At 43.5% G+C, this 288358-nt stretch overlaps 5 protein-coding genes, 1 non-coding gene and 1 pseudogene across 26 annotated transcripts in view; 1 reads left to right on the top strand and 6 right to left on the bottom strand.

Annotated features, from left to right (window-relative positions):
• Positions 1 to 101330, bottom strand: part of ARMC9 (armadillo repeat containing 9) — a 137838-nt gene extending 36508 nt beyond the window's left edge. For 8 of the 13 annotated variants that reach the window (XR_007478512.1, XR_007478509.1, XR_007478510.1 and 5 more), the window contains exons 1-19: positions 101181 to 101329; positions 93243 to 93330; positions 91554 to 91679; positions 88090 to 88260; positions 86307 to 86462; positions 83999 to 84091; positions 79906 to 79930; positions 72100 to 72257; positions 68848 to 68946; positions 58271 to 58305; positions 55213 to 55324; positions 52101 to 52193; positions 46646 to 46736; positions 44650 to 44773; positions 42374 to 42528; positions 40833 to 40909; positions 38244 to 38318; positions 32040 to 32130; positions 28504 to 28559 (exon numbers count right to left, since the gene is read on the bottom strand). Coding sequence is in view for 8 of the 13 variants with exons in the window: in XM_033425506.2 (XP_033281397.1) it covers positions 28504 to 28559; positions 32040 to 32130; positions 38244 to 38318; positions 40833 to 40909; positions 42374 to 42528; positions 44650 to 44773; positions 46646 to 46736; positions 52101 to 52193; positions 55213 to 55324; positions 58271 to 58305; positions 68848 to 68946; positions 72100 to 72257; positions 79906 to 79930; positions 83999 to 84091; positions 86307 to 86462; positions 88090 to 88260; positions 91554 to 91679; positions 93243 to 93293 (1788 nt within the window). In the remaining 5 variants the exon portion in view is untranslated. Of the gene's footprint in view, positions 1 to 28503; positions 28560 to 32039; positions 32131 to 38243; positions 38319 to 40832; positions 40910 to 42373; positions 42529 to 44649; positions 44774 to 46645; positions 46737 to 52100; positions 52194 to 55212; positions 55325 to 58270; positions 58306 to 68847; positions 68947 to 72099; positions 72258 to 79905; positions 79931 to 83998; positions 84092 to 86306; positions 86463 to 88089; positions 88261 to 91553; positions 91680 to 93242; positions 93331 to 101180 lie in introns of all 13 variants that reach the window. The other 5 variants (XR_007478508.1, XM_033425491.2, XM_033425502.2 and 2 more) reach the window with 4 other exon arrangements.
• On the bottom strand, positions 86927 to 87033 carry LOC117201886 (U6 spliceosomal RNA). The gene has a single exon (XR_004484019.1). It is a non-coding gene; the product is annotated as a U6 spliceosomal RNA (small nuclear RNA).
• Positions 101331 to 115917: 14587 nt separating the features above from the next.
• On the bottom strand, positions 115918 to 221002 carry PSMD1 (proteasome 26S subunit, non-ATPase 1). 3 transcript variants are annotated; one of them, XM_004262601.4, is made up of 25 exons: positions 220818 to 221002; positions 216742 to 216785; positions 215977 to 216050; positions 215622 to 215791; positions 212097 to 212302; positions 209073 to 209216; positions 206713 to 206939; positions 204198 to 204258; positions 203008 to 203136; positions 201563 to 201651; positions 201011 to 201089; positions 200343 to 200516; positions 198170 to 198281; positions 197380 to 197576; positions 196312 to 196407; positions 194229 to 194293; positions 156117 to 156231; positions 146678 to 146794; positions 139421 to 139523; positions 133728 to 133897; positions 131906 to 131998; positions 130387 to 130473; positions 129668 to 129814; positions 118112 to 118267; positions 115918 to 116134 (listed from the first exon to the last, which is right to left on the bottom strand). In XM_004262601.4, the coding sequence occupies exons 1-24, from the start codon at positions 220831 to 220833 to the stop codon at positions 118121 to 118123; spliced, it is 2862 nt and encodes a 953-aa protein (XP_004262649.1). In that variant the 5' UTR covers positions 220834 to 221002; the 3' UTR covers positions 115918 to 116134; positions 118112 to 118120. The 3 variants fall into 3 exon arrangements, with proteins under 3 accessions (XP_004262649.1, XP_049568478.1, XP_033281424.1); XM_033425533.2 differs by lacking the exons at positions 115918 to 116134; positions 118112 to 118267 and adding an exon at positions 121289 to 129100 and having other exon boundaries at positions 220818 to 220990; XM_049712521.1 differs by lacking the exons at positions 215622 to 215791; positions 220818 to 221002.
• Positions 169435 to 185969, top strand: HTR2B (5-hydroxytryptamine receptor 2B). Its single transcript, XM_033425537.2, has 3 exons — positions 169435 to 171568; positions 180342 to 180542; positions 184923 to 185969. Exons 1-3 carry the CDS (start codon positions 171220 to 171222, stop codon positions 185810 to 185812), a joined length of 1440 nt encoding a protein of 479 aa, XP_033281428.1. The 5' UTR covers positions 169435 to 171219; the 3' UTR covers positions 185813 to 185969.
• Positions 221003 to 228817: 7815 nt separating the features above from the next.
• On the bottom strand, positions 228818 to 229404 carry LOC101286318 (ATP synthase F(0) complex subunit C3, mitochondrial-like; annotated as a pseudogene).
• A 1561-nt stretch (positions 229405 to 230965) lies between these two features.
• C7H2orf72 (chromosome 7 C2orf72 homolog) lies at positions 230966 to 238770 on the bottom strand. 3 transcript variants are annotated; one of them, XM_033425551.2, is made up of 4 exons: positions 237907 to 238770; positions 234029 to 234142; positions 231260 to 231295; positions 230990 to 231111 (listed from the first exon to the last, which is right to left on the bottom strand). In XM_033425551.2, exons 1-3 carry the CDS (start codon positions 238508 to 238510, stop codon positions 231291 to 231293), a joined length of 723 nt encoding a protein of 240 aa, XP_033281442.1. In that variant the 5' UTR covers positions 238511 to 238770; the 3' UTR covers positions 230990 to 231111; positions 231260 to 231290. The 3 variants fall into 3 exon arrangements, with proteins under 3 accessions (XP_033281436.1, XP_004262965.1, XP_033281442.1); XM_033425545.2 differs by lacking the exon at positions 231260 to 231295 and having other exon boundaries at positions 230966 to 231111; positions 234029 to 234139; positions 237907 to 238759; XM_004262917.3 differs by lacking the exon at positions 231260 to 231295 and having other exon boundaries at positions 230966 to 231111; positions 237907 to 238753.
• A 1984-nt stretch (positions 238771 to 240754) lies between these two features.
• Positions 240755 to 269358, bottom strand: SPATA3 (spermatogenesis associated 3). 5 transcript variants are annotated; one of them, XM_049712530.1, is made up of 4 exons: positions 268553 to 269358; positions 266880 to 267057; positions 264723 to 264866; positions 240755 to 240923 (listed from the first exon to the last, which is right to left on the bottom strand). In XM_049712530.1, exons 1-3 carry the CDS (start codon positions 268851 to 268853, stop codon positions 264761 to 264763), a joined length of 585 nt encoding a protein of 194 aa, XP_049568487.1. In that variant the 5' UTR covers positions 268854 to 269358; the 3' UTR covers positions 240755 to 240923; positions 264723 to 264760. The 5 variants fall into 5 exon arrangements, with proteins under 5 accessions (XP_049568487.1, XP_049568492.1, XP_049568489.1 ...); XM_049712532.1 differs by having other exon boundaries at positions 240762 to 240923; positions 266880 to 267054; positions 268553 to 269354; XM_049712531.1 differs by lacking the exon at positions 240755 to 240923 and adding an exon at positions 257244 to 257300 and having other exon boundaries at positions 268553 to 269356.
• Between the last annotated feature and the right edge of the window lie 19000 nt (positions 269359 to 288358).

Here is a 288358-nt window from a genome sequence, read left to right as displayed (position 1 = left end):
TCCGTGTGGGTTCCTTTGATTACACCTACTTTGTCTGATGTGGAATCTGAGCTGGAGAGAAGGGACAGGTCCACAGTGAGAGCCTGGCCTGGAGGCAGGAGTCTGGACTTTAACCTTGGGCCAGTCCCCTTCTGCCCAGATCTTTCTGACTCAGCCACCTGGGGCCCCTCAGGGAAGCCGGTCTCTGAGGAGGCACAGGCTGGACTGACCGGGCCCTCTGAGGCCCGAGGGTCCTCAGTGCCCGGTGGAGATTGAGCTCAACGGGGCAGAGAGAGGGGAGAGGAGGGCCGCGGCACCGTTCCGGATGCCCCTGTCTTGTCCTTTCTCTTCCTGTCCCATCTAATCACCGACGGAGAATCCGCTCTTGTCCTACCTGGAACACCAGGTTCATGGTCGTGCAGCCTCTAGTCCTGACTCATTCTCCATGCAAGGGCTGCTGCCTTCTCCTGCTGCTTCACCTGGGTTGGCAGCTCTGTCGAGCGCGTGTGAACACGCCATCCTGAAATTTCACTCGGGGTTCCTTAAAGGTAATGCTATATGAGGCCCTACCTGAGGTCAGGTCTGGGACAGCCAGGTAAGATTTACGCTGCTGCCTTGGCTTAGAGTTTAGCTTACTACAATACCAGCATCTTAGTGATCAAATAGTGTGTACATTATATGATTATTTTAGGAAAATGACTGCTCTTTGTGGACGAAAGCATTGGGCTGTGTGGTCAGCGTGAGTGGCCAAGCGCTCTGGGCAGTGGGGTAGTATTTCACCTCTTTCCTAGGGAACCAAGCTTTGGAGGCTCCAGCTGGAAATGGGCACATGGATCACAGTTTCACAGAGGTATTGGTCATACACCACTTCCCTGCCAGGATGAGATATGAAACCTTAAGAAACAAAACAAATGCCCACATTCCATTTCAATGAAAAATAAAAGGTCAATGGCTAACCTTAGTCAACGCTCACAAAAGTACTTCTTTACTCTCGACAGCGAGTACATATGTAAGGCATTCACTTGCAAATACACAAACCAGCGAACGAACGTATTCTCCATCATAAGTTAAAGCTTGATTTATTAACTCGTTCAAAGATAAGTTAGTAAGAGATTCACTGAAATATTATTCAAATTTTTAAAAATTTAAAGCAAGTTGAAGCTGTTTTTTATTAAAAATACTTCATAGCTAAATTCATTGGTAATTGATAACCTTCACAAAACACAGGCCAGTTTCTACATTTGGTCCCTAATATATACGACCCTGTAATAAAAGTCAACTTAAGTCACAGTGTCATATGCAAGTGTAGGGCCAGAGGAAGAACCAGGGCATCTCAGCCGATCTGCTTGCCACCTGGAGAATTTGCTTCCTCTGCTTCCACAGCTTCTCTACTGCCAACACGCAGGCAAATACTCTTGGTGCTTTCAAGAATATTACGTTGATGTAAGATGCATACATGTAAGCAAATGGATGTGAAAATCATTATTAAATTGATAGTTCCTGGTTAAGAAAGTTTGTAATGAGGCTCTGATTAGACGTGATTCTTGTCAATGCCTGAGTTTCTCCATCCGGCGAATGAGATCATTTAAAATCCTGTCCCTTTTAAAATCATGCCTTACTGATTAAGGAAATTTCTTAAGTTCTCTGATTTTGAAAAGCCATATACTGTATAGACACAAACAAGTCACTGTCATAGTTTTTCTAAGAAACACTGATATCAGCAAAAAGGAAACGGAGGCATCGTTAGGACCCCTGAAATGTAAAGAGCAGAAGGAAAATGGGCTGCACTCGATGAGCTGGAAAGTGCAACTTAGCAAAGAGAAGCAAGAGCTTAATTCAATACTATTCAATCTGTTTCCATCAACACTTGGGAAACTAGACGCAGAGGGAGCTTCGGGAAGGCAGAGGAAACCACTAGGTGTGGTGGGAAACGAAAGGAGAGAGGCTATAAAACTGATGCCTGCTGATAGCAGGGCACTGGGTCCACTTCTTCAGTTGGGGCCAAGTGGGTGCAAACGACTGAGGATGTGTCAGAACTTTCTGAAATGGGCAAACCTAGGAGACATTCAGTGATAAGTTTACAGCTTCAGCCTTCTCTCTGGGAGAGAGGAGACTACTTCCACTAGTTTCCCCCAATTTAAGTGGGAAGAATTTCCCTTGCCTCACTTAAGTGTGTGTGAGCAGCTGAATGCGGCAGCACCCGGGTGCAGAACACACCGTGTAAAAACAGCAGCAGCCGCATTGCCAGCTTTTCCGAGCTGCCTGGGAATTCCAAACGAAACATACTTTGCAATCTACTCTGTGAAGTAAGCAGGTGATGGATAAGGAAATGCTTCAAGAATAAATGTCTCATTAGGGTGGGTTTTAAATACCATTGCTGGGAGGAATTTTACTAAAATTACTGGTCTTTATGTACTTCGGCAGAATGCATCAGATTACTGAAGGGAGAGCCCAGGGATAACTGATTACTTCAAGAAATTAAGAATGCCTCATAAAAAAGGCACTTGAGCTGAGATGAATTTAGATGTTCTAATACGAAGCTTCCCCATAGCGGCTCGGTGATCTTATGACACTACAAGATTCTTAACTGGAGGCTTTCGATACATAATACTCCAGACAAACCAGATTCTAAGCAATTGGCCTGAAAACAAAACTAAGGTTGACCACTAAATGCATTTGAAAACTCAGATTCTTACAGATATAATGCAGAGAGCAGAATGTATTCAAGTGGTTTTACATATGACAAGTGAAAGTATCGAGTGTGTTTTCCACTTGAAATAATTATAAGACTTCTACCAGCAGTTTAAATTTGAGACACCTTCTCAGAACACTGAATTGGAAATCTCACTCTTTGTAAAAATAAGGAAAAAACCCTCCACATGGGAGAGAAAGGGTGGACCAAGGTGACCAGGCAGGCAGTGTAATCAACATATTTCCCCTAGCGGAATGGACCTTTTCCATTTTTGCAGATTTCTTTGAGTGTGTGCCAGGACTGCGGATGGAAACAGGTTCTGAATCCTGGAGGACTTGTCGCGATGCTGCGTTGCTCTAGACAGCAACTTCCCTACCCACAAAATGACATTCCTGGGGGTAATGACAGCTGGCTTAACAACCAGCTCAGTTCATTAACTAACCCCCGAATAGAAACTAGACAAAGCCCAACACCCTTCACTTCCCTGATTCCTCTAAGCCATTGCTTTCGCTGCTCAGTGTGCTCGCTTCAACTTCACCTGAAGTCTAAGTGAAAATAGCAAGACACATGGAGACGACGGCAGTGTTGCTCTGAGAGAAGCCGAGCGTATTAAAATATGGAACACACAGAATCAGAGGAGACTTGGAGGCTGAACAGGACTGGAAGTGAAAGACAGTAGAAAGCTTTGGTGGGACAGAGGGAGGAAGACGACATCATAGCAGTGTCCAGACACTGTGCGGGATGCAGACAGGACGACTCGGGTAACCCGCGCTGTGGTTCCTTCTGAATAAGAGTCACTGAGCGTGCTCAAGAGATGAGAGGGGCGGGCAGCGCGGCACTGCCGGGAAACAAAAGACCCCAAGGCTGGGTGGGTCCCCCCCCAGCCCGGAGTGAGGGGGGCGGCTAGCTGACAAGCCAGAAACCACCACCCCAGACCTGGAAATGCCCCTGACACAATGAGGGTATATGCTTACACATCAGCAAGAATGTCATAAGGAAAAATTATTATTCAATAAATCACGTAAGTTCTGAAAAAATGTTTAGATGAACTTCAAAGTCCTCAAAGGATCTAGATGAAGGAGATTTGAAAAGTAAGGATTTGTCAGTGTTTCTCAAGCTCCCTGCGGTGGGGAAAATGCGTTTGCGGGGATTGACTAGGAATCTGAATTTGTTTTTTTAGGAAACACCTCACAAGCACGCTGTTACCAGAAGTTTGTGCTGGGAACAACCTCCCTCCCCTCCTTTTACCCACTGAGGGCGTCCAGTGGCCCCCTTCCCCCGCTCTCCACCCCCAGCTCCATCCTGGCCACCCACCAGCCTTGGCTCCAGCTCTGGCCGGGTACCACACGAGGAACCTCCACTCTAGCAGACCTTCATCTGCATCAGTCTAGTCTGCCTGGAGATCATGATGATACAGTAATGTCAAAACTGGCTAACATGCACTGCGTCTGTGCTAGCACTTTATGGGGATGATTTCATTCGATCCTCACAACCACCTGAAGAAATGGGTATTTATAGTTGCACTTTACAGATGAGAACACTGAGGCCTGGAGTGGTTAGCCAACTTGCCCCAGGCCACATGGCTGGTAAGAGATGGGGCAGGACTCAGACCCAGGCAGTCTGATTACAGAACCACTTTCTCTGTATTTAGATTCAAACACTCGCTGTTTTAACGTTCAGCATGTATTTGCCATTTTCAGGGTCTGTTCGGGGGTACAGAGAGGCTTCTGTGCTTGGCCCCTGTCACCTCGGACTTGGAATGAGGACACGGACAGTACACATGATCAAATGCGCCCATGAGAGGAGACAAGAATGTGACCCAAGACCCCAGTGAGCTGCAACAATAAGATATCAGGAGATCAAGAGAGCGTCCTAGTCTGGGCTTTAACATGTCCCCCTGCTCACCCCCCAACGTTTCTGGATTAGACTCTTTCCACATAGCTCCAGAAGGAGCAAGTGTGTACTATATAGATACAAAGGAAGGAACAGAAACTATCATTTTTTTGTGTGTCCATTATGTGCCACAGATTAACTCACTGATCTCACAACAATTTGGTAGTAATTATCTTTATCTTTATAGATGAAGAAACAAAGCAAGTAATGTGAAAGAAAATATAAAAGCAGACTGGGGTCTCAACAGAGTGGGCCTTTGAATACCACCATTAGCAACTTAATTTTATTAGGTGATAGGGGGCATGGGAATGTTTTTAAGACGGAATCAAGTGAAAGTGTAAATGGATTCGGCCACCTTGAAGAGCAATTTGGCAGTATCTAATAAAGATGAGACTTTTGTACCGCAGTTAAGAGGATGAACTAGGGCAGCACGTGTTGGTGTCAATAAATCTCTAACACGTAATGTTGAATGGAAAAAGCTGGTAAATGATTCATAGAGTATTATGCCATTCATGTAAATTTAAAAACCATAAAACAATACTGTATATTGTTAATGGAAACATAAAGATACTATAGAAGCACAGATGCTCATGGAATTTTATACACCAGCTTCAGGATGGTGGTTAATTCCGGGGAAGGTGGGAGAGGAGAGGAATGAAGGGATAGATCCACTGCTGTCATGTTATTTTCTGGACTTTCTAGAAAGTTTAAAATGTCCCCCAGTTTAAAAATGAAGAGATCATGTCCCTGCATGATTGATCCAAGCCCTGCTTTAGAAAGATGGTCTGGTGGCCACATGCAGGACAGGCTGGGAAGGGAAGAGACGGAGGCTTAAGCCAGGATGTGGAACAGAAAAGGAAATGAAGGGGTAGATGAAAATGACTTTCAGAACCATGAACCACTGTGTCTGGAGGATGATGACAAAGTACAAGGGGGAAGGAACAGCCCCAGGTCACTGCGCTGTTGAAGGAGTAGTGGGGCCTGGACAAGCAGGCAGTTTAGGAACCTCAGTTTCTGTTAACGTCCACATTTGAGTTAGAGCCAATTACTGACTATATATCACATGTGTTAGACACTCGATAGTTGGCTCATTTAGAGAAACGGAGTCTTGTACATGGCAGAGTCAGGACCCCAACAAGGGTCCCTGATTCTAAGATGAATGATGTTCGGCTAAGCCCAGATGCCTCTTCAGCCTAGAAACTCACGAGGTCCACAGGCTCCCTGGTCCCAGCGCCTCAAGGCTCGGTTCAAGGACAGGGATGCCACGCCCTGTCAATGACTTCCTGAATTCACTTGGCAGCTGTAGCTCTCCTTGTGAGGCGGTCAGTGGGCATTCTGAGTGAGCCCTTGAGGCAAGACGAGTGATAACGTCACTTTTCACTTAATACCTTCCAGCAGCTTCCCTCCTCTCTCAGAACAAGAGCTAATGTCTTTCTCAAGGCTCCAGGTGATCTGACCTTAGCTACCTTCTGTGACCCCGTATCCTATTCCCTCCCCATTTCTTGTGGCTCCCCAAATAGGCTTCTACCTCAGGGCCTTGACATTTGCTATTCCCAGTGTCCACCACGGGGCTTCTCCCTCAAGCCCTTCCTACTTTTATTGTTCTGTAAGGCACCTACCCCCGTTTGACATATCACATTTCTATTTTCTTATTTGTTTAAGGTCTGCTTTTCTCCGGACAGAGTATCTGTTTCGCTTACTGCCACGCCCTGGTAGCTTCTGGTAATGGAATATGAGGTCAGGCAATTCCCCTTTACACAGATCAAGCACAAAATGTGACAAATGTATTAAAAACAATCATTTCAGGACACTGGAAAATGACCAGTTGCAGGCCACAACTGCTCGCTGGGGAAGTGCTACTGCACTTGGGGCAAGAATGGTGCAATGGCTGGGGGAGTTCCTGTCTATTTCAGGCAGTGAAAACCCACAGCTTTATCAGCTGAAGGTGTGGCCTTGGTAGAGGGCAAGTAGCAGAGCAGCTAGTTGAAGGGGGATACCCGGAAGCAAGGGAGCCATAGAAGGACTGGGGTAATAAAATCTCCAAGTATCCCCGACCGACTGCTAAACTACAGACACACACAGAAAACCCCAGGGAGCTCAGAGAAATTTAAAAGCTTGGGGAAACTTGCAAATTTTCTGTGCTTTTAAATGCATTCCTCAACCTACACATAATTCAAGTGGCAGAAGATGGTCACTTGAGGTGTGTCAACATAACCTTTGCCCAAATCTCTGACTGACCGTAAAAATATGCAGGGGAAGTAATAAGCAGAGACACCACTGGGGGAGAAAGTTCACAGTTAGAGACCAGGCAAGTTAACAGCTTACTAAACAATACTCAGGAGAACAAAACGTAATCCAGAATCATTGCAACATATTATCTGCAACGCCTAGTTTTCAAACAAAGGCATTACTAGACGTGGCCCAAGAAACAGAAAAATGTGAGCTGCGCTCAGGAAATATCAAGAAGCCGAGAACTCGCTTTGAGTGGGCCCAGATGTTGCGTTTAGTGGACACACACTTCAAAACAGCTATTATGAAAATGTTTAAAGAACTGAAGGAAAACGTGCTCAAGAGTTAAAGAAAAATATACTAAAAATGAGTGAAAAACAGGAAATCTTGACAGGGAAATGGACACTATAAAAAGGAACCAGATGGGAATTCTAGAGCTGAAAAGGATTAATAACTGAAATGAAAAATTCAGTGGATGGGCTCAATAGCAGATATATATGAACTGGCAGAAGTATCAGTCAATTGGAAGATGGATCAACGCAAAGTATCTGGCTTAAAGAACAGAGAGAAAAAACACTGAAGAAAATGAAGAAAGCCTCAGAGATCTGTCAGAGAAGATCAAGTGTTCTAACGTATGTGTAAGTGGATTTCTAGGAGGAGAGGAGAGAAGAAAGGGGCAGAATATATACTTGAATAAATAATGGCTGAACACTTCCCAAATTTGGTGGAAAACTGTAACTTATAGACCCAAGAAGCTCAGTGAATCCTAAAAAGGATGCATACAAAGAAAACTACACTCAAACACATCATAATCAAATTGCCGAGAACCAAAATTGAACATAAAAATCTTAAGTAGCATCAAGGGCAAAACAACTCACCACATCCAGGGAAAGGATGATAAAAGATAAAATTAATAGCAGGCTTCTCATCAGAAACAATGGAAGCCAGGAGACAGTGACATATTCAAAGTGAGAGAGAAAAACCTGTTGATCAAGAGGTCTATACCCAGTGTAACTGTCCTTCAAAAATGAAGGTGAAATAAGGACAATTCCAGGGACTCTCCCGGTGGTCCAGTGGTTAAGACTCCGCACTCCCAATTCAGGGGGCCCGGGTTCCATCTCTGGTCAGGGGACTAGATCCTGCATGCCGCAACTAAGAATCTGCACGCTGAAACGAAGATCCTGCGTGCTGCAACTAAGACCTGGTGCAGCTAAATAAATACATAAATAAATAAATATTTAAAGACAATTCCAGATTTAAAAAACGGAGAGAATTTGTTGTTAACAGACCTGAATTACTAGAAATGCTAAAGGCAGTGCTTCAAACGAGAGGGCAATGGTGTCCGATGGTAACCTCACAGGAAGGCATGAAGGGCACTGAAAATGATTAATACGTGGGTGGATACATAGATATACACTTTCCCCGGATTTCTTGAAAAGATTTATGACGATTTAAAGCAAAGATTTACAATACTGGGTTGATAATAAATATAGAAAATCTGCTTTTTTTTGCCCACATCATGGCATGTGGGACCTTAGTTCCCCAACCAGGAATTGAACCCATGTCCCCTGCATTGGAAGTGTGGAGTCTTAATCACTGGACCTCCAGGGAAGTTCCAGAAGATCTTTGCAATATTGGTTTAGGCCAATGGTTTTCAAGTGGAGGTGCTTTTGCTTCCTAGAGGACATTTAGCAATGTCAGCAAACATTTTCGGTTGTCACAGCTTTGGAGTGGGGTGAATAATCCTGGCACCCATGAGTAGAGGTCGGAAATGCTGTTAAACATCCCACAACATGTGGAACAGTCCCCACAACAAAGAATGATCTGGCCCCAAATGTCAACAGCGCCCAAGGCTGATAAACGGTGGGTTGGGCAAAGAGTTCTTAGGTACAACAACAGAAGCACAAACCATGAAAGAAAAAAAAAATTTTTTTGTACTTCAAAAGACGCCATTAAGAAAATGAAAAGACAAGCCACACACCAGGAGAATATATTTGCAAGTCATATATCAGAGAAAGGACTTGTATCCAGAATACATAAAGAACTCTCACAACTCAATAATAAAAAGACAAACAACCCAATTTTTAAAATGGGAAAACTATCTGAATAGATATTTCACCAAAGAAGACATGCAAATGGTTAGGGTTGAACTGTGTATCCCCAAAAGATATGTTGAAATCCTACCCCCAATGCCTCAGAATGTGACCTTAATTGGAAATAGGGTTGTTGCAGATGTAATTAGTTAAGATGAGGTCATACTGGAGTAGGGTGGGCCCTTAGTCCAATGTGACTGGTGTCCTTACAAGAAGATGATGCGAAGACACACAGGTGAGAAGTGCACCTGCAAGCCAAGGAACGCAAAGGACCTCCAGCAACACCAGGAGCTAAGAAGAAGGTGTGGAACAGATTCTCCCCCAGAACCTGGAGAGAGTGTGGCCCTGCTGACACCCAGCTTCCAGAACTGTGACACAATACATTTCTGTTGTTTTAAGCCAGCCAGTTTGTAGTACTTTGTTACAGCAGCCCTAGGAAACTAATGCATCTAGCAAGCACATAAAAAGATGCTCAACATCATTAGTAATTAGGGGAATACAAATTAAAAGCACAGCGTAATATCACTTCACACCCACTAGGATGGCTATAATTAAAACAACACACAAATAACAAACATTGGTGAGGATGTGGAGAAACTGGAGCCCTTATACCTTGGCTGATGGGAATGTAAAAATGGGTACAGCTGCTTTGGAAAACATTTCGTCCATTCCTTTAAAAGTTAAACATAAATTTGTCATACAACCCAGGAATTCCACTCCTGGGTAACTACCCAAGAGAAATGAGAACATATGACCACACAAAGACTTATACACAAATGTTCACAGCAGCCTTATCTATAATAGCCAGAAAAATGAGAACAATGCAAATGTCTATCAGCCAGCGAATGGATAAACAAGTGGTCTATCCATACGACGGAATACTATTCAGAAACAAAAAGAAATGAACTATTGCTATATCCTATATGGTTAAACCTCAAAAATATCATACTAAATGAAACCCATCATATGCAAAAGACTACATACTATGTGAAATGTCCCGAAAAGGCAAATCTACAGAAACAGAAAGCAGATTACTAGTTGCTTGGGGCTTGTGGGGGAGGGGGACAGTGGACAGGGATTGACTACAAAAGGGCCTAAGGGATCTTTTTGGGGTGATGGAAATGTTCTAAAATTGAATTGTGGGGACAGTAGTGCAACTCTGTAAATTTGCTAAAAATCATTAAATTGTACGCTTAAAACAGATGAAGTTCATGGTATGTAAATTACACCTCGATGAAACTGTTTAAAAATATGAATGCCCTAGGGCTTCCCTGGTGGCGCAGTGGTTGAGAGTCTGCCTGCCAATGCAGGGGACACGGGTTCGTGCCCCGGTCCAGGAGGATCCCACATGCCTCGGAGCGGCTGGGCCCGTGAGCCATGGCCGCTGAGCCTGCGCGTCCAGAGCCTGTGCTCCACAGCAGGAGAGCCCACAGCAGTGAGAGGCCCATGTACCACAAAAAAAAAAAAAAAAAAAAAAAAAAGAATGCCCTAAATAAACACTCCAATCAAAGGCAGAGATTGTCAGACTGGATAAAAAAGCAGAACCTAGCCATATCCTGCCTACAAGAGAAGCACTTTAAATTCCAAGACACAGATAGGTTGAAAGTAAAGGAATGGAAAAAGATATACCATGTGAACAGTAAGCACAAGAGAGCTGGAATGGCTGTATTAATATCAGACAGACAGAAGACTTCCCTCGTGGTCCAGTGGGAAGGACTACGTGCTCCCAATGCAGGGGGCCCGGGTTCGATCTCCGGTTGGGGAACTAGATCCTGCATGCATGCCGCAACTAAGAAGTCCACATCCCGCAACTAAAACCCGGCGCAGCCAAAATAAAATAAATAAATATTTCAAAAACCAGGGCTTGCCTGGTGGCGCAGTGGTTGAGAGTCCGCCTGCCAATGCAGGGGACACGGGTTCGTGCCCTGGTCCGGGAAGATCCCACATGTCACGTAGCGGCTGGGCCCGTGAGCCATGGCTGCTGAGCCTGCGCATCCGGAGCCTGTGCTCCACAATGGGAGAGGCCACAACAGTGAGAGGCCCGCGTACCGCAAAAAAAAAAAAAAAAAAAAAAAAACAGACAGACAAAACATACTGGGCATGTTACTAGAGACAAAGAGGATGTTTCATAATGATTAAAGGGGTCAACACTGGGATGATATATTACAACAATTACAAATATATATGATTCAAACAAAAGAACTCCAAAATAGATGAAGCAAAACTGACAGAACTGAAATGAAAAATAGGCAAGTCTACAATTAAAATCGGAGATTTCTATATTCCTCTCTCAGTAACTGGTAGAACAACAAGTAGACAGAAAAATCAGTAAGGACATAGACTTGTCCCTGGCATAAAACATGTGCTTGATAAATACCTGTTAACCAGATGAATTCTCACTAAGTCAGTTTTTTTTTTTTTGCGGTACGCGGGCCCCTCACTGTTGTGGCCTCTCCCGTTGCGGAGCACAGGCTCCGGACGCGCAGGCTCAGCGGTCATGGCTCACGGGCCCAGCCGCTCCGCGGCATGTGGGATCTTCCCGGTCCGGGGCACGAACCCGTGTCCCCTGCATCGGCAGGCGGACTCTCAACCACTGCGCCACCAGGGAAGCCCCTTAAAATGTTTTATTTATTTATTTATTTATTTATTTTTGGCTGCATTGGGTCTTCGTTGCTGCGCGCGGGGCGCTACTGTTCGTTGCGGTGCGTGGGCTTCTTACTGCGGTGGCTTCTCTTGTTGTGGAGCACGGGCTCTAGACCCGCGGGCTTCAGTAGTTGTGGCTCGCGGGCTCTAGAGCGCAGGCTCAGTAGCTGTGGCGCACGGGCTTAGTTGCTCCGCGCGGCATGTGGGATCTTCCCGGACCAGGGCTCGAACATTGCAGGGCTCGTGTCTCCTGCATTGGCAGGCAGATTCTTAACCATTGCGCCACCAGGGAAGTCCTAAAATGGTTTATTCTGAGATGAATCTCACTATGGTGGACTGTTGCACAGACAGCAACTCCTCCCATGCCAGCAAGCACACTCCTTCACAAGAGGCCTAGTGGCTTTGGCCTTTGCCTTCTGAGAGCCTGGCAACGACCATGTTGTGAAGAGGCCCAGCAAATTCACTGGAGGGGGAGGGCAGGCCCTGCCCAGTCAACCCACAGAATCGGGAGGAAAAGACTGTTGCTTTTTTTAAGCCACTAAGATTTGGGGTGGTTTTATCAGTTAGCAAAGGCTAACTAGTACTGTCACAAATAAAACATTGAGCAAACGAGCCAAACTCAGAGAGTGCATCATGCTGTAGGATTCCATTTACATAAATGTCAACAACAGAGTGAGAACTCAAGGTGGGGCTTCTGAGATGCAGACGCTAATGATTCGGATGGTGGTTACACAGGTGTGTGCATTTGGATCAGGTGAATCTGCCTGCCTCCACTTTTCTGGGGGAATTCTCTGCAGAGAGAAACCATCAGAGCTCCTGTGAGCATCTACCCAACCAGTATACCTACCCAACAACCAGTGTGTGCCACGTGCCGTGCTAGGTGCTGGGGGTGCTCTGGAGAACGAAGCTGACGCTGTCCCCACCCTAGTGGCACTTACAGTTCACTAGTGGAGGATAAAAGGCAGTGCAAATAAATAGCATCTAAAAAAAGATGAATCCATCGTGAAGGGTAATATCAAAATAAATGCCCAAGAGTAGCACACAATTTGCAGCAACATGAGTTGCATGACTATGAGTTGCATTCCCTGTAGTGTTTCTCCCGCATACCACATAGCAACGTTAACTTTCACTTCGCTTCTGGTCTTCTCTCTTTCAAGTGAGCTTGCTCTGCTTTTCCCTTTAAAGATCTGACTTACATCTGTCTACTCTTAGCAGCAGATCTTGGTTTAAGTTGAATACACCACGCCTCACAACAGCTTAATGAGTATCTGTCCATTTCGTTGTTCTTGTCATTCTGCAAAATTGAATACGGTGCATTGCTCATTTTGCTCACTACTAACAGAAAATTGCTTCTATTTCTATATTTTATATAACAGACATATTCAATATTTTATATAACACACGTGGCGCACAGAATTTAGACACAAACTGGCTCAATTTGAGTCAAACAGACCCTGAGCCCTCACAGCCAAATGACAGTGATACAAGCAAGGGCCTTAGTTACTACCTGGAGCGCCAATGTCTTGAATTTTTAAGTTGGAAGGGATGGCAGGTCATGCACTATTTTTTCTCCACTCACATTCCCAGGCCTAAGACACTAAGTGTTTCATCTCTGAATGCCAAGTGATAGTGATTTGATTAGGTAAGTAGAAACAAGTTTATTTAATAAAAATTTTAAAATAATGCAGAATGCACTTAAGTATAAGGATTTATCAAATAGGTCAAAATTAGAAATATACATGTCTCACTACATAAAAAGTACTATTATTCCAAAAATCTATGATAACAGGAAAAAGCAATGCACTGCTGTGGTATTTGTAAAAAATTAGATAAGAGAAAAAAAAGTTTATTGTAGAGTACTGGTTGACCTTTTCTGCATCTGTTTCCATGGAAACAGATGTTGGACAAATAGGGTTTGTAAATGCCTCAGAATCTGGAGGTGTCTCCGAGCCCTCACCTTGTTTTGAGCCATCTGCTGTCTATTTCCATAGAAACCAGAGTGGAAACGAGGGCAGTAGCCATGAGTCAGCCTGTTGGGTGGTTTGTCCCCGCCAAGGTATGAGAGCATAGGAGCTGTGTTATAGAAATAAGCGAGTTTAGAACCAGAAAAAAGCAAAAATCGTAATTGGGAAACACTGGGTTTCTTCATTGACTTGATTAAATAATGGAAAGGCCCTGCAAGTAACACAGACATAAACAGATGTTTCTTTGCTAATTAGGTGACAGGGAATTAAACTCATATCCGCACGGTGCCAAGGAAGCAGACCACAGGAGGTGACCCATCAGAGGTGATTCGCAGAGAGCAGCTGGTTCTTTGGACGTGTACTCTGAAGCAGCTTCAGGTGGATCACCCATCTCACAGGTTGTGTATAAAGGTGGCCAAAGAGAAAGGAGGTCATGGCCCAAGCACTCAACACCTCTCTGTCTGTGGAACGCAAGGTCGCTTGAAGGAAGCCCAGTCGGGCAGGAAACTGACTGGATCTAGGCCCCACCCACTTTCTGTTCTAGCCAGATAATGGTATGTGACTCCCACATAAAATCAAGTTCCCCCTAATACACGATAGGCTTCCCCCACCCCCAAGCCTGTGTTGCCCATTTTTGTTAAAGGCATCACCACCCTCCCTGCTATCTGGGGTCAAGGTTCCCGGCCTTCAGTTCCTAATGACATGCCCTGTTAGTGACCAGCTCCTGCCACTTCCACCTCCAGGAGCACCCCCTGCAGAATATCTCCCAGCTGGCGGCCAAGTTCAGCATCATCCCCACTGAAGCATGCAGCAGAGGGAGGGCGGGCACAGAGACTCTCACACCAGCCTGGGTTTAAATTTCAGTTCCACCAATTACTGCCCATGTAACCTTGAGCAAGTTTCTGAACCTCTCTAAACTCTGGCTTTCTCATCCAAGAAACAGGGCTAATAACAGTACCCATTTGACAGAGGGGGTGCAAGGAATAAATAGAAGAAAGGTCGTTAAGCTCTTGGCCTGCACACAGTAAGCATTCAGAAGATGCTGGCTCCTCAGTAATTCTAAGCTTTCTTGATCTCTTGTTACTTTGAACACTGACACCAGATCAACCATCCTATAGCACAGCTCTGTTCACATCCCTCCCAGGCTCACACATAAATATTCAGGGCTTCACAGATATTCCATTTTCTGTAGCCTGGCTCCAAACCGCCTTTCCAGCTTTGTCTCCCTCCCTTCCCCTTCGCATACTCCAAGCTGAGGCCAAAGTGAACCATCCTTGACTGGTGTCCGGCCTATGCTCTCGACTCATGCCATTCCTCAGCCTGGATGCCCACCTTCTCTGAAGCTGATTTGAATCTAACAGCTGTAACACCTCTTTTACTCGCTTTCTTCCTCTAGTTTTCGTTTTTTTTTTTAAGCGTAATTAATTAATTTATTTAATTTTTGGCTGCATTGGGTCTTCGTTGCTACACATGGGCTTTCTCTAGTTGCGGCGAGCAGGGTCTACTCTTTGTTGCGGTGCGCGGGCTTCTCACTGCAGTGGCTTCTCTTGTTGTGGAGCACGGGCTCTAGGTGTGCAGGCTTCAGTAGTTGTGGCACACGGGCTCAGTAGTTGTGGCTCGCGGGCTCTAGAGCACAAGCTCAGTAGTTGTGGCGCACAGGCTTAGTTGCTCCACGGCATGTGGGACCTTCCAGGACCAGGGCTCGAACCCATGTCTCCTGCATTGGCAGGCGGATTCTTAACCACTGCACCACCAGGGAAGTCCCTCTTCCTCTAGTTTTTAAATAAATAAAAGTTCCATTTGAAAGACTTTGGTCTTTGGAGTGAATACTTAAGGGATCAATGTGACTCTTATGACCAGATTACCAGATATGATGACGGCGGTAATTGTCCCAGCCCCGGAACCCAGGCAGCAGCAACAGTGGGATAAAGCAGGGAAGGTTTGAGACCATGCAGGGTCCCTAGAGCTCCTGCTTACTTCAAGAGTCAGTGTCAGGGAGAGGAGGGAGATAAGGCTAGAAAGTCCGGTGGGGCCAGGCTGTGGAAGCCTCGTGTATTAACCATGCCTTTTATTTTCTCTTTTCTGATGGTTTGACATCTGGGGTCTTGCTGACCATGGAAGGACTGCCTCTCCTAGAAGTAGCCAGTTCCTGGAGATATTAAACAACTCACTTGGGAGCACACCTTTCAAATGCAAACCAACCAATCCAGAGCCCACGCCCCAATCACCTCCTGTATTGGGTCCTCATACTCTGGGCCATTATCCACCCGTCCTAATCACCTGTCTGGCCAGGTACCAGACAACTCAGGACAGCCCCTAGACCACAAAGCCCCGTGAAATTATTCAAACCAGCGAATCTTACCTTGCCCCGACCATTCTTTCCTCAGAAACCACAACAAAGGCTCTTGGCCACATTTCCTTTCTCTCCCTCAGCCTCCTGACCTCGGTGCCTCCTCTCCCCTGACATGTACCCCGCTGAGTGTGATGTGCCCCAACCTCTTGCGAACTGGGTGCAACTATTTTTTCTGATCTGTTAGCCTAACTGAAGCTCACATCTTCTATTAATACACTATATTTTAAAACACCTGAGGCCATATCCTTATCTAAGGCTCCTCTATGGCACCCATGCTTCCACCAGAGCCAGAGTACAATGGGACACCAGGTGCAGAAACACCAGTACGTAATATGTTCTCCACAGCCAGGTGTGGTGGGCCTGAAGTTGACGACAGTGGTGATACTGAGGATCATAACCATGACCATCATCACCATGGGAACCGACATTCACCAGGGGCTTACGGTGTCCCAGGAACTGTGCCAAGTGCTTTTTTTTTTTTGGCGGTACGTGGGCCCCTCACTGTTATGGCCTCTCCCGTTGCGGAGCACAGGCTCCGGACGCGCAGGCTCAGCGGCCATGGCTCACGGGCCCAGCCGCTCCGCGGCATGTGGGATCCTCCCGGACCGGGGCACGAACCTGTGTCCCCTGCATCGGCAGGCGGACCCTCAACCACTGCGCCACCAGGGAAGCCCTGCCAAGTGCTTTTGATGTGATTCCTTAGTGACGTCAGAACATACTGGGATTTTATAAAAGCCACTGATTCAGCTCTACTGCCTGAGCCCGGCCTTTCTTTGGATACCGATGTTTCTACCCAGGGCCTTGTATTTGGTAAAATGCATCTAAAGAGAGTATCACTTGAAAAATTAGTGACATAAAAATTTTTTTTTAAGGAATAAGACCTAGTTTTCTGCTTTCTACTTCGATGCTTTAAGAAATATGATTAAAAAAGAAAATGAAAAGAAAAAGCCTAGGGCTTCCCACGTCATATCAACCACACGAGATGGTCACTGGGTCTGAGTTTACAACAGCAGCCTGGGGGGCGGTTAACCTCGGAGCCCCGCCCCCTACTTCCTGTACCAGACTGACCGGTTTCACTTCCTCAGGAGAATATGTGCGTACACCATGAGCCAGGTGGGATTGGGGCGGGGGGGGGCAAAAGAAATGGTAAGACAAAATAAAAAAAAACAAAAACAAAACTAATTCCAGCCCCCAGGACAAGATAAAAATCATCCTGATCTATTTTATGAAGCCAGAGTAAATTTTAATAACCAAACTCATAAAGATGTACAAAACTAAACTGTAAACCAGTGGTTCTCAAAGTGTGTTCTGGGGAAGCTTCAGAGGCCAAGATCCTTTCAGGAGGTTTATAAAGTCTATACTATGTTCATAATATAATACTATTATATATCACATAAAATATACTTATATATTTATTATCATTTATAAAATGTAAAACAATACAAATTATTTTAATAGTAATAATATTTGTCTTTTTCACTCTCATTCTCCTATGATACAGTGAAGTTTTCTGGAGGCTACATGACACATGATGATATCACTCTGATAGTTAATAAATGTATGTTTTATTTATTCTTGTGTTTTCTAGAAATTTCTAAGGTTTGGGGTATAGATATGTACATTTTCATAACTAAGTTTGTTCTCAGTACTTCTACTGTGCTTTTACTAGCAATCTTTGGTTACATCTACTATAACTTATATAACTTCATTATCAACCAATAATCTTTATTTTGAAATCATGAGGTTTTCCTTGCTCCTACGCAGTAACAGACTAGCAGTACACTTATTGTTTTATGTTGCAACAGTTATTTTTATAATGAAAAATTATAGAAAAGCTTTTCTAATTTAAAAATTTCTCTCTAAAACTGTTAAAATTTAAGAATCATTTATTTTAAGATAAAAGAAAATTTGTTTATAAAGTCTTTTTCTTATACTTTTAAGGATGGATCATTGGCTTAAAAAAAGAATGATCATTTGTTATAAAGCAGAAACTAACACACCACTGTAAAGCAATTACGCTCCAATAAAGATGTTAAAAAAAACAAAACACACACACACACACACACACAGAATGATCAGAGGACTCAATTTCTCAACCCACAGCTGCACCATTTATATGAAAAAATGCTGAAAAAAATGAAACCGACTTATCAGAAAGGTCTCTGACTCGTGGAAGGGAGGAATCTGTTCCAGAAAAGCTGGGCAAAACCGCAAATAAAAACCAAAATTATGATGGAAGTTATCTTTCCCTCAGTTTTATAGATGTCAATAATTTACCTTATGTAAACATTTGTTTGTTTGTTTTTGCGGTACGCAGGCCTCTCACTGTTGTGGCCTCTCCCGCTGCGGAGCACATAAAGCCAGTTAAGGTATAATTTTGAGACCAATCATTCAGAGTGCAAAGAAAAAGAAATTAAATATTTTAAACATAGATGTGACTGAGTTCTTTAAAAGTCAAAAACTGAAAATTTGTTTGTTATATCTTTTCAGACTAGAAGTTAAAAAGCCACTGAAGCTGCGTTATGGGCATACAGAAACTGTGTATTCTTTTTCTTTTTCGGTAAATCTAAAATTATCCCCACGACCAAGCCCAATTATTTAAAAAACAAAGACACTGAAGACCTTAAAGTGTACGTTATTATATTGCATTGGTCCAAGAAAAATACGCAACAGCCTTGTAGAGCCAATACTACTGAATGCCGGCTAGATGGAAAGTTAGCAAAAGAAATCACAGCATGCTACTTCTCAATGAAACAGTAGCTTGTTGAATTAAAGATTAAGCTGCAAACATGAACGCTGAGTTAGTATCTCACCTGCAGAGCTATGCCTGGACCTGCTGTTTGGCTTGTATTCATCCAGTATCAATAGTAACGAGTCATTAAAGACCTTTTATGTAAATACTTGGCAGCAAAACACAAGTGACACTAACTGAAATACCTCATTGAATACCTTTATTGACTTTCATGGTTTAACCTGATATCTGAACTTATGGTGCAAAAGCAAAGGAGGGTAAAACTACTAGTTCCATGGCATCAGTCAGGGCATTGCTAACAAGCTCTAGTAGTCACTGTATTCTCCATTACCACCACAGATAGCTAGCTGGCTAGATAGACAGACTTATAGATGAATAATAGAAAAATGATAGGTAGATAGATAGATAGATAGATAGATGAAAGATGATAGAGTTTCATTTAAGAAGTCCTCAGTGAAGCAGCAGGAATTAATTTTATTAAATCTTGATTCTCGTGGTCTGTCTTTTTAGCATTCTGTGTAAAGAGGATGTACATGATAGTCATCTTGAAGAAAGCATTTGTACGGTTATTTGATTTGCAAGCTGAATTAGGCACTTTTTTTCGAGGAGCATCTCTTTTACTCAAAAGAATGACATAAGAACTATGTTATGCAGACTTGGGTATCTGGCAGACATTTTCTCAAAAACTGATGAGGTGAGCCTGTCACTTCAAGGAAAACAACTGATAGTATTTGTTATCAATAATAAAATTTGAACTCTCAAGAGAAAACAAGAATTTTAAAAAACTTGTACCTACTACTGTGAGCTTGATAGCTTCCCAACACCTAAAGACTTTTCTGATGAGATCAGTGGTGATATTAACAAACGCAATTTGGAAGGGTGTTTTATAATAAAATACGGCAACAACTGGAAGAACTGCAAAAGTGCAGAACCATTATTTCCCCAACTATCAATGCATGAAAATACAAAATCACATGTGGGTGAAAGAGCAATTGAAAGTGCAAAACAGGCAGGATGCCAGCAGGAATTGTGAAGTAAGCACTTTTGAAAATCCATTCTCCGTAAAAGCAAGAACACTGGCAAAAATTGTCAAAATCAATTTCTTCAGGACTTTGAAAATTAACCAAAGGCTGCAACAATCTGAGGAGTGTTTATTCAAGAAGAAAACTGGCTCTCAGTAAGAACAGCAAATGTTGTGGCATTTAAACTTGCCCTGTTCCTCTCCCTCTCTCCCCAGGTCCCTGAAAACCACCAGCTCTGCAATCCAAGTGAAAACCAGCATCCAAGCAGTCACTGGAGTCAGCAGACAGGTTTGAAGCACCCCAAAGGCCTCACTCTCAGAAAACTGTCATGTTTTGACCTGTCTGGCAATTTCCTGGAAAACCCCCTCATAGATACAATTTGTCTTTATTTAACCCACTAGTTCATTTGGGGTCAACTCATAGGCTTTGTTGAAAACACACTCTTAAATAAGAGTGTGAGTGTGAGATGAATGAAAATGAAGACACAACCTTCCAAAACTTATGAGGTGTAGTAAAAGCAGTACTCAGAGGGAAATTTATAGCTGTATATATTTAATGTATTTAATGCCTACATTAAAAAAGAAGAAAGATCTCAAATCAAGAAGCTAACTTTATACCTTAAGAAACCAGAAAAAGAAGAGCAGGAGGAAGGAAATAATGAAATTAGAGATAAATGAAATAGAGAAACAATAGAGAAAAATCAACAAAAACAAAAGTTGGTTCTTGTAGAGATCAACAAAACTGACAAAACTTTAGCTAGACTGACTGTATTAGTCAGCTTGGGCCGCCATCATAAAATACCACAGACTGAGTGGCTTAACCAAGAGAAATTTATTTCTCATAGTTCTGGAGGCTGAGAAGCCCAAGATCAAGGCGCAGGCTGATTCACTTCCTGATGAGGGCTCTCCTCTTGGCTTGCAGACAGCCGCTTTCTCTGTGTCCTCACATGGTGGTGCGAGAGATAGAGTGCTCTGTAGTGTCCCTTCTTCTAAGTATACTAATTCTATCAGATCAGGGTCCCACACTTATGATTTCATTTAACCTTAATTACCTCCTTGTAGGCCCTATCTCCAAATACAGCCACACCGAGGGTTAGGGCTTCAACATATGAATTTGAGAGAACACAGTTCAGTCCATAGCACTGACTAAGAAAAAGAGATAAGACTCAGATTAGTAAAATCAGGAATGAAAGGTGGAATACTACTGCCCTTACAGAAATGAAACCATAAGAAAATACTATGAATAACTGTACACCAACAAATCAATGTCTTAGATGAAATGGACAAATTCCTAGAAGGACACAAATTACAAAAACTGGCTCAAGAAGAAATAAAAAATATGAATAGACAGACATATAATAAGTAAAAAGATCAAATTAGTAAAAACAAAAACAAAACTTCCCACAAAGAAAAGCCCAGGTGCAGAAGGCAGCACTGGTAAAGTTCTACCAAATGTTTAAAGAAGAATTAACAACCCTTCACAAACTCTTCCAAAGATGGAAGAGGTGGGAACACTTCCCAACGCATATTATGAGGCCAGTATTACCCTGATATCAAAACTAGACAAGGATATCACAAGAGAAGTCAAACGACAGACTGCTATCTATTATGAATATAGATACATAAATCCTCAAAGAGATACTAGCAAACCAAATCCAGCAACATATGAAAGGGATTACAAATCATGGAGAAGCAGGATTTATCTCAGAAGTTCAAGGGTGGTTTACCATATGAAAACCAGTCAGTGTAATACACCATATTAATAGAATGAAAGACACCCCCCCACACACACACACACACATGATCATCTTAATTGATGTAGAAAAGGCATTTGACAAAATTCAACACTTAACAAAGCTGGAAAAGAAGGGAACTTTCTCAAACTGATAATGAGCATCTATGAAGAACCCACAGCTAACATCATACTGGACAGTGAAAGACAAACATTCCCCCTAAGATCAGGAAAAGACAAAGGGTCCACTCTCACCAATTCTATTCAACACTGTACTGGAACTTTTAGCCAGGGCAATTAAACAAGAAAAAGATATAAAAGACATCTAGATTGGAAAGGAAGAAGTGAAAATATCTCTATTCGCAGATGACATGGTGGTGTATACAGAAAATCCGAAGGAATCCATCACAAAACAAAACAAAGAAACAAAAACTTTTAGAGCTAATAAATGAGTTCAGTAAGGTTATAGGATACAACAAGATCAAAATACTAAAGTCAATTGTATTTCTATACACTAGCACTGAGCAATCAGAAAATAAGATAAACAAAATGAAAAATAGATGAATAGATTTTAATTAACAGAATAAAAAAGGTTTATTGATATAGTTTCTGATTCCACATTGCAGCTAACCTTTAATAAACTATCACTTGTCCAGTTTTGAAGTAGTATCAAAGAAAAATATTTCTATCCCAAAAGGCTATTAAAATACTCCAACAATTTCAACTACATAAATGTATGAGGTTAGATTTTCTTTATATCCTTCAATCAAAACAACATATTGCAACAGGTAGAACCCACAGGCGGATTTGAGAACCCAACTCTTTTCTAATCCAGATATTAAAGAGATTCCTAAAAATAAAATACAATGCTACTCTTCTTAATAGTTTTTTTTGTTTTGGAAAATAATTCTTTAAAAAAATATTTTATTTACATTGACATGTAATGGGTTTATTATTGTCATTTTATTTTATTTTTATTTTTCTGGCTGCACCTTGAGGCTTGTGGGATCTTAGTTCCCTGACCACGGATTGAACCCGGGCTCTGGCACTGAAAGTGCCAAGTCCTAACCACTGGACCACCAGGGAATCCCCTATTATTGTCATTTTAAAATTAATAAGTACATTTTATCAGTTTTATATTCTAATTTAGCAAACACTGACAGACAAAATACACATAAACAAAAGCTCTTTGCAATATTCAATAATTTTAAGAGTATAAAAGTGTTCCACAACCAAAAATTTGAGGACAGTTACTTCAAACCTACATAAACATTATATATTTCTTTTACATGTATAAAATATTTAATAATCAAATTTTAAATGAAAAAATGAAATCTTAGAAGAAAATCTAGGTGAGACTACATGTAAAATTTAGGGTTAAGGGAAACCTTAATCAGGATAGAAAACCCAAAGGGTATAAAAGAAAAGCAAAGATATTTGTCTTTAAAAATTTTTTTAAAGATTTATGACAAAAGAAGTTATAAAAATATGTCAGTAAATAAAAGATACATCTTTAAAATAGCTGCAATTAAGGTGAAAAAGGATCAATATCTATAATATATAGAGAATTCACATGAACCGACACGGAAAGACAAACACAATTTTAAAAATAGAGAAAGGATAGGAATGTGAAATTACAGCATAGCAAATCCAAATATCCAATCAAATAAACATAAAGACACTCAAACTCACTACTCAATGGAGATGCAAAATTAAAATGACAATGAGATCCACTTTACCACCATTAGACTGGCAAAAATAAAAAGAGTAATGACACCTATCGCTGGTGGAGATGGAGGGAAAGGCTCCTCTCCTGCTCTGCTAGTGAAATCTGAACTGTTACAGCCTTTCTAAAAAGCAATCTAGAAAAATGCATTACCATTAAAACACACATACACTTCAACCCAGCAACAGAAGCCCATGTAAATAAAAGCACCACTAAATAAGGATATATTTGCAAAGATGTTTACTGCAGCACTGTCTGAAGTAGCAAAGATCGGGAAAACCGCACATGCACAGCATTAAAAGGAATCCCAGCTGCCTTGCTGGTTGACTCAGAGGGATTTCCAGAAGATATTAAGAGGGGAAAAAGGCAACACTGAGGATGTGTGTGTTTGCATCTGTGTGTTATCTCATTTTTTAAAACAAATACTGACAAAAACATCCAGGACTATGGTACATATGTTTGTGTACTTTCTTTGTGTACCTTGTAAGAAAAGTATGAAAGCACATATACATACTAGGTTGTTAATATGGGTTTTGTGGGGGCACCACTGTGGGTCGGGGAGAAGCAAAGGACAAAGCTCAGGCTGCCTCCTCTAGAAGATGCCTTTCCTGCCTTCCTGACCACATCCTTCTCTTCAGCAATCCATTCCACTCACCTTTCACCCTCGGTGAGGCAAAGTGCTGTCAAAGCAGCCACTTTCCAGTCTTCTCTGAGGACTCGGAATTTCTGCAGCACTTCTTGTTTCTATCACATTCACGGACCTCTGAGCGCGTATTGATTTTCTATTATTTGCTAACTTTATATATGTCTCGCAAGAGACAAAATCATGTAGTGGTTAACAATGTGGACAAGTCAGACCACCTGGGTTTGATTCCTGGCTGCGTCACTTAATTATCAGCTGTGTGAACTTGGCAAGTGACGTATTTTCTCTGTTTCCCTGTCTGTGAAATGGAACGATAACGGCACCTATCACCAGGTTCTTGTGAGGAATAAATGGGTAAATAGTAAGTGTAAGGTGCCTAGAACAGTGCCTGGCACGTGGTGATGCTACACAAGCTATTATCAGGGTCTTTATTACCTCACCTATCTAGATTTTAAACTCTTAGAGTCATTTTAAACCATAGATACTCTTAAATTTCTTTTGGATCCCTTCCCCATTACTTCCTAGAATAATGTTATTTTAAGGTCCTCAAATATTTGTTGAATAAGCAAGTGAATGGCTCTTAGATTTCAGAAGTCTATAGAGAAAGGAACTGCTGAGCACATGACTGTCACTTTCATGGCAACCAGTAAGTAAATGTCCATGGCTGATCTAACCCAGCCTTTAAACCTATTTTGTTAAGAGGGGAGAATATTTGTCTTAAAATCAATCTTCTGGAATAGCACAGAAAGGCCTTTCATCTCCACTTACAAAGCCACTTATGAGCTAGACACAAGGAACTCGCCTCAAACTGTAAGAAAATGTGAGCTGTTTGTGGTGAGAATACTGGAATCAGGACTCCTTGTGATTCACCATCGACCCTTTGGGAACATATTATCTACGTTTAATATAAAAATAAACTGTATTAGATAATAACACATTTCTTCAAAGCACTAGGTGAGATGCGTTGGAACCCTTAAATTGTTGTTGTCATTTGTCCATTCTCTCCTAGGTACTGTCCAAGCTTATCTAGTGATAGTTTTTTTTCCTCTGGAGCTTTAAATGGTCCGAGAAGAGTATAAGAAGCAATTTAGAAGATAATGAAAACACCTGTCCTTCTGATGCCATCCTCTCTCTCTCCTCCTGCTTTGAATGTTCAACCTTTCCCTCTCAACTGGATCCTTCCCAAACAGCATTTTAACATGCTTAGGTATCTCCCAAATGAAAACAAAACAAAAATGCCCCGTTTAGCCACCATCCAACTCTCTTCCCCTGCTCATAGCCAAATCTGTGGGAAGAGCTGTATGTACTTATTAGCTCCATTCTCTTACTTCCCACCTGCTCCTCAACTGCTCAGTTTGGCTTTTGCCTCATTAGTCTTCAAAAATGCTCAGCAGCCAACCTCCGTCCACTAAATCCAGCGTGCCCTTCCTACTTCTCGCCTCACGTGGTGAGTCTGCAGCCCTGGGCCCTGCTGATCCGGGCCTTTCTTCACCTCTCAGCCACACTTCCTTATCCCCCAGACCTCACCCAGGGAATTTCCAGTGTCAACTAAGAGGGTGTAACTTTCCACACCTTTCCGCTATGTATATATGAGCAGGTATATAATTCATCAGGATGTGTGTTTATAAGTTTGTTTTTTGAAATTGACTCATACTGCTCATGTTACTTTGCAATTTCCTTTTTCCATTTGACGTTATATCCTAGACAGTCTACAAGTCAGAAAAAAACTAACTCTAGTTAACTTTTTATGTTGGTATGTGTATGTATATATATTCAGGCATAACTAAATAAGTGTTAATACATTAGGACAAGTCGTTACATTTTTAGAAATTAGAGGGAAAAATCAGATTTTGCATCTGGGGATCCTTGAGAGTCTCCAGCGGAGCAGGACCAGTGGCCGAAGCTGCAAGGGCACAGGTTTCAGCTCAGTGTCAGGCAAGGCAGCCATGATTTACCCCGGCCTCCGGCCCCTCCTCGAGCCAGTTTACCTTTAGAGGCACCAAGCAGCTAACTGCAAACAGTGGCTTCGTTATCTGCGTTTTGGGTTTAAATAATTTTGCTGTCTCCTTCAGAGTTGTCACCTTGGGATGTGACAGCCACATTCCAACAACAGTGTGACTTGCACGACTGATTTTTGGAGAGTTTCCTGTAGTTTAAGCATCTTTCACTTTCTCCCCACACCCATACCTCCCCCACCCCTGCCCCCAGTTTAAAAAGTAACACCTGGCCTTGGGGAAAGCTGAGTAAAGCAGAGACCTGCTGGCTCCTTCCCAGGTCGTCCTGGCTAGTCTTCCACAGTACGCGTCGTGACCATGACAGAGGGAGAGCCCAGAACCTGCCGACCTGAGCTCATCACAGAGAGTCAAGTTTTGGCCCCAAATGACAGGTCCTTTCCTTATAATTTTCCAGCTAAACCCTTTCAAGAATCTTCTGAAAATTCTAGTTATCACAACAAATATTTTCAAACACTAGCTTCTTAAAATAAAAATATGCATAGAGTAGCAAAAAGTCCAGAAAATTAAAAGATGTCTATATTCCACAGACTATAACTGTAGTTACAGTCGACTATAACTTCCACTGGGAAATTTCCAAAAGTTGAATTCCCATCATTAACAGCTGAACCAAATGAAATTTCCCTTGCAGTACAAAAACAAAGGGGTTAATAGCAATAAAATAAAACCACCCCACAGTGATAACAGATAGGGGGGAAAAACAGATCTTGAGGGGAGCTTTTTTTGGACAAAAAGTTATTGGAATTAAATAATTAAAATATTAACTCGGGGCTTCCCTGGTGGCGCAGTGGTTAGGAGTCTGCCTGCTGGTGCAGGGGACACGGGTTTGTGCCCCGGTTCGGGGGGATCCCGCATGCCACGGAGCGGCTGGGCTTGTGGGCCATGGCCACTGGGCCTGTGCATCCGGAGCCTGTGCTCCGCGGCGGGAGAAGCCACAGCAGCGAGAGGTCCGCGTACAGCAAAAAAAAAAAAAAAAAGATATTAACTCAAAGTATAATATAAAACAGTGCTGAAGGGCGAGACACACAGGTGGCGTCTTTTCACGGTCCTGAGAAGGCCAGTGAGTCAGGGAGCTGGGTTCTCTCCAGGGTCGGCAAACAATGGCCTGTGGTCGTTAGGCCAGTAAACTAAGAAGGATTTTCACATTTTTAAATGTTTGAAAAAAATTTTTAATGACACATAAAAATCATATGAAATTCAAACTTCAGGACACATTAAAAAAAAAGGTTTATGGGAACACAGCCACGTTCAACCATTCATGTATTGTCCATGGCTACCTTGTGTTACAATGGGTGGATCTGGGTGGATGAAACTGACAGTGCGGCCTGCAAAGCCTAAAATATTTACTAGCTTCCTCTTTATAGAAAAAGTCTGCTGACCCCTGTTGTAAACCAGATTTTACTGCCGTCAGCTGTGTGTGACCTTAGGCTGGCCTCCTCCCTTCTCTGGATCCACCTTTGTAAAGGAAGGGGCCTGGACAAGGTGCTGGCCAGTTCTGGAAGTCCAGAACTGCAGGGAGCAGGGGTGCCCGCTGCTGCCGCCTACAGCCCATTAGGAAAATGGCAGGCAGGAGGCTGGCTGCAGAGGGACCATCGCTCTGTCAGATCTGTCCTCATTGGTGGAGCCGTCCTCGTTGGTGGAGGGCTCTTAAATGAACTGTCTCCCCTAACTGATGCCATCAATGAACAAAAACCTGGCTTCTACACACCTTTTACATGGACAGACCACAACTCCAAAGAACAACTCATCTTCCAGCGTTCACTTCGGGAATAAATGCTCCCCACAAAATAGACGGAATGCAAATCACTTATTACCACAGAGAACAAGAGAGGACAGCCATGTATGGGTTTTTTAGGTCTGAAGGAAAAATAATGAAATAGCTTGTCATGTGAAAATCCACCTACAGCCCATGAGTCACCATTCTCTACACCACCTCACAGGACTCACTCAGACGCCCTTGTTCTGAACCTTCACGCTCTAAAGAACCAGGTAAGCCGATTTTTCACAGCTGAGGTAACCCACACCACAGGAATGCAAATGACAGGGTAAAGTGGTAGGTTCTGCCAGCTCTGAACCAAGCCCCGGACTCCCACCCTGGAGATTCTCCCGGGGAGCCTCCAGGCCCAACGCTCACACCCACGAGGAAGACAGGGGAGGTTCACGCCCCCTTCAGGGCAAAAGACTCAGTGCAAGACCTGTCATCTTTCAGCCTCCCATCAACCCAAGTGCCACAGAGTGTGGCCTCTCCATGCTGGCTGCAACGAGCCCACCAAGGTGCGGCCACAGTCTCCAGACACGCCACCCGCAAGTCCTCCCACCCTGCAGCCGCGTGTGGGTGGAGGCTAACTGCCACCCCCACCCCCACCCCCCACTGGTCTGGTCTTGGCACATGCCCCGAGCAGAACGCAGCGTAAGTGATGTTCTGAGGCTGCTGAGCCCACACAGAACTGGAAGCTTTCCCTTCTTTCCCCTTGGAGACCGGCCCCCAACCAATAAGGCAGTCCTGGGATGGACCGCTAAGTGATTACAGGCCACGTGGAGAGGGGCTGTGGCAGCCGCGATGCCAGCTCAGACGTGGAGAAGAGCCACTGTCACCCCAAGAAAGACCAGCAGAAAACCACCCAGCTGAGCTCTAGCCGACCCACACAATTGTGAGAAGTAACGTAGCAGGGACTGAAAGCTCCGTTTCTGGACTAACTTTCCAAGGCGAGGAAGAGACTCAGAATAGTTGGCCGGAGTTTTCTATGTGGTGTCAAGAGCCTCTAACTTACTTCATCATCTTCATCTTCGTCATCATCAGATTCAAGAACACCATCCAGTAGCTCTTCTACAAAGAAAAAGATCAATGAATAACTGCAACCACAGTTGGGAGCCTTGGTCAACAAACTCCTTCAGCTGCTGCAGAGACAGGTAAACGCAGCCTGTGAGCCCCTGGGGCCAGAGCACCTGACCTGCTCAGCACCTTCCTTATTATCACTCATTGCTTGAACAGACGACATGAAAGTAAAGAAAGCCGGAGAGAAGAGGAAAGGAAATCAAACAGGAAATAGAGGACAGAAGGAAACAAAGGCGCCGAAGACACTGTCCAGCACACTTAGGAAGGCGGCAGATGCACCTAGACTTAACCAAACCCCAAAACCATTTCCTAGAAGGGAATCCGTAGAAACGCCAGGACTCCCGTTGTCCTCGACGCAGCCCTCATTCTGAAGGGAAGGACTCCACTGACGCGGCTGGACTGAAGCCAGCAGGTCACTCACAGGGCTCGCGTGCCTACCGTGGGCTGTGCCGTTGTCGTGGAAGCTACTTTGCATACTGGAGTATGTTGTGTCACCTGCATCTGGGCTGAAGCTTAATTACCCAACTTCTATGCCCTCCCAGCCCCTGAACAGCACTGCTCCTTCCCACCTTCGGTAAGTGGCTTTCACAGTGAGGAGGCTGCTATATTTACCAATTGTAAATTAAACCTTTCTTCTTCAAATATGGAAAGGCCTTTTTTTTTTTTTTTTTTTGAATCTCAGCTATTTCATAAGGCCACAGGCTAGTCCAGCCACCTGCCCCCTCCCCCGAGCCTGTGGGCTCAGACTCAACCTACTTTCGGAACAATGTGCAGTCCTGTGAACTCAAGTCCCTTACGAGCCTCAGCTCCTCCTCTCCGGGAGGACGGGGACACGAGCCCTGCTTCCCACACTGCTCCCTGGGCTGTGGGCCCAACAACAGGGCGCTTGAGTTACCAGCATCCCTTCTTTCCTGAGGGCCCTCCGGGAAAGCCGGCTTCGCCTTGCTCTGCCCAGTGACCAGTCAGGTCGCCCTGTCCTCTCTTTGGCGACCAGCTGGTATCTGCCGGTCCCCCTTGCTGAGCGCTGGAGTCACGGACAAAACTCCCTGCTGCTGCTGGCCATTCACTTCCACTTGTCACATCACCAGGCCGGGAGTTCCCTTTAGGCTTTGCCAGAGCAGTCCTTCCCCTCCTGCGGGGTTAAAGTTCTAAAATACATGGGAATTTTTGTCCTTGAGGACCTTAAAACTCCACTAGAAAAAGAGTGCTAGAGGATTGAGATGGACTTGAATTAAGATAACCCATGTACATGTTTTCATGTTCACTAAAATAAAACAAGAAAGTCGATACTTTAAAAAAAAGATTGTTAAATCTAAAACTAGATTTACTAGTTTAAGATTCACCTACCTTAAACCAGTAAATGTCTCATAACTCCCACTCGGCTATCAACTCCCCCTTGAGGAGGAAGACTGGACTGGATGGAAACTCTCCAGCTCTCCCTCCTCCAGGTTTAAGCATGATGCTTGTAGATTCATTTTGCCTTGATAGCTGTTGACAGGTGTCCTAAGGTATTTGTGTGTATGTATCTGGTCCTCCACCCAAATATTCAATGACTTTCTAATTTTGCTTCAAAGTAGCAGACTCCTGGGTAATCGTCTCTGGAGTCCTGCCACTGTCCTATGGATACAGAACAGCTTCTGTGCTTGAAATGAAAAAGAACCACTGTAGGCACTCCATTGAAACTGGACCTTCCGGAGCTGAGCAGGTAGACCCCACGTCTGTCCTGAACACACAAGGTTGTAAGGCCTTGGCTCTGCGCAGGACAACTTCTTGCTAAAGCACATCCCTTACGGAAACGTAGACTGACCCCTCGTCCTCACGTTCGTTAGCGTGCCGGTCCAAGGGCCAGCTTTATGTAAGAGGAAGAGATGTTTTCTTGGCCAGAGAGACAAGACACACTGCTTTCTGGCTGCCTGGGAGGAGGGAAGACTGACAAGGAAATAGAGGTGAGTGTGTCTTGATAGACTGACTGAAACAGAGTCAGCCTTGAAGGTTTCCAACCCAAACCTGACCCTGACGCTGCAGAGGACCCCTGGCCTGGGAGGGAGGTCTCGGCATAGCTAGCGACCTCAGAGCAGATAGGCAACAACTTTTCCCAGCATTCCCCTGCCTTCCCAAACTGTGGCCTACATAGAGAAGGTTAGGGAGTAACCTCGGCCAGGACTAAGGTAAGGTTTTATTTCCTTTTATTATTTTTTTCAATATGCCCGCCTCGCAGAATGGAAGTGCAAAGTCAGAAATGCAGTAGCTGCAGAAAATACACATCTGTTCCTTCCCCACCTGAATCCGGGATGAATTATACTTGCTCCATAAAAACCAAAGGGGAGGACATTCAAGTGGAAATGGGCCCCCAGCCTGAAGGCAGCCAAGGTTTAACCTCACCGGCTGCTCTCCTGGCCGCCTCCTGTTGATGGGGAGCCCTCTAACCCCCTCCTTCTGCCTCTCCATTTCTGTGTCCCTCCGAGGCAGGGCTGCACACTGGAATCACCTGGGAGTTTTAAACACTATTCGTACCTGGGGCTCCTCCAGAGATTCTGATTTAATTGGCATGGGGTGCTACCTTGGGGGTTTTCAAATCTCCCCAGGTGACTGCCCTGTGCAGCCCTAGCTGTGAGCCAGGAGCTGGGAGAGCCACGTGGGCTTCCTCCAGTGAAGGGCTTCAGGCATTTCCCTTTTGCTCGGCATTGGTCAGGCTGCTGCCTTGGGATTAGAGATCAGGAGATTCATTTTTTACCTGCGTTCGCGTGAGGAACAGAATCTGTGCACTTGGACTTTCAGTGATGTGGACAAGGGCGTGCAGAAAGACGTAAGTGACAAGCTTGACCCTGGATGCTGGCAGTGCCAGGCGCCTCTGGCTTGTGCACAAGTCAGGATCAAGGCATCAGGGGGCCACAGAAAGAGCTAAGAGCGTCCGCACCACCCGGTCCCATCCAAGGCTTCCTTTACCTTCCTTTCCTGCTTATTATGGGAGGTGGGTGGTCCCAGTAATGGAAGGAAGGGGATCACATCCTCCCACGTTGCTGGTTGGCAACACGAATTCTTCTGGAGCGAATGAACGTGGGGGGACGAGGGCCTTTTCCACGGTGGTGCCGGAAAGATTGGCATCTGTTTTCATTATCTGACCCTCGGACCCTGGGACGGCCGCCCTAGTGGTCTGGGGGAAACAATTAGGAGGGGGAGGCCCACATAAAGAGAACTTCCAGTTAAGGAAGGGTTTCTGCAACAGCTTTTGAGCTCTTCTTGTTGACTGTAAGCCAAAAGTGTGATGAGAGACTATCGATCATGGGACAAAGTGGCCTTGGCTACCTGGCTGAACTTCCATTTGTGGGTTCACTTGGGTCTCCCCACCTCCCTTGAGGCCTCTTGAATGAATTCTAAGACATGACAAGCCCCTCTAAGAAAGCCCACATGTCCTTCTAGCATATGCGAAAGATTCAAAGGACACATAATAGATTCTTGCCTCAAACAGACCTGAACGAAGCTGCTTGATGATAAATTCAATCTGGCGGATCATTTCAGCATTGCCTTCTTTGATGAAGCAGCAAAGGATGTCTTCCATTCCCTAGACGCATCGGAGAGAGTAAGAGTCAACATTTCAGTTTTGGGGGGAAACTACTTTTCAATGGAGTAGTTTCACCTAATCAAAAAAAAACCACCAGGGCTTCCCAGGTGGCGCAGTGGTTAAGAATCCGCCTGCAAATGCAGGGGACACGGGTTCGAGCCCTGGTCCGGGAAGACCCTACATGCCGGGGAGCAACTAAGCCCGTGTGCTACAACCACTGAGCCTGTGCTCTAGAGCCTGAGAGCCACAACTACTAAAGCCCTCGAGCCTAGAGCCCGTGCTCCACAACAAGAGAAGCCACTGCAATGAGAAGCCCGCACAACCCAATGAAGACCCAATGCAGCCAAAAGTAAATAAATTAATTAATTTAAACAAACCAAAAAAAACCAAAAACCAAAAAACTTTTTTTTTCAGGAGGAAGGGATATACGCACAATAAAAATCCTCTGCTCAGTTCTAAACATTCTTTTTGTTGTTTTTACAATTCACAAGGAAATTACTTTATTCTTGGTTGACTATCTGACCTAATCATAACACATTTATTTTTAAAAAAGCTATCGTAAAATTTTACTGTGTAAGTCCTCCTTTGAGCTTTGGCAGTATGTTGTTTGGGGAGGTGGTTTCGTTCCCATGTTTTCCCTGTAGTTATACACTGCCTACTGGGTTTTGGGCCAAAAATGGTCTTTGAAAAGTAAAACCACATGTTCAGAGAAGTCAAATAGAACCTCTTTTTAAACAGCCATCGTTCTTTTTCTATCAAAATAATTATAAAGTCATTACAGTGTGTATTATTTACTACAAAACACTGACATCAGCGTTTTCAGTTCTGACTAACAGAATTCCAGGGACATGTAGAGGTAAGAGGCTGACTTGACCATAAATGTCTATTTTTCCTCCTTCCTCTTTTCTGTGGGACTTGAATGTATGGTTGGAGCTGATGAGGCCTTCTTACCCCCACGAGGGGAAAGTGTATCTGATATTGAACCCAAAGCAGAGGGAGCAGAGTACAGAGGTGCTGGTAGAGAAACAGATCAAGTGACATGTGAATCCTGATCGAGCTGTGCCTGAGGCTTGCGCCAGAAGCTTCTGCCTGGACTTTTCAGTTACCGGAGCCAGTAAGCTCCTGTTTAGGTAGCCAGCTTGGAATCAACAGCTCTAACTGAATCAAAGCAGAAGCGCCCAGTGCACGTTTGAACATGGTGAGTTCCCATCACCTAAAGCAGAGCATTACCTTCTAGAAAGGTAAAATCTGGATTGTAGTTCTCGTTTCCCCATAAACTAGCTATGTGACCTTGGTCAAATTATTGAACTCTTCCCAGCCTTTTCCCTCAACTATAAAATAAGGATGGCAACTCAAGTGGACACGAGATCTTTAAAGGATATAATGGGTGTTGGTTATGTAAATATGTATATTTGTCAAAATGCGTTGAACTGTATATGTAAGGCTTGTGCATTTCACTGTTCATAATTATACCTAAAAAAAAAAGAAAGAAAAAGCATCTAGTCTGACGACTGGCACATAGGAGATGCTTAATAAATGGTTGAGACTGTGCTTGCTGTGTCTGGTAGGGGTTTCTGGCTCAGAAGAGAGAGCTGGCAGCTGAAGCAAGGGAGCCAACAAGGTTCCCGGTGGCCCCAGAGTGAGAAGAGAAGAGGGTTAGGACAGAACCTTGGAGAACCTTTCGGTGTCTCCTGTTTTCCGCTATGATCAGTAATGCTGTGATGACTATTTTGATACATGAATCTTTGTTCATATTTTTGTATGGAGCTTCAGAAGTGGAATTACTGGGCAAAGAATTAATATTTTTGAGGACTGTTATACATATTGTCAAATTGCTTTCTAAAAATGCCACATCAATTTATCCTCTCAGTAAGATTTCCACACTAATTTTTTTTTCCAATAAATTTATTTATTTATTTATTTCTGGCTGCATTGGGTCTTTGTTACTGCGTGCAGTCTTTCTTTAGTTGCGCTGAGCGGGGGGCTACTCTTCATTGCGGTGCACGGGCTTCTCACTGTGGAGGCTTCTCTTGTTACAGAGCACAGGCTCTAGAGCGCAGGCTCAGTAGTTGTGGCACACGGCCCTAGTTGCTCCGCGGCACGTGGGATCTTCCTGGACCAGGGCTCGAACCCACGTCCCCCTGAATTGGCAGGTGGATTCTTAACCACTGCGCCACCAGGGAAGCCCTCCACATTAATTTTGAAAGGCCCGCACATGATGGGATGCCATGGAATTACAGCAAACAGGCTTACCAACTGTAATGGACAACCGTTACACTTGTAGCTGATGAACACTTTTAAAAGAGCTTCTCTACAATGTGTTCACTTCCCAAGGCCGCAGCCAGCATGTTAGCATTCCCAGGTTCCCTTCAGCCAGGGTGCAGGCAGATGACCTAGGCCCTGCCAATCGAATGCACCCACGTGAGACTGATTCAGAAGTGGGCAATGTGAAGAATCAGGCACACGGGGAACACACATCTTTGTGACGGTTGGGCAGGCGGCATCCCGCCCTTCAGGGACAGCAGAGCAGAGTTTCTGGCATTGCAGTGTGAGCCTGGGCCCAGGGCATTGGTGCAAGGCACAGTGGGGATATCACTGGAGCAGCCCCGTGGAGCGTGTGGGCATTTCTCCTGGCTCTGTGGCTTCTGAGCCCGGTTCCCTGGTTCTCCCAGAAGCTCTGAGAGCCTTGACAGAGCATCTCGTCTGCTCCAGCCCAGGGCGCAATGTTTGGCTGGGGTTTCGATCCCAGGGAAGAGCTCCTGGCCGACAATTACTCCAGCCCTGGGTGCAGGAGGCCTTGGGGTAGCATGAGGGTGGCCCTCTTGATCGCATCTGCTCTCCGGCCCCAGACCTTGGTGGTCTCTTAAAGTTCAAATGGGCCTCAGGGCACGCATGTATCTTTTTCTCCTTTTGTTTTTTTAATTGTTGGTATTACTTTAAGACCACCATAGTGGCATTTGGTACTAATCTAATTTTTATGTATTCTCTTTCATTTTCCACAAGCACACAAATGTTTTACACAGTTGCAAACACAGAGTTATTATAATGGCATATTCTGCTTTTATCCCTCATTACACAATGAAGTTCCCATACTGTCTCATACTGCTTTTCTTAATTATCATCTTCAATAGCTACTAGTACTGTGAGCAAAAGAACCACAATTTCATTAGCAATTCCTCTATTACCAGACATCTATGTTCTGGTTTTTCACTATTATAAAGATATTGAAATGAGCGCTGTCATGCCCAGAGCTCTCCTCTGCATCCGTGACCAGAGGAAAATGGATGAATCCAAAATATGTAGGTTTCCATAATTTATCACATACACTGCTGAACTTCCTTCCAAAAGGACTGTGCTGACACACACCCGGCACGGTCTGAACGTCAGTTCTGTCACCTCCTCCCTGGCTTTGCGTGTGAGCAGATGTTAGGGCGGTGAGATTATGGATAATGTTCTCCTCACTGTCTGGTTTCCTTTATTACTGTTATATAACAAAGGAAAAGGATGTAATACCCTCCATCAATCTAAACACCTCTTCAAGGATAAGAGTGAAATGAGAGGAAATCTCAGGGTTTTAGAAAAACTCTGTTGAAGCCATATCCTCCTTTAGAGGCGTCTCTTACAGATAAGTAGGTAACTACTTAGGTGAAGTGTCCAGAAGCTTCCTCCATTTGCTTACGACTTTGATCCCTGTTAAAATGCCAGAGGGAAGCGTATGCCACTTACACCTCTATCTAAGTGGTCTACGTTTTCTTTTCAAAGTCGGTAATTCAGAGGCTGTCTAGAAACTTATGTCAGAAACTATAAAGGAAGATATTAATGGATTTAACTATAATTAAAGCTGTCATATAACCAAAGCCCCATAAGTAAAACACCAATGAAAAATTGGGGAAACATTTGTGATATATGTCAAAAGATTAATAGCCCTAATTTCCCTTGCGACTTCTTTGATCCAGAGGCAACTTAGAAGCGAGTGGCAGCCAGGCTCCATGGACGAACCCCCCTCCTGGACCGCATGCTCCCGGGCTGTCCCTCCCACACCGCACCCGAGCCGGTCCCGTGACCACTTCTCAGATTGGGTCATAGAGGAGACTGTGGCTGCTGTCTTGCTCACTCTCTGACTCTCTAGGATCCCTCAGGGAGAAGCCAGCTGCCATGTGGAGAGAAGCCCTATGCAGCAGTCCCCTGGCAAGGAAACGAGGTCCCCAGACAACAGCCAGCACGAGAGCGAGCTTGGAAGCGGATCCTTGTGCCCTCGGCTCCCCGGCTGAAGTCTTCACTAAAATCACAGGAGAGACTCTTGGCCAGCACCACGCAGCTAATCTGCTCCCCAACATCTGTCCTATAGAAACTGTGAGGCAGTCATTTTTTTTTTTTGAGGCAGTTTTTTTTTATAAGCCATTAAACTTTGGGGTAATTTTTTATGCAGCAATAGAAAACGAATTCAACTGTGCTGCTTAATTTCCAAACCTTTGGGGATTTCCTAGATGCCTCATTATTATGTTTATGTTTTCCATCATTATTGATTCAACCTTTTTCTGCCCATTCCCTCTCTCCCCTCTCCTTCTGGGGCTCCAATGACAGGCGTGTGAGACCTCAGGATATTGCTGCACAGGGCTCTGAGGCTGTCCCATTCTTCCATCTCTTTTCTCTCTGGCCTGGATGATCTCTAAGGGCCGCCCCCCTCGTGTCCGACAACAGTGAGTCTCTTTTCGCCACTTGGTGCCTGTCCCCTTCCTGCCCTTAAGTCCGCCTTCTCCACCCCTGTGCCCTGGATGTCTGCCATTCATGCTTCTGGACTCCACATCACCTCTGTTCTTTCTTTTTCTTCAACCTACATGTTTTCTGCCTTGTTCTCTGCCTTGGTTGACAATTCCTCTCTTTGACCTGGATGATCATAATGCAGAATTTAATCAAGGTTATCTTCCCCTATTCTGTATTGAAAAAGCAGATTTCTTTTTCTCTTTAAAAGCAGTAGGCAGGGCTTCCCTGGTGGCGCAGTGGTTGAGAGTCCGCCTGCCAATGCAGGGGACACGGGTTCGTGCCCTGGTCCGGGAAGATCCCACATCCCACATGCCGCGGAGTGGCTGGGCCCATGAGCCATGGCCGCTGAGCCTGTGCATCCGGAGCCTGTGCTCCGCAACGGGAGAGGCCACAGCTGAGAGGCCCGCGTATGGCAAAAAAAAAAAAAAAAAAAAAAAAAAGCAGTAGGCAATTAAGTTTCATTGTTTACCGTGACCACACAGAATGGATCTTAAATAAGTTTTTGTCTCTGGCATAACTGCTGATGTAACTGTAGATGACCCATTAGAAGATTTAGTAATTCTTCTGAGTAAGCAAAGCCAAGTGGAAGAACATGCTTCATTGGTCTCAAACTGAATTTAGCCTGTGTTTTGATGATGGAAATATATTTAATCCCTTCATTCTAAGCATTTAATACGCACACACGGTTTCACATGTCGTAAGGAAAAAGGACAAAACTCCAATGGTTTTGATTAGATCTAGAAACGTTTGTCATCTCAAAAGATGCTAATCACCTGAGGTTTGTTTTATGCTTCCAATATAAACACTAAAGTAAACACATTAAATATTCAGTTAACTCTTTTCCAACCAGACAGTTTTATCAGTTTTATCTGTTCCAGCTGGTTGCTATCAGAATGCCTGCAGATTAGAGGAGTGCTTTGATTGCCCCAGGTCTCACGGCTACAATTCCTCCAGGAAGCCTGGAGGTGAATTTGGGTGATGATTTTCTCCGTTTCATCATTTTCTTGCTAAGTTTCTCCTACTATGAAATCCACAAGCATTCCCAAAGCCCCCAGTTAAAATGAGTCACTTAAATTTTTAAAAATGTCTACAACTTTCCAAAAAATAAACCTTCTAGGAACTTCCGACGCTGTGGTTCTTAATCCTGTCGGCTGGGATCCCTTGAGAATCTGATAAAAACCACAAACTCTCTCCCCAGAAAACTGCAAATATGTATTTGGGATACAATTTCAGGGAGTTCAGAAGCTATCTGAAGCCCTTCCCTGGGGCCCCATCAGGAACCCCTTAATCTAATAGCCTCTGAACGTGGCCCTGACAGAAGCTGACCAATCCACAGCACGTTTTCTTACCATTGCTCTTGCTTCTTCACGAATGGATGGAATAGAAAGGATGCTGTACAGAGCTCCATTCACATACGGCTGTATCTTTAAGGGGAGAAAAAACAGTCATTTTCAGGTTCTCAAATACCGTACAACTCAGACATCACACACTACCCTTGAGAACAGCCTGGCTGGCGAGCACTGCCACCTTCACAGCTCCCTGAGCTCCAAGATGCAGGTCTCCAAATGACAGACATCTCCACTGGCACAGCCCAGGGCAACAGCTAAAACTAAGAGTTCAAAACCAAGGGCATCATTCTCTCCCAAAGTTTACTCCTGTTACATGTCATTGCTGAATTAATGTCATCCTGATGACTCAGGCTAGAACCTTTGGAGGCATCACTGATTCCTCTCTCTTCTTACCCTCCAATGTTGGGTCTCCAAGCCATCTTTAGTGGGAACCCATCTTTTCCATAGGTGCCGCTACAGTCCTTGTTCAGACATCATCGGCCATGACGTAGGCTACATGAGACCTCCAAAAGGGTCTCTCTGCCTTCTATGTTCACCCTTTAACCCATATCATTGCCAAGATTCTACAGCATGGGCCAAATCATCCCTCCCCCAACCTCGGGAACCTTCTGTAGAAACTACCTGGAAAGTCCTAACTCCTTATTGTAGGACACAGGGCCCTTCAAGGTTTGGCCTCTATATCATCTTCCTCTGCTCCTTCCTTCCGGCCACTTGGAATTCACACTACACAGATTCCACTTAAGGGACTGCCCCCTGCCCCCCCGACGGCACGCTGTGACATGCCCTGGCCTGGTTCTAGCAGCTCATCTTGCTGGGAATGCTCTTCCCATATATGTCTATCTGGAAACCTATGGTTCATCCTTTAAAACTCAGCTCACGGGCTTCCCTGGCAGTCCAGCGGTTAAGACTCCACGTTTCCAATGCAAGGGGTGCGGGTTCAATCCCTGGTCAGGGAACTAAGATCCCACAGGCCGCACAGTGTGGCCAAAAATAAATAAATACATAAATAAATACATAAATAATTAAAAAATAAAACTCAGCTCAGACATACCTCAGAGGAAGCCTTTCCTAAGCCCCCCAGACAGGCTGCTCTGCTCCCTGTACATACCTCCCTCCGCTTCTGCGCTGGATTCAGTATTTATTTATTTATCTGCTGCACTGCGCGGCTTGCAGGATCTCAGTTCCCTGACCAGGGATTAAACCTGGGCCACGGCAGTGAAAGCCCAGAATCCTAACCCCTAGGCCACCAGCTAACTCCCAGGATTTGGTATATTTTTAAACTTATACTTATGTCTCTCCATGAGCTCTTCAGGGCCAGGACCCATGTTTTACTCACATAAGTAACCCTAACATCAAGCCAGACAGGACATGGTACATGGCAGCCGCCTGATAAACGGGTTTTCCCTTTCGGGTGGACTGCATGCTACACACACTCTCCGCAGCAATGGGGGAGGTCTCATTTCCCACCACCCTTTTCCAGAACTGGATTTATTACCACTTTTCATTTCTGCTAATCTAATGGGTAAGAGAAGACATCCTATAGTTGTGTTTATTTTCATTTCCCTGACTACTAGCAAAATTGAAGATCTTTTCATATTTACAGACCATCAAGATTTACTGTTCTGTAAACTGTCCATTTATACGCTTTGTCCTTTTTCTCCTGTTGGCTTTTCTCTGTTTGACTCTTAACGTATATCAAGAGCCGGCTAAAGAGGGCAGATCTTTGTGGAGGTTTTGGCTTCAGGTGCAAAGTGATGTCATGGTTTCCACAAAGGCATTTGTAGAAAGCGGGGGAGAGAATAATCATAGCGTGTGTTAGCTGATCCAGACCTCTATTTTATTTAAAAAGGGCTTGCCTCCCATTGGCTAGAACACCACACGGATGAGAGCAGAAGCCAGGACGGCCATCCTGCGGACAGTTCTGCAGGACTCTGACCCAAGACTGACATATGGGGGGGGCCAGCAGTGACGAGTGTCTATGCCCCAGGGAAGCTCCGGCTTGGGCCCTTGAGGGGGAAGTGCAGCCACGTCCACCGAGGATGGCTGTGGCACAGAGAGGTGAAGGCAAGCAAACAGGGCACCCCTGGGGGACTGGATAAGTGAAACGGCAGGGCTGCCAACAAGGGGCTGCTGCACAGCAGTGAGAGTTAAGGACCCAGGCGTACAGAAGGCAACAGAGCAAGGTCCTAAAGACACAGTGAAAATGGAAGAAAAGGATGCGATTTAGAGGGCTATGTTATTTATACAAATTGAGCGCACCCATAACATTAAATATATTTTCATGTTACATACGTGTCCATGGACATATATTAAACCCAACAGAGGAGTGTTAACATGGGGGGAGGAGTGAAGCAGGGGGAGATGACCAGGAGGCAAAAATAACCCCCGGGAGGGAGCAGTACAGGCCAGCGAACGGCAGTTGTGCTCACAAACGGGAAGCCAGGGAACAGCCTCCTGCTCTGGGTTCCAGAATTTAAAAATGATAAAAGCCCTGACGTAGCTTATACAAATACTTGGAAGAGGGCAAGTGCAGTAAGTACCCCCGGCCACCCTCCCCCAAGCCCGGGGTTTACGGCGCTGACTGGGTACCTCGCGGTTTTCATGGCCGAGCAGATCCGAAAGAACTTTCAGCACGAGGCCCGCCACCTTGGCACACATGTTCTTCCCTTTAGGAGAAAAAGAGAGAAACAAAACAGGACATGTCTAAACTCAGAGGCACAGTTTCAGGTCAGGCAGACTTGCATATGAACCTTGGCTCCTCTGCCTGTGAGCTGTGTGACCTTGGGTGAGTCACTTCACCGACTTGGGGCCCAATTTCTTCCTCTGGGGTCCCTTGGGGATTATAATGTCCACCTCAAAGGGCAATGTAGAATTAAGTAGCTCAGTGTATCTCAGGATGTGAATGCTAAAGTTTCCCAAAGCAATAGAGAAAAGGAGACAGGACCATGAGACAGAAAGACAGCATCAGTTTTTTGTGTTTTTTTGGCCGAGCGCCACGGCACGTGGGACCTTAGTTCCCCGACCAGGGATCAAACCTGCGCCCCCTGCATTGGAAGCGCGGAGTCTTAAACACTGGACCGCCAGGGAAGTCCCGGCAGCTCAGTATAGGGCGGCACACTCCCAGTGCTCAGTAAGTGGCGGCGGTTCTTATTATTCAGGAGGTCAGAGCTGTTCACTACACTGAAAGCACGGATGAGTCAAAGGGCCATGCTCTCCCAAGTGCACAGGCCATCACTTAAAAATGCTCCAGCTATTTCAGGAATTCCAAACATCATCATGACAATTATTGCAAATAAACTGATGATAATAAAGAAAAGCCGATTATAATCTGATAAATGTTTTAAAGCTAGGAAATTTGCATATGCTATTTTTTTAAAAGAGAAGATTAGTCATTTAGTCAGTCAACAACACACAGTTAGGTGGTTCAGATTCCAAGGCGTCTGAGGGTGAAGGAGCTTCTAACAAATACCCTGAGCTATTTATCCAGGTAACCTCCCAACACCTTCTCAACACCTTCTCAGACAGAGGTCAGCCGTGGGCCGGACGTGGCACCTCTCCAAGGAAGCTTCTTCCATCCCAGGGAACAGATCATTTAAGTGGGATGGAACCTGCAGGAAAGCTAAAATCACTCCCTTTGTTGATCAAGACATAAATGACCTAAGATGTCACATGGGAATCGCTGTCTGTACGAGGTGGAGTGGGGAAGGCGACTGTGATTAAGAGCAGGAAGCCTGGTTTAATGTCACTGCTCTGTCATCAACTTAATCCTGTGGAATCTTGGGAACATACTTCTCTGTCTTCAGGTAAAACAGATCATAATTCTTCACTTCCTACCTTTGAATAATGCAATGAAAATGAAGAAAAACGTAATGTAATTCAATCTCCTCTTGATGTGGGTACTGCATATATATGCAGTATATATATACATACACATACATATATGTATAAATTATTCTTTCCAAGGCCAGAGTGGTATTTTGGCTTTAGGGATTCAATAGCTTTATACCTAGCTGGACATGCTTCACACTCTTTTTCTGTTTTGAGTTTTCTGGGAGGGAAACGGAAGGCAGATCACATCAGGCTCGTGGGTACTCCAGAGCCTGGGGGCAGGGGGACGGCAACAGTGAGACCTGTGCTCCGGAGGCAGAGGTTCATGAGCAGGGCCACCGAGTACTCGAGCGTGTAGTCTGACAGGCAGTCAGGCTCCTCCAAGACGTCAATCAGCCAGAAGATGAGGCCATCTTGAATCATCGCTGTCTGCAGTGGGCGCCTAGGATGAAACAGCCTGCAGGGAGTCAGCAGGAAACCTTTCATGTGACAGTACATAGTAGTGTGAATGCCTATCAGAAAAGAAACTTCACGGAAGTCACGGACCCTGGCGAATATCTTACTGTTAGACCTGTACAACGGAAACTACAACAATAAATTCTTTACCTTTCAGGGATGTTATTAAAGGTTTAAAGAAAAATAAGGCAGTAAGGAGACTTCCTACTCTGAAAGTTTCCTTTTCAATATTTAGAATTAGCAGCGTAGTACTTCAGATACTTAATAAATATTTATTGATAGCTTTTGGTCTACTTAACCCAGGAAACAGAGTCATAGAAATGGTTCACTGACAAACAGATTTTTACCTGAAGTCTAGTCTATATAATGTAGTTTAGGCACTCTGAGCTATGTAAAAGTAAAGAAACACAAAAAAGAAGACCAGCTCATATAAAACCAGCTCAATACCATTTTGATTCAGATCTCTATAGAGTAAGGCTAGTTTAGTAACCTGGGTAATACAATTTATATGGAATTATTTTCTACCCACGGTCCAGGTGTAAAATCTTACAAAATTCAATGCCTCATCATCATGTGTTACAGTGGATGTTATCATGTCAACCTTAAGAATTGACGGGACTAAGCACTATCATAACTAAAGTTATTAAATTTCTAAAAGTTTTTCAAATACAGTCAACATCAAGCTAAATCATCTTTATAAACAAACAGAAACATGTTCCTATGATCTGAGGAAGTAATAACTCTGGAGATCATTTATAGTTCTTTCAATTCATATAGGTAGAACGAGCAATTTTCATCAGCAGGGACATGGCAAATAGTAGGAACTACATACCTACAGCTTTCCTCCCACAAAACATATACACACTTAGAATATGTCCCTTTTCAGGTTTTAGTTTATTAGTGAGAGTCAGTCACATCTGGTGGGGAGAAAAAGTTAGTTAGGGACTCAAGGTACTAAAACTCTTAGTAGTCAACGAAAAAGTCAGGTGGTCATCAGGGAATATGGATTCTGGAAGAATTAGCATATGACCCAGCAATTCCACTCCTAGATACCTACCCAGGAGAAAAGAAAACATGGGTCTACACAAAGACGTGTATGCAAACACTCATAGCAGCATTATGCATAATAGCCAAAAGGTGGAAACAACCAAGCTATCATCAACTGATGAATGAATGCACAAAATGTGGTCTGTCCACGTAATGGAATGTTATTCGGCAACACAAAGGAACAAAGTTCTGGTACCTGCTACTTGTATGAACCTCAAAAACAAGGGAAAGAAGCCAGTCACAAAAGACCACACCAGTACAGGGAAATCTACAGAAACCAGAGTGGAGGTTACCTGGGGCGAAGGGATAAGCATGAAAAGTGGCTACAGGTAGGCATGAAGTTTCTTTCTGTGGTGATGGAAGTGTTCTAAAATTAGACTGTGGTCATGGTTGTACAACTTTTGGTGAATTTACCAAAAATCATTGAATTGTACACTTAAAACGGGTAAATTCTGTGGTATGTAAAATACACCTTAATAATGCTGCCAATTTAGAAAAAAAAAAGGCTCTGGGAGGACGTCAGATCTGCTTCAAGAAGAGGTGTCTGAGTTTTAAATCTCGAATGTGGAGCACTCCCAAGTCACGACCAGGTCCAGGCTGAGACGACAGCGCAGGCGGCTGAGATGGGTGACCAGGAACCGGGAGGCTCCACCCCTGACTTCCACAGAGCGACCTTCCCCCCCGACTGTGACCGCGCATCTACACGTGCCTCCCCCACAGTGAACTGTGGGCTCTTGCAGGTGGAGGCTCTCTCGGGGTGCATTCATGTGCTTATCTCCAAACCTTGCACGTGGCCTGAGACACAATCTAGCATCTAGCACCTGGTCAGCATGAGATAATGGTCATTAGGAGAACAGACCAGTGCTTTAAAGTGTAGGAGCAGGATGGTTTAGGGGATCCGAGGTACGCTTTCCAGCTTTTCTTCAGAAAGTCACCCAACCTCTTCTAAGCATTCACTGAAAAATATCACCTGCATCTTGGATTGTCACTGGGACCAAATAAGCACAAAACAGTGGCTAAGAAACCCCCAAGCTGATTTCACAGGCGCCACCATGACCTACTGCACGGTCAGCACCTGAGGCTGAACTTCTGCAAGGCCCCGAGAACGTTCTCCCGAGTAATGACGTCCTTGTCTTCCTCCTTCAGCCTCTCTTCCAGCATCCGCAGCACCTTTGTGTTCTGGGCAAGGTAGCGGCGACCTAATAATATAACCAGAGATGAACAAGGGAGAGAATTTATCTTGTGTTAAGTTCATGCTCCAAAACCACTTTCTGTGAAAACTTTGCATATAACGCACGTAGAGTTTGGGTAATTTTATGTTCTAGAAAACTTATTAAAGCATATTTCAACTGCAAGTTGGTTTTACTCAATCAACTATCTAATGAATGGAAACCACTTTTCCTGTCACCTAAACATGATTCATCACTGTGTTCTTGTGCGGAGCACTGTCTTTTATTTACCCAAAATCTTTTTTTTTTTTTTTTTTAAGATTTTTTTTGATGTGGACCATTTTTTGTTTTTAAAGTCTTTATTGAATTTGTTACTATACTGCTTCTGTTCTATGTTTTAGTTTTTTGGTCGTGAGGCATGTGGGATCTTAGCTCCCCGACCAGGGATTGAACCCACACCCCCTGCACTGGAAGGCAAAGTTCCAACCACTGGACCGCCAGGGAAGTCCCTACCCAAAATCTTGAACCCAAAAGTCATATCACAAGGAAAAGGGGGTGATGAATCTGTGTGTTATGAACCCCTTAGTCTTAACAACAGAGGCAGCCCATTGTGCTTTCTGGACACACCCATGGCCTGGAGAAGAAGTTAGGAACCATACCTGGGACCCTATCACTAGCCTGTTGTGAACTTGTATCTTGATACAGATGACATTAATTTCAGACATAAAGTTCAACCATATTATATGAATGGTCCTTGGCACATACCCTGGCTTATCATAAAATGTTTGTTAAATGGCTGGAACAACAAACAAATGAATGAAAAAACTTTTGGAGTGTCATACAGTCACAATTTAAAACTCCCATTATTCGTGTTAAAAAGAGCTCAAACAAATTAGAATTTATGGGAGGTAATGGCATTTTGTAAAATCATTTTGAATTAAATTATGGTGGCATGTTATTTGGGGAATTTTCAAATCCTCTTGATTTAAAAGGATTAGTGTTTTGAAAGACATGGTATAGTGCTTATTGGGATCACTTTATTTCACCAACCTTATTTGGTCTTAAGTAGAAAATGATAAAAAATGCATTACCTGCTATCTTGAGAGCAATCTAAAAAGTACTACGTTACAATACCAGAAAGTTTACAAAATAAAACCAAAGGCTAAAAAAATAAACTCCCAAACCATCAAAATTTGCTCTGACATAAGTGACAGTAATATGACAACAACTAAGTTTTTCAAAAGACCTTAGATGCATTAAACAGTAATAAACTGAGGAATCACATGCCATTGCTAAGAAACTTGGGGAAGAATGTGTTTTCACAGGGAAAGACACATCCACAAGACCTAGCTCTTCTCTTTGAAGGTATCAATGAAAAAAAAAAAATGTTGCCTGCCGTATCAGTAAGCAAAGGATGTTGCAGACATCAAGCCACTTGCAGCCACTCTGGACGGTGAGCCCTGAGGGAACTCAGGATGGAGACCAACAGGCTGCCCACTGCCAAGCCCTCAGCCCCTGCAGCCACCCCCAGCGGTGCATCCTGAAGAGGTTCAGGATGGGAAAGCACAGGCTATGGCCCTAGATCGCTGAGGTGCCTGTCAAAGGAATGATTTCAGTGAGCCCAGACTCTTGCATCTTCCCGTACACAGAAAAGTGCTGAATTCCTTAACTTGAGATGTCTGGTTTTCTTTAACAGTAAGCTTTTGATGCTCTGTCTACCTCATCTTTGCTGCAAAAACTCTTTTATACCCTGGCTCCCCCCTTGCCTCTTCGGAGCAGTCCCTCTGAGCTATGTAAGATGCTGCATCCGGGCTTAAGTCTTCAGTTTTGTCCACCAAATAAAACATAATTCTCAGCTTTTCATTTTTTTCCCTCAGTCGGCAAGGAGAGCTGCCGTCTCACCTTCTGCCAGGGATGCAAAAGCGTTGACGAGCCTGGCCATGTACTGCCGTACCACCTCGCTCTTCGAGTGCAGCAGCTGCAGCACACTCCTCTGTGGGAGAAAAAAATAAAAAAATAATTAAAAAAAATATATATATCAATCAAAAGAGGAAAAGCAATGAAGTGAAAGAAAAGTGAGAGAGAAGCATATGTCTCCTCTGCAGGTCTGCTGTTCTCTTCCTCTGAGTGAACTTATTAGAGGTGATTCAGTCTTGATTTCCAACTGATTTTTTTCTGAGAGTTGGCAAAAAAATATGTTTTTCAGACTTCCAAATTTAGAAGAATTAATTATTCGAAGCACTTAGAATGGTGACTGACACCGAGTAAGCAACACTACTTGCTATTACTGTTGCTGATGTCCTTCCAGGTAGAACAATTGATCCAACACTCGTCTAACTTCGCTCCCTCCAAAACCACCATAAAACTAAATGGAGTTTTTAAGGAGACAAATCCTCAAGGACAGAGAGGACAGCACCATAAACCACCATAAAACTAAATGGAGTTTTTAAGGAGACAAATCCTCAAGGACAGAGAGGACAGCACAAGAAACTATAACAACACAATCTTGGAATCAGGAATGCAGGATGGTAACAAGCTTAGCAGACCCGAGAACGCCAAGCGGGCAATGAGGAATCACCAGCTTACGTCACGTAACCCTCAGAAGTCTCAAGAACTGGGGGGAAGTCAAGAAGAAGGAATGAAAGCTGTGGAGGCAGCAGCTAGATCCCCCCCACGCTGCTCCTGCACAGCCGTCCTCCCGTTCACCTCCCATCACACATCTGGGAGTGCTCTCTTTTGAGGGCAACACAAAAGGTCTCTGGACGGAGGACAGCAGGCACAGGTGAGCAGGGCTGCCACACCAAAATGGAGCAGGGGTGGTGCCTAAAAGCAGGATAAATGCTTGACAGAGAGCCACCTCCGTCCTCTTCCCCTACCTGGCTCTCGGAACACTGCCAACCAGACTGTTACCTTCTAGGCAGATTAGAAGACACTTCCTGGAGGAGAATGACCAGCCCTGGAAACAGGGAAAGAACTAAAGTTTCTGAAATCAGAGGTTCCCAATAGATGGCCCACCAGGGTCACCCTCAGTGGAGCTCTATGCCTACAGGCCTGACCCTCACCTTCAGAACCACCAGTCAGCTTTTCAGTCCCTCCACTCTAAACATCAGGAGATAACCAAGGTCTACCAGGAACTCAAGGAAATTTTCTAATGTGGAAAATAAGGCCAAAACAAATAGGGCAGGGGAGAGAAGCAACTTGGAGGAAATGAGACTGTGCAGGGAGAAGAAAACTAAAAATAGACAAAAATTTGTCATTAATATCCTCAGAGATATAACTGTATCCATGAAACAACAGAATGCTACAAAAAAAAACACAAAAAAGGGAAATGAAAAACTCTACAGGAGGGTTGGAAAATAAAGATGAGGAAATCTCCCAGAAAGTGGAACAAAATGAAAAACATGGAAAATATGAGAAAAAAGATAGAGAACCAGTTCAAGAGGCCCAACATTCAGAAAGAATGAATAGAGAAAACAAGAGAGGAAATCATCAACAAAACAACTCAAGAAAAGTTCCCAGAACTAAAGTTGTCAGATTGAAAGGGGTCACAAAGTGCCCAAAACAGTGAATCAAATACACATCATGAAAGGCATCAATGGGAAATTCATTAACACTGGTGAAAAAGAAAAGATTCAACACGTTTCTAGAGAGAAAAAAACAGGTCACATACAAAGGGTCAGGAATTAGAATGGCTTGGGACTTTTCAACAGCAACACTGGAACCTAAAAGACAATGAAGCAATATCTTCAAAATTCTGAAGGATAATTATTTACAACCCAGAGTTCTATACAAAGAATAACGATATTTTCAGACATACACAGTCTTGAAAAATATACTCCCCATCCATCCTTTTTCTAGAAGCTATTAACTGAAGGCCTCACCAAGAAGACAATACGGAATATTGGAAACAGAGATCTAATTCAGGAAAGGGCTGCAAGGAATCAACATACGTTTGGTGAAAAGAGATTTCTGGAAGGCAGCTGTGCCCCAGATGTGGAGGGCCACCTGAATGACTGACTCAAGAGAGTAACATACCAAAGGCTGTCATCCCCAAGATGCCTATTGCCACTGTACCATATTCATTTAGGTAAAATTTTTATTGAAATATAACATCCATACAGAATATTGCCCAGACCATGAGTGTGCAGCTTGATGACACGTGGGTAACCGGTAGTCAAATCAAGAAACAGAACACTGGGCTTCCCTGGTGGCGGAGTGGTTGAGAGTCTGCCTGCCGATGCAGGGGACACGGGTTCGTGCCCCAGTCCGGGAGGATGGGCCCGTGAGCCATGGCCGCTGAGCCTGCGCGTCCAGAGCCTGTGCTCCGCAATGGGAGAGGCCACAGCAGTGAGAGGCCCGCGTACCGCAAAAAAAAAAAAAAAGAAGAAAGAAAGAAACAGAACATTAGCAAAGCCCCAGACGCCCTTCCTGGGTCCCTTTCCAAATCAAGGGCAATATCTCTCCTGGCTTCTTATATCGTAGGTTAGTTCTGTCCATTTTTAAATGTTTTAATAAGTAAAGTCATGCAGTATGTATTCTTTTATGTCTGACTCTTTCATTCAGTATTATGTCTGTGAGAGTCATCCGTGTTGTATGCTGTGTGCTCCTTCCCATTACTCTATACAACTCATTTTACAAATATATCCCAGTTGATTTATCCATTCTACTCCTGATGGGACATTTGGGTTATAGCCAGTGTTTTGATTCTTATAAATAGTGCTGCTATGAGCATTCTTACACATCTTTTAGTTGAACGTATGGACACATTTCTGTTGGGGTTATACTTAGGAGTGGTTTTGCTAGGACACAGACTATGCGGTTTTAGCAAATACGGCCAGAGGTCCAAAGTAGTGCACCATGTAATATATTTTCAAATAGAGTGCAAACTACCTGGGTAAGGTGAGCCCAGACTCATCCACACTTGGATACCCCTGCCCTTGCTCTGATGAAGCTCCAGCTCCCCCATTCACACCCTGCTGTGTGGATCAGCTGTGGAAAGTCTTTTCATCCCCACAGAAGTGTTTGCATGTGATCAGCTCCTGAGAACTAGAAGTAGATGAGGCAAGCTTAAAAACCCAAATTACAGAGCGGCTCACCATTCCCCTTGGCCATACACATTGCTGCTGGATAACCAGCACCTGGCCTACCTTTCAGCCCTGCCAGAGGCCCTGTGCTTCCTGGGACTCTGTCCTGACTTTGATTACCAATGTCCCCAGAGGGGACCATTAAGAGCCCAGGGAAGCTACGCCTGATTATAATCCGGCGATTTTATTCATGTCATCTTCCCCTAGGTGCCTTCATCTAACATGGGAACAGTACCCTTTCCTTGCAGAGCAAGGTCTGTGCTTGCCACTCAGCAAACCCCAAATCAAACACTATATTATTCAGGGTACACATGCAAATGAGGACACTACAAAGAAAAGCAAGGAACTGACTGAGACAAAGTGAGGGTGTGCACACTCATGTTCAATGCAGCATTATTTACAACAGCCAAACGGTAGAGGTAACTCAAGTGTCTGTTGATCAATGGATAAACAAAACGTGGGATATATATATATATCTATATATATCTATCTATCTATATATCTATCTCTATATATATATCTATATATATATCTCCCAATTTATTTTGGTGTCATGGTGACACGGCACCCATGTTTCCCAAGGAGTTCTCCTGCTCTGCAGATTCTCTGACATCTTAAGGTAACTCCAGCTCATTCCTTATTAAAAAAAATAAATAAGCGATAGCAATTAAAAATAATGACCTGAGGAAGATATGACATCTTCAGTGGCTATAAAGATTTCGGCATTTTGACAAATATCATATATCACAAAACCTAAGACACCTTTCATGGGAGGACATATTATTTTTTTTATATATAACCAAGAAAGAAAAAAGCACTGCAAGGTAAACTGTAACAGGCCATCGGCTATTAGATACACCCCAGTTTCGGAAATGCTAAAATGGGGGGAGAAATTACATCTTAGATTCAATGAAATATCACAGTTCAGAAAGAATCAGTATTGAATTCACTCTTTGAATTTGAGTTCGTTAAGTCATGACAGTATATTCTTCAGCTGCTTCGTGTCTTATAGGCTGGTTTCCGTGCCATTACAAATACCAACAGAAAAAAAAAGGAAAAGAAAATAAGAATTTGAGGGACTATTTTTCATACTTAACTGTTTCATGGAAACAATACGATTATGTACAAAGAAGAAACTCAAAACCCTTAAATGTTGTCGCCTGTGCACACAACAGATTACGCGCAACAAGCTTTCTCCGGGGCTGTTTCATCAGCGATCCTAAGAGGTATTGATACTGCACTCAGGGCACACACTGTGAAGCCTAACAGTAGGGAGATGAAGTTTTTAGAGCATTTTGGATGAAACTGAAATAATGAGATGCAGTATCTTCTCTGCATAGGGCATGTTCAAGCTGTTGATCCTCCTTCGGTAGGAGGCCAGGTGCTGAGAACCCTGGGGAAGAGGGATGCGGAGGCGGGAGGAGGACTCCTCCGAGCTGGGCCCTGGGTTAAGTTCTCCCCACGCGTGACCACATGCAGCCATCCCAACAACCTCACGAGGCAGGTGATGGCCCCTTCTTGGTGGTGGAAATCTCCCTGAGACTGAGAAATTTGCTTAAGGGTGTCTGGCCAATAGTCGGTGGGGCAGAGATTTGAAACCAGTTTATCTCCCTCTAAACCCCATACTCTTCCCACTGCACCATTAGACCTATCTGGTCCAAAGCTATATACAAAGAGTGTTGAAGACACTTTTTTTTTTTTCAGTACGCAGGCCTCTCATTGCTGTGGCCTCTCCCGTTGCAGAGCACAGGCTCCGGATGCGCAGGCTCAGCGGCCATGGCTCACGGGCCCAGCCGCTCCGCGGCACGTGGGATCCTCCCGGACCGGGGCACAAACCCATGTCCCCTGGATCGGCAGGCAGACTCTCAACCACTGCGCCACTAGGGAAGCCCAAGACACTTTTTAAGTCAGGCCCAGATGAAAACAATTTGAATCTGCTTACCTGCCTTGCCCCTTGTAAGTCATGCTGAGTTTTCAGGACTCATGATAAGCAGTGGGGTGAGAGAAACAGCGGGGAATTTGAGAAAAGGAAAAATGGCAGAAAAGGGCTGCAGAGTTGAATCCAGCAGTACTAACTTGTTTAGGACTCTGCATTGGAAGTGAAAAGTGGGCCAGTGTCCAGGGTGGACAGCAGATTTCGGAAGCTAACAGAAGCCCCAGGCTGACATACAGTCACTACGATGAAGATATGCATAGAAATGAAAGCCTCCTCCTTCTAAGATCCTTCCCAGAAATGCAGGCCCTGGCTGGGCGCTGGCCCCTCTCTCACCCACCTGGCTATGGCTGTGACAGTCCAAGAGGTCGTTGCTGATGTAGGCCTGCAGAACGGTCTCCCTCTGCTCTCCAGGGTGCGATGTGGTCAAGCGCTAGAATGAAGAAAAACAAGGGCAACAGGACCCAAGTGTCGATGTGGAGGAAACTGTTCCCGCAGCTGGCAGCAGCAGTAACTATGCATTTCACCAAACAAGATGAGTAATACCCAGCCGGGTGGCCAACAAGTCAGTTAACAAAAAATTACAACGTACTTCTGAATGGGCGATGCAGGAGTCAACTTACACATGTAACCTCCAGAGCAGTGAAGGATTGTATTGGACTGGACTGTAAGGGAGCAGATAAGAGACAGCACACCGATGCCTGGAGAGGGCTTTTTTTTTTTTTGCCGTAAGTGGCTCAAGAGTTGGTACCCGAAGGACGAGCAGACTATTGGGCAGCACGGGGAGATGTGAGCGCAGTGGGGGCTGGGGACGTGTGGTCCAGCTGAGGGGGGTGTGAAAACACAGGGTGCCTTTGCGTGGTGCCCGACACGGGGGCCGTGAATGAGCGCCAGGTGCACAGAGCAGACCCGTCCCACAGGGGCCGGCACAGCAGCACTGCGGATACTGTGTGTGCGTGTGCGTGCGCGTGTGTGGCACCCCTGGCACCGCCCTCCTTGCATACGGTCCTCTCTTCCCCCAGGGCCTCCCTCCTTGGCCGCAGTGGGTCCCACCTCTCCGGGACACCGGCCTCTCAGGACCTCCACCTTTGGGTTCTGGACAGTCTGCTGCTCTTCCCACCTTCTCACCCATGGGCTTTACACGGTCACAGGGGCTGCCGCCCTTCTGGTGAGTTCGGAGGCTACTGCTGGGCTGGGGTGGAGGGGTGAGGGGCTGGAGGGGTCTCAGACAGAATTACAAGGATCTCTTTATTTTTCCTGCTTGTTCTATGACATTCATTCAGCAAAGGAACATCCTGTCTCGCCAAGAGGCTTAATAGCATGGACCGATAGCAAGTGCCCGGCGGATAATCGAAGAACCAAAGGGAGGCTGGTAACTGGAGCAGCGGCAAACCTCCGGGCAGGGACAGCCGCTAGCGGTTACTCACGCCACCCCACCCACTCTAGTCAACAGAACCAGAGCAGACACACTGGCCCCAGGACTCTCCCTGCTGATCCTGGAGCGTCCTCAGAGCGCTCCTCCAGACCACATGCCCGGAAGCACTGCCAACCGTCAGAGTGCAAGTGCTTCCCAGAGAGATGGGGAAATCACTCAGAGGCATCTGGACGTCAAGATAACCTGAAATTTGGGGATCCATGAAGGGGTTTGACGCTATTTCGAAGTGAATTAGAATAGATTGTTCAGTTAAAGAGTGAACCAGGGACTTTCCTGGTGGCCCAGGGGTTAAGAATCCGCCTGCTGATGCAGGGGACACGGGTTCGAGCCCTGGTCCAGGAAGATCCCACATGTCGCAGAGCAACTAAGCCCGTGCGCCACAACTACTGAGCCTGTGTGCCACAACTATTGAGCCTGCGCTCTAGAGCTGCATGCCACAACTACTGAAGCCTGCGCGCCTAGAGCCCGTGCTCTGCAGCAAGAGAAGCTACCGCAATGGGAAGCCCACGCACCGCAGCGAAGGGTAGCCCCCGCTCGCCACAACTAGAGAGAGCCCAATAAATGAATAAACTGTACTCCAATAAAAATTAAAAAAAAAAGAGTGAACCAGTGTTGACTTAGGCCAGCAGTTCTCAAAATGTAGTCTGGGGAACCCTGGGGATCTAGAAGGGTTCCCCATACTACACTTGGAGAGTCCCTTCAGGGTAGTCTAGAAGGTCACAATTATTTTCATAATAATACTAAGGCATGTTTTGCCTTTTTAATGATCAACCTCTCAGAGGTCATATGAAGCATGATAGATACTGTGACAAACTGAATGTAGAAGCAGAGATGAGACTCCAGCTGCCCTCCATTAAGCCAGACACTAAAGAAATTTATAAAAGTGGAAAACAATGTCAGTCTTCTCACTAATTTTTTTTGTTTGGAAAATAGTTATTTTTCATAAAAAATGTTATGTTATGTCCTCAGTTTATTACTGTTCATCTTAAATGAATTAATAAATATATATTTTACGTTTTCTCAGCTTTATCTTCTAATACTGTGAAATTTTGGTAGATAAAATTCACATAAACAAAGCTCTTTGGGTTCCTCAGTAATTTTTGACAGTGTCAAGAGGTCTGGGACCAGAAAGCTCGAGAACCACTGCCTTAACTGTGATCAATCTGAAAACTGGCGAGAAAAGCAACCATTTATTTATTTAAACGAAGGCTTTTTTTCTTTTTTTTTGGCTGTGCCGCGTGGCTTGCGGGATCTTAGTTCCCTGACCAGGGATCGAACCTGTGCCCCCTGCAGGGGAAGCGTGGAGTCCTAACCACTGGACCACCAGGGAATTCTCAGAAAAGTAACTATTTAGATTACACTCTATTTTCCTTAAAGACTTGGTAATAAGTTTTCACCCTTGATACCTGCTCGTGTGGCTGCGCGGGAACACCTAAATCCAGAGGTGTCTGCGGGGGTCAGTGTGAGCGGGACTCGTGCTCTAAAACACCGACGCCACCAACTGTGAGTCTGGCTCAGGACCAGGGAAGGGCCAGATGCCAGGACGTCTCCGGGGCCTTGAAACTACATGTACCAAATCATCATGTATCAAATCATCGAGTGAAGGCAATGGCAGCTGTGACATCAACATAGGGGTTTTTTAAAAGAGACCACAGTGATATTCAGAAGCTGCTTTTCATTTGCACTCTTGGTGTCAGCAGGAAGCATGAAGAAAGATTTTGAGAAGATGGGTTAAAAGATACAGGCAAGGCAGCCAGCCAAGAAAACCAGCATGGTCTTTTTTTTTTTTTCTCGGTACCTGGGTCTCTCACTGTTGTGGCCTCTCCTGTTGCAGAGCACAGGCTCCGGACGCACAGGCTCAGCGGCCATGGCTCACGGGCCCAGCCGCTCCGTGGCATGTGGGATCTTCCCGGACCGGGGCACGAACCCGTGTCCCCTGCATCGGCAGGCGGACTCTCAACCACTGCACCATCAGGGAAGCCCCTTTTTTTTTTAACTTCAAGACAAAGGTACTTACCCAGCGCAGAGCCTGCAACAAAAAGGCTTTCAAGCGGTCACTCCCCAAAATCAAATCCTTCTTCAGTTTCTCATAATCCAAGGAGGGCAGTAATGGGACATCCTTCAATTTCCTACTCAGCAACACAAGTTCAAAGAGAAAGAACAGAGCAAAAGGGCGTGTTCATCACACGTCCTGAGTATCATGACAGTCTCATCTAGAGCTGCTCTGACACGCTGGACGGGCAGTGGCCCACTTGCTCTCTGTGCCCCTCGCATTAACTCCAGGCCTCCACCAAGAGGGCTGGGTTCCAGGCCCCCCACCCCAGCTTCAACGGGCTCAGCTCTGTCTCTTCTGTTGCATGTACCGGGGTCTATATAACACTTTTCCTAAAACAAGGAGTCTCGGCCTAATGGGATTAGATACCACCACATTCACAATTGGCCAGGGCTCCGCACCATGGGGATGAAGTCACCTTGGAGGCATCATAGAATCCTGAGTTCTATTTAGAATCCTGAGCAAAGTCCAAAGCCTATTAGTTTCAGGAGGCTACCCTAGGGTCCTCCCTAAAAACCTGAAGCCACTGTCCCTCTCAAGCCTGACGGACTGGCTTGGGGGGATGTGAAGGACAGAACAGGGGTCAGAAAACAACTGTGAAGAGGACGTGCACAGCTGACCATCCAGGAGGTAGGAGGGTGTGGCCAGGAAGCAGCAGTGGGGACGTGCCAGTGAGACAGGTAGTAAGTGGGGCAATTTGCAAACCCCCCTCAGGAGGACTCCGAGTCAGACCTCAGGCGAAGGCAGGTTTCAACTAAGAGAGACCGCTGTTCAGAGATCCACACGGTGCAGATGACCCAACATCTGCACCTGGCTGGCCAGAAACAAAAGGGACCACCTCAGATGCCTTGTCACTAAAACAAGTATCTTCACATTCTGTTTTGTTGAATAGGAGAAGATTGGAGTGTATAGAAAAATGGAAAACTGAATGAGGTCTGCACTGTCTCCACGTTAATTTCCTTGTTTTGCTGTTGTACTACAGTCAGATAAGATGTCATCACCTTATCTGAGACACTGAGGGACTCAGCTTCCTATGAAGCTATAATCATTTCAAAATAAAAAAACTAAAAACAAAATATGATTCTTCTAATACTGTGCAGAGAATATTAATATTAAATGAGAATTCATGAAGAATTGAGTGCAAAGACTGAAGCTGTAGGGTTTCATTTGCTTTTAAGGGTGGAGTAAAAACTGAGCTAATACCTCTGGGGGGTAGGATTTGGGGCTCTCTAAATTTTCTTCTTCATGTTTCTATAGACTCAAATTTTCTATAATGAGCATGTATTACTTACATTATAGGAAAAAATTACATGCTAGTTTTTTTTTTGGCCACGCCACGCAGCTTGCAGGATCTTAGTTCCCCGAGACCATGGATCGAACCCGTGCCCTCAGCAGTGAAAGCACACAGTCCTAACCACTGGACCGCCAGGGTGTTCCCTTAAGGTTAGTTTTTAAAAGAAAAAATGAGATCCTCTTATAGGGCCTGGAAGAAAAAGCCAGAAAAGAGGGCATCGAATGGGGTCTCAGTTAACACTCCTGGGGAGGAGCGTCAGAGTCTTCTATTTAATATAGCAAATGGTAAACCTCTGTACATGGCACATTGATTATTTTGATTTTTTTTCCAGAGGCAGATACTATTGTGAGTTAAAAAATGAATACAAATACTTTAAAAAATTCCAATTATAAATAACTGGTCAGTATTCTTCAAAAGTGTCAAGGCCTCGAAAGACAAAGACTGAAGAATGATTTCAAATGAAAGGAAACTAAGACATGACAAGACTAACGTGTGATCCTGGACTGAACCTCAGACCAGAGAAAGGACATAATAGAACAACGGATAGAATGTGAATAAGCCCTGCAGACTACAGGACAGTACTTTTCAGCATTAATTTTCTGATTTTGATAACTGCACTGGGCTTGTGTAAAATATTAACACTGGGGAATCTGGGTGAAGGGTATATGGGAATTCTTTGTTCTATTTTTGCAACTCTGAAATTATTTCAAAATGAAAAAAAGTTTTCATTTAAAATGCAAACAGGCTCTTTCTCTAGACAAAAAAAGTTCCATTTGTAAAGCCAAGTTTGATAATGTTCTATAGCTGGGCAGCTTCTACTCAAAGGAGGAAAAACGGTCATATATGTTTGGGCCATATTTACTTGCCAATAATGGCAATATTACTAGGTTGCTCGGCTATCCCCCATTTCTGCGGTCCAGCCACTCTCCCACAGTCCATGAGGAAACTGAGGTACAGACAGGTTATAAAAGTGGTCCAAGGTCACAGAGCCGGTGGCAGAGGGGGGTTTGAACCCTGGCAGTCCGTGCTCATAAGCACCGCATTCCACAGCCACCATCTGAAGTGAACAGAGTGCAGGGTTAATGTCAGACTCGGGCAAGACCGAGGGAGGGAGGAATGTTGTATCGACCGCAGGTGTCTTGGTAATATCATAGCACCCTCCAATCCCCACCAGCATCCAAGGCTGGCTCAGAGGGTCACCAGAACCCACCCTAGTCCTCGTGTCCATGCCAAAGGTTCTCAACTTCCCTGCTAGTGCAACACATATGCCTGGTGAAGCCCCCGTGCATCAGACACCCCCACGGGGGACAGCCTAACTGACTTGGATAGGAACGCCCCAGCACACACAGAGCTATCCTGTGGCCCTGGTCACAATGTGACTCAGGAGAGAACATAAAATCTAGACATTGCCACGTTCTGTGGACTGCCGTACGACAGTAGATTAAACTGATTTCTATAGAATATTATAGGAACAATTCAACAATTTCTTCCATTCGATGCTACCTCACCAACGTAAATAGAATTGACTTTAAAAGATACTTTTGTAAGTATTTTATAAGTATTACTTATGATTACTGGTATTTCCTTTAATACCCACATGTAGCTCCAGCTTAATCAAAGGAATTCGTCTAAGCGAGGCGGTTAAGAGCTTTTATTAAAACTGTTTTGAATTTCAGTTTTACCCATAGCTATTCTCCTTAATAACAATTCCTAAGAGTAGTTACTTACACGGGTGCCAAGGAGGCTCTTAACATGGTTGAAGCCTGAGGGGGGAGGGGGAGAGAAGGAAAGAGATCGTGTTAGACATTGACAGCAATGCATTAATCCCAAATCACTGTAACGGCACAGAACCAACGGATTTGCAAAGTGTTTCATCCACCAGGATTCTCCAACCATAATCGTATATGATTTAAAAATTAGCCCAAGTCCAAGTTTAGTAATACCCTACTGATGCATTTCCCAAGCCACCCACCTCTGGCTTGTTGCTACTCCACTCCAAGCAGCAGTCTATAAGAAAACGGGTGGGTTCGCCCTGACCAAGCTCCCAGAGGAACTTAAAGCTGCCTAGTCAAAGACATCATAAGGAACAAAAGCAATGAAAATCAGTTTATTATCCTGGTTTTCTTCTTTATTAAGATTTTATCTTTGAGTATACAAATAACACATGCACTTAGCACCAAGTCGCTCTAGAGGTGTTTATGGAAAAAATTCACGATCCCCCTCCCACCCTACTCCCTTTTAATCCTGCCTATAGGCCAAATCACTGCCTACTTTATGGGCACGTCCCATTTATTGTTTTGTTTTTGCTACTACAGCAACGTGGTATTAAGCATGTACTAAAATAGAGGAACCACCAAATGCTGTGAATGACACTTGTTTGGATGGACTCAAACCAACCGTAAAAGACATTTTGAGAAAACACGGGAAATGTGAAAATGGACTGCACTGGTATTACATGATACCAAGGAATTAGTATTAATTATGTTCGGCACTGTGGTTACGTTTTTCGTTTTTTGAAGCCCTTATCTGTTAGAGATGTATATTGAATTATTTATAGGTAAAATGATGGAATGTTTGCAATTTGTCTAAAAGAACTCTAGGGGACAAAAGTAAGTAGAGGCGAAGAGAGGAAGTCTCAGCCGTCTGTGGAGCCCTTCCCGAAGGGGCAGGCAGTAGCGCTCAGTTCCCTCTACGTCACCACAACCCTCGAACGGAACATTATCCACGCTGATCATATTGAACTGTGATCATTTTGCAGCCATTTCTGTCTCTTTCTCCTTTAGCAGACACGGAGTTTCACAAGGGCTGGAGATATAGCACCTGCACGTCCCCAGCACCTGGCACAGTACCTGGACCACAGAGGCACTCAATCAACATTTATTTGTTGAATGCATGAATGAAGACTGACTTCCAAAAGTGGGCACTCCAGAATACTGGACTGATTTACTAAATGTAATAAATCGGCCACGTTCTCAACTGCTTCCCTTCGCAGTATTTACAGATCCCCGTATTCTCACCTTGAAGACCGAAAACCCTGCTTTTAAATGGTTCATGACCAGGTATGATCTTGTAACTTTTAACCTTTGACTTTTCCTTTTCTTTTTTGGCCACACTGTGCAGCTTGTGGGATCTTAGTTCCCCGACGAGGGACTGAACCCACGCCCTCGGCAGTCAGAGCTCGGCGTCCTAACCACTGGACTGCCAGGGAATTCCCTTTCCTTTCTTTTTTTTTTTTTTAAAAACCCTTGACTTTTTAAAAATTAATTACTTGTTATGCCTGTTATTGGCTTAAACAGCAAGGAGCTCAGAACATTGTTTGAAATGTCATCTAAATGACTTGTCTAACACATTAAGGGGATCAAGGAGCCAGTAATGTGGTCAATGAAGGACACAGCCATAGTAAAACACTCGCATAATATATACACAAGAGAAAAATATTTTACAGTTAGTGATATTGGCTACTTCATATTTCCACAAATAAAATTCATTTACATACAACCCCCTTTTTTCATAATTAAGAAAATGTTCTCGGGCTTCCCTGGTGGCGCAGTGGTTGAGAGTCCGCCTGCCGATGCAGGGGACACGGGTTCGTGCCCCGGTCTGGGAAGATCCCACGTGCTGCGGAATGGCTGGGCCCGTGAGCCGTGGCCGCTGAGCCTGCGCGTACGGAGCCAGTGCTCCGCAGCGGGAGAGGCCACAACAGTGAGAGGTCTGCGTACCGCAAAAAAAAAAAAAAAAGAAAAAAAGAAAAGAAAGTGTTCTCTATCTTTTAAAACACTGATTTTTTTCTCTTTTGCTAAATTCTATATCATTCTATTTGCCCTGTGAAGAAAGTAATTGAAAAGCAGTAATAACTGACCCTTTCATGAGAAGAGCCAGTATGTTAAACAGTATTGAGACTTTACTATTCAATCAAGTAAATAAAATTTTTCTTTTAAAGCGGGCAATGAGCCGAGGGGAGAATGGCCCAGCCTGCTCCTAACGGGGAGGAAGGTGTGGTATTTCATTCAGTAAGTACTGGCTGCCCACAATCTAACAGGCCTCTGCTAGGCACCGCTGAAATCGGTGGGCAAGGCAAAAGCCCTCTTCTCAGAGACCTTGCAATCCAGTGGGCAGAATCAATGATCAAATAAATCTCCGTGCCTCGCCTGCAAGATGGTGGCAATGCTATACCAGTGGGTGCAGATGCCAGCGAGAGCGCACGGAAGTCAGCGTAGCTTCCCCTCTTTTCTGCCTGTCCACGCTGAGCTCCCAGTGCTGACGGGGATGCTAGAGCTGAGAGGTACTGGGCGTAAGTTATGAAGAAGTTGACCTTAACATTGACACCCAAGTATAAATTTGCCCATGGAATGGAGAACTCACAGTGGGTGACGGCTACCACTTCCTTCTTAGGTGGAGGCGTTAATAAGAATACTCGAACACTGAGGGGGCTGCTCTGATCTGTTGACTAACCTTTACCTTGGATTGGATTTCTAAAGGTCACTGCCACCAGCTGCGGGCGCTGCTCTGCGCGTAGGCGGGGTGGACACAGCTACGACAGTCTGGCTAAGGAAGAAAAGCCCCAGGAAGAGAAAGCTGGGAGAGGCCCCAGAATCATCATCAGCTGGAATAATTTCCCTCTCAAGGTAACTCTGGATTTTGAGTATGGACGACAAGCCCAGGGAGCACCCCCTCGCTAAGGAGGCCCTGACCGCAGCCCCAGTGGGCGCTGTGTGAGTTCCGGGATTCTACGCTGGCACTCAGAGTAAGGCCCCCAAGGCCTGGGGCACCAGGAGGAGGCCGGCGCCCCGGCCACGGCGGACGTGGGCGCAGAGGGGTGGCGCTTTCCACTGGGCAAGCACAGTGTGAACGTGTGGCAGCCCTTTCCGGGCACAGGTAGAGGCCAGTGGAACGAGGAACGTATGCACCTGTCAGTTAGTCACTGAGCGCCTGTGCCGTGCCGGGCTCAGGGCAGGGCTCTCTGCAACGCTTGGACGTGGGAGAACTGAACTGCTACCTCAGCCGAGAGTGAACACGCAGAACTACGGCCCCACCCATTCCCAGCTGCAGGCAAGGAAGCAGAGCCCGGCCCTCGGGGGTCATGGTGTGGGCGAGGGCGTTACTGGGGCCACACGAGCCTGGGACCACTCTTGGTGACAACAGCAGGATGAGGGGCTTTGCTAATGACGCATGACGTCAGGAAGCGTGCTTAGAGAAACCGGGAGGAGGTGTGATGTGGCGAGAGTGTCCCTGGGTCACGAGCGACTGGAGGTGGACTGGGTTGGCAGGGGCCTGTCACTGTGGGACTTCTCCAGGGAGTTTGGTGTACGGCTAAGGGTCGTGAATCTCAGTACCCAGCGTGTCTCAAACTTGTGACATCAACAGTTTGCTTGGGGACGGGGACATCCCATGGGACTGGCTTCAATGCACACACTTCGGGAACTGCTGCTCCACAGGAGCAGCGGGTGTGCGCAGCCCAGGGAGGGTCAGAAAGAAGGAGCCTCGCCGACACCAGCAGTGGCTGCGAGCCCCAGGGCGACAGGAAGGCCCCGCCTGGAGCCAGAAACCTCCTCGGACCAGGCTGGTCCACTGCCAGCCCTTCTTCCCCGGCCCCGCTCACGTGGGACTAACGCTGAACCCAGGTGCCGCCTGTGCGGTGCAGGACAAAGGCAGGACCCTTGTCAGGCGACCTCACGGGGAATGGTCACCAGGAGAGGTTAAGTCACCACTACGGGAAACCTGAGGAAATGTGTGTCGGCCACGCGACAGAGAGGCAACAGGAGTCGGGGACCCAGAGGGACATCCCCGCCACATGGACAAGGGAGGCTGCTGTGGCCAGCTCTGTAACAGGAAGGGGTACGGACACAACTCGAAAACGCAGGGTTGTGACCGCAGAAGGGGAGCGCTGGAATGGAAAACTGTGCAAATGCGATCTGGAAGCGGCGCTATGTGTGCGCGTGGTGTGGGAGTGCCCAGTGTCTGAACCCTTGGCCTTGCCTCACCACCCACAGCCTGAAGGCGGCTGAGAGCCTGGGGCCGGGCAAGGTGCACAGCAATGCGCACACCTGGGGAGGTGCCAGGGGCTGGGGCGCTGGGGCTTCTTGGGGTTTCTGAGACCCGAGTCAGGCCTAGAGAGACAGATGCGCATGAGATCATGGAGGGCTGGGGACTCCATGCTGAGCACGTCGGATGGGAAGCAATGACAGGTATTAAGCAAGGGAGTAACCAGATGGGATTCCTGTATGTACCTGAATCCTTCCTGAAGCCTGTGGGCATAAGTAAATAAATAAGACACAACCAGAAAGGTCACTCCAGCTCCCGTGTGAATGAGCCATCAGAAATCTAAGAGTTTTGAGACTGAGACCAGGCAGGAAATGTTGCTTTAAGCCAGGACAGAAAGAGGGAGAGCCTGAACAGACACAAAGCAACAGAGGCAGGGCATGAGGGAGGAAGCCCGCCCAGATCCCCACGGCCACCTAAGCACAGGGCAGAGGAAAGGGAAGAGCCTCGGGTGACCCCCGGGGTTCCCTGGAGTGCCATTTGCTGAGACAGAAACACAGGAGGGAAATCACCCGTGTGGAGGAAAAGATGAGCCTGGGTTGGGACACGGAAAGTGTGACGTGCCTGTCAGACATTCACGGGGAGAAGGCCGGTAAGTCTGGGTTTGGAGGTCAGGGAAAAGGTCCGAGCTAATGGCACAGTTACCTCTGCCGATCACGGTCCTACCGACTGATGAGACCAAAGGTATTCAATCCTCACATCAGCAGGGTCAGTTCAGGTACGTGACAGGCACTGGTGTATGAGGTGTGGTAGGGAGAGGGGAACCAGGTGTGCAACTCCCCGTCCTCGATACACAGAGCACTGGGCCCAGAAAGGCTGCCTGGAAATGCAGTGGCAACATGGGGAAAGGGCAGGCGTCCTGCCAAGACTTAAGCAAGCCGCCTGAGGGAGAACGCCAAGGCTGAAGAGGCTGGACTTCATTTGCAGAGCCACAGTCCACACAGCAGGAAGCTTCGGGAAGTACCCTCCTTAGCAGAGCAGTGCCACGGCAAGGCTTCCTGAACATCGGCACGCGGCCACCTCCCCGAAGGGTCACCGCCACCCCCGCCACCCCCGCCACCCCCGCCCCTGCAGGTTTTCACTGCTAACAAAGATGGTTGATTCTGGAAGTAGATGCCTCCTAGGATTCACATGTCCTGCGTCTTTAATATATTTCATGCTATCACACTGGGAAGTACTGTAACTTGTATTTCCAGTGCGGCCTACCTGGAGTCGTGGAAGAAAGGGAGGGTTAATTCCCCAAAGATCCATTTTCCCAATAAGGATGGGTTTAAATGGAAACTTTCCCATCCGATGAATCACAAACCTAGAGGCGCCACAGGGCGGGACTTGGGACTCAACCGGGGGCTGTGCTCAGTTTTCCACCTCGAGAGTGTCTCTGCATTCATGCTTGCCCACTGCAAACAGGGGGCTAAGGAGAGAAAGACATACCAAAGCACTTTTACATGCTATTTGCAGCACACAAAGATGGACGCTGCATCATTAGAAAGAGCAAAAAACCGACAATGTCTGCCAGAGGAAGGGCTAAATGCACCATATTGTTCTCCAACTAAAATTCTGAAAGATAAGGGAAATACAAGTATGCTAAAGGGACAAGAAAGACTTTCAAAAATGTAGTTAAGTGAAAGGAGACAGCTGCAGAATGATATGTGCAATAAAATCTCAATTATATACAATTTTTAAAGGTCTGGAGGATGTATGTGAAACACAGTCAACACTTATCTGTGGAGGAAGGCGGGATGGGGTGCGTGTGAGGGAGGGAAGGGGTTTCTGCTTTGCTCCATTTACTGCTAAATTGTTGTGTATTTTCCAGCTAACATATTCTTGTATCCCTTGTATAACCTTAGAGCACACAAAAAACCTCCCTCTTGTGCTCTGAGGAAGAAGTTTCTCCTTTTACTACTTATCACTAGATTCCTGATAATACAAAATCAGATTCATCTCAAATCCCAGCAAATAATGGGCCCCAGGGTTTGGAGCCTGACTTGGTAAGGACCGCGGCATGACAAACCTGGGGTTAGGGTGGTGACAAGCAGTCAAGCTGGAAGAGGCCACCCAGGAGAGCTCTCTTCTCAAGATTTAATCCATCATTATCAACCCTGGGAGCACGTGCATTTGACGCCCAGCTCTGATAATGCATCAGACTTCCGGACACAGTTACCTGGGTGGGAAGGAGGTAGGGTGGAAACACACTTCTTGTCTCCTCAGTGGGGTCCTCGGCCTCCACACATACACAGTCTTCACATATACCCCCCAGAGGGGGTGACTTACTGGATTTGCACCGCCCCGCACCCGCCTCCTCTGGGCAGTGAGGCTGCGCAGAGAGCACAGCCCCAGTGGTAGGGGTGGAGCGGGTGGAGAGCAGGGGCTGGGCCACAGCTGTCCATGACGGGGGGTGGGGTGGGTGGGGTGGGGGGGATTGTTTCTTTAATTCCAGGGCTCAACAGTAGGTTACCCACCTGCCTACCAAAAAAAAAAAATCCACATTCTCCAACATAAGCTTTGTCAGAATCAGTGGCAACATCTCCAGCTCCTTCTCCCTTCATTCTATTGTTGTATTTTTCGATTGGTTCGGAACTCAGGGGGAAGAAGGGTCTTATTTACTGAGCCCTTCTGAACTTTCAACAGTGAACGAGGTTGCAGAGGGCCAGATTCTTAACAGCCAGATTTTAAAACCAGTATCAAAGGCACTAAACTTCGTAGCACCAGCCGTTTTCTGATGGGCTTCAGCCAGGCTCCTGTCAGTACAGTGAATTGAAACGCTCAAGCCCGAGGAGAAGCTGATCGAGGACCAGGCTAGAAGGAAGGCTGGTCCGTGCCTACCTATTTATCTTGAAACTGATGGCATCCTGTTTGGACTTCGGGTAGACTATATTCCCTTAAACAAATAAAAAAGCAATCTTCTTCCAAGTCCTAGATCCGATTGGCTCAGTCACCAGACATCCGATCTAAATTGTACCCTAATTTCCTCTTCATGCGTTATAAATCTGATATCATACATTGACGTTAGGCATGCCTAGTCAACTACAATATTCTTTTACACTTCCATAATGACCCCTCACCCACTTTTTATCACCTTATAAGAAAAATATAGTAGGAACAATAAAAAATTGTTTGCAGTTTTTATGGCCTGTTATTAAGTCAATGACTCAAGTGGGGAAAAAAAAATGGTTGCGAGTTAAGGCAAACAGAGCACATCCTCTCTCCCGCGGTTTCTGAGGCTCACACTCTGTACCTTAGAGCCACCATAACAGGGAAGGATGGTAGGACCAGCCTCTTGACAAATGAAGGTAACTTCTAACGGGATGAAACAGCAGATACGTTGTTCCCCCATCCCCTTTTATATCGCTCCTTTTAAACATGACATCAGTTTTGTTCACGTGGCCCGTGGGATCTTAGTTCCCTGACCGGGGACTGAACCCGTGCCCCCTGCAGTGGAAGCGCGGAGTCTTAACCACTGGACTGCCAGGGAAGTCCCAACATCAGTTTTAAATATGCTGGATGCAGCACTCCGCCAACAGACAGGATTCTTGTATATGCAAGACAGGGTGGGGTTTTATAAACAAACCTGAAGAACACTAAGTATTTACTGAATTAATACATAAATGGAAGGGGTGGGGGGAATAAGTGGCCTTATTAGACACAGATCCTGCTATGCTAATTACTGCTAGAAAGCCATCATTTTTGGTGAACACACTCTATCCTTAATGTTACCTTAGGTTGATGACTTACAGTTAAGCATACACTGGACACAGAGGGTCAACTCAGCCAGGCCACAGGGATGTGGCTTGAAGCCCCTCATCCTAGAGGGCCCACGAGGGAGTTACTTTTTCGAAACTCAGATGTCTGTGTGTGCTTTACTGACATTTTAAAATAGTCGATTCGCTAAGATTCCTGTATGCTGACATCACTCCACCCACATCCTAAAGCATGGACTCCGCAGCTCCTGTCCACGTGTGGCACAGCCGACGCAGCGAAAGCCTGGCGGTGCACTTCCACGTGCACCCCGAGGACATAGTCAAGGACGCTGGCTCTTCACCACGTTACCATGTCCTTTCTACCAAGATCCACGAGAGGAACTCTCCGCAGGTCTTAGCACCAGAAAAATCCTGTGCAGCAGTTTTTTGACCTTCCAGTCCTCAAAAAAAAAGGTACTTAGACTTGTTTTTAAATTGTAAGAGTAATATACCTACTTGGAAAAAGTTCACGGTCTAAAGGGCACATAGGGGACGTTGGTGGCATTGAAATGGTCTATTGTGGGCACATGTGATGGGCTCGTAGGCGTTCGTTTTACTGCTGTGCTTCACAGGCTACATGCGTAGCACAAATGCCGTTTTAGATGCAGTGAATATCACCCTCTCTTCCTTTAGAAATAAGTCATGTAACTGTTTTTTGCACAGGCTACTGGGAAGCCCACAGCCAAATCTGAGCCTCGCTCCCAGGGGTACAGTAACTTAGGACATGCATTTTTTTATCCTAGCCTGAGCCCGGGCTTACTTTTATTCTTCCTACCCTCATCTTCCTTTAAGCACAATTTCTTTTTTTCCCCCAGCATTACTGAGATATAACTGACATACAACATTGTGTGAGTTTCAGGCATACAATGTGATAATCTAATAAATGTATATATTGTGAAATGATTACCACGATAAGGTCAGTTAACACAGCTGTCACCTCTCATAGTTACCTTTTGCTGTTGTGAGAACATTTAAGATCTACTCTCTTAGAAACCTTCAAGTTGACAATACAGTATTGTTAACTGTAGTCCTCATGCTGCACATTACATCCCCAGACCTATTCATTTTAAAGCCAGATGTCTGTACCCTTTGACCAACATCCCCTCATCTCCCCCACTCCCTGGCGACCACCAATCTACTTTCAGTTTCTATGAATTCTAACCAAAATTTCTTTATTTTTATTTTCTATCTTTTCATTTCTCATATTTGTGTTTTCTCATAATAAGCTGCTTCAAATCTACTTGAGAATCAGGTAGGTTATTTTAATGCTGAAAAAGGCCTTGTTTACGAAGACCCTAGTATTAACGTGCAAACAATTAAAAGCTGGGGCTCTGACCCTCGGGGTTGCCTCAGGATCACCCGGTGCTTCCTTCCTAATTGCCCGGCTCCACACACACAGCCTCTGGACCAGGGGGCAGGTTGGTGTGCGCTCCCGGGACATGGGTTCAGGAACTCTGAAAACTTCCTCTGGAGACACAGCTGTACTCGTGCCCCTGGTTAAGAACCCGACTCAGCTCCACGTGCCTCCAGATGTGAGCTCTCCTAGGAAGGACACATCACCTACGTGATGTCTTGGCCTGTAACGCCAACCTGAATCTGACCACAAGGAAACATCAACCACAGAAGGAGAAATGTCCTACTTTTAAAGAAGGGGAAGGACTGTCTTCTTTTAAAATGTCGATGTCATGAAAGTCAAAGAAAGAAAGACGGGGTGGGGGGTGGGGGGTGGGGGAGTGTTGAAGCTGAAAGGAGGCTAGAGAGACACGACAAATCAACGTAACACCTGAGCCCACACTCCGGGCACGGGGAAGGGGCTGCTGCAGAGGACCTTAATGGCTCCGCTGGCAAAACTAGGACATGCACAGTAGGTTAGTCAGGTGAAAATACGGCCTCGATATTAAATTTGCTGAAGTTGACAATCACACGGTTATATAAGAGAACACTGCTGTTAAGAAATGCACACTGCACTCCAGTATTTAGGAGCAAAGGGCCATAAACATACGTAATTTATCCTCAGATGGTTCAGAAAACATATTGTGTGTGTGGGCGTGTGTGGAGAGAAAGTAAACAAATGAGCAAAACGCTAGCAGGTGGTGAATATGGGTAAAGGGTATACAAGTGCCCTTCGGGCAGTTTTTGCAGCTTTTCTGTACGTTTGCAATGATTCTAAGTATAAAGTTTAAAAAGATAAAAGGAAAGTCCGTCTGCCACCACACAACCCCAACACGGCAGTGATTTTTCAAACAGGACGAGGTTTCCTTCGTTTCCTACTGCCTTGCTGCCATTAGCGGCCCTGGGACCCAACAAGCAGCTCCGCCTGGAAGAGACAAACGCGCCTCCCCAGCCCCCGCCCCCGCCCCCAGGAGGCCGCCTCCCAGCGGCCCAAACCCACTCTTCCTTCTGGGAACGCACAGACCTCCAAAGCCCGCTGAGATGCAGACTCCGAATGTGTTATTTCCTCCTGTTCTCCCATTTTTCAAAGTTACGGGATTTTGACACCTGGGGTTAGACCCGGGCGCAGAGCCTCACCGTGCCGGGCCTCGTGAAGTCCACGCTGCGCGCCAGGCTCTGCCGCATCTGGTTGCTGAAGAGGCGGACGCAGACGCTCTGCAGGTACTCGGGGGTGATCTGTCGGAGGACAGAGGATGGACGGCGGGTGAAAGGGGTGAGACATCCCCGGAGCCGTGAGAGGCACCCTAGCCAGTGTCGGAGCTGACTCTCAACAGCCTCTCCGAGGGCACAAAGGTGAGCTTTTGCTTTAACATCGCAGCCCCAGGGAGTTGAAGCGCTGCGCCTGACGCAAAAACTAACACACTACTGGTGTGGTCACGGGATAGCACACTTTAAGTCACAGAACCCCACTTAACGTACTCCTGCTATCATGTAGAATAAACTGATTTCTCTTTTTTCTTTTGGCTGCACAGGGTGGCTTGTGGGATCTCAGTTCCCTGACCAGGGATTGAACCTGTGCACTCAGCAGTGAAACTGCAGAGTCCTAACCACTGGACCGCCAGGGATTTCCCATCAAATAAACCGATTTTAAACAATTTTTTGTTAATGCAAGCAACAAAGTCACTGGGTGGCCATAATGTGATGGAAAGAAAGCCGGACTGAAGATCTGAAGATCTGGGGTCAAGCAGTGGATTCGAGAAAATCAGCAGCTCTGCCTCCTGCTTTCCTGACCTGTCGGATGAAATGAATGAGGCCACGGCTCTGCGTCACGGGGAGGGGGGTAAATGAGATCAAGGGAGAGCCTAGCACATGACAGATGGCTCAGTAAACGCTTACTGAATGAGTGATGGAGACACTTTATACACTATCCAGCACTAGACAACAGGAGGCTGGGTTACTGCTGCATCAATGCCACTGCATCATGGCCTCTTCCTTCAGCACCTCTCATACCTCTCTCATTAGGTACCGTGATTCAGGATGGACATCCAGCATCTAAGGTGGTAATCTCTGAAACGTTTTCATCTTATGTCTTTTCTTTTTATAGGGGTAACATGTGCTCATTTAAAAGGTAACACAACCTCTCCCCAGCCCCACCCCACAAGCCAATCCCTGGAGGTAACTACTCTTAACAATTTTACCCCCTTCCAGACTTTTTCCTGTGCCTGATTGTGAGAGGGAAGCTCCTTTTCCCCAGCCTCACGATTCCATGTGCTGAACTTCCATATGGTAATGTAACTGGCTCCCTTCCTACCCCTCACTCATTCGTCCCCACAAGAGGAAGACAACTCAACTGGCTGGTGAGTTGGAAAGAGCCAGAACACTGGGCTAGACCCTTTTGTCTCCCTGTGGTCCTCCTGTCTGTCCCCTTGAAACATCTGGTCTGATTCGGCCACCAGAAAGACTGCCCCTCTGTGCCAGATGTCTCTGGTCATCCCTCGACACTCAGCTATAAGTGATTCAGACAAATAAGGGCCCCATCTCAAGGCTGTACCTCCTACATTATCCTGAGCCCATTTCCTCTGAATTCCCACAGTATCAAAATTTAATCATTCATTTTTCATCCTGTACATTTAACCTTTCCTTGTAAACCTGTTCCTTCCCTACAACCTAGAAACATGTCCAAATACATTTAATATTTTAAAAATACCTTCCCTTTTCTCCTCCCTAGGCCCTCATCTATCAACCACCCTCTCAGTGTTCTTCCTTCACAGCCAAGGTCCTTGAAAGAATAGCCAACGTTTGCCGCCTCCCCTTCACTTTACCTTTCAACACACCACAGTCGAGCCCCCATCTGAATCACCCCAAGGAAACTCGTGGCAAAGGCCTTCTAAGTGTCAGAAACACTGGACACTTTTCTGTCCTGGACTTCTACAGTTTTCTGTGATTTTTGAGACTTTGGATCAACCCCTTGCTCCTGAAACTGTTTCCTCTTTTGGCTGATACCGGAACTGATACCAGACCCAGCCCTTTAACAAGGAAATCTGATTCTGTCACTCTCTTGCTTAAAAAAAGTGAGTGAGAAAAGGACATGAATAAACAGTTGACTAAAAGACAAATATATAAATGGCCAAAAAACATATGAAAATATATTCAGCCTCATACATGACTAAAGAAATGTAAATTGAAACATTCAGAATACCAAGTTTTACTTAGCAAACTGGCAAAAATTTCAACGTATAATCATGTCCAGTGTTGGCAAGTGTGTGGAGAAATAGATGCTCTGATACGCTACTGGGGGTGGGGGGTGGGTAGACATTGTTGAAATCTTTGGAGAAATAATTTGGCAAAACATCTCTCAAAGTTTTAATGCCCATAACCTTTGACCTAGCAATTCCATTCTTAGGCTCTTATCTTACCTATATTCAAAGGTCTACAGTATATACAAGGATGCTCATCATAACAGTTTTTGTAATAGCAAACAAAAAAATCTAAATGTTCCTCATCAGAGATCTGATGAATTATGGTTCACCCTTGCAGTGGAATAATAATGTACAAGCATCAAAAAGAATGAAGTAGGTGTGTGGTCATGTGGAAAGATCTCCAAGATATATTGAAAGTGAAATAGCAAGCTTGGGAAGAGTAATGGGTCACAGGATCCCAAGTAAGTATGTGCATACCGTACGCACACGCACACACGTGCACACACATGCACATGCGCAGAAGTGTTCTGAAATAATACACAAGGAAGTGTTAATCTTGAATGTCAGTAAGAAAACGAGACTTAGGAATTGTGTGTGGAAGGGGCCTTTTGCTCCTAACTATATACTCCTCTGAGTTGTTTCAGTCTTTCACCAAGAGCACGTATTTCTTTTACATGAAGAACAAGCTAGTTAAGATTCCAGTGTTCCCCCAACCCCATCTCTTCCTGTTTTGATAGTGGAGGCCCTTCCAACCCCTGCCTGGTGGTCTGCAGGCCTCTGCTTGCACACTCCAGTTGTAAGAGCTCATGTGCCCATCTGTGGCCACACCTGGCGCCGCGCCGACCTGGCTGTAGGAAGCACACCAGGATGATGGCAGTTACGTTGTAAGAGGAGAGAAGGCAAAAGGAAAATACACATTTTCTTTTTATTTATTTCTGTACTGTTTGAATTTTCTTTCTTTTTTCTATCTTTTGGCCTCGCTGTGCGGCATGCGGGATCTTAGTTCCCTGACCAGGGATTGAACCCGTGCCCCTACAGTGGAAGAGCGGTGTCTTAATCACCGGACAGCCAGGGAAGTCCCTGAATTTTCTATGTACATGCCTTCTTTTTCTTCTTTTTTGTCAACAGATGTGTCATGACACATCTTTATCTCAAAAAAGACACATGAACAATGGGGGACCTTCCTTACCATCTTGCCACTGACCGTGGCCTCCAGAGAATCCACCAGCTCTGCTGTGACCCCGATGAGATTGTGGTAGTCCGCCTGGATCTTATTGTACCGTTTCAAGTACGTCATTGACCTACGCTCAGCTTCTACCAGCTGCTGGTGGAGTTGCTGCAACACTTCTAGGAAGACAATATATATTTATATTAAAACAAAACAAAAAAGCAACAATTTAAAAGACCCCTACAAAATAAAAAATAATTATATTCTTGTCAAGGGAGTACCATGCCTACTGTCAGAATATCTTACCATAACAATGAACTTGACGCTCCGTATTTGTGTTTCACACTTCTTCTGTCTCATGCCACTTTTAATTACAAAGTGCTTTGTAATCACTGATGTTTTCATTTCTTATCCCCAGTAGTTCAACTGAGTCCTCACTGGCTTTCCTAACAAAATCTATTTCCTTGGCCGAACCCCATGCAACTTCTTTTAGTTCCTCTCTCTATGTACAAGAAACAAACTCAATGTTTCTTTCTAGAATCAGCTCACAAAATGGTTGAACCAAAACTGAGTTTTTCTCTGTTTGTGCCCCGTGAGGTTGTCTGGGGGATAACTCATAACCGCAAGAGAGTTCTTCATTTTAAGGGAAGGTTAGGGCTGCTTGACAGGTGCTGAGAAAACTCAAATCCAGGATTAGGTAAGATTCCAGGTGTTCATTCTGCCAGTTCGATGAAGCATAAGTCTTAGAGCGGCAGCCTTGGAAGGTTCTAGGGTTGTCTCCTTGGAATCCCCCCCACCCTGGCCCCGTACCCCATGGCAGCGCTTGACGGCCACGCCACCCTGGGCACAGTTGGACTATACAAATCTTCTTCGGTGTCAGTACTCCTTAGCCCTATCCTACTTTTTCCCTTTCCTGGAAGGCTATGTTTCGGATGGGAGGACGTGTTGCTGCCCCGAAACCCACGTTAACTCAATATTGTCCCGATCCAGGCACTGCATAATACTTAAAGCCTTCATTTTAGAACACATTTCATGTATACAGAGAGAGCCTTTACAATTATAAAGACCAAATATAGCCATTATTTTATAATAACTTTAATGGAGTATAATCTATAAAAATATTGAATCACTTATGTTGTATACCTGAAACTAATATAATATTGTAAATCAACTCTAATTCAGTTAAAGACCTGGGTTCAAATCTCTACCCTACCAATTTCTTGCTGGGCAAGACACTTAATGTCTCTGCTTCTCATTTCTTAACCTATAAAATGGGGAAGATGATAATGATCTTGAAGGGTTATTGTGAGGATTAAAGAACACATGTACTCAAAGTGCCCAGCACACGGCTGGCCCACAGCAGCTGCCATACACGCCAGCTATTATTATTATTGCCTTTCATGGAAAGGGGTCAAAGATTTTTGAAATATATTTCTATGCAAGTAGATAACTTGAAAAAGCGGCAGAAAGGTTACGTCCTAAAGCAGTGGTAATGCAAATTTTGAAATATATCAGAATCACCCGAAAATAAAGATGATCAAGCTTTACCTTCAGAGACTCTGATTTTGTGGATATTGGGTAGGGGCTAAGTATCTATGCTGTCAACAAACTCCCGGCTCTGACACAGGCCACAAGTTTGAGAAACACTGTCCTAAATTATGTTTTCCTCCTAATTTGTGTCCTAAACAGCTATGAGGATCACCCACGTTCAAACTGTATTTCAAAAACTTTTATGTGTCACAACTGTTGATGTGCAGAAGTAAAATATTTTAACTACTAAAACCCAAAATATCACATAATGAATTATTAGTATTTAACGCCCATCAAATCTCAGTATTGAAAGATAACTTTAAAAAGTCATCTGACACAAATTTACATCCAGTACTGGAACCTCTGGAGAACATTCCTAGAAATCATTTATCAATCTTCTCCTAATATAATATTGGGAAGGAGTCACTACCTTCCTCCTACACTAAGTATCATTTAAGCTTTTTCATACATCCAAAACTCAAAATTACATAAACAAGAACTTCCAAGGATGAAAATTTTAGATTATTCATAGTCTCATTTTATGGGAATAAATATTAAAGAGTATCTGTGACATTTTTCTCAACGTGTACCAAGTGGCAGACGAATGAAATACCAAAACCCACTAGCTGGGTCAAATGACTTCCCAAATTATCAGTGTTAATGTCATCAAAGTAGTCCCTCTCCAAAGGGGACTGTAGCAAAAAACTCTTCCCCGCATAAACTCATTTTACAATTAACTAAATGTTAGGGACTATTTGTGGAACTTTTGCCTTGGGAACCCAGAATTGGAATTTATGACAGTTTCAAAGTATGGTAACCCGAGGCAAAAGAGCCTTCACTGCCAGCAGCCTATAGGAAAGAGAGAAGTAGGCAACTGGGCTGAAACGTTCATAACCCTTTCAAATACACCATTTAGCAAAAAGAGCCTGCTATCCAGAGATATCACCTTGCAGACACCTTAACTGGCTACACACAGGACCTGACCATTACTGTAAGCTATTTGGGTTACAGCTCAAAATATCAACTTTATTTTTGAGCATTAAACAGAACTTTGACTCTTTTTTTCCCTGTCAAATTGTGACGGGGAAGAGCTAAATCAGACTCCATGTTCCGATCTGTTTCTTAGACTTTAACCTTTGCTTTTCGTTGCTTTTGTTATTATAAACATACCTAATGGCCTGCCTCAGGGAACCCTGCCCACCTGTGGATGGCTGCAAGAAAGAAGAAACTAACACATCCCCTCACCAAGTCTGGTCATTCCAGAAGATGCTTTCCAAGACTGACGGCCCTTTTACTTTACTTCCTCACCACCTCTCCCTCTCTGATTCTGTAAAAGAAACTGGCATCCAGACCCAGATAAGATGGTTTTCCACAGACACCGGTCTGCCGGCTTTCCGAATAAAGTCGTATTCCTTGCCTCAAGACCTTGTCTCCGATGCATTGGCCCGTCATGCGGCGAGCAAAGCGAGCTTGGACTCAGTAACGAAAAGTTTTATGAGACAAGGACAACTAAGCTAAGATGCCTTGCCATGCAAGATCTCAACTTTCAATGGAGATGTCTCGGTCCATGTTATCTGAATGAAACTGTCGTGATCATGCCAGCAAACTTTATTGAGACCCTTTATATTTCAAAGCCACTGACATAATTTGTGCAAAAGTCCAAAGAACTGCATCCCAAGCTTTAAACAAAAGAGATATACAACCAAAAGAATGCCAGTTAAGGTCACAAAGAGTGACCTTATATTTCCTATAATTTCCTATATTTCCTATAATTCGAGCATGAAATGAATCAATAACAAAAGTGATCCTACAGTAAAGCAGTCAAGCTTTCCCTTGTTGACATTTCTACTTCATTTAGATGCATTGTTGTGTTTTTTTTTTTAAGAGTAGATGCGGGGCTTCCGTGGTGGAGCAGTGGTTAAGAATCCACCTGCCAATGCAGGAGACACGGGTTCGAGCCCTGGTCCGGGAAGATCCCACATGCCGCGGAGCAGCTAAGCCCGTGCGCCCCAACTACTGAGCCTACACTCTAGAGCCTGCGAGCTACAACTGCTGAAGCCCGTGCGCCTAGAGCCCGTGCTCCACAACAAGAGAAGCCACCGCAGTGAGAAGCCTGCGCACCGCAATGAAGAGTAGCCCCCGCTCGCCGCAACTAGAGAAAGCCTGCGCACAGCAACAAAGACCCAACGCAGCCAAAAATAAATAAATAAATAAATTAAAAAAAAAAAGAGTAGATGAGATTTGATTTTAGAGACATCTTGGCTGCTCAAGATGATACATTTTAAAATATGGATTTTTTTCTAACCTAATATAAAAAACAAATCAATCACTCTATTTTTATAATATCAAACAAATTTTTTTTGGTATTTAGATATAAATCGGCTCTTTGCTATTCTGCTAATCCACAAATACCGGAGGAAGAATGTTAAGGCTTATAACTGGGAATATAGGTCATCATTTTCAAAAATAATATTTACAGCTCTGAACCCTAGGAAAATGATCAGTTGCCCATTGTCTGAAGGGGCCAAATGCATAATGCCAGAAATGCTAAAAGATACTATTTCTGTATCCTTTTTAGATGGCTAGGTGAAAATAATAATCCAATATGGTATCTTGCCAACCTAAGTTTTTATTCTTAATGCCATTTTTAATATAATTCCTTTTGAGAGACTTTTCCACTCCAAGCACTTTTCTCACCTTCTTCAAAAGCTTCTGGAAATCTCACTCTGCCCATGAAACCTTCCTATCAAGACACATAATGATATATATATAATTTTGCTTTATCAAAATTTTTTTAATCTTTATTGGAGTATAATTGCTTTACAATGGTGTGTTAGTTTCTGCTTTATAACAAAGTGAATCAGTTATACAAATACATATGTTCCCATATCTCTTCCCTCTTGCGTCTCCCTCCCTCCCACCCTCCCTATCCCACCCCTCTAGGTGGTCACAAAGCACTGAGCTGATCTCCCTGTGCTATGCAGCTGCTTCCCACTAGCTATCTATTTTACGTTTGGTAGTGTATATATGTCCATGCCACTCTCTCGCTTTGTCACAGCTTACCCTTCCCCCTCTCCATATCCTCAAGTCCATTCTCTAGTAGGTCTGAAGACACATAATGATATTATCCAACCATTCCATTTAAAAAACAACACCTGGGCTTCCCTGGTGGAGCAGTGGTTAAGAATCCGCCTGCCAGTGCAGGGGACACGGGTTCGAGCCCTGGTCGGAAGATCCCACGTGCCAGGGAGCAACTAAGCCCATGCGCTACAACTGCTGAGCCTGCGCTCTAGAGCCCGTGAGCCACAACTATTGAAGCCTGCGTGCCTACAGCCCGTGCTCCACAACACGAGAAGCCACCGTAATGAGAAGCCCACGCACCGCAACGAAGAGGAGCCCCTGCTCGCCGCAACTAGAGAAAGCCCGCACGCAGCAACAAAGACCCAACGCAGCCAAAAATAGATAAATAAATTTTTTAAAAAAGAAATAAAAATAAAAAACAACACCTGGGGCTAGAATTGAATTGGGGGCTTGTCTGTGCCTTGTGGTCGCTGCAGCCTTAGCAATGACCACAAGGCACAGAAGACACAGTGGTGACAATTAGCTATGGTGACACTGGGCCTGGGCTGGAGCCCCTGGTACAAGTGCCCTGCGGTGCTAATCTCTCATCTCCGTGGCAATATTGCATTTGGGGTTTTTCTGCCACAGACATACACTGTGCCTGCCAGACTCAATTCCACAGACATCCTGCTTAGCTATCGTCAGAAAACGCAAATAAAATCAAACTTAAAGAAGGCTCGAAAAACCTGGTCTCCTTGCTGAAATACCAAATGAAAGGTCTGTAGAAAAATACAGCCTCTTCTACTTGCACTCCCCCGCCCATGTTTATTTCGTCTGCAAAACTGGGCCACTTATCAGAGACATAACTGGTTGCCGGCAAGAAGCTATCCCCCCAAACTGCAGGGCATGCTGGGTGACAGGAGGTGGCAGAAACTCGGAAATCCAGGAGAAGTTTCTCACCACCTTCCTGTCCCCAATGCCTAGGAGTCCAAAGACCGACTCTGAACAAGGACTAAACGGACTCAGCCAAGAACTGGGCTTCCCTGGTGGCGCAGTGGTTAAGAATCTGCCTGCCAATGCAGGGGACAGGGGTTCGAGCTCTGGTCCGGGAAGATCCCACATGCCACGGAGCAACGAAGCCCTCATGCCACAACTACTGAAGCCCGCGAGACTAGAGCCCGTGCTCCGCAACAAGAGAATCCATCGCAATGAGAAGCCCGTGCACCACAATGAAGAGTAGCCCCCGCTCGCCACAACTAGAGAAAGCCCGCGCACAGCAACGAAGACCTAACACAGCCAAAAATAAATAAATTAAATAAATTAATTTTAAAAAGAGAAAAAAAAGAATTAATGCAGTTCTCTGGGACCCAAAGGACGCAGGTTGGGTGGTGGTTTTAAAATATGACCGCAGGGTCTTTGACAGTTCCTTCCCATCAAGAGGTGGAATGTAAGTCTCCTTCCTTTGAATGTGGGCTGGCTTTAGGAATTTGCTTCTAATGAATAGAACACACCAGAAACAACACTGAGTTACTTCAGAGACTGGGTTAGAAAAGGTGACACAGCTTCGATCCAGCCCCCTCTGGGGACATTCACCCTGGGTGGGAACCCGGCCAACAGCCCTGAGGAAGCGTCCACGTGGGCATTCTAGTCCAGGGCCTCTGCTGAGAGCCCAGCCGAGAGCCAGCATCAGCCACCAGACCTGTGCACGTGGAAGCCTTGGAGACGGCTCTACCCGGCTCCGTCTACACCGGGAGACACCCCGAGGGAGAACTGACCGAGCCCACAACTCCCAGACCACGCAAGATGATAGCAATAAGAATAAATGGACACGGTTGTTTTATGCCACTGAGTCTGAGGCAGCTTGCTGGGCAGCAAGAGGAAGAGAAGTAGTGAGGCAAAGGAGCATTTCTGGGGGTTGCAGGTCGAGCCCCGAGCGCCTGTCCCAACTGAGGAGCTCCAGCTGTGCTGAACGGGAGACAACCGGCCTGGACCCGCCCTGGCCAAGGCCCGGAGCCGCACTAACCCAGTAGGGAGCAGGCCTGGGCAGCCGCAGAGAGAGACCCCAGGTACGCGTCCTCCGCATAACCATGCTGGGGGCAACACCACCTCCGGGAGCTCGAGGCTGCAGCCTGTGACCCTCGGAGCGGTCCCCACTGCTCCTCTGTGTTCAGGCCCGGACCGAGGGCATGAGTCCTGCCGCTCCTCCACGCAGGTCCCTCTGAGTTCCGGGAGGGGAGGCCCAGCTGCAGAACCAGCAGCGCAATTAGAACCGCTGAGCTGGAGGCCCGCGAGGCCACCGAGGGCGAGAAGAAACACCCAAGCGCTTCCCATCTGAAGCTACTGAAGCACGCGTGGGAATCAAATCTGCAGCCCTGCTCATCATTCAGTTGCCTGGCACACCAAGAGCTAAATAATTTACTAATGCTTCTTTTCTTTAGAAACCTTTAACTCTCTAAAAGGAAACAGAAAAACAATGGCAGGAAGCTTTGCAATCCTCTCTAACATGACTGCTGTGAAAAGGGCAGATCTGTTATTTCACCTAGTAAAACTCTACCTGCTGGGAATTGAGGATTATGCCCTCAGTACTTACCAAAGGCACGAAGCACATCATATAACCCTTTGCAACAGAATAATTTAAGCCGTTTTCATCATGTTGCATCAAAGACAAAACTCCGGCAAAGAATCCCAACTGTGGCCACAAATTTCATGTTAACTAAAATTTTTCTCACCTTTCTGGAAAATGAACAGGTCTGGTAAAAATTACTAATCTTGGAAAACCATCATTTTATGCTAAAAGTGTAAGACTGGAATTCCTACTTTGAATGCAAAAAATGGAAATGCTTTGTAAGAACGAGAACTCCATATTGCTGCGGAGATAAGACCCTGTTAAAGTAGTTTAAGGTAAAAGTGAAGGATACTGAAGTAACTCTTTCCCTACCCATGCTGCACTGCATCTTCTAACTGTGCTGCTGCACTTGGGTCCCTCTGGCACTTGCTTGGATTCTCGTTGTTTCTCCGTGTCTTAGTTATCTGACATGCAAGACAAAGCTAACAATACCAGCCACCCTGAAAAGTGGGTCTCAAGGAACGCAGATTAAAAAGGACTACAAAGCATTTCATAAATATTTAGAATTTTAAAGCCCTCGTTTGCCAAGTCCGGGGAATTCTCTCCATTTCATTACTTAAAACTCGAGTTGGCAAAGTTGTGATTTAAAATTTTTCATCTAGATGATTTACCTTTGTTGCTTTGTCCATTCTCCTTCTGGGATGAAAGAAGTTCAGGAAAACAGGCATTCAGGAGGCAGAACTCAGGGTATCTCACATTGTGTTGGCCAGTCTGAGAAAGGGCCCCAGCGTGGTAAAAAAGAAATCTCAGGACAGGGAAGGGCGCCTCTTAATGCTGCTATAAATAACTAAGACAGTTACCGACTTCTCGATTTTTGGGTGACTCGTGACTCACAGATAAATCCTCCTCTATGCACCTCAAGAACCACTCTGTGGGTCCAACAGCCCCAACTGGCCTCCTTCCCCCTTCAAAAACCTTCCCCACAGCTACCAAAATGTTTGACTAAAAGTGCAAATCTGAATTCATACCCTTTAACGCTGTAACTTCAGTGCTAAAACGTTAGCCTAAGGAAATTGAGAATGGGATGAAGAGAGCATGGCGCGGTAACTACAACCACAGACTCTGGCACCAGACTGCCTCCTGGGTTTAAATCTCAGCTTCCACACATCTGGCTGCATGTCTGATGGCAAGGTATTTACCTGTTTTATTTGGGTTTTCTTAATTAAAAAAAATATATTTATTTATTTATTTTTGGCTGCGCTGGGTCTTCGTTGCTGCGTGCGGGCTTTCTGTAGTTGCGGCGAGCGGGGGCTACTCTTGGTTGCGGTGCGTGGGCTTCTCATCGCAGTGGCTTCTCTTGTTGCGGAGCTCGGGCTCTAGGTGTGCGGGCTTCAGTAGCTGCGGCACGTGGGCTTCAATAGTTGTGGCTCGCGGGCTCTAGAGCGCAGGCTCAGTAGTTGTGGCACACGGGATTGCTCCGCGGCATGTGGGATCTTCCCGGACCAGGGCTCGAACCTGTGTCACCTGCATTGGCAGACAGATTCTTAACCACTGCGCCATGAGGGAAGTCCCTGGGTTTTCTTAATTTTTCTGGTAACAGCTTTATTGAGATGTAATTCACATATTATATACTTCACCCATTCAAAGTGTACATTTCAATGGTTTTCAGTACATTCACTGAGTTGTGCAACCATCACTACAATCGGCTGTGGAACATTTTCATCCTCCAAAAAGGAAACCCTGTGCCCGTCAGCAGTCACCACCCTCCCCAGCCCTAGGCAACCACTGTCTACTCTCTGTAGATTTGCCCCCTCTGGCCCCTTCATACAAATGGAATCATACAATATGCAGCCTTCTGGGTCTGGCTTCTTTCATTTGGCATCATGCTTTCAAGATTCATCCATGTTGTAGCACAGATCAGTAATTCACTCACTTTTACTGCCACGTAATATTCCGTTATATGGACAGACCACGTTTGGTTTATCCGTTCATCAGTCGATGGACATCTGGGTTGTTGGCACTTCTCAGCTATTTCAAACAATGCTGCTGTGAACGTTCACGTACAAGTTGCTGTGTAGACATATGTTTTCATTTCTCTCGAGTATACAGCTAGGGGTGGAACTGCTGGGACGTAGGTAATTTCTATGTTTAAACTTTGAGAAGACAACCTATTTTTGAAGAATATTTAATGATATGAGGAAATTCTCTCTTCATTTGATAAAAAATATTTAAAACTACACATACATATAGCTGTCTATCCTCATTTATTGTAAACATTACATACTTTGGCGTGCATGTATGTACACAAATGCATTTCTGTGCTTTCCAAATGTTCTATAAGGAATATGATCAATTTTATAATCAGGAATAAAAAAAGAGTGTTGTTTTGTTTGTTTCTTTAGAAATGTAAACATAACCATGCTATTCTTCTTCTTAAAATGGTTCAAAGGCTCCTCATTACTTACGGGACCTCATAGGAACCTTCGTGCCCTGGGCCTGCCTAATCTCTCACTCTCTCTCTCAACTCTTCTGCTCCAGCAATACTGAATGCTTCATAGTTTCCCAAACATACAGGCTCAGTGCTTTTGCACGAGCTGTTCCCTCTACTTGGAACTCCTGTCCCTCATTCTGTCTGCCTCACAGACTCCCATTTTACTGTTCAAAACTCCAACTTGCCTATATCTTGGCCTTTTCTTTGTGTCCCTAATTCCTAGCACAATATTCAACCTAATATATGCGTTGAACTGAACTCCAAATATTTCCACATAACAAGGAAAAGAAAGGAATAATGTCTATAGTTACCTGCTAGACTTCAGTGTATTCGCTTCAAAGCATGTTGAACAGGATAAAAGGTAACAACTATTTGCAAACTATAATACTAACAGCTAACAGTCAGTAACACAAGCGCTTCCATGTGTTGGGCTGTTTTAAGCAAAGTTTTTCATGTATTAACTCAATCATGTTATTCCAATGAAATGGGTGCTATTATTAATATAACTAATATGATTTACTATGTAAAACATTTCTTTTAGAATCTTTACATAATTCCCATTACCTTCTTAAGGAGAAACGCTTTTTAAAAGTGTATTAAAGTAATCATAAACCAAGTTGGAAAAGTCCTAATTTCACTGAAAACTGTCCTTTTATATGGAACTCTAAGAGGGAAAAGAATTGGGTATGCAAACATAATGGTATGTGGGCAGAGGGTAGTATTGGAACAAAACCTTAAAGGATATGAAAGCAGAGAGGAGAGCTGTACTCAGCCCGATGGTGGGCGGTCTCAAGGCGAGGCTGAGGACTTGAGTACAGGCCACAGGGAGCCACTGGAGGCTCAGGAAGCTGAAGCAGGAGAAACATGCCATGAAATCCCACGGATTTCAATTCAAAGAGTTCAATTAGGAAAAGAGAGTCCAGTGCTTTGGAGTTAGAACGGAAGCAGAAGGTATTATGCAGCACAGCAGCCTAAATGTTTTATTAAATTAAACAAAACAAACACCAACCTTACAATTCAAAATGCTATATTCTTGTTATGAAATAACTTTTGATACGTTCTTGTTCAGAATAAAAGGAGATGAACGTCCTTAGAGACCCACGAGCTTTGGGAAATCAGCCTCCCACGGGCCGGGCGATCCGTGACATTCTTCCCCGGACAAGCTCCATTTACACCTGCTGCCTGGTCCTCTGTCCGGTCAGTGTTCCCTTTTTACTCTCAAAAGTGTCCCTATTTAAATTGGATTGTGGTGATGGCTGCACAACTCTATCCATTTGCTAAAAATCATTAAATAATGCACTTACCATGGGTAAATTTCATAGTGTGTAAATTATACCTCAGTAAAGTTGTTTTTTATATATTTATTTTTAACATATTTATTTATTTATTTGGCTGTGCCGGGTCTTAGTTGTGGCACTTGGGATTTTTAGTTGCGGCATGTGGGATCTAGTTCCCTGACCAGGGATCGAACCCGGGCCCCCTATATTGGGAGCACAGAGTCTTAACCACTGGACCACCAAGGAAGTCCCAACAAAGTTGTTTTTTAGAAGTCCTAATTTGAGGCTTCCCTGGTGGCGCAGTGGTTGAAAGTCCGCCTGCCGATGCAGGGGACATGGGTTCGTGCCCCGGTCCGGGAAGATCCCACGTGCCGCGCAGCGGCTGGGCCCGTGAGCCATGGCCGCTGAGCCTGCGCGTCCAGATCCTGTGCTCCACGACGGGAAAAAGTCCTAATTTGAGTGACAAGTTATATATGACTTGTCCATACGCCACGGCCTCAAGGCCTTAAAAGTGACTAGCTGATCTTCTGCGAAGGACAATTCTTCCAAAGAGTTATTTTTCAAGAAGACAGACATTTTTTTTCCCCTACTCAGACAGCTTCTCAGCACATGACATGAAAATAGGACCCTCGCCGCGTCTCAGAGACCCAACGCCGTAGAAGTCAATCCTTTGCAGCAGTGGTCCCTAACCGTTTTGGCAGCAGGGACGGTTTCGTGGAAGACAATTTTTCCACGGACGGTGAGGGCGATGGTGTGGGTGGTGATGCGAGCGATGGGGAGCGGCGATGAAGCTTCCCTCACTCGCCCGCCGCTCACCTCCTGCTGTGCAGCCCGGTTCCTAACAGGCCGCGGACTGGTTGGCACGCGCCCCCATTAACGCTTAATTCGCTCTTAAGTATGAAAGCAGCACGACCACAACTATCCCTATTTGAGGACATCTAGGCCAGTGAGCTGCTCTAACACCATAGGTGGCCTCCATATGCTTCAAAAGGATACATATAATGTTAAAAGCTTCGGCGTGTTACTGGCTTTAAAAATTAAACCCAGAAACCTTTCCAACTTCAACTTTAATTCTGGAGTCCAAGGATCCTGAAGGAAAGGAAAAAAAAAAAAACAAGGAAAAAAAAGAAAAGCACTAGATCATTAAATGCCAACAAACATTGTCAAGTTGTGGCCTTTAGGGTTAAATAACTCCACCACAGTTACTGAAATCAGAAGCAAGATGTCTTGCCAGTGGTGTGATGCTGTAAAAACCAGGTTTTAGGACATTTCACCAATTCACTTATAGAAGATTCGAGAGCCCACAGCAGGAGGAAAGAAGAGAGTACTTTCATATACAGAGAAAAAATAACCCTGTACATGATTTGAATTTTTCATGTGATTTAAACACAAGCCTGATAAGTAACCTTATTACGTTGAATACCAAAAATAATGCAGTATGGTTTAGGCATACGTGGCACTGGCAGGAATACACAATTATCGCTAAGCTACCGAGAGTCTCCAGAAGAAGGAGACTCATTTCCATAAACCTCATCCAGACAAGAAAAGCAGAAAGAAGCTGTTATCTGCCTCAAATACTCCATCATGTCCAGCATCATGACGTACATCTAGTTTGATTTGCTCCTTAAAAATAAATTATTTATCTCAAATAATGCTCATTGAGAAGGAAAAAATAATGACTCACGAAGTAAAAGAACAAGTGTCACAAGCAACGATCTTTCTCAGGACAATTTTTCTGAGTCTTCAGACAAAAATATCGACCACCTAAACCAAGAAGTTCCACTAGAAAGAAGCTCTGTCACTAAAAACTCAGGTCCACTTACTTCTGAGATCCTGCCCCATCTCCCCCAGATCTGCCCATCCTTCCCCATGTCTCCCCCCAGCTCTAATCCTCATCCACGTCTCCCACCCCACCCCATCAGTCCATCCAGTGCGTTGTCTGACCCTCTGAAAAAACACTGCCAGAAAAGCAGAAAAGTCTGATATTTTAAAAAGATTTTGTAATTCCCCGACACAGCATGATGACTTCATTTCTCATGTGTCTGTTGTGGGTTGAATTGTGCCCCCTAAAAGGACATGTTGAAGCCCTAATCTCCTCATAATGTGAGGCCAGGGGAACGGGGACATTGCAGATGGAATTAGCTATTAGTGTAAGCTCTTAATCCAATATGACTGCTCTCCTTATAAGAAGAAGGGAATTTAGACACAGACACAGAGAGAAGATGGCCACGTAAAGACAGAGCAGAGATCTGGAATTATTCAACCACAAGCCAATAGACACCTGAGGCTACTGGAAGCTGGAAAAGGCAAAGAAGCATCTTCCCCTAGAAGCTTCGGAGAGAGCACGCCCCTGCCGATACCCTGATTTCAGACTTCTGGCCTCCTAAACTGTGGGACAATAAATTTCTGTCCTAAACCACCCGGTCTGCGGTCCTTTGTTATAGCAGCTGCAGGAAACTAATAGTGTGCTCCAGCTCAAGGCTCTCTGTCTCAACCATATAGAAAAGAATCTCAGCAAAGGACTGCTAGACTGGCCAACATAAACGAAGACATCTTAAAAAACAAAACAAAATAAAATATTTGGGTATCCCTAGACACACTGCAGTGAAATTATACAATCTTAAAGGCCAGAGAAGAAAGACAGACCACGTACAAAGGAACAGCAATTAGACTGACGGCCAACTTCAAAATTGCAACCGTGGGAGCCAGGAGATGAAATAAAAATACCTTCAATGTCCCAAAAGAAAGTAACTGTCGGTTCCAATAAAGATGTTAAAAAGAAAAAAAAAAAAGAAAACAACTGTCAGGACTTCCTGGCAGTCCAGTGGTTAAGACTCCGCACTCCCACTGCAAGGGGCAAATAGTCTGATGGTAATATAGTACACAATCAGGTAACCAAATATATACCAAGTAAGTGAGAATTTTAACACAAATCAAAATATTCATAGCCAGTGATTGCGTAAAGCAGCCTAGTTTTTTTTCAGGCTACTAATTTTCATCGTAATTGAATAAGTTATTGTTTCAATACCGCAGAAGTATACACAGAATGATTTAAGAGGTTAGTATGTTTTAAAATATTTTGTCAGTTCTGGGCTAACAAGTCTTGGTGCAACAACAAAAAAGCACACTTTATAGCACAAGAAAAGTTGGTTAAAGCAAATTACCTGTACATTCTTTTCAAATACAACAAAACATAAGCAAATTTTAGCCTTTTTACAGCATCATTCAGAAAGCACCAATGTATACAAGGTGAGACTGCCATGCTGCCCAGGATCTGGGACAAGGTTCGGAGGTGGTCACTTACCTGGAAAAGCTCTTTAAATGAGGGGTGGACCATGGGATTGGGAACAAAAGGCAGGGCATAGAAAGGGAGAAACTCCGTGGTCTGGCTCAGCGCTGCCCCTTTGGTCTCCAGGTAGGTTTTGAAATAAGAAATCCTTTCATCCAGTTCCTCTTTGTCCTGCGAGGAAGGGAGGATGCTCATTTGAGATCTCCTGCTTGACGCCAGCTCACGTGTTCACCTGTCCTCTCTCCGAGGCTCCTTCAGTTCCAGCCACGTCGCTGGCATCCTCCCCGTCTGGCCCAGCCTGCGTGCCGTCACCAGTCATCCTAACATCACCCCTATTTCGCCCCTTCGTGAAACTGTCAGGAATATCAGAGAACTAGATATATGATACACACAGTTCAAATGCTGCCTTTTCAATCTATCGTTACCATTTTCTCATATCCTTAAAATTCTTCATAAACATCATTCTTAATGGCAGGACAAAACCTCATCTCGTGGGTCTATCATAAGTTATTTAGCCAATTCCCCCATTATTAGATATGCACATTGTTTTCATAGCTCAGATATCAGAAATAACTATTTGTCTGCATTGCTGTGATTTCCTTACAAGAGGTTTTTAAGGGTGAACGGTTACTGTTTTTAACATGGAACGCTTCACGAATTTGCATGTCATCCTTGCGCAGGGCCATGCTAATCTTCTCTGTGTCGTTCCAATTTTTTTTTTTTTAGTATATGTGCTGCCGAAGAGAGCACTTAAAGGTGAATAGTTTTTTGAAACGGAAGTTTTCCGTATCATCATTCCTTTCCTTTATTAGGCTAACTAAGAAGTGATCCTGCCTGCTTCACTGCTTCCAGGTGTAATCCCAGGCAAGTCGGGTCCCCCGCCAGGGTTTCCATTTTCTCCTGGGCCTCAACGAGAAGGTCCACCCTGGCCTCGCCTGTTACGTCCCTCACAGCCTCATACACAGGCCAATTCTTCTCATCAGTGCATCTCACTTCACCTACACTGTGAAGCCCACCGGACTTAAAAAATTTATTGATCTTTTTATCTTACAGAAAAATGGAAAAATTAGAAAATAAAAATAAATACAAAGAAAATGAGAAGTCTCCCACAACGGCACCCACAGGAGTCCTATCTTAAGGAACAGCCTTCCAAGAATGGCTACCACAATGTGCTGTAAAGCTGCTCCTCTACCACTGAGCCTTCCTGCGGTCCCCTGACATTTAATAAGTTAACACAGGTCCTGGGGGCAGTAGCCAAGGTGTGGAGAAGCCACGAAACAAATGTGCGTGGTCCGATGTCAGCCTGGCCTGCTCCCCTTCTGTCATTCTCTCCGTGCCCCAAGGTTCACCTGCAGAGAAGTTTGCAGCTGCTCCCCTCTCCCCTTCACAGCTCCAGTCCCACACCTGCAGGAAAAGACTGCAGAAGCTAAATTCAACTTATCACTCAAATAAACTTTCACAGACGGGCATACCATTTTCCCACTGTTTAAGCTTAAATTTATCTTCTAATATATGGTCGAAAATGTGGTCTAAACACGTATTTTCTTAGACATACATGTCGAGGTATTCAGGAAAATGAGGTAGCTTTCATTACAGAAGTGATTAACTTTCCATGCAAATTAGAAAATAAACTGCTGGGAATGAGATAGAAAATCATTCATCAGGATGTAAGACACCTACTCCTTAGAAGCAATATGATAAAATGGCCACAAAACTAAATTAATCCTCATTTGCAAAACATAACACATTCTCCTTTAACACACCATTTGGACCAACCCACGCCATAAGGTGAACCTACAGGTCTCCCTGTGGAGTGTTTCAGAAGATAGATGGCAAAATGGATGTGTAGGTAGAATTCCAACTTCTGGGCGAGGGAGTCGCCAGCCCGGATGGAACTGGGAATGTGCCCCTCCCACAAATCGAAGAACACCTTCTGGTCTCCACTGTCAAACGCAGCAAGGAGGTCCTTCTGTGGAGAAGACATCAGAGTGAAGCCTGGTCATAGGGGTGCCCCTTCTCTCAACACCCCGAATCCTCACACCCTCCCACTACCTTGGATACCGGTATACTCCATCGTTTCAGTGTGAGCAAAATTAAGTCTCCTTTTCAGAGGTAAGGGATAGGAAAATAGAGACCCAGAGGGCTTCAAACTGCCTAGGCTACAGACCGACCCTGGATTTCCACTGCTCTGCAACATCAAATCTGAGCATTCGAAAGAACAGACACAACGTTTAAGGTCTCTGAGATGGAAGGAATCAGGCACAGGCCAAAGATTGAGCCCAGAGACTCACAGGCAAGTGAATACATTGAGGTCGCCCTTTGGACTTGCTGACCCACTGCACGCAACTGATGAGAACAGGCCAGACCCAGAGCCCAGCCAGACCTCAGTGGAACAACCTCATACCTATGGCAAGTTGCTGACACCACAACTGCCAAGTCCCTGAGCGCCTGGGAGCTCAGCCACACGGAACAGTCGATCCCAGGCCCGGGAGGTGGGTGCTGTCACGTGCCTGCTGTTGCTAGAAGCATGTCTGGCGGAGAGGGCAGTGTGGGAAGCAACCACAGAGCCCAACACATGCAGGTAGTGACTGCCCGGGCCCTCCCGTTCCAGGAACAAGGAAGCCTGGGCTGGAGATGGAGGAGGGCGCACAGGCCTGGCAGCAACCCGACCTCGGAGCTGTGCCAGTCTGACTATGTGGGGCAGAGACAGCTTCCCAACTCGCCATGCAATAGCTGAAACAGAGAATTCTGGAGAAAGGTGGTGGCAGTTCCCATGTCACCTGTCTCACAGGAAAAACGACAACTGATACATCACAAATAGCTGCTGCGTAATTTTGCAGATTTAGGTATAAGGCAGAATCACAAGAACTTCCTGTGACTCATGTTGTTTTCCTTTTTGTATCAAATGCCCAAGATCCTCAGACCTACATTTTGTGCTCAACTGCAAAAGCTTTTCTTGGAGTGCATTTTCTATAGAATCACCAGTTCCCCAACCCATCACCACCACTATTTACCACCATTATTTGGTCATTGTTCTTTTATACTTTTTTTAATGGTTTTACATTTTTTCTGTAAAACTGTCCTTTTTTTTAAGGTTACACATTCTATTTGTTTATAATCAAACTTTTTAACGTTATAAAATAGAAATGTACAGAGAACAATGTTACATTGTTTGGTCATCCTTAAGCCAAAGACATTCACTGATAAGGAATCTTCCACTTTTTGTGAAGATTTTGTGAATCTTACAAAAATGTTCTCTACGTCACGTGACCGAGAACAACTGTCTCTGAATATTACCTTAGTCTGGAAGGGATTGGCATACATTTGAAAGAAACTCAGAATGCTTCAAAATAAGCCCTACAGTGAAATTCTACCTCTTCAAAACTGCCCTCTTTCTGTCTCTCAGCCCTGGAAACAGCGAAGGACAGCTGGTCAGCAACTGCAGGCAGGGCGGGTAGCAAAGGAAAGCAGAGGCAGCTAAGCACCGCCACCTCTGGAAGAACCTGGGGGAACCTGGCCAGAGGCTCCCCTTTTCTCGTCACTGACTGATGCAAAGGTGGAGGGGAGCCTCCCAAGGGTGTGCTGCTGGGGCCCGGCCCCGCCCCAGGCTCACCTCGGCTGAGCTCTGAGCGAACCCCGCGAGCCACTCTGGGGAGGACTGCCCTGCGAGAGGTCCAGGGACTGTGTGAATGAGGTGACCGCAGACTCTCGTGGGTATTTTAAAGCCTGGAGTCAAGGTACTTTCTTAACGTGGCTTGGCAAAGGAAGTCTATGTGTCCAATGGCCCATCTACACTTTATTCTAAACTCTACCTTTGTAGACCTGGGACTACAAACCTTTGCCGTGCCACTATACTCCCAGTTTATGAAGCATATTCTGTACCTGGAAATGGTCCCTGCGTTTAAAGTAATATCTACACATAAAGCAATCCAGTGTTACAACTCATAGGGTCACAAAATATTAACTTCTCAAATATAAACCATGATCACAGCCAGCATTATGAAGATCAGAACATTTACATACCACCAATAATCACCTATACACACACACACACACACACACACACACACACACACACACACATTCTTACAGAACTGTGCTTAGGGAAACTCTCCCTTTGCTGAGTGCCAACTTCACAAATGTCCCTAAGTCACTGCTCCAGGTATTTTTGTTTGGGAAATCTGTAATGGCAGGACACAGCTGTTTATTGAATGAGCAGAAAAGACAGGCTTCTCACAATCAGAAAGTTTCAAGGTCTTTCAAGTTACGTACAGCCTCTGTTTCCATGTCTAGTAATGACTAGATTCTTGTTTCACGTTCTGAAAAGTTTGCTCCAGGGTTGAGAGGTATCATCAGGCTGCCCGATGCATCACTGACAGAAGAGCCTGTGTCTGAAGTGGTGGTAGCTCAGAATCCAGGTGCGTGAGGACTGGAGGGGCACTGGGTCGGGGGCCATTGCGATGGTGCCCCCGCTCAATGGTACCCCGTGACAGGCCACTGGGGAGTCGGGCTGTGGCCTGACCTCCAGCTACTCAGTGGGACTCTCAAACAGTCTCATATTTTTCTTAGAAGTATGTATATTGAAACAAATAAATTTATTAAAATAATAAAATCATGCAAAGCTGAAATACGCTGCCTCAGGAAACGGTATGTTCTCTCGTCACTGGATGTATTCACGGTGAATCAATCACTTACCTAGGATGTTACAAATGGGATGGAGCATCAAATAATGGTTGAAATGAGGACTTTTAAGATCCTGTCTAACCCTGAGAGTTGAGGACCACGTAATATGTGCCCTTTGCAGCCCACTGCCACAGCCTCACCGCTGCCCAGGCCTTGTTTTGGAAGGATGCTGCCTTGCGTATGGCTCTCGCTCCCTGTCCCCTCCAACCTCCCCAATCTAGAAGGCAAGCACCATGAGGGCAGAGATTTTGTTTTGTTTTGTTCGTTGCTGTGTCTCCAGTACCTGGAATTCATAACCTAAAACTCCTCAGAATGGGGACCACATTAGTCTTAGTTTCTAAGCACTGCACGGTTTCTTCTTGCCAAGAAATGTATGTAAAAGATCTTATGTTGCCACCCATTTCCTAGGATACAGAGATTTGAAAATGACATTACTCACTTATCCATGAACATCTGCACAGTCTAAGAGTCACTGTGCCCAGGTCCCCAGAAATATTCCAACATTCTCTAGTGGTAGCATTTCTTACAAATTTGGAGCACCTTGATTATCTACAGAAATCAAAAAAAGTAAAATGTTACCTGGATTATCGATGATTTGGAGTCCCTTAAAGAGCCACATGCTGATTTAGATAACGGTTTTCCTTTTATTTTGCATTCTTTTGAAAATGTTTTCAAGGTGTCTTCAAATTCGGCAAAATCTAAAAACTATTTAAAAAAGCGCATAAATGTATATATATTTCTCTGTTTTAACATCAACAAAGTAACCATCTTTGATGTAATTGTACCAGCTCAATATTATCACAAAATTTATAATGGGGTTAATGAACTGTCATCTTTGGGAGAAGTAATTTGGGATCCAGCTTAGAATTTACTTACTGATATACACACTAAAAAGCTAGAAAGACAGTATCATAGAAAACATTTATTTACAGAAAATAAATTTGTTTTTAGAAGGAAAATGTGAGCTGCATTATAATTTATTTTTTAATTTTGGTCCCGTCGCACGGCTTGCGGGATCTCAGTTCCCCAACCAGGGATCGAACCCATGCCCTCGGCAGTGAAAGTGCAGAGTCTTAACCACTGGGCCACCAGGGAATTCCCTTATTATAATTATGAATAGAAAATAAGATGATATGTGCAGCAGCCTGAAAAAGGCAAAAGTGATCAAAGGACCTGATGGCTTTGGGTCTAGTAGGTCTCTGGGAATTTGTTACTTGAAACAGAGGGATTAGAGGTAATGCTTGCCCCTAAGAACAAAAGGTAAGCCATTAAAAGATGGGCAAAGTCATCAGCCACCTTCAAGCACTAATGATCCCCACCCGACCCCGTCTTGAAACGCCCCTCTGCCTTGTGTTAGTGACATGCATTACTTCTACTGCTGCTCTCCACACTTCTCAGTTTGTGTCAGTCGTAACTTTCTGTTTCCACCTCCTCTAACTGTGGCTATTTCTCCAGGCCCTATCCACAATCCTCTGCTGTGACAGCTTTGAAAATTTATTCATGATCACAGCAAATTCCAAAGCTGCATTCCCAGGGTGGATGCCGTATCCTTGCTCCACGGCCATGTCTCTCAACGCCTACTGGACAGTTCACCCACACAGTAAAACAGTAGCAACCACTTCTTTAGCACCAACTCCATGCCAGCCCCTACTACAGGCAGCAGAGAATACCAAAAAGCATAAGATGTGGGTCTTATCCTTCAAAAGCTTTCGGCGTAGGACACCTAAATGTCCAGTAATAGGCAACAAGTTAAATAGATGATGATGCAGCCACTCAGTGAAATACCCTACGGCATTCAGAAGTATGAGGCAGATCACGGGAAGAGGTTCATACTGTACTACTGTTGACAGATGAAAGGCAAGCTGCAGAACAATGTGTGTGGTATCATCACATTTTGTAAAACAAACTATAGTCGCGTGAATACATTTTGAATACTCATAGAAAAAAGTCTGGAAAGGTGATATACTAAGCCATTAACAGTGGTCACTGCAGGAGGGAAATTCACTGTTTATACTTCTATACTGTTTGAATCTGTTACCATGAGCATGTGCTGCCTTTATAACTTTCTTTAAAGGAATTCTAAAAAGCAGCTTTACAATTTCAGTTTAGTTACGAAAACAAAATATAAATACATGGAAAATTATAAAAAGGAAAACAGATAACTGTAATGTAATGATAGAAACATTACAAGGCATTACAGAATTTCCTGCATTGTAAAATACAAGTTTTCAAGATCTTTTTCTGTGACCTGTGTTTTGTAAAACATACCTCTTTCACTAGTCCAAGTAATTCTGATTCATGAGCCAGAATGTCCCCCATATTGAACCGTTACTGTTAATTCTCACAGCAAAAATCTCTACAAGGCAAAAACATAAGACAAAGGCTATCATTCCAACTATCTGTAAAATAACAAAAAGATAGCTGTAGTGGGCAGAATAATGGCCCCCATGTCCTAATCCCCAGAACCTGTGAAAATATTAGGTTGCATAGAAGGGGTGGATTAAGGCTACAGATGGAATTAAGGTTGCTGATCAGCTGACCTTAAAATAGGGAGAGTAGCCTGGATTATCTGGGGGGCCCAACATAACCACAGGGGTCCTCATCAGGGAAAGAGGGAAGCAGGAAGGTTAGCGTCAGAGTGACGCAGTGGGAGAAAGACTCAACCCGCCGTTGCTGGCCTTGAAGATGGAGGAAGGGCCGGGAGCCAAGGAACGCGGGCGGCTTCTAGAACCTGCAAAAGGTAATCAACTGACTCTCCTCTGGAGCATCCAGAGAGGAACAAGCCCTGCCAACACCTTGAGTTTAGTCCAGTGAGACCCATTTCAGCCTTCTGACCGCCAGAACTGTAAGACGATAAATCTGTGTTGTTTTAAGCCACTAAATTTATGGTAATTTATTACAGTAGCACTAGGAAATACAGTGGCTAAAGTCAAAAGTAATTCTCTCTTCTATGACAACTACTTAAAATGAACGTGATCAAGGACTGGAGGGTGGTATAAATGAGACAGTCAAGGATTGCTGGTGAGAGGCAGGAAGATTATTTTTCTTATTTAGAGTTTTCTAAAGTGCTATCACGTGGTATGTGTAATTCAAACAGTCAAGAGCATAAAGTGTATTTAGAACAAAATAGAGTGTAATGATGAAGTCAATTCATTTACTTTAAGAAAGGATACGCACTAGAATTAGTCTCATGGAAAAAACACAGAGTCACTAATCCCTTGCTCTGCTTCCAAGTAAAAAACATTAAACCCAGAAATAGAGTCACAGATGTAGAAAACAAACTTATGGTTACCAGGAGGGAAAGTGGGGGGACGGATAAACTGGAAGATTGGGATTGATATATACACAATACTATATGTAAAATATATAACTAATAAGGATCTACTGAATAGCACAGGGAACTCTACTCAATACTCTGTAATGACTTATATGGGAAAAGAATCTTAAAAAAGAGTGGATACATGCATATGTATAACTGATTCACTTTGCTGTATGCCTGAAACTAACACAACACTGTAAATCAACTATACTCCAATAAAAAATACAAAATAAAAAGTTTCTAAAAAATGCAAAAAAAAATTAAACAGTCACAAAAAGATATCAGGTACTACTTAAAAGAAATCTTTTTTTTTTTTTTTGCGGTACATGGGCCTCTCACTGTTGTTGCCTCTCCCGTTGCGGAGCACAGGCTCCGGACGCGCAGGCTCAGCGGCCATGGCACGCGGGATCCTTCCGGACCGGGGCACGAACTCGTGTCCCCTGCATCGGCAGGCGGACTCTCAACCACTGCGCCACCAGGGAAGCCCCCAAAGAAACCTTTAATGTCACCCGAAGTCCACAGTCATTCGGCCTTACACTACCGGAAGAGGAGGCGGTGTGCATTTACACAACTGTTAACACAAGGTTCATACACCAGAGAATTTATTAGGTCAGTTTTTTAAAAATTAAGTGCAAGAATGTCCAACATCTTTTATATTTTCAAAACACTTAAACAAATAAAACGTCATGAACTTTTTAAAAGTAATTCTTTCTTCTCTTCCTGCCACCCCTCCCCAAGGTGTACCCAAAGCAGCCATTCCCTGGACCCCACTCCCAGTCTCCTCCCCGCGGCTGGTTGCCCATAACCTCAGAGGAATTACAAAGCCTGGGCCCTAATGCTAACTCTGCCATTCACTGGCACCTGATCTGGGGCACATCACTGGAACATGTTTCTATCTGTAAAATAAAATGGAGAATTTATCAGATCTCTTCTAGTTCTAAGAATGCATGATTTGGGACTTCCCTGGGGGTCCAGTGGTTAAGACTCCACGCTCCCAATGCAGGGGGCCCAGGTTCGATCCCTGGTCAGGGAACTAGATCCCACGTGCATGCTGCAACTAAGAGACTAAGAGTTCACGTGCCACAACTAAGGAGCCCTTGAGCCGCAACTAAGAGCCAGTACAACCAAATAAATAAATAAATATTAAAAAAAAAAAAGAATGAGTGATTCTGTAACCTTACATTTTTCTGCCCATAACAGTGCATTCAGTTTGAAATATTTGAACACAAGTCCAGAAGACGAAATTTAGAAATCTCCCCCTTTTCATTCTCTCTGTCTCCCCGTCACTGTCTCGTGCCTTTGTCTCTCCCAAGGTCCCTCCACACCACCTCCCATCACCTCCCTCTCCACCTCACTCCAATGTCTAAGCTACAACAAGGGATCTTTCCCCTCCTGTTTTCGACCCTCCCGTGGTTCCACCCCTAGATGAAGGCCAGGCTCCTTCGGCCCAACTCTCATCTCAAAGTCTACACCACTTGGCCTCTAACACTCTTCCTTTTGCTCCATAGGCTTGAGCCACGTGGGCCACCGTGCAGTTCCAGCGCACACCCGCTGGACCCGCCCTGCACATGCCTGACCTCCCTGAGGGCTCTGCTTTCACTGCCCCCTCTGCCTCGTGGCCCCTCCTCCAGGCATCCACGTCCCACTCAAGTCTCTGCTTCAAAGTCACCCCCTCAGAGCCTTGCCCTGACCACCCTCCCTAAGGAGCCAGCCCTCAGTCACCTCCTACCCTTTCTGCTGCTTTACGTTTCTCAGCAGCACTAAGCACCCCCTGACAGGAACATCCTTCCATTAACATATCTGCTCACTGTCGCTCCCACCCCGGGGTACAGATTCCACGAGGAAGACACGCGTTCACTTGGCATCCCCAGTGACTGGACCAGTGCCTGGCACACTGTGGGTGCTCAAAATTACTTATTGAGCGAATGGAAAGAATTTCAGATATGAAGAAAATACGGCAAGGAAGGAGACAAAGCACGGAGGAGAGGGGTCTGGGGACATTTTAGAAAGGGTGGTTGGGGGACTTCCCTGGTGGTTCAGTGGTAAAGAATCTGCCTAACAATGCAGGGGAGGTGGGTTCGATCCCTGGTCAGGGAAGATCCCACATGCCGCAGAGCAACTAAGCCCGTGCGCCACAACTGCCGAGCCTGCGCTCTAGAGCCAGCGAGCCACAACTACTGAGCCTGCGTGCCACAACTACTGAGCCCGCGTGCCACAACTACTGAAGTCCACGCGCTGCAACTACTGAAGACCGTGTGCCTAGAGCCCGTGCTCCGCAACAAGAGAAGGCACCGCAATGAGAAGCCCGCGCACCGCAACGAGGAGTAGCCCCTGCTAACCGCAACTTGAGAAAGCCCGCGTGCAGCAACGAAGCCCCAATGCAGCCAAAATATAAAAAGAAAAAAAAAAGAAAGGGTGGTCAGAGAAGGCCTCCCTGGGAACAGGAGTGGTGAGCAGAGGTGTGAGAGAGCAGGCACTTCCCAGACCTGCGCAGACGGATTTGCAAGTGCTAAGGCTGCAGGTGCTGGGGTAGGGGTGCCGCTAGGGCAGAAGAGCAGGCAGGCTGTGGAGGCAATGAGGTGCCAGGGCCCAGTCCAGTAGGACTCGTGTAGGGGACTGGCCAGGCCGTTAGCCGGGCACAACGGGAGGCCGGGAGGGGGCTGACCCAACCTGGCTCACGTCTTGTAAGGAGCGCCATGTCTGCCGGGCCAAGAAGAGACTGCAGGGCCCCATGAGAGGAAACGAGTGATAAAGGGAGTTCGGACGAGCGGTAGGAACCGTGTGAAGTGTTCTGGTTCCAGGTGTAAAGGCAGAGGTGGCCGGCTGCTGCTGGGCTGGATGTAGCATGTGCGGCGACAAGGTGAAGGGCGACACCTGGGGCCTGCGCAGTTGGGTGAAGAGTAAGCCACTCGCTGATCTGGGGAAATTGGGGAGGGACGGTCTGCGAGCTAAATCAAGAGTTCTGTTCCAGTCCTAAATCTGAGATGCAGAGCAGCCATTCAAGTGGGGGCGCTGAGAAGGCTGAGGGAGTGAAGCCAGCAGCGGGAGCCGGGGAGGAAGTCGTCCGCGCAAAGAGGGCGTTTCGGCAGATGAGCGCGGTGACTGATGTGACCCCCGCCCCGGGCAGAAAGTGCAGCTGGAGAGGAGGACAGGCCCAGGCTGAGCCCTGGGGCCCTCGGTACTGCGGGGTCAGCGAGACGGCAGACTAAGTAAGAACAGAGACTTGCTGGGAGACACGACCAGGACACTGTGCCACTCTGGAAGCCCAGTGAAGGTGCTTCCCACGTCAGCTGCGCCTGCGCGTGGTCAAGGGCGATGAGGACAGGAGAACTAATCCCTGGATTTGGCAAAATGGAGTTTGGCTGTGACCTTGATAAGAGCAGTGAGGACATGTGCCTGACTGGAAAGGGTTAAAGAGAGAAAGGGAAGTAAGGAAGGAGAGACAAAAAGGACAGGAGAGATGGCAAGGCGGCTGGAAAGAGATGGGAGGTTTTTTTTTAAGAAGGAAGATGTTGTAAGCAGCGTGTTTGTACGTTGATAGGAGTGACCCAGTTAGAGAAGGAAAAGTGGATGAGGCAGGAGAGAGAGGAGATAGTTAAGGAAGCAATGTCCTTGATGCGGCCAGTGTCCAATGAGGGCCGGGCCTCACACAGGCATGGGGACAGGACATCTCCTGACACAGAGGGATGGCAGAGGATATGGGTAGTGACCAAAGAAATGGGCAGATTTAGTGATGAGAAGCAAAACAAGAAACAAGGTCATCAGCTGCGAGCAAGAAGCAAGTTGGTAGTTTGAAGAGAAGGGAAGGTGGGAACCAAATCAACTATGGAAACACGGCAGGATTTCCAGTATTGAGAGTCTGCTTAGGATACATAGACTCGAGGGACTTCCTTGGAGGTCCAGTAGTTAAGAATCTACCTTCCAATGCAGGGACATGGGTTTGATCCCTGGTCGGGGAACTAAGATCCCACATGCTGTGGGGCAGGGGTCCCCAACCCCCAGGACTCAGACCAGTACCAGTCCGTGTCCTGTTAGGAATCGGGCTGCACAGCAACAGGTGAGCGGCAGGCGAGTGAGCGAAGCTTCATCTGCTCTTTCCCACCGCTCCCCATCGCGTGCATTACCGCCTGAACCATCCCCCACCCCGTCCATGGAAAAATTGTCTTCCATGGACCCGGTCCCTGGTGCCAAAAAGGTTGGGGACCTGCCGTGGGACAACTAAGCCCACGCTCTGCAACTACTGAGCCTGCGCACTCTGGAGCCCGCACGCCACAACTAGAGAGTGCATGCACTGCAACTACTGAGCCCGCGCACTCTGGAGCCCGCACGCCACAACTAGAGAGTGCATGCGCCGCAACTACTGAGCCCGCTCACTCTGGAGCCCGCACACCACAACTAGAGAGCACGTGTGCCGCAACTACTGAGCCCGCATGCTCTGGAGCCTGCATGCCACAGCGAAGGACCCCCCTCACCCATGCCGCAACAAAGATCCTGTGTGCCGCAACTAAGACCCGACACAGCCAAATAGATAGATAAATAATATTAAAAAAAAATACATGGACTTGAATCCCAAACAGAACCAGTCTGCACCATTTTGCACTTTTCTCCAGCCACTTTCAGCTGTCTGAGTTAGGTTAACAGGGTGAGGCTTTTGCAGGACAGGGGAAAGAGAAAACAAGCATAACAGCGATGGAGCATTGGAGTTAAGCTACGTTAAAGATGGGGGGAGGGAAGGTGCATAAGGGGGTTGTAAGGCAGTGAAAAAGTAATGGGGTCAGAGGCACATCAAAGTGAGCTTGAAAGACAGAAGGTGGTGCTCAGAGAGCAGGATGAATAGTTCAAATCAAGATTTTGAAGGTGGTGCAGTAATAAAAAGCTCATGACCGCAGAAGTGGGCAAATGAGGAGGATGGAGGAAAAAGATGCCTATAAGTAAGGAGGACGAAGAAACTTGTGCAGCCGGGATTCTGAAACCCCTCAAAATGAAGCAGAGGAGGTGGAGACGTAGACAGTGAGCCAGGCGCTGCAGTCTTCAAGGGAAACAACGGTGGTAAAGCCCACGGCATGGACTTCAAAGGTGGGGGGGTAGGGGGTGATTGGGAAGTAGCAATGAGGAGCAAGCAGGACCCCCTGCCTGCCAGTTACACAAGGTGTGAGGTGAAAGACACCTCTGTGTCTGTCTGAGGACCACCCACCTCTCCAGCCTTCCTCTGGACCAACCACCAACCCCTGTCCCTGTTCCTGTCCCGGCTCCATTCTTACTTCCCCATGTGAGGCCCCAGTAACACTGAACTCCAGGCCATTCCTCCTTACAAAATGCTCTTTCATGATTCTAAGCCCTTGGATGTACTCTTCTTCACCTCGTGGGCAAACTTGACACATCATACTGAGTCAGGGCTTGACCTCCTTTACGAAGTCTTCCAGGAACCCCTCTCCTTCCTTCCCCATCAAGGCAATTCTCTCTCCTCTGGGGTACCTCTATATCCTACATTTACTTCTACTGTTATACTTATTACCCTATTTAAAAAGGCAGGCAGCTGTATTTAAATTTTGTATCTCTAGAACCTAGCAGAGTGCCTGGTAGGCACCCAAGACATGTGATAAATAAATGAAGTCCAAGCAGACGGAAAAGCATTTTGAAGGCCCTAGAACAAGAAAACTTTGTTGTTTTGAGCTCAAGCTCCTTCCTACCTCAGGGCCTTTGCACATACTGTTCTCTCTGCCAGCAACACTCTTCCCCTTTCTTTTTTCACCTGGCTAAGCCCTGTGCTTATAAACATCACTTCGTCAGAGAAGTTCTTCATGAGCATCTTTTGAATAAGATTCTGCTATGATCATCCGTCAGTGAACGTGAGCCATCCTTGGGTATTCTATTACTCTGACATTCTTAAAAATTACAGAATTTTCTGTACACTTTTATATCATAATAAGTTCACTTATTGAGGGCTTATTGTAGGCCATGCAAAATGCTTCGCATTTAATTTTCACAATAAACCTGAATGATGAATATGATTTATATTCTCCTTTTACAGATGAGGCAGCTGAGGCTCAGGGACGTTAAGGTGCTCCCAATAACTCAACTAGTAAGTAACAAAGTGGGAATTTAAATCCAGACTGATATTAACCACTACACAGTATTACCCCAAAGTTTGGACCACCTCAATCAGAATCACCTGGGATGCTTGTGAAATGAAAATTCCTAGCATCACTCTGAACTTACTGAACACAATGCCCAGAAATTGTTTTACACAAGCTCTCCCGATGACTTTTATGCACGTTCAGGTTTGAGAACCACGGCTTTACTTTATGCAAAAACTAGAGAAAACTTCTTCAATCACTCTTGAGGACTGCAGTGGCAGCTTCTGATTTCTATATAATAGGGATTTAGGGCCTACGAGCTGGTTGAATAAGGGGAAGACTATGGGATTTGTCTGGAAGACGAATTTGAATAGGAAGCATCCTAGTTTTGCTTAGATTGGATGAAGTCTGGACTCAACCTGGGTGCCTGGGGAGAGCGGTTAGCTGATGGGAGATAACGGAAGGGATGGATCTAAAAGCCCCAGGCCACCCTCTCGTGCCGCCACTCCCCAGCTGGACGACATGGAGCCCCTTTCAAGCTTGGCTCACTGAAGCAAAGATCAGGGACTACTTGTGGGAAGCAGCTGGGCCTGTCCTCGGGATATCCAGGCCGCCGCCTCGGGCCCACAAAGTCCAGGACAGCAGTCGAAAAGTGGGGTCATCCGGCAGCGGCTGCTGAGTTGGCGCGTCGGGGTTTTCCTCTGGGGAGAGGGCTCATCAGAGCCTCGGCCCTCTGGCCCATCACCACTCCTCCCCGCCCGGGGACGGCGGGCTCGGGGGTGGCCCGGCCGCGTCGGGGGACGAGCTTACCTGCTGCTCTGACGCGGGCACATGCGCCTACCCTGCCCGGTCGCCCCTCGTCCAGCCGTCGCCCCGGCAACCGCCGCCGCCTGCCTGGCACCACGTGCAGCAGCGCAGCCAATCCCCGGACGCGACCTACGCGGAGCATCCTGGGACAAACGGCGGAGCCTAGCGGGCTAAGTCTAGGGGCTTCCAGGCGGCGGAAGTGAAGTCGCGGCTCGCAGTTCAGAGTCCGCAGCGGGTTACAAGATGCTGGGCGGCGTCACCCGTCCTCCTCTCCACAACTTCTCATTGGTTCTTTTCCACAAATATTGCGCCTGGGGCTTCCCTGGTGGCGCAGTGCTTGAGAGTCCGTCTGCCGATGCAGGGGACACAGATTCGTGCCCCGGTCCGGGAAGATCCCCCATGCCGCGGAGCGGCTGGGCCCGTGAGCCATGGCCGCTGAGCCTGCGCGTCCGGAGCCTGTGCTCCGCAACGGGAGAGGCCACAACAGTGAGAGGCCCGCGTACCGCAAAATAAAAAATAAAAAATAAAAATTGCGCCTGGCGTTGTGCCTGGCTCTAGGGATGAGCCCAACCAGGCTGGAAACAACCATCAAGAGATTACAGTGTGGTGTGCGCGGAAAAAGATAGGCGTCGTTATTCCCATTTTACAGGAGCGACCCAGGGTCAATTTAGAACCAACAGGTAGCCCAAGATCTGCCTTAAAGCTCCAGGCACCAGGTTCCACCCCACTGTAGCAGTTTCCAGGGATTTTAGAGAAACTTTTTTTTTCCCCACGTGAAATGTGGGTTTTTAAAAGTGAAACAGGAGCACAAATCATCCCTGTCCTTGCGTGTGGTGCTTTTGAACTGAAGTTCACCAGCACTGAAAGAGCACCTGCGAGTCGCCCAACTCTGGGCTGGAGGCTGGGGAGTTGGCTAGAGATGGAGAAAATCTCTCCCCACCCGGCATTGAGGACCAGATCTCCATGTTTCCATCTCCATGCTTCCAAGAAGGTGGAGACCACCAAGGCCAGAGACAGGGAAGAGGGCATGGAGAAGGTAGATATGCTTGCCTTTGAAGAAGCCCTAAGATGGTCTGTGGCCACCTCCCCAGGCCCCAGGCCTGCCAGTGCTCTTTTGAGATCTGAGAGTGTTTTCAAAGAAAGGTTGTATTTAGCAGGAAGAGACACATTGTCCAGGTAATATGAATTGAAAATAAACCTCGCCATTCATAATGACAAAAGTTCACATCTATTATCAACTCACTGTGTGCCAGGGATTGCCAGACAAAACACAGGACAACCAATTAAGTTTTAATTTCAGATAAGTTTTTAGTTAAGTATATCCCAAATATTGCCTTATTTTATTGTGCATATAGGACATTATATTTCCTGTATTTTTATTTGATAAATATGGCAACCCTATGAGTGCCCACCTGTATGTAATCCTCACACCACATCTATGAGATGGGTAATATTTTCAGGGGTTTACAGATTAACGATGTTGTACCTTACCTGAGCCCTCTGCTCCTGGGAAACAGTGATGGTTAAGAAATCCCCCCACCCTTTTGGGTTCTGGGAAGGGGCTTACCTAAAAGAACTACCCTTCCTCTTGTGACTTAGATAAGGCTCATCATCCACTCTTCTTCGTGACTCCTGTAAGGTTCATGAATGATGCCCTTGTTTACCTGTGACAAGGCCAAACATAGACCTTTCCCCTTTTGCTTGAACCTGCTCACCAGGCCAGACACAGACCTTCCAAATTCCTGTTCTTTGTCTCGTGGTTTATTAGCTGAGATAAGAACTGTTTGTGCCCCCCCCTGAAACTAGTTAGATACAGAGATAAGCATGTCCTGTTCAGCTAATTGACTGAGATTTCCCCTGATGGCAAAATCAACCCAACTGTAAACCATCCTACTTGTAACCTGTCTAGCCCTCCCTCTACGAGTCCAAGGTAAAACCACCCTGTGGAGGCGCTCTGATGTCTGACCTGGTTCGCTCTACCTATTGAAATAGCCTGAATAAAATCAACCTGCTTGTCCAGGTTGTGTCTTTGACAAGATGAATAACACAAAGAGGTTAAGAAATTCCTCCAAATTCACATAGCTAGGGAGTGGTAGAACCAGAACTGAACACAAGACCTTGTGCCTTTGAACCCTAGGCTCTTAACTACAATAAAAACCACTCCAGGGAATTCCCTGGTGGTCTAGTGGTTAGGAATCTGCCCTTCCACTGCAGGGGACACGGGTTTCAATCCCTGGTCAGGGAACTAAGATCCCGCATGCTGCGCAACCCTGCCAAAGAAAAAGACAAAAACAAACAAAAAACCACTCCTGCTTTACTTTCTCTTACAAGTGCATTTGCCTCACGATCAGGATTGGTCACTTACAAGTGCATTTGCCTGATGAGCAGGATTTGCCCAGCATCCCATCCCATGACCACAGTGATGGGCATTACAGCCCAATCTGGACCAATATTGCCCCATCCTTCTGACAAGTGATTGGTTCAGGATAGGCATGTGACCGAAGCTGATCTAATGGAAGTCCTTCCCTGGGATTTTTCTGTTGAAATGTGGTCAGTTCATTGTAAAATGAGACTCCAGAGCAGCCTACTGCCGTGTTCTTCATCTCATGGGAAGGCCTGAGAAAATGAAGCTGTTACCTAGAGAGATGCAAACAGAGCATGTTGGGGGCATCAGATCCTTGGTCCCAGACTCCTGAGTTCCCTGGAGCAGCCCTCACTCCATCCATTGCATAAGCACTGCTCCCCCCCAACCCCAGCATTCTTCCAATCAACCATCATTTTCATTTAAACTGGTTCAAATTGAGTTTCTGTCACTTGCAACCAAAAGAAGTCTATTACAGATGTAATTTCTATATGTTATATCAACTGAAAATGGCTTAAAAATTTGTTTCTTGTTAAACAATTTAAGTTTATTTCCAGGGATGTGAGTCACATCACAGCACCCAGTAGTTCTGTGGCCTGGGTGAGGTTGGCAAAAAGATCCAGACCTTCAAATGGCCTTCCCAAAGGGCAAGCACAGAGGGCAGTATGTTGGTTTGAACTGAAGAGTAGATGCTACAGTGACCGAATTTGGTGTTTTTCTCGCAGATTGACACATCTTGAGGACCAGCAAGGCATGGCTCACAAGGAACCTCTTTAGCTGTACCGCCAACCCTGTCACTAAGCATTTCCTGGCCTCATTGTTGTCTCAGCCTAAGCACCGATCCACTTGCCCCAAACCAACTTTACATTATGACTACTGCTTTCACGGTGAGACCTACATATGGACTTGAGAGGGTGTGGGTGAGACAGGGACAACTGGGCTACTAAATAGTTGGTTAATCATGACAGTGAAAAGAATAATTCCTGATGATAGAAGATGCACATAGTAACGCTGAATCTCCCTTTTCACCCTTCTCCCCACCTATATTTAATGTCCCATGAGCTCAGTTGAACCTGAGGTCAAGGGTAAGACATAGAACTCCTTGCTGCCCCTGGATGAAGCCTTTTACTGCTAATAGACATCTGAAGCCAAAAGTGAAACTATGGCTGGTGAGGAGAGAATTTGGGAGGATGACCCACTGGCTTTCCCATGTGTGGTCCCCAGATCAGCTGCCGCAGCAGCATCTGGGAGCTTGTTAGAAATGCACATTCTCAGGCCCCACCCAGACCTGCCGAATCAGAAACTCTGGGTGGGGCCCAGCAATCTAGGCGACTGGGACTGATGGGCGCCCCAAGTGTGGGAGCCGCTGGACTTGAAGGTCTCGGGTTGCGCGGGCTCTGGGCGGGAGCGGAAGCGAGCATCCCCCGGCCCCCGGCGCGGCGCGGGGAGCTGGGCTCTGCGAGGCCGGATCTGCGCCCGCCGCCCGCCCTGCTCTGGAAGCCGCACAGACGCCGCCCGCCCGCGCGTCTGGCTGGCTGGCGCGGGGACCAGGTGGAGCCGCGATCACCAACGCAGCCGCTCCGCCCCGAGAGGAAGCAAGCAAGACGCCCACGGAGTTTTCACCCAGTGGGGGTGGGGGTGGGGGCGTCACTGCAGTGACCTCGGGCCTGGGAAGGATGGGGTCAGCGCGGGGCCTGGGTAGAGCTTAAGACAGCAGCCGTCGGACCTGACCTGGGCTCCGCCCAGGTGGAAGTTCGGCTCCTGCCGGGCCCCAGGCGCACCCGCGCCTCCTCCCGCGGTCATTTCCAGGAACCTGGACTCGGGCTGTGCCAGCCCGGCGGTCAGAGTGCAGAGCGGTTCCCAGAAATCACAGGCGCTCTGGAGCGGAGACAGTCCCCACCCGGGCGGCCCGGGCATCACTGTTTTCCTCCCGCGACCGGCCCCCAGCCCTGACCCTGGGAAGGAAGTCGGGGCAAAGACACTGGAGCGGCCTGGGGCACAGCAGCGCAGGCCAACCCCGCCTTCCCTCATTACAAGCTCTCTGGCCCTGTCCCTTTTCCTCCCGGCCTCAACTCCTTACAGAGTCGCGCCAGGGACGCAGAGGACTCCTTCACGTCCAGTGACAGAAACCTGTCTTGAAACAGCTTCAGCCAAAAGCGACTTTTCCTGGCTCCCATCACAGGGAAGTCAGGCGCAGCCCGCCTCCCTCAGGCAGAGCGGGAAGGAGGATCCCAGCAGTGCTTTCAGTTCTCGGCTTCTCTCTCCTCTGGGCTCTGCCAGGGGCTCTGTGTGGGGCGGGGACCGGAAGCCAGCTCTCCCCGTGGCGGGACCTGTGACCTGGGCCCGGGAGCAGCGAGCGGCGGCCTGGGCGGAGAGGCAGGGAGGACGAGCGAAGCCCTGTGGGAGCGCTCTCCCTGGAGTCTGGGGCCCAAGGGTCTGGTTCCCCTCTCTCCTGAGGCCTGGCTGCACCCTGTCCTTGACTCTTTAAAATGGCTTTGTGTGTATAAGATGAAGGCTGCTTCTGTGCTGAGCATGTTCGAGTTGATGACCCACAAGGAAGAGTCTGGACTCCCACAGGCTCCCTGGGCAGGGCTGGCTGCCTCGCAGCCTCCCTGCCTGTGGGCGTGGGGCGGAGCTCCCTAGCATGGAGGAGGGAAGAGGGGACACAGACACTGCCTCAGCGGCCAGCTCGGTGACCTCCTCCTCCCTCCCGCTGGGACAGGGGAGTGGCCTCATCCTCCTCTGTATGGGTCCCAGGAGGGCCTGCCAAGATCCCTGGGGGAGATGCTAAAGTAGGCAGAGATGTTGGAGCAGCTACAGTGTGGCGGCATCTTGTCCAGGCTCAGAAGTTTCTGGTAAATGGAGCTAAGGCAACCCCCACCCCCCGCCCTGAGTATTTGCTTTGAGGAGGGGCTGAGAAGCTGTCCAGGAAAAATGATATGAACTCTGTCCATCCCTAGGGTTCAGGCAAATATGGCCCAGCTGAGAACCTGTGATAGTCCTGATGGAGGTCAACCTGCAGGGGTAGAGGTCAGTCTGCAGGAGCTGAGCACATCCAGGAAGGAACGGGAGGGGCAGTATCATCAAACTCTGCAACAATCTGAGGCTTGGCCAGCTGGCCAGCTCTTAGCAGCAGCATCCCATGTCAGAGTCACAGATCTTTGGGACTGCAGTGACCATAGGCCATATAGGACCATAGGGATCACATGAGAAAACTGGAGAGTGAGAGAAGTCCATGGGAGGGGGACCTCCGCTGTGAGGTGAGCCTCCATCCACCCCTTTGAGCTCCCGGGCTGGGAAGCCAGAGCCACTTAGAGGTAGCAGCACCTTTGCCCTGGGCCTGTTGGCCAGTGGGGACAGAGGAGGAGACGCTCTGAAGGTTTCCTAGCTGGGCTGTGAGTGGTGAAGCCCAAAAATCAAGGCCAGGCTGGGAGGGTGACGGGTGCCGTTTGTATGGAGATGAAGGAAATTTCTTTCTCCAGATTTTCTCGTAGGCTGAGCACTGGATTTGTTTGGAAGAAATATTTGGATAAGTCCTTTGGGGTAAGGGTGGGTGAGGAGCAGATGAGAACCCAAGGTCTCAGTGCTCTGCCTTCCAAGGGGGCTGGGTGCTAGCCCCGGGGTGCTGGCTAACCCACCGCTGCCTCCAGGGGTCACCCTTGATGGTGGTGCACCATGGTGGCCCTGCTCCCCAGCGTCCAGGCCTTGCTTTGAACCCCAAAGCCCTTGCGTCTAAACTATCCAGGCCTTTGGAAAGCCAGGTCTCGGGCCAGGCCAGCTGTGGCCACACAATCGTGCAGGCAGGCCTTTTGCTGTTCCCCCCAGCAGTGCCGAACCCAGAACACAGGTGTAGGCAAGGAGCCAAGACAAGGGACAGTTTTCTATCATCCTGGACCCAAGAGCCCTCAGGATCCTGGTATGCCTGCCTCCCATTTTCTAGAACCATCTGTCCTATGGAAATGTGTGTGTACCTGTCTGGAGGAAGTAACAGGGGCTGTAGACAGGTAACATTCTTTACTTGCCCTTGAAAGTCTGGCTCAGTCCAGATCCTCTGATCGGAGGTCTCGGGGGCAGGGGGCACGGGGCAGCCCAAGACCTCTCGGGGGGCGATGGGGGGCTCTGGGAGCCCCCTCCCCTCCAGGAAGCTGTGAGAGCTACAGGCCCCTGCCAGAGGAGAGCCCATTTATTTCCTCTGCCTGCTCAGCCCTCACATGGCCTTATAGGGTAGAGGCTGCGCAGAGGCCTGGCCCGCTGGGAAGAGCAGGCGGGGGGCCTCAGGGTCGCTCTCCATGGAGGCTGCGCCGTCGCCCTGGGTGTTGAGTCTCCACCTTCTCAGGCTCCCCCTTCCATCACATGCTTTGTAATATCCTCTTTCCTATCCTAAAATGAAATTCCCAGCTAATATAACCCCCTCACCCACCTGATTTTAAAATAATCATGATAATGCAATTTATTAAAAAACAATGTATTTTTCCATATGTGAGCACTTGGGCCGACTACACGGGAAGAAGAAAGCAGTCTGATGCACGTGGCCTCAGGCAGTTGCCCCTGCAGACTGGCGCAGGGGTGTGATGGTGGCGACTGGGTAGTTCAAAAGGATGAGCAGCTCTTAGTAAAGTTCTGGACCAGACCGAGCCACGCGCGGCAAGATGTCCAGCATGGTGGGCTCCCACCAGGAACACCCGTTGGGTTCCCCAGTCATTGTGGGAACTAAAAATGCCTCCACCCTACCGATGTGGGAAATGCCTCCCTTCCAGGGGCAGTTATGCCTCACTCCTGAGAACTGCAGCTTCAGGCTGTGAGGGTGGAGGGGAGATGAACGTGAATCCACCAAGCCCAGACCCAGGAGCTAATAACCCCGTGTGGGGAGAGGTAAGGGACACAGTGAGGACAAACACAGGTATAATTCACGGTCACCACTTGGTGTCTCTGACTTCGCTCCCTCTCCTGGAGGACATGGCACCATCAGGCTCCAGCAAAAAGCTTGATATCCCTACCCTCACTTCGTCATCGTCAGTGACCAAGTTGTTCAATTTGGCCTAAAATTTCTCTCAGATCCATGTTCTTCTCTTTATTGCTTCTGCCTCCTGCTTCGCTCAAGCCTCATCTCCCTGGTGGAAGACTGCAGTGGTTTCCTCTGACTCCCCCCACCCCCCGCCACCAATTCAATCACCTCATCTGTCCCCTAGTACACCCTCTGTGTTAATTTGCTAGGGCTGCCATACAAAATACTAGACACCGGGCGGCTTAAACAGCAGAATTTTACTTTATTACAGTTCTGGAGGCTGGAAACCCAAGATCAAGTGTTGGCAGGTTTGGTTTCTTCTGAGGCCTCTCTCTGCAGCTTGCAGATGGCCTCCCTCTTGCTCTCTCCTTCCATGGTTGCCCCTTGGTCTGTGTGTTGTCTGTCTTGTAAGGACACTAGTCATAGGATTAGGGCCCACCCATATGATTTCATCTTAACTACCTCTTGACAGGCCCTATCTCCATATACAGTCATATTCTGAGGTACTGGAGGTTAGGACTTCACTATACGAACTTTGAGGGGACACAGTTTAGCCCATCGCACCCCTCTTTAATGGTTCTTCTTGAAGTAGTCTTTTGGTATCAAATGCCAGAAATTCAACTCTAAGTGCCTTGTGTTTTGCTTTAGAAAAGAGGAGAGCTTGTCACTCATGGAACTTCATAGTCTGGAGGTAGAGACACAGCTGGATCCGGAGCTTGTGTGATGCTCTTTGGATCCGCCTCTGAGCTCGGGTTCCTCTGGGTTGGCATCATGTTCAGGCTCTTTGCGGAGCAAGGCTCAGCTTTAGGGCGTGTCAAAAGTAGAAGAGAGAGTGGTTCCCAGTAGTTGGAACAGAGGTCCCAGAATTGGTCTTGTTTTCTCAGATTGGCCTGATGGGCTGTGTGCTCTTCCCTGAACCTGTCACCGAGGCCTGCGGGTGGAGTGTGCTGACCGGCAGCTGGGCTGAGCTAGGAGGTCAGCGGTTCCCTCAGGGAAGGCACAGACATCCGTTCCCAGAAGGGATGCAAATGGCGGCTGGTTTGCAAACGTTATAGAAGCTCACTGGAGAATGGGTGAATACACGAGTGCATGAGCTCCCTAGACCTTCTCTAACGTGGCACAGAAATGCGAGCTAAGGCCAGTCGTCTATGGATTTAATTCCCACAGTTTGGTTTGGTCGCACTGGCTTTCCCCTCAGATGTGATGCTTTTCCATATTCCTTATTAGTATCAGCTCCACTGCCAGAGTGTGACTTTGTCTTGGACCAGTGAGTGGCTTGAGAATGTTGAGGGACTAAGCACATATTACATGTCCCTGTTCAGGATGGATTAGGACCTTTAAAGACTCTAAGCACTGAAAAGATTATGGTGCCTCCCCCACGCCCCGTTGGCCCCATTAAAAATAAAAATATTTCTAAGCCACAGAATAAATGTAAGGAGGTCTAACAGCGTATTCATTTTCCCCATAAAGACTATTTTAATTGCAAATATATGTTGATCAAATTATTTTAAGAAAAATGAAATTATTTTTTCCTGGGCTTCTACCCTGCTGGCTCCAGCATGCACTTCTGCCCGCTGATGGGCAATTTAGCCCTGCCAGCCCCGCCTGAGCCCGCTGCCGGCTGAGGAGGTACTGGACTGCGTGAACACAGCCCCCCTGAGAACCCTGACGAGAAGAAAGGCTGAGGCACCTGTGTCTAGGCCTCTGTGGGGCTGGCTTGGGGCCTGGAGTTTCCAGGGCGAGGACTGACTGTTTGGCATCCGCTCACAGGCACTGTCTGCTCGGGCAAGGCGATGTGCTTGCATCTCCCTGGTCACTGCAAGCCGCAGAAGGTCTCAGGCTGGGGGCTCCGGTGGGGCACTTCTCAGGGGAAGCAGTGCGTCGTGGCCGCCCCTGCTCCTCAGTATGCCCACCGCAGGGCTCTGGGGAAGAGAGCGAAGCATCTCATTAAACGGGCTGTTACCAGAGTTCGACAAACCCGAAGTCCTTTTTGCTGGTGAGCAGCAAGAGCCACAGTGAGTGCAGGCGAGCCTGGAGTTAGGGAAGCCAGCGGGCCTGATGCCATGTATCACATGTACCACAGGCGAGACCTGCCCAAGGGGCCCCAGCAGGACAGCATTCCCACTTCCTGCCACTTGGTCCACTGACCTGGTTTCTGGGGACCCTTCCTTTGGGGAATAATTCTGCCTCCAGGTATGTCCTGCATTGCTGCTGGAGACATCTGTCTTCTACAGAGGGCTTTTGCTGATGGCTGTGCTGTTGGAGGGGTTCTGGGGTCCTCACTACCCCCGTATCCACACCCCGTCTAAACGCCAAGGGGACCCAAGTCTGGAGGCAGCTTTGTGTAGGACCGTGTTTCTCAGTGTGGTCTCAGGATCATCTCTATCAGGATCACCTGAGTGCCAGCTAAACTGGCTGATTTCTGAGTTGGACTCCAGCTCTGTCAAGTCACTGCCATGGTGGCTAAATAAGCAGAAGCAAACGAATCGGGTTTTGTAGTCAGACCTGGGTTTGAATTTGTCTCATAACTTACTGTGTACCCTCATCCTCTCTAAGTCCCATTTTGCGTAACATGGGCTAGTAATATTTAGCTCACGATAGAATTGCGAGGATTGAAAATGGTAAAATGTGAATAAAGTGCTGAACAGTGCCTAGCTCACAGAAGCTAAATACACGTTTGGCACCATCATCGGTCCAGCCATCTGTCTGACCGTCTGTCTGTCCATCTACCTGTCCATCTGTCCATCTAATACTTACTGGGAGCCTACGATGAGCCAGGAACTGCTCTAGGCACTAGGAATACATCAGTCATCAAAAACAAACTCCTTGTCCCCAGGAAGTTTACACACTAAGCGGGGGATACAGACAATAAAGAAACATATGATAGGCAAGGTGGTTCTAAGTGCCATGGAGAGAAATAAATCAGGATCAAGTGTATCACCAGACTCCCCAGTTATTTAACCTGGAGCCAACAGGCATTATGTCTCAAACACTGTGACAGGGACTTTGGGGGATATGTTGGGACTTGCTCTTAAGGAGCTGGCTGGGCGATAAAAATCCCATACACACAGGAAATCACTGGAGAACAACGAATCACCTGCCAACCATGTATCATACACGCCTGGGAGCTGCTCAGAGGAAAGATTGATTGAATACCCCCACCAGGCTTCTGATCCAGGAACAAAGGAAGGGATATGCTTACTCCTTATTTTGGAGAGGCTAGTTCATACCCAGCATAAGCAGAAAGCCTTGTATGCTTATAAACCTCTTAAATCATTAGAACATGAATCAGGGCTTCTGAGAAAAGATCATGGCACGAGTCAGAGGCTGCTCACACCAGGTCGTGGGAATACAACTTGATGGGAAACTCTTTATCTGTCCAACTATTTGCCAAGTCCCAGCTCTGTGTAATGCCCAAGATCTCTGAAGGTAATTGTCTGCCGGATGCAATTTTATTATAAATAAATAACTCACTGATTTGGCAATCACTGAGTGCATGCACCAAAGGAACTGCCCAGATCCCAGCGAACAGATGGGAAATGCCCATCAGCAATGGGCTGTGTTGTAGAGGCAACGGGTGTTTGGAAATAATGCTTTTATTGACAATCCCTTTTTGAAAAGGCGTACTGGCTTAAGAGTATGGAGGAAGAAGACACAAACTTGGAGCAGAGTATGGAAGTAGAATAGCCAGAAAAATGGCTATTTGGAGGTCTGTTGCCCTTTGGATCAAACATGCCCAGAAAACTAATAGGCCAGGGACCAGCTCTGTGGAAAGACGAACTGGAAACACAACTGTAAAAGTGGTGCTTAATGTCAACCAGTCACTTCACTATTATAAGTGCCTTCATGTGTAAAATGAGGGGTTAGACCATACCGTTCTGATTCAATTAAAATTTAGGGAATACGTTAGTGCTAGGTTCTTTAACCTAGATAGATTATCTCAAGATAACAGCGTCTAGTTCACAGGGTTGTCGTGAGGAATAATACATGTGATTCTTAGTATCTAGCATGTAGTAAGCATGTAATAATTAGCCATTATCATTTAATCCCCCAACCTTGAGATAAACATTATTTCCTCTGTACAAATGAGGAAACCACTAAGGGACAAGATCAGGATCTGAACCAAAGTCTGAAGCCAGAGTCTACGACCTTCCCATTATGCAGTTCGGTTTGGAAGGGCCCTCCCTTCCAGTTCTTAATTGTAAAAAATGAAAGGGTAGAAAAGGAACTTGAGCTCTAGAAACAATCAAGCTAAGCAACTTCTAAGGGATTTGCCGTGCAAAGCCGAAGTGTTGTCTCATTTATGACAAAGAAAATAAGGAGGCTGGGGAGAGGACTGAGACAAAGCCACCAAAGCTTCTTTGCCCAAGCTCAGCTGCTTCTCATCATCTCATGCCAGTGAGAGATTTCAGACACACCATCTTGCACATATACATACACAAAGAAAAGCCAAGGTTCTCCAAGAGTAAAACCCACTGAAAAACAGTCCTTAGAAGGATTGTTTAATCACTGCAGGAGATAAATAAGAAGACATTTGAATTAATCCCCTCATATGTCCTCATGGATTCTGTCCCAGTTGTTCTGTTAGTGCTCAGTTGTGGCTCTCACCACTCTCAACAGTACAGAGTCCAAGAATATATGATCATACATTGCGCGCTAGGGTTATAATGGTGAGCAAGACAAAAGTGGGGGAAGATATAGGCAAGTCAACTGGGCAATAATAATAATATGGTGTGATAAGGACCACGGGGGCAATACTGGGTGCTGGGGAAGCAGAGAGGACCTCGTCCAGCTCTGGTGGGGGGAATTGGGGAGGGTTTCTTAGAAAAAGTCTCTTTAAATCGAGACCTAAAGAACTAACTAGTAGAATGTATACATATAGCTAATTCACTTCACTGTACAGCAGAAACTAACACAACATTGTAAAGCAATTATGCTCCAATAAAAAAAGAAAAAAAAAAGAAGCAACTAGTAGATTCACCAGACCTTGAGGGAGAGGCGGGAATAAAGAGAGAAGGGTATTTCAGGCAGAAGGAATAGTACGTGCAAAAGCCAGTTATCTCTAACTGGCATGAGATGATGAGAAGCTGAGCTTGGGCAAAGAAGCTTTGGTGGCTTTGTCTCAGTCCTCTCCCCAGCCTCCTTATTATCTTCATCATAAATGAGACAACACTTCGGCTTTCCACAACAAATCCCTTCAATGGATCTTTGAAGGAAGTGAAAGTGGTTCTAAGTGTGAGGTGGGAGAAGAGTGAAGAGATGGGAGGTTGGAGAGGTGAGTAGCAGCTAACACCTTGCATAACTTTGTACACATAGAAAAGGATTTGCACATTATTCAACAAAGAACCACTGAGAGATTTTAAGCAGGAGACTAATATGGTTTGCAATTTAGAAAGATCAGTTTGGAGAATGGAGTAGAGTGGGCCAAGTCTAGAGGCAGACAAACAGTTAAGTACTTAAACTAGGGATAGTGAACAGTGGGGAAGGAGGGTGGACGAACTGGAGAGACACTTGAGAGGCTAAACTGAGTCAAGGGTGAAGCCTTTCTAGATTTCTGGTTGGATCACCAGATCGAGGGGTTGTAATTAGCCTCAAGCGGGAGCAGAAGAGGCTGGACGTGCTTTGCTTATATGGTTTTAAGTGCCTGTGAGGCAGCCCAAATAGGGATGCCCAGGGAGTGGTTGGATGTGCACCCCCCTTGCCTTCAACTCTGAAACAGTGTGCCCCAATGACAACACTGGCAGTAATTGCTGCCATTTTCCCTTCTGTTTCTTCTATAGAATGTGTCAATTCTAGCTCCTGTCCTGTTTTCATACGTGACTTTATTTCATATATCACTTTAGATTTCTTTGCACCTTAGTTATCTCGGTGCTGTGCGTATCTTAGGAAATCTTCTAGGAAAAAAAAAATCAGGAAAAGAGATACGATCTCATCATAATCTGACCCAAGAGGCCATTTTACTTTAATAGCTTGCTTTTTTTTTTTTTTTCGTTACGCGGGCCTCTCACTGTTGTGGCCTCTCCCGTTGCGGAGCACAGGCTCCGGACGCACAGGCTCAGCGGCCATGGCTCACGGGCCCAGCCGCTCCGTGGCATGTGGGATCTTCCCGGCCCGGGGCACGAATCTGTGTCCCCTGCATCGGCAGACAGACTCTCAACCACTGCGCCACCAGGGAAGCCCAATAGCTTGCATTTTTAAAAGCTATAACCTTAAGATTTAAGACCAAGATACAAATTCTAAATTGCACTTCTTACTGGGAACTAGTGCTGACTGCTCCCTGAAGTTCAATCCACTTTTTTAGAAAGAATTTATTAACTTTGGCCAGAGACCCATGAATGTACCACTTCTCCCAGACTACTCAATTTTGGACAGTGACATCATCTACAGACTTCTGTTTTTTAAACATTTCATATATTAAGGGAAATGTTAGAGATAACTGTGTCTGAAATGCAAGCAATGTTAAGAGGTTGAACAGGAAGGACATAGCTAATGAGAGGCTAGGAAATGAGATAATCTCTTTTAGAGAATCATCTGATATTGAGGAAACAAGGAATTTACAAAGGAGGGGATGCAATGAAATGAACCAACGAGTGGAGCCATCCTTTGGGATCAGTAACCTTTAGACCTGGACCTAACAACAAAGCTGTGGTAGATGAGCGGATAGAGCTGATCTACCCAGGAGTCTGTTTCCTCTAGAAACAGGTTTTTTCTTTTCCAGACCCAGAAGGCTGTATCCTAGATTAGGAAGTGAAAGAATCAAGGTTGGGACAAAGATATTCGCGTATAAATGCTGGAAACTACCTACTTTTACTTTAATAGTTGGAGGCCAAGGCACAAAAGGCCCTACATAACCAAATGTCTGCATTTTTTATTACCTTTAAATTATACCTCAATAAAAAAAAAATGTCAGAAAAGGAGAAAAAAAGGGTACATTATTAAATCTTGTGGCTAAATAAACTGAAGTAATTTATATCTATTGTCCTTAACAGGGTCAAAAGCAGGAAACAATAAGCAAAGCTTATTTAAAAAAAAAAAAAGCTTCTGAGCTGCCTAAACAGACTACATTTCCCTTGGACCATTAAAGGGACTTCCACCTCAATAAGTGACACCACCCTACACCTTGAATCCCATTAATAAAAATGCAGAGAATTCTTGGAGTAATAAACAAGGGTGGTTGTCTTTCTCTCTTATTTTTTCCATTATTTTGCAAATAATCTATAAAATAGTTTAACTCTTTCACCAATATTAAAGTCATGCATACTTATCCCAGCAATCAAAGATTTAGCTCTTTGGGTTTAGGCGTTTCATGGTGGGAGGAAAGAGTACTAGATCCATTTATTTAAAATCCAGGCTGAAAAACAAACAAGAAGTCCTTGTCCATCTGAAGATCTTAATATATTTATTTGAAAACCAAGTTGTGTGAAAGAGAACACTAAATAGTCATATACCATCTCTTCAACCAAAGACTTGGACACAAGGTCCGCACAGAGGCAATGATACATGCAGTGAATAGCAGGTCTCAGCATGAACTTCCTCACAGGCGTTTCCAATATGAGCTTGGACAATCTTCTTCAGGTGAGTAATAAAATCCTGGGGAAGCGGGGAGAGAGAGAAGCTAGGGTTATTCTTTATTTTAAAAACATTGAAAAAACCCAAAACAAACTACTAGATGTTGAAGTCTAAAACTAGCCTATAGACTTCCCTGGTGGTCCAGTGGTTAAGACTCCACGCTTCCACTGCAGGGGTAATGGGTTCAATCCCTGGTTGGAGAACTAGAATCCCACATGTTGCACAGTGTGGCAAAAAAAGAAAAAACAAAAAAACACGCAAAATAAAAAACCAAAACAACAAACAAAACCAAAATAGCCCCTAACTCTGCTGATGCAGCCCTAATACGACAGTTCGTGCTAAGACAGACTATAGTTTCCAAATTCTCATTTGACTGGATATTTTACCCTTTTAAAAACTAACAAGGGGAACTTCCCTGGTGGTCCAGTGGGTAAGACTCCACGCTCCCAATGCAGGGGGCCAGGGTTCGATCCCTGGTCGGGGACTAGATCCTGCATGCATACTGCAACTAAGAGTCCGCATGCTGCAACTAAGAAGTCCGCATGCTGCAACTAAAAGATCCTGCATGCTGCAACTAAAATCTGCGTGCTGCAACTAAAATCCCGTGTGCCGCAACTAAGACCTGGCACAGACTAAATAACTAAATACAAAAGTAAATAGATAAATAAATAAATATGAAAAAAAACCTAACAAGAATCTAATTTCCAACTGAAAACTTCTAAGCCATTTTGTAGTTAGCTGTCTTGAAAGACTTAATCAGGGGGTTTTCAGTAAGGTATTGTGAAAGGCTGAAGAGGGCTAATGTGAGTTCAGTTCTGCACCCAGACTGAGAGCTCAGGGTATTAATATTGTCATGTGCTGGTTGGGTAAAGCTTAGGAAACCATCAAGAGCTGGAAGACAATTTTCAAAGGCAGGAAGGCAAGTTATAAATCTCCAAACTGTGTCTTGGAGGCTTGAATATATTTTTCTACTAATAGCAGGGTTTCTGCCTTAACATTTATCTGAGATTTCTATAAAAGCTTTCATTAATTGCTTACTTAGTGTGTAACACTCACAGCGTTAGATTTGCAACTTGACATTTCAAATGTATTTTTCTTTTGTCCTAATGTAATAAATGGTACTGATCTTACTTTCTTTAAAGAGTAGAATAAATTCGTATTTGTTTGACAACGTACTTGTAGTAGGGTGGAATTAGAGAACCTTGATTATACAGTTTATATGTATCTTCAGATACGTGATGACCATTCAAAAAAAATTGGAGGAAACAGAATGACAATTTCGTGAAATTGCAATCTTTTTGCATCTAAAAACCCCCTTCAACATTGTTAGGACATTAGCATAATAATAATCTTTTTCAACTGGACAAAGCTTTGTGTTACAGTCTAACTGACCCCAAAGTACCTATAAGCACTATGGCTTATACATATTAGATGTTCAATAGCTTCTCAAATAAATGAATGGTAAGGCTTTTAGTGCCAAAAGTATTGCTAAAGGAAAGGGAGAGAGAGAAGAATCAGTGAGGAATTTAGACCTGTGCTACTCAAAGTGTGATCTACGGACCAGTGCCCGTCCACAAACTATAACTGATCCACAACAAGGAGCTTACATCAAAATGGAAATCACCTCCGTCACTGAGCTGTCAGTTCAGCTGACTTTTTTGGGGTTAGTGGGTAGCAAGGCTTTTTTGATGAGAGAAGCATTGAGTTACATTCTGGAGCAAGCTCCCTACTTCGTCATGGACCTATGAAATCAGTTTGCAGTCCAGCCACTTTGAATAGCACTGGTAGAACACTAGAGGGTAGAGAGTCAAAGAAGGAAAAAGGAATTGGTATATTCCATATTCATGAAGAGGTCAAAGAAGGGTAAATTTTAATACTGTTTAGGTAAACAGGGATTAAGTACAAAAGGGAAAAAGTGAGACCATGTCTCTGTATAAAACATTTGTGAAGAACTGACTAAGAGATTTCCCTTGATACACAATTTTGTTCCACACACACCTCTGGTCCTTAGTCATCAATATACTCAAATGGTTCTGGGGGTTCTGGCTCTTGCTCCTCTTCCTCAATTTTCGGGCCATGGGCTGCCACAGGTTCCACCAGCTCTTCAATGTCTTCACTGGTATCCTTCAGAATGATGATGCCTCCAATGGACAGCTATTAAACAGAGCAAGGAATGAAGAAGCACAAGCTCCACTCATATTTCCAGAATGCTCCAGAATCTTGAGTGCATATTTGTTAAATGGTACCTCAAGGCTACTAGAATGATTTGGAAATAAAGAACTGGGATGGAACTACCTTTCCTTGATGACAGTCAGGAAACCTGGGCATTTGTGCCTGTGTGATGCTACACTAGTGACTTAACTAAACTGTTCAAACGTAAGAAGGGGCTAATAAAATCTTCCTGATCTATTCCTTCAGGTTAGTCTGAGGGCTGAATGAGGACATCATTGCCAATGTGCATAAGAAAGGATAAAGATAACTGTAATCTATAGGAGTACCTGCAAACTTAACCCAGTGGCTCTGGATGGTAGAACATGTGGTGTTGCTGTTTGGATGATGCATCCCAATTTAAGAAGTATTTCTCAGTACTGCACTAGCCTCAGTCGGACTGCAGGGAGGATGTTTACTATCCAAAGACGGTATTCTAATGCCTTGTTACTCAGTGTGTGGTCCTGTACCAGTAGCATCCTCATTACCTCAGAGCTTGTTAGAAATGCAGAAAACTTAGCCCCGCTTTAGATCTCTGAATTTGTATTTTAAGAAGATCCTCAGGTGATTTATATGCATGTTAAAGTTTGAGACACACACTAGTCTAACAGATACTTTATCATTTGTGAGAAAACCATCATTTTGGACACAAGAGACAACCTAGAAATGAAAAGCCAATTTTTCTCCAGCAATTTCAGAATGATAGAGCAATATAAGTATCACAAATATCTGAGTGTTTTTCACTATAATCTACAAATCCTTGTGATGCGAGACAGTGAAAAACTAGACTAGAAACAAAAGGGAAGTAGAGTATAGAAGCAATTCTATTAAGCCCTCTCCCAAACATATTAGCAAAAGGTAAATTCAAAAATCAAACTGTCTGCCCTTCTCTGGTGTGCTAATCTTATTCTATTTGCTTGCCTGTGTCAAAGGAAATGGAAAGCTGCTCTCTGTAATTAAATCAGTCAACAGTGAAGGGAACATCTGGCAAAAACATATTTCTACCAAAGCACATTACTGGGAAGGAAAAAAAGCCCAAGCATGTTAGGAAAATGATTCATATATGTATAAGCATCTCTGCAGTTCAACCTAATCTAATTTTTACTCATCAGAACTCTGCTCTGCCACGCTATAAAACTGGTGTGCCTTCATGAATTTCTAAACTATTTCCCTTCTCTCAATACATACATATTCATACACATTAATCTATAATCCTTTCACTTAAAAAGCTTGCTTTCCTTGAAGAAAAGCCATTTTATGAATGGACCCTTCCTTTAATACCAATATTCATCCAAGAACAGAGTAACATGTCCACTATCCTAATACTCCATGGTCTAAAAGTTTATTTGAACCTTCTAAAGGACCAAATGGAGATCAATCTTTTACTCAACAGAAAATACCCATGTTCACCAAAGGACTTCCTGCATTTTGGAAATACATGGCTCCAGATTACAATGGAACTATTTCATGCTTAACTGGAATGCTCCAGCCCAAATCCTGCAATATAATCAACATATGGGAAGAGCTTTTTATAGCTACATGGTTTAGATTTATTAATGCCTTATATGTTAGAGAGAAAGTTCACACTCTCTAAGCAGAGAATAAGATATATGACATTCTGTTTTCTGAGAAGGCTAGTGACAATGGAAGACAGAGGCAATGGGGCACTTCGGCTGCCAAATGTTCCACACTCTCTATAAGACATCTTTTAAGATGGACAGGAAACAGAGTAGGAATGCCACCCATTTTCAAAACTAAAGCTGCTGGGACTTCCCTGGTGGTCCAGTGGTTAAGAATCTGCCTTCCAACGCAGGGGACGCGGGTCTGATCCCTGGTCGGGGAACTAAGATCCCACGTGCTGTGGGGCAACTAAGCCCATGCACTGCAGCTATTGAGTCCACGTGCTACAAACTACAGAACCCATGCACTCTGGAGCCCACATGCCACAGCTACAGAGCCCACGCGCCACAACTAGAGAGAAGCCCACACACTACAATGAAGAGCCTGTGTGCTCTGGAGCCCGCGCACCACAACTAGAGAACAGCCCGTAAGCCACAACAAAAGATCCCGCGTGCCACAAAGAAGATCCCATATGCCACAACCAAGACACAACGTAGCCAAAAAATAAAAAATGAAATAAATAAATATTAAAAAAAAAAAAAAACAACCCTAAAGCTGCCTCTTTCAAATGCAATGTCTGAGGAAGGATCTGATGACCCTGCCATTGAGGGTTCTGGAGGGAATGAGTCAGGGGGCACCTCTTTCTTCACTGCATACACACAGAGGCAGTCTTTCCTTCCTTTTTTAAAAAATTGAGATATAATTCACATAACATAAATGATCTCTTTTAAAGTATACAATTCAGTGATTTTTTTTTTACGATACTCACAAAATTGTGCAGCCACCTCCACTATCTAATTCAAGAACACATTCATCAACGTAAAAGAAACTCTGCATCTGCCAGCTGTCATTCTCCATCCCCCACTCCCAGCTCCTACAACCGCTAAAGCAACTTCTGTCTGTATGGATTTGTCTATTCTGGACATCTCAAATAAACAGAACCATACATTATGTGGCCTTCTGCGTCTGGCTTTTTTCACTTAGGATAAGGTTTTTAAGTTTCAAACACGGTGGAGTATATATCAGTATGTCATTTCTTTCAGCTGAATAATATTGCATTGTGCATATCACATTTTGTTTATCCATCCACCACTTGATGGACATTTAAGTTGCTTCTACCTTTTGGCTATTATGTATAAAGCTGATATAAACATTAGTGTACAAGTGTTTGTGTGGACATTCACTTGGGCATATACTAAGGAGTGGAATTGCTGGGTCATGTAAGTCTATATTTAACTTTTCGAGGAACTGCCAAACTGGTTTCCATACAGGCTGCAACACTTTACATTCCTACCAGTACTATATGCGGCTTCCAATTTCTCCATATCCTTGCTAACTTTAACCTACAAACCTATTGTCTTTTTTTTTTTTTTTTTTTTTTTTTGCGGTACGCGGGCCTCTCACTGCTGTGGCCTCTCCTTGTTGTGGAGCACAGGCTCCGGACGCGCAGGCTCCGCGGCATGCGGGATCCTCCCGGACCGGGGCACGAACCCGCATCCCCCGCATCGGCAGGCAGACTCTCAACCACTGTGCCACCAGGGAAGCCCCTATTGTCTTTTTGATTATAGCCATCCTAGGGTATTGTGAAGTATCTCCTTGTGGTTCTGATTTCCATTTCCCTAATGATGAATGATGTTGAGCATCTTTTCATGTGCTTTTGGCCATTTGTAAATCTTCTTTGGAGAAATGTCTATTCAAATCCTTTGCCCATTTAAAATATACATTTTTTAAAAAATCATTGAGTTTTAAGAGTTTTAAAAAATGTATTTGGGTATAAGTCTCTTATCAGGTATGTGATTTGAAAATATTTTCTATTCTCTGGGGTTTTTTTCCACTTTCTTGATAGTGTCTTTCGTAACACAAAAGTTTTTAACTTGATTAAGTCCAATTTATCTTTTTTTTGCGGTTGCTTCTGCTTTAGATGTCACATATGAGAAAACACTGCCTAATCCAAGATCATAAAGATTTACAGATAGGGTTTATATAGTGTTAGCTCTTATATTTAAGTCTTTGATCCATTTTCAATTAATTTTTATATATGCTGTAAGGTAGGGATCCAATTTAATTCTTTTGCATATGGATAGCCAGTTGTCTTAAGCACCATGTCTTGAAAATACTATTCTTTCCCCATTGAAGAAAACCAATCGACCATAAAATGGATTAAAGACCTAAACGTAAGACCGGATACTATAAAACTTCTAGAGGAAAACACAGGCAGAACACTCTTTGACAGAAATCGCAGCAAATTTTTTTTTAGATCCATTTCCTAGAGTAATGGAAACAAAAGCAAAAATACACAAATGGGACCTAATTAAACTTAAAAGCTTTTGCACAGCAAAGGAAACTATAAAACAAAAAGATAGCATACAAAATAAGAGAAAATATTTGCAAATGATGTGACTGACAAGGGATTAATTTCTAAAATAAACAGCTTATACAGCTCAATATCAAAAAAACAAACAATCCACTCAAAAAATGGGCAGAAGACCTAAATAGACATTTCTCCAAAGAAGACATACAGATGGCCAACAGGCACATGAAAAGATGCTCAGCATCACTAACTATTAGAGAAATGTAAATCAAAACTACAATGAGCTATCACCTCACGCAGGTGAGAATGGCCATCATCAAAAAAAACTACAAATAATACATGCTGGAGAGAGTGTGGAAAAAAGGGAACCCTCCTACACTGTTGGTGGGAATATAAATTGGTGCAGCCACTATGGAGAACACTATGGAGGCTCCTTAAAAAACTAAAAACAGAGTTACTATATAATCCTGTAATCTCACTCCTGGGCATGTATCTGGAAAAGACAAAAACTAATTCAGAAAGATATATGCACCCCAATGCTCATAGCAGCACTATTTACAATAGCCAAGACATGGAAGCAACCTAAATGCCCACTGACAGATGAATGGATAAAGATGTGGTATATATATGTGTACACACACACACACACACACACACACACACACACAGGAATATTACTCAGCCATAAAAAAGAATGAAATAATGCCATCTGCAGCAACATGGATGGACCAAGAGATTATCGTATACTCAGTGAAGAAAGTCAGATAGACAAAGACAAATATAATATCATATCACTTATCTGTGGAATCTAAAAAAACGGTACAAATTTATTTACAAAACAGAAGTATACTCAGATAATACTGTAGAAAGCAAACTTACGGTTACCAAAGGGGAAAGGTGTTGGGGGGGGGATAAATTAAGGGGAAAGGGTGTGGGGGGGGATAAATTAGGAGTTTGGGATTAACAGATACACACTACTATATATAAAAGAGATAAACAACAAGGACCTACTGGATAGCACAGGGAACTACATCCAACATCTTATAATAACCTATAATGGAAAAGAATCTGAAAAAGAGTAGATATATACATAAATGTATAACTGAATCACTTTGCTGTATGTATACCTGAAACTAATACAACATTGTAAATCAACTATACTTCAATTAAAAAAAAAGTCATATTGACCATAAATTTTTGGACTCTCAATTTAAAGTCATTTATCTGGATGTCTATCCTTATGCCAATACCAGTTTTGATTACTGTAGCTTTGTAGTAAGTTTTGAAATTGGGAAGTGTGATTCTTCCAACTCTGCTCTTCTTTCTCAAGATTGTTTTGGCTATTCTGGGTCCCCTGTATTTCCATGTGAATTTTAGGATCAGTTTGTATATTTCTGCAAAATAAAGTTACCTGGGATTTTGATAAGGACTGTGTTGAATCTATAGATCAAATTGGGGAGTACTGCCATCTTGAGTAATACTAAATTTTCCAATTTGTGAACATTAATTATTGGCTCTGTAGTTTTTTTTCCTTGTAATGTCTTTGCGTGGTTTCACTACAGAGTAATATTGGCCACACAGAATAAGTTTGGCAGTGTTTCCTCCTCTTGTATTTTTTAAGAGCAGTTTGTAAAGGATTGGTGCTATTTTTTCTTTAAACATTTGATGGAATTAACCAGTGAAGCCATCTGGCCCTGGGCTTTTCTTTATAGCTTCCTGATTATTAATTCAATCTCTTTACTTGTTATATATCTATTCAGATTTACTATTTCTTCTTGAGTCAGTTGTAGTAGTTTGTGTCTTTCTAGGACTTTGTCAATTTCATCTAAATTACCTAATTTGTTGACATATAGTTATTCACAGTATACTCTCATAATCCTTTTATTTTTGTAAGGTTGGTAGTAATGTGTAAGGCTGGTAGTAATGTCTCCTCTTTGTTTCCTGATTTTAGTAATTTGAGTCTTTCCCCTTTTTTTGATTAAACAGATAGAAATTTATTTGCCCTATATAGTAAGAATCATAACAATATCCAACTTTAGTATACACATACTGTGTGCCAGACATGGTTCTGTATGGCTCACGTATGTGCCAAACATACCTATATGTTGTGTCCCCTCCCCCAATTCATATGTTGAAATCCTACCCCACCCCCACAAAGTGTAATGGTATGAGAAGTTGGGTCTTTAGGATGCAATTAGGTCATGAAGGCAAAGCCCTCAGGAATGAAATTCATGCCCTTATAAGAAGAAACATGAAGAGAGTTTGCTTTGTCTTTCTCTGCTATGTGAGGATACAATGAGAAGTGGGCTGTCTATAAGCTGGGATGATGGCCTTTACCAAGAACTTGCTCATGCTGGCACCCTGTTCTTGGACTTCTAGTCTCAGAACTGTGAGAAAGAAAGATTTGTTGTTTAAGCCACCCAGTCTTAAACAGTAGGTGGCAATTTGCTATAGCAGCCAGAACAGACTAAGACATATTTTAATGCAAATTACATTTTTATACAGTGTGTACACATCAACACCAATTTATATTGCACTGTACAGTTGTCTTTTAAATCAGATAAGAGGAAAAAAGACCAGGGAGTGGGTGGTGAGCTGGCCACCCTGGGGACAGGGTGAGAGCAGACTCGGGCCACAGGGTGGGGTCCCTCTGGTCTAGAGTTCTGTGACCACATTTTCTGAACTCCAACTCACCTGATAAAGAATTTTTCTGGATCCCTTCATAATCTTAAGAATTACTGAAGACCACAAATAACAAATATTGGCAAGGATGTGGAGAAAAGGGAACCCTTGTGCACTGTTGGTGGGAATGTAAACTGGTTCAGCCACTATGGACAACAGTATGGAGGTTCCTGAAAAAACTAAAACTAGAACTACCAGATGATCTAGCAATTCTACTCCTGGGTATGTATCTGAAGAAAATGAACATTAATTTGAAAAGATATATGCACTGCAATATTCACAGCAACATTGTTTACAATAGCCAAGATATGGAAGCAATGTAAGCGTCCATAAACAGGTGAATGAATAAAAAAGAATAAATGGAATACTACTCAGCCATAAAAAAGAATGAAATTGTGCCATTTGCAACAACACGGATGGAATTGGAGGGTATTATGCTCAGTGAAATAAGTCAACGAACTAGCAGAAAGAGAAACTAAGAAAACAATCCCGTTTACAATTGCAACAAAAAGAATAAAATATCTAGGAGTAAGTTTAATCAAGGAGGAGAAAAACCTATATACTGATAACTGAATAAGACATTGTTGAACAAAACTGAAAATACAAAGAAATGGAAAGACATTTCATGCTCATAAATTAGAAAAATTAACAATATTAAAATGTCCATATACCTAAAGCAATCTATAGGTTCAATGCAATCCCTATCACAATCTCAATGACATTTGTTTTTACGGAAATAGAACCAAAAAAATCCTAAATTTTAAAATGTAAATACAGAAGACCTGGAATAGCCAAAGAAATCCTGAGAAAAAAGAACCAAGCTGGAGGTGTCACACTCCCTGATTTCAAATTATACTACAAAGCTGTAGTAATCAAAGCAGCATGGTATCGGCAGAAAAATAGACACAACAGACACACAGATCAATGGAACAGAACTGAACATTCAGAAATAAACCCACATATACAGACAACTAATTTACGACAAAGGAGCCAAGAGCATACAGTAGAGAAAGTAAAGTCTCTTCAATAAACCGTGTTGTGAAAACTGGACAGCCAAATGCAAAAGAATGAAACCAGACCACTTTCTTACAGCATACACAAAAATTAACTCAAAATGTATTAAAGGCTTGAATGTAAGACCTGAAACCGTAAGACTCCTAGAAGAAAACACAGGCAGTATGCTTTCTGACATTGCTTTTAGCAGTATCTGTCTGGATATGTTTCCTCAGACAAGGGAAACAAAAGTGAAAATGAACAAATGGGACTCCTTAAACCAAAAGTTTCTCCACAGCAAAGGAAACCATCAATGAAAAGAAAACCTACCAAATGGGAGAAGATATTTGCAAATCATATATCCATCATACAAGAGGTTCATATCCAAAATATATAAAGAAATTTACAACTGACCAATAAAAAAACAAATGACTAAATTTAAAAAACGCAAAGGAGTTGAATAGATATTTTTCCAAAGAAGATACAGGTGGCCAACAGGCACATGAAAAGATGTTCAACATTGCTAATTATTAAGTAAATGCAAATCAATCAAAACCACAAGATATTACCTCATACCCATTAGAACAGCTATTATCAAAAAGGCAAAAAATAACAAGGGTTGGAGAGGATGTGGAGAAAAGGAAACCCTGGTACACTGTTGGTCAAAATGTAAATGGATGTAGCCATTGTGGAAAACAGTATGCAGATTCCTCAAAGAATGATCCAGCTACTCCACTTCTGGGAATATGAAAACACTAATTTGAAAAGATATATGTACCCCTCTGTTCATAGCAGCATTATTTATAACAGCCAAGATATGGACACAACCTAAGTGCCCATCGATAGAAGAATGGATAAAAAAGATGTGACACACACACACACACACACACACACACACACACACACACAATGGAATACTTACTACTCAGCCATAAAAAAAGGATGAAACCTTGCCATCTGCAATAACATGGATACACCTTGAGGGTATTATGCTAAGTGAAATAAGTTAGATGGAGAAAGACAAATACCACGATTTCACTCATATATGGACTAAAACAAAAATATTAATGAACAAGCAAAACAAAACAAAGCAAAAAAAAAAACCATAGAGAAAACAGTAACTTCTTGGGGGGTGCGGGAGGGTGAAATGGAGAAAGGGGGGTCAATTGTATGGTGATGGATGGAAACTAGAGTTTTGGTGGTGAGCATACTGCTGTGTATACAGAAGGTGAATTATAATGTGGTATACACAAAACTTACATTTGTTATAAACCAATGTTACCTCAGTTAAAAAAAAGAAGAAAAGAATCCTTCTTTGTCTTTCAACAGTGTGATTATGATGTGTCTAGGTGTGGATCTCTTTATCTTACTTGGATTCACTGAGCATCCTGGATATGTAGATCAATGTTATTCATAAAATTATGGAAGTTTTCAGTCATTATTTCTTCAAATATTCTTCTATAATTTTCTCTCTCTTTTTGGGACTCCCATTAGCCCATTTCTGTGTATGTTGGTATGCTTGGCTTTTAACAGGTCTGTTCATTTTTTCTTCACCCTTTTTTTGTTGTTCCTCAAATGACCTATTTTCAAGTTTGCTCAAGTCTTCCTGAATCAGCTGTTGAGCTCCTCTAGCAAATTTTTCATTTCAGTTATTGTATTTTTCAAATCCAGAATGTCTATTTGATTATTTTTTACAATTTCTATCTCTTTACTGGTATTCATGATTTGTTAAGATAACATTCTTATACTTTCCTTTAGTTCTATAGACATAGTTCCTTTAGTTATTTGAACATATTTTAGTTGATTTAGTCTGCCTATTATGTACAACACCTAGGCTTCCTCAGAGAGAGTTTTATTTATTGCTTTTTTCCTGTGTATGAGTCATGTTTTATTGCTTTGTATATCTTATAATTTTCTGTTGAAAACTGGACACTTAAATAATACAATGTGGCAACTCTGGAAATCAGATTCTCACCTCTCCCCAGGGTTTGCTGTTGTTGTCTGTTTTGTGACTTTTCTATAAAGTGTCTTCTGTTGTGTGTGATCACTGAAGTCTTCTCTCAGTTACCTGATTGGACAGCTAATGACTAGCCAGGGATTTCCTTAAACACGTGGAACAATAAGTCTCCGAGTCTTTGCTGAGGGGCTATGTGTGTGATTGGGGCACACCTTCAATAGTCAGCCAGGCACAGACAGAAGAAATCTTTTCGCTTGTAAATGAACAACTGTTACAGCTTCCTCGGATTTATTTTGAGCAAAGGCTTAACAATCATTTAAGTTCCAGCTGAGGAAAACCAGTCTCCTCATATGGCCTCATGACACTGAGCATATACTTTGCTCTCTTTAGTTCTTCATAATTGTCAAAATCACTAGGTGTTTTGTGTGCTTAAAGTACTCACTAGTTGTGTACTAATATACCTGTTCCAGCATGAGCAGTTTTGAAAGGATGCTGTTAGAATATATTCTCCAGAAACATGTCACTTTAGCGAGCTGGGTTGCAGATTAGATAGCGACTACATTTAATGTGTCCATTAGTGGTTCTATTAATTCATTCATTCGACACTACAGACCAAGCAGTATTAGGTCCTAGTAATGCAAAATTAATCGGAGATGGGAGAAAACCTGCAAGCTATTCCGTCTTTCCCGGCCTGACTGCCTGCTGCCCACAGATGGCTGATGATTTGTCACCACCACCAAGTAATATTCACTGACTGAGGATTTACCATGTTCCACATGTTGTTTTAAGTGTTTCACATATAACAACCTATTTAATCTTTACAATATTCCTAGGCGGTAGGTAGCATCACCATCCCAATTATTAGATGAGGAAACTGAAAGACGAAGCAATCAAATGACTTGTCTCAGTTACACAGCTAAGAAACAGCAGATCTGCAATATAAACTCAGTTCCGCCCAATTCTAGCTCTTCCACTAAATATCTTCCATCCTCTGCGCTTGTCTCCTCTAGCTGATAATCTAGTCAGGTAAGAGCTTGACTCACAATTGTGGTTAAGAGTTGTCACCACCATCAGGGACCACCTTCAAGCTGATGAGAATGGGTTTACTTTTCTATAAGTATCTAGAAATCTTGTCTATGACATTTGAGACAGGTCCAGGATTTGAATGTATTAAATATGTCTACTAATGGTTCTCTAGTTTTCGAGATACAAGAACCTAGAAAATAAAGACATTATCATGGCTCAAATTTCTGATCAGCATTCGTTTCTAACATGAAACATTCTGCCCTAGAATAAATTAAGTGGCGTGAAGATCCTTTTCTAATTGTAAAATAGAACACTCTAAGTGCTTATGTATTAAATGTATTACCTTGTTCAATCACATTCCTATGAGTTAAGGATGATAATTCTTATTTTATAGTAGTGAAAACTGAGGAAGAGAGGATTAGTACTTGGCTTAAGGTCTCATAGGCTGAGAGTGGTAGAATGAGGATTCAAACTCAGGATGTCTGGCTCCAGAGTCTGTAGTCCAAATCACTATGCTGTATTAGAAACTTCCATGATGTAAGCCTTTGGTAGATGAAGGATGTTTGCAGGGTCACACAAAGAAAAGTCTCCCCAAATCTATATGGAATGCAAGGGAATGTCCTCTTTTGCTAAGAGATTTATTAGTACTACAGAGCTTTTCCCAATACTTTGGAGATTTATCCTTCTCTATAAAGATTCCATTGCCCTACAGATTAACATCCTACTGGTATATAGTTAAGGGCCATTGGTGACTTACTGGTTTGAAAGGCTGGTATCTGCAGGTCTCTGGCATGCTTAGGACCTTAAGCTGGGCAGGCATAACTCGGGCTGGGTTATCCAATAACTGGAAGTTTGGCTCAGGTTCTTTTTTCTTCTCTTTTTCTTCCTTTTTCTCTGCCTCATCCTAGGGGGGATAAAATAGCCCCATAAAGGTTCACTTCTGTTCTACATCACGGAATAATGTTTAATAAATTTACTGAGCAACTATTGGGTGCAAAAGGTAGTTAGGATTAGACATAACGGAAGTAGAAGTAAAGTGATACCAGACTCAGACAAGAGAGATGGTAACTCTGCTTGGGGGTGAGAATGATACTTAACTTAGTTGTAAAGAGTGAGAAGGTTTTTCTATCATCAGAGATATTAAAAAATAAATGATGTTCCCTTTGCCTGAAAGGGCTTTTCTCTCTACCACCATCATCTCACTGTCTAATGAAAATCCTACTCTGCCCTTCAAAACTCATTTTAGTTGTCATTTCCTCCAAGAACTCATTTTTGATTTGTACCCTTCTATTCTTCCCATGAATGGGTATAATTTCTAAAGTCTCTTCCAATTAAAATTTTGAGTCTCCATGCTTGGAACAGGATAATTATTTAAAGGAAGCCAAGAGCAAGGTATAACAATGTTCAACTAAGGAAGAATCTGGACCATGACAGAGAAAGCTACATCAACCCATATGACCACCAAGTTATACCTACCACTTCCATTTTCTCCTCTTCCTTTTTTTCCTTTTCTTTTTCCTTCTTTTTAGCCTTGGCAGTTATAGATAACACAGCAGTGGAAACCTAGAGGAGTGAACAGGGTAAATCATTTTAATCCCTTACTTACACGCAAATGTACAAGCCCAATGAGAATTCAGTTCTACAGTACTATTCTGTTTCCTGGTAGTAAGTATCATAAAGAACAAAATAATCTGGGAATATAAAGATAACTTACTGTTACAGTCATCAGGTAAATCTTTAGTTCCTAGAGGCCTGTGTCCAATATAACTCTAATTTTTTCTGATCTGTAATATACCTTGGATGTGAATTTGCTATGATAAGTTTCTAAGATAGAGATTTGGGTGCCACATCCTTTTTTACTTCATAGGGAAAGCACTGGAAAACAAAAATTTTCTCCAAACCTGGTCGTAAAGATCTCTCACTGGACTAGATGCCCTACAATGGTAATCCACAGTGGGTGAGTCGTTAACCTAGAATTATCCTCCTTGATGGGTCTCATTGAAATCAAAGGTGAAACAGGTACTTCGAAAGGCTGGGCAGTAATGGTGTAAAGCTGCCTTTGTTTTAGACTCAAAAGGGAGGGGGCCCTGAAACACAGCTGATGAACAAGATACTGTTGTCAAAGGATACCATCACCTACCACCCGCAAATTTGGTCAGTTATATAATTATCCCTACTTAACTATAACATTTACAGCAAATAGTCAACTGGCTAATATGGAACATTTTCTTGAGGGAAAAAATCATTTTCCTAAACCTCAAGTGTCATAAAGGGTAATTTTACTGAGAAAACTACAGGGGCAAGCACAGCTCTCAATTTCACCATACTTTAACTTAACACGTATCAATGAGTGTCTTCATGCTTGTGGGGAGGAGTATAAATTGGTTATATCCATTTTGAAAAGAAATTTAGTTGACACTTATAAAAATAAATAATGTGCATTACTTTTGATCAAGCAATTCCATATCTAAGATCCTAACCTATAGATATACTTGTACAAGTGCACAAATATACACGTATAAAAACTCTATTCCAGTCCCATTTGTAACAGTGACAAATCAGAAACAACCTTAAATGTCTATCAGATAAAGAACTGGTAAGACAATGATATATACATAAAGGGATTGCTCTGCAGCTTTGGAAAAAGAGATCAATACACATTGAAAGTTTTTTTAAAAAACTGTTAAAGTGAAAACAATAAGATGCAGAACAGCACACAGAATAATTCGATTTGTGGTATAAAAAGTATAGCTATGTGCAGAAAAAACATTTGGAGGGATTCACAAATTGTGATTCCTGCAACATGGGACTTGGATGACCAGGAGAGAAAAGGGCTTTCACTTTCTATTCCTGTGTAACGTTCGATTTTACTATGAGAAGTATTACTTTAAAAATACCTACTTTAAAACATAACAATATTTAAAACAAACCCAAGTAAAACACTAAGCACCTCCTATATAGGTACAAATGGTGCCCAAAGTAGCAAAAAACCTACCTTTTCCTTTTCTTTTTCTTTTGGTACTTCCAGAGGGGCAGGATATGCAAATGTTGATGGTTTACAGTTTGATTTATATTGAACTTTCGGCATCTGAAGAAATAAGAGAATTCCCCCCCTCTATTAAAATAATCAAAATCAAGATTTAAGTATTCTATGCTCTTAACAAGCATACAGATGCCAAGGGGTGCCAGAAGTTTCAATCCTGGCTAAATTACACAGTTATTCAATTATGTTACCACTCCTCCCTTAAAGGCATCTCTCTTCTTTCACTGAATTAGTTTTGAGGTGCTTTACAGAACTACTGTGGTTCCCTAGACTTTCTTCAAGCTCTGTGCCTTTAAACAGGCATCCCTTTCATTTTTACTGACCACACATCCTGCTTCAGAGCGTTAAGTCCCACTCACAGTGTGAGCGTCAGATCAACTGTTACCTTCTTTGTAAAGTGTCATCTGATTATCTAACCTGCATTCCTAACTTCCATGTCCCTTCCTTGTACCACAGTAACAACCTATACACGTCCATATACAGTTTCTACACCATATAATCACAACTTACAAGAGTCTAGCATGAGCCTAATGGAAAAGTCGGCTTTGCATTACTTATTGACCAGGTTTAAAGTTCTCTAGTCTGAATTTTTCTCTATTTACCCAAGAGAATGGTAATGAGCATCACATTTACTAGGACAAGCAATCTTGTCTTTTCCATCCCACTTTCACTGTAAGGAATGGAAACAGAGATCATAAAATTGTGTGCCAGAGGAAGAAGTCCCTAAAGATTATACAGTATGTTTAACCACAATGTTAAATGTTAGGGATTGGGAAAACAAAAGATTCTTGCTCTGAGAGATAAAACTGCTCAATATTTACAAATGTGAGTAGTTTAATACTGAAACACTTAGAGGATAATTAATTGGCTATACAGTTATACTGAAAAAAATCAATTCAATGAAATACTCAATCTTTACCAGCCATTTTTTGGCCTAAAATTTTTCCACTCTGAAAACTTAACAGAATGTTTTAACAATGGCGATGACCAAATGTAAGAGTTATTTAAAGATCAAAAAGCCTCTGAGAGGATGCAAGACCAAGAAAGTGATTCATCAGGCCATAGGACTGAGAAAAAAGACATAAGCAAAAATCTCATTTAAAAAAAAAAAAAAAAAGGATAGTGTGATGACAGGGAATGTATCACCTTAAGTCTTTGACTTAAGTGACTAGTTTTCTGTCAGTGTCCCTGGCTCCTCACTGCTGGTCTTGCTTTCTGCCACTACCAAACGGACATCCTCCTATCTTGTTTTCCCTTTAGCAACAATCCTCTCTTCCATCAAATGCTCTAGCATCACATAACACTGAAACATATCCCTGTCTCAAACCTTCCTTCCTTAATAAGATTTAGTTTAGGTCTTCCTTGCCCAGATTATTGCAATAGCATTGTAACAAATTTCCACTGATATCAGAATGTTTCTAAAATGCAAATCTCATTTATCTGCATGAAATCCTACAACAGCTCTCACAGACCTTCAATATTAAATAAAATTCATCAGTGATTATAAATCCTTTGCATATTTTTATATTTTGCCCCCCTCTTACCAATCCCTCTCAATTGATTTACCCAAGGTTACGCAGTTAGTAAAAAGACTTCATTTTCAAAACTTCCACCAACACACTCCTCTCAATAAGGTGATGATTCAGTCTGAAGGGAAAATACTTTATTAATAAGATGCCAACTAATCTTTAAGATTTTATGAAAATCCTCGTGAGTGGGTGGCAAATAGGATATGGTGAAGATACAATATAAAACTGAGGTCTCACAAACATACCTTTAAGTCCTTGTTAAGGCCAATGACACAGGTAGGGGTATAAGCCAATGACAGGAAGTGTGAAAGAGGAAACCAGAACCAGAACTGGGTAAAGACAAGGACGCCAACCACAGAAGGCATATGGGTGTGCCCAGTTCTGGACTGCAAGGAGATTGTGACATTATGTCCACCTGTAGAAAAGGAGAGAAATCATAAACATGAATCTAGTTGAGCAATAATAAAGATTTCTAAGTACTACACTAGGGAAAAATTTGGTGATTATTTTGAGAGTATAGTTCTAAAATCTAATATGAAGTCACTGGAATTAGTTAGCCAATGAGCTATCTAGGGTGTCCAAAATTGGAAATACTGGACTAAGGGTAATTTAGAACTTCTTTCTATATAGATAGGCATTTTTCAAAAACTAAGCCTGAAGGATATCAGAACGTGTATGCTTAATTAAATATTAATCTATATTGTACATTGGCTTTTAATGTGCAAACAAAAAGTAAAATTTTAGTACATATCATATTTGTAAACAGTGGCAAAGAGACAAGAGGTAAATACTGTTTGCTTATTTTTATTCTTTCTGCTTTAGTCATGTCTGAATGCAGGCAGCTCCAAGATTAACTAGCCTTGTGATCTTGGACAAATCACTTTACCTCTAAAAGTTTTTTTTCCCATTGGCAAAATGAGAGTTTGAACTTGAGCATTTGAACTAGAGCACTACCACTAACAAAAGAAAAATTTTAATATCCAATCCTTGATTCAACTGAAAAAATTTTTTGAGGAAGCACAATATGTAAAACAATGAAATCAGAGCTAATTCTGTTAAATCAGAAGAGATTTGGGGCTTGAATCTGACCTGTAAATCTACCTCTTCCACGTCCCCTAGACTTTCCCTTGAGGGAGTGCAGAGAAACACAGTTTGAAAGCTAGTGAACAAGAACTAAGATCCAAGTATCAGTTAGCTAAGATCTCTACTGGGACCTCATAAGGCTGAGATTCTAGGAGGCTTTAGGGGTTGCAAACTTGAATGTCTTTAGGAACTGGTCAGGTAAACAAATGAGAAAAGTTGGACTGAAAGCAGTGTGAATTGAAGCAAACTGAAAAGTTCATGTCGGGCTTCCCTGGTGGTGCAGTGGTTGAGAGTCCGCCTGCCGATGCAGGGGACACTGGTTTGTGCCCCGGTCTGGGAAGATCCCACATGCCGTGGAGCGGCTGGGCCCGTGAGCCATGGCTGCTGAGCCTGCACGTCGGGAGCCTGTGCTCTGAAACGGAAGAGGCCACAACGGTGAGAGGCCCGTGTGTTGCAAAAAAAAAAAAAAAAAAAAAAGTTCGTGTCATATTTAAAGAGGACATGTTACTAGGGGTGTTAGATCCAGGGTCATTATGTAATTTTGTTTTTAAGAGTACACTTGAATCTGGATTTCGGACAAAATTTTGCAAATTTTGCTAGGCAGGCAAAAACGTATTTAAGGCAGGTATGGCCCATGGGCTGTTGTGTTGCAGCCTCTGGCCTATAGTAACAGTGTTAGTGTTGGACCCCAGAACTTTGAGACACGAATCTTTTAGTTTATATAATATAGCCCATAAAAATAAGGCTTGTTTGTGCCTAGTCACCATCCTAATATGAATTCCAATTCTGGATTTCCATTGCTCACATTTCACTTCTCTTCATCTCAGTATCACACAGACACCTTCATGTTTTTTATGTATTTATTTATGGCTGTGTTGGGTCTTTGTTGCTATGCAAAGGCTTTCTCTAGTTGCGGTGAGTGGGGGCTACTCTTTGTTGTGGTGGGCAGGCTTCTCATTGCGGTGGCTTCTCGTGTTGCGGAGCACGGGCTCTAGGTGCATGGGCTTCAGCAGTTGTCACACGTGGGCTCAGTAGTTGTGGCTCACGGGTTTAGTTGCTCTGTGGCATGTGGGATTTCCCCGGACCAGGGCTTGAACCCGTGTCCCCTGCATTGGCGGGCCGATTCTTAACCACTGCGCCACCAGGGAAGTCCTGCCTTCATGTTTTGCTTGGAGTTAGGAAGTGAGTACTAACTTTACTAAGCCAAAAAGCATTTTTTATAAGAATCAGCGTTCTACTGTTCAACCAAATAACCTAGATTTTCTTAATACTCCCTCTACAGATATTTCATTTAAGATTTTACCTAGAAATAAATCAGGTATACTTTAATTGTGTTTTTCCAACAGGAATAAGTTATACTTTTACTGTCTACTTATATTCTTCCCTATTCTAAACCCTACATTCACAGAATGCTTACAATATATTAAAATTTTTGAAATACTGAAAAAGATTCCAAGGAGCCTCCAATCTAGTGAAGACAGATAATTAGATAATTAAAATAAGGCAGAAAAGTATTATGTTAGGTATAACTGGGTACTAGGCCCACCTACATGGTGGAGGCTGAATACAGTAGAAGAGGAGGGAAAGGCTTCCTAGAGAATGTGATATTTGATCTAAGTTTTGAAGCTGAATTTTCTTTTATTTCAATGAAACCTATCTTCTTCAGACTTAGAAACTAAACTAGCCTTTAGTTCTAATAGTTTGAGATTTAATATGAAACAAGGGCAAGTTTATTCTGTTGATAGTGTTTGCACAGTTTTACAAACTTCACCATAAACTTTCTTAATCTTCAGCTTTTCTCCTTGAAGAAACCAAATCATTGAGTGAGTTCTCATAAACTTTACTCATTCCTTTGAAGTTGCCCTCTCCAGATTTTCTCTACTACCATTCACTTTCACATTTACAGGACTAAAATTTTTTCTAATGCAGTTGCAGAAATGTTTTCCAGGAAGAAAGGATATTAGCAAAGTGAAAAAGGGTAAGAAAATAATCTTATGCTCCTAATAGCAAATATGGCAGTACACGACTTTCATGTACTTAATGACACTAAAAAGAGAAATGGAAAGAAGCATCAAAACTTGATTGGTTCACCACAGATCAAACAGACACTCCCCAAAAAAAAGATGGAAGGAGCGAAGGGCTCAAAGAGGAAGGAGGGGAAACCAGAGAGAGGACTTCTAGTAAAGATGGCAGAATAAAGCTAAAACAAAGAATTATTCTCTCCCCAATTTCGTAACAAATGACTCTAATTTAGTAGTACTAAAGAATGAGTAAAGGGTTGAAGCCTAAAACCACAAACTTCAAAAACTAGCAGCTAAAAGAAAACATAAAAGATTATGGAGTAGTAAAATGTTACTTCTAAATCCTATTTAAAAACCAGTTACCAAAAGTAGCCAATCTGAAAAGGTTACATACTGTATGATTCCAACTATATAACATTCTGGAAAAGGAAAAACTAAAGCTATAGAGACAGCAGAAAGATCAGTGGTTGCCCGGGGACTGGGGGTGCGGGGGTGGGGAGGGAGGGAGGGATGCAAATGTAGAGCACAGAGGATTTTTAAGGCAGTGAAAGTATTCTGTATGATACTGTAAAGGTGGATACATATCATTATGCATCTATCAAAACCCATAGAGAGTGAACCCGAATGTAAACTAGAGACTGACAAAATCCAGTCAGTTAAGGGTTAAGTCTTAGTATAGATACCTTGGAAAAAGAAACAGCAATAAAAGAAATGGTGGTGAGCACTGAATCCCTTTAAATAAGAAACTAAGACTAAACTGTGAGAATTATGATTTCACAAGAGTATGTAAATGTTACGAGCTATGACAATGTAAACATAAAAATTTTGGAAGGTGGCAAAGAATGAGAAAGGAGAAACTATGGCATGTCAATGTCTGTATCATTTATACATGGGAGAGAATACCATCAAGAACTGAAATGGTTTACTTTATCTAAAGTATCTATAGAATACTGTCCTTATTTATATACAGCTGCAACGAACTATCTTTAAATTAAAAAGAGAGAAAAATATAAATTGTACGTTAAACACTAAAAATTTAAGCAGAAAACTCTCAACTTCTTGGAAAATTAAAACAGAACAAACTTTACTAGACAAATGGATTAAAAGAGAAGGGTATTTGCCTCAAAAATTTAGAGAACAAGGACTTCCCTGGTGGTCCAGTGGCTAAGACTCCACGCTCCCAATGCAGGGGGCCCGGGTTTGATCCCTGGTCAGGGAACTAGATCCCACATGCATGCCACAACTAAGAGTTCGCATGCCACAACTAAAGATCCCACATGCTGCAACGAAGATCCTGCGTGCTGCAACTAAGACCCAGCTCAGCCAAAATAAATAAATTAATTAATTAAAAAAAATTTAGAAAACAGCACCAACATTCTAAGAACGAAAAAGCAAATAAGAGTCAAGCAAAAATAAAGAATTTAGGGGAAAAAAAGATTAGCAATAGCATATAAACAAAAAGAGAAATCTCTAGCAAATCTAATTCAGAAAAAGATAATATAATCAAATTAGAAAGGAGACAGATTTTTTTAAAAAGCCTTATATATAAGGGAGATTACTTAAAATTAAAAAATAAGGATGCTGAAAAGCTTAATATGACTAAAAATACTCTAAGTACAAAACCTGACAAGGTTAACAAAAAAAACTTACACTATCAAAAACTTCAGCTTCTTTCTCTGATTTCCTTCACTAGAAATATAAACACATTTCTAGTTGACCAATAAAAGAATATTTGCAATAAATATGGCTAACAGTGTTTTTATTAGAAGAAATTAAGATAACCAACAAGTTTTAGAAAAGCTCATCTAGTAATAGAATTACTATGAAAACCTTGAGATACTATCGTTTTACCTTCCAAATTAGCAAAGATTAATGAAAAAGATTATATTCTACATGCCTAGGGTACAGTTAGAAAAAGAATCTCACATTTGAATGAAATAGTTATGCTTCCTCCCTTCTACCCTACTGAGTGAGATATCACCAGTAATAACAGTTAAAGAATAGGCTGAATGAACCCCAAGTCCAAGGTACTAAAGCACACCATTCTATCTTTTTTTTTTTTCTTTTTGCGTTACGCGGGCCTCTCACTGTTGTGGCCTCTCCCATTGCGGAGCACAGGCTCAGCGGCCATGGCTCACGGGCCCAGCCGCTCCGCGGCATGTGGGATCTTCCCGGACCGGGGCACGAACCCGTGTCCCCTGCATCGGCAGGCGGACTCTCAACCACTCCGCCACCAGGGAAGCCCCACCATTCTATCTTGAAAGGGTAGCCCATCTCTTTCTAAATAAACCATAGTGTAGTGGTGAAGAATGTGAAGTCAGGAGCCAGTTGGTACAGTGTGCTATGCATTTACTAGGCAAATATTCCATGTATCTTATTTTAGGATGATTTAGCTGCTAGAGTTTGTCTAAAACCTAATTTTTTCCTCAAAAAAATTCCAATGTCAAACTGTTTAAAACTGATATATATTAAGAAAATTAAAGGAAAAGAAATCAGCCAACACTCACTGAGCACTTTACTAAGTGACTGGGACTGTTTTAGTTGCTTTACATGTGTTTTTAATCCACCAACACTATGAGGTAGACCTTACAAAACAAGAAAACAGACATAAAGAGGGGAAATATAGCTAGTACTGTAAAGGGACTGGGATTCAAACCGTAATAGTCTGCAGTCTTAACTCTACTAAATTATTTCTATGAACTACAGGCTCCAAATTTTCTCCAGGAGTAATTTGTCCCAGACTCCATTTCTACATTGTCATATAGTTAGAACATATATTTCATTAGATTTAGTTTAAACAGACAAATTAATATGGAAGATTTAAAAACATTTACCTGCATCCAGTATGCCCTGGGCCAGAATAGCGCCAAACTTGGCCATGACATCATCGTGTTTATCATTGATGACTTTCGAATACAGCTGTCTGAACTGATTCACCTGAAGGAACAAGAAAAACAATTATAGTCTAGTTCTATTCACTTGCTGTGTCATTTTCGAGCGGGGAATAGACTGCTCAAATGGCAATGAAACCTGAGTTCTGATTCACAACATTCAAAAAGAGAGCGTTCTGGGCTTCCCTGATGGCGCAGTGTTTGAGAATCTGCCTGCCAATGCAGGGGACACGGGTTCGAGCCCTGGTCTGGGAAGATCCCACATGCCACGGAGCAACTAAGCACGTGAGCCACAACTACTGGGCCTGCGCACCTAGAGCCTGTGCTCCACAACAGGAGAGGCTGCAATAGTGAGAGGCCCGCACACCGCGATGATGAGTGGCCCCCGCTTGCGCAACTAGAGAAAGCCCTCGCACGGAAACGAAGACCCAACACAACCAAAAATAAATAAATAAATTTATTAAAAAAAAAAAAAAAGAGAGGGTTCTGGACCGGATTTGAAGGCAGAACAGTCCCATGGTTGAAATCATGGATGTCATGACTTTTCTGGTATGGGAGCACCAGCTCTGTTTTCAATCCTCATTCCACAGTGGATGATTCAGACTCAGGGGAATGTTGAGTGTGATTTCATATTGTACCACTGTTAGTCAGCAGGCTTAAACAGTTCAAGTGAACACTAAGGCTTTCAGTGAACTCTGAATTACACCTCTTCTGCTCACCATCAACCTACAGATTTCCTAATCAGCACAGTCCTTCAATTCTACCTTACAACAAACTACCTTTCACTGCAGCTGTGTGAGGCATATTTTGGATTTATATTCACATATACAATAAAGATTTTCATTATGCTTACACATCAATTTTCAGAGGACACATCACAATAATTACTCTTACCAAAAGAATACATCAAGGGACTTCCCTGGTGGCGCAGTGGTTAAGAATCCGCCTGCCAATGCAGGGGACACGGGTTGGATCCCTGGTCCACGAAGATCCCGCATGCCGTGGAGCAACTAAGCCTGTGTGTCTCAACTACTGAGCCTGTGCTCTAGAGCTTGCGAGCCACAACTACTGAGCCTGCACTCTAGAGCCCGTGCTCCGCAATGAGAAGCCACCGCAGTGAGAAGCCTGTGCACGCCAAGGAAGAGTAGCCCCCACTCGCTGCAACTAGAGAAAGCCCGCGCGCAGCAATGAAGACCCAATGCAGCCAAAAATAAAATTAATTAAAAACAAAAAGGGAAAAAAAAATCTTAAAAAAAAAGAACACAGCAAAATGGAATATATGCTGACTCATTCAGGGAGGGATTACTGGTAATTTTTGTTCGCTTCTTTATTATTTTCTGTATTTTCTAAAATTAACATCTATTATTTTTATAATTAGAAAATAATATTTATAAAATATATGTTCTCATCAAAATATCTGATTTTTGGGTGACAATAAGGGAAATATTTTATGCTTCCTCCATGTCTTACACTTCTCTATTTTCCCACCAAGTGCTTTTCAAATGGTAAGCACCCAGAAAGGAGTCGGCTTGTTCAAGAAGCACATGATCACCAGAGCTCCCCAAATCTGCCAAAGGCAGAAAATATTGAATTTGAGTTTCCCAATATAATGATTTTATCTGCATTACATATTCTTTCAGAATCTCTTACCCTTTTCATTTATCTTGGTCGGGGAGGCCACACTGTGATACAGCGCAGAGTAACATAGGGTCAGACAACACTGGCTTATAAACACCTCTGCTCTAATAAGCTGTTTGGGTAAGTTACTTGGCTTTTCTGAGTCTCAGTTTCTTCGGCTGCTGTAAGGACTATATGAAGTAATACATATGTAAAGTAATGTGTAAAAGTAATGTGCAAAAGGCATTTTATGATTCAGTAAGCATGGCTGTCTTACCATATCAGAGCAGAGTCCTACCAGTCCTCCATGACTATCCTCTCTGCAACCTAAATACTGCTATCAAAATGATATTCCTTAAAATGGTTCTCACTTATTTATTCATAGGCAACGACAGAATGTGATAGCGAAAACAATGAACTAGCTCTGCCACTACCCAGCATATGACCATTAGCAATCCACTCACTTCTTTACATCTTACTTTCTCTAACTATAAAACCCTGCACGATGAGATCATCACAAAATTCCCTTCTAGTTTTAAAAATCCTAAGGTTTGATGATTTTACTCTGGTTCAACAAGTCAAATTCCTTTGATTCTTAACTTATTTTACATGAACACTTATATTACCTTATATAGGATGGAAATTTTATGTGCTAAGTTTACATGAACTTACAAAAAGAAACGTTGGACAAAGCACTGTATGTACATTATAAGGAAGAACTTAAATATAAAACCACATCCCAAACAACAGGACATCTGGTGAAACTAAAAGATGGAATAAAAAAAATCAATGCAAATACATAACGGGTTTATCCAATCAATATTAAGTAGACTAGTACTTTAAAAAAGCTAGTTTTTGTTCATCACTTAAAAATTTTTCCTCACATTTTATTACTTATGCAGCAGTAACTTAATTTTCATTATTACGATTCTTCATAAAGAATTATTATATTAGGTTAGGATAGTATCTTATTTGGAAGGCGACTTTGAGCCCATCTGGTCTACTCTGCCTAATTTACAGATGTGAAAAATGGAACCAAGATAGGTAAAATGACTGGCTTGCTTGTGATTACAAACAATTAATTGCAGTCATGGCTAAGGATCATGATTTTCTGACTCAATTTCATCGCTATGAATAGTATGGCCCCCACATAAAACAAATTAGAATTTGTAGGAGAAAATCATATTAATTTCCCATTTTATATTATGATAATCTCACAGAAAAGACAATTAAATTTCAGACAATGCTGTGACCCATGCCTTCTGCTGTGCCTGATTATCTAAAATCTACCTTCTCCAAATCCTGCATTTAAAACACTCATCATGTTTTTAACTCTGTACACCTTATACTGTTGGAAAAAAACAAAACCCATACTTCTATGTCAGCGAGAAAAATAAAGGATGGGAGAAGGGCATAAAGTTCCATAAACGTCTTTTCTGTGGTTACTTATCACCTAGGTGTGTCTCTTCCTGTTTTTTTTTTTTTTTCCTGTTTTCCTGGATATAGAAATGAAGCTGTACATCAGGGATCAGTTTTAGAGGTTTTTTTTCCCCTCTTCTCTTTCTATGACATTACATTAGTTCTTATGACTTCAACTAGGTATATAATTCCTTCCATGAACTCACTGAGGCCCGAAGAATTTTGGAATTCAGAATTTAGAAAGGTGACATGGTGCACACACCATAAGTTATGCAATATGCTCAGTGGAGCGTGGGGGTAATATCTCGTAATCAACCAAATTAATATTTCTGAAGCAGCAAAATGAATGTTTACTAAATGGGATAAAGGCTATAAATGAGTTCATACTGGCTCAGATTTTACAGCCAAACGAGTCCTTAAAGACAGACAAAACTCTTAGTTTTCAGACCTTTCTGTAAATTAGAATTGCAGATAAAGGCCATGAACTTATATAATTTATCTGGGCTAGCTCCCATCTCTTTCTTTAGTTCTGTTTTTTTTCCTATGCTCTCATCTTAAATCCAACTGACTTGCTATAATCTCAAACTTAACATGCCTAATGTGAAAATTATCTTTATTCTTTTTCAAGATTCCTGGCAATGCTATCATGATTTTCCCACTATCAATATCCCAAGTGATGTTTTCAGCTCCCTCCTCAATCTTATTAGTATTATTTTGTTCATGGTAGTTGGTTGTGCCTTTTCTTTATATTACCACCAACACTTTTAGGGTCCAAATCCCTGTCTTACTTAAGGCAACAGTATGGTAATACAAATTACTATTTAAAAATGTGTTATGCTGTAAAATAAAACCTTATAATATAAACCTTCATGCTGATTTATTTTAAAACTGCAAAAGCTGATCAAACTTGGCCAAATATGATCCTACTTCCAAAAAGGGTACATGCCAGTGGTGGGAGAAGCTTCCTTGTAATAGGCCTCAGGCTAGATGATATTAGGCAAGGAGGAGCACAGGATCCCATTCTTACACTTTAATATTTTTATCTGATTCTATATATGATACTTGTTATATACATGTTCAAATAACTGCTAACAGTGGAGTTCACTTAATAAGAAAAACAGAAGATAGATCCTTCATAAAGAGTTGGGTTCTGGAGACAAAATAACTCCAAGGACCCATAAAAGAACAGTATTCTAGTTAAATGGTTCTGAACCTCTGGTCTAAGAGCCTTCTAAATTGGGTTTGTAATCACCCAAGGGTGTATGTATGTTCTGGGGTCTATGTTTGTGAGAGTGAGTGAGCAAGAAACTGGCAGAAGAAAAGCAAAGATGTACTGGAGTTAGTTAAGCTAAGACCACAATGTGTAGAGCTTAGTGTTTAGACAGCATTCTGTAAAAGGATGTGAGGTAGATCATGACTGCATAAAAAACATTTCCTTTGGAAATTTCCATTAAAAATCTCACAAAATATCTGAGAAATGTCCCTTCTGTATTCCTTTGAGGAGGGGGTTATAGTCTTGATGAAATTAACACTTGATCTTTGATTTCAAGGCATTTTCATGGACTGGTTTGTAACCTTGTGACTAGGACTCTGTAGCCTTGAGAACTTACTTCTCTTCAAGCTTGTTAACAGCTTTTTCTTTTCAGCAATATCACATACCACTCCAAAAGAATATCAATTTTTTAAATTTTGGCCACGCCACGTGGCTTGCAGGATCTTAGTTCCCGGAGCAGGGACTGAACCCATGCCCCCTGCAGTGGAAGTACGAAGTCCCAACCACTGGACCGCCAGGGAATTCCCAGAATATCAATGTTGCCTTCTTCGCAATTATCAGGTAAGAGAGAGATATAAACTATATATAGCCTACAAAGCTCTTGATCACATGCTTAAGAGCAGAAAACGATGAAACAGAACTTAAAGTTTAAGGATTCATGAAGTGAGTAACAATTTTACTCTAAGGGATAGTGTTTCCAGAAAGAACATCTGTTGTATACACTTTTGCTTTTGTAGTCACTGGGGTACACATTTAACTTTCCCCATTGAGTTTATATTAATGGCACAGCCTACCAGCTATAACTGCATTTTAACATTCTTATCAATACCCAAGATTCTGATACAATGTGAAGACGCAAGTGTACACCACATATTCACATCAGCTAAGACTTCATTCAACAAAATTTATGGAATGATTACAAAATACTAATTATTTAAACTGCTGTATTTTTTACATTTTCTAAATATGAAAAAGTTTTATTTATTAGAATAAATAGTTGAAAGGTTTTTGAAACTATACAGCCTACCCTAACCTAACCCCACCCCCATTACAAAGTACTCTGCCATTGTTGGTACAGAGCTTATGGTTATAAAATCAATGAAATCCTATAGCAGAGGATGGGAAGATGGCAAAACATTTGTCATGTTCACAATACACATAACAAGAAAGCAACATGCGAGGTCAAAGTGAATAAATATCTATATATTACTGTTAGGGGACGTGCCTTCCATGGTCAAACTTCCCTCTTTAATGACATTACTCAGTTGGATAACCTCCAGCTGATAAAGCTCAACAGAAGATCAAAAGTAGAAATAAAAGATGCAAAAGCTACTCATAACTGCTCTATTTAAAAACAAAAACCAAAAAGAAATGTGGTCTGCTTGAAAAGATGTTTATATTCTAGAAGATACAATATATTAAATAATGTATTATTAAAAGAGGATGAGAAGTTTGATTCTATTTTTGCAATAATCCAATTTTTATAAGTCTTAAAAGTGATTTTAGGAGAGAGTAGGACTGGATTAAAAAAAAAAAAAAAAAAGGACAACAAAAATGATAGCAACTGCTCAGAAAAGGAAATCTATTAAAGCTCCACAGAATAATCAATGAGTTCTGAAATTTTTTTTCTCCTCCTCCCCAGTCTATCTATTGATACTTTGCTAAAAATGAATCTGCTTAATGAGGCAGAAGACAGTATACCAGTGGCTTTTTCTGTTGTCAATTTCTTTGACTGTTTCTTATATAGGAGCAGAATTATACAAGGTTGTTAAATGCCCTAACTTTAAATTAAGAATTAAAGATCTGAAATTACTGCATAAGCTATATACATCTATTAAACATGTCACACATGGTAATTTTTAGTATATGTAATAAGATTTATGCACTTTCTGTTTCTCAACAAAATGAGAAGTTCTGGGTGAGGTGCCAAGATACATTAGTTACCGAAGTCTGAAATGAGGTCTGAGAGACTAACATGAGGAAATTTTAAAACAGATGCCTCAAAATCTGTTAGGGGGCCATCCACAAGGTATATATGAGGACTTGATTGTATCAATAGAAGGATATGTGAAAAGGATTTCTCTACGGGGAAAACTGGGCTTTAAGTCTTTCCCACTAACACTAAGCCTAGAGATGGGCTTCAGAGAGACCATGTGGTGAGCATGTGGTGAGCCTAGTATGATCAGTGGTCATTGTGCACTGACATCTGACACATGAGTTATGAGGCATTAGCTATTGACTGAGGCACAAGCAATGAGAGAGAGAGGGGGAGAGAGAGGGAGAGGCAGGCAAAGGTGCACTGAGAGCCAATTATACTCCTACCTACAAGAAGGGTAAAAAATGCAATAGTGTTTCTGTGGACAGATTTGGGTCAAAGAAGAAAGAAAGCCTTCCTGGAGCCATTTGAAACCCTGCCCAAGGGATCTCCAATGACAGCAATGACATTCTAACAGAGAATCTGGATGTACTCATTTCTAAACTGAGATTGTATATATTATATAAAGTTTTTATTACCTCAGAAGGATGGATCAAAAAAAATCACAGACCACTTAGTTTGCATCTTGTATCACAGGAACAAGTTATCCTACTGAATAAATTTTAAAAGCACAGCAGGAGGCAAAAATTCAAGTTGATTTTTATGATTTTGTCAACCCATGAGTTCTAATTTTTCAAGTATGGCTATATAACTAAATTAACAAAGTGACCATAAATTTATAAAAAATGCAATCAAAGAGTATTATATACTTAAAGTTCTCCTATTCTCCTACCTCTTTACTTTCTGTGAGTTCAGTGTACACCATATTTGAGGTAGAAATGTCCTCAAAAGAAGATAAGCTACCAAAGAAAAGCCTGAACCAGCTCTCTTCTAGAGAATTTTTTTGTTTGCTCACCTTGGGACAAGTGATTTCAGTCTGCTGGATCATGATGAGAGCCGAAGCTATGAGAGCTCCTTGCCTCACATAGTTCACAGGGTCATTTGTCATTGGTTCTAGCAAATTAATTGCTTCCTGAAAGCATTAACAAAAAAAACTTTTAATAAAGTTTATACAGCTAAATTTTCAGATTAGTTACTGTCTTTCTAAGTCAATATTTTCATCTAACATTGTAATCACAAGTTAATTTAAGACAACTTGGATGCAACAGTCAAAACTGAGTATGCTTTAAGTTTCAATATAATTGATGGTAAGTGAAAAGGAAGCTTACAACACAAGTGCTCCTGTCTTGGGGTAAAAGAGATAAAAAAGAAAGTAGAAAAAATGAGATTAATGTTTGATAAACACCTATTATTTTCCAGGTGCAGTGGGAGGTATTTTATATATATTATCCATTTAATCCTCTTCATCCTAAAACAACAATAACAGCAATACAAAACAATCTTTAAAAACAAAGAAACAGAGTTAGGTAAAGTAAATTGCCAAAAATCACATAAGTGTAGCAAACTCAGGCCAGTCTGACTCTAAGTATCCAACTTCCTTCAAATACTAGAGTAAGATAATATCTTAAGATGATTTTACAAAATCTAATTTAAAAAATTAAATAAATCGAATGTAAATTGAAACAAACAAAAAACAAAGAGAAACAAAACTCCCAAAACAAAAAAGATTTTACCTGCTAGGAGAATGGCAACACAAATTAAGTCAAATAGGACTAGAAATGATTCCATGGTTACACTTCCCACATATGGTGGGATTTTCCAAAATGTTTACCAGGATATCCCCAATATCATATTCTTCAGAATACCAGTTCTATGAAAACAGGATTCCTTGATTAAATAAGTTTGGGAGCTCCTGCATACTGTATATCACCCCCTCTTGCGATTCAAAAACGTATCTAGCACACCAAGGGCTCCAGGAGTGTACATATCGTAACAAAATGTTCAAGAAACCTTATTAAAGAAACTACTAGACCTTTGCATAGCCCAGCATCTGTTCATTGTATTTGACCAAGAACTCTTTTGCTCCATATAATTTCTATTACACACCCTGCAGGACCTTTGTTCAGTACCCCTTACAAGATCCTTAGGTAGGTATAAATTTGGAGGAACAAAGCAATTATTTTATATGATTATCAAACTTAATTTAATATAGTATGTCATTTCTCAAATGTCCTTTGTTCCAAAGCCAAGTAAAGGAAGAATAAATTGAATCCTTTTTTGGGGGGCGTGGGGGAATGACTTCAGATTTCCTTTCACGTTGATTTATTTACTTAAGAAATATCAGAGCAAGAGACTGGTTCAAGATAGCGGAGTAGAAGGATGTGCGCTCACTTCCTCTTGAGAGAGCACTGGAATCACAACTAACTGCTGAACGATCACTGACAGGAAGACACTGGAACTCACCAAAAAAGGTACCCCACATCCAAAGACAAAGGAGAAACCACAATGAGATGGCAGGAGGGGGGCAATCACAGTAAAATCAAATCCCATAACTGCTGGGTGGGTGACTCACAAACTGGAGAACACTTATACCACAGAAGTCCACCCACTGGAGTGAAGGTTCTGAGCCCCACGTCAGGCTTCCCAACCTGGGGGTCTGGCAACGGGAGGAGGAATTCCTAGAGAATCAGACTTTGAAGGCTAGTGGGATTTGGTTGCAGGACTTCAACAGCACTGGGGGAAACAGAGACTCCACTCTTGGAGGGCACACAAAAAGTAGTGTGCGCACTGGGACCCAGGGGAAGGAGCAGTGACCCCATAGGAGACTGAACCAGACCTACTGCTTGTGTTGGAGGGTCTCCTGCAGAGGCAGGGGGTGGCTGTGTCTCGCCCTAAGGACAAGGACACTGGCAGCAGAAGTTCTGGGAAGTACTCCTTGGCGTGAGCCCTCCCAGAGTCTGCCATTAGCCCCACCAAAGAGTCAGGTAGGATCCAGTGTTGGGTCGCCTCAGGCCAAACAACCAACAGGGAGGGAACCCAACCCCTCCATCAGCAGACAAGCTGATTAAAGTTTTACTGAGCTCTGCCCACCACCAGTCCCTCCCATCAGGAAACTTGCACAAGCCTCTTACACAGCCTCATCCACCAGAGGGCAGACAGCAGAAGCAAGAACTACAATCCTGAAGCCTGTGGAACAAAAGACACATTCTCGGAAAGAGAGACAAGATGAAAAGGCAGAGGGCTATGTACTAGATAAAAAAACAAGATAAAACCCCAGAAAAACAACTAAATGAAGTGGAGATAGGAAACCTTCCAGAAAAAGAACTCAGAATAATGATAGTGAAGATGATCCAGGACCTCAGAAAAACAATGAAGGCAAAGATCGAGAAGATGCAAGAAATGTTTAACAAAGACCTAGAAGAACTAAAGAACAAACAAACAGAGATGAACAATACAATAACTGAAATGAAAACTACACTAGAAGGAATCAATAGCAGAATAACTGAGGCAGAAGAACGGATAAGTGACTTGGAAGACAGAATGGTGGAATTCACTGCTGTGGAACAGAATAAAGAAAAAAGAATGAAACGAAATGAAGACAGCATAAGAGACCTCTGGGACAATATTAAACGCAACAACATTCGCATTATAGGGGTCCCAGAAGGACAAGAGAGAGAGAAAGGACCCGAGAAAATATTCGAAGAGATTATAGTCAAAAACTTCCCTGACACGGGAAAGGAAATAGCCACCCAAGCCCAGGAAGCACAGAGAGTCCCAGGCACAATAAACCCAAGGAGAAACATGGCAAGACACATAGTAATCAAATTGGCAAAAATTAAAGACAGAAAAATTACTGAAAGCAACAAGGGAAAAAATGACAAATAACATACAAGGGAACTCCCATAAGGCTAACAGCTGATTTCTCAGCAGAAACTCTACAGGCCAGAAGGGAGTGGCATGATATATTTCAAGTGATGAAAGGGAAGAACCTACAACCAAGATTACTTTACCCAGCAAGGATCTCATTCAGATTCAATGGAGAAATCAACAGTTTAAAGACAAGCAGAAGCTAAAAGAATACAGCAGCACCAAACCAGCTCTACAACAAACGCTAAAGGAACTTCTTTAAGTGGGAAACACAAGAGAAGAAAAGGACCTACAAAAACAAACCCAAAACAATTGAGAAAATGGTAATAGGAACATACATATCGATAATTACCTTAAACATGAATAGATTAAAAGCTCCAACCAAAAGATACAGGCTCTCTGAATGGATACAAAAACAAGACCCATATATATGCTGTCTACAAGAGACCCACTTCAGACCTAGGGACACATACAGACTGAAAGTGAGGGGATGGAAAAAGATATTCCATGCAAATGGAAATCAAAAGAAAGCTGGAGTAGCAATATTCATATCAGAGAAAATAGACTCTAAAATAAACAGTGTTACAAGAGACAAGGAAGGACACTACATAATTATCAAGGGATCAATCCAAGAAGAAGATATAACAATTATAAATATATATGCACCCAACACAGGAGCACCTCAATACATAAGGCAACTGCTAACAGCTATAAAAGAGGAAATCAACAGTAACACAATAATAGTGGGGGAATTTAACACCTCACTTACACCAATGGACAGATCATCCAGACAGAAAATTAATAAGGAAACATAAGCTTTAAATGACACAATAGACCAGATAGATTTAATTGATATTTATATGATATTCCATCCAAAAACAGCAGATTACACTTTCTTCTCAAGTGCACACAGAACATTCTCCAGGATAGATCACATCTTGGGTCACAAAACAAGCCTCAGTAAATTTAAGAAAACTGAAATCATATCAAGCAACTTTTCTGACCTCAACACTATGAGATTAGAAATCAATTACAGGGAAAAAAACCTAAAAAACACAAACACATGGAGGCTAAACAATACGTTACTAAATAAACAAGAGATCACTGAAGAAATCAAAGAGGAAATCAAAACATACCTAGAGACAAATATGACAATCCAAAACCTATGGGATGCAGCAAAAGCAGTTCTAAGAGGGAAGTTTATAGCTATACAAGCCTACCTCAAGAAACAGGAAAAGTCTCAAATAAACAGTCTAACCTTACACCTGAAGGAACTAGAGAAAGAAGAACAAACGAAATGCAAAGTTAGCAGAAGGAAAGAAATCATAAAGATCAGAGCAAAAATAAATGAAATAGAAACAAAGAAAACAACAGAAAAGATCAATAAAACTAAAAGCTGGTTCTTTGAGAAGATAAACAAAATTGATAAACCATTAGCCAGACTCATCAAGAAAAGGAGGGAGAGGACTCAAATCAATAAAATTAGAAATGAAAAAGAAGAAGTTACAAAAGACACCGCAGAAATACAAAGCATCCTGAGAGACTACTACAAGCAACTCTATGCCAACAAAATGGACAACCTGGAAGAAATGGAAAAATTTGTAGAAAGGTATAACCTTCCAAGACTGAACCAGGAAGAAACAGAAAATATGAACAGACAAATCACAAGTAATGAAATTGAAACTGTGAGTAAAAATCTTCCAACAAACAAAAGTCCAGGACCAGATCGCTTCACAGGTGAATTCTATCAAACATGTAGAGAAGAGCTAACACCCATCCTTCTCAAACTCTTCCAGAAAATTGCAAAGAACACTCCCAAGCTCATTCTATGAGGCCACCATCACCCTGATACCAAAACCAGACAAAGATACAACAAAAAAAGAAAATTACAGACCAATATCACTGATGAATATAGATGCAAAAATCCTCAACAAAATACTAGCAAACAGAATCCAACAACACATTAAAAGGATCATACACCATGATCAAGTGGGGTTTATTCCGGAGATGCAAAGATTCTTCAATATACACAAATCAATCAATGTGATACACCATATTAACAAACTGAAGAAGAAAAACCATATGATCATCTCAATAGATGCAGAAAAAGCTTATGACAAAATTCAACACCCATTTATGGTAAAAACTCTCCAGAAAGTGGGCACAGAGAGAACCTACCTCAACATAATAAAGACCATATATGACAAACCTACAGCAAACATCATTCTTAATGGTGAAAAACTGAAAGCATTTCCTCTAAGATCAGGAACAAGACAAGGATGTCCACTCTCGCCACTATTATTCAACATAGTTTTGGAAGTCCTAGCCACAGCAATCAGAGAAGAAAAAGAAATAAAAGGAATACAAATTGGAAAAGAAGAAGTATAACTGTCACTGTTTGCAGATAACATGATACTATATATAGAGAATCCTAAAGATGCTACCAGAAAACTACTAGAGCTAATCAATGAATATGGTAAAGCTGAAGGATACAAAATTAACGCACAGTAATCTCTTGCATTCCTATACACTAATGATGAAAAATCTGAAAGAGAAATTAGGAAACACTCCCATTTACCACTGTAAAAAAAGAATAAAATACCTAGGAGTAAACCTACCTAGGGAGACAAAAGACCTGTATACAGAAAACTATTAAGACACTGATGAAAGAAATTAAAGATGATACAAACAGATGGAGAGATATACCATGTTCTTGGATCAGAGGAATCAAAATTGTGAAAATGACTATACTACCTAAAGCAATCTACAGATTCAATGCAATCCCTATCAAATTACCAATGGCGTTTTTTACAGAACTAGAACAAAAAAGTCTAAAAATCTGTATGGAGACAGAGAAGACCCCAAATAGCCAAAGCAGTCTTGAGGGAAAAAAATGGAGCTGGAGGAATCAGACTCTGTGACTTCAGACTATACTACAGAGCTACAGTAACCAAGACAATATGGTACTGGTAGAAAACCAGAAATATAGATCAATGGAACAGGATAGAAAGCCCAGAGATAAACCCACACACCTAGGGTCAACTAATCTATGACAAAGGAGGCAAGGATACACAATGGAGAAAAGATAGTCTCTTCAGTAAGTGGTGCTGGGGAAACTGGACAGTTACATGTAAAAGAATGAAATTAGAACACTCCCTAACTCCATACACAAAAATAAACTCAAAATGGATTAGAGACCTAAATCTAAGGAAAGACACCATAAAACTCTTAGAGGAAAACATAGAAGAACACTCTTTGACATAAATCACAGCAAGAGATATTTTGATCTACCTCTTAGAGTAATGGAAATAAAAACAAAAATAAACAAATGGGACCTAATGAAACTTAAAAGCTTTTGCAAAGCAAAGGAAACTACAAACACGACGAAAAGACAACCCTCAGAATGGGAGAAAATATTTGCAAACGAATCAAGGGAAAAAGGATTACTCTCCAAAATATATAAACAGCTCATGCAGCTCAATATTAAAAACACAAACAACCCAATCCAAAAATGGGCAGAAGACCTAAACAGACATTTCTCCAAAGAAGACATACAGATGGCCAAGAAGCACATGAAAAGCTGCTCAACATCACTAATTATTAGGCAAATGCAAATCAAAACTACAATGAGGTATCACCTCACACCAGTTAGAATGGAATCATCAGAAAATCTAGAAACGACAAATGCTGGAGAGGGTGTGGAGAAAAGTGAACCCTCTTGCACTGTTGGTGGGAATGTAAACTGATACAGCCACTATGGAGAACAGTATGGAGGTTCCTTAAAAAACTAAAAATAGAATTACCATATGACCCAGCAATCCCACTACTGGGCATTTACCCAGAGAAAACTATAATTCAAAAAGACACATGCACCCCAATGTTCACTGCAGCACTATTTACAATAGCCAGGTAATGGAAGCCACCTAAATGCCCATCAACAGACGAATGGATAAAGAAGATGTGGTACATATATACAATGGAATATTACTCAGCCATAAAAAGGAAAAAACTTGGGTCATTTGTGGATGGACCTAGAGACTGTCATAGAGAGTGAAGTAAGTCAGAAAGAAAAACAAATATCGTATATTAACACATATATGTGGAACCTAGAAAAACGGTACAGATGAACCAGTTTGTAGGGCAGAAATGGAGACATAGAAGTAGAGAAGAAACGTATGGACACTAAGGGGGGAAAGTGGCGGAGGGATGGTGGTGGTGTGATGAATTGGGAGATTGGGATTGACATATATACACCAGTATGTATAAAATAGATAACTAATAAGAACCTGCTGTATAAAAAAATAAAATAAAATTCAAAAGAGAAAAATCAGAGCGATTAATAAATAATACAAATACCATATAAATGTATTCCTTTTCCTCACTTCCCTGAAAAATGTAGTGCCGTTGTTTAGAAGAGAAAGTTTTGCAAATGTTACTCATATTGTCAATATTGTTTATGAAGTATTCATGATAAAAATATAAGAAAATTTCCAACTTATAAGTTAAAAGACACTAACTTGGCCTTTGAGGTATGTGATATGACCTCAAAGATACATTTTAGACTAAATAGGTGTTTCAGGCTTTTAAGAAACAAAATTAACGTGCCAAGTTTCAGACAGATCGGTATTGATACGTAGATCATACAAACTATCTAGAAATAAAGCAGACTTGTTTAGTATGAGTAATGAAGAATATTCATTGAATTAAATTGTCAGATACTGTGTCTCAAAGAACATTTGCTCCTAGATAGCATATTAAGTTTAGAATAATCTGGAAAGAAAAAAATCTAATTTACATTTAACTTATGAGGTCTGACATAAATGTCTACTAAATACCGGAGGGAGAAAATACTTAGTAAAACATCCAACTATATTTTTCCTTTGTTTATAGAACAGATGTGTCCTAGAAAAAAATGAAGGCCTATTTCTATAAACTGTATTTTATACACACAATGACTTTTCTAATAACACTGAAGATACATTCTCATGTAAGAAATTCTCCTCCAAAAGAAATGAAAACATTTAAAAAACAAAACTGTTAGGACAGAGACCACGTCCAACTTGTTCATCATCATATCCTTAAAATGATCTTCCCTTCATCATTCGACAAATATTTACTGAAACTCTACTATGTGCCAGGTCTGACTTTAGGTTTTAGCAGTGAACATTCTGTTCTCAGGGACCTTACATTTCAGTGGAGAGAAGACAGACAATAAATAAATAGGTGTAAAAATATGTCAGGTGGGGCTTCCCTGGTGGCGCAGTGGTTGAGAGTCCACCTGCCGATGCAGGGGACGTGGGTTCGTGCCCCAGTCCGGGAGGATCCCACATGCCGCAGGGCGGCTGGGCCCGTGAGCCGTGGCCACTGGGCCTGCACGTCTGGAGCCTGTGCTCCGCAACGGGAGAGGTCACGGCAGTGAGAGGCCCGCGTACCGCAAAAAAAAAAAAAAAAGAAAAAAGAAAAACAATGTCAGGTGGTGATGAAGAAAAATAAAGCAGGGTAAGGAGACAGAATAAGAATATTGGAAGGGCATGTCTCTATAAATTTTTATACAATTCTCGCCACATATAGTGAAAATGCCTATTTTAATTCCTAGCTTTAATAATGTTTTATGTGACTAGAAAAAAATTATTTGTATCCAATACTAATACTCTTTATTAGAGAAAAAGTCAAGCAAATTAAAATGTAATTCCTGGAATCAATCAATAAACTAATAATTATGCTTTACTTTAGTTCGGACAAGAGATGATTTTTAAAAAGTGGCTCCTTTCTGATGTAAAGACACTGGGAATATAATCATGTTCTTCTTCCCTCTCTCTCTCTCTCTCTCTCTCTCACACACACACACACACACACACACACACACACACACACACACACACACATGCCTGTGTGCTATTAAAAGAAAAGTGCACCTTTTGGGGAACTGGCCAAGGTGTGTTCATGTGCTCTATGAAAGGCAAAATGTGGTGATTTATGTTATTGCTGTGAATCAAGAATACTTGTTACTAAAGCATTGGTGCATTTCTTTATGACTCTCATGACAAACTGTTTTCAAATCATCAATGTACCTAACCCAAGTCTTTATTTTGTCACTTTTGTGGGCTTAACAAATACCAGGTTATCTATTATGTTCTTGAGAAAACAGGCAAACAGCAGTTAAATATAAACTTAAACACACAAAAAAATCAAACTGAGTTGACTGTGGTGGCCTCAAATAAGAACTTTGATTTCCACAATACTTATTATGCAAATTAAACATGTAAAATAACAATGTAAAGCCAGAGTAGCTCTTCAAAGAAAAAAATACTATTTCTTCTTTTTAAAGAAATCAATGCTTTCATAAAAAATTCAACAGCATTGTTTTCATTAGAGCCATCCATGTAATGTGGTGGTTTGTTCTTAAACGGCTTTGAGCAATCCAGAATAGTTAAGTGAGGAAGTTCTGGGAAGCTTAACTTGTGAGGCAAGTTAAGTCTTACAGATCACACCACACTTGTATTTTTACAACTGTTACATAAACTTTTCGGCTACAGAAAACAGTCTGGCGCCAGAAAAGAACTGACCGCATTGGCTTTGGCCTTTACCTTGTTTCCTGTACCAGCACAGCAGATGCCCAGGGCCATTGCAGCTCCATAACGCACATGAGGATTGTAACTCTCTGACAACAATGAAACGACACTGGGGCACTGTTCAGGGGTCCTGATAAGAAACAGAGAAAGTGAAGACAGTGTTATAGATAACATATTTTAAATCAAGATGGAAGAATTTTAATCAATTTTTCGAAAGTTATGGGAAACAACAGAGTTATATTTAACACAGAAGTTACAGAATTAAAAATCTCCAACAGAATTCTAATTATTGATATTAGAAAGCTATCTTCAACATTCAGAGAATATATGAAAAGAAAGAGGAACATATCAGTGATCCCTCAACCACAGCTCTGCATCACAGCATTACTCATTCCCTTCTGTCTTCTCCAGGGTGGGGAACAGCCCTACGGGGGGTGGGGGGGTGGGGTAATGGGGACGGGGAACACTGCCCTACGTCCATTCTTATAACTCCTGCTTACTCTGTGTCTTGTTTCAGAAGACAAAAGTCACTTACAGAGACTCCAAGATGTTTCCAAAGCTGCACAAAAGATTTAAAACTCCCAGTATTACTCTGATTGAATATTAAATTGTTAAATAAGACTTGGTATGAAAAAATTCTGATTTTTTTTGTCTTCAGCAATTATTTTTGTGTTGATAAGAATAGAGAAATTGTTCTTTTCTCATCCTCTTCATATTTGCAGCAAATACAGAAGAGAGGACAACCTTGACAAATGAAGTATCTGATCTCATCTTTGAAGGACTATCCTGTTATAGTGGTCACTCCTGAGGGGGCAGCAGGTTGGGTGTAGTAACTAGAAGAGACTGTAAGGGGAGTTTCTGGAAGGCTGGTACTGATGTTGAACTAGGTGCTGGTTACACAGGTGTGTTCAGTTACGAAAATTCATCAAGCTGTAGGCTAATTATGTTCATATTTTTAGATGTATACTACACTTCAATAAAAACTTAAAAAGAGACTATTAATATATTACGTTTCATTAGAATGCTTTTTCTTTTTTCTTTTTCTTTTTTTTTGCGGTATGCGGGCCTCTCACTGCTGTGGCCTCTCCCGTTGCGGAGCACAGGCTCCGGACGTGCAGGCTCAGCGGCCATGGCTCACGGGCCCAGCCGCTCCGCGGCATGTGGGATCTTCCCGGACCGGGGCACGAACCTGTGTCCCCTGCATCAGCAGGCGGACTCTCAACCACTGCGCCACCAGGGAAGCCCAATAGAACGTTTTTTAAAAAAAGTATCCTGTTGTGAATAAAAGCAGTTATTACCTACAGACCAATTTAAATCTATAATTCTATGTTGAAATTGTCCTCTAGCCTCAAACTCCAGTGAATGGTAAATTCAAATTTCAAATGGAGTAGAGCCAAGTTTATGCAAACTGTCTATAAAGGTGGAATTTTGGGGGAGAGGCAAGATAGGGGTAGGCGATTAAGAGTACAAACTATTATGTATAATATAAATAAGTTACAAGGGTATATTGTACAACACAGGAAATACAGCCAATATTTTATGGTAACTATATATGGAACATAATCTTTTAAAATTGTGAATCACTGTTGTACATCTGAAACATATATTATACATCAACCATACCTCAAAAAAGAAAAAAAGGTAGAACTCTGCTATCACTCTTTCTTGAAAATGTTCTTTCTCAGTTTGATGAAGCTAGCTCCTAGTACGAAAAATCTGTAAACAATCTAGTGGCAACAATACAGAAGAACAGTATAAAGAAAGCAATGTACTAGGAAACAGAAGATCTGGGTTCTAGTCTTAGTTTTGTTAGTTTCTCAGTACATGACATCAGGCAAATCACTTAAATTTTCTTTTCTGTAACTAGAGATAATATTTCTTGACTATCATGCAGGAATAATATAAAAACAAATGAACAAATACACATATGCTTTCAGTTAATGAGTACTGAGGTAAATAACAGTAAGTTATATAAGAAGTAAAAAACCCATGTTCTAGTTACTGTTTTGCCTCTAAATAGCTGGGATAATTTTAGACAAGGTTCAATTAACCATACACTTTGGGGTCCCTTTTCACATCGGAAAAAGAACGAATTGGACTAAAAGTTCCATAAGGTCTGTTCCACTTTACAATTCTATGGCTTTTAAAAATGAATCAATCATCAAAGGTTTTAAATCAGTGTTCATTATTACAGGACATTTCATCAATGAGAAATATTCCTATGAAATAAAAATGAAATTTTAAAGGTGATATCATACCAAAGAGGTTGCTGGAGAATTACTGTAGTTGACAGCATCATTGTTCAACTTTTTAAAAATAAATAATTAATTAATTTTTGGCTGCATTAGGTCTTCGTTGCTGTGTGCAGGCTTTCTCTAGTTGTGGTGAGCGGGGGCTACTCTTTATTGCAGTGCACGGGCTTCTCAATGCGGTGGCTTCTCTTGTCGTGGAGCATGGGCTCTAGGCGTGCAGGCTTAGTAGCTGTGGCTCACGGGCTCTAGGTGCGCAGGCTCAGCAGTTGTGGTGCACGGGCTTAGTTGCTCCGCAGCATGTGGGATCTTCCTGGACCAGAGCTCAAACCTGTGTCCCCTGCATTGGCAGGCAGATTCTTAACCACTGCACCATAAGGTTAAGTCCCATCATTATTTAACTTTTATTTTTCACTTGCATTGGGCTAAGAACTTAAAAGTTCTGTCCATAATTTTTTTTTAAATGTATTTATTTTTATTATTTATTTTATTTTTGGCTGTGTTGGGTCTTTGTTGCTGCACGCGGGCTTTCTCTAGTTACGGCGCACGGGCTTTCTCTAGTTGCGGCGAGCAGGGGCTACCTCTTCGTTGCGGTGCGCGGGCTTCTCATTGTGGTGGCTTCTCTTGTTGCGGAGCACGGGCTCTAGGTGTGCAGGCTTCAGTAGCTGCGGCTCGCGGGCTCTAGAGCGTAGGCTCAGTAGTTGTGGTGCATGGGCTTAGTTGCGCCGAGGCGTGTGGGATCTTCCCGGACCAGGGCTCGAACACGTGTCCCCTGCATTAGCAGGTGGATTCATAACCACTGGGCCACCAGGGAAGCCCAGTTCTGTCCATACTTTGATACTCAAATCCTCTGACAAACTCAAACATCTTATCACATAACAAATTATAAATAAAACCACTCAAGACTGCACATGTCTCAAGGGGCAAGGATGGAGACTGTGTCTTCTGTACTTTTTCCCATAAATTAGTGGCACAGTGCTAGGTACTAAAGATAAAATAATTTTTATTACTTAATAAAAGACAAAGGGAGCCAAACTAAATATATATTTAGAGACTTGACCAACAAGTATTTCCTACTAGGTTCAAATCCTAAGGGTTAATCACTGGGAAAAATATCAGGCCCTTCCTTGTTCCCCTCCTCACTTAAGTTTTTAACTCAGCTAGATAATCAAAAATGAGAGAGTTAACAAGTACCTCTGAGTTACTTCATAAGGGCTAATTGTGTGTCTTTTAATTTTATGTGCTTTGAAGTTCCCAGTAGGGAGACCACATAAAGGGCTAGGGAAGGCCTACTTTAAAAAGTAAAACACTGAAACAGGTAACTAAGTTCTGATTTGTTGTTTCAATAAAATTTCTTGGCTTGTAGCTAACAGTCATCTTACCAACTTACTATTTGTACAACCTTCCAGAGAGCAGGAATTGTGCAAGGGCATATGCACAAGTCACTACCATATTATCCAACCATAAAGTGCACATATGAATTCCTTTTTTTAAAAACATACTGGCTATTAACTACTGTTTATTGAATATTTTGTACAACCTCAATATTAAATTGTATTAATCAAAATGCTTTCAAGAATATGTGTCTTTTCTAATCTATCTTCCCTAGAAAAGGAAAAAATATAGCACTATACGTATACAGGCAGAAACACTGTTCTAAGCACGTGGGTTTGGTCCATCGCAGCGGGAATTTGGTGAGGACATAAACCTCACGGTAGTCCCTTGGCAGAGTTATGAATTTATATTTTCATTAGGTAGGTGCCACAGGATTACCATAATGACACAGGAATTAAGAGTATTCCCTCTGTTTAAGTCCCTTGTACTCCCTACCAACAGACTCCAAATAATCTGAGCAGCATCCTGAATTTTGAAGTGCCCGTTGAACATCTTTAACTAAATAGTCCACAAATACCTCAGTCAATACACAGAATTCTGTACAGAAAGAGGAATAAAGGGCACCCCTCCCCTAAACTGCTTCTCTTTCCGTCATGACTATTCATCTATACACCAAGAAAACTCACATTTTCAATCATTCTATTCTCTCATTCCCCACATCTAATCTGCCCAATCAAGTGAAACCTTTAAATCTTGTTTCTGTTTGCACTGCTTGTTTTAGACCCTGATCATCTCTCACTTGAAATAATACAGTGATTCCTTAAACGATCTCTCTCTTCCTCCTCTCCCTTTCGTTTTCAACATGCTGTGGTAGAGAGAACGTGGGCTTGGAATTTGAAAAACCTGGATTCCAATTCTAGTGCAGCCATTTATTAATAGAATGGCAATCATTAAGTCTCTCTGAGACTTAACTGCTTCATGCATAAAATGATATCTGCTCCACCTTATTTATGCTGGGGAGTTAGTGGTGTGGTAGAGTAGAATACTATACTATAATTACTAAAATCTTAATGCATAACCAGAAATTGCCTTTGGGCCAGAACCAGGAATTTGGTTACTAGTATGCTGTAGTTTGGGCTCTTATTTTTTAAGAAAGGTAAGGCAACTCATACCCAAAAGTTCATTCAAAACAATGTAAAACAAGTTGGATATTAAACCTAGAAAACTGGTTATATACAGGGTTCTGACCTCCAGATTTCCTCACCAACTTTTTAGGGAGCTAATGGCACAGAGAACACTTTACCTACCTTGCCCCTCAGCTGCAGCAAGGACAGGACATTCCAGGGAAAAGTGACTCACAAAGAGCTTATCCTAAACGTATCTTAAAACTTCATTTATTTTATGATCTCCCACTTGTTAAAAGTATTATACTTAGAATAGGGCATTAACAATTTCATGAGGTTTAGAAAAAAATTTTGCCTGCGAACATAAATACAGAGCTTTGCCTGGGAGCCTAACGCAAAGAGCTTTACCTAGTTGATTACCATAAAAGACTGATATAGGTTGTGAGGGCTATAAACTCAAAAGCACATAAAAAATTCTTTTATGTTTCTCAGTCTAATAATAGTTCCAACTCTGACACCTTCTTCAGAAAATTTGTTAAGACAAGGAATGACAAATTCTTTAATTAGCTTAGACATTCAACCTCTTCAAGAGTACAATAAAATCATAATATTCTAGGTTTATTTTAATTTTTCAACAGGCAGCTCTAAAAGGACAAAAGAATTTTTCTAAGCAATGATCGCAACGCAAACATTCACTGAAAGCAAAACTTACATTAATCTTTATCCAAATACATAATACATGTTGGTATATATGTCTAATTTTTAAAACTAAGCTAATAAATGATAAAATTATATCATCACCATCTTGAAACTGGTAATGAATTAATGGACAACAGCATCATTATCAAAGACGCTAACATCATGAAAAGAGAAACAACTAGACCTTACACCTTATGTGCACTGCCAGCCCCTTCTTAATAAAAAAGGAGGAGGAGGAGAGGGAGGAAGGAGGAGGGGAAGGAGGAGAAGGAGAAGAGAAAGAGTGAAAAATTGAACCAGAATGTGACCAAGCCTCTAGATCTAACTATCAATTTACAGGAAATATAGAAGACCAAAAAACATTATATTACACACAGGGATGCAACTGAGAAAGAGGGGGGCAAGGCAAGGGAAGGAGAAAGAACCTGCAAATTAATAGAAAATACACTAACTCTTTAATAACAATTCATAAGGCTTTTTTTCAGTTATTTTAGATAATTCTGACTCTCCTTGAATGTTAGCTTTTCTATGTAAACATTTATCTCTTTAAGATAATGTCACAAAATAATTCCTGTAGTTTGTTTTAATGGCTTTGGATCAACATTTAAAACTAAGTATTTAAATGACTAATCCCTGATCAGCAATACAAGTTCATCTCTATGTCTCTGTGAACATATTTAGAAAAATAAATGTCTAGAAATGTTCAAGTCACAGGAAAAATAGTGGATTTTGTTATATTGGCTGGGGATAGTTAGAGAGCAAGGAATTCAACACTTTGATTAGCACAAAATGTGTTACCTATGACTTAGCTTTTCCTCATATTTACATTTTGATATATTAAATTTAAAAGTATATTTACTCAGACAATTACAAATTTGCTAGCTGCATTTGTTCTCAACAATGGAGCTACATGTTGTGGGAATTCTAGCAACATTTCTTGCTCTCTTTATTTCTTGGCTAGTTTATAAAAATTTAAAAAGTGAGTACCATTAAAAGAGGGGAGATATTTAACATTTTGAATTTTGTTTTCATCACAACATAAAACATACATAAAATATTATCACAAAAATAACTGAAAAAGAAGAAAACAGTTTCATTTCCCAAAAACACTTCTGTCCTATGAAACTCTGTATCCTAAGCTACTGCTATTTGTAGTTTTTTACTACCGTTTTTATGAGTTTTTTTTTTTACCATCAATTTAGTATTTACTGAATTATCTATCTACTACATGTAAAGTACCACAAGGAAAACAAAACCACACAGATCTTGCCCCAAACCTTACAAATTTAGTGCAATCTTTAATGTTTCTTTTTTAACATCTTATTGGACTTCAGAAAACTAAAAATAATTATAGTTTTAGACAAGCTTTTGGTAAGTTTCCAAACAGATTAATTTCTTTCAGGTGCTGCCAAAATGGAGTGAAAATATCTCAAATAGGTGAGAAGAAAGTAGACTGAAAAGATTTATATAAAGAAATTGCTACTTCACCATAATAAGAAACATGGCTCTGAAAAATCTCAGATTGCATTCCTGAACCTAGAGAAATGTGTAACATTCAAAAAGTTACAGAATTATCAGCATGTTTCCCCCTGCCCTTCAAATCATCAAACTAAGAAATGAAAAATTCTCTAGAGGGGGTTCAACAGCAGAATTGAGCAGGCAGAAAAAAGAATCAAATAAGGTTAACTGATAATATTAAGTTAGGTTAATTGAGAATTGAAGTTAGGTTAGTTGAGATTATCCAATCTGAGGAGCAGAAAAAGAATGAAGCAAAATGAACAGAGCCTAAGAGACCTGTGGGTGACACAAAACACACCAACATACGCATAATGGGAGTCCCAATGGGAGAAGAGAAAGAGAAGGCTGAAAGAACTCTTGAAGAAATAATAGCCAAAAACTTCCCAAATTTTGATGAGAGACTAGAAACCTAACAAACTCCAAGCAGGATAAACTCAAAGAGAACAGTGAACAAAAAAGACAAAGACTACATTCTAGTAGGAGAAAGACAATAAACAATAAATGATAAAGTAAGTAAAAAGGTGAAGCTCTAAGGAGAACCAAAAAAGTAAATCAAGGTAAGGCGTATTGGAAGAGCCAAGAGAAGGGGGCATTTTGCAGTATTCATTAGAGTAGTCAAGGCAGGCTTCAATGATAGGTGATATTTAAGCAAAGAAAAGAAGGCAGTGAAGAAGTGAGCCAAGTGGCTATCCAGAGAAGGAGTATATTAGGTAGAGGAAACAGCTCAAGCAAGGGCCCTGTGGGGGAATGACGCCCAGCATGTTTGAGGAGTGGCAAAGAGGCCAATAGTTCGAGTGTAGTGAAGAGGGGAAGAGTAGTTGAAAACAGGGCCAGACTATAGGAAACTTGGTTTTTACTATGAGTGAAGTGAAGGGCAGTCAGGATTCTAAGCAAAGGAATGATATGATCTGACTTGTTTAAAAATGGTAATTTTGGCTGCTCTACTGAGACCAGAGGGCAAAGGTAGAAGAAAGAAGATGAGTTAAGAGGCTATCTCACAAATCTGGTTAAGATATAACTGTGACTCGGTGGTAGTCATGAACATGGGGGAAAAAGTTTGAAATTTGGTACATATATTGAAGTAGAATAAACAAGATTTCCTGATGGTAAGACGTGAAAAAAAAGAGACTGGAAGAATGCAACGGCCTTTAACTGAGATAAAGAAACCAATAGATAGAACAGATTTGGAGGGAAAGGGCAAAAGTTCAATTTTGGACATTTTGAGTTTGAGATGTTTTTAGACATCTAAGGGAAATACTGAGTAGGTAATTGAATGTAACAGTCTGGAGTTTGAAGGAAAGGCCTAGGCTAGAGATACAAATTTGGGAGTTTCAGTATATAGGTAGTATTCAAAGCCTTAAGTGTGTCTGAGATCACCAAGTGTGAAGGGAGAGGAGATCCAGAAATGAGTCCCAGAGGAGCCCCAATATTAAACAGGTTGAGATGAAAGAGAACAAGTAAAGGAGACTACACAGGAGTAGTAATGAGGTAGGAGAAAATCCAACAGTGTGGTCTAGTGGAAGCTAAGCAAAGAAACTATTTTAAGGAAGGGGAAGGGGAAATGATCAACTGGGTCAAATGCTGCTGTGAAGTAGGCAGAGCAGGTTACATCACCTCCTTTTTACAAATGTAGAAATTAAAGCTCAGAGAAATTGGTTTGTCTGAGCTCCTAACCCTTAAGTATGCTGCTTGTCTCATCTCATGACCACAAGATCACAGTCATTGGGCTGGAAATAGAGTTTTAGGAGTTTTTTTCAACAAGTTAATGGAAAACCGTAAGAGTGAATGGAAGGAGAAAATGAAGAAGGAGAAAAGTCAACAGGATAGGAACCTCTGAAAATCTACATATTAAGAGGGTAGAATAAGACTTAGAAAAGATTCTGTAAGAAAGACAAAAAACGCAGGCAGGATAAGGTGTCTTTGGTTTTTTTGTGTGTGTGTGTAGGAACCTCCCTCCCTCTCCTGGACCAGCCCCTTCTCTCCACCCACCCACCCCACGGCCCCCCAGTCCATTCTCTACTCTGTTGCCCAACAGCAGGTTTCCCCTGAGGTGCATGGAAGCCACAGGAAGCAGGCCTTCGTGCTGCCTTCAGGACCTTCGCCTAGGCCATCCCCTCCCACCCCTTGGTCTGACACCCTCTGGGCTCATCTTTAGGCACCTGTCCCTCCCGAAGTATTCCTCCTGTTTTAGGCTGTAACAGCATTTATCACACTGCGCAGAGGACCGCCCTGTTCCCTGCGCAGTCTGCAGGGTGGAAATACTGTGGCAAACACACCTCTCAGAATTACTAGAAATTGACCTTCCCTCTCTGAGCATGCTGCCTTATCTGTAAAACAAGATACTGATAGTCTGTGATTATGGTGGGGATTGAATAAGATTTTTTAAAGCAGCAGGTACTGCCTACGTTGGGTGCAAAATGAAATGGGAGCTTTAAAAAAGAACTTCTGACAGCTGCAGCTGTTCCTTGCAAACTGCAGGACACGGATCCAGCCCACGACCGCAGTCTTGTGTAGTATATTCAGGCCGCACTGAACACGGGACCTGCAGGCGGCGGAGCGGACTGTGTTGATGGAACAGAACCTAGAACTGGGGCGATGGGCTGAGGCCCAGCGGTGACAGGTCGCTTCTAACGGCTCCCGGGCACCCAGAGCCCGGAGCTGCACTGGGGTGCCGGGTGCCATGGTTCCGGGGTGCAGAGGTTCCGGGGTCTCGAGGTCCCGGAATCCCACGGTCCAAAGTGCCGGAACGCGACCCAAACCCAGCCCCGACCAGCGGCCCTCGCGCTGACGGCCCCGCCCCTCAGATAAGGTGTCTTTGAAGTAAAAAAAAAAGATACAAGTTTTAAAGAGAAATGCTCAGTCAATAGTGATGAATACTGCACAAAATCAACAATTGGTGTTAATTAGTGACTTTCTAAGAGTTATTTTAATAGAATGTTGGGGATAAAAATCTGATTACAAGGGTTATAGATTGGGTGGGTAGTAAGAAGGAAAAAGGATAGGCAATTCTCTAAAGAAGTCAAATGATGAAGGAAAGAGACTTAAGGGATAAGGAAAGGTTTTTATTTTTCATTAACTGTAAACCTGAGCATGTCTTCAAGAAAGAACTTAAAGCTGAGGAAATGAATGTTCAAGGCATGGATTCTATGTGTGAAAAAGAAGATACTTTATTCAGCAAGATTGCAAAGAATTACCATAAAGAGTTGGGACTAAGGATTTAAGTAGAAGTTAGTTATGGTAAAGAGGAATGACAACATGATCCCAAACGATAGGGTGGATGAAAAGAAAGACATTTTAAGAAGTTGAAAGGTGACAGAGCTTTCAGATGGGTCTAAGTCTTTCATTAAAATAAGATGTAAGAGACTTCCCTGGTGGCGCAGTGGTTAAGAATCTGCCTGCCAATGCAGGGGACATGGGTTCAAGCCCTGGTCTGGGAAGATCCCACATGCCGTGGAGCAACTAAGCCCACGTGCCATAACTATTGAAGCCTGAGTGCCATAAGTACTGAAGTCTGAGCACCTAAAGACCGTGCTCTGCAACAAGAGAAGCCACCATAATGAGAAGTCTGGGCACCACAAGGAAGAGCAGCCCCCGCTCGCCGCAGCTAGAGAAAGCCCGTGCGCAGCAACCAAGACCCAACGCGGCCAAAGATAAATAAATTAATTAAAAAATAATAATAAGAGGTAAATTCAGTCACCAGGGAAGAATGAGCGAAGTTTTAGCTCTTTCACTGATCTCGTCAAAGAGAGTGAACAAGAAAGGAATTAAAAAAAAAAAAGCCAAGAAATATTTGAGCTGCACTGAGGGCCCTGTTGAAGTGAGTTAGTCTTAGCTGTACCATATCTATAATTATCAGTATATGCGTTTGCACCCCTCATGAAATTATAGATTATATTGATATAAAGGCAGAAAATGTTTATCTTGTTCATCACTGTATCTCCACAAGCTAACGGAACTCAACGAATACTTCGCAAATGAATGAATATGTAGTGGACACAATCCACATATTGTCAAAAATTCCTTAGTGTGATAGTGTTTGAAAGATACTATGACTGAGAGATAAAAAATATCTTTGACTGATATTTAAGTTGTCAAGATATTAGACTGTCCCTTTAAGTAGAAGACAGAATCTGTTCAATAAATTAAAAGGCATCAGGGATAAAAATAAGTATTTTAGAAAAAAAAGTACCAATTAGGTGTTTTGGTTATGGTCAGATTAGAGTTTGAGTTTGACCTTTAAGCTACTTTAGTAAGAATTAATTTATCTGGAGTTCTTGGTAAATGAGATATTCTACACAAATAAAGTTTCCAGATATTTGAAATCTCATTCTACCATTTAGAATCATACTTTTATATTTTTTTGTCATTTTGGATGAAAATTTAAAAAAATGCATTTCACGTATTCCTGTCATCCAAAACAGAGCTGAATAAAGATGATTTAACCTTTATTAAATATATGGTAGTCAACACTATGGTATCAATTACACCACAGAGTTGTGGAGGGCTGAGTTATGAGAGCTACAAGTCTCTATTGTGAGTAGACCTACATGCCTACACTTGTTAATTCCTGTTTTTTAATTGGCCCCCTTTGCTATTACCAAAGTGCTTGTCCACCTCTTAATCTGTTACTCTACTCTGGAGAAGGGAGGGAAACGTGTTTGTTAAAACTGTCTCAAATATTAAAACAATAACAACAAAAAAAACCGTCTGAAGAGTGAATTTATCAATGGATATTCTTTTGTACTATTTAGCTTTACCACCATGTGCAAATGTTTGTTTTCATTAAAGATGGGGGACAGAAGTTTTTGTGAGTGTGTTTAGAGCAAAAAGATTTGGAGTGGGGACTTATAGACAGCCTTCTGCCTAATGTGCATGAGGTTTTAGAACACAGGTTTAGTTATTTGCCAACTGAGAGATTCATCTACCCTTTTATTATTATTATTTTGCTTTCTCTCCGATTATCAGCTATGCTTCTAATAACTCAAGGTTGCCAAATAAGTAGTTGTTCTAGCTAGTTATGTCCTTTAGCCATTAAACTAATTAAAAATACAAAAATAAAATAAAAACATTCCAAGAACCAATTTTAACTACTTTTAGTTAAGGTTTAAAAAAAAAAAGTGAGGGACTTCCCTGTGGTCCAGTGGTTAAGAATCTACCTTCCAATGCAGGGGACACAGGTTTGACCCCTGGCAGGGGAACTAAGATCCCACATGCCGTGGGGAAACTAAGCCCATGAGCCTCAACTACTGAGCATGCGAGCCACAACTAGAGAGCCTGCGTGCTCTGGAGCCTGCGTGCCACAACGAAAAGATCCCACATGCTGCAACCAAGATCCTGCGTGCTGCAACTAAGACCCTATTCAGCCAAAAATAAAATAAATAAATAAATATTAAAAAAAAAAGAAAGTGAGTGAATGTGGGTGAGAAGGGTCGGCATTGGCACAGTATTATAAAATAATAATGTTTGGTATTTTTATAATATACTCAATGAATATTTTAATAAATTTATCTGTAAACACAAATCAATGAAGGTTTCTTTCATACAAGTCTTTTCATTAAATATAATGATGCTATTTTCAATCTGACATTACTTGTTTTGCAGATACCTATCTGCCTGCATGAGCACAGGGGTCAAATTGTGGTTCAGAATAAAGCAGTTATTTTAAGATATTTTCATAGTCCTGAAGAGAAATTCTGGCACATTAAAATCCATCTGATTGTTCTTGAGGATTATTTTATTCGTTTTCACCCAAAATTCTTAGTAAATATTTTTTGTAAAATATTGAATTTTGAGTTAAAATAAAACAAATATTGAATAAAATCTGAAGTGCTCAGTAGAACTGAAATGAACAAAATATTTTCCAATAACTTTCACACAAGGGGAGGAATATAAATTTGAAACAGGGCATAAATGCTGTTGCCAATGTAGAAGTAATTAAATAATTTTAAACTATGAGCAATCTATGATGATCTTTATTTATTTTTTGCCACATGGCATGCGGGCTCTAGTTCCCTGACTAGGGATCGAACACGTGCCCCCCTGCAATGGAAGCACAGAGTCTTAACCACTGGACCGCCAGGGAAGTCCCCTATGATGACCTTTTAAAAGGAAACCTTGAGAATGCTGAAGTTCTAGTACTAAGCTAGTCTTACAGTTTAAGGAAAACTCAGATAGAATAGCTGATAAGACTTTTACACTAATTTTCTGAAATAAGGCAGAAATGTATTTTCATTATATATCACATACTTTCCCCAATGTATCTGTGAAAAAAAAAACTGCCAATGAACCAACGCCCAAATCCAGAGGCCATCTTTTTAAAAGCAAGCAATGAAAAAGTCTCTTCTAAAACTTATGTAAGCATGTAGAATTCAAACCTTTCTGTGTTCTTCTATATAAGGTTGTAACCAGAGCAAATTAATTGTGTTCCACAACAAAGGCATAAAAGCTGGATAAGAATCTTGTTTCACTGGTAGAAATTAGAGCTCTGGAAATCACTCTAAGGTTCACTGGGCAGAACCTTCACGGAATTAAAGCTCTAGTATCTCTAGATTGTATCTTATTCTTTCTCAAATGGGAAAAACAGCCTAGGGTTAATCTAAAACAGAACTACGTTAAGCTAAAATGACAGAGTTTATTACAGTCCCCCCAATATTAAAGAGAGCTCTTAAGAATATAACTTGAATAAGGGTCACGAACTGGTTTAACATACTTAACTAGTGATTTTATGAGTTATAATGAATGCTGCTACTCTCTAAAAATGAATGTATCAAAGATGAAATAACCTCCTTGGCACGCTTACAGCTATACAACACATTTGTTTCATTGCTTTCAAGCACCAGTGCTGGAGGCTCAGAATAAGTCAATGGGAGGAGGACTTCAGTCACAGCAGCATCTGGTCTACTGAGCAGATAAGATGACATGCTTGGGAGAGTAAAGAGCAAGCAAGAGGTAAGTATTTAACAAATAAATATAGAGGTGATCTAAAGAGTTTTCTTTTTTACTTTCTTCACAAACTCTGCTACCATAATCTTTTATTTCTATTCAGTGGTTAAAAAAACCAAAATGAAAAATTTACAAATGTTAAAGGGGAGATTTTTAACGTGGGATTTGTAGATTTTATGAATAAATGATTTAATCTTCCTCTCAGCTTCCCCTCCTTCCCTCGGAAACTGGGAAGGTTAAGAAAAAAATTACTACTTAAAACCAAAAAAGAACTGGTTCAAATTTGGCATAAAGCGATAAACATAAAGTGATAAATTTGGAAAATATTTGTTGCAGAAACATGCTTTCTTCGAAGGATGAAATAAGTAAAAACAAGTATCTGGATTCTAGTAATACGTATTTTCTCCCCTTCTTTCAAACTAAAGGAGTTATAAAATGTTTTACAAAAATGGCATTTATATCAGTATTAAAATAAACCTGCTCAGACAAAACCCAATTACAAATAAGGATTCCTAGCTGGTAAATCATTTATTTATACGTTAGGGGGGCTTGGAGTGTTTCTAGGTAGATGGCCAGTGTGTATGAAAAGTTCTATTCAGAACTATTTGGTGCTCTGATGTTTCTAATCTTCTGTACATATTCTAAAGTAAAGGTAAAAAGACATTCAAGGGTCAGGAAACACCTAGGTTTTTATTATACCACTGAAAAAATTAATATATCTCGTTTCATTAATTGGAGCATACCAGGCATACGTTTATGAGGATTGGCTGCATTGTCACAAATGCACAAGAGACCCATTGAGAAGGGAGGGGCTACTAATAAATTCAACTTTTTAAACTGGGTTTTGAAAATAAAGAAATAAAATAATGCAATTGACATATTTTTATATCTAGGGGAAGCTCTCTGGCATTCAAATTCAAACTCGACTCCACCACTACAAGAAAAAAAAAGAGGGAGAGAGAGAAACCAAAAATATAGTCTTTTTTTCACAGCTATCAGTTTCTTTCACTAAGCCTTCGGAAACCGGAACCTCTGCAGAATACTAAACACTCGGGCCTTACCTACAGACATGGACAAATGTATGTATGCTCTCATTTTATAGAACTTGAAATTCTTTTTTTAAGGAAGGAGTCAACTTTGGCCTTGAGTATTTGGCATGGGTACAAAGGCTTAAAAATGCAGATGACCAGCTTAGCTACTGACCATGCTGACCACTGTCTGGAATCGGAAAAAATTAAAGAAAAACAATGAATGGCTCTCTCTTATAGAATATTCGAACGACGCACAATTCCTGAGCACATTTTGCAGAGCTCATTTGACCATTTAATCTCTTCTAACTGGTCTGGATTACAGACAGAATCGATACCAGACGAAATGAAACAGATTGTTGAGGAACAGGGAAATAAGCTGCACTGGGCAGCTCTTCTGATACTCATGGTGATAATACCCACAATTGGTGGAAACATCCTCGTTATTCTGGCTGTTGCACTGGAGAAAAAGTTACAGTATGCTACCAATTATTTCCTAATGTCCCTGGCAGTGGCTGATTTGCTGGTTGGATTATTTGTGATGCCGATTGCCCTCTTGACAATAATGTTTGGTAAGTATTTCATTTTGTTCCTGCCATCAAACCACCGAACTATGGTATACTATTAGAGAAACAGATACTCATTTAATCTTTAAATATGGACTTGCACTATTTAAAGGTACAGTGAGTAAACAGTCCCTCATTTTTCATCATTTTCTATGGTTGATAATCAGTTTTAAAGAGCAAAAAATAATTTCTTGGAAACAATTCCATTCCCTCCTCAGCCACCTAACAAAATCATTTAAAAAGTCATCCAAGTTAGCAATATTCATATATTCTGCATACATTACCTAAAAATTATTGTGAAGAACAGACCTATACTTTACCCCATTACTAGTACTTTTTTTTTTCTTGATAAAGCAGTATCTAGGACACTGCTGTGACAGTTAGTGTGCTGGGTTAATTATTAATAATAAGGTCTTTGAATCACTGAATTCCGATATAAATCTCTAAACCCCAATTTAAATTGGAATTGTTCTAAAAAGTCTTGTTATATCTCTTTATAGTTTGTGTACGTAAGACTTAAACACAAGTCTTACACATGTGTCTTGTTAACAAAAAACTATGTTTAGTTGCTGAAGGAATGGTCTGGCTCAGAGCATCTCAAGAGATGATCCATCTGTTTAATTTTTATGATTTCTGACCATTTATGTCCTTGATATATGTTAGAGGAATCAGACCTCTAAGTTACTAAAATAAGGGATCAAAACCTGAGTTATTACAATAATTTAAAATATAATTAGAACTGAAATCTTAGTTATAATATTGATAAAAAAGATAACGATATTAAAATGATATAAGTAGTTTCCTATTCATGCATATCATCTCTAGTTAGAGAATTTGGGTACACACAAATAATTCTGATGATGAATTATGAGGGCTCTTAAGAATCAGCATTAAGAGAATATTTAACTTATTTAATGCTTGACATTAATTGATATTCCATTCATTAATTGCTTAAGAAAAAATGATTATTTGTAGCAGATAGGGCTTCTTGGAATTGCTTATATGGTGAAGATAAAAATATTTCAGGTTATAGAAGTAAAATTTATTAGCTAGAATATATATTAGAAGGTGAAGAAAAACTGCCATTCAAACTATTGTATTCAGGTTTAAATGTTACATTTTTATAAGTAAGTACAGAAAGATATCTAAAAGTAAGTACTTGATCCCCCATATATAATCGGATGGTGACGGGCTAAAACTTCCCATTCTAAATCAACTCTTATCCAGGCTTTAAATTCTGTGGTAGGACATGCAGTAATGAATAAGGTTTTCTGCTTTAGAAGACTCTCTAATCATTAATATTGCCTGTCTATGCCCCTCCCTTTTACAAATTTGCAACCTTTTGAATAATCTAGTGCTACACATAACCATGGAAAATAATTAAGAAATCTTACTCTAAAGGAGAACCTAAACAATCTTAATTCTGAATAAAGTTTAAAAGAAATAAATGAGGATTATGCAGGAACATTTATGCATATATGGTAAAGACTGTATAGGCATTGATTCAAACTCTTATCTCCATGCACACAATAGTTTAATGTGTCAAATCACTCTTTAAATTGTGCTTTGCTAGGCGTACAAAAAATATTAAAATGCTCGTCTCATACTACCACAAAATTTAATTGACGTTATGTTGAATAAATGAGATTGAAGTGAATTTTAACTTTAAAATCCATGAGTCCATCAAACATCTATTAGTCTTTGCAAAATACTGTGGTAGATACTTAAATCAACAACTAAACAGTTAAGGAATCTTAAAAGGCAAAGTTTCATGGCATTAAATAAGCTGACAAACAAAACACAAAAGCAGACAACAGTGATAATCCCATGTATTCCACAGGAAAACAGTAGGTACATAGCAGCTGAAAACTAAGTTTATATTTAAATATTTGGGGCCCAAGATATTCTTAGCTATAAGAGTCAGCAGAAAATCCAACATATTTTAACACAAAATATGTAGAATGTCTTCCTATGTCTGAAATAATTATTACATTTTTAACCTAATTTCCTTCTTTCAAATGTAAATTTTTAATTACAAAATAAACTCTTTCATAGACTGAAACACTTCTACTATCAGTAATTAAGCTATATAGAAAGGTTAGTAGATTTTTAAAAATAAACTAACCTGGGAACTTAACCACTATTCAAAATATTACTGAATTAATTCATTATTGAAAACATTATTCTATTTCTATGAGAAAATATATGAGAAAATGCATGTTGCCCTCTAAAAAGCTTCAAAAGGATGCATTCATAAATTGGGAACTGCACATATTATAAATGGGGACCTGACTTCAAATACTAAGAGTTTTTGATAGCCTTTCATGTGTTAACAAATACTAAGACTTTCTAAATTAATGCATTTATAAGAATTTCTATAATCTTAAAATGCAGAAGTAGATTTTGTGTATTTTTCTCTCATTATAGGGATAATCTTCAGAACTTCTGAAGTCTGTACAAACAAAAGTGTCCCTGGCTCTGTAAACATAAACAAACTAATTACCACTATGAATGACATAAGTTATTTTAGTTATCTCACGGAAATTCAATGACAGTAACACTGAAACTTTATATTCTAATAAAATGTAGTTTTTAAAAAAAAGGAGAGCACTGAAAATTTTACAGTGGCTTTTATACTGAGAAACATTTTATTGAACCAAAAATTTGTATAATATTTGATTATATATTATTTGAATTTCTTCCAAGATTATTATGACTGGCAGGCAAAACATGGTCTTTCAAATTGTGCTACATCAACTTTTCTGTCACTTCTTCCTCTTTGGGAGCATTGGACTTAACCTTTACTTTCCAGTTTTTTACTGTTTTGTCTATAATTCTTAAAAATCATGATCACAAATTAGTAGCTTATAACATAAGGCTTGAAGTTGCCTAGGTTAGAAATACTTGAGTAGGATGCAAAGGAAAACAGAACATCATATGCCGATATAAAAAAGAAAGATTATTCACAGTTTAAGAACGTCTCCGAACTTTGCCTTCTCTCATGAAATAAATGATTAAAAATGTAAAGGGAGTAAATACAGCATTTGGTCATTCATTGGTCATTACTGGCTTATTTACAACAAGTTTTAATCCATGTCTCATGATCTGTAAGTTGAAACAGTATCTGTGGTACAGTTGAAAGAGGGTGTATAAAATGGCTGAAAGATGGGGGTTTGAAGCAAGATACCCTAGGCTTTGAATCCTGGTTCTCTTGTATTGGCTTATGCAAGTCACTTAACAACATATCAGAGTTCAATCACCTTGTCTGTAAAATGGTTATGCTACATCTTCCATTGCCAATATCTTGTGAAATTGTCAAGTAGGTCCCAGCACGTTTTAGGCACTAATAATTGGCAAGTACCAGTACAACATGCAAAGGGTTTATATACTTAAATATAAGATTTAGTTTGGATGTGAGTTTCACCAGACATGAGATAAATGTATAGCAGTAAAAGAAAAACAAATCAGTTATTCATTTATGCAGTGAAATGCTGCTCTACCTAATTCTTAAATGAGGGAGCAAAGCAATTAAAGGCACTTCTTTTTGGAAAGTGGAAATTTTAAAAAACTAAGGAAAAATTTTTATAAGTATTAAATCACTCGAAACGCTTAAAACACTATATTGGACATCTAACCCCAGGATACCTCATATGCTCAAATGTAACGAAAAAACAAGAATAACAAAAACAAAGCAGAAGCTTTGTAATAAAAATTTAAGCACTGGTCTAGGTCTGTCTTTTCCAGAAGATAAATATAGAAACATAAGAATTTGAGATTAAAAAAAACGTGTACTTGAAAACTATGTCCTTTTTGGACATTAGAGCCATTTAGGATTTGTCCTGCTCCAATACATTCATGAACTATTTACCTCCACGAACATAGTCCTCTTGGGATGGCTTTAAAAATAGTCTTTAAATCCTTAAAAGGGAAATCTTTTATGTGCCAGATTCAGAGATTAATGTCAATTACTTTCCAAAACAAAAAAACGAACAAAAAGGCATGGCAATGTTTGGCAATGCACATAGGTTACTTATGCTTCTTTTGCCACATATATAACATAGTTAAAATTCAACTTTAGTAAAAGGCATACTTTCATGACAAATTTAATTAAAAGTTGAACAGTTAAACATGTTCTCATGCCCTTTTTTTGAAGTACAGTTTTAAGTTTAATTGGATGCACGCACTCTTGCTACAGCAGGCAGGAAGACAAACATACCAGGTTTTATACTGATGATATGGCTCATTGTTTCTAAGTGGGAGTGTTTTAATGGTTGGGCTAGTTGGCTAGTTTCTGTCAAACAATAATAGTAATAAGAACTAACATTTTGAGTGCTTTCTCTATGCCAGATATTGTTCTAAACACTTTACATGTATTATTGCATTTAATCCTCAGAGCAACTCTATAAAATCAGTATTATTATTATCATCCCCATTTTACAAGAGGAGATAAGAATAAGTAAGTGGCAGAGATACAATTTGAACCTAGGAGAACTGATTCTAGAATTCACACTCTTAACCTCTGTTACACTGCTTTCTCAAATGAAATGAGAAATTATATCAACCAAAACTATAATATTTGGCAAAGACAACATTTATATCTCAAATAACTCTATCGAACAGGAGGGCCATAGAATTTTCTCTAGGGACAAGGCAGAACCCAATATTTTTTTAAGGTTATATTTCATATTAAATGATACAGAATATGTGGGTCTTAACCAATACTTGCATGAATCCTTGAAATGATTGCCAGACATCTTTTCTGAGGAAGATATTAGACATAGGTCTAAGAAGTTACTGAACCTTCCCTGGGAGACAAATAGAAACGTATGTAACTGAAGGGCAGTTCTACCACCCCTTATGTATGATGGTACAGCACACAAGTCTTCATTTTAAACAAGATATTTGTGCTACTAATATTGTTAGATAAATAACAAACTGTCCATGATCCAAGACTCATCTAAGACTTGTTTTGCTCCTATAATTATCAATTTGTAATTATTTTAGGCACCCAAAGAAATGCCATTATTCAAACCTTATTGGAAGTAAATTCCTCTTTGAGTTTAATGAAGTGGATAGGGCAACGAGGTGGGAAGTGGGATTTGTTTTTGTTTTTGTTTTTTTTGCGGTACGCGGGTCTCTCACTGTTGTGGCCTCTCCCGTTGCGGAGCACAGGCTCCGGACGCGCAGGCTCAGCGGCCATGGCTCAGGGGCCCAGCCACTCCGCGGCATGTGGGGTCTTCCCTCTGCGGCACGTGGGATCTTCCCGGACTGGGGCACAAACCCGTGTCCCCTGCATCGGCAGGCGGACTCTCAACCACTGTGCCACCAGGGAAGCCCGGGATTTGTTTTTCAGAGAAATTTTGTGTGCTTTCTTTTTGTGGGACAACAAATACTATATAATTTAAATGTCTTCCCCTTTCTGTATTAGCTTTTATTAAAAAAAAGTCTAATTTAGAGCCCCAGCAGTAATTAATTTAGTTTAAGTACCTGATAACTTATTTCCCTTAGATTCTTTCTTTCTTTTTATGTTCCATTTAAAATAATACATTACATTCTTATGGAAATAAGTTAGATATAATACATTATAACAAATAAATGAAATTATAAATCCTTAAACCAAATTAAAACTCCTAATAAAAATAACATATAAGTTTTTGAATAGCTAACCTATCTCACCATACCAAGTTAACCTTTTTCAGTTACTCTGAATAGTAAAAAACTTTTCTGACCTTGAGCCTATCAAATTAATACTATTTAGAATGAAAATATCTGGACTAGAAAAAATCCTTTCATAAACTGAGAATGTCTAGAACTGTTTTTAACTTGTATAAATTATTGTATCACGTGATTTCTACTTTAGGCAATTATTTTAGCTTTGTATAAAAGATACCTATTTAATGCAGTCATCTGTTACTTTTATATTAGTTTCATAAAAACAGTCTATTCACTAGTATTTCATGAAACTTGGAATCATAAAGGTTAATCAAAAAGATCCATCCCTCTTAATTCTAAATCTCAGTCTCTTTCTTTCTTAAAGAAATTTCTCTATCACGTTTCAACATCTCTACTATTATCAATTAAGAAAGCACTCAAGTAATAAAATTTTAATGATCTGCATTAATTTTAATATCCACTATCCACTTTCTGTTCCAAAATTGGAGTTTATAAAATAAATTCATTATGTTGGAAAAGGAGGCTAACAAGGTTTCACAGGCTTGTGAAAACCAGCACTAAAGAGCTTTCCCTCTTAGCTCACAATTAGAAGTATGTGGGTCAGGCAGTTCAATTCCAAAGACATGTACTTTTCATATGAGAATTCTATTGTGGCTTCCTACTCACGGCTACTAGATTTATGACTAGAATTTTCCAGACCTTAATTTAAAAAAATATAATCCATAATTAGAATAGCTAAATAGGCAAGTTTAAATTTATTAGCAACCCACTTTGAAAGATGATGGAGATCATGCATTTAAAAAAAGGAAGCCTATAAGAAGATATAAGATATAAGACATTAATTATCTGCCTTTTAAAATCCTTAACTATGATTAACATCTCTGGTTGTAGCTCTAGGCTTGAGTATTTTTCTACTTCCTACTCAGTTCTAAATCTGAACTTCAGGATAGTTGAAGATGAAGCCTCACTTCAAGTAGCTTCCACTGCAAAACTATCTGTCATGGATGATTCTTTCCACTCTAGACCATAAGTTTGCTTAAGCTCAGGTCAAAGAGTACATTGCTGCCTTTGTTCAAGGTCCTTTTCCACTAGTTAACAGGAAAACTGAACACTACGGCTAAGAGGGAGAAAGTCTGATTGATTAGATTCATTCTAAACACAAGTTTCTCTGCCATACTTTATTTCTTTGTTTATTTTGAGCGGTCTTGCATAAGTTTGTTTCTGTGAGGAATTCTGAGTGCCTATCCTACGCCAGCAAACTCAATACACAACCTTTTCAAGAAAGCAGTGCTTCTCAAACACTAATCTGCATACAGATCACCTGGGTATTTCCTTCAACTGCAGTATGATTCAGTACCTAAGGGATGAGGCCCAAGAGCCTGCAGTTCTAACTAGTTCCTAGGTGATGCTGATCCTTGCTGATCTGAAGAGCACACCTTGAGTAGCAAGGCCCTAAAGAACACTTTCAATTAACATTTAAATTTTGATAAATAAATGCTCTCTCTCATATTCAAAGACTTAATTGTACCACAATTTACTCATCCACAAAATCAATGATATAATCTCTAAGGTCTCTTCCAGCTCAATGATTATAATTTATCATCTCTGTCCCTTATCCCCACCCCCAATTCAGTGAAGTAGGAAAAGTCTGATTACAGTAATTTACTTAAAAGTATGAATTACTCCTTCCACCTAATGCTTTAAATCCTTTTGAAAGAATCTGCTGAGCATGGAACCAAGTACCAAGGAATCATTTATCTTTTTTCAATAAAAAATTCATACTGATTTTGTTTTAAAAAGAAATATTTTAATATTTCTATTAAGCATGCCACATACCAACTTTGGAAACAGAAGGCACCAAATGGTGTGTTTGTCAGCCTTGCTACCTACCTTTTTTTTTTGCTACCTATTTTTTTTTTTTTTTTGCTACCTACCTTTTTTGTGAAGTATCCAAATATTTTTCACTGAGATCCCACTTGAGTCTTGAAAAAGACATATTCAAGTCTATCTAAAACCTCTTTCCCTAAATTATGGTCCTTTTTTGATCTGGGATACTAACCTTTCTCCACACCCAGGCTTCCTGAATTTAAACAGTTTACAATTAAAGGGTCTCTTGGTGCTCTGAAATCCTGAGATAGTTATCTTGGTTCCCTCTTCAATTATCTCAATCATTTTATACCTGTCAAAGTCAGATACACTCGCAAAAACCAGGAAAAGAAAAGTAGTTTACATGTCAGTGGACATACAATTAAACCATAAAAAGGGTTTATATAATCAAAAGTTAATATTTCTAAAGTGTTTCAGACTGTATGAGGTATAGAATAAATGCTTTTTAAATAAAAATTTGTTAAATAAAGTACTATGCTTAATAATGAGATTTTCATTTTAAACCCAAGTCTGTACTGTTTATTACATCTCCTTGCTTGGAGTGAAGGATGGACTATATTGGAAGGGTAACAACCCATTTTTCTTTGGAATAATCTGAAGCCATTCCTTTTGCAAACTTTATTTAAGAACTATTTCTGTCAAAAGGAAAACTCAAGTCATTCCACTTAATTATTTCACCAAATTAGAGTTTGCTATAAACAAGGATCATACTGCTAGTTAACGCTAGAAGTAAGCCAAAATCCCAGGCCTCACCGAGACTGCCATGCTAATATTCTTTTTGCCACATTATATTGCTTCCTCTATTCGGTAAATGTTTTTTTTTTTTTTTAAATACAATAGCAGTTTAAAAATAAATTTTATCTGAATAGTAAGGTTAAGTTCCAGTTGCAACACTGTATACATTTTTAAAAGATCACAAAAGGAATACACAAAAGAGCAAAGGTCAAAATAATGCTAAAAATGCTAAACTGATTTAGGAAAAGAGCTGTAATTATTATACAAAACAGAAAATGTATTTAAAGGGTACCATCTACAGAATGTATTTAATATTACTGACTCCATTATCTGAAGTCAAACATTACCTTGGAGCTTAAGTCGTAAAATTTCAGATGAATACAGAAAAAGGTTAAAAAATATGTATCACTTAAAAAAGAAACTGTAGATTAAAGGTTGCCATTTTGAGGAGAATATGTTTTTGTTTTGTTTTTCTTTCTTTCAGAGGCTATGTGGCCCCTCCCACTCGTTCTATGCCCTGCCTGGTTATTTCTTGACGTTCTTTTTTCTACTGCATCCATCATGCATCTCTGCGCCATTTCAGTGGATCGTTACATAGCCATCAAAAAGCCAATCCAGGCCAATCAATATAACTCACGAGCTACAGCATTCATCAAGATTACAGTGGTGTGGTTAATTTCAATAGGTATGTGGGGAATGTCAGGGTGTGGGGTGGTGTATATAGGCTTTGGTTCCATTTGGCTAGGAGATTACCAGGCCTGGTAGACACTGTTACACCAATACAAGCTCCTCACAACATTACATTCATTGTACAGCCTCTAAAGCACACTATCAGCAAAAAGTGTGAAAAAGAAGAAAAGTTCAAGGCTTGATTTTGACATGCAGGAAGACTAAATCTGAAAACAGTTTTCATATATGTCAACCGATCATTAAGGTCTGGGTAGCATGCAGAATCTTGAAATTTTATTAAAGTAACAACAATTTAAAAAAATGAAATGCATCTTAAATCACACCTAAGAAGATAAATAGGAAAAGAGGAAAAAAAAACAAAAACAAAAAGAACCCAAACTTTTTGTATGCAGGTATCAGAGTTCATATATTCACCTTGGAAACCAGTATGTACGCAGACTAAAGGCATTACTGTCTAAGTGTTTTGAACATGTTTAATTACAAGTTTTAAGAGATACACAAACGATGTTCAGAAATAATTTTTGGGAGAAATTGTATTTCTTCTAAACTGTTTTTATGCCCCTGTGCCCATGTTTAATACTCAAAGATAGCTGCTATATTAGAGTATCTTAGCATGAAGTACAGCATAAATGATAACTCAAATCTTTTAAATAAGTTAGTATCAGAAAAACAGATTCACAACGGTTACTATGATCATTAACGGTTTGCCAGCAGATTCACATTCTCCTAGTAAGGAAAAATTCAAAGAAGAAAAAAAATCAAGAGAGACCTGAAAATGCTAAAAGGAAAGCAAGAAAAAGATGTGACTTCTCTCCCTAATCAGGAAAAAGAACGCTGGGGGAAAAATCAAGAAAGCAAGACACTGAAAATGACCTTTATATTCCCGGAATAAAGATACCAAGGCCAAACCTCTTTTGAAAAATTTGGAGGTAGAACTAAGGACTGTTACTAGTCTGGCTTGGGAGGAAATTAGGGTCAAGGAAAACTCTATTCAGAATGGAGGTATCTGCAAGTAGAGAGAAAAGGCTAGCTTTGGGGACAGAGGCTGATTGATAGAAGAGGCCCCTAAAAAAGAAGCTACGGAAAAGGCATGGATGGGTGACAACTGCCAAAATTTAGAGTGGAGAGAAGGAAAACTAAAGTAGTTCATATCAAACAACCCATACCTTTTTGGTAAGCTCAGTGTGATAAGGGAGAAGGAAAGGGAAACAGTGTGTGTTAGGGTAGGCTGGAGGCGGGGGGTGGGGTGGGGGAGACAATAGGGCAAAGGTAGAGGGAAAATAGGAGAAATGGCTCCTTAAGAGAATTAAAACACTGAAACTGAAATATAATCAAGCCAATAAACAGCCTGTTGGTACCTCAATCAAGGCTGGATGACATGAATTTATAAATTGATCAAATTTATAGAGTACCTATGATATGTTAGGTACTAAGAATACAAAGATAAATAAGAAAAAGAATCTTTGCATTCAGGAAGATGGACTAATACTAAGTGATATGTATACAGGAAGAAAAGAATAAAAAGATGAACCCAAAATTACAGCTTAGAAGGATCTTACAAATCTACTTTTTCCTTTTACAGATGAGAAAAGAAACCTAGAGGTTTTAAACAGTTGGCTTAAAGACTTAACAGCTTTTTAGCACAAAGGCCAAGATCAATGCCATTTTCATTTCATCACACTTTGTGTTGTAGAACCAATGACAATTTAGTGACTTTGTAAAAGAAAAGGCAAATAATGAGGTTAGTTCATTAGTAGTTTTAAATTCTACAAAGTGCTAAAAAAAAAAAGAGCTCACTTTCTTCTTCTGAATTTACAGTTATCCTAGGTAACATCTGACAACAGTAAGGCGAAAGGAGAATAAGAGGGTAAGGTATAAAAAATACTAGTGAAAACTTAAATGTCATTGACCAACAAGCTGGTTGGGAAGGTAACCTGAGCCTTGATGGGAGTTAGTGGAATGTGAAAAAAGAGAAGGAAGGATGCACTAGATGTCAAGATAACGGTAAAGAGAAGTAATGAAGAGCAGCAGGACAAGAAAGGGAAATATCAGAGTTCATGATTTTCGATATGGGCCAGTTTTTTCTTTTTTTAATTTATTTATTTTTGGCTGTGTTGGGTCTTTGTTGCTGCGCACGGGCTTTCTCTAGTTGCAGTGAGTGGGGGCTGCTCTTCATTGTGGTGTGCAGACTTCTCATGCAGTGGCTTTTCTTGTTGTGGAGCATCTAGGCACACAAGCTTCAGTAGTTGTGGCATGCAGGCTCAGTAGTTATGGCTCGTGGGCTCTAGAGCACAGGCTCAGTAGTTGTGGTGCACGGGCCTAGCTGCTTCACGGCATGTGGGACCTTCCTGGACCAGGGCTCGAACCCATGTCCCCCGCACTAGCAGGCAGATTCTTAACCACTGCGCCACTAGGGAAGTCCCTATGGGGTAGTTTTAAGTGGACTTATGGATGGATGGCTTCAGGAGTGCACTGGAGTTGAAGAGTTCAAGAAATATAAAATTAGGTGTTAGAAGAGTAATAAATGGGATGAAGTCATGGAAGATGATAGCAAGGTTAACAGTGGATAGAAAACTATAGCAAGGGGCCAAAACCATTAAGGAAGACAGACATATATCCTGGAGGTTGGTAGATGATCTAGATGGAGAATAGAGTGGTATAAGTAGCTTAAATAGACTTTAAAAGGGAAGTGCTTTGGGGTGGGGAAAGAACAGTGTAATGATTACCTGCAAGTAACAGGGTAGAGGTGGGGCCAGCCAAGTTTTTCTATAAAGGGCAAGACAGTAAATATTTTGGTCTTACAGATGCTATATGGTTCTGTCAGAACTACTCAACTCTGCAGCAGAACAAAAGCAGCCATATATAATACATTAACAAATGGGTATGGCTGTGTTCCAATAAAGTTTTATTTAAAAAACAGAAGGCAGGCCAGATTTGGCCCTTGGGCTATAGTTTGCTGACCCCTAGTGTAGAAAAGAAAGTATACAGAATCCTCTTTCTGGTGTTATACCTGAGGAAAAGCAGAAAAAGCAGTGGCCTCCATTAGAAAGGGTTTGAGGAATATATTCTTGTCAAGGTCTCTTTGCTACCATAAAAAGGCTATGCAGGTGATAGGAGTACTTTTAGATTCATAAAAGTGAATTCTTTCATGATACTTCCTAGAGTTGTCTAAAGATCAATTAATTCAGACTTATTTTAAAGTATCTGCTGTTTCAAAGGAAAAGGATTAGGGTTAACCCTTGTGCTATCTTGCTAATAAGCTACTTCACTAATAAACAAGGTCACATTTAAATACCTACTTCATGGTATTTAAAGTATAATAAAATTAGCATGAGGTACATTTCTTTCATTTTTATTAGAGGAACCTTCAATCTTGAAAATAAATTTCATGGCTTCCCTGGTGGCGCAGTGGTTAAGAATCCGCCTGTCAATACAGGGGACACGGGTTCGAGCCCTGGTCGGGAAGATCCCACATGACGCAGAGCAACTAAGCCCGTGCGCCACAACTACTGAGCCTGCACTCTAGAACCCACAAGCCACAACTACTGAGCCTGCACTCTAGAACCCGCAAGCCACAACTACTGGACCCAAGTGTTACAACTACTGAAGCTCGCGTGCTTAGAGCCCATGCACTGCAATGAGAAGCCCGTGCACCACAATGAAGAGTAGCCCCTGCTCACTGCAACTAGAGAAAGCCCGCATGCAGCAACAAAGACCCAACACAGCCAAAAATAAATAAATATTTTTTAAAAAGCAAGTAAATTTCATGATCCACTCGCTCTCAAATTTTTAAGTAGCATTTGAAAAAAAAACAATAAACCCTGAGTTTTCCCTAAGAAGTCAGAAAGAAAAGGTTAAAAGACATTCACAAATATCAAAAGATAAAACTGTCTGTTAAATGAAACTGTGTAACCTCAAAGATTATAAAATAGGTATCTACTCAGAATTAAGATATTGCATGAATGTATTCTTAAGTCTCTTTAGCTCAACTACACTGGATATTAAGATAAAAGCAGCTTCTCTTCTGAATTCTTTTCCTTAACTTGGGATAGACCAACAAACAAAAATAGATAATGAGAAATGGAGAATAAATGAAGACATTCTCTACTATTTCATGCATACACTATGGTTTTAGGGAAGCTTTAATTACAAAACTGAAACCACTAACCAATCTCTTTAAAAACAGCAGGTTTGCTTACTTAGGTTCTATTTGTCAAATCTTCCACTGATTTATTGCTTGACAGATTCTGCATTGTGGGTACCAGAATTACAATACACTAATAGGGTAAAGTCAGTAAGATAAACTTTAAAAGGACCTAATCTAAGAGTCAAAGGTCATAAAATAACTCAATTTATCTTGTTTCTTCTTCCTTAGGCATTGCCATTCCAATCCCTATTAAAGGTATAGACACTGATGTGGGTAACCCAAACAACATCACTTGTGGGCTGACAAAGGATCGTTTTGGCAATTTCATGCTCTTTGGCTCACTGGCTTCCTTCTTTACACCTCTGGCGATCATGATTGTCACCTACTTTCTCACTATCCATGCTTTACAGAAGAAAGCTTACTTGGTCAAAAACAAGCCACCTCAACGCCTAATGTGGTTGACTGTGTCCACAGTTTTCCAAAGGGATGAAACACCTTGCTCAACACCAGAAAAAGTGGCAATGCTGGATGGTTCTCACAAGGACAAAACCCTGCCTAATGCAAGTGATAACATACTTATGCGAAGAACGTCCACAGTAGGAAAAAAGTCAGTGCATACCATTTCCAATGAACAGAGAGCCTCAAAGGTTCTAGGGATTGTGTTTTTCCTCTTTTTGCTTATGTGGTGCCCCTTTTTTATTACAAATATAACTTTAGCTTTATGTGATTCCTGCAACCAGACGACTCTCAAAATGCTCCTGGAGATATTTGTGTGGATAGGCTATGTTTCCTCAGGGGTGAATCCTCTGGTCTACACCCTCTTCAACAAGACATTTCGGGATGCATTTGGCCGGTACATCACCTGCAATTACTGGGCCACAAAATCAGTAAAAACTCTCAGAAAATGCTCCGGTAATGTGTACTTCCAGAATCCAATGGCAGAGAACTCTAAATATTTTATGAAACATAGAATGCGAAATGGCATTAATCCTGCCATGTACCAGAGTCCAATGAGGCTCCGAAGTTCAACCATTCAGTTTTCATCAATCATTTTACTAGATACACTTCTCACCGAAAATGAAGGTGACAAAACTGAAGAGCAAATCAGTTATGTATAGAGTAATGGCACAGTTTTTATGTAACTAATACAATGATGAGTAAGATAAAGAAGATATAAATATACCAAGAATTACATAAAAAATTACATCATGTATCAAAAATCATCTCTTTAAATTAAGAATTATGTATTAAGATTACCCAATTTTATTTGGGCAAAATTATTCTAACGAAAAAAATCATTTTTGTATAGTTGCAAATTAAAAAACAATCCAGCACACTAGTTAAATGCTAAGATAGTCAAATGAAATAAAATTAAATAAATCAATAAACTTCTGGCTTACAAAAAAACAATGTCACCATAAGAATTTATTTAGTTCCTAATTGTATGCAAAGCTATGCTAAGAATGAAATAAACAAAACAAGTATTAACCTTGTCTTCAAGGCATTAAAGACATAAGGCATAACACAGAACAACAGTGATAGGGTTGAACAGAGGACTAAAAATAAGTGCATAAAATAATGATCACATCTGAAGGTAAGCTGAGATTGCCATTCATAGTCTGGCTTAGTTAAATGTAGTCACAATTTTGCACTGATCAGGAAACTGTCTTGATGGAAGGGGTAGGGAGAGTAGCTGGATATCACACAAAGTGACACGGTCTTAGAACTAGAGCTGTTTGTTAGATGGCTCACACCAAGCATCTACTCAGCAGAGGTGCGTCTACCGGAGGAGAAGGAGAAAGCAAATAAAACCAGTCTTGGGTACCTAAACCTCATTATGTTTCTCAAAGAGCATGCAATAAGGCATGGGACCTTATTAATCCAGGAACCTAAATGTTAATGATCTTATAAATGAGATCATGGCTGCCCAAGCTTCCCCAAAGACTTGGTTGAACTTCTGGTACAAAATTTTTTATTCATCTTTTTGTTACTTTACTTTGCACTACAAGATCTGGAATAAATCCAATCTATGCTGTTTACTAACTGATTGAATTTACAAAAAATACTTAATTTCTCAGTCTCCTCATCTACGTTTCATAGGGTTCTTATGAGAATGAGTTCATGTGGGTACTCTGTAAATGGAAGCCAATTCTATTTACTTTTGATATTTTAATTTTTTTTTTTTTTTTTTTTTGCGGTACGCGGGCCTCTCACCGTTGTGGCCTCCCCCGCCGCAGAGCACAGGCTCTGGACGCGCAGGCCCAGCGGCCACGGCCCACGGGCACAGCCGCTCCACGGCATGTGGGATCCCCCCGGACCGGGGCACGAACCTGCGTCCCCTGCATCGGCAGGCGGACCCCCAACCACTGTGCCACCAGGGAAGCCCCGATATTTTAATTTTTTAATTATTTTGTTTATTTTTGGCGGCGTTGGGTCTTCATTGCTGTGCGCGGGTTCTCTCTAGTTGCGGCGAGTGGGGGCTACTCCTCATCGCGGTCCGCAGGCTTCTCACTGCAGTGGCTTCTCTTGTTGCGGAGCACGGGCTCTAGGCACGTGGGCTTCAGTAGTTGTGGCATATGGGCTCAGTAGTTGTGTCTTGTGGGCTCCAGAGTGCAGGCTCAGTAGTTGTGGTGCATGGGCTTAGTTGCTCCGTGGCATGTGGGATCTTTCTGGACCAGGGCTCAAACCCGTGTCCCCTGCATTGGCAGGCGGATTCTTAACCACTGTGCCACCTGGGAAGCCCTTGATATTTTATTTTTATGCTACTCACATAAATGGTGAATAAATTTAGGCTGAGGGAATCTGCAGTGAAGACAGCCCATATCTTAGCCTTTCCTTTTCAGGCTGACCCATTCTTATGCCTCAACCTATTGCTCCATCCTTGCTCCCTTCCAGGCAACACAGTTTAAGAAAATTATCACAAGAAATATGCTGGCTATGGAGAAGCTCACTCAGCATAAGAAAACCAGGTATATAAAATTCAAACTGCAGAATCCTTTCCTAGAACATGGTTCTATTACAGATCTTATGGGCTCTATGTCATCTGCCAGAAAGAGTATACCTTACAAATTTAACTCCTAAATCACTAAAACTTTAGGCATTTTTGTGACAACTCTTTTTTCAGCAGTGTTAAAGGTGGGTTATCTCCGCATGAAAGGATGTTTAACATCACTAATCATTAGAGAAATACAAATCAAAACTACAATGAGGTTATCACCTCACACTGGTCAGAATGGCCATTATCAAAAAAAACTACAAACAATAAATGCTGGAGAGGGTGTGGAGAAAAGGGAACCCTCTTGCACTGTTGGTGAGAATGTAAGTTGATATAGCCACTATGGAGAACAGTATGAAGGTTCCTTAAAAAACTAAAAGTAGAATTACCATACTGCCCAGCAATCCGACTACTGGGCATATACCCTGAGAAAACTGTAATTCAAAAGGAGTCATGTACCACAATGTTCATTGCAGCTCTATTTATAATAGCCAAGACATGGAAGCAACCTAAGTGTCCATTGACAGATGAATGGATAAAGAAGATGTGGTACATATATACAATGGAATATTACTCAGCCATAAAAAGAAACAAAACTGAGTTATTTGTAGTGAGGTGGATGGACCTAGAGACTGTCATACAGAGTGAAGTAAGTCAGAAAGAGAAAAACAAATACCATATGCTAATACATATATATGGAATCTAAAAAAAAAATGGCTCTGAAGAACCTAGGGGCAGGACAGGAATAAAGACGCAGACATAGAGAATGGACTTGAGGACACAGGAAGGGGGAAGGGTAAGCTGGGATGAAGTGAGAGAGTGGCATGGACATAAATACACTACCAAATGTAAAACAGATAGCTAGTGGGAAGCAGCCACATAGCACAGGGAGATCAGCTAGGTGCTTTGTGTCCACCTAGAGGGGTGGGATAGGGAGGGTGGGAGGGAGACACAAGAGGGAGGAGATATGGGGATATAGGTATATGTATAGCTGATTCACTTTGTTATACAGCAGAGACTAACACAACACTGTAAAGCAATTATACTCCAATAAAGATGTTAAAAAAAAAAAGGGATGGGTTATCTCGAATAAGAGGCAAAATAATTTACGTTCCTTAAAAAAAAAAAAAAAAGTCATTCTTATCTATTTTGGTTCCAGTCTCTAATATGAAGTGTTTGGCGTATGTTAAGATTTACATTCTTGCCAAGTCAGAGATTAAGTTTTCAGATATCACTCCAACAGTATTCCAAACTGTGTCTTAGGTATCTGATGGCATATAAAATTGTTTCAGAAAATTTAAATACTAGAGATGGCAATCTCACTGGCAAAGCTCTATCCCTAGACAATCTAGATTAGAAGGAGTATCTTCCCACATGCTCTATACTGACTTCAAATTTGTGTATGTGCTTAAACATATGCACACCCACAGAATTAACTATAAGACCTTTAAGCTGTTCAGCTTCAATTCCTGAAAAAAAATTCCTTGCTTACAGTTAGCTGAGAGCTAGTTAATGAGATCATTCTAGTATTTCCAGAAGGTTCTAGAAAAAGAAATACAACTCCAATATAAACTATTTCTGAAAAAGTACAACACAGCACAAAATTTTTAGCATTTTGATACATAACTGATATTTCTATTCTAAAACATTTTAAGGAAATCTATATTTAAAAGCAAATCTCGAAGTTAACCACTGCTATGGCAACAAAGGGACTCTCTTTAATAGTTCTACCTTCAAAGAAAAGGAATAGATTGTACCTATTTAGAAGAATAATTTTGAAAAAAATTTTTTTCACTCTACTCCGTATTTATTTATTTATTCCTTGCGGTACGCGGGCCTCTCACTGTTGTAGTCTCTCCCACTGCAGAGCACAGGCTCCGGAAGCGCAGGCTCAGTGGCCATGGCTCACCGGCCTAGCCACTCCATGGCATGTGGGATCTTCCCAGACCGGGGCACGAACCTGTGTCCCCTGCATCGGCAGGCGGACTCTCAACCACTGCGCCACCAGGGAAGCCCCATTATTATTGTTAATTGAATGCGAGGGGAAAACAAAGATGCAGATAGAAGGAAGAATTAAAAAAACAAAACTAAAGGAAGTTACAGCATCCAGACACTGAGGCAGAAACAGAAAACAGCACACAGAGAATATGTATCAAATTGATACAAAATTGTGAATGGAGATATTGTAAAGATAATTTACACATTTGGTGGTAACTATCTGATTGCTAGGGTTCCTTCAAATGCTAAGGATCTATGATGATGCAACATATTTCTATTCAAGAAACCATTTTTTGTGGTCTAAAAAGTATCTGCACCAAGAATCTCCCTCTGATCTTGTGAGATCCATCCATATCTGCAAGTAAATTAATGTATAAATTGAGAAATATTTAGTGTTATATTGTAAGCTTAAGTCATAGCAAAGATGATCACGGATATCAAAGATTATCTAATTTTTTTTTTTTTTTTGCGGTATGTGGGCCTCTCACTGTTTTAGCCTCTCCCGTTGTGGAGCACAGGCTCCGGATGCGCAGGCTCAGTGGCCATGGCTCACGGGCCCAGCCACTCCGTGGCATGTGGGATCTTCCCGGACTGGGGCACAAACCCGTGTCCCCTGCATCGGCAGGCGGACTCTCAACCACTGCGCCACCAGGGAAGCCCTATCTAATTTTAAGAAAGGTCTATATCAGATCATCACCTTGTTCACCATTATAGCAACTTAATTTCAACAAGTATATAAAAACTAATACTTCTATTAGCCTCTTTCTTCATTTTCCTTTCCGATGTGAAGATGAAATAATTCAGATTCTGTTCAATTCCAACTGAGTTTTCAGTCAATGCCAAGCACAGTACTGTACAGAGTAGTGACAATAAATCTGCTGACTAGACTAATAACAATGGACCCACGAATCACCTATTTACTGGATTAAAATTACACTAGGTTCATTTCAACTTGGCAAGAATGTTTTTCAATTTAATTTTCTATTTTTATCATATAGATTATGAACATATAACCCACAAATACCAGTAGAAAGAAACAGTGAAAACACTACAACTCCCTGGACTATCCTAAGAATAAAGGAGATAATATACATGAAATTTTTTTTTTTTTTTTTTTGCAGTACGTGGGCCTCTCACTGTTGTGGCCTCTCCCGTTGCAGAGCACAGGCTCTGGACGTGCAGGCTCAGCGGCCACGGCTCATGGGCCCAGCCGTTCCACGGCATGTGGGATCTTCCCGGACCGGGGCATGAACCCGTGTCCCCTGCATCAGCAGGCGGACTCTCAACCACTGTGCCACCAGGGAAGCCCTACACATGAAAATTTTTAGTTTCCTACAAAGACAATTTCACCTTAGTTGCTGAAGTACAAATATGTGTTTACTGATATGTTTTCAGTATTTGTGTCCAATAAGTACACTTTAAAAGAAGTTTTAAAAATTAAGAAGAAATAAATCCTTAAAACACAATTCAAGGGGGCCAAATGTCTGTGGTTATTTTAAAAGTATCATTTAAAAGGGAAGAAATGATAAAATGGAGCACACTAAGAAAGCAACCGATGACACATCAGAAAACATTTACTAATTCTTAGGATACAGTACAGAAACTTTCCAAATATTAAACTTAATAAGGAAATTTGAGAATAAAAATGTTCTATCACAGACACTCAGAAAGAAGGCGCTCTGAAGTAAAGGCATGGTAGAGAAAGCATTGGTCTATCCTGAGACTTGTTTTGAATTTCTGTTCTACCATTCAGCTCTATGACAACAGGAAGTTTTGTTAACAATTTTGGAATTCAATTTTCTTCTCTTCAAAAAAAAATGGGAATACTGTTTTATTTCTAAGGTTTTTTTCACCTTTAAAAGTTATCACTCCAAGGCTTCCCTGGTGGTGCAGTGGTTGAGAGTCCGCCTGCCAATGCAGGGGACATGGGTTCGTGCCCCGGTCCGGGAGGATCCCACATGCCGCGGAGCGGCTGGGCCCGTGAGCCGTGGCCGCTGAGCCTGCGCGTCCAGAGTCTGTGCTCCGCAATGGGAGAGGCCACAACAGTGAGAGGCCCGCATACCGCAAAAAAAAAAAAAAAAAAAAATCACTCCAGGGAATTGACAACAATCTAAAATTAGAGAACTTGGCTTTAACTGCAACTCCTTAGACAAGTTGATTACATTTAATTTTCTTCATCCATGAAGTTTTAGACAAAGTTACCTATAAAGTCTTTTCCAGTTTCTACCTCTTATAAGAATCATATTATGAAGAAAAAAGAAAACAACAGCAACAGAACTCTGAATGGTCCCTTAGAAATAATGAGCACAAAAACAACTCATTAGCTGGATCTGAGTATCCTAGGTAGTAGAGATCTTAGCAAAGCCTAAAAGCAGCTCATGGAAGACATCTGCTGCTGAAACTGGGAACTGAGCACATGTGTAAGCTACAGTAAACACAAGGGCAGAAATGAATTTTGATAATTAGAGAGCAAAGCACTGTCAGGTTAAAAATGGAAGAAAAACAGTTTTCACGAAAGCTCAACTTCCTGTGTGGCAGAATACACACACTAGGTGACTGATTTATATGATATAAAATATAAAGTGACTAATAGGAACAGTTAGTAGCCGACTGAATAGATAAAACACAGGAAGAGACCATGATGAGTAGGATTCTTTATACAGGCCAATAGTTACTAAGGGCACACCTAGAAGAATATATTTTCCATATACAAATTATCTAGTTTTCCAATAAGAATTAAAAAAAAACCTCCCCGAATAGCAATAATAAAACCATTTGTTTTTGGTTTTCAATTGTGTCTAATCTCTAGAACAAAATTAAGGAAAGGTTAGCATCACAGGTTGGCTAGAATGATATGCCAAAGATGACAGGAAGGAAACAGAACTATTCAACTTCTATTCTGCTTCCATCTTTTGTCTCAGGAGAATGCTTTTTAGACCAGAAAGATAGAAAGTAACGTTGTTAAGACTGATCAAAATGCAAAACAGGTGAAGAGACTGGGTGCCTTAAATGAGTTCAAGTCTCTAAGCTAAATGAATCACTTCCCTGAAACAGAACTTGTGAATATAATTGTAGAACCACTGTTGACAAATCTGAGCAAAAACAGAAAATGGCAAAGATACAAAAGGACTGTACGTGGCTAAATATTCCAGTGTTCAAAAAGAGACAGGACTCAAGAAATTTAAACTATGGAGCCTGCTGTAGATCTTTTGAAAAAATGTGGAATAGCTTAACACAAATAGGTTTTATCAGATCTCAGAAAAGGAATCAATGAACACGTGATACTTCTATGAATTTACTAAAAACAATAATAACCAATTAACCACATAATCTGTTTTAGAGGTACCAGACTAGTAGATCTGTATAAATACTATGACTTTAGGATTTAGTGAAAGTTCTCTAGTCTCTCTGTGAACAAGTTAGACAAATGAGGTTAGAGGTAATACAGTAAAGGAGATTAGTATTTTTTTGAACAACCTCATTCAACAAAACTGACTGGTGTAAGGAGAAACCTATTAACATGCTATATGGATGTGTGCTTTGCTGTTTTATTCAACATTTTTATCCACAATAGGAAAAATATATTTAGTGCCTGCAGTAAATGGTTAACTTCCTATCTTGCATCTTAGAGAAGGTCCTCTAACCAGTTCACAGTGGATGTTGAGTAAATATTTGTTGGAAAAAATATATATACAATCTATACCAAAGATGAAAAGTACATGAAACTCATCTTACATGCACCTTCAGAACTTATTTTACTGTGTAATTTCACCACAAGTAAACTCTAATAAGCAGTGCCCAAAAACGAGCTGAAAGAAATACTTTTTATTTTCCTATGTTGCATTTTAAGATAAAGTACCTAAGCGAAAAGAAACAGTGTATATGAAATTGGAGAGAAGAACTACTGTAAGAAGTACTACTGCATCTACCACAACTATTGCAACTGCCACTACTCATACACACTCGAATAGCACTTACTAGTGCCAGATACAGTTCGAAAGACTTTAGACATATTAATTCACTTAACTGTCAAAAAACAGTCTTAGGTACTATTACTATACCCTTAGGAATTTGAAGTTCAAAGACGCTAAGTAACAAGCCCAAAGTCACTCAGCTAGTAAGTGACAGGGCCAAGATTCAACCCTGGCAGATTGGTTTCGGAGTGTGTCCTCTAAATCACAACCATACTATAATGCCAAGGGCATCTCCAAATCTGCACATTTTCTACTCCTTTGCATTTAAACAAAACCTAATACCTTTCACTCTCATTAAAGAGCTTCAAGAACTCTACAAGTCTGTGTGAGAGATAGCATCCCTTTTGAATTACCAATATACATGGGAAGAGGACTACTGCTTCTCAAAGAGCATCTCAGACTCTCAAAACATACTGGCTTCTTTTTCAGAGGAACAGTACTAACTTTAATGTTATATGGTCCTCACTCTGAACCTAGACATACTTCCTCAGATATTTAGTTTCTGTTTAATTAGTAACTACAAATAGAAATGGAATATAAATAGAATCAGAAGTTAGAAATTATTACCTGAAGAGAATGAACCCAAGTGATTCTACTGCTGCCCTCCTGACATCGTCGTTAACATCACTTACCTAGGAAAAAATTTAAAGGATAATTACATTATACTACATGCATCCTATTACTACATTCATCACATTACTAGAATAAACTGATATGAGAGGCCCACATCATTTAAATGTAAACTAGATCTCATTAGTATATTACCGTAGCCACCTCCCTAATCCATGGTTTCACTTTCAGCAGTTTCAGTTACCCACAGTCAACTGTGGTCTGAATATTAAATGGAAAATTCCAGAAATAAACAATTCATAAGTTTTAAATTGCATGTCATTCTGAGTATTCTAATGAAATCTCACACCATCCCACTCTGTCCCGCCTGGGATGTAAATCATTCCTTTGTTTGGTGTGTCTCAGTTGTATATGCTATCCACACACTAGTCACATAGTAGCCCTCTCAGTTATCAGATCGATGAGGTATTGCAGTGCTTATATTCAAATAATCTTTATTTTACCTAATAATGGCCCCAAAGCACAGGAGTAGTGATGCTGCAATTCAGGTATTCTCTTACTGTGCCTAATTTATAAGTTAAACTTTATTACAGGTATGTATGTATGTATATGAAAAAACATAGTATATGGACTATCCGTGGTTTCAGGCATCCACTGGGCGTCTTGGAACATATACCCCGTGGGTAAGGGGGGACTACTGTATTCCTCTATTAGAATGTCTTACCCCAATTAAGAAAAATTCATCTGAGAATTTCTTCATTTCAAGGCTTAGAAGCCTTTATAGTTTGGTGAAGTTTAAGATGCAGGGCTACTTCTAAAGACTATTTCAGCTCTACCATAGCTTTTGTGGGCCACGTTGAAAATCTAACCATTCCTTCAATGTTGTTTTCAAAACTGTATGTCCTAAACTCAAGCAAAATACAACCATCTATAACATACCACATGCTGCACTGATAAATAAATTATTAATAAATACTGTGTCATGTGAATATCTCTAGGAAGAAAGAAATAATAATAGCTCTAAATTCTTTCTGCATGGGAAGATGACCTTGGGTCTACCATCTCCCAGCACCAAGATGGTAGAAACCTACTGGGTTAAGACATATGGAACGTCCACTGTGTTATCAGGCAACATTATTTATCACTGAAAAACTGTACCTGGATTGGGTGACTCTGAGTGGAAAAAGCCTGTTGGAAAACATGGGCATTGGCTTTCCTGTGCAACGTGTCTCCTGTCATAGAGCATGTCCCTTAGGGGTACCTGGAAGCTAGCTTCACAGGCTGGAAAAAGAAGTCGTTCCTATTGTTCATTAGATTTCCCTACCCTGGGGTGGCTGCACACATTCACATGGTCTTTTTTTTTTAAACACAATAAAAGAGTTTAATAAGGTGTCCAGTTTACAAAATAAATCTAAAAAAATCAATAGCTTTTGTTTTACACCAATAATAACCTGGCAGAAAATGTAATGGGAGGAAAATTCCATACACAATCATAACAATAAATATGGAATACCCAGGAACAATTCTCCTGAGGTGTGTTGAAGTCCTAGACGAATGCTTTACAATTTATTTGCAGACGGGAAGACATATCATGTTCCTCAAAGGAAGCAGCTGATATGCAGTTTGAGTTTTCTGTGTTGCAACTCTCATTACACTTGTATTAATTTGTTCTGGCATCTGTATTCCCTAAGCTCAATGTATTCCATTAAGCTCAATGATGCCAAAGACTCCGTGTCATTCCCTGCTGTGTTCTAGTGCATGTCCAAGTTCCTGGATCCATTCACATGGTCCTGTCCCTTATAAATGAGGGTGCCCCTTGGAATAGAGTTTCAGAAGTTGCTCCTAAATGACTTTAAGGACTTTCATTCAAATAGACACACTGTCATCCTTTCCTGTATCCTTCTGAAAAGCTAAGTGAACCTGGCGCTAGGTTATGGCTGACTGTGCTCCATGAATGAGAATCTGAACCTGGGGCCGCTGGTGATAGTTATGTGGTGTGGGTGTGCAGTCATCAGCACATTTAGTGTCCGTCTGCAAACTTTCTCTTCCATGCCTATCCAAGAAAGGTCAGAGTACTTACAGCAACGTGTAGCAGGCGGCGAATAGCTTTGTTGTTACCTGAACCACAATAAGCCATGGCCACGGTATACATTCCAGATCGTCGAAGAATTGGATCCTAAGAAATAATTCAATATCAATCATCAACTTATTTCAGATAGTAACTTCTACAGGCTTAGTTTCATCCATCAGGGGAGCTGGTTTTAGGTAAGAAATGAACTCAAGGAGCACCATTTTGTGGTTGGCAGTTCTCTACACAAATGGAGAATTAAAAGACTCTAATATGGTAGTAGTTAACTGCTTCTAATTCCCAATATTCTGTGCAACATGCCTATGCTGCCTCACACTTTTTATAAAGTATAAACTCAAGCCCAATACCAACACTCACTGCCCTATGATTCTCAACTTCCATTTGTCAAACAACAAAGAAGCTTGCTTCTATTCTAATTCTACATTCTAACTTGCTTTTACCTTACCACTTAATTCTTGGCCACTGAGCACTGAGTGGAAGAGATATGTAGTCTGATAGGTGAGCAAAATAATTAGTTTTATCAATAAACTATAGCAGTGGATGTTTTTATCAGATTACAGAGGACAGTACTGTTTACCACTGACTACCTACCATATACAATACCATTGTAAAAACAAAACAAAAGGCAAAGGAAAAAAATCTCACCCAAATAAATAAGTATAGAGATTGGCACTGTTTTCTGATGAAAAAACAATGAAGTAAACTTTATGTCTTATTAAATGATTATGAAATCATCCCCAAAACATTATTTCTAAAAGAAATCAACTTATATATTTCTAAAGAATTTTTCTAAATCTGCTTATTTGAAAAATCACTGAAGTCTTGATTAAATTTAAAATTCTCAAATTAGCCCTGCTCACCTCTTTTAATCAGTGTTTTTCTTTCCTAAATTCTATAAGGCTTTATATATCTTTTGAGAAGTTTTATCAACAAATGTGCCTAAGAGTTCTGATAGGAACAAAGATAATTTCCAGTAAAGGTTAAGTGTTTCTGTAAATGCTGGATATAATAACTGGAGGGTGAGGAAATGCAGGGAAAAAAGGATGAATAATATGTGACCTTATCACGGCAGAGAGATTCAATGAGAGCATCAGCCTCCTCCATCCTTCCGTACATCACTAATGCTATGCCAACTGCAAGACCACGTAGAATCTTCTCATGTTGAGTTTCCTGTGCATAGCCAACCATGTCCTCAATAGCCTGGGCATTTTTAGAGCCCAACATAACCAAACCTAGGGCCAGGCCAGCTGCTTCCCCTAGTGAGTGAAAAGCAAAACATTAAAGAGTACGAGTTATGTACGTAAAGTAAATAAAACATATCCTATTGGAAGTGCTAACTATTAGCATCAACTATCAAAACAACCATTAGCTTCTGAGAGCATTGTTTCAAGTCATCAGACATAAAGAATAGTTTATGTGGAAGTACATCCATATATTTACAGCTATTTTCCTTTTAAATCTTGATAGGATACACTACAAAATCCTACAGAGATTTCAAAGGAGACATTATGGCAATATTTTTTCTACATTATCACCTAGCAGTAGAGACAGCCTCAGGATACAAGCAGATCACTCTAATAAACTTCTATTTGCAAAAGTCAGTTATACAGACATACACACAAGACATACCATTTTAAAAAGCCTATATATCACAAAACATATTTTTATAAAATGAGTTTGATAAATGGGGCAAATAGAGAAATCTATTCCTATACTTCCTAAAAAGAATTCTCTACAAATAGAGAAATCCATTAGATTTTTAAGAGACCACAAAATATAGGTAGAAAACAAATATTACAGTTACATTAATTAATCCTAAAGTTTGTTATCTTTGGAAAGAATCACTTACCTGTCACAGCATCATCCTGATAAAGGTTTGTTTTTAGCAAATCATACACATCCTGGCGTGCAGTCCCCATGGCAGCCAAACCAAGGCCCAGACTGCCACCATGTCGAACAATCTAGAGAAAAAGGATGGGCTCCATTTATTTGGTACACTGCACTTAAAATCCAACTTTCATTCTAATTTCAAAATACGTTGTGATATTAGGCATGGAAAGCAGCTGGCCTAGGAAGTATGATCAAAGGATACAGAGGGCCAGTGGTAACCTCACCAATTTCAGTTTCAAAAGAATGCTGCTTGCTGATGCAAAATAATAGTGGGTTGAAAAGGAAATGAAAAAAATGAAAGTGGAGACAGTACAGCTCTCTTTTAATAAATTCACATGAGAAGGGGAGGAGAAAGATGACAACAACTAAAAGGGAGAAGCAAGTGGTGAGGAAAGATTTTTTTAGGATAGGTGAGACCTGAAGATGCTTGTGGACTGAGGGAGGCAGCATAGAAGGAAACTGAAGATAAAGGAGAAAAAAGTTTCTTCATAACTTCATGGTTATGAAGAAAGTGGGAGAAAATGGTGTCAAGACCAAAAGTTAGTCTTTATTTGAAGAACACTTTTGTGGTGATCTGTTACTTTTGAATGTACGGTATCCTTTTATTGGTGACAGCACCCCACTCCTGCTTGGGGAATATTCCTCCCCACTGGTTCGAGTCTTGGTGGAACCATCACTTAAAATAAGCTCCCATCTTCCCCTAGCGAAAGTGTGGGCCTGTGACCCAAGACAGGCCAATCAGATGCTCCTCTGGAATTTTAATCTTTCTTAGGTGGAATGACCCAAGGACCAAAAACATTTCAAGTTCATTCATCCTGACAGTAGTGCCCTGAAGAGATGATCCCATTACTTCTTGTTATCTAGATTCCTAGAACTGCCCTGTGCTTAACCTTTGTGAGAACTGGTTCATCAGCTTTTCCTTTAATTAAATAAACTCCTTGTTTAAGCAGAGGGTTTTATTGCTGGTAACCAAAAAGTTTTATCTGACAAGAAAATTTTTACCTGAGACCAACAGAGGAAATGAGGTAGACATATGTATAAACTATATGATTTATGGATAGGGGGTTTATTAGCTGAGAAAGACCTTCCTACTGGCCTCAGTCTTTTCACTGAAGTAGGACAGAATTTTCTGGCTCACTTAGCTACTCTCCCGATAACCTTCTAAAAGAGACTAACATAAAAGTTAAAGTCTAAAATCCTAGGTGTCAAGGTTCCTTAAAAAAAGAACAGGGCTGCTTAGTAAGTTTTTCCAAAAGAGTTACATTTAAAAAACCATCGAAGTTCAAACAAGCAAGATTCTGATTCCCAAAAGAGTACATGCAATTTCTTTGGGCTTTAGTTTCCTGAAAAATAATAGAATTAGGCTAAATGATCACTAAAGTCACTTATATAACATAACAAGACTCTGAAGTGTGGGAATACAACACATATTTTATCAATATAAATATCTGGTACTTTATTTTGCTCCTCACACACAAGGTTTAAAGGACTGAGAAGCACAATTTTAGCTTATAGAGAAGGAGAGGAAACTACCTTCAAAAGAAAAGATTCTAGGGACTTCCCTGGTGGTACAGTGGTTAAGACTCCATGCTCCCAATGCAGGGGGCCTGGGTTTGATCCCTGGTCAGGGAACTAGATCCCACATGCATGCCGCAACTAAGGAGCCCATATGCTGCAACTAAGGTGCTGGCCAGCCATAACTAAGGAGTCCACGAGCCACAACTAAGGAGCCCGCCTGCCACAACTAAGACCCATGCAACCAAATAAAGAAAGAAAGAAAAGATTCAATGAGAACAGTACTGGTTTGGGAATCCTACAAAATTTCTATTCACTGAAATAATTTGGCAAATTTAATGTTTCCCTGGACTTTTTTTTTTTTTTTTTTTTTTTGCGGTACGCGGGCCTCTCACTGTTGTGGCCTCTCCCGCCGTGGAGCATAGGCTCCGGACGCACAGGCTCAGCGGCCATGGCTCACGAGCCTAGCCGCTCCACGGCACGTGGGATCTTCCCGGAGCGGGGCACGAACCCATGTCCCCTGCATCGGCAGGCGGACTCCCAACCACTGCGCCACCAGGGAAGCCCTCCCTGGACTCTTAAGTAATGGGAATTTATTTTTCCATTCTAATACTTACATCATTGCTGGCATTCTTAAGCTGGTTAAGCAGATAGTCAATTATATCACCCCCATGATTGGCATGAATGAGACCTAGAGCATAGAGACCTCCACCTTCCTGATAGGCTGATCCTGGAGAGGTGTCCTTGGGAAGATATGTTGCCATTAACTGTAATGCTTCCTTCTCATGACCCTGTAAATTTGAGCCACCACAAAGGTGTCAGTAAAAGAAAGTTAGAGAAAAGAAGATGTAACATTTTCTATGATTATTGCTTTCTCTCCAGAGTGAAGGGGGAAGTGGGGCTCTCTCCTAAGCAACTTTATCACTCACACAAGAAGACAGCCTTTAAATGACCCAGTCACATCCTGGTTAGAAACAAATGCTGCAATTCCCACCCCCTCCTTGTTTTATAACAGTTCCCCAAATTCATCTTAGATAATGCAAATAACTTATTTCAATTCATTTTGAGAAATGTCTTAGCTAGTCTTCACAGGAAAAAGGCTTCCACTTTTTATAAAAAAAACAAACACACATTTCTTCTTTACTTTATCCTTCCCTGTATGAGGACTGACCCAATTTAACAAAATGTACCTGTCAATGAATTATAGTAAACTTTAGTTTTTTTCTTAACTCCAGGAAAATTGCTTCTGTTCTGATGCCTGCTCACAGTGATCGGTATATATTACCTTATGAATTACACCCAAACTGGCCGTGGCTGTAAATTTTGCCCAGTTAGTGGCTCTGGCTAACCATTCCAAGTTATCTCTGTAAGAAAAGGAAATTCAGCAACACTACTGAAATGAACTCCATAAAGCTTTTTATAACGCTAACGTCAAAGCATTAAAATGTTCACCTTGAGCTGTTACAAATCATTTTACTTTATCGATCTCAAGTTACTGATGATTCCATTTTACCTCCTAAGTTGTTCTTAATATTTTGAGGACTTTAAAAATGCATGACATGTAATTCCACTATGAACAAAAGCAAAACTGTATCAAATTTCTAAGCTTAACGTATTTCATTCAAAAACCTATATTCAAGGCAACTAATAGAGAAAATTAATTTTACCTCAAAACAAGTAGGCATATGCAATTTAAAAAATTTATAAAATAGAAAAGTAGAATTTAAAATTCAGGACTGTCAGGCAGGGAAAGTTCCCCACATCCATGTGACAATGTCAACAGAGTCTCTGTCAAAGACAATTTTAAACCAAAGTGGGAACCTACAAGCATATTTACCTAAGAAACTGGTCACTGGTAGTCCCACAGTGCATAAAAGAGTTTGCTATAACAGTTGCTGTGTGACACACAGAGTTCCTTACCGCATCCTACAAAAACAAATACAGATTTTTATCATTAGCAAAGTATTCCTACAAACGCAAGCTTGCATGTGAACACACAGTAAGAGGCCCTGTTTTGTGGTGAAAACATGAATAAACTGAACTGGTATTTAACATATGAACCTTGGATATTTCTTTTATAAACATTAAATAGCTAGCTTATAAAAAACAAGCAAGTCAAACAAAGTTTTATTTGTGGTCTTAACTTGAGGTCAGTAGTAGATTTTGGGTAGGAATTTATGCAGCAGACTTTCTAATTTTTGGTTTCTGAACAGTTCGCCATTTCTCTTCGTATCTTGCTCAAGGTCTCCAAAGTATTGGGGTAACCTGAGGAGCAATGCTGCACCTCTTCCGGCACTGTAACTCTGGCAAGCACCAAAGTTATTTTGTTCATTTTTATTTATTTATTTATTTTTGCGGTACGCGGGCCTCTCATTGTTGTGGCCTCTCCTGTTGCGGAGCATAGGCTCTGGACGCGCAGGCTCAGCAGCCATGGCTCACAGGCCTAGCCGCTCCGCGGCATGTGGGATCTTCCCGTACCAGGGCATGAACCCATGTCCCCTGCATCGGCAGGCGGACTCTCAACCACTGCGCCACCAGGGAAGCCCCTATTTTGTTTATTTTTAATGAGACTGCGTTATAAAGATAAACATCAGAAAACTGTCATAAATGCAAATTATATTATTCTTTTTGCCATCTGTAAAAATTATTTTGAAAGTCTGGAGAAGCATGATTACATATACCTCAATCAAACAACTGTTTAGTAATGGAATAGTATATGACAATAAAAAATGAATAAATGACTTTGGGAAAGGATACTGGGTAAATAACACAGGCAAGGCAGGAAGATTTTTTTGTACTATGTATCTTTTTATATTAAAACATTTTTTGAACCAGATGAATAGATTATCTGTTCAAAAATTAATATTAATAATTGTTAGGATCAATATCTCAACAAAGGTTACAATATCAAGGTAAAAACCCCTATTCTCAAGGAGTTTGCAGTTCAGTGGGAAAAACAAACACACAAATAACCTGTATTAATGTTCTGATTGTGGTATTTGTCCAAATGCTACACGTATACATTCAAATAAAAGCTAACTTAAAAAAAAAAGCCACTAAACTTCCCAATGAGAGACTAGCACAAAAAACAGGAGCTCAATCAATATTAATTCCTTTTCTTCTTCAACAAGATCAAGCATTTCTCCCATTGTTATTTTTTTTAAATACTTATTTCCTTGATCAGGAATAAAATGCAACAAATTATTCAATAACAAATATAAGTACTTATTCAACAAAGAAATAAATATAAAAAAAGGCCTCCATTACAGATGAATTTCCTACCTTTGTGTTTTTTAGAATCATGAGATCTGTGTTATTGTTTCGTATTAAAAACTGCAGATGTAACTCAATAGCCATTTCACCACTTAGAATTTTAATCATTTTCAAAGTCTGATCCTTGGGCTCTGGACTCTGCCGAACAAACAAGAATGAAAATTATTGTATTACTGAAATCCAGTAAGCTAACTTTATTTTAACAGCACTAAACCAGTGAAATTCAGTCATACACACAACAAAACCCATATTTTAACAGTAGGATCTAGCAAACTCATGTATCATTTATTTGAGAGAAAGTAATTTATTTCTTTATTAGATGCCATTGAGATATGATACCAGCTTGATGGAAGAATGCAATTCATTCCAAACTCACTTCCAATATAAAATATTTTAATATTAAAAAAAACTGTAAAAGAGTAACTAATTACTGGTGATATGCAAGGAGAACTACTTTATACACAACCAACTTATAGTTTAGGTGAGAAACTCCCTCCTCCAAATTGAGAAAAAGCACCTTTAACCAACACATATATATGATCTCATGAACTACCAAGCCATCAACACAACTCTCCAACCATGTGAAGAAGAGTTGAAATTTATATACCTGATAACCAGAAACCAAAAATCCTGATGGAGGAAACATTTACATCCAACAGACCACTGCTCTAATCCTTGCCCCACTCTCCACACACCATGAATACTAAAAATAAAGACAACTAAACTACCCCCTCCCCCTCTATGATAAGTTGCCATTTATTTGTTAGAAGCCATACTTTTTTCTCACCCTGTGACAGGTAATTCAGAGTTATTCTGGACAGAGTTCATTCTTTGATAAGGATCTAAGGATTTTATTTCTTCTAAGTCAAGTGCCTTCTGGGATTGATCTTTTTTCTTTTTTGGCTGTGCTGTGTGGCTTGTGGGATCTTAGTTCCCTGACCAAGGATTGAACCCAGGCCCTGTCAGCAGTGAAAGCGCCGAGTCCTAACCACTGGACCACCGGACCACCAGGGAATTCCCTGGGATGAATATTTAAAATTTTACTTTTTATAGAAAATCCATTTTTATAAAATAACTTTGGTATCAAACTTAATAATAAACCTCCATAAAAGCAGGTATGAAACACTTTTAAATAATTTACAATATAGTGTGGAAATATAAGTTTAAATGGCAACCTCAACTTCAAAAAGCACACTTACCACTTCTGGTGTCTTTCCTACAAGTACACTACCTGTCTTTTCTTCTGTTTCCATTGAGTCACTAAAAGAAAGAGAACCAATAGTTACTAATGTGATAAATCTTTTCTGAATAGTATGTGTGGGTGGCTTTTTTTTTTCCTTTTAATCAAACTGAAGGTCTGAACCATGTCCAAATTAAATATCTTGCAAGGAAAAAACAGTTAATTACTTCTTAAGTACTGCCATTAGGAAACGAAAAAGATTGTAAAATAAGATGGAGGCAACCCAGTTACTGGATTTCCACCAAATAAATTCATAAAAACACGCAAAGCAACTAACTAGGTTAGCAAAATATATGGACAACAAAACCAGGTGACAAAGTATCTCCCAGATTCCCAAAACACGGTCAGGTGAAGATACACCACCACGAGCCACAAAGACCAGTCTGAAGCAAAGCAGCTGGAGCCTCAACAACTCTTAAACGAACCAGCCGACACCCCCTTCTAGGTCAAAGCCCTACACTGAGGAGAAAATGCTGGGCACAGAATCCAAATTAAAGCGGCAGAAATGAGGGAAAAAGAAGGCTGAAATAAAAGTGAGAAAGGAAACAGAGCCAGGAGATCTCAGAACACAAAGACACCATTTTGTTTAAAACTCCACAAACACGATAAAAGAGGAAATTCTAGAGAACAGGGAAATTAGGAAAACTATCCTAAATCAAGCCTCCTTTGTAAATATTTAGGAAAACTAATTTCAGTAAAGATAAACCACAGAAAAGGATCAAAGTAAAATCCCATTCACTATTATAAGAAAAGATTATTTGAAAAGAGGTCAAAGATATGAAGAAAACTTTTACAAGATATAAAAGAATATTATGTATCAGAAATGAAATAATATAACTAGGGAAAAACTGGGAATGGAAGAAGAAGGATAATTACTTCAGAAATTAAGATCAACTCAGAAAGAACATGAAAGCAAATAAACACAAGAACAGGAGAGGGTAAGGAGAAAGACAATTTTAAAATCAAAAAGAAAGAAATTAAATGCTATTACCCCACAATTAGGAACAAAGGAAGAATGTTTGGATTTCCTGACCAATGCAGAAAAAAATAAAGGTGGAAAAGATATGAAAGTTATAAAGGAAGAAGTAAAATTGTCTCTCTTCACAGATGACATGATTCCTATGTAGAAAATTCTATAAAGGGATCTATAAAAAAAATTTACTAGACCTAATAAGTGACTTAAGCAAGGTTGTGGGATTCAACATTAACATAGAAAAATCAATTGTAATTCTATATATTAGCAACAAACAATTGGAAACTGGAATTTAAATGTACCACTTACAGCAGCATTAAAAGACCTAATATACTTAGGAATAAATTTAAGGGAAAATGTACAAAACTCCTGTACTAAAATCTACAAAAACACTGTTGAGAGAAATGAAAGAAAGCCTAAATAAATGAAGATTACAAGATTACTGACTTACAGTAATTTTTATTAGTTCTAATAAAAGTGTTAAAAAAGCTGAGAATGGGGACTTCCCTAGTGGTCCAGTGGTTAAGAATCCGCCTGCCAATGCAGGGGACACGGGTTCGAGCCCTGGTCCGGGAAGATCCCACATGCTGTGGAGCAACTAAGGCCGTGTGCCACAACTACTGAGCATGTGCTCTAGAGCCTGTGAGCCACAACTACTGAGCCCACGCACCTAGAGCCCGTGCTCTGCAACAAGAGGAGGCACCACAGTGAGAAGCCCCCGCTGGCTGCAACTAGAGAAAGTCCGGGCACAGCAACAAAGACCCAACACAACCAAAAATAATAAAAATAAATTAATTAAAAAAAAAAAAAAAGCTGAGAATGTTTCTAACTGTACAAATATGTAACCCAAATGCCTAAAATCTAGCCCAACCTACCCCACCTGAGTTTTTTTTTTTTAATTTATTTATTTTATTTTTGACTGCGTTGCGTCTTTGTTGTCGTGTGTGGGCTTCCTCTAGCTGCGGTGAGCGGGGGCCACTCCTTGCTGTGGTGCACGGGCTTCTCACTGCGGTGGCCTCTCCCGTTGTGGAGCAGGGGCTGTAGGCGCAACAGGCTTCAGTAGTTGTGACTCCCGGGCTCTAGAGAGCAGGCTCAGTAGTTGTGGCAGACAAGCTCAGCTGCTCCGCAGCATGCGGGATCTTCCCAGACCAGGGCTCATACCCATGTTCCCTGCATTGGAAGGCAGATTCCTAACCACTGCGCCACCAGGGAAGCCCTATCTGAGATTTTTAATTTACCTGATTAAATAGCACACATGCTGTCTGGCAAGCACCCTCCCCATCAGACAACCACTTCCATTTCTTTCCATAAGGGTCCATTTCTTTGGTTTTCCTTAATGTATGCAGCAGAGTGCAAAACAGAGCAATAGCTTTAGTAAGAGGCTAATCTATGAAAGCTAATGGTGAAATTTATTCTTAGATTATGTTGTCTATAAATATCTATTCCCAAAATGAAATAAAGATTGTTGAATTAGTTCTGATACAGAAAAAGATACTTTTACCTGTCTTTCTCTGATCCTGGAACAGTACCCGTATTGGTGGATCCAGGCACAGAAGCAATAGGGGTGCCAACAGTTCGAAGATTCTGGATTACAGATGACAAAAACTGCTGGCTAGCGCTTTCATACAAATCAAAACAAATCTGATAAGCCATCAGGAGGTTGTCTTCCTTTACCAGTTTTTCTAAGATATCACTCACGGCCTGAGGATCATCTAAGAAAATTAAGCACTGAAATGCAGATAAAGAACAATTACATAATAATTGAAAACTTTGTCTACAAGATACTTACAGAGTGATAGTCAACAAATATAAGTTAAGGCAAACTGGGGCAGACTAACTATCTAGTCTAGCATTCTATTTCTGATCCTGGCACCAAAGTTTTCCTGAAAATGGAATCTGCCTTCCATAAGAAAATCCATACAACTTATATTCACAGCTCCTAACACTGTGCCTGGCAATCAGCAATATTCAATAACCAGTTGGTGAGTGAATCTTGGCTTCTTTAAATCTTATCCATAAATCGCTATCAAGTGCTCTGTAGTAACTTATTTTCTGCTTTACCATAAATTGTAGGAGTCGTTCATTCATTTAACACATTGTATTGTGCTGGGCCAGGACAAGAGGCACATTTTAAAATGACCATTTTGAAGTATTTCTCTTACTACTCTTAGGATTTGCCACATGTTTTAACAAAATCCACCCAATAAATTTAGGATTTTTCTTTTAAGAATTCAATTTAAATTTTCTTGTTCCCTTAAGCAGCAAATAACTCAATTTCAAAATGAACACATTAACCAAAGTTATTATAAATTAAGAATAGGAAATTATGGAAACAAAATAAATGACCAATACCAGGAGACTGGTTAAGAAAGGCAAAGTATATCCACTGAATGACTACTGCACAATCAAGAAAGAGTTTGTATAAGAATTTGTGAAATGTCAAAACATGAAAAAATGTTAAATTGAAGGAAATATATAATTGATACTGTTTGCTTCCAGGGAAGGGAAATTGGGAGCCAAAGGAAAGAAGTGTCAAGAAGACTTTTTACTGTATATCCTTTGATTCTTCACGAATTTTGAATCATGTGAATGTAATATTATCTGTTCAAAAATGTATTTTAAAAATGTAAAATAAATTAAAAAAAATTTTACAGGGACAAGGAATAAAATAGCTAAAAGAAATAAAATTACTTCTGAGGAATAAAACTGAAATACATAGAGGAAGAAAGCAAAGGACTACCGTTTTTCATGTAAATTTTTAAAAACCATTTTTAAAACTATTAAAAACTATTTAGAAGCAAACAAAACTCCAAAAACCTCTACAGAGAAAAGTGAAAGGAAATATACTGTTAGGTGGACTTCGGGTGATATAAAGGTGGATATTTTTCTTCTAGCTTTTTCTGTGTTTCACACTTGGTTTAAAAAGCATCAAAAACTATATATAAAATAGATAAGCAACAAGGATTTACTGTACAGCACAGAGAACTATATTCAGTATCTTGTAATAACCTATAATGGAAAATAATTTGGAAAAAAAAAAAACCTGAATCACTTTGCTGTACATCTAAAACTAACATAATACTGCAAATCAACTATACTCAATTTTTTAAAAAAGCATTGAAAAAAAGGATGTATTAATCTAAATTTTAAATATGTATAGAGGATAGAAACACATATTGAGAACACATTATAATGAAAATATAACAAACCAAATGCGTGATAAAATGCTGTGCTCTAAGCAGAATACAAAAATTTGTCAATAAAACACAATCTAGCCATTGAAAAGAATGAGCTAGCTCCACATGTGCTAGTAGGTGGAGGAAAAACAGTTATGAATCTTTTAATTGGGAAAAGGCCAATGGAAAGGGAAAGATACACTTTTCATTTTATATATTTTCTATACTGTCTTAATTTTTTTTAAAGTGTGCAAGCAAGTCCATACAATAAAAGAGATAAAGAAAATATACCCAAAGGTCTTGTCTGGTGTTTGGGGAATGAAACCAAAGATAATTTTTATAGCTGAAATTCTTTTTAGAAATGACATAACATAGGTACCGTTTTTATCTTTTCTTCTACCTTTTTTTTTTTTAATCTCATTTTCAAAAATTTCCTTAAATGCCTGGATTATTTTCAAAGTGAAAAAAGAATACATAGAAATAACATATTATAACAGCCTTTTAGTTTTGAGAGATTCAGTTTCTTATCAGTAAAATGGAATATAAACGCATAAAGTATCTTCACAAGGCTGTTGTAAAGATCAATTGAGATACATGTATGAAATTGTAGTGACGTGATGTTATATAATATAATGTAGCGAGGCATGGCTCAGCAGTACAGTGTAAAGTAATGCAATGTTATTACCTGACAAACATTGATGAAATCAGGTTTCTCCAAGTTCATGTAGATTTTAACTAGAACTCTCAGTACTTTATTCCGAAACTGTTTATTCTGCATTAAAGACATGCAGAGCTTGAGGCTATAAGCCAGCATTCCTGGGACATCATTCTGAAAGAGATAATTTGAAGAGATATGATTATCTGGTTACTGAAGCATGTTTATTTAGAAATCAAATTATTTTAATCGATATTCTTTAGTCATTCTAGGCAGCTAAAGATTTATTTGCTACTTAAACAATAAACCTTAAAATTTTTAACCATTTTAGATGAAAATCTTAAAAGAAAATTACCTATTTCCCTGTCTTCATGAAAAAAAATAGGTTGAAAACAATTAAATATTTACTGATCATCCAGGATCATGACTATATGACCATAGTATACTATAACTGTGGTGGTGCTGTTAATTATTATAAAAAGATCTATACAGCTGTACATATACCAAGTGGCTATGCTTTTCAATTGTGTCTGCCTCTAGTCTTGCTAATCCTCATGACTTACCGCCTATACTCACTGGCCAGGAACACAATGTGATAGAACTATTCTCCAGCTCTGAGTGACTCAAGCTTTGAGTGCTGTCACATCTAGCTGGTGCTCTCCCGAGGAAATTTTGACTCCAGATTATTTGTTTATTTATTTATTTAATAAATTTTTAAAAAATTTTTATTTATTTATTTTTGGCTGCGTTGGGTCTTCACTGCTGCGCTCAGGCTTTCTCTAGTTGTGGCAAGCGGGGGCTATTCTTCGTTGCGGCACGCGGGCTTCTCACTGCAGTGGCTTCTCTTGTTGCGGAGCACAGGCTCTAGGTGCATGGGCTTCAGTAGTTGTGGCGCACAACTACTGTGGCTTAGTGCTCCGCGGCATGTGGGATCTTCCCGGACGAGGGCTCAAACCCATGTCCCCAGCATTGGCAGGTGGATTCTTAACCACTGTGCCAGCAGGGAAGCCCCTCCAGATTATTTATGTTTACCTTGTGGTTCTTCAAAGCATACCCAATATTTGAGATACTAACTTAAAAAAGTCCTTCAACATAAATAAGCATACCCAATATTTGAGATACTAACCTATAAAAGTCCTTCAGCATGATAAGCATGCTGAAGAGCTACAAGTGTACTTCTCAAAAAGCGAGTTGAGAAATTAAAAATTCACAAAATTCACTAATTCGAAAAGATATACACACCCCAATAGCAGTGTTATTTACAATAGCCAAGATATGGAAGCAACTTAAGTGTCCATCAACAGATGAGTGGATAAAGATGTGGGGTGTCACACACACACATATATATATACACAATGGAATACTACTCAGCCACAAAAAAGAATGAAATTTTGCCATTTGCAGCAACATGGATGGACTTGGAGGGCATTATTCTAAGTGAAATAAGTCAGACAGAGAAAGACAAACACTGCATGAGATCATTTATATGTGGAATCTGAAAAATACAACAAACTAGTGAATAAAACAAAAAATAAAAGCAGACTCACAGATAGAACAAACTAGTAGTTATCAGTGGGGACAGGGAAGGGGGAAGGGCAATATAGGAGTAGGGGATAAAAAAGGGTTATCATAGGATTATATGAAATCATGTGTGTGAAACTTTCGAAAACTGTAAAGCACTATAAAATTTAAAGATAGCTTTGTTCAATGATTAAAAAAATATTTTTTTAAAAAAGCAAGTTGTGACCTATCGGCGTATACATTATGAAATCAACTTAATGGGACTAGCATTTTTTAAAAAATGAAATACAATTTTAAAATATCAGGATTACATTGTAAGTAGAAAAAGTAGGTATTATTTCATCCTAAGTTACATCTATATGTACATATGCACTGGGATGTAAAGTAAGACGCATTTCTCACTCTGCTTTATTCTTTTTAAAAAAATTTATCACCCCTTTACCTTATAGGGAATAAGGCTTCACTGCCTATTCCCCCAGTGGATTATTCCATTTGTGCAGGAACTTTGTTGGTCTTGTTTGCCACTGTATCTCCAATGTCTAGAACAGTGTCTGACACATAATATGCACTCAAAAAATATTTGTTGAATGAATAAAAACAAATATTTTAGTTCTATTCACCTGAAGACAAGGAGAAACTACAACTGCACAAAAATCAAACAGAGCAAAATAAGGGCCGTTCTATGACACTGGGTCATTCATTCATTTACTCATTTAAACTAATCTTACCACTGCTGCTAAACACTGCCTTAGGCTTTGGAGACCCAGTGGTGAAAGTACCTATCCTTAAGGAGGTTATAATCTGGTGGACCTAGCTGGACCTAAGGGTTGAGGAGGGTATGGCTGGCAGGGATTGACAGAAGGATCTGTAAACAAATGACAGTTGAGCTGAACTGTGAATCTTGAACAGGAATACAGCAGGTAAAGAAAGAAAGGGAAAAGGATGTTTTTGGCAGGGGCAATACTTTTGGCAAAGGGAATGGGGTATGGTACATCTAGCAGAAGAGACAAGGTCAAAATGGCTGGAGTGCAAAGAGCTAGCTTGTGGAAAACGATAGGTAGTGAGGCAGGCAAAGTGGGCATGCAGATCAATGTCCATTTAACTCAGTCTTGCACCTCTCTGACCACTTTGGTTGGTGACTTACAACTGTCATAATTATTGCAAAACACCCCCAAACCAGGAATGTAGCTTACAGTTTTAACCATGATAAATGCATTACAATAGTAGTTTACCCATACAGTCTTCTTAAAAAGGGCAGGGTAATTAAGACAACTTCCCCATGCAAGATCTCAAAGGAATAAATGTGGTAAGATAAAAGCAACTATTTGACAAACACAAAACACAGCCAAGGTTCATTTATAAACATAAAATACATATATTTTATAAATATAAAAATAAAATTTTTCGCAAAAGAGCACCTTATTATATCTAAGTTAGATTTTCTTTTCACTATCCATGCAATTTTCAGTTTTAATTATTTGCTCTGCTGATTCTTCATCAATAGCAACCTCTAAAATCCCATCATCTACCTACCGACTCAAGTATAGTCTTCTCAAAGACGTCCAGTCTTCGTGTCTCCAGAGCAATGCCGATAGCTTGCTTATACTTGTGATCATCTAGACATCGTTGAAACATTTTATTCACAATGCCTTCCAATCTCTGGTCAATTGGTTTTTTTTCTCCTTCAGGCAAATCTGCATTTTCCACACACTGTTTGGTGTAGTGATCAATGCACTTTGCTATAGAGAAAATAAAATAACTCTGATCAGATGGTAAATTGGGCTATACTACTAGAAAGGACAATGCCTACATTTATAATCATAAAAATAACTTATGGGATGACTATGGAGTAATGAGCAAATTTCAAATTTTTTAAATGCTGTAAGTTATACCTTCAAATTAATATTGTTCCGTTTGTAACAGTTACACTGCAGGGCTACACACTAATTCCAGTAAGCTGACATTATTTAAAACATTTCTAGGACTTCCCTTGTGGCACAGTGGTTAAGAATCCGTCTGCCAACGCAGGGGACACGGGTTCGAGCCCTGGTCCGGGAAGATCCCACATGCCACGGAGCCACTAAGCCCGTGCACCACAACTACTGAGCCTGCGCACCTAGAGCCTGTGCTCTGCAACAAGAGAAGCCACTGCAATGAGAAGCCCGTGCACTGCAACGAAGACCCAATGCAGCCACAAAAATAAATAATTTTAAAAAAAAATTTCTCTTTTTACTGTTTATTATTCAAAATTATGTTATTCAACTTGACTAAGTTGCTTATTCTACAGAGTTGGCTACAAACAGCTGCTGTTTTCACTCTCAAACACAAACACTTGCCATGATTGAGGATATTAACAAAAACCCTATTGTAGCAATTATCACATGGCTATAAATTACACTTCTTCACATTAATGAAACTATCAGATCCTTGATAGTAGAGAGTCTGTCTATGACCTGAAATGTGCCACAGGTTCTAAAGGCAATCCCAAGAAGATTTCCAAAAACCTTTCCGGCAATCAGCTAAAATATTCAGTCTCAATGTGAGGTAGGTTGAACCTATTCACATATACTTCCCCTCTCCCCCAAACAGGGAGTCTGAAAATTCATGCAGCGGTGCATGTGCATAATTTGGCTTTCCCATTTCACAGTGATTTGGGTGAATGGGGAGGATGAGGCAACATACTGAAGGGTATCATGTTTACAACTTACACTACTTTACAATCATAACTTAAACTTTTTAGGAGCAACCAAGAAAGGAAATTTCCCTAAACCTTCTTCCACCTTCTTAAGGAAAACAGCCACTCAAGCTGAATGACATATATAATAGTTATCCTCTCTATAACTCACTGGCCTGTCACCCTCCCTTTCAAAGAGAAAGGTACAAGGAAAAGGTTAATTAGTTGCAAACTATAGCCCCAGGAAACAGAAATGATTTGAACTAGGATAAAGAACTGCTGGTCTACTAGATGGCCCATGTTAATGGGTCTATATTTTGGGGGAAGCAGAGGACTTTTATAAATTGGAATATACCACATTCAGGGTCCATCCAGGTAGGATTAGGCAGGTTCAGGTACAGTTAGTAAGAACTAAGTGGCACTCACAAGCAGACCTTAAACAAGTTTGGTTGCAGAAAATCTTCACCAGGCCCTAATATGAGCTTTTTGAACCAAATGCAGTTGTGAGGAAACATTCCCCTACCTCATCAGAAAGGAATCTCAGATTTATAACATTTGGGGAGCTTTCCTTAGTTAATAACTGAGGAAGAAAAATGTTACCTCCCAGGTTTCAAATGAGACCTGTGCTCTGACTTACCAGGTTTATGTCATAACTGTATTCCAGAACCGAGCTTCATTCCTAGCTGAAGTCTTATAACAATCGGGAGAAGATTGAAAATTCTAGCCTTGAATTTTCTGAGTGTACTGTTTATGACATTCATTAAGAGCCTAGGAAGGCTTTCCTAAATTCTATTTTATATATTCTCTCACAAATCTCACTGACATTTAAAAAAATCCATTCTAACAGTCCCAAGAAAACTAGAAGGGTGAACCCCATTTCCACACAAAGAAAAGCAAACAGAACTGGTCTACCAGTCAACAATCACCTTCTACAAGCTAAGACTAAGATGATACATAGGAAGGCATCTACCACCTCATAGCCTCTTAGAGACCAGCTGTCCTGATTAAAAGCATCATTTGTAAAATGTTAACATTGCAAGCACTTGCAGATCACCACAGGAAAAAATTATCAACATTCATCAAAAAAAAAAATCCTTCAAATGAGAAGAGATAAATGCACTTAACTCACCATTTCTAACTTAATGTAGGGAAAGTGCTCTGGTTTCAAATGATACGGTCTATTCTTTAAAATCATCTGTTCTTCCCACAGGATTCACAGATGAAAACTCCAATTCAGTGAGTTCCCAACAACAATAAACTTACTTGCAACATTCTCACACCATCATGGCAAAAAAATTTTAAATGTGAACACAAAATCTTACTTCAAACTTCAGGGACATTTGAAAAGTACCTCTCTGGACTGCCTTGTGCAGCATTTCCCAATTTCTGAAAGAGAATACCAATATTCTCCTTTTAAGGGTTCAGGTGAATAATGCAGATCTCCTCTTAATCAGCAATTCAAAAAACTATACTATACACACTTGACAGAGAACACACTCTTGGGCTCTCTGTAACTATGATCTAAAGCTTGATAGTCAAAAAGACACGTCTGAAGGGTATGCAATCCCTTCTTTCATCTATTAGAACAGGAGTTTTCAAACATTTTTAAAGCTACAAAAGCTTTGAACGAACTCTTACAGAGCTGGTTCAACTTACAAGACAGAGAATCCCAAACCTTACCTGTGTGCTACCCTCTCACTTCAAAAATACAGAAGCAAATAAAAAAACAATGGCTACTAGTAGAAACAGTATGGATTTCGTAGTGAGGAAGCCTGGGTTTTAAATTCTGACCCTCCTATTTAACAGCCATGTGCCTTTATCATCTTGAAACCCAAGTTTTCTCATCTGTAAAACAAGGCTAGCTCCTTCTTCACAGGGCAACTGTGGAATAAACTATGCTATGAAGAACGACCAGTACAGTGCCTAGTACAATGGAAACACTCAATAATGGTTTCCTGTGTTAGAAACAACTCTATAAATTACTATCATTTAATTTCTGATATTCACAATAATCTGATTTAATTTTTTCATATAACAGTATGCTCACTGGAAAAGAGAGAAACATAATCACTGAGATAACTATCTTTGTGTTAAGTTGGCTGCTTCTGAATAATTTCTTAGATTCATTCTTAAAATATTTTGTGAGTAGAGTGTCTTTATTATTACTGTTATTCATATTATTGTTCATTAGGACAAAAAATAAAGCACAGAATTCTAAGGCAGATCTAAAAACTCAGGCTGCATAAAATTACTGTAGAAAGATTATGAACTTTCAATTAAAATGAAATGTGGCAACCTCAAAGATTCAGGGAAAAAAATGCTATATGTACTAGAGCAAGAAAGAAGCCAACAAGATAAAGCCTTACTAGATGGAAGATAATTACCTATAATAGTCTCCACATATTCAGAGTTATCATTGACATTGAAGAGGTCACCTGCTCCAAGTGCATAATTCAGAGACTCCTCAAAAGCCCCCAGGTGATAAAATACTTTAGATGCCACTAAGGCTGCAAACTGCCGACTCCGGAAACCTTCATCTTCATACAAAACTTCTCTGAAAGAAATTAGGAAGTATAGGCCTAGTTCAAACTGTGGTTCTCCTAAAAATTCCAAATCTAAATACTCAAGCCGCAATTTAGTGGCAGCAAATCTCTAAATGAATTAATAAGCCACAAGACCCACAGATAATTAAGGTTGATCTACTTTATTCCAATTTATAGAAATAAAGTAAATTCTTACATTTTGTCTACAGACTCAGAAATTTCTGCCCAGAAGTCATTGACCACTGCATTCAATTTGTGTAGTGCAAATTCCTGTAGAAGATAAAACCAAAATTCGATTTTGAGACAGACTTACCATTATACTTCCTTAAAAAAAAGTTTCCAACAAATCAGTGGCCAAATTCTAAGTCATATTTACTAAATGAAAAATACAAAAGTTTACCAACTGACTTTCCATTGGGCTTACATACTTCCTTTCTGTTTTCAATCATAAAACATAATGTCATTCCTTATCATACTGAACATTTTTCTTCTTTGACAGTATGTGTAAGATTGACTCTAGGCTGCTGGTTTGGATATAAATGAATTCAGGTGCCTAGAGCCAACTGAAGTATATTCCAAATTTTTGTCATATGAAAATAGTTTTAAAATATGTGATACAGAAGTAACTTTTTGTGATTGCCGTTGATAAGAAAACTGGTGTGTGTGTGTGTGTGTGTGTGTGTGTGTGTGTGTGTGTGTGTGTGTGTGTGTGTGTGTGTGTGTGTGTGTGTGGTTTCCAGGTGCCACACTGAGATTTATTTGCCTCAGCTTTGTTAAACTCTAGGGAAAACCACTGCTGTTGCCAAAATACTGTCCTGTCCTTTGGGGCTAGATTTCAGTGACTAGGTATAGACTAAGTAGGACGGCTATTTTAAATGGTGGAAGATATACAGTTATCAGTAAATTCAAAGAGCTTCAAAGTACTCATATTAAGCCCAGTTAATTTTTCTTCAACTTATACCTTAAGCTGTGGTTCTTCTTCATCCAGAAGAGAAATTATTCCAGCTATAAGACAAAAGGTATATGATTATGAAATACATATCCTAAGATAAACTAATGCTTAGTCAAAAATATATCAAGAGTTGGAAAAAAAGTATTTTTTGAGGGGTGACTTCACTAGAGGAATCATTATTTTTCTTTAAAACTGAAAAGGTTTATATTTCAAATTTTAAGAATTAACTATGTTATCAAACCCTCATAATACCATATATATCACATTATTTGCCTAATTCAACAGTTTTCAAAGCATGGTTCCTGGATCAATTAGCATTAGCATTACCTGGGAACTTGTTAAAAATAAAAATTCTTGGCCGCATCACAGATCTACTGAATTAGAAATTGTGGGGATAGGGTCCAGTAATGGAGCCATAAGCCTTCCTTGTCATACTGATATTCATTACAGTCAATCACTGGCCTAATTTACTGACCAAAATGAGAAACTTTCCTACACAATTTTAGAATAAAATTATTCACACAAAATAAACCAAGAGTTATGAAATTATTTACAAAAGCAGGAGTATTTAGTCATCAACTCACAGAATAAAATAATTCGATTATTTCAAGATGCCTATATTAAGGCACCTCTGTTGTAATCACAAGTAACCTAGAAGGTTTTGCTAAATGATGAGCAATCTCACTTGTTCTGACTTCAATTACTGAAGCACAGCATTCCCCATGTGACCCTGAGGTGATTAGCACTAACACTGGGGAGTAAAGGAAATAACAGTCCTCTCCAAAAAAATGCACCCTGAAATACAGTCATATATCAAAGGGATTATTAGAAAAAAAGACGTGGGAAATTACCGTCCTTGGACCATGAAGGAAACTAAACTGTCTCTCAGATATGTTTTCCATGTAGGTCTTAAAATCATTCCGGAACACTGAGCTGGAACACTGAGTTGAAACTGTGAGCTGATACAAAGTGTCAAGGCAACTTTCCTTAGGAGATGTAGCCATTTCTAACTGGTAAGTGTAGGTCTGCCAAATAGCTTCAAAATTTAGCAAACAAAACTATGCCATGGTTCTAGCTAGGGCATACTACTGTTCAAAAAGCATTAAAGCAGATAAAAGGAACTTCTTGGTACTCTAGGTTGGTATAACAAACCCAGAACAGAGAGGTTGAATTGACAGCATGAAGAGAAGACAGATTAAAGAATGCAATCAGGGGAGGGGAGGGGTATTGTGAACTAGTGACATCGAAGAGCTGATAGACAAGAGTACCTTAAATGTGGAACAGATCATAAATGGCAGAATGCTTTATCGAAACACTAAAAATGCTACCCATTCCCTTATCATCAATCAACGGTATGTCTGAACTGCTTTTACCAAAAGAGGTGATGGATTTCTGTATACTCTGTTTGGTTTCACTTATGACTATGTTATATGGTTGTCCTGGCTTAGAAATGCAGCCGTTGTCCGTGGAACACAACTAAATCAAATACCTACACTTCATACACAAATATTTCTCATCTTAAAAACAACAGAACTCACCTTTAGATGCGGGACGAGGCACACCTGGGGAATGGGGACTGTTTCAGGATGCTAAAAAGTTTCTTATGCCATAATATGAAGTCAGCAGATATTACCTAAAGTTGCTGTATCAATTTATAGCATTATTTTAAATAGCATATTATTTATAAATATAAAGGTATGCTCCAGAAGACACAGCTTAAAAGTTGAAAACAGTTGCCTCAATGAATAAGGGAAAAGAGGAGTGGGAGACTATTGTTTTAAAGCTTTTACGCATAATTTTCCTTTATTATGTTAAAAAAAAAATTCATTCTCACGTCTCCCTCCAGTAACCACCTATCTCTATCTCTCCGCTCCCTTTCACAGCCAAACCTCTTGGAAAAACTTAACAGTGCATGTTGACCTCTTATTCACCACTGTGTTCTTAGTACCCTGCAAGTGCCTAGGCAATAAATGAACAAATAAACTGACTAATCCAAACTAGTACCTGTTAGGTTCTGTTTAGCACCCGGGACAGATCCTAACCCATAGAGAGCCAAAGGACAGGAAACCAAGTGACAAAAGGTTTGGAGCAGAAGCTGATAAGTAATCTAGTAAACGTAACCAATGACAGTAACGAATACACACTATGCTATCACCACCGAGTCTCAGAGTAAGACCTCAAAAATCATTAGGTTTAAAGTCTAGTAAATCCCCACCAAGTGTTGTTTCAGCCTCTACTTAAAATACTCTGGTGACTGATTTATTGATTTGATTAGCTAACTGATTTCTTCATTCGAGAAATAATTCTGAACTTCTGTCATCTGCTTGGCAGTTGTTCTAAGAATTATGAAAAGTTTCCCGCCCAAAATTCTACCACAGAGAGAAAAACAGTAGTCAGGCAAGTAAACAAAGTAATTACAGGACTGTAATGAAGAGAGGGGACAGCTGAGGGGGAGAGATGCAGCATGTTTTAATAGAATGATCAGGAGAGACTAACATCTGAGCGGAAACTAAGGATTGAGAAGCTAAGGGAAAACTTGAGGAAGAGGAGTTTAGAAAGGGGGAAAAGAATGGGACAGGGCCTGAGATAGGAAAGAAACTGACATATTCAAGGAACAGAAAGGCCAGTATGATTAGGGTATAGAGAGGAAAAAAGTAGTACAAGACAAGCCAGGAATCAGATCATGTAGGCCTATAAGCCTGGATTTTATTATAAGCACAATGGAAACCACTGAAAGATTTTAACCAGAAAAATAATATTATGTGATTACGGTTTAAAAAAGAATACTCTGACTACAGCACGAAGAATGGACTATACGGAGGCAATTGTTGGAAAAACAAAACCTTAAGGCTGTCAAAGCAAGGCAGGCAAGAGATGAAGGTGGTGTGGGCTAAGTAGAGGGATCTGAAAAACAGTGAGGCCTACGTCTACAAGCAGCAAGAAATTTAGTGCTCATTTTCTCTTTAGAGAACTCTACTGGATGGAAAAGCTTTTCCTTACATTGAACTAAAATTCATCTCCCAATCATTTGTAACCACTGGAGACAAAACTCTAATCCCACGTACACGTGACAGCTCTTCAAGTCTTTAAAGAGAACTATTATGTCTCCCAGGGTCTCCACCAATTTCTTTAAGCAATCCTTATAAACACATGGTTTGGAGCTCCTTACAAGTTACTGTCCTCTGATTATCAGTCTGTTTAGAGCAAAGCACTTGTGGGGCAAGTGCAGAGTAAAACAGGACGAGAAAAAAGTTTGTGAGCAGGCACGAAAAAAGGCACCGAGGCTGTGGACAGCTACGTGCACATCAATCTGCAGCCCGGGACTTAAAAATCTCCACTTGAAACCTGACTTCTACAGCTTATCCCGCTGCAAACGTCATTCCACGATCTACGCACACAACGGTTAAGTGTAGGAAACCTGCCCCAGACACCCGTGAGTTCTTTCTTCAAGGCAGCATAGTTAGCATCTAGCCTCAAAACCACAGTTGGATTCTCAGTATAATGTCTGCTTTCAGGATGCTGTCTTCACCGAACACGAAAGTTCTCTGGGTGCTTTAACTAAATATCCTTAGAACAGACCCAGAAACGACCCGCCTCAAGCCTAGTTTAATTTAGATTTCCCTCTAAAGAGAAAGGTGCTAGGTCAGGTCGAGAAGTACTTAAGTAGCATGGGCTGCCTTACAGTCCGGCTGCACTGGGGGACCATCCCACCCTAACCACCTGCAAGGAAGGGCTGGGCTCGGACGGCCCCACATGGTCAACGGCCGAAGGAAGAGAATTAAGGAAAACACGTCGGGGTCGGAGAAGGGCCCAGGAAGCCCCTCGTGTCCGGGCACGGGGGTGTGGCTGCGGAGCAAGAACGAGCCGGTCAACCCAGCGCGATTCCCCCGAGCCGGAGGGGGTCGCGAGGGCCCCCGGAGAGCCCGGGCCACACTGCCAGCCCCCGGCCCGGGTCGTGAGCCTCGCGCAGTGAGCAGCCGCGCAGGCCGGTGCTCCGCCGGGAGGTGCCCAGTCACCGGCCCTGACTCAGCTAAAAGCCGGCGTGGCGTCTCCTCCCTTTCGGCGCCGGCTGCGATCCCACTCACCGGCTGAAGTGATCATGGCTGCGCCCCGTACTAGCCCGCCCGCTCGCTCCCTCGCTCGCTCGCCGCACCGGCCGCGCCGTCTGTCAACTCCCTGCCCGCTCGCCCCGCCGCGCCGCCTGGCTCTCCGGGTGCCCGGTTCAGTCAGTCGCCTCTTCAGGCCACCGGCTCGCTTCTCATCCAGGACCCCGCCCGCCCCGGGGCTGCCCGCTGTCCCGCCTGCCGCCTGGCGCGAAGTCTCCCCAGGCCTGTGTCTTCCGTGCCGCCACTGCCGCCCCGCCTCGCGAGGGAGGGTGCACGGAGAGCTCCATGGTGTTCTCTAACCCTCCTCGAGGTTAGCGATCCCGCGGGAATGGGAACCGTCGTCCGCACCTGGGATCAGGCTTCAGAATAGCCACCCCTAGAGAAAGGACTCCCTCCCCCCCCCCACCGTCACCCGCCATTGCTGAGAAAAACGGGTTGAGGAGAGGTGCTCGCGGGGCTCGCAGCGCCACCTGCTGCTCCGGAAGTCTCCCTGCAGCGCCCACCCCGCGCCCCAGCCAAGCCTTTAGGGATCCCGGTAAGGCAAAGAGCGTTTTCTTAGAAGGGTGATTTTCCATTTTTTTTTAAAAACCAGGGCCCAGCTTCCAAAGAAATCCAAACATAAATGCTTTACAATCATAGCACGATGAATCCCTAAGCAAGCACTGGTTTATAATAAAGTTGAACAATGAAGGTTTTTATTTACATTTGGACTAGTTAATACTGTACATGGTTTAAAAATCAGAAATATAAAAATATATACAGTGAAAAGTGTTCTGAAGGAAAAACAAATTTTCCGTTCTTGTCTTACATCTGACCAGTTCCTCTCTCCCTCCGTAGCGACAGGTTCCTGTTTTTTATTGTATCTAATTTGGAATGCCTGTTGTGATAGCCATCTGCAGTCTTGTACCAGCTTTACTAAACAATTTACTTCCATAGTCAGTACTGAGAAAACCTTGACAAAGATTTGTGACAAATGGTGGCATTTTAAAGCCACTAGCCTTAGCAAGCTACTCTTCAACTGGATAGTGACCTACTAAAGCTTATTTCTGAGGCCTTCTTGAAACAATGTAACCCAGTGGCACAAGCCAATGTTTTGCAGTTGAAATAAAATTTGGTTTATGACACACTTGAGCGTATGTGTGAATTCTTTTTTTTTTTTTTTTTAACTCTTGTGGCCAAGTTTCGTGACATGTGAGATCTTAGTTCCCCAACCAGGGATCCAACCCGCGCCCCCCTGCTTTGGAAGTGTGGAATCTTAACCACTGGACCGCCAGGGAAGTCCCAGGGCATGTGTGATTTTTTTTAAATTAGTATTCTTAGGCTATGGTTGTTAAAATATATTAAATATAATTATTAAACACTTTTCAAGAACCTGTAGCTCAGATTGAAAGACACTCACCTTGGAAGTGTGCACGAAAAACAAACAGATTGAGTGCGTGGGAGTATTATTTTACAGAGGCACTTTGGCTGATCCGTCACATAAAGATAATTGTGCGCCCCACACTCCTAAAAGAATCAGACACAAACGCTAACAGTTAACGGGAATGAGTGAAGCAGGCCGAGTGTAAGAAAACACCAGCTCAGCAGGATGGTGCAGGGCAACTGACACTAGTGTCAGGGAAGCAGTAGGGGGTGGTGGTGACTGTGACAGAATGAAGAATGATGCTGCATCTAAAGAGAGCCATGGCTACTCAGCGCCGACAGTGTTGCAGTGCCAAATGCAGGGCTACTGTCGTGAGAGCTTCTGATTTTTCCAAGAAAAGCCGGAAATCGGAATTTTGTGTGAAATCCTCAGAATTTTACATGTTGGCAAGTTGGGTGAAATGGGTGAAGGGGGTGGAAAGGTACAAACTTCCATTTATAGGATAAATCAGTCCTGGGGATGAATGTACAGCATGACGACTTACAGTTGTATATTGGAAAGTTGCTAAGAGAGTAAATTTTAAAAGTTCTGATCACAAGAAAAAATTGTAACTTGGTGCAGTGACAGATGTTAACTAAACTTAGGGTGATAAGCAGTTCACAGCATACACATATACCAAATCATTAGGCTGTACACCTAAAACAAATACAATGTTATATGTCAATTACATCTCAAAAAAAAATGTTGGCAACTAATTCTAAATGTTTTAAAGCAGAGAGGTGGCCAGTTTGCCATCTCTGCTCTTCAAAAAGAAGACATTCTCTATGGAAGGACGATTCTGTCTCTGGCTGGGACGCTGAGCTTGTAATTGCCACAGTCTCATCTGAGCCCCATGGGAGCCCTCTGAGAGGTCCCTCTCTTCTTGGACATTCTGCTGTCCCAGGCCTCTGGCTTCTCCCTCTCCATTCCATTCTGCACTCTTTAGTCAGAGCAATCTTTTTCAAAATTCAACTCTGACCACGGCCTCTGCTCCTTGAAACCCCGAGTCCCCATCTTGGGCTCTATTCTTCTGCTTTGTTCTTCCCTGTTTCTGTGCACAGGCTTCTTCTCACTCCCCATTCTCCCTGTGGGAGTGCAATGCCTCGGATTGCTATGGACAAGGTGGTGGCCCTAAAATGTACCCCTGCAGCCCTGCCCTCTCTCCAGAGCATCAGACTCACACACCTACCAGGCATCTCTGCTTGACGCTCTTTAATTCAACGACCTCAAAGCTGCATACATTGAGGCCCCACCCCCCACCCCCGCTAAATGTGTGTCTCCTGCCTTGATCCCAGTGTGATGAAGGGCATCCATCAGCTACTGAAGCAGGGCCCCCAGGGAGAGGGTGGGTAGAGGGCACCATTGACTGTTCTGTCCCCCCCAACTGGTCTGCACCAGATATGGTCCTCCCTAATCTCTCTCACACCAGCCCAGCCTCCCATCTCACTCCATCACCCACTAGTCATCTCCCCCTCTTCTTTCCTGGCCACAACAGTTCCCAACAGCCTTGACTTCCTGCTCACCATGGCACAATTCTCCAGGCCATTCTTCACAGCTAGCCTGGAGCACTACCCAAAACAAGGAAGGCAGAGACTGTCTCCTCCAAGCTTCTCCAGGACTTTCATCCAACCCTGCTTCCCCTCCATCTTTATGTCCCACCCCTCTGCCCTGTGTGCCACACTCTGGCCATCCTGAACTGCTCCGATTCCCAAAAAGGCTGTGCGGGCATGGTACCTTGTCTCTGACCTCAGTACCCGCTCTCTGCTCTGTCTTCAAGGCCTCTCCCCCTCATCCCCAGCACCTCCTCCAGGAAGCCTTCCTTGACCACCCCACCATGTGTCCCGTTACAGCCTTTACCCACACAGCTATAATCATGTCTTCTTGCCTATGTCCCAACTGGACAAGGAACTACTCAAGGGCACAGCCACATCTTATTCATCTCCGTGTCCCCTAGAGTAACTAGTACAGGGTCAGGCACATAGCTGGTGCTCAATAAATATTTGTTGGATGAATGGATCAACACAGGGTCAGTTAGTTATTGGCACAAGGCTAGAACTCAGACCAGTGTCTCAGAAACCCCTGCCCTCTCCAAGACTCCAAAATGTGCTCTTTTTAGAGGACACTTAGGACACAGTAAAACCACAGAAAGAATTCTTACCCAGTGCTCTGTTCATAAACAACTATCTCCCTCCAAATACAGGAATAACACAAAAGATCTCAAAACCCAAACGAGGTCAGCTGTGGGCTCACACAGTTACGCGCTAGGCGGGGACCTCTGTCAGGGTGACGGGAGGAAACCGTGACCCTGATTTTTCTTTGCGTATGTGCCCACCTTGAGCAGGATTCAGTCCGAAGCTTCGCCGAAGCACCTCCCTGGCCCGCGCGGCGCCCTCTAGTGGTCACAGCGTTCCCCAGAAGGCAGAGCACATGGGATGGGGCGAGCGCTCTATGACCACCCACCTCTACCCACCCCCATCCCCTCAACCCGCGAGCCTTCTGGCATTTGAATCCTGGGTCTTAGGAGGGCTCGGTCTCCTGTCAAGGACTGGGCTCGACTGCTTATTGAGCTGCACAGTGATAAGGTGGAAAGGGCGGTGTCGGTGCCAGGACACCAGGGATCAAATCCCTGTTGCACAGCAGCCCTGGGGTCACCTGAGCCCTGCTGTAGAGGGGGCTGGTCCACCTACCTGGCGCAGCTTGTGAGGGGAGGTGCTTTAATCAAGGGCTTGGCATAGAGCAGCGCGGAATAAAACTGGCCACGAGGCTAGTGGTTGCTTCCTGTACAGCACGCCGGCCACGTGCTTTCAGAGTAAAAGCAGACGAGGAGCAGAAACGTGAAACGCAGACGGTGACTCGGGCCTCCCGTAGGTATGTGCTTGGTTGGAGGGAAACGCCCAGCTGGGGCTGTAATTGTTTTGGATGGACCGAGGCACGAAAGAACCCGGGAAGCCATCGGAGACGCTGGGCTCTCTTCCCTCTAAGGACAGTGTCCAGGAGGGCAACGCCTATCATGGGCAACCGGAAGTCTGCCCTGGATGAAGTGATGCTGGAAGCCACTGTTCCCTCGCTGGGGGAGGGGTGGCTGGGGGCGGGGGGAGGGTCTATGATGACCAACCAGCTCTGGGCAAGTGGCCAGGGGTGGGAGGAGCCACAATGAACCCTCAAGGGAGACATCCTGCACTCTGGCTGTCCTATCTAGTGACTACTAGACCCAGGTCGCCACTTGAAATGTGGCTAGTGCAACCCAGGAACTGATTTTAAATTAAAATTGTATTTTATTGAAATTTAAAGACTGGTACCCAATTCAGTCATTGGAAAACTTTTTAAGTATCTTTGGAACAATTGAGGATGTGAATCTATTTTTTCAACTATAAATTTAATGAAATCTAAATACAGATTAAGTATATTGGATAAAAATTTAATTTCTGAATTGGCTGTAAGTGTAAAATTCTCACAGGGTTTCAGAGACACAAAATGCCTCATTAAAGTTTTTTTTATATTTACAGTTGAAATGATACTATTTTGGACATACTGGGCTAAATAAAATGTTCATAAAATTAATTTCACCTGTTTCTTTTGATTTTTTTTTCTAATATGGACACTAGAAAACTTAAAGCTACCTATGTGCCTGGTAGGTTCTTCTGAGACAGGGCTGGTCTAGACTCACCCCGAGGTCTCAGTCCCTCTGCCCTCCTATTCAGGCCTGGCCCCTTGGCCTGCTTCACCATCATGGCTGCTCTTTGCTGGTGGCACGTACGGGGCCAGACCAGATCAGGGGGCAGAATCTGAAAGTGAGACCCACTCCTGTCAGGGATCAAGGGGCTGTTCTGGAGAGGGCTATGCACCTGGGACAGGGGAGGGGAGGGATGTCAGAGTGAAGGCATTCTGGGGTTAGGGTAATGATCTGAGGCAACACCCTGCTCTGAGAAGACCTTGTTAAACAGTGAGGGAGAGAAAGAACTCATGTGACAAGACAGAGACCGAGTTTCTGCAGCCAGGACTCATTCTCAGGGCTTGGCTCCAAGGACTAAGCTAAGCGCCTAATTACTCCATATAAGTGCAGAGCAGGACAGCAACAAGCATGACTTGAGACTGACAATCTGCATTTCTGCCTGAGGGTCTCTGAAATTCACTGTCTGCACTTCAGCAGGAACCCTGGCTGGAGCTGAGCAGCTCAGGGAGGAAGCCAGACAAGATTCTCTCTCTTGCCAGAGCCCTGGACCCACAGCAGCCCTAGCGCCCAGTCGCACACCATGGTCCCTTGGAGTCGAATTCCAAGATCCCTGTGAACCACAGCATGGCCCAGTGGGGTAGTCTCTGTTTCTCCTCCGTATTAGGCAGCCTCAAATAAAAGGCAACCAGAGGGCTCTGGCCCAGGGGCCAAAGGCATCAGAGGGATACGTGTGGGGTCCTGGGCGTCACCCCTGCCCTCTCCATTTCCCCTTGAACTTTCCACGTGTCAGCATATGGCAGGCTGCCCAGGCCAACTTCCTCGTCTGTCCCAATCCTTGATCCACTTACACACAAAACCAGGTCAGAAGGGGGTCATCTGGGTACAAAATAACCGGCTCCTCTACTGTGCTGGCTATGTTTGCCACCCAAACAGGACAAAGTGCAGCCTTCTGACCACAGGGACAGCCCTGCAGCACGGATCTGCTACACTTTGAAGTATAGACTGCTTTCAGGTTCACGTGGCCACTGTCAACCTTCCCCAGGGAGGTGGGGTCCTAGGTGGTCTGCCCCCAAGAGGGGCTTGTTTAGACCAGAGGTGTAGGGGCCTCAGCCCTTGACCCCTTTGCAGCTTTGCCTTAAACTTTGGTTTGATAACCAAGGGATTCTTGTGCAGAAGGTCTCGTAAATAAATATTTTGAGAGGAAACTGTGACGCACGTAGTATAAAGGGTTCTCTGAGACTCCATTAAGGCCATTTTATCTCGTTAGACATTCACGTGTGCAGACACACACCCTAATAAATACCAAGTTAAATGCTATCTCTTAAAAAAAAAACCTCTTTTTAAATATCTACTTACACTTTCCAGCTACATGTTTTCCAATCCCAGCCAATAGGGTTGTGGAGATGTCACCCAGGGCAGGACTGAGGGACTTTAGGTCAGACGATTCCATTTATTATCCATGGAATTCCATTCCATCTGCCATTTAACCAGATGCCTTGCTCCCAAGGGTCCCTTCAAGGAACACTTTTATGAGAATAAAGATCCATTCCGTTTCCAATTAGCCGGCAATTAGGTACTGTTTGGTTTTATTAGATATTAGGAATTATTGATTCAAGTCAGAAGTAACACAACCACTGCCATATTAGAAAGATTAGCACCGAAGAGCCCACACGGGGACCTGACTGGAGGCCCCTCACCGATGGCTCCTGGTACCACTGACCTAATTCTGCCCTCAGACAGGCCCACCCCAACCTTTGTGCCTTGTAAAGGGTCCCTAGAGGAGAGACCCACTGCCAAAGCCATCCCTTCTGCTACCTAGCTCTTCTGTCTGCTAGAAGACGGCAACAACATTTCCAGAAAGGATGGGGCGTATCTTAGCCATTCTCAAGGAAGCAAAGATGGGTCTCAGTCTCGTTTAACATTTGGGAGGCAGAACCCAAATCTCAGTAAAGAAAGACCTTCTCTCTTCAACTATTCACAGCAAATACTGAAGGTAACGAAAAAATAATGAGTAAACCACCCTTTATACCAGAGGCTTGCAAACTCACTTGCCCACCTGGACCAGGACCAGGCAATGGCATATTCAGATGAAGAGAAGCAGAGGAGTGGCAGAGGTGGGCGGGAGGGATGCAGGACACTGGAGAGGACAACATGCCCCATCCTTCACCCAGAAAACCAGCTTTTTTACATGCAATCTCCCAAGTTTCAAATGTTGGCAACAAATACAGAAGATTTTTAAACACAGCAGAGGCTACTGTCATGTGACTTCTGCCTTAGACAATTTCCTAACTTAAAAAAAGCTCCCGCCCCCCCCATCAAATAACAAAACTTCAACCAAATTATTACAAAGAAATTAACAGAGAAATAGAAAAATATAGCAGCTTCAAAAATACCAGTCTTGGGGCTTCCCTGGTGGTGCAGTGGTTAAGAATCCGCCTGCCAACGCAGGGGACACAGGTTCGATCACTGGTCTGGGAAGATCCCACATGCCGCGGAGCAACTAAGCCCGGGTGTCACAGCTACTGAGCCTGCGCTCTAGAGCCCACAAGCCACAACTACTGAAGCCCGCGTGCCTAGAGCCCGTGCTCTGCAATGAGAAGCCCACGCACTGCAACGAAGAGCAGCCCCCGCTTGTGGCAACTAGAGAAAGCCCGCGCGCAGCAATGAAGACCCAATGCAGCCAAAAATAAATAAATAAAACAAATAAATTTATTAAAAAAAAAACCAGTCTCCCCATTTTATCTTATTTTTTTATTTTTTAACGTTTTCATCTTTAATGAAATGACTTTGGAAATAACATTCATTTCCATGAAACCAATACTACAGTTTTTGGAGTCACAGTAAGATCCACAGAATTATATCTGTAATTAATATGAATGCCAACATTTCAAGCAGTAATTTCTGTTATATGGCAAACAAAATCAAGAAAGCAACCGTCAAACAAGAGACCCATAGCTTCAGAGAAGTCAAATCCCAGGATAGCGTGTGAGAACAGTTGCTGCTTCAGCGAAGGGTTTCTGGCGAAACCAATGATGAGGCTGCCAAAGGCTGTTCCCATAACAGCACCAGAATCAGCCACTCCTAGTGCTGCAGCACCTGCACCAATAAAATTGGCTGTAGTATCAATGTCTCTGCTGATTGCACTGGTCTAAAACTCCCTTTGGATTAACTGAGACACACCATTCTGGGCCCCATTAAGTACTGAAGAGCCCTCTCCAGCCCTAGCCTCTGGTCGAGATAACACTGATGCAGAAATTGGTCTGTATGCAACTCTGGGTCCAACTCGGATCAGAGCAGGGTGCAGGCGAGCTTGCGCAGGCGAACATCTTGCGCTCTTCAGGGCAGCTGGAGGACTTGGTTGACAGGCAACGTGGGCTCCTCTCCTGCTTCCTCTCTTCCCGGGAGGTGGCCGTGGCCGTGGTGGTAGAGGTCCAAGGAATGGGGCTCCCCATTTTAAAACAAAGTCCCCATTTTAAAACAAAGCAATTCATTTTGTGTAGGAGGAAGTCAGCTGTATCCTTCCTGTCATCCTACCTGCCCTCACACTCATATGGACCAGGTTCCCTATTATAGAGAATAAATTGAGGCACAGAGCAGGGAGGGCCCCTCCTTAGCATCAAAGAGCTCCTCGGCCACAGAAGGTTTCCCATTGCCCGTTTGGTCGCCATCACAGCAAGAACTGAAATAACTAATACAAGTTACGTAGCATCTTGCAGAGTGCTGGGCACAACTGCACGTCTGCTGAGTGAATCATGCGTGAATGAATGAATTTAGCTGCTTCCCTTAGACAGTGCTTTCTACTTGGGAAAATCAGGAGCTGTGCTTGCCATTCCAAAGACTGGATTTCTCCAGGGGCAGGTGAGAAAGACAAGGGAGTTAATACAGAGTTCCCTCTCTGAGTGAACAGTCAGATGGTCTTCCCGGCTTTTAAGGGAACATCATTGACCCTGACTGACTCATAAACAGAGAAAAAAGGATTGAGGAACTCGGCACCTCTGGGCTTCATCTGCTTTGACCTCGGGTTAGGACCTGAGATCGAGAACAGATCCTATGCTCTTGTAATCCATACCCCTAACTTTCCTTCTGTTTGGTGCTGTGGTTAGTCCCTAGCATCTTTATTCTCAAAGAACGCGGCACAGAAAGTTAATGTCAACATGAGGAAGAAACATGGTCCTTTCTTCTCAAGAATGTGCAAAGCTATTTATACCCTGGGCCTGCAGCACAGGGACCATACTGGCTCTGGCCCTAAAGGCCCCCAGGGTGGCAATGCATCTTTATTCTGCCTTGCCCTGGGAGCCAAAGCCCCAGGAAGCCCAACTCTCTCTGCTCTGGGGGACTCTTCCTAGAATTTGACAGGGAGGAGATTGTCTCATCTACAGTTTCTCAGAGTTGCCATGATTGGCATTTTGAATGGAACAATTTTGTGCTGCTGGAGATTGCCCTGCACATTGTGAGATGCCCACTAAATTCCAGGGGTTTCCCACAGTTGCAGTGACTCTCCCAGCACACCACACATGCACACACATGCACACACACACACACAAATTTCCAATACTGCCTGGAGCGGGTAGCCTGGCCCCTGGCTGAGAGCCACTAGGCTGGTAGCGCCCTCACGTGTTTGAGAAACAGAAGACCCAAAGGTTGAGTGACAGGTCCAAGGCTCCCCTCTCAGATCTGATGATTTCTAGTCCAGCTGCTCTTGAAATGATGGATACTCATGCAAACAATCATGGGATGTCACAGCACCGCAGAACCTCAAAGCAGATAGCCAGCTGTCTCAATGGCATAGAGAAACCACGGCACAGAGAGAAAAAATAACCCCACAGTGACCAGAGAGTGAGCAAATGCGAGGGGGGGGGCAGATTCCCGGAGGATACACTTTCTTAGGTCCTGCTTAGCTTAGTAAGTCCCGCTGCTTGGCTGGTAACAGGTCAATGCAACAGCCCCCTGGAAGGTGGGGTTTTGTAGCATCCCAAGGTCAACATGGAGGCAGGGTAGCTCAGTGAGAGCCAGCCCCCTGTCTGTAGGTTAGAGCCGGGGCAGCCACGGGTCCAGCCTTCATCTCAAGTCTCCGGCGGGCTCAGTGGGAGTGGAGGCAACTCTATCACAGGCTACTGAACCCTTTCTGGGATCCTCGCAATCTCCATTGGGATATACGACTGTCAGTGCCAGCTCCTCCTCAGGATCCTGGAAGTTACCTGGAACACAAGAGAAGGAATCACCCAATGAGAAGATAAAGTTTATGAGTGGGTAAGCTGGGAATGAAAGGGAAGGAGTTGGCCCCAGTGACTCTCTACTTTAAAAACACAACAAAATACGTAGCGAAAACCTTAAAAATGTACATACCCTTTGACCCAGCAATTCCACTTCTAGGATTTTATCCTAAGGAAATAATTAGGAATAATTAGTGGAACTGCTCCAACCATCTTGCTACCAGCATACGGATGGAAACAGCACTGAGGACGGCCCAGCAAAGAGAAGGAAAAATCCTGGGTCCTTGAAAGTGTTGCTGGACCCCTAAATCAACCAGCCCTGAAACTGACTCCACCTCTAGACTGTCTTTTAGGTGAGATGATGAATTCCTCGTCTGCTTCTGCTAGTTTGAGTCATGGCTTCTTTACCTATAGCTGAGAGCATCCTAACTGATTTGATATCTGAAAAAGGGATTGGCTGAGTAAACTGTGGCTCAGTCACATTATGGGATTCAGGCATTAAAAATGACGTACAGGGCTTCCCTGGTGGAGAAGCGGTTAAGAATCCGCTTGCCAATGCAGCGGACATGGGTTTGATCCCTGGTCTAGGAAGGTCCCACATGCCGTGGAGCAACTAAGCCCGTGGGCCACAACTGCTGAGCCTGCGCTCTAGAGACCGCAAGCCACAACTACTGAAGCCCACGTGCCGAGAGTCCGTGCTCCGCAACGAGAAGCTACCACAATGAGAAGCCCGTGCACCGCAACGAAGACCCAAGGTAGCCAAAAATAAATAAATAAAAATGATGTATAAAATTCCATAGGACTGAATGCACACACACACACACACACACACACACACACACACATACACAAGTAAAATTCAGGAAATCTGAGTAAGGTCTGTGGATTGTTTCAATGTCAACACCCAGGCTATGATATTATCCTATAGTTTTGCGACATGTACATGGGGGAAAACAGGGCAAGATGTACACAGGATCTCTTAATGTGATTTCTTACAATTGTGTAATCACATGCAATTAATTGTGTAAGATTAATTGCATGTGAATCTACGATCACCTCAAAAAAAAAAAGATGAAAGATGTTGACATATAATTATCGCTGTGGAATACTGCACAATCACAGTATGCTATTGATAAAGAAAGCAGATTCTAAAACAGTGTATGTAAATGTATGTATGTATAATCTGCTATTTATTATGTATATTATAAATGTTTATGTATAGCCTGCACACGCAATTGGCATTTAATACATTCACTTCTACATGAGACTAAACAATTTGGTATATGCTACAGAGAGAGGTGATCAAAGAGTTACATAAAGTTGTTTATGGGGACTTCCCTGGTGACACAGTGGTTAATAATCTGCCTGTCAATGCAGGGGACACAGGTTCGAGCCCTGGTCCGGGATGATCCCACATGCCGCGGAGCAACTAAGCCCCTGAGTCACAGCTACTGAGCTTGTGGTCACAACTACTGAAGCCCATGTGTCCTAGAGCTTGAGCTCTGAAACAAGAAAAGCCACCGCAATGAGAAGCCTGAGCACTGCAATGAGGAGTAGCCCCTGCCTGCCGCTACTAGAGAAAGCCCAAGCGCAGCAAAGAAGACCCAACGCAGCCAAAAAAAAAGAAAAAAAAATGTTTATGATTCCTTTGCTTTTTTTCCCCTTTAGTTTCCAGATACATCCAAAATGATGATGGAGAGGTTGACGTTAACATTTTTGCAGTTAAATATATTAAAATGTGATGTATTTTGCAGATGATTTATATATTATATAGAAGTGAATTTATTAATATTTAAGTAGTACAAGGCAATATAAATAGATAGCTAGATGGACAGACAGACAGAATGGTCTACCCAAATTATAGTTGACTCTGAGTGGGGGAATTAAATGAATGATTTTTAATATTTGTGTTTCTTCTTTTGTATTTTTTGAGCTTTCAATTGTGTAGACAGAATTCTAAGACAGCCCCCAAGATTCCCATTCCTTGGTGTACTTATCCTGCTTAATCCCCTCCTTTGAGTGTGGGTGGGGCCTGTGATTCTGATGAGATAGTCATGCCATAGATCTGGGTATGTGACGAAGGTGATGGGGAGTCACTCCTGTGATTGGGAGTCACTCCTGTGATTATGTTATGTTATAGGAGACTGGAGATTCTCCTCAGGATGGAAGGAGCAGCTGCTGTGTATTGAGGGAGCCTGGGAGAGGAGACAGCTTCAGGGCCTCTTGGAGGTGACAGCCAGCAAGGTGGGGACCTCAGTGCTCCAGCAGGGTGCAGTCCCCCCCCTAGGTGGGCTCTCGCTGCTCCTGCAGTCCAGTCACTTCGCTATACACCCTAATCAGCGCACACCCCTGCTCAGAAGTCGCCAGGGTTCCCTATTCCTGACAGACTTGGGTCCAGGGCCCTGATGTGACTCCAACTCTCCTCTTCAGCCTCGGCCCTCACCAGTCTCATTCTGCACCTCACCCCCAGGGCACTCTTTTCTGAGCTTGACATCATGCTGTCAAGCCTTTGTTCATGGTGTTCCCTCTCCAAATCTTCCCATTTCTAAGAAAATCCCCCAACCTCCAGCTCAAAAGTCACTTGTTAAACTCCCTGGATCCTCAGGGGAGACAATGCGTTTGGCTCCAGGTGCCCCATCACCTACATCTGGCAACTGTCTTCCAGCCCCGCCCACAACCCCTTCCCTAGTCAGAGACTCCTGGGGCGAGAGCCCCGATGACCCAGCCTGAGTGCCGGCTGCCTGGGGGTCAAGGCACCTCACGTTGCTCATCCCCATGTCCCGCACAAGGCAACGTCTTCGCCGATGGTGGGCCACTCCATCCCTATGGTCCACTGTGTGCACGTGACCTTAACCCCAGGCCCCCCTCAGGGTCCAGGAAGCCAGGAAGGCGACACACTCACCCTGAGCTGGGTCACTGGGGGAAGTGGCATCTGGGTCCTTCCCCCGGCTCCAGGGACCCCAGGAAAAGCATGCCAGCAGTCCTGGGAGGCCGGGTCTCTCCCACGCTCCTTCTGCTAGAAAGAACACAAGGTCCAAGAGGCAGTGGGGTCAGATGGGGCATGACACGACTGAGAGACTTTCTGTTCAGCCACCCAAGAGCTTCAACTGTCAACTGCCCTAGTTTTAACTGCCTGATTAAAAAAGAAAGATTCTGATTTGCAAAAGGGGGTAGGTTTTTGAGCTTTAAAAAAAAAAACCAAAAAGAAAGACTGCTTTTATATACCTATTACCTAATTTCATCTTTGCAAAAACTCTATGTAGGTACCATGTTGGAGAAACTACAGTAACAAAAATGACATGAAATTAATTACAATTACATAGCACCAAAGAAAAAACTCAAGAAGCAGTAATTGCCCCCCTACCCCCGGATTTGTAGTTCAAACTATTTTTTAAATTTTATTGAAGTTTAGTTGATTTACGATGTTGTGTTAATTTCGGCTGTACAGCAAAGTCACTCAGTCATACATATATATACTTTTTTCATATTCTTTTCCATTCTGGTTTTTCACAGGATACTGCATATAGTTCCCTGTGCTATACAGTAGGACCTTGGTGTTTATCCATCCTATATACAGTAGCTTGCATCTGCTAATTCCAAACTCCCAATCCTTCCCTCCCCCACCCCTCCTCCTCCTTGGCAACCATAAGTCTGTTCTCTATGTCTGAGAGTTTGTTTCTGTTTTGTAGGTATGTTCATTTGTGTCGCATTTAGGATTCCACATATAAGTGATAACATATGGTATTTGTCTTTCTCTTTCTGACTTACTTCACTTAGTATGATAATCTCTAGTTGCATCCATGTTGCTGCAAATGGCATTATTTCATTCTTTTTATGGCTGAGTAATATTCCATTTTGTGTATATATATATATATATATATATATATATATATATACATACACACACACAATGTGATATATATATATCACATCTTTATCCATTCATCTATCAATGGACATTTAGGTTGTTTCCATGTCTTGGCTATAGTACATAGTGCTGCTATCAACATAGAGGTGCGTGTATCTTTTCGAATTATAGTTTTGTCTGGGTATATGCCCAGGAGTGGAATTGCTGGATCATAGGGCGACTCTATTTTTATTTTTTTGAGGAACTCCATACTGTTTTCCATAATCGCTGCACCAATTTACATTCCCACCAACAGTATAGAGGGCTCCCTTTTCTCCATACCCTCTCCAACATTTATTATTTGTAGACTTTTTTGAGGGGGGGCCACGCAGCATGTGGGATCTTAGTTCCCCTACCAGGGTTCAAACCCGCGCCCCCTGCATTGGAAGTGAGGCATCTTAACCACTGGACTGCCAGGGAAGTCCCTATTATTTGTAGATTTTTTAATGATGGCCATTCAACTATTCTTGAAATGGCCATCAAACTATTTCTTAATAGAAATAGAATTAATCTTTTTTGATAATCACACACAAAACAATTACATGTCGATTCGAGTTTCCTTATTATAGTACCACCTCAGTTATCTGGGGATTTACTTGAGATTCCTAACCATCTGGAATAAGGTCAACTGGAACAAAGTTTTAAAAAAGGACTCCGGAGAGCCAAGACACAGAAAATCCTTTCTCATAATTCTTCAATTGGGGCCAATTTACTCTTAATCTGTACCCAATTCTAAAAAGATTGGGTCCTTGTTTTTCAACCAAAATGCATCTGAATTAAGCATAAACTGGGTAAAAGAGCACTACCAAGAGGCAGGCAACCTACAAGTATAAGAATAGGCATCAGACAGTGAGAAAGAGACTGGAAAGCTCCGCAAGCACTAGCAAAACCTCAGGAGCATGAATCCATGGTGCAACCCACCGCAAAAGCCTGGAAGAAATTACTGGACAATGAGTTATAATTACACCCGTGACCTTTAGTCATTAACGAAAGGTTTCATGTTCAGTATGTTTTGATAAAAGTACAATCGACTTTAACACAATATATAGAATGATTCCCTTGCAAAATGTTAAAAATTTGAAATGTTAGTGTTTAAAAAGAGGCAAGGATTCTGCATGCCAAGCAGGGTGTCAGGAAATGGGAATACAGTGGTGATTAAACTCACAAGGGAAAGTGACAAAACCATGCAGAAGCAGGTTCGGGTTTCATTTGTGAACTTGCAAATGAGAGTGGGCGGGTCAGGGAAGGCTTTCTGGAGGAGGAAGTCCAGTTCTGAATGGTGAGATGGGATTGGTCAGGAAAAGGAGGATGGAAGAAAAGGCTTTTCTCTCTGAGGCAACTGCACTGTAAAAAAAGTTTAGGAGCCCAGAGCAAGCTTGGCTCTGGGGAATTAAAAGTTGTTCCCTGGGGGTGGGGGATGGGGGTGGTGGGATGAACTGGTAGATTGGGACTGACATGTATACACTAATATGTATAAAATGGATAATTAATAAGAACCTGCTGTATAAAATAATAAATAAAATAAAATTCAAAAAAAAAAAGTTGTTCCCTGGGAATAAGAGATGTCTAAGAGACAAAGGGCTCAGAGAATTTCTAGGCACAGGCTCATTAGGGGACAGAAAATTTTCCCCATGGGGCCAGGTCAGCAAAGGTGCTGGCAGCAACAACCCGAATGACAGTCCACCTCAGGACGTTCTCCATGTCTTTCAGAATGCTGGTCCTTGAGTTTCAAATTTAGCTGGCTTCCTCACAGACTCAACAGAAGAGTTGCGGGAAGGGGAGGAGAAGGTTAGGGCAGGCTCCACAGCTGAGATGAATGGTCTTCACCTAGGCAGGCCACGCTGGCAGGTAAGTCTGTGACATTTGCGACATCAGAGGTACCAGGTCTCCTTGCAGGAAAAGCCCCACCCCCGACCCCTGTAAGTCTGGCATCACCCAGTTGCTGAGTTAACACACCAATGCCCAGGGAGGCGGAACACAGCCTCTGTCGTCATTAACTCTTTAGCAACAAGGTTGGCAGAGGCTGGAAAGCTTGGAGGGCGGCAGGTGCTGGAGAGGAGTGGGGGGAAGGAAGCTAGAAGCTAGAAGCTAAATCACTCCGGCTTTTCACCGCTTTGCCAGATCCAGCTGTACTTAACATCCATATTTTAATCTCGGGGCACTGGAAACCTTCTGTAAAACCCTGTGTATCCGGATGGACGAGATTCTGACCCTTTTGCTGATGGCAGCAGTCACTGGGGCTGGGAGAAGACCCGTACTCCCCTCCCCACACTTCAGGAGAGTGGGGAGGGAAGCGAGGGAGACACTGCAGTGGGTAGCCAAGAAGGACTGGTAAACTCTAGGCCCTCAGTCCCTCACATCCTTTCTCCCCTCACCTCCAAGTCCCCGGCATTTATTCCTTGCCTTCTTTTGACCCCGCGGCGTTTCACCGTCGCGTCTCTAGCGCATCCCTAGCTGTGAGCGTCCTAGAAGCTCCTGGCACCGGATATCCCCCTAGTCCCAATTTTGTCCTCCTCCCACCTTGAAACTGGTGCATCCCAAGGCTTTCCCGTCTCCTCCTCCCCTCCCCCCCCCAATCCCAGATCTGTGCCCAGCTCAGTCCAGCCCTCTTTCCACCAACCTCCCCTGCCTTCTGCTTGCCCCCTCGGCTTTCCTAAGCACTCAGAATCCCTTGCACTCAGGATCCCCCCGGGACAGACTCGGCCCGTTGCCCAGGGCCCGCTCCGCCCTACCTGGGAGGCCTAGTGCTAGGCACCTCCTCTCTCCTGGCCTCAGTTTACCTCGGTGTACCATGAGGGGGGAGCTGGCCAAAAAAGCTGGCCTTCCCCCAGCCGCCGCCCGCCCACGCCGTCCGGGACCTAGAGCCCACTCACCTGGTCGCAAGCGCCCGGCGGCTTGCAGGGCCCTGCAGGCGGCCGCCTGAACAGTCAAGTTGGAAGCCGGGTGGCCGGGGCAGTAGGCAGCCGCCTGCACCGGGCCTCCAGCCTGGCGGCCGAATACCGTGCGCAGCAGCGCCTCCAGTAGCCGCAGCTCCGGAGCCACCGCATCCTCGGGCTCCGCCTCGGCCACCAGCACCCCGACCAACGCCGCGCCGGGCCGCCGCCGGCTGCGCACGTCCCGCAGCATCTCCCGCAGGTGCCGCCGCGGCTCCCGGGCTGCCAGCGATGACGCGCGGCACAGCACGAAGACCAGCGGTGAGCGGATGGCGCGCGCCCGGGTCGCGGGCACCTTCTGCGCCCCCGGCGCCCCGGGCCCCGCGCCCTCGGCCGCCTCGCCGCCCGGCTTGCCCGCGGCTTGCTGGGGCGGGAACACCGCCCGGGCGAAGTCCCACAGCAGCGCGCGGCTCTGCTCGCGCTCCCACAGTTCTCCCACCAGCAACACCTGCCCGCAGCCGCCCGCCGCCTCCACCAGCGCCTGGAAGGGCGGCTCAGCCGCGCGCGCGGGCCGAGCAGCCAGCGCCTCCAGCTCGCGCTCCATGCTCGCCGCCTCCCGCCTTCTGCGGCCGCTGCTGCCCTGCCTGGCCAGCTGCCTGCCTCTCGAGGGGGCAGCGGCAGCGGCGGCGGCGGAGACAGCGGCGGCGGCGGCCGGGAGGACACGCCCCCGAGGGCTGCGCCCCGCCCGGCCCCCGGCCCGCGGGCCGGGATCGCCCAGCTCTAGCCGGCTGCTGGGCGGGAGCGGAGGCTCTCCCCCAGGCCTCTAATGGTGGCTCCTCCCGCAGTCCCTAGGGCAGACGCGGGGAAACTGAGCCGTTCATCCATCCATCCACCCATCCATCCATCCAACATTTATTGAACACCTACTAGGTGTACAGGACCCGAAGGTAGAGGAAGACAGAAAATTATCATGTGAGCAAATGGACCTTCACAAGCTAGATTGGTCTGAGGCCTGGAGCAGATAGATTTCTGAGTTCTCATGGTTCGGGGACAGGAAGTTTTGGAGGCCGGGCTGCCGGTGACTGCTGCTTTGAAGTGAAGTTGGCGGGTGGGGCAGGGCACCAGATAAGTGGGTAGTGAGGTGAGAAAAGAAGGGAAGCAGGGGTCTCTTCTGTTACTTCTGTCCTTGACTCACCTTTTGGGCCTTCAGCATTTAGAAAACGAATTGAGGGCTCATTGTTTCAACAAGTCCTCATGACCTGCAGGGCATTGTCCTCCGCACTGGGAAGTGGAGGCAGATCGTGTTGCTCTCTGTGGAACGGAAAGTCTAGGGGGGCAGATGTGGGGCACGGATGGTGTTCTGATCTATGTGTGCAGGAGGGGGACAAGAGGATGTCAGTAGGCCAGGTCAGAAGCACGAATGCATTTCCTTTCATTCTAAGGGTCTAAGTCAGCTTCGTCCGATAGAACATTCGGTGGTGATGGAAGTGTTTTGTATTATCTGTACTGTCCAATGCAGTAGCCACTAGACATATGTGCTATTATGGAGCACTTGAAATCTGGCTAGTGCAAGATTTAGATTTTATTTCATTTCAATTAAGTGTAAATAACTACATGAAGTGAGTGGCTAGGGCATTGGGCAGCGCTGGTCAACGCTCTTTACCTCTCCTCTATTACTCGGTATAGACCAAAGGCCCCTTTGGGTCAATAACTTGTTAATACTCAGCTCTCTCCTTCACCGTATAACCCACAATCTGCTCTTGTAGTTACTGTGTTTCCTGCCCCCTGTAATTATGTTGAAACATCTCCTCCTGGAGAGTTTGTATGTCCATTCAATAAAGCAAACCTTTTCTGAGCACCTCCTGTGTGCAAGCAGTGGGGATTCAAACATATCCAAGCAGCTCTGCCCTAAGTCTGGTCATCCTACAGTGGTATAGCCAATGTTGGGGGGAAGGACCCCATATCTTTGTTGTGGGCTTTGTTGTGCCTCTCTATACCATCTCTGCCCATGATGGATATCCAGGGGCTTGGGTGGGAAAAACACAAGATATGGAGCAAGAAGCCCTGGGCTGGAGTCAGGTTGGGTTCCAGCACCAGCTCAGTGATTCAGTCAACCAATCTGTATTTATGGAACATCTCTCTACCATGCACTGTGCTGGTGCTGGGAAGACAGCTGTGAACAGGCCAGGTTCCTTTGTGGAGCTGACGGTCTAGTGGAGGCTGGGAGAGAAAGACGAGAAACAAGTAAATTCATAAATAACAGCTTCAGACAGTGATTGGTGCAATGAAAAAAATAATGCAGGGCTGACACTATGGTAATGTGCTTGAGATGCTGGCCCATTCCCGTGCAACCCTGAAGATGCCACGGAAGCAAGAAGGAGGTTGAAGAGGACTGAGAAACAAACCTAAAAACTATGAGACGGGCCCTCCCCCACCCTACCTTCCTGGAGGCCGCAGGTGGTTGGGTTGTGGTGTGTGGGAGAGAAACAGAAGTCCTTTCCAGATGATCCTCATCTTCTAAAGTTAAAACAATATGTGTGTGTGTGTCTGTGTCCAGAAGAATATATTCAAAAAGTAGTCATACTCATCTCTAGATAGTAAGAATGACAGGTAATTTTTATTTTGTCCTTTTTGCTTATCTGTATTTTCTAACTATATAAAATAAATGGGATACCTTTGTTATAAGAAAACAATGAAAGCTATTAGTTTAATCAGATTTCTGGAAAGTATAAGCCAGGACAGATTTAATCAATAAATGAATTAAGATTCATTTCAGCTGCTAATGACACAGACTACAAATAACAGTGGCATAAACACAATGAAAGTTTATTTTTCTCTCTTGTAGAAGTTTGGAGGTGGACAGTTTATGGCTGATGTAGTAGCTCTGTTTTACTAGGTCTTTGAAGACTCAGGCTGCATTCCAGATCACTATTCCCCCATCTCTTCTTCATGATTCAAACTCGCAGCTAAAGCTCCAGTCATTACCTCTGTGTTCCAGGCAGCTGGATAGCAGAGGGCTGAGAAAGGAACAAAATTCAATCGACTTCAGATTTCTTTAATAGTAACACTGGATTTAAGAAGATAGGGACTGTCCTGGCGGTGCAATGGTTAAGACCCTGCACTTCCGCTGCAGGGGGCACAGGTTCTATCCCTGGCTGGGGAGCTAGGATTCTACATGCTGTGTGGTGCAGACAAAAAAAAAAAAAAGATAGTTGAATAATATTTTTAAAGTATCAAAGAGAAAGAACTTTGAAGCTAGATTTTGCTAAATTATCAGGCATATACAGGAGATAACGCCTTTATCACATACAGCCCCTCTTTGAAAGCACCGTTAGAGGAAACATTCCAACAAGAAGAGAAATAAATACAGGCGTGCTCAACAATAGGGAGTAAGAGGGATTAAATCACTTGTTTAAATTATTCTTGTCTAAGTAAACGGTGCACTGTGGTGCCTGCAAAGCACAGCTCGGGCGGGCAAAGCTGGGAGGGCGGCAGAGTGGCTGGGAGCCCTACCAGGTAAGTGGAAAAGGAATTGGCCCCATTTGGTTACCTTTCTGAGGAAGAGAGGAAAACTTATCAGCTGATTAGAGAGGAACTCTCAGAGGTGCCAGTGTTTTTGTTTTGTTTTGTTTTGGCTGCACTGCACGGCATGGGGGATCGAACCCGTGCCCTCTGCATTGGAAGTGCAGAGTCTTAACCACTGGACCACCAGGGAAATCCCTGTGCTGGTGTTTTTGTACTTTCTCATGAGGCTTGTCTAAAACCAACACGCTCTGCCTCTCCAGCTATTTATTCTCTGGCTCTAAACTTCCAGGTAACAATACCAAACTTTCCAGTGGTGGGTTGGAGGGTAGATCAGACAGGGGGTGGGGCATTAAACAAAGGTCAGAGTCCAGGGCTAGTGAAGTTTATCTTTACCTGTATTATTTACATGGCAAAGGTTCAGGTAGTAAATTAACACGAAATTACAAAGACCTTAGGAAAAAGGCAGGATGCCAAGGATATTTCTTCCCCCCCTCTGTCCATGCCCTAAAAATCATAAAACAACCAGGCTTTTTCTTGTTTCTCTGGTTTATCGATGGAGATGTAAAGTGAAACTGGGATTTCTGAAACAGTTTGCTTCTTCATGTTCACTCAAGCAGAACTTGGGAGGAAGAGTGACAGAAAAGTGCTGATTTGGAAAACAAGGAGTAGTCTTGGTTGAGTTGCTTTCTTTCGCCTCTCTTCTGCCTCTCTTTCATCCCATTCTCCTTTTCTTCCTTCCCCTCCCCTCCCTTCCTGCCGCTCCCCCTTTCCCGTGTCCCCACCGTTTCCTTTCTCCTTTATCATCACGCTTCCTTCCCTGTTTCTTTCCTCTCTTTTGTCCTTCCACACTCTCTTTTCTCCCCAAGACAATTGTTTTGGGAGCTGCGAGGAAGGTGGGACCTGGGGAGACTTTACGGGCTCCCTGGTGAGACAGATAGAGGAAAAAAGATCTTAAATGTGACGAAGACCATGGAGGGAAAGGAAACTGGGGGAGCCCCTGGACCACAGAGGAATGAGGTTGGGGTGGGAGGAGGCATGGGAGGACGTTCAAAGCCTGGGTCCGACGAGGAACTGTGGGCCCCATGGTGGAGCAGCCCCCTCTGACAGGGACAGGGTAAAGGGACAAATTAGGTAATTAAATAGTTAATCCCACTAGGGGATTGTAAGTAAACAAAAAGTATGGGAGACCCCTGGAAGTTAATGATCACTCAAGAAAGAAGGTTTGCTTAACCACAAAACCAAGCAGGCCTGCTTAGCAACAAAACCGTGCAACAGAAGCGTGAGACATGCCCCCAAACAATAAAACAATGGAGGCATGAGACCCACATCCTGCCCAGTGAGCTCAGTAAGTTAATGATCCCTAGGACATGTTCTCCGCACACATAAAAACACAATAATTTATGGAAAGGTGACATTTCAAAGTGAAAGACCCTCATTGTACTGAGACCTAAATAGTTTTTCATAGTGCCATGACAGTCTTGGCTTGACCATGTAGGGACAAGAAAACTCCCTTGCCCAACCTGGAGAAGGAGCTGATGATGGAAGTGTGATGTCTACTCAAGAATGAGGAAGAGGGGGGTCTTTTCCCCCTCCCCACTTTTCCTTTGATTATAAAGCTGTAACCCACTAAGTTCTTAGGGTGGTACCCTCTCACCCTCACAAGCATCCTATTGTAATAAGTCATTTCTTATCTGTAACTTTGCCTCTCACTGAATTCTTTCTGTGCTGAGACATAAAGGACCAGAGCTCCTTGGAGCCCCCCACAGCACCACCTAGCCGTTTCACCTCTGTGTCCTGCCTGCTGGATGACAAGACAGGGCACCAGTGTGCTAGGACTTCATTTCCTCATTGTTGGGGAAGAAAAGGATTCCTTTCCTCCATTCTGGGTTCTTTGGCTGGTTCAGTAATTAAATCGACAGACAACAAATTAATAGGAGAAAACCAAATTTAATTACGTGCATACCGGAGCCCCACAAAGACAGGAGATGCAAAGGCAGTTGGGCGATGGAGGCTTACATGCCATCCTGAGCTGAGGAAAGGGTTAGGGGCCTGGGGCTCCGGAGGGGAGGAGGGCCATTCACAGGAAGATGAGGAGAGCAGGTGGTTGGCAACCAGATGTTTGCCCTGCCATGCAGGTGAGTCTTTCAGATTAGAAAAAAAGTTATCTCTGGTAATAGCTGTCTTTTTGGTATAGGCTTCCTTTTTAAAATCTTTTAGGCAGTTAAGGGAGAGGAAGGACTTCACTGGCAGTCCAGTGGTTAAGACTCCATGCTCCCAAAGCAGGAGGCATTGGTTCAGTCTGTGGTTGGGGAACTAAGATCCTGCATGCCGCATAGTGTGGCCAAAAAAAAAAAGAGGAGAGGTTAAAAGCTTCCCCTAAGTCTGCTGGGTCTTCATTGTCTTCACCTCAAAATAATCCACACGCCAAAGTGGCACATTTTGGGGTGGCATATTCCGCTTCCCTTCATCGAATACCTGGCCAGGACTGGTTCCCATAAGGGCACTGGGAGTGCAGATCTGTGTGACAGCTGGTGTCCTTCTGGGGGTTAAGCATCTCAGTTTTCCCTGAACTCTAGGGGTCTAATGAAGGTTTGTTAAGAAGCCTGGGAGGGGATGCTGAGCCAGAGACCCTGGCTTAAGCCCCTACAGTACCCCTGCTGGGCCCACGATGGTTCGCTGGTGTCAGGAGGAGGAGTGGGCAGCCCCCCAGGGCACACCTGCACTGGCTGAGTGAGGGGCAGCGGCAGGGAGGTAATCCTCCATCAGTAGACACCTGTACTCAGGCCGCCCTTCAGCCATTCTATTCCATCCCTCCTCTACCCATCCACTGAGGGGCACATGGTTGAAGACCCGGGAGCAACAACTGAAAGGACATCTGTGTGAAGCGCGGGCACCAGCCAGCTCTGCTTGGCATCCAGGAGCGGCAGACAAGCTCATCTGAGCAGGGTCTGCACGTCTGCATCCTTAGCCCAGCACAATGTGGGCAAAATGTGCCTCAACCTGCAACCTCAAAGAGGGCGTCTGCACCTGCTGCCGTGGCCGTGGCCATGGGCTCAAGGTGACTTTGTGAGGCTCTGTCAACATCTGAGAGTCTGGTAGGGCAGAGAAGAAGCAACAGCTGACCTGTGCTATAAGGACGGGGTGATCTTGAAGCCACTCAACTTGGTCCTCCTTTAAAATCTGCCTGGCCAGATGAAGTTAGAGCTTGGGCCTGAGTCTCCCCAGATCCAGCCCTACGGTAGAATGGTGCTGGCCAAGAGTGGCCAGAAGTGGCCAGGGACTCTGAGAATGGAATGGGACCGTACCTCCCCTAGGATATCGTGAATGTACCAACCTCGACCGACAAGGCACCCTTTACCTGCCAGGCCCCTCAAAGTCAGAGTGGATGAAAGGTCAGTAATCACAGGAGACATCCTTATTTCTCAGCCAAGGCTCAGAGTGAGCACCCTTTACAGACTGTCAAATACAATGCCAGCTGTGTCCATGGGGCTGGACCTGAGGGCCGGTGCTCACCATGGACTCCCCGCTCCTGTACCTATACGTCTCATTCTGTGCACTTTCTCAGCCCCTTAGTCTCCAGCTGATGAGATCTAGGAAGTGTGTTTTGGGGATATGAACAGTGGGTGACTTCATGAACATTGTCCACAGGGAGCCTGGTGTAGAACGAGGTGACCACTAAATATTAATCTTATGATAACATTTCTTGATCAGACCAGTTCCCAGCCAGCACTTCTCTTGCCCAGAGGGATGGATCAAAGATTCAGAAGGATGGGCTCAATGAGTGCATGGAAACACGAGTTTCATTGCCAGATCTGTGTGTTCAGTGGGACCCCTTGCTCACTATGGAAACACATGGAAGAAATTCTTTTCTGGTCTTGGAATTAAGCACCTGATTTGTCTTTTTGGGGCGGGGGCGGGGGTATGCGGGCCTCTCACTGTTGTGGCCTCTCCCGTTGTGGAGCACAGGTTCCGGACGCGCAGGCTCAGTGGCCATGGCTCATGGGCCCAGCTGCTCCGCGGCATGTGGGATCTTCCCAGACCAGGGCACGAACCCGTGTCCCCTGCATCGGCAGGCGGACTCTCAACCACTGCGCCACCAGGGAAGCCCCCTGATTTGTTTTTAACCTAATGGACATCGTGAGTAAAACAGCTGTTCTTGTTTCTTTCTTTGCATGGGCTGCTAGGAAGCTCAGAGTCAAATTGTGGCTCATAACTAGCAAGTGTGGAGCACTTTCATGGCAAGCATTTTGTGTATTAATCTTATCCCTGGCTTCACATTATTCCTCCTAAGCTAATTCTCTCTTCTTCCTAATGTCCTCTGTGACTTCTTAAAAAAATATTTTATTAACGTATTTTGCAAGCAAGCTTAATTTTTTTTTCTCTATTTTTTAGTCAGGGCAAGATAAAAATAAAGATACACATAAAATATTTAAAATGTTTTCCCTTGGACTTATACTGAACTCTGTACCATTCTCTAATCTGGGGAGCTCAGGTGTTTTATCGAATTGAAAGTTTTTATTTGTCTTTGAGAATAATCATTTTGTCACCACTTCTGTGATTCCTGTGGTAGAAAGAATTTTCACCCACTTGCATTCTTTCAGAACTCCCCTTCTGGGGCTTCCCTGGTGGTGCAGTGGTTAAGAACCCCCCCTGCCAACGCAGGGTACATGGGTTCGAGCCCTGGTCCGGGAAGATCCCACATGCCGTGGAGCAGCTAAGCCCATGCGCCACAACTACTGAGCCTGCGCTCTAGAGCCCACGAGCCACAACTACTGAGCCCATGTGCCACAACTACTGAAGCTCACGCACCTAGAGCCCATGCTCCACAACAAGAGAAGCCACCACAATGAGAAGCCCACACACTGCAATGAAGAGTAGCCCCCGCTCACCGCAACTAGAGAAAGCCTGCGCACGGCAGCAAAGACCCAATGCAACCAAAAATAAATTAAAAACCACAAAAAACTCCCTCCCCTTCTACCATCTGATGTTTACTTGACACCCGACACAATAGTTATGAGCTTATCTTTATTCTCTGGATATGGAGTGAGACTCAGAAACTCACATCCTCATGGAGCTTTAGAATCCTCTTGAAGAATTCTAAGAACTTTGAGTTTTTAAGCTTTTTTTTTTTTCCTCTTTGGGCATGGATCTGGTACAGATCAATGTCAGAAAGTCACTAGTTTGTCTGAGAGGCAAACTTGAGAAGAACAATCTGTAGTCACTGAAGCTGATCGGAGCCTCCACTGGCCTCCAGCTCCCTCAGCCATCAACACATACACCAGGGACCTGAAAACCCAGTGTGTGCTTACAGAGGAATGTATGTATTCATTACAGTGTAATTCTGAAGGCAGTGATCAATCCCCTTCTCAGGATATTTCTTGCAGAAGAAACAGAAAATAAAGACAATAAAAAAGAAAAAAATATCACCCACCATCCTACTATTAACAGCTAGGGGGTTAACCTTCCAGGTTTTTAACAAAGTGTTTGTTATATTCAACAAATATTTATTGAGGGCCTAGTATATATAAATCCCTGTATTATGTCTTGGAATATGACAGAATTCAAAACCAGACACAATCCGTACTCCATGCCTCCTACCATAGATCTACTCTACCATAACCCATTTGTACAGAGAGCGTCACACAGTGCACAGTGTTCGGATCTCTGCTTTTCTCATGGAACCACGGATTCTGGATATCTTTCCATGTCAACATCTATAGACTGACATTTCATTTCAAAAGGCTAAATAGTATCATGTATATGATTAACGATACTTTATTTTCATCAGTGCCCTAATGTTGGGAACTTTTTAGTACTTATAAAAAGCACCTCTGTGCACACCCTGACACATACAGGCCGTGTGCACTGGTCTTATGATTTCAAGATGCTCTTAAATCCTCCTCAGATGCACTAGTGTGGAAAATTGGCTCCAAGTCGCCCATAATCTTTCTGGCTTTTCCAGTTCAGTGACTTCTGCCTGTACCTGGGTAATCATTTTGTGCAGGAAGCCTGACTTGTTCACATTCAGGTCTGGCTGACCGGGACTGCTTGGGAGATGATCGAAGAGAGCGTCTGGCTTCATCCTTATAATGGCCTTATTTTCTACAGTGACAGCATCCTCTCACACCGGTGCTAGAGATAATGATTGTACTGCCTCATCACTTCTGGTGGTGGAAGGAACCAACTCTCTTCCTATTTATGCCTTGTTTGAGACTTGGCATCCTCTTCCTGCAACATCCTGGTACTCATTAAGTGTGTATCTGAGAGATGAATGCATGAATGAACAGCTCCCGGGACTGGAGAAATGGTGTGAGTGAGGGACAGACATTTCACAAGTAGGAGGTAACAAGCAGGGGGTGGTAAGCAGGCTTGAGCCCAATAACATGGGTAAGTTAAAATGAATGTTTCAGTTTCTAGGAAGAAAACACTAGAACTGACACCAAGAAGCTTAGCTAAAAAAATTAACAGATGAAATAAATGGCAAACTAAATGATAATCAACTTACCCAAAATACGACAGAGAAGGGATGAATAGAAAAAAAGAACAGATGGGAGACATAGAAAACTAAACCAAGATGGTAGACTGAAATCTAACCTTGTTAATAATAATTTATATCAACGCACCAAATACTTATATGTGAAAAACAGAGATAATCAGATTGTATAAAAAAACATAAAACAAGCATCAATCAATTTCAAAGGATTGAAAACACACAGAGTATGTTATCTGAGGTATTCAATAGTAATAAGATATCTAGAAATTCCTCAAATATATGGGAATTGAGCAACACACTTTCTAAGTAACCTGTGGGACAAATGAAAACAATACAAGTGAAATTGGGAAACATTTTGAATTGAATAAAAGTAAAAATAAAACACCAAAATTTGTGAGGTGCAACTAAATCAGTATGTAGAAAGACTTTTTTGTTATAGCTATGGACTATATGTCCCTCTTTCGCCTCAACTTTTTGAACGAGAGAGCATTGCGTTTTTATGCCTCTGCCTCACCAGTATTTGTCAGGTGTGTGGCAGGGACCTAGCTAGTCTTTGCAGTTCACAGAATTAATCTAAAGACACATGGCAGGTGGACCAGTGAAGGTATCTGACCAGGATTTGTGGCCCTAGGGGAGTACTCCCCGGCCATAATTGGGCCGCTGTGCAGTGAGAATCAGGCATCACTTTTCCCAACCCTAGAAGCCAGCCTGACTCATTTCTGTCTTCATTACTCAAGCTATGGAGGTGATGACAGTAAAGGTGTCAGGCAGCTTGTTTTTGGGGCCCCAAACGTGGAGAGAGAGGTGTAGCCCACGTTTGAAGAGAGTATTAGGAATCCTGTGCAAAAGGGCAGGTATGTTTAAGGACGTTCATTGTAGTACTGTTTATAAAAGTGAAAGATAGGAAAAATGTATATATCCATCAGTAGGCGACGTGTTAAAAAAGGAAAAACCCAATATTGAGAATGTGCATGTTGATCACCTCCTCAGCATTCTGTGCTTGCTTATTAAAATAACCCAAGTTTCACTCAGATCATCTGCCTTCCCTCATGCAGTCTAGTCACTTTAGGGGAAACTAAACCAATCCAACTCACGAGTGGGCCCTGGGTGGCCTAAGCCAGTCGGCACACTCCCGTCCCTCCCCATCGCTGGCGGTCATGTAACCCAAGGTGGTCCAATTAGAGTGAATTATAGGACTCCTGCTTGGAGTGCTGGGAAATGCACAGGCTTGTGGGCACTTTCTCTTCATGTTGACAAAGACCCATTGTATCTGTAGGGGAGGCAACGTTTTCCCTGTACTCTCTCAGGGTTTTTCGGCTGGGCCTAAGATTTAAACTGACATAAGACAGATTAACAAGAGAAAAGCATCCACATTTATACAAATTTTATATGACATGGGAGCCTTCATAAGGCAATGAACATCTCAAGAAATGGCAAAACCTACCTGCTTTTATGTTAGGTTGGACAAAGAGAGGCAATTGTGGAAAAGTTAATAAACTGTGTGGGGAGGCTAAAGGAAGGTAAGAATTATTTTAACAAGGTCTGTTTGTGTAGAATTATCTCAGTCTTAACGTTTTGTCCTTGATGATAAGAATGCTACTTTCTTTCTGGTACAGGGAGGACTTCTTTTATGTGGGACCTTTTATCTCCTATTTTCAGGAAGGAAAGGGGAGATTAGAATGTCCTTCTTGCATCATCTGTGTTTTAAGTGTTTTTAGCTCAAAGCAACCCTTATGCCAAAGTGGCATATTTTGGGGTAGCATATTCTGCCACCTTTTGTGGCCCTGGGTGTTTAAGGCCATGGGGCCTTCCTGGGACAGACCCTTCCCCCCATGTCCTCTGCCTGCCTCTTGTTTGTAGAAAAGCTGTCGGCTTCCCCTCAGTTACAAAAGCCTGGCTCAAGAACTAATGACTGAAAGAATGTGAACGTAGTAGTGACATAAATAGCAGTTGGGCCAGGAAAACTGGTAAGAATTTAAACAGTAAATCAGTCATGTGGCAATCACAGAATCTTTAGTTTCTCCCTGAAGTACCTAGATAATAGTATTTGATGCACATTTCCTGAGTTGTTCTACAGATGCTAAAACCCCCACTAAATGGAAGAAGTTAAGTACTTGTTGACCATGGGCAGGTAGCCTCCAGACCTACTGGAGCCTGAGGATTGATAATGTTAACCCCAGGGACACCACCCTGTTACCTCACCATCAACCAATCAGAGAATTGTGTATGAGCTGACCGCATACCCTGTGACTCCCCTCCCTTACCTTGCCATTAAAAGTGCTTCCTTGGGGAGGGGGGAGGGATAAATTGGGAGATTGGGATTGACATATACACACTACTATATATAAGATAGATAACTAATAAGGGCCTGCTGTATAGCACAGGGGAACTCTATTCAATACTCTGTAACGACCTATATGGGAAAAGAATCGAAAAAAGAGTGGATATTGTATATGTATAACTGATTCACTTTGCCGTACAGCAGAAACTAATACAACATTGTAAACTAACTATACTTCAATAAAAAATTTTAAAAACTGCTTCCCTGAAACCTATCGGGGAGTTCGGGTTCTTTGAGCGTTAGCTGCCCCCAACTCCTTGTCTGGTGCCTTACAATAAACGCTGCACTCTCCTTCACCACAACCTGGTGGCAAGCAGACTGGCTTTACTGCGCAAGCCAGTGGACCTAAGTTTGGTTCAGTAACAGGTGCTGTTGGCAGCCATCTCACAACCGCAAGGAGAGTTAATCTTAGTATGAAGCTGACTTCATGGAAGGCAGAGTGGGGAGAAAGAAAGAAGTGGGATCTTTGGATTAAGCTCACCCCAGAGCCTGCCCGACCTGTAGACTGCAGATCACGAGGCCCTGTTTCCCTTATGTCTAAGCCCCTTCCCTGTCAATGACTCTGATGGGTATCATAGCCAGTGTACACTGAGCAGTACTGGGAGCCAGCACTATGCAGAACCTGCAGAGGCTCATTTGATCAATTAAGAAACAGTCATGTTGTGGAGGGACTTCCCTGGTGGTCCAGTGGTGAGGACTTCGCCTTCCAATACCAGGGGTGTTCGATCCCTGGTCGGGGAGCTAAGATTCCACATGCCTCACGGCCGAAAAACCAAAAAACATAAAACGGAAGCAATATGTAACGAATTCAATGAAGACTTTAAGAAAAAAAGAAGGAAACAATCATGTTGTAGAGAACAGACTTATGGTTACCAAGGCGGGGAAGAGGGGGTGGGATGAATTGGGAGATTGGGACTGGCATATATACACTACTATGTCTAAAATAGATAACTAATGAGAACCTACTGTATAGCACAGGGAACTCTATTCAGTGCTCTGTGGTGATCTAAATGGGAAGGAAATCTAAACAAGAGGGGACGTATGTATACATATAGCTGATTCACTTTGCTGTACAGCAGAAACTAACACAACAGTGTAAAGCAACTCTACTCCGATAAAAATTTAAAAAGAAAAAAGAAACAGTCATATGACGGTACATCATGCAGCTGTTAACATGAAATCTTGCATGGAACGATTTCCGTGAGAAGCGACAAGAGCGTGTAACAAATATACGGTGTGAAATCCTATATAATCGAGAAAAAGTGTCCCATTTTAACCAACGGATCTCTTGGCGGGGGTGGGAAAGGTAGTGGCAGGAGAGAGGAATCCTGTTTGCCTTAGTTATTTCAGCTTGAACCCTGTCTGATGCCTGAGGGAGGAGAGGGCACCCCGTCCTGCAGGGAGACCTGGACAGAGGGTGAACCAGAAGCTCAGGGGAAGGAACCTAGTCTTTGAAATGCCACCGTGGAGGATCCCAGACAGGACGACAAACCTTGAAACGCCCGCTGCTTACTGACACAACAGTCATGCCAGTTGGGATCTGCTCTGTCCAGGAGGGGCTGAGATCGGAACCTCCTGGTTCTAGGGGTGAAGGGAGCAGGCAGGCCCAGGGCCCCTGGAGAGAGGAGAACCGGCTCATTTAGAGGCTCGTCCAGCTCCCTGGATTTGAGCTTCTGGTGGGCGACAACTGTCTTGGTTTGAGTCTCCAGTCACCCAGGACTAGCGTGCACACAGGCACAGGGCAGCTCTGAATGAAGGAGGCCAGGCGAAGGTGGGAGCGGGGCACAGACAGCAAAAGTAGGGATTTTCCACCTGCGTACCCGCAATGAGGCGAAGCTGGGCTCCAGCCCTTTTTTGTCAAGCCTGACTTCACAGCTGGAAGTTCTGCTTTATGGCAGTTTCAGAAGTTTCTCCTTTAAATGCAAGAATTATTATTATTTTACATCTTTATTGGAGTATAATTGCTTTACAATGGTGTGTTAGTTTCTGCTTTATAACAAAGTGAATCAGTTATACATATGTTCCTATATCTCTTCCCTCTTGTGTCTCCCTCCCTCCCACCCTCCCTATCCCACCCCTCTAGGTGGTCACAAAGCACTGAGCTGATCTCCCTGTGCTATGCGGCTGCTTCCCACTAGCTAGCTATTTTACGTTTGGTAGTGTATATATGTCCATGCCTCTCTCTCACTTTGTCACAGCTTACCCTTCCCCCTCCCCATATCCTCAAGTCCATTCTCTAGTAGGTCTGTGTCTTTATTCCTGTCTTATCCCTAGGTTCTTCATGACATTTTTTCCAAAGAAGATATACAGACTGCCAACAAACACATGAAAGAATGCTCAACATCATTAATCATTAGAGAAATGCAAATCAAAACTACAATGAGATATCATCTCACACCAGTCAGAATGGCCATCATCAAAAAATCTACAAACCATAAATGCTGGAGAGGGTGTGGAGAAAAGGGAACCCTCTTGCACTGTTGGTGGGAATGTAAATTGATACAGCCACTGTGGAGAACAGTATGGAGGTTCCTTAAAAAACTACAAACAGAACTACCATACGACCCAGCAATCCCACTACTGGGCATATACCCTGAGAAAACCATAATTCAAAAGGAGTCATGTACCAAAATTGCAGCTCTATTTGCAATAGCCGGGACACGGAAGCAACCTAAGTGTCCATCATCGGAGGAATGGATAAAGAAGATGTGGCACATATATACAATGGAATATTACTCAGCCATAGAAAGAAATGAAATTGAGCTCTTTGTAATGAGGTGGATGGACCTAGAGTCTGTCATACAGAGTGAAGTAAGTCAGAAAGAGAATGACAAATACCGTATGCTAACACATATATACGGAATTTAAGAAAAAAAAATGTCATGAAGAATTATTTTTAAGGAAGCTCCTGCCCAGGGAAGTCTTGACGTGCTTAACTGTGCACAGTGGGAGTACACAACTTTCAAGCCCTTGAGAAGAAGAATCCAACACTGAGGAATTTGCATATTCGGAAAGCTCTCAAAAGAAGGCCGAGCCTTGGAGCCTGTGAATAAAGTCTTTCTGTGTTTGCTGCTCCATGTGAGCAGTACAGAAGGGAGAAGAGAAAGGAGGCACACGGCATCCCGGCAGCTGCGGCTGAGCCAGTGGGGGAAGGCACATTTGCCAAGAGCCGGCGAGGATTCTGGGATGTGTGTGTTGAGTCACTTGTCCCCTGCAGGTTTCCAGGGAGCTGGTTTGCATGAAGTAAACACGTAACCTTATTCTCAATGCCAGGGGCCACTGTTCCATGCTCTGCAGCCTCCCCTTGCCTTAAGGATTTGGCCTTGCGGGGAGGGGCATGGCAGCTCAGGGGGCAGCGTTGGGGAGGGGGCGATTCTGGCTGTTGGGTGTTGATGTGGGATTCAGCCCCATGCTCAGATGGGCTCCTTTTCCATCCCTTCTCACTTCACTGGGGACCCGTGACTGGCTGTGTGAGGTGTGATAACGTATATAATTTGCATATTATAAGCATATATGCTGTTTCTGCATATGCAAAGGAGGAGTTGCCTGGGGAGATAGGGTCTTCCTGAGTTTGCTGGTAAAGCCAGAACTTGCAGGAGCAGTGTGAAGAGCTGTCCTTCCTCCAATCGGTTACCAGTGGCTGCAGGCCTAGTTTACTTCCCTGCCCGACAAGGTACTGAGCCTGGGACCCTAGGCCGGAGGCAGAAGAGGCTGTACTTCGGTGTTCCGCATGAATTTTATGACTGGATTTGTCAGTTCAGTTCTCTGGATCCTGGCTACTAACTCTGCCTGTAACCCACCAGGCTTCATGGCAAGCGGGAGAGTGGTTGTCCTCTGGAGGTGGGGGTGGGATGAATGGAGACCACAGTGGTGTCTGGAAAGCTCAGGACCTTTCACCTGGTCCTAGACTCCTGGCACCAATGAGCTGCATGGACCAGACGGCCACTGTAGGAAGATGGGTCCTTCTGGGCTTGGTTCTGCCTTTTCCTTCTTGTACTCTCATCTCTCACTCTTGAATGGATTGTTCCAGTGGGATATAGACCTGAGTTTCCCAAGAATAACGAACCTGTGGTCTGGAGACCACATTCAGAGCCGAGGTGTGAGTCCAGCCTGGTGAAGATGCTAAATCCTGAAGCCTAGTCTCAGCCAGACTGTCTCCAAGCTCACAGCCAGGGCAGCCTTAGTTACTGCACTGTGTTCGCAAATATACTTGGTTCCACTTCTTTCTGGCTCTAAACTTCAAAAACACCTCTCGGAGCTAACACTTGAAATTGGCAGTAATTAAAACACAGTTGAATCTTAGCTATTTTCAACCTCCTGGAGACTGTTCATAAACCAATCAAATAGCTAGAGTGCTTACTGCTTATGACATGTAGTTTTCCATAAAAGTCATTGTTTGCATATTTGTTTCAAACGTTGCAACGTAAAACATCCAAGTTGTAAAATGTAAAATAAAGAAGTTTAAATTTTCAAAAAAACCCAAAACAACACAGTTGACCCTTGAACAACATGGGGGGTTATATGAGTATCATTTATTGTTGGCCCGCCGTATCTGCACTTCCTCTGCATCCTTGGGTTCAACCAACCATGACCACGTAGTACTGTAGTATTTACTGCTGAAGCATATCCGTGGACTCGTGCAGTTCAAACCTGAGCTGTTCAAAGGTCAACTGTAGTTCAATCCAATGATCACATTTATAAGCCACTCTGAATAGAACGGTCCCACTCAAATCTCATCTTATCCAAAAACGGTCCCAAGGGTGGCAGGCCTGTTTATTCGTGAGATTCTGTTATGTCCTGGGAAGGATTTGAGAGAGGAAAAACGCCTGGTCTCTGGCTCCAGAACCTAACAGAGGGGAGAGGCGGACATGCCAACGGAACTGCACACAGCAGGAGGAAGGGTGATGGGGGACTCTTGGCATGTGGTGTCCACTCTTTAAGAGTGAGGTCTATGCTCCATGACAAGTGCTGTGAAACCCAAGGCAAAGCCAGTGTAGGAGAGTATCCGCAGGTGGACCCAATGGCAGTGATTGCCACGGAGGCCGCTATTGGCATTTGCGGTGGGATAATTATTTATTGTGTGGGACTGGCCTTCACCACTAATGGCCCATAGTATCTCTTAGTTACCGTGACAACCAGCACTGCCTATACGTTTCCCTGGGTGGGAGGGTAGTACTGCCCAGGTCACTGCTGCCCTGGGGAATCCATCCACCAGGAGTCTGGGGCTCAAAGTAGCTGTGAATCCTCAGCTCCTGGCTACTCAGGCATTCGTTCTGGTGAAGGGGTCGGGGTGGATGGGAAAGGGGCAGGAGTGGGAGGGCAGCACCAGGGTCCTGGTCACAGGCCCAAACCTACCCAGAGTAGGTATCTGCTGTTTTCAGCTGCCTTGCATCCGTTACCATTTCCTTTGGTTAAAGGTTACCAAAATTACTGTTTGGTCTCTTCCCTGCTCTCAGCCCTCTCACTTGCTGTGGAGTTGGCCCTCAGTTCCAGAGGTGGTTGTGTGGGGCTAGGCTGGCCAATCAGAGCACTGCATTCCCCTGGGCAGAGCGCAGGTTCCGGGAGCGACACAGGACTTAATCAGCCCCATCAGAGGCCTTCTCTGCCAGACTTGACCTTGGAGGCTGGGGGGCTGTTGCCGGAGCAGCCATCTGGCCACCTTGCTGGCCACGTTGTGGGAAGAGCTTGCCTGAGCATGGAACTGACACGGCAAAGCAGACGGAGAGAAATGGGCACTGGGGGCGCAGCCGGCACCTCTGGAACAAACCACGTCTGGACTGGAACGCTCTTGACTTTTACAGGAGTTAATACATGCTCGTTTTGCTCAGGCCACTTTGGGTTAGATTGTCTGACATTTACAACAAACGGGCGCCTAAGTAATACGCCAGAAAAGGGAGCTAAATATCTTCAGTCAGAGGAGCTGTGCTGACCAGTGGCAGCAGCCCCGGGGTCCCCGGTCCCCTCTGCCACGCCTACGGGTCCCTTTCATCCTGATCTGCAGGACAGACCTCAACATGGCCACACCCCACCCTGGAAGTCAGCATTATTCTTCCCGAGGCTGGCTTCCCAGAGAAGGACCCTGTCAATCCAGGGTACCCTCTCCCAATCTCCCAGCATCTGTTCAGGAAGGGACATCCTGGGATTGGGAGGTGGAGGGTGGGCTCTGGGATTCCTGGTAACCTGCCTGGCCCACCCTCCAGCCCAGTCCCACTTGCTCCGAACCTGGCCCCCTCTTAGAGGCAAGCGGGTCACCCAGGTGCTCTGTGCACTCACTCGCTTGAGTTCAGAGGGCTGTCCTCACCCCCCTACTACCTGCCCCCTCCTATCCTCTTGTGTAACTGCTTCAGTGAATTCTCAGCTCCCAACCTCCACCCTCCGCACTCCCCAGGGGATAAAAGTGCGGGGGAATTAACCACCTCCCTCCCAGCAGCCCTTAACCGATGGGTATATAAACGCCTGGCTTCCCCTCCTTGGGTGAGATTACTCTGATGTGTGTGTTCTGTTTCCTAGCGCTGCCCCAGCAGGATTCAGCTTCATTTGCTCCCAGTGGCTGCTGCACCTGTATTCACGGTCCTCCCTTTTCTGTTTCACGTCTACTGGTGTTTCCTGGGGTCACCTTGAAGTAAGACCTCTGCCTCGGCCGCTCAGAAGCTAGATGTCCAAACCCACCAGGCAATGGCTGGGTGCAGCTAAGTCACCAGACAGACCACAAGGCTGCAAGCCCGGCCCGGAGTTATGTTAGGTATTGAATTAAGTTGTCTGATGTCTGCATTTATAGTGGGAGGATCTGAAATTGTTCTGTGAGCGTGTGCAGAGAAAGTTGCCCGCCTTGGGTGTGCGGCTGCCAACAGGAACAGCAGGATCCCACCCTGGCTTCCCTGAGGCTCACAGAGTCACCCCCAAGTTTACCTCCCTACCCATTTGCCAAGGCCAACCTCTGTGTCTCTGGGTAGAATACCCTAAAGAAACAGAATTCTTTTTTGTTTTGTTTTGTTTATTTTGGTGACAAGAGAGATCCTTGATGGAAAACTGGATCTGTAAGAAAAATAAGGACAGAGCCATGAGCTTAGACAATACTCTATGACCCCAGAATTCTGGTGGCTTTCCAGTTTTATAGCCTCAGGGTGAGGGTTAAACAGCTAAGATCCTCCTGTGGGAAAATAAATTTAGGATTCAAATTTCTTCCATTCATCACGTCCACTCTTCCTTTTGTCTGAACTCGGCCTCTCAAAGACTTTGTTTTTTCCCTTCAGGCTGTAAAAAGCTTTTGCAAAGTGTCTGGCATGAACTGGGTGCCTTCTGTTTCCTCTCCCTTCTCCCAGGGATCCCGGCAGCTAAGACGGAGCCTCGCTTCCCAAACGCCAGGCCACGGTGGTGAGTTTTACTACATTCAGTGCCCAAAAGGAGAGGGGAAGCAGCCCCTTGATTTTAGTGCTGCATCATTCATCGGTGGGATGCAGAGAGAGAGGCTCTCCAAGCTTTTGGGAAGAAAATTCTAGAAACACGTTTCCCTGGAGAGGAGGCTCTGCCAGTGTCATCAGATGGTTCTTCATGCTCTGGACTGAGAAGGACACCAAACTGCTTGTTTCCCTCCCAGACGGTCTAAGAACTGAGTCTACGAACTCATCCCTCCCCCTACCACCAACACATGCATGCACACTGACTCACAGCACCCTCAGGGTGGCTTTCAGGGGCTAAAGCCAGAGAGGTCCCAGGCCAACAGGTCTGCTTTGAAGTTCATCCTGCACAGGCTACCATATCTTAAAACACACTGCTGGCTGCTCCCCCCAAATCCACTCACACACCTGCCTTCCTGGCGGGGGCCCCATTTGGGAGCATTGATGCTCCCCTCCTTTGTCCACCCTTGTCCATAGGGGCAGGGTGTGGAAGTAGATCTAGATTGGTCTAATCCAGTCATGAAAATTCACCCCCTCCATGCTATTAATTTGCTTAAGAAGGGGCATGAGGGATGTCCCTGGTGGTCCAGCGGTTAAGACTCAGTGCTCCCAGTGAAGGGAGCCCGGGTTCGGTCCCTGGTCAGGGAACTAGATCCCGCATGCACGCCACAGCTAAGTTCCCACACGCCACAACTAAAGATCCTGCATGCTGCAATGAAGATCGTGCATGCCACAACTAAGACCCGGCGCAGGAAAATAACTAAATAAATATTAGGAAAAAAAGAAGGAGCATGAGACCCAATTCAGAGGCATGTCACCGCAATGAGGGGGCAAGTATACCAGGGGAGGGGGATCCTGGGAAGAGTTTCTTAACTCAAGAAGAGACACAAGAAGGAGGTGGCCTTTTCCCTGCTTCTGGTTGTCAGGGTGTGAGGATATAATTCTGGGGCTCCTCCAGCCATCTGCCCAGGAGGGGAACTAGTGCGCCCTCCGCTGAGGGTGTCAGAGCCGGAAGTTGGAAAAGTCCCCAGGTCTCTGATGACACTGTTGAGTTCCCCAGCCCTGACACTTCCTGACTGTTTTGTTATGTGAGATAATCTCCTTACTATAATTTTGAATTAGGTTTGCTGAAATTTGCAGCACCAAGTAATCGAACGCATAATCCACTTGTAAATCAAGTCTTAAAGTGCCTTGTGGCATTTGGAAACCTACCAATTCACCCTTTCATTTTACAACTGAATTAAAAAGAGAGACATCAGCGCAATGCCATTGGTAGAAGCTTCCCAGTGTTTACTGGGAAGAACCTTAACCACGGGAGGTAGGTGAGTTTCATTCAATTGTCAAGCTAAGGAATTTTTCTCTTGAAGCAGTGAAAACATTTTGCACTTGAAAGGGTCTGCATAGAGAGTGGTGGCTGAACACACAGGATGCCTGGGAAGGGGGACCTCAGTGAGCACCAGGGTTGGCCCATCTAGTCAAGAGGCCGTGAGACCTGAACCTGGGTGCTGGTTCGGGGTCCTCCCTTTGTTCACTGTACAAATGGGGATGGGTCCTGGTGCCAGGATGGGGAAACACAGGCCTGCCTGTCCACGTTCAGGGAACAGGAGAACAAGCAGAAAGGAGCTGCTGGGTCCTTATGATCAGAGGTCACAGCTCACCAGCTCCTCCCACTGAGATGCATCTCTGTTGCCTTTCCCTACCTGTGGACATTTTTGACCTGAGTCTACCTGTTCTCCTCACATCTGGAAACCTCCTGGGATCCCATGTGCTCCCTAGACCCAGAGAAGACCCAGAGCAGGTGTCTTCTCTGCAGACACCTTCCTTTACTATCAGACTTCTCAACATTGGCTTGATTCCTGGCCCTCTGCTCTATCCATGCTCTCTCCCTATGTCAGCGATTGACCCTTATGTTTACAGCTAAGACCTGGCCTTTCCTGTGAGCTCCCTCTATGCCCCTGCCTACCTGACATCTCCACTTGGTTGTCCAACATCTCAAAATTAACAACAAAACAGAACTCTTGATTTTTATCCCCTCTTGCATGTTGATCCTCTGGCAATGACACCCCAAACTTGGAGTAATCCTTGAGGCTTCTCTTTTCCTCATTATTTCATCCAGTCTCTCAGCCAGACTTGCTGGTGCAACCCCCATAGTATAGCTGTTCACATTCCCCTCCACAGCCATCACCCTGGTCCAAGCACCATCTTCGCCTGCCTGAACCAGTGCAAGTGAGTCCTACCTGGTCGTTCCCCGGCCCCCCGCCCCTTCCCATTTTCTACCCAGCAGGCACTGTGATTGTTTTGAAATCTAAACCAGCAGCTTGAGATACTCCCCTCTGAGGGGAGGATGAATGAGTTAATAAACGTAAAACACCCAGAAGCGTGCCTGTGTAAGGACTTGCTATTGCTCTGTTTCAGGGGCTGCCCACCACCTCTAGAACACAATGGAAGCTCCAAGGGCCTGCCTGACCTTGGTCTCCCCAAAAGTGGCATCCTGACCCCCCAGCTCTAGCCATACTGGCGCCAGGATGGCCCCCAAACATGTTAAGAGTCCTTCCTGCCTCGGGGCTACTGGGTTTGCTGTTCCTGCTGCAAGAACACTCTTCCCCCAGATTTACACAGTCTGCCTCCTTCTGCTACATGTGCCTCAGTTCAGAGAGGCCTTTGCAGACCAGCCTGGCTCCAGCAGCGGCCCCTCCTGGTCACCCCGCCCCTCTGCTCTTTATCAGATCAACTTTATATTTTTATTTCCTTGATAAAATTTACCACCAAATCAAGTGATCCTGTTTATTCACTGACTTGTCTGTGTCCACTAGAATGTAGGCTCCCAGGGAAGGGCTCCTTCCTGTCCTGGTACAAGGTAAGTGCCCAAGAAATATTTAATGAATGAATGCATTATTTAATTACCAAACACTCTCTCCCATCTGGACTCTGCCGCCTTCTAGCTTGGAAGTCAGATGTCTACATCTGAGTTATCACCTCTGCTCCCTTTGCCTGGGAGCCTTGGCTGGCTTAGATCCACAGACTTTACTAGACCTCAAAGTCTTAAGCTTAGCCTGGGTCTGTTGATGGACTTAGCTATCCACTCACCACTGTGTCGTCACGTCTCACAGCACCTAGTGTGGTGCTGGGCACATGACTGGTGCTGATGCGTGACAGCCGAGGTGACCCACTCACATAGCTACACGGGGGGTATGTGGGGGACACTGGGGAGTCGGGGTGGGAAGTACCATGGCGACCAGTGTCTAGGAACGGCGGCTAAAACTTCTGGGCTTCCAGAAGATGCTTCCCTGACCCCTGCTGGTGGTGTCTTCATCAGACCCTCAGGCCCACAGCACACACTGAACGACATGGGAGGTGACACCGCAGCCTGGCCCTGGCACGTCTGGAAGAAGCGGGGGCCTGCACATCTTAAGCACCCGACTGCCAATTAGCATCGATCCCAACGCTGCTTCCAGAACAGTCTCCAGAGGAGCAATTTGACAAAAGCAGAGGGTCCCATGAGGAAGAGCCACCTCCTCAGAATCACCAGGCATGGGCTCTGGGGCTTGGGAAGGACCCTGTTTCAGGCCACTGCATGGAGCAGGGGTGCTGGCATAGTCTCCCTCTTCCCCAGGGAAACAAGGCGCCATGGGACAGAAGAGAGAGGGTCTGTCCTTGGGAGGACCCGCCTATCCTAACCCTGCATCAGGAAAGGGGCCTGCCCTAGGGAGACAGAGGAATCATCCCTCAGAGCAGAAGAAGCAGAGCTGCGTGAAGTCTGCACACTGCGTGGTTTGTAAGTGATGTCAGTGATGCCAGGGCCCCAAAACAAGCCCCCCCCACCGCTGGCAACACACACACAGCTTTGGGGGATGGAGTGAAGACTGGATTCAGTCTCTGGGGAGCCTCTTTAACTTTGCAGACTCTCAGTTATTCCCGGGGAAATGACCTACGCCAGGCCCAGGGCAGGTTTCCATTCCAGTCCTCCCCCCCGCCACCCCCTGCCTCCTTCACTTCCCCTCCTCCGTCACTCTCTCCTCCCACCCCCCAGGTCTCAGGGCTGTGTGAACTACAGTGTGGGTGAGACACGCACCCCTCCCTCGTGGACACTGAGACCCTTCGGGTGGCACTGGACACCGAGTTCAATAATGTGGAGTCACGGCCCATTCCCGTTATCTTTCAACCCTCTGGTTAAAGAGGGTCTTAGCGTGGAGCTGGCCAGTGTTAACATCCAACCCTTGTCAAATATCTTTGAACACACAGGGCACTGACGTCAAAGCTGAGACTTTTTCAGGCACCCTATCAGCCAGAATTCCACGACATTTCGTTTTTATGGTATTTATATTTACTGTGAGTCTTTTTTTTTTTTTTTTGCGGTACACGGGCCTCTCACTGTTGTGGCTCCTCCTGCTGTGGAGCACAGGCTCCGGACGCACAGGCCCAGCGGCCACGGCTCATGGGCCCAGCCGCTCTGCGGCATGTGGGATCCTCCAGGACCGGGGCACGAACCCGCGTCCCCTGCATCAGCAGGCGGACTCCCAACCACTGCGCCACCAGGGAAGCCCTACTGTGAGTCTTTTTTATGGCAAAGGATAGGATTTTCCATTTATGGCCAGTTTGAAAATAAGTGCATTTAAGTTAAAAAGGAAGCTAATTTAAAGAAAATAAGTGATCGATCCCAAAACATAGCTTGACTATATTTTGACTTCTAGTTTACTATTTTCCCATCTACTAACATAAATGGTTTTAGGTTTTAATAAAACTAGTGTTTGTGGGGATCATTTTGTAATGTATAGAAATATCGAATCACTATGTTCTGCAACGTATTGTAGGTTAATAATACTTCAAAAAATATATTAAAACTAGTGTTTGTGGGGATCATTTTGTAATGTATAGAAATATCGAATCACTATGTTCTGCAACGTATTGTAGGTTAATAATACTTCAAAAAATATATTAAAAAAAGTAACATTCCAGATTTCAAAGGTCAATAAAGTTTGGGGAATACTGAGTTAAAAAATAATGATGGTGATGTCGCTGCTATGTTGAGGGCCTGTCCTGTGCCAGGCCCTATGCTAAGTGTTTTCACATGCATTTTTTTTACCCAGTTCCCCCCAGCCCCAAGTGAGAGCTGTAGCATTATTATCTCCATTTGACAAGAAAATGAGGCGTCAGGAGTTAAGGGAGTTGCCCAGGCCCCAGAGATACTGGGTGTTGAAGGGGGATCTGATCCCAAGGCTTCCTGCCTCTGGAACCCAAGCTCACACCAGTGGGCTCTGCTGGAAGGAGACTCTAAGCTTGGGCTTGAGCTCTAAGCTCTAAGCTCTAAGCTTGAGCTCAAGCTTGAGCTCTAAGCCCTAAGCTTGAACTTGGGCGTCATCTTCACACTGCCAGTCGCCACCATCTACCCAACCTGTGACCAGGCCCTGCAGGGCTGTGCATCCCCTAGCTTGATCCTCACAACCATCGCCCTTGGAGGTAGCTGTTATTCTCCCCGCTTTAGAGATGCTACTGACTCTCACAGAAGTCAAGTAACGTGGCCCCGAACACCCAGCGACCAGGCAGCAGAGTCAAGGCTAGCACCTACGGCTCCAACTCCAGAACCAGCGTCTTTCCAACAACCACCACCTCCATGATGGTAACAGTAACAAGACTCCCCCAGCTGGCCAGCTCTCTGCCCTCCAAGCACCTTGTCTCATCCTCGTCTCATACTCCCAACGATCTCAAGATCTTCCCTATGTACAGATGAGGAAACTGAGGATTTCAACTGCTGTGGAATTCTGTGAAGCTTAAGGTGCTTCTCTGCTCTTTCATGAATGTCCCAGGATCAGGCAGCAGTGCCCTCGAGGAGATGGTGAGCTCTCACTGGAGTTTATTTTCCGGGCTGGGCTTCTGAGTTACCTTGAGCCTCTATTCCCACCACACGCCCTGCTGTGGCTGCTGGAGGCCTGGGGTGGGTTGAAATGCTCCCATTACCCCCTGCCCCACCCCCATCACCACTTGTTAGGCATTCACCGCATGTGGACTTGACAATGGGGACAATTGGGGGTGCTCTCGGTACCCGCCCAGATCCCCTTTCTGGGCTGGCGTATCCATCGCCCAGCTCCTGTGAATTATGAATGTTGGTTGCTAAAGGCTCAGAGCTGTCTCCTTCCTCAGGGACTTGTCCTCACCCAAATGGGAGCCGCTTTTTCACAAAGACATGTACTCCCCACCTCACCCTGTAGCCAATGACTGACTCACAGACGGGCATGAAAGGCCAACCCTCTGGGCTCACGGTGAGACCAACTCTGGTTGTAATTCACCTTCCAGAGCTCCCCAGGACTGGGCTAAGTGGACTTCAGCTGAGACCTTGTCCTTGCTCCACTCCTTCCCCTCCCTCTCTTGGCTCCCTCACTTTTTTTCCTCCACTAAATCCTGTGCACCCAAATCCCTGTCTCTGGCTCTGCTTCTAGGGAGCCCAGCCTGAGACAGGGGAGGATTGAAGATGTTGTGGAAGGCATGCTCCCTGCCCTCAAGGATCTTGCAAAACAGCGTGGAGACAGGCCACATGTGTACATAAAAATCATCTGCAGTATGGGATGGAGTAGGTTGGAGAAAACAGTAATAACAAAGATGGGAGAAAGGCTTCACGGAACATGAAGTTCACAAAGGGTAGGTAGGGCTGGAAAGGGTGTGACAGGCAGGGAGAAAGTTGGGAGGAAAGGCTCTGAGGTGCATAGGACCCTCTGCCCCCGTCTCTCCCATCTCCTCCTATCTGGTGTCCACGACTAGGGGAACCAACCCCAGGCCAGAGGAGAGGTGGGAAACTCTGTTTTGAAGATCCCACAATGGGTCTAGCATTGTCCACGAGTGTCCAGGGCTGCCTGAGACAGATGTGCCAGCGGACCCTGAGGCCAGAAACAAGTCACTCAGTTCTCAAGATTCCCCTGAGAGGCTGGGGGCTTCGCCCACCCCTAGAGACCTCCTCCATTCAGAGAAAAGACAGACATTCCATCAGCCCTGCGCTGCAGGGATGGTGAGTTAGTGGGCTTCAGAATCACTCTGCAAAGGGCCGTGGGCACGAAGAGGGTCCACATACCTGCTGGGCCACAGGCCTGGAGACTTGTTCACAAGGATTCAGTGATGTAGTAGGCAGCTCCTAGGGCTCCCAGAGCCACAGCAACAGTCCCAAGGGCTCGGAGCACGCAAGTTACGATGAGTGGAATGTTTACTTGCAGGTCTTCTGCAAAGCAAAGCAGAAAGCCCACAGGTTGGGGGGCAGCTGGGATTTAGTGCCTGTCTATATGCAGGGGAAAGTGGAAATTGTGGGGTCCCTCAGGATCACAGGAATGTCCATCTCCCCCTATGGCTCCTCCTCTCAAAGGAACACAACTCCCTGCACCCCTCCCAATAAAGCTCTACCACAGGACCCCCCAGGATCCGAGGATGGGCTGGCCTGGGATGCCAGCTCCCCTGGACACTCAGAGAGAAGGTGACAGAGGTAGTCAAGGCTGCCGTGTGCCAGGCCCTGTGCTAAACACCTCACACCCAGTGTCCTCCTCAAGCTTCACAACCATCCTGTGAAGTAGTCCTACCATGTAGCTCTATTCTGGGGTTGAGGCTTCTGAGGAAACCACATACTACACCTACCACGAAGGTGGTGGAAAAGGAAAGTATATGATTATGCTATTAATTGTGAGAAGGCTTTCACAAGATGCAATATCCATTTGGGCAAAAATCCTACTAAAGCAGGGATTCTTATCTAATGTGAATGTGTACTTAAAGCCCAGAGTCAACATTCCACTCCACAGAGGAATGTAAAGATTATGGAAGCAGGTGAAACTTCAGCAGAATTAGGACTGCATCCCAGCCAGGCTGGACTCTGCCCCTCCCCATCACTTTCCTATTTCTGAGCCTTGCCTTGTGCCTTTTCCTCCTCCTGGAAAGCTCTCCCTTTAAAATAGGCCATAGAGGATCCTAAAATCCTTTTAGATTCAGCTCAGTTACAACTGATACTACAACGTCTACCTGGACCCCAGCTCAGGAGTGAAGCTCTTTGAACATCTCCTATAGGTCACGTATCACTTCCTGGCCTGCACATTAGTTTCTAAAGGTACATATCTTAGCTTACCATGTGGACTGCACACTTTTTAAGGGTACAGTTCCCTGTTTTGGTTTCCCTCCCAGTGCCTAGTATCCTTATGCAGAGTCGGTTTTACTACTTGTTGGTTTATGAATCCAGGGCACAACTTGGCACTAAACGGACGGAAGCACTAAGTGTGTGGAAGGACAGCTGATCATGGTGGGTGGGGGGCAGGCCCTTCCTTGACTTACCAGGCAGTACGGTATTTTTACTCTGGCATGTTCTCCCAACACACCTGGGTATCTGTTTGCCTCTCTTCATATGACTGAGAGATGGTGCTTTTCACGAACATGCAAGAGAGCGGGTTTGGTGGGGCAGGGGCTGGGAAGAGGAGCCGGATGGGGATGGAGGACGGGTGGGCTCAGCTTCTGGGCTGGGAGATGCCTAGGCGGAAGGCCTCTTCTGTGGACATTTGTGAGACCTGAGTATAAGCAGAGCTGCCCTGGGGCCCAGAGCTGGGGGTAGGCGGAGGCCCCTCTCCAGCCCTTGTGCGTAGCCCTGCGCCACCGGAAAAGGTGAGGGACATCTTCAGTCCAGTTCCCTCGACAGGGGTCTTCCCACGAGAGGAAGTGGCGGCCACCTGGTGGCTTCGTGGGAGAGGAAAAGAAGGGCAGATGCTGCAGGCGATGCTGTGTGGGCCTCCGGGTCACGGACAGACCCCTGTGGGGCTGCCAGGAACAGCCCGAGACCTGCTGAAGGGGGTAGAGGTCTTCCTGGCACCAAGGGTTATGTGATTTACATCGTATTTATCTCTAAATTCCAGGGGGCGTTCATGTGCGGGTCAGGAGCCGGAAGTGTTGGGCTATGGCTCAGGCTGCAGAAGGAGCGACAGGGACTTTAGGACGGACTGCGGGGGAGTGTGCTGTGAGCAAGGAGGCTGCCTATGGAGCGACGAAAAATGAACCCCAAAGAAGCCATGCCCGGTAAGGAAGAAAGTCGTCACCTCTCCGTGAAGGTGGGGTACCTGGGCCTGGGGCTAGTCAGAAAGGCCCGGGTGCCAACCCCCAGGACGTGGATTTCCTTTGGGCCTGGGAGTCCCGAGAGGAAGCAGTTACACACGACTGCTAATACACTGTGTGCCCCGAGGGCCCCGCCCCCCACGCGCCCTAGGACCTGTAGAAGGTGAGGAGGTTTGGGAATCCTCTCCCCGGCATGGTCGGCCAGGCCCGAGGCAGAAGGACATCGAAGATGCGGCTGTGGCACAGGCCCAGACGATGCCAGCAAGCAGAGCTGCCGGGACAAGCGGAACAGGAACAGCAGGCGCGCGGGCCCGCTCGCGTCACAGACCCTGCTGGACAGAGAAGGAGAGAGGTGAGGGGCCCACTGCCTGCGGGAGGTGTCCACACCAGGAGTGGCGTGTGCAGAGGAGAGAGGACCAACTGCATGGGGAACTAGTTGTCTTCTAGACTGGTGCTACCTGGGAATAATACGAAGAACACCGATGTAACAGCTGACACCTGTACAGTGTTCTATACGGCATTATCCATCTCATTCAATCATCAGAACAATCCTGTGAAAAGGAATGTGGTTATTCTCAGCCTACAGATATGGAAACCGAGGCTCAAAGAATAGAAGAGACGTGCTCTGATAGCAAGGAGATGGAAGAAGTGGGCTTCAACGCAGGATTTCTAACTCAATTCTGTGCTCTTTCCGTGGAACTCACAGGAAGGGACGGCAGCAGGTGACTGTCCATCCTAGAAGAAGTGGCACTGAGATTCCTGCAACTGGAGCGGTCACGTTCCATTTCTCTGGGGCTCTCGGATTCAACCAGAAGACAACTGCTACTCCAGTGGACAGTCTTTGAAATACTTCCCCAAGCTCACCTCCCATTGCTGTCCTGGGCTGTGGGTCCCAGAGGAACGTGGAGAGGTAATAATTGATTTTGCCTGTGTGAGTTCCCTCGACACGCTCCAATGCTCATTTGGACCCTGGCTACCCAAGAAGATGGGGGACCGCTTTCCATTGGACAGCCGTTCCATTTTCAGAGAGAGCTAACTGTTGGATTTTTTTTAACGCTGAGCAGAAATCTACCTTCTCCAGTGTTTTCCAAGGGTAAGTCGCCAGATTTAGCAAATAAAAATACAGGACGCCCGCGCAATATTCATAACACACTTATTATACTAAAAATCATGTGTTGCTTATCTGAGATTCAAATTTGACTGGGTGGCCTGTATTTTATCTGGCAACCCTATCCAGGGACCCTTAGTCAGACATCTGAGGACAACATGGAACAAATCTACTCACATCTTCCAGCTGACAGACATATCCTCCAATTCCCTCAACCGGCTCTCATACACCAGAAGGTTCTTGCCTCCCCGCCACCCTTCTCATCCCCCCAACCTGGACTATCTTCCTTGGACTAGATCGCTGGGCATCTTTTACAGCACACAAGTGGCCTGATGAGGACAGAGTAAAGCGGTATGACCGCCTCCCTTGTCCTTAACTGTATTCTCGTACTAATGCAGCCTTGGTGTTTATTTCTTAGCAGCCACGTGGTACTTCTGACTCCCAGTGAGCTAGGATTACCACCGAGCCACGCTGAATGTTAATATGTTTGCGTGGCTGTCTTCAGAGAGACTCGGTATGGTGAGGAATGACAAAACCCAGGAATCCTGGTCTCCTGGGTAAAAAAACAAAACCCAAACCCCTCGTACTCCCCACGCACCGTTCCAGAACACACGTTAACCATGCATCAGTCCCCAACAAGAAAAGTGTCAGCCTCTGGGGCAGCCCTGGGACTCCATCAGCAGGAAGGCTAGAACCACTCGGGCAGGCAGGCTGCCCACCTGTTTTGCTGGATCGAGGGGATGCTTTTGTGCCAGTGTCCGGAGACACGACGCCCCAAGCCCAGCGGCTGACTTCGGGAGCTGGGAGAGCCTGGGGCACGGGCTGCGGGGGTACGGATTCACTGCTGGGCTGTGAGGTGACTCCAGAGCTGGGCGGCGGCGTGGTCGGGGTGCTGGGCGGCGGCCGGGTGGGCGGGGGGCTGGGCGGCTGCGGGCTGGATCCGGTGCCTTCGGAGCTGGCGTGCTGGGAGGCGGAGCCTCGGCGCCTGGCCTTCGACTTCTGCCCCTTGCCCTTCTTCATGGTGGGTCCTCCTCACCTAAACGTGCACCTACGTGGATCTGCCTAATCTCCTGACTCCCTCCCCGAGGGGCCGTGTGCCCCTGCCCTGCGGGGAGGCTCTGGCTTCCGTCTGAGCCCAGGGCCCACAGGAAAGGGTCACCCACACCCCTCCTGTGAGGTCACAAAAGCCAGGGTGGCTCCCACGGCAGGGTGCTGGGGACAGTCTTCTCTGCCGACACCAGCCTGCTGTCCTCCCTCCTCCTCGGTTCCTGCGGATGGGTGGAGAGCAGCTGCCGTGCCCCTCACGGACCTGGGCACCTGGCGAACGCTGGCCTCGGGGCCCGTGGAAACCTGGACGCCCACGATTCTGTCCCCCGAGCGCCTCTTTCAGGCACCTGCTTGCTGGTGTGTTCCTGGGTCCCTGTGTGCTGTTCCTCTTTAAGACACCCCGGCTGTGATGCTCGCTCTGTCACTGGTTTTCACATACCCCCCAAAGCAAACAAACGGACAAACAAACAACTTCACCATGCATTTTGTGGGTTTAAAGATCTGGGGGTCCGTGGAAGGCCCGCAGCCTTCTGCTATGTCAGTTGTCTCCCCCCCCGCCAGATTATCCTATACGGAGCGGCTTCCCCCTTCTCCCAAAGCCGGCCCTCCCCGCTATGGGAAAGGGCTGGGGGGGGTTCCCCAACTTTGATAAGAACCATCGCAATTGGCAAAAGAATTTCCCCTAAAAACACAACAGCTGTTTGGAAAACTAAACTTCTGAAACTCACTACACTGACAACTGGCAGACCACCTCTCAAACTCCCAACTTGTCCTGCCAATTAGGGGACTGTGACCCTTCCTGGAAGTTAACAATGTAATTTTCATTTTAGGAAAGAACAGGAAATAGCACTTTAGAAAGACAACCTTAAACTTCACACTTTGACTGCAATGTAGAACGTGTTCACATTAGGAGACTCCGCCTCCAACATTAATGCACCACTAGGTGGCTGAGGTTTCGACTGAACCCCTGGAATCTGGGGACTCATACGCTTGCCCCAGCATATGGTTTAGGGCAGACCTACCTAGGAGGAGCCCTCACATAAGGCCAGACCTGACATGAGACATAAAATGGACAGGACATATTTTAAGGATTATAGAGCCTGAAAAGACCTTAATGATTCTTTTTTGCAGAAGAGACACTGAGGTTCAGAGAAGTTAAATTACCTTCCCAAGGTCACACAGCTGGTTGGAGGCATCGACCAGGCTAAAGTCCCATTCGGGGCTCTTTCATTTTGTGACTCCAGAAGGCAATAGGGAGTCAGATAATGATGCAGGCCTTAAAATGGATGAATTTTAAAACCCCTTGATAGGACTGAAGAAAACAAAGGCATGAAGGATTAGAAAGGAAAGGAAGCTCAGATCAAAGAAGGTGGATTGAATTTGGTTGACCCTTGGCGTGTGGATGTTCACGGAACAAGTGAGTCTACAAGAAGGTGGTGATTCCCTGAAGTTGAGAGCAATGGATCCCTCGGCGGGGGATTCAGTTTTGAATCAGAGAGACTGGAAACCGCAGTCAGGAACACTGTCCAGATTTAGCAGACAGGTCAGGAACTCCTAAGGCATTTATGTCTGCAAAATTCGATTTTCAGGCACCAACGGGCTTTTGACTGAGGGCTGCAACCTGGTTTAAACCAGGGTTTCTCAACCTCAGCCCTATTGACATTTTGGGTCGGATAATTCTTTCTTGTGAGGCCATCCTTCACTGGAATTGGTTGAGTAGCATCCCTGGCCTCTGCCCACTAGATGACAGTAGCAACTATCCCTCCCCCGAAGTTGCGACAACCCAAAATGTCTACTGACATTGCTAAATGTCCCCAGGATGTTGTGTGCTTGTGTGTGTGTGTATGTGTGTGTGTGTGTGTGTGTGAGAGAGAGAGAGAGAGAGAGAGAGAGAGAGAAATTGCCCCATTGAGAACCACTGGTTTAAATGAATTAGAGAGGGGCAGACATATATGGGTAGGATTTCCTGGTACCAATGAAAGAAACATTCCATTTCACACCAAGGAGCCAAACAGGACACAGATAACAAATCCTTGTTCCCCGGGAGAGCGATGAAGGAAACACAGAGGGTCAGGCTTCAGGAGGAGTGGGGAGTTTTTCCATGACAGTGGAGAAGATAGCAAGCGTGATCCCAAGAAGCAGAGAGACGGCACTTGTGGAGTGAGAGGTTGTCCCAGAAGGATGAGGAAGAATGGCACTGCAATAGTTTTAGCTAAAATACTTTCCCCTCTGCCTTCTGACTTGAGCACACGTTTCAAGCCCGGAAGTCTGACACCTCCATAACACGGTCACGGCGCGCTGTCCCGGGCTTATCGGCCACCTTGCTGCTACCGTGTCCGGCTCCAGCCGACTGAGAGCACCAGAGGTCTGGTGAACATGCCTCACTTTCCTGCATTTGTGGAAGCCCTTTCCTCTCCATCAAGCCCCTCTCCCTCTCTGTCATAACACTTCCCATCATCAAGATTCACCTCAAGTGGACCCATCTCCTCATAAAAAGCCTTTCTGTAGGTCCCCAACTGGAAGCAATCTCTCCCTCTCTGGGCCCCAGATCACATCCTACGTGGGGTTAGAATGATTTCTACCCTCGTCTTGTCTAGGGCCAAAGTCCAGCGAAGGGGCTCAATGCAGTCTGCTTGAAGGTGACGGTGGGAGGCCGAGGAACACGGGGAATCGTTGAAGGCAGGCTGGGTGTGGCCGAGGGGGGACAAGGCACCTTGGAGCTGCATCACGAGCGGCTTGTTTGCAAAGACGGCCTGGGATTTTCTGGACTTGCCTGAGGATCATGGTGGGAACAGCCCCCAGGCAAGGGGCTTTCTGAAGCAGGAAAGCCAGCCATGGGAAGACCTCGTGGACTATTTAGGAGAGCGAGAAGAATGAGTCTGAAGGGCTCAAAGTTAGGTAGTCAGGATGCGGGCCTGACCAGAGGGTCCCTGGTAGTTCTCGCCCTCTGGGTGCGTCTTGGGCACCCAGAGCAAGCAGTCACCGTTTGTCCTGAAACTAGCATCTTAGATCTGGATGGTACCGCAGACAGTAATGACCCTTCACCCCCACGTGTCAGAAGGGCAGCTAATCGGCGGAGGAGACAACGTGCTCTGGTCACCAGCAGAAGGGCGTCAGAGCCTCCCGGGAGCGGGCTGTGGGCTACCGAGCCCAGAGCACCTCCTTCTTCCCAACTGTTGCCCCTGGAAGGGCTCTGGGCAGCAGAGGCACTTGGTGCTCATTTAGGAGCTGGCCGGTGGCCCAGGGCCCTCAGACCCACAGATTAACCCGCTGGGGCCACAGGCCTGGATTCCTTGATAGGAAGGGTTTCAAGGGCTGTGGCTAAGAATCCTGCCTTGGGGGCGAGGCGCGCGGAGGACCGGGGCTACTCCAACACAGCGCCTTCCTTAGAGGGTTGTGAGGATTAGTCGTGAAAAGCCCTTAGGACAGCGCCTGGCTCACCATAGGCATGTTTTTTACGGTAGTTGCGATTCCTTGGAGGAGACTAAGGAACCAGGCAAGGAATAGCGGACATGGAGAGGAGGGGACGGGCCGGGAACTACACACTCCCGAATCCGGACCTTAGAAAAGCTTGACTGGGAGCAGTGGGCAAGGCGGAAGGGAGTCGGGTGGATTGGTGGGAGCTTTAACTACACATGAAGTGAATTCGAACATTTTTGACCCGAGATTACCCCGGCGAGACACCTGGGGCGAGAAATCTAGTTCATATTTACCCAAAACGGAGTTACGTGGAGGCGTTAGGAGAGGGACTGTGACACGGGGGATTTGTCTACTACTTGGGACCAGCAAGGTCAGGGAACTCCCTCTGCATTAGTTTCCCACCCGGGGACGCCCGTGGCAACCTGGCGTTCCGGGCCCCCGCCCTCGGGCCCCTCACCATCCGTCTGGGTCGCCCGATCCACTAGGGGGACGCAGCCAGGCGACGCGCCTTTGTGCGCTCCGCTGGCGGTCAGCTGGAGGTCCACGGTGCCCTCGGGGCGGCTGGGGCAGAACACGGCCGTGTGCACCTCCTCGGAGGCGCTGTGCGGGGCGAAGGCGCTGCGGAGCAGGGTCTCCATGCGGCGGCGCGCCTCGGCTGCCTCGTCGCGCCGGGGCTGCACGACGATCCCGACGAGCGCGGCGGGCGGCGGCCCTGGTCGCGCACCTGCTGCAGGAGCAGCTGCAGCCGCGGCAGCTGAGAGCGCAGCGCGGACGCGCGGCGCGACACCAGGAGCAGCCGCGCGCGGGGCGAGGGCGCCGCCGGCGGCTGCCTAGGGTCTTGACAGCCCGACGCCGCGTCTTCCGCCAGCCCGGAGCCGGAGCCGCAGCCCGAGCCGCCTCACGCTTGCGCTCTTGCGAGTCCCTAGGCTTGCGCCGGTCGCAGGGCTGCTTCTGCGTGCAGCGCTTGGACTTGGCGGCCGGGCAATCGGCGCACCTCCGCGAACTGTCTCCGGAGCGCTTGAGCCGCCGCCTGGCTCAGATGCTGGAGCTGCTATGGCCGCTCGTGGCTCGGATGGATGAGGGCCGAGAGGGCTGATCGGTCGGGCCCTGCTCCAGAATGTTCTGCAGCGTCACACAGCACTCATCCTGCTTCCAGAGCTCGCCCAGCAGCACTACCTGGCCGTGGCCCTCGATGGACTGAACGAGGGCCTGTTGCTGCGGCTCGGCCTTCCCGTCCCCCGGGGCCCTGGAGGGCTGGGCCCCGGGCTCCATGTCCGGTCCGGCTCTCTTGCCCCTCTGGGCCGGGGCCTCCGATGGCCAAGGGAAAAGCTGCCTTTCCCTGGAGGATGTCACAGTACCCCTGCGCCCTACCTCTTCCTGTCGTGACCAAGGGCCTCTGCCCCCTATTCTTTGGAAATCTTCCAACACAGGGAAGCTGCTGTGGGTGCCAGTGTAACACTGGCAGTGACTAGTTTCGCTATCATTTTGTATGTCTTTGGTGTCAAAAGGACAAATCCCTTTATTCCAGGGATGGATCATTGTGCCCAAGCCTCCAAGTAAAATGGATTTTTGGGCCCTCAGGGCATTTAAGAAGCAGGGGGCCCGGATGCTCACTGCGCCTGGAGAGTTTGAATGGCAGTGAGGGACAGAGAGGCTGGTTCTAGGTGGCTGCACCCTAGGAGGGAGGCCTGGCTGCTGTCTGGGTGATCTGGGAGCCAGAGTCCTGAGCTGTTATACACTGATGGGGCTGCAAGAGATGCTTAGGGGGGTCCCCTCAGTTCCAGCCTTCTCCGGGTATGCATTTGAGAAACTCAGTCTTTCCTGCCTCTGTTTCTCCTTTACACCTCACACAGAACACTTCACCGCCACTTCTGGCCACCAAATGTGTGGGTTCCCCCCCCCCAGACAATTCTGTATTCTACAATTTTACTCAGTTCTGACACCTGGAGAAAGTGTAAAGTCTCACAGGTTAAGGGTGCTGTCCCCCGAGACGGCCTCCCTGCTTCCCCCATGCTGATCCCAAGTCCAGGTTATTACCTGTGCTTCTGACTGATCAGCTGTAAACAGGGGGCTCCCATGACCCCCTCCTCAGGTTTGATTAATTTGCTTGAGTGGCCCACAGAGCTCAGGAAAACAGTTTACCAGTTTATGACAAAGGGATATGGTAAAGGATACAGATGAACACCCAGCTGGAGGAGATGTATGGGGCGAAGTGTGCGTGGAGGGGTGTGGAGCTTCCGTGCCCTCTCCGGGTGCACCACTCTCCCCGCAGTTGTGTTTACCCACCGGGAAACTCTCCAAATGCCATACTGTTTGGGGTTTTGGGGCAGGAGAGAGAGAGACCTAAGAACTGATACTAAGGCAAGGGCTCTATGAATTGGTGTTAAAGAGGGAATACTAAGACTCCTGAGCATACACTTTGAAGGGGAGCAGAATATGCCACCCCAAAACCAAAATGTGCCCCTTTGGCATGTGGGTTACTTTGAGGTGAAAACAATCAAGACGCAGCAAGCTTAGGAAAAGATTTTTACCTCTCCCTTAACTGCCTAAAAGATAGGGGTGTTGTACCAGAAAGAGAGCTACTACCGGAGAAAACTTACCAAAAAAATCAGAGAGACTTACCTGCATGGCAGGGCAAACACCTGATGCCAACCGTTCGCTCTTCTCATCTTCCTGTGAACGGCCCTGCCCCCCTCTGGAGCCCCAGGCCTCTATCCCGTTCCTTAGCTTAGGACGGTATAGAAGCCTCAGCTGCCTGACTGCGTTGGAGTCTCGTATTTTTATGGGGGCTCCCGCATGTACAAAATTAAATTTGTTTTTCTCCTGTTATTCTGTTTTATGTCAATTTAATCTTTAGGCCAACCAAAGAACCTACAACTTTAAACTCTTTCATGGTTCATCCAAGTTGATGTAACAAAGAGGTCCAGATACACTGTCCTAGGTGTGATCCAGGGGTGGTGTGGAGGCTCTTCTACCCTCCACAGGTAGCTTCCTTTCCTGCTTCCAGGGCAGCTGGCCCAGGACCCTCCATCTCCCCAGCCAGTGGGAGGATGGAAAGGCAAGAGGGAGGGGAAGGCAGCATCCTTTCTAGGGCACGACTCAGAAGCTGGGCACATCATTTCCATTCACATTCCACTGGCAAGAACTAGCTACATGACCACGTTGGCTGCAGGGGAGGCTGAGAAATGGGGCCTCTGCTTGGGTGGCCAGGCACCCAGGTAATCCTTTGGCATTTCTATTACAAAAAGGAGGAAGGGGTGAGCAGATACTGAGGAACATTTAACAGATTCTCCTTGGTGTCTAATAATAATTACCCCCATTAACTGAGATCCTTCTACTTGCTAGATGTTTACTTATATCACCTTTAGTGCAAGCCAGCAATGGAGAGAGCACTGTCTCCAAGTTACAGATGCAGAAACCGAGGTTCAGAAGGTTAGGTAACTTGTCCAAATTCAACCAGCTAATGAGTGGTAGGTCTGGGATCTAAATCCAGATTTGACTGGCTACAGATTATAGGTGGCTGCCAGGACACAGTGAGTACCACAGCATCCTGAGGCTGAGAGGTAGGGCTGACCCTCTCTCATACTGGCTTCTGGAGGCTAATCCTGGCTGTGGTGGGTGGTGGAGAAGGGGATGGAAGAGATGGGGGAGAGGGGAGCCCTGGGACAAGCCCCCCACTTGGTTGCAGAGGCTTCTGGATACACGGTTTTATGGGCACAGTGAAAAAAGTTTGGGAATTCCTATTCAAACCAAATGACTAATCCTTCCTTCCTTCCTTTAAAGGTTGGGTAACTTTCTGGCTAAAAAAATTATAAAATAAAATGTCTTCATAATAAAGGGATATCAAGAGGAAAAGACTCCAGGAGGAGGGAAGAATAGGCTTTTTACAATTTCAGATCTCATCAAAGCTCTTTATTTCTAGCTTTGGAAAGTCCTGAAGGTCTTGCTTAGATAAAAGGTTGAATCCAGAGGTTTGTAAAATGAGGAGTGAGAGGCTCATAGACAGTCTCCAGGCCTCCCATCCTGCTGGGCCGCTTGCTGTTGTATATGGTTGTGACATTAGGATTTCCTATAAAATTTCATTTGAGGAAATAGTTCTGCTGATAAGTCTTGGAAGCTTCTGAACTAAACCAAACTGAGTAATGTTATGGGTAATTTTTATTTATTTTGAAAAATTATTTTATTAAATATTTAATAAATTATTAAATAATTTAAATAGGTAGTATATGAACATGGCTAGGTTAAAAAATAGGAATTGTGGCTGCTGTTTTGCTCTCTTGGATCACTCTCTCTGGGGGGAGCCAGCTGCCATGTTGTGAAGACACTCAAGCAGCCCTCTGGAGGGGCCACATGCAAAGGACTGAGGCCTCCTGCCCACAGCCACTGAGGGAGCTGCCTTGGAAGCTTTCAGTCCTAGCCAATCTTTCAGATGTTTGGAGCCTGGGGCGATATCTTAACTGCACCCTAATGAAAGACCCCCCTCTAGACTGCTCAGCTAAACTGCTCACTAATTTCTGATCCTCAAAAAAGGTGGGAGATGATAATGCCTTATGCTACTAAGTTTTGGGGTAATTTGTTCCCCAGCAATTAGATGACTAATATAATCACCATTCCTAATCCCTGCTCCAACCATTGTAGGAACTCTTCTTCATAAGGAAACAGACTCTTGGAAGTTATGTCATTATTCTACATCTGTTGTAGGCAGCATAATGGCCCCCTGCAAGGTGCCCACAACAATTCATAGGTTGTGTGGATTAATCCACACACAACCTATGAATATGTTAGCTTATTTGGTAAAGGTGAATTAAGGTTCGATGGAATTGTGGCTGCTAATCCTTGACCTTAAAATAAGGAGATTATCCTGAATTATTCCAGGCAGGCCCAATATAACCACAAGGGTCCTTAAAAGGGAGGCAGGAGGGGTGAGTTAGAGGGAGATGTGACTGTTAAAAGAATGTCAGAGTGCTGGCTTTAAGGATGGAGGAAAGGGGCCATGAGCCAAGGAATGTGGGCAGCCTTTAGAAGCTGTTTAAAAGGGAAGAAAATTGTCTTAGCTAGCTTGGACTGCTATAAAAAAATACTACAGACTGGCTGGCTGAGAACAGAAACTTATTTCTCACAGGCTAAGAAGTCCAAGATTTGATGTCAGGTGAAGACCTGCTTCATGGATCACAGATGGCCATCTTCTTGCTATGTCCTTAGTGGTGGAGGAGACAAGGGGTCTTTCTGAGGTCTCCTTCATAAGGGCACTAATCCCGTTTGTGAGGGCTCCACCTTCATGACTTAATCACTTTCCAAAGGCTCCACCTCCAAATACCAACACACTGGGGATTAGGTTTCCACTCAGGAATTTGGGGGGACATATTCAGTCTATAGCAGAAATGGATTTTTCCCTCCATCCTTCAGAAAGGAACACAGTTATGACCAGTGAGAGCTGTGTCAGACTTCCAACCTACAGCATTTTAAGATAACAAATTTGTGTTGTTTTCAGCTGCTAAGGGTGTGGTAATTTGCAGCAATAAGAAATGAATACAAGGTCACATAGACAGAAAGTGGCAGAGCACAGCCTTAGGTCTGGTCTGTTGGACCCGAGGCCCACACTTTCCCCCCACCTCACCCTGGTTCCCAGAGAGTGGAGAGACTTTCTGCTGCAGAAAGAGCTCATATCACTAGTGACAGAGTCACCTGAGCAGGAAGTGCCGGTGCTGTGCTGCTGGTGGGGTGGGGCCGGGAGGCTAATCTGGCTGCCCTGGAGCTTTTGGTTAGAACACAGGTCAGATCTGTTAACTTAACTAAACAAGGAGGCCGGTAGACTGAGGTGGGCTGATGCCATGGTGCCTATGGAAGCAGATAAAAGCTAAGCCTGTAAATGCCCCAGGCTCACGAAATCCAAATGCTAAGAACAGCGAATCACAAACACCAACTTGGCTTTGAGCACTAGTCAATCAAATTTCCTTTCTTTGCGTCCACACTTTCTCTATGTGTCTGTCCTTCCCCTGGCTCCTACGGGCTGGGTCCCCGTAACCACTTCCAGTTGGGTGCTGCCTGATTTGAGTTGATTTTTGCTTAAATAAACTCTTAAAATTTTTAATATGCCTCAGTTTATCCTTTAACAGATCCTAACAGCACTGCACCATCTCCCCCAAAGTGGACAGTCACATCCTTTCCTTCCGTGGAAAAGCATCCATCTTTTGGTCATTTGGTCCACATATATCTTTTGAGTGCCTGTGATGTTCAAGCATTGAGCATGTTCTATAAGGATATAATGGTGACTGGGATAGACAGGGGAGTTTCCTGCCCATGTGGAGGTTGCCATCTAGGGGGAAAGAGGAAGATCTGTCTTCACAATAACCCTACCATGATCACCGCCCGCATCTTGCAATCGAGGAGGCCACCTCTGTGCAGTTACCGGCCACGTCCAGGGTCATGGAGCTACTGAGTGAGGAGCAGCGGGGAAGGGATTGGACCCCCCAGTCTAGTTCCTGAGCCAGACCCACAGTGTTTTCTGAGGACAGCACTTGTTTATTTGTGTTGTAGAATTTCGGCTGGTACCTGTTACAAATGCCCTGCAGCGAGAGCAGAGGAAAGGGAGCCCTGTGGTGAAGTACCTGAAGCCAAGGATGATCAGGACATTTAGTGCCTGGAAAAAAAGAATAAGGGATCCGGAAACGATAATCATCGGCAGATGTCAAAGAGTCTTACGTTACGTCTGCATGGAAAACTAGGCTGTAAGAGAACATTCAAGGCCATGCAAAGACGTTCATGGGATGTTGTTAAATGGAGAAATTACGTTGCAAACAGTCTATCTTATGAGCCTCTCCCCCCTTTATGAGTAAAAAATGTATATATAGGGAGTAAAAAAAAAGCTGTATAAATACACCTCAACCTGTTAACCACAGTGTTAAGTAGGTTATGGTATAGAGTTACCAGATTTAGCAAATAAAAAATAAAGGACATCCAACCAAATTTGAATTTCAGATAAATGGCAAATAATTTTTTAGAACAAGCATGTCCCACTCAATTATTCGTTGTTTATCTGAAATCCGAAATTAATGGGATGTCCTATATTTTATCTGGCAATGCCATATAGGTGATTTTTCTTTTTGTTTACTTGTGTTTTTTTTTATGATAAATGCACATTACTTTTGAAATAAAAAGAGGAACCTACTGGAGTTCTGCTTTGTGTAAGAAAGAGGTGTGTACGGTGGATTCCTGGATTCTCCCCGGGCCAAGTAGGCTAAAGTAGAAAATAAACCTGGGCTTAACGTGGGCCCTGGCCAGGACGTGGATTCACGACGCGGGCTGAGCGATGCTGACCAGCAGGTGGCGCTGCGGGACTAAGGGTCGTGATCGCCAGGGATTGCTGTGTCAGGGAGAGGGAAAGATCAACAGTACCTCCTTGAGATCCGGGGGCCTTGGGGTGTCTCCAGGGCCAGGGGTGCAGGAAGAGCTGAATACAAATTTGGAACTCTATTTCCAAAGCACACCCCCACGCCCTTTTCCTCTGCAAAGCCCCGGAACGACTGTGACTGTGGATGAGTCCTTGGAGCTGAATCGAGGTAGCAGCCACCTGTGCCCTCCTGTGTGCCCAGGTCCCTTTCCTCCAGCTAGTCCCCAGGCATCTCCCCATTGATTCAGTTCATATTCCTCCAGGGCCTGAAAGGGTCTCAGTCACTGCCCTGGGACACTCAATGGTGGGCGGACTCCAGGAGACCCAGGGACACAGCTTCTGTCCTCAGGGAAGGGAGGGTCTAGCTCCCAGGGAGAGAGAAATGAAGGGTCTTGGGCATGTGTGTGGAGATGCTCAGAAATTGTGAATTCCTGATGTAGCTGAGCTTGTGTCCACACCTTGCTTGAACAAAGGAGAAGTTCAGTAAATGTCTTTTAGCCAGTCAACAAATCCTCCAAGGCCCTGGCTGTGCCAGGCAATGGGCTAGGCTCTGGGGATGAAGTCCATGTCCTCTGGGGGCTTATATTTTGGTAGGAGAGAGACAACAATAAGTAGGTAGAACAATACTATAATTTCATTTGGTATTAAGTTCTAGAAGAAAATAAAGCAAGATTATGGGCTTCTATCTAAGGCTGTTTTCTGCCTGGTCCAGGCTGGCAGTGATGCAGGGGCAGGGAGGCACAGGGAGAGGCACTCCTCCCATTCACTGGGTGCAGCCAATCATGCTCCATTCCCTCCAGGAGGTGCTTGGCGTAAATATAATTCTGGGAGCCACCAGAGTGATGGGATCCACCTGGCTGGAAAGAGAAAGGTCCAAGAAGGAGGAATTCAAATCCCTGGGACCTCTTTGGGTAGAACAGGGCAGGGGAGAGCTCAGGGTCAGCCCAGCAGGGAAGGGAATAGGCACAGAGAATGAGAGAGAGAGACTCAGAGGGGCTCAGTGTGGCTCGGGTAGGGGAATGTGATGGTTAATTGTATATGTCAGCTTGCCTGGGCCACCTTGCCCAGAAACTTGGTCAAATATTATTCCAGATGTTTCTATGAAGGTTTTTTTGGAATGGGCTTAACATTCACATCAGCAAGTCTTTGAGTAAAGCAGATTGCTCTCCCTAATGTGGGTGGGCCTCATTCAATCAGTTGAAGGCCTTGAGAAAAAGACTGAGCTCCCTCGAGAAAGGGGGAATTGGTCAGCAGACTGCTTTTGGACTTGAACTGCAGCATCACCTCTTCCTTGGGTCTCTAGCCTGTTGGCTTACTCTGAAGACTTTGGACTTGCCAGTGTCTACTATCATGTGAGCTAAGTCTCTAAAATAAATCTCTGTCTCTATACACACACATCCTATTGATTCTGTTTCTCTGGAGAACCCTGACTAATACAGAGAGCCCCGCACCCTGGCTGAGGTTGGCAGACCTGAGAGTTCTCTGAGACTTTCCACATTTAACGAGCATCTGCTGTACGTTGAGCTCTCAGGCATTGGGCACAGTGACTCTGCACGTGGCTGCAGCTGAAAGTCCAGAATTGGACGGTGTGGGCCTGTCCCTGTCGTGGCTTCAGGTGGACATTTAGCCCAGAGGGAAGGCACTGGACCCGGGTTATGGGGTGACAAAGCCCTTGATGGACCGCTTGCCCCAGAATTCCTCTTGATGGGAGCAATCTCCAGAAAAATACCTTAGAGTCGCTTGGAGAAGCGAGACCCACGGCTGTGGGCACCACTCCCCTCCCTCCCTCCTCTCTCAGCACCTTTATCCAGCCCCTGCCCTGTCCAGCCTTGCACAGGCTGCTCTCTGGCTCACTCAAGAGGAGAGCTGCCGTCAGGGAGCTCCTCCGTGAGCATACCATCCAGTGAGTTGCCACACACATGCCGATCACTTAGGAAATCAAACTAAAAAATCGAGATGAAGAAATAAAAAAGAAAAGTCTCATTAATGCCTTTTCCTCTTCCCACCCCTATTTTCAAACTAGATCTGCCCCAGGGCAAGGGAGATCCTACCTACATTGCAAGGGAACAAGTTGATTTTTGCTTTTGAGCTTCAAGGTCTGGTTCTTTAAAAGGGATCTCTGAGGGTGATTTTGGTTACAGGGATTTAAGCTTTTTGTACTGACTTTTGAACCTCCCACTCACCCCCCAGGAATCTGGGACTTCCCAGAACAAGTCCAAATCTCGCATGCAAAGCCATCAGCAGGATTAATTACCAGATGAGTTTTCTCGGAAGCCTGGGGTCCAGCACAGAGTAGACAGCCAGCAAACACTTGTCGAGGGGCTCAAACAAGATCGATGCCCAAGGTCACAGAGTTCAATGGAGGGCGACACAGCTGGGGCCTAGGGTGGCCGGCAAAGGGGCCTCAAAGCAGGGGGCTTGGGAATAGGCCCTGAAGAGAGGGTATAATTTGCATGTCTGGGAACGGGTTTGGGGCCCCCCAGCATTTCCCAGAATGCCTTCTGTTTTCTTTTCGAGAAGTGGTGAGAGCCTGAAGGAGTGATGGTTTTGTCGGCGCAGTTGTAGTATGAGTGGCCCTCACCACAAGGCACCAGCGCCAAGTCAGAAAGAAAGCGAGATGAACCGCTGCCTCTCCTCTCCCATGTTCTGTGAAAGTCTCATGCTGTAGTGGGTTGAATGATGGCCCCCAAAGACATGTCCACTTTACAATTCTGGGGACTCCTACGTATGACCTTATTTGGAAAAAGGGTCTTTGCAGACATCGTTGAGGATCTTAGGATGAAGAGCTCTGTGGGATCCTTATCTGGATGGACCCTAAATCCAATGACAAGTGTCCTTATCAGAGACACACAGAGGACAGACACACAGAAGAGAAGGCTGTGTGCAGACAGAGGCAGAGATTGGAGTGACGCGGCCATAGGCCAGGGAGCGTCTGGCGCCACCAGAAGCTGGAAGATGCAGGAACAGAACTTCCCTTCGAGCTTCCGGAGGCAGCGTGGTCCTGCTGTCACCCTGAGTTTGGACTTCTGGCTTTCTGGTGAGAGCATACACTTCTGTTGTTTTGAGCCACCGATTCTCTGGCAACTTGTTGCAGGAGCCCCAGGAGATGAATACAGACTCCAACCCACAGTTTCTGCTAATTCCAGAGGGTTTGTATTCCTAGGACTCTTCTTCCACATGTGCTTGTTTTGCCCTGTTTTGCCCCATTTTGTTCCATGTCCACCTGCAAGTGAGACTCAGTCCCCTCGTCTCATTCCATGTAGAGTGCACTTGCACCAGGAATTTCTTGTTTTGGGGAAACCATGTGTTATGTGTTGGGGGAAAGAGAGTAGCAGAGGAGGGTTCCGTTCTCCAGTGCGATCCTAGGAAAATAAAATGATCTCCAACCTTTGCAAAGCAAATCATACACCTCTGGGGTGGCCAATCCTGAGAGGCAGAATCGTGTATACGAGTGTGTGTGTGTGTGTGTGTGTGTGTGTGTGTGTGTGTGAGAGAGAGAGAGAGAGAGAGAGAATTTGTGTTTGCATGTATGTCCCTGAGCTGTTCCCCTGTCCCCATCCTGGCTTCCAGGGGAGAAAGAAAAGGCGCCCTCCGGGCCAGCCAGCCAGCCAGAGGAGCTTGTCACCTGGAATATGGGATGCTGCCCAGATCTGCTTCTGAGGACAAAGGAGAGCAGAATAAGAGGAGCCTGCCCAGGACTGAAGACTTGTCCTTGAGTGTTCTTCTGGGCGTGGCCAAGGTTTCTGGAGGAGCAGGGCGTGTCTGGCCGCCACGAGTCTTCACAGAGCCCCAGCACGGGCCTCTGCTCCGCGTGCCTGACTGTCGTGCACCCCCCTCCACTGAAGCCTCTCCAGGATGTCCTGTGAGGACCACCAGCGTCTATCTGGTTACTCAAGCCAACCCTGGGAGTATTCCTTCACACCCTCGTGCTCATCGTCCCCCAAATCCGGCCCATCCCCAGAGCCTGCCGATATACATCCTGCCTGTCACTCGAATGTCACCTACGCAGTTCCCCTTCTGAGAACACTCTGTTGGCGCCGTGTTCCTCCCGTTCGTGGCGCTTGTGGTGGTTGCAGTTTGCCTGTGAGCTCCATGAGGGCAGGGAGCACAGCTGCTTGTCCGTCAGGGTGTCCCTCGTGCTCCAAACAATGCCTGGTGCTCAAGAAATACTTGTCAACTAATTGAATAATTGAACAAACGAATGAACAAATACAATTTTTTTTTTTTTGCGGTACGCGGGCCTCTCACTGTTGTGGCCTCTCCCGTTGCAGAGCACAGGCTCCGGACGCGCAGGCTCAGCGGCCATGGCTCACGGGCCCAGCCGCTCCGTGGCATGTGGGATATTCCCGGACCGGGGCACGAACCCATGTCCCCTGCATCGTCAGGCGGACTCTCAACAACTGCGCCACCAGGGAAGCCCAACAAATACAATTTTGAGCCAAGTGGGTGAAGGACAGTCCAGGGCTCCCACTCCTGCAGAACCCGAGGTCCACTTAGGAAAAGCCCCTGGAGTCCTAGATGAAAAGAAAGGGGAGAAACCCTGGTGTGGTAGGTGGACCCCCTCCCACCCAAGCTCAAGGCTGGGACCAGCCAGGGGCTTCACAGGCCTGGAGCTTGGGGGGTGGGGATTGCCATCCCAGGGCGTAGGGCCTGGGGAGACTCTACTCTGTACCTGTATGGTATTTGCCAGGTGTGTTTTCCATTCATCAACCTCTCCCAATGGATGCTGGGTTCAGAATGTCTGTAACTGGCGGAGGTTTTACCAGGTGCTGAATGGGGGTGAGGATGTTCAAGGAACGTGGAATGTAGACCCTTCCCTCTTTTCGGAAGACGTAAGAGGACAGTTAGTCTAGTGTAATTTAAGAAGACTTTCTTATTTTTAATTTTTTTGGCCATGCGACATGTGGGATCTTAGTGCCCCCACCAGGGATCAAACCCGTTCCCCCTGCAGTGGAAGTGCGGAGTCTTAACCGCTGGACCGCCAGGGAAGTCCCTAGGAAGACTTTCTAAACTTCCTGTGTGGGTGGCAGACCTCTTGGGCCTGGCGGCAAACTATCACAACCTTCTCTGTCCACCCGACATTCCCCCTCCACCGCCCCGACCCCAACATTTTATTTTGAAATTGCCAACAGAAAAGCGGAGTACAGTGAACACACTTATACCGTCCCCTAGATTCTCCAGTGGTTAACATTTTGCTATATTTGCTTTCTCTTCCTCCCTCTCTCTGTATATTTTACATACTTTTATTTTGCTGAACAATTTGAAAGTAAGTTGCTGACATCTTGACACTTCACTTCTAAATATCTCAGCATCTCTTAATCAGGATGTTCTCCAACAAAACCTCAAGACCATTATCATAACCATAACAGCATCTGCATTCAATAGACTTGTCCACCGATGTCTTTTATAGCTGGATTTTTTTCCTATCCAGGATCCAATAGAGGTTCACGTATGCTATTTGGTTATGTCCCTTTAGTCTCTCTTAATCTAAAACAGTCTCTCACCTTTCTGCTGTTTTATTGCTGTTTGTTTGTTTTTGTGACATAGGTCTTTTTGAAGTCTCAGCCAGTAGCCTTGCAGGATGTGCCACATGGTAGATTAATCCGGTTGTTTACTCATGTTTAGATTCAGGTTTAATATTTTTGGCAGGAACACTACCTAGGTGATAATCATGTACTTCTCATTGCATCACTTTGGTGAGCAAATATTGTCAGGTTGTTGTGCACCCTTGGTGATGCTGACTTCGATCACCAAGCCCCTCTCCACTTTGTAATTAGTAAGTAATTTGAGGGATCGTCACATGGTTAGAGGATCAACTGAATATCCAGGTAGTTTTAGCAATCATTGATGAGACTTGCCCAAATCAAATACTGCAATGGGGGTCACAGAAGTGGTGGGTTTTCATTCTTTTATTAATTCCACATTTACTAGCTGGCATTTTTCTGTAAGAATCTCCCCACCCTCTTTCTTTCTTCTGAAAATCACTGTGGCTTCACGGATTTTAAAACTGTGTTATAACCTAATACTACTGTTATTCATTTTGATGTTCTCAATGTCCCACACTGAGAGGTGGGAGCCTCTAGGTCACAGCCTGAATCTCTTTGCCACAATCACATTTATCTTGTGCACTTTTCTACTTTCTGGCACGACAAGATATTCCAGGCTTGTGTTGTGCATTTTCAGCCCCAGACCTAGAATTAACCATTTCTTCAAGCAGTCCTTGTTCCTGGTTCCCTTAGTGGTGAATGATACGTAGGAAACAAGAACTTAGTGTTGTATGTGCTCATTGCTGTAGGGGTGTTGCTTCTGGGCCCATCAGTGAACAAACCAGGAAATATTAAAAAAAAAAATAACACGAGTTCAAGCTGATAGTTCCACCTCAAATTTAATCTCATATGTTTTCTCTTTAACTTCTTAATTTTTAAAAAATTTTTTTTTCGGTACATGGGCCTCTCATTGCTGTGGCCTCTCCCGTTGCGGAGCACTCCGGATGCACAGGCTCAGCGGCCATGGCTCGCGGGCCCAGCCGCTCCGCGGCATGTGGCATCTTCCCGGACCGGGGCACGAACCCATGTCCCCTGCATTGGCAGGCGGACTCTCAACCACTGCGCCACCAGGGAAGCCCTCTTTAACTTCTTTTACTGTACTGTACTTATTACTAGTATCTTTTTTCTCTTACAATAAAATATGTATTTGCTTAATACTATATAATACATAGAAGTTTCAGAACTACAAGACCAGTACTACAACTAACAGTACACGTACTAAGTAAAGTACAGTTGACCCTTGAACAACATGGAGGCTGGGGCACCCACTCTCTGTCCAAAATCGTGTATAACTTATTGCTAGTCTGTGTATCCCTGTTTCTGCATCTGCAGATTCAACCAACTGAAAGTCGTGTAGTCCGGCAGTACCTATTTAGTGAAAAAAAATCCACATACAGGTGGGGCCACGCAGTTCAAATCCGTGTTGCTCAAGGGTCAACTGTATAAAAATGTTTTTGTTCTTAGAACAATTAGAGTACTTGAATCAATTCCTTCTGTGTGGTCATGTTATCCGTTTGATATACAATCAGTTTGTTTTGTTTCTGTTTGCACTTCACTGTAGGATTTGCTTTATCCCGTCTTTTAAAATTTAATTTAATTTTTCACATACATAAAACATTTATATAGTTCAAAGTTAAAATGATATAAAAAGATATACAAGTCTCACTGCCATCCCCAGTCCTTCTACATTGTCCCCTCCCACCTCCATAGTTAACCCTTTTCATTAGTTTCTGTTAATACTTTCTGTATTTCTTTTCATGAAAATAACGCACCCATGTTCCCATTTTCTATTTTTCGTTACACAAAAGACAGTATAATATATATCGTCTTTTTCATATTATCCTGAACTTTGTTACCCATGCAAACAGACCTCTGGTGCTCACTTTCATTTCTTCCTGTTTTGGAACATTCTGCCTTAGGATGGAATCCATTCGGTGTTGGTTTTTGTCCAAACTATTGATGCTGGATATTTGGGAGGATCAAATGTGATACCCTTGATGCAGGGCATGGGAATACCTGCATCCTTCCGGGGCTGGCTCAGCCTCGGGATTCTGAGAGTGATGAGAAGGCAGTAGGACGAAGGTGCAAATTAGGGCAAAGGTCACACTGCAGGCTGAGCTCTCCTGTCCGGCCTCCAGTCCTCAGGCGTCTCTTGGGAGGTGGGTGGCTTTGGGAGGAGGGTCTCCGACACTGGGGGATAATGAAGAGTTGCAAGGAGAGAAGCAGCTTCTGTGACAAACACTTGCCTTGGTCAAAGTGCACACACAAAACAATTGAGGTAAAAGTCACATAACATAAAATTCAACACTTTAACCATTTCAAAGTGTACATTTAGTGGCTTTGAGAACATCCACAGTATATTGTAACCACATTTCCATCACCCCCAGAGGAAACCACATACCCGTTAAGAAGTCACTCCCTGTTGCCCCTCCCCCCACGCATACGCGGTCACTAATTTGCTTTCCATCTCTATGGACTTGCCATTCTTGACATTTCACATAAATGGAATAATAAAATAGGTGCCCTTTGTGTCTGGCTTCTTTCATGTAGCATGTTTTCAAGGTTCATCTGCGTCACAGATGTGTCAGTATTTCATTCCTTTTTATGACTAGTGTGTGAATGAAAAACATTGCCGGCCATATCAGTAAACAAGGGACGTTGCTGCCACCAAGCCACTAAAGGCCTCCCCAGCTCTGCCCACACCCCCTACGGTGAGCGCTAAGGGGACTCAGGATGGAGACCAATGGGCTGCCCACTGCCAAGCCCTCAGCCCCTGCAGCCACCTGCAACGGTGCACCCTGAGGGGGCTAAGGATGGGAGAGCACCGGATACTGGCCCTGGATGGCTAGGGTGCACAGCAAAGGAATGATTTCAGTGAGCCCAGACTCTTGCATCTTCCCATACATAGAAAAGTGCATTAAAAAAAAAAAAAGCGCTAAATTCCTTAACCTGAGATACCTGGTTTTCTTTAATTAAGGTTTGAAGTTCTGACTACCTGGTCTTTGCTGCAAAAACTCCTATATACCCTGGCTCCTCCCCTATCTCTTCAGAGCAGCTCCCCAGAGCTATCTGAGATGCTGTGTCTGGGCTTAAGTCCTTAGTTCCGTCCACCAAGTAAAACA

The sequence above is a fragment of the Orcinus orca genome, chromosome 7, assembly GCF_937001465.1.
Source record: "Orcinus orca chromosome 7, mOrcOrc1.1, whole genome shotgun sequence".
NCBI lineage: Eukaryota > Metazoa > Chordata > Mammalia > Artiodactyla > Delphinidae > Orcinus > Orcinus orca.
Note: the sequence above shows the minus strand (reverse complement) of the source record. Positions and strands in the feature narration are given on the sequence as shown.

Excerpts from the sequence above, each read along its gene's own strand:
- HTR2B (XM_033425537.2), top strand. The coding sequence starts at position 171,220 with ATGGCTCTCTCTTATAGAATATTCGAACGACGCACAATTCCTGAGCAC. Across the intron at positions 171,569-180,341 it reads CCTCTTGACAATAATGTTTG|AGGCTATGTGGCCCCTCCCA; the intron begins GTAAGTATTTCA and ends TCTTTCTTTCAG. Across the intron at positions 180,543-184,922 it reads GGTGTGGTTAATTTCAATAG|GCATTGCCATTCCAATCCCT; the intron begins GTATGTGGGGAA and ends CTTCTTCCTTAG.
- PSMD1 (XM_004262601.4), bottom strand. Across the intron at positions 215,792-215,976 it reads TCTGAGTCTGTAGACAAAAT|AGAAGTTTTGTATGAAGATG; the intron begins GTAAGAATTTAC and ends AATTTCTTTCAG. Across the intron at positions 156,232-194,228 it reads CTTGGGTTCATTCTCTTCAG|GACCCCTGAACAGTGCCCCA; the intron begins GTAATAATTTCT and ends GTTTCTTATCAG.
- C7H2orf72 (XM_004262917.3), bottom strand. The coding sequence starts at position 238,510 with ATGGAGCGCGAGCTGGAGGCGCTGGCTGCTCGGCCCGCGCGCGCGGCT. Across the intron at positions 234,143-237,906 it reads CGCCGGGCGCTTGCGACCAG|CAGAAGGAGCGTGGGAGAGA; the intron begins GTGAGTGGGCTC and ends TGTTCTTTCTAG. Across the intron at positions 231,112-234,028 it reads CCCCAGTGACCCAGCTCAGG|GTAACTTCCAGGATCCTGAG; the intron begins GTGAGTGTGTCG and ends CTTGTGTTCCAG.
- SPATA3 (XM_049712530.1), bottom strand. The coding sequence starts at position 268,853 with ATGAAGAAGGGCAAGGGGCAGAAGTCGAAGGCCAGGCGCCGAGGCTCC. Across the intron at positions 267,058-268,552 it reads CCCTCGATCCAGCAAAACAG|CAGGGTCTGTGACGCGAGCG; the intron begins GTGGGCAGCCTG and ends TTCTCTGTCCAG. Across the intron at positions 264,867-266,879 it reads AACCTCCTCACCTTCTACAG|AAGACCTGCAAGTAAACATT; the intron begins GTCCTAGGGCGC and ends TTTGCTTTGCAG.